The sequence below is a fragment of the Oncorhynchus gorbuscha genome, linkage group LG14 (assembly GCF_021184085.1).
Source record: "Oncorhynchus gorbuscha isolate QuinsamMale2020 ecotype Even-year linkage group LG14, OgorEven_v1.0, whole genome shotgun sequence".
Taxonomy (NCBI): Eukaryota; Metazoa; Chordata; class Actinopteri; order Salmoniformes; family Salmonidae; genus Oncorhynchus; species Oncorhynchus gorbuscha.
The window spans coordinates 48,996,061-49,284,418 of record NC_060186.1 but is presented as its reverse complement, the minus strand read 5'-3'; the positions used below and the strand labels follow the sequence as shown (position 1 = coordinate 49,284,418).

The following is a 288,358-nucleotide window of genomic DNA, read 5'->3' as shown; positions in this document are numbered from 1 at the left end:
TGTGCTGATGAAGATTCCATCTAATGTGCATTACAGTAACTTGGAAAAACAATGACATTTCTAAAGGAGGCAAATCATTAGTAGGAAAACCTTTTGTGATCACTGTGATGTCTCCAGTTTGACTTTAGATGGCGTATAACTTTAGCTAGCTAGCTAAGATTGAGGTTCAGGACAGGATTTTAACTAACTAACGTTAGCATTCCTAACTAGACATTTTTGGCAAACCTTTCTAGCTATTGTCACACCTTGATCTGTTTCACCTGTTTTTGTGCTTGTCTCCACCCCTCTCCCTGGTGTCGCCCATCTCCCCATTATCCCCTGTGCATTTACACCTGTGCTCTCTGTTTGTCTGTTGCCAGTTCGTCTTGTCAAGCCTTCCAGCATGTTTTTCGTACTCCGGTTTTCTTGAGCCACTGTTTTCTAGTTATACCGGTTTTGATCATTCTGCCTACCCTGAGCCTGCCTGCAGTTCTGTACCTTTTGACACTGCCCTGGATTACTGATCTCTGCCTGACCCTGACCCTGAACCTCCCTAGCACTCTGTACATTACAGACTCTGCCCTGGTCTACCGACCTCTGCCTGCCCTTGACCTGTGTTTGCCTTCCCCCTGTTTTATAATAAATGTCTGTTATTCGAACTGTCTGCATCTGCATCTCTAAAGTAAATTTGACGACATGATAATGATGATGGCAAAGTTGTTTCCTACTTATTAATTGCTTACTTTAGAAATGTCATCACATTTCCAGGCCAATATAGTGTCCCCTCAGATAATGTTAGCTAAATTGCTCGCTACCAAAGTCTAACTAATGGTATTTAGCCTGTTGATTTTTGTTCAAGCTGCAGTCAGAGTCAGTCACCCAAAACGGACCAATGGTAGCCTACTTGATTTAGCTTGTGTCTTGTCTTTTTTTATGTTCATGTTTTCTTTGACTGTACAAAATAAAATGCTCAAATCGACAACTTGAAGAGTATTTGTCATTAGGCATAAGTGATAAAACAAACTGGCTTGTGATTGAATTTGTAGCTACTAGCCCGCCAGCCAGAAGAAAGAGAGAGGGTAGCTATTATTATTAGTAGCGAGCTAGATATCTCATCCGGTGTATGTTTATCTGTGATGTGATTCCAATAAAATACTAAGCCTTCTGGCTGTTGCATGCAAGAAGGAACCCTTATGATAGATCATATGACTTATGAAAGCTCAGGCTGGAGGTCTAGCTGGTTTCATCTTGCTACAGGCATACATAATCATATTATTTCAGTTATGGACTATCAGATCTGAAATTATGTAACGTTTTCTCAAATGTGAGATTAGAAAATGTACGGCGAAATGCTTACTTTCCAAGCCCTTAACCAACAATGCAGTTTTAAGAAAATAGAGGTAAGAAAATGTTGACCCAATAAACTAATGTAAAAACATATATACACAATAAAATAACAATAATGAGGCTACAGGTTAGTCGAGGTAATTTGTACAAGTGACTATGCATAAATAATAAACAGCGAGTTGCAGCAGTGTAAAAACAAAGGGAGGGGGGCATTTTATTAATAGTTCAGCAGTCGTATGGCTTATGGCTTGGCGCTCCAGTACCGCTTGCAGTGCGGTTGCAGTGAGAACAGTCTATGACTTGGGCGACAGGAGTCTTTGACAATATTTTGGGCCTTCCTCTGTCAACGCCTGGTGAAGAGGTCCTGGATGACAGGAAGCTTGGCCCCAGTGATATACTGGGCCGTTCGCATTACCCTCTGTAGCGCCTTATGGTCGGATGCCGAGCAGTTGCCATACCAGGCGGTGAGCTCTCGATGGTTTAGCTGTAGAACTTTTTGAGGATCTGGGGACCCATTCCAAATCTTTTCAGTCTCCTGAGGGGGAAAAGGCATTGTCGTGCCCTCTCGATGACTGTCTTGGTGTGGTTGGACCATGATAGTTTGTTATTGATGTGGATTCCAAGGAACTTCAAACTCTGGACCCACTTCGCTACAGCCATGTCAATGTAAATGGGGCCATGTTCGGCCCCATTGTTTTAGTGTTTAATTAACTATACAGGTAAGAAAGTGTCTGATCAAGAAAAAAGTAGCATCAGTCACTAAAACAAGTGTTCCTTATTTTGTAAGGATCAGAATAGAAATACCTTTTACTGTGAACGAGTTTAACACCTTCCAGTGCTTGAGTTTCATCACTTGAAAAGATACTTACTTGCCATGATTTTGACTTTCATTATAACCTTGTTTACCTTCTTTGAAAGATAAGTTTGATTTCCACAAATGCATGTGCCGTTTGCCAGTTAACAATAAAGGAAACTGAACTGCAGTGCATCTGTTTATTATGTTATGCGAATAACTGACATGAGAATTTATGAAGAATCACAACAACCTTTCACAGCAGTCTGGGTTTTTTTTACTTTCGAAAACAGAATTCAAGTGATTACTAATTAGAAAAATGTAAATACGTTAAAATCTCCAGTATCATCACAAAGTCTATTTTGCAAAATGATGAAATGTACTTTGTGATGATGCTGAAGATTATACCGTGTATACTTAGTATTGCTTACTGTGTTTGGCCTAAGATGCAGAGGTCTACAGTCTGCCCTGTACTGTAGATAATCATCCCATTCGGCAATGAATAGACGGCAGGCAAGGATGGTCCACCATGCAAACAGGCTGTTCTGGTCCTGCATCTTCTGGTGACCTATAGAAAACAGAACAACAATGATAACCTCTCAGAAAAACTTTCAGCGGACCATAGAAAAACATTCTAAGAACGTCTCTGCAACTAAAATAATGAACGTTCCCAGGAAAGGCTACATTTCTCCTTCCGTTTTCAGAACGTTTCAAAAATGTTAATTTGTACCTTGTTCCCAGAATCAATGAGAAATCAAAAACATACGTTCTCACATCTTCCAATGAACCAAATGTGCTAGCTAGGATAGGTAAAGATAGCAAACACCCCAAGGTACTCTGCAGTGGGCAAACAAAAGTCTGCAGTAGCATGGTTCCCTGCTAAACAGGCTCTCCCTTGTGAGTGTCATTCTCCCTCTTGTTTTCTCCTAGAACAAGGAGCCAGAGCCAGGGCAGCAGACAGGAGTTGTGTACTGTGTGGATATTTTTATTCAAAACATACTGTTATAAGGAGAGACATATCCTGGCTGGCTCCCAAGCGCCAGAGTTAGTATATTTTAAACATAGCTAAGTTTAGATTCACCCCCTCACATACATTTGAACTAGCCGTACATTTTTTTTTCTCTCTCTCACTTGCCATCTTTTGCGATAATTCGAGGAGTGGTCTCTTTAAGTTTTCCACACAACATGATTTGCATACATTACACTGTATTGAACGAATTAGCTCACACTAGCTAGTCTTTGATGTATATGATCTGTTAAAGGGTGTGGAGAGCTTAGCTAGATGTTTTTAAGGGTCTCTGTCAGGGTAATGCTTTGTAATCTCATATCTCAGTGCTGACCCCACTGTAAACCTCCCACCTTGAGCAAAGCTCTGATCCTGCCTGTCTGTCATAATTGCAGTCTAGTGAGCTCTTGGGTGGACCTTGAACTGTGCAGTTCCCGTAAAAGGAGGAAATACCACCTATGGGCAGTCCCACTCAAAATGCCCCGCACCTGCAAAAACATGCTGGTCATTCCGTTGAGTGCAGACGCCCTGTGAATACCGGCAAATCACTTGTGCATAATATACTTTTTTTTAGGGGAAAAGCACACAACCACAAAGAGCAAAACGTTTTATTCTTTCACACATTCACACATCTTGTTTTCTTTGCCTGAAATCAAAAAGCAAAACTACCATGTCTCTTCTCCCCCTGTCCCAGACTCTATAGGCAAGGCAGAGGGCTAGGCTAATAAGCAAAATTTGCTTCATAGGCAAACATCTCTGGTGGTGGACTCTGGACTGCCTTGTATTGTTGTAAATGCCAACATATCTGCACCTGACCACACATGTTTCTCAGGCCCAGTCTGCCAACTGCTGCCTGGCCTTCTGGACTGCCCAGCAGGCTCTGTTTAGTCAGAGGCTGTGTCTCATGTACAGTGGGGCAAAAAAGTATTTAGTCAGCCACCAATTGTGCAAGTTCTCCGACTTGAAAAGATGAGAGAGGCCTGTAAATTTTCATCATAGGTACACTTCACCTATGACAGACAAAATGAGAAAAATAAATCCAGAAAATCACATTGTAGGATTTTTTATTAATTTATTTGCAAATTATGGTGGAAAATAAGTATTTGGTCAATAACAAAAGTTTATCTCAATACTTTATTGTATTACTTTTGTTGGCAATGACAGAGGTCTAATGTTTTCTGTAAGTCTTCACAAGGTTTTCACACACTGTTGCCGGTATTTTGGCCCATTCCTCCATGCAGATCTCCTCTAGGGCAGTGATGTTTTGGGGCTGTTGCTGGGCAACATGGACTTTCAACTCCCTCCAAAGATTTTCTATGGGGTTGAGATCTGGAGACTGGCTAGGCCACTCCAGGACCTTGAAATGCTTCTTACGAAGCCACTCCTTCGTTGCCTGGGCGGTGTGTTTGGGATCATTGTCATGCTGAAAGACCCAGCCACGTTTCATCTTCAATGCCCTTGCTGATGAAAGGAGGTTTTCACTCAAAATCTCACGATACATGGCCCCATTCATTCTTTCCTTTACACTGATCAGTGGTCCTGGTCCCTTTGCAGAAAAACAGCCCCAAAGCATGATGTTTCCACCCCCATGCTTCACAGTAGGTATGGTGTTCTTTGGATGCAACTTAGCATTCTTTGTCCTCCAAACATGAATAGTTGAGTTTTTACCAAAAACTTATATTTTGGTTTCATTTGACCATGCTCTCTAGCAAACTTCAGACGGGCCGTAGGTAACCAAATACTTATTTTCCACCATAATTTGCAAATAAATTAAATAAAAATCCTACAATGTGATTTTCTGGATTTTTCTTTCTCATTTTGTCTGTCATAGTTGAAATGTACCTATGATGAAAATGACAGGCCTCTCTCATCTTTTTAAGTGGGAGAACTTGCACAATTGGTGGCTAACTAAATACTTTTTTGCCCCACTGTATACTGCCTACAGTCACATCATAGACAGAAGAAAACATCCATTAAGAAGGATGCACAGAATACCAGGATGAATGAAAGAGGTAATATTTGGAACCACATACTGTAGCTGAAGCATGTGGCATGAAATAAAAACGTGTGGACCCATTAATGCCCAACAACTCAACATGGTCCTTGGGAACAGGTGTTTTGTTGGTTTTCATTCACACCTTTTAATACTGAGATGCTTGATCAAACCATGGCTGAATATAACTGAAAATACTTATATGTAGTTTGTTAAAACCTCTCTGGGATAGGCAGAACGCAAATGTCTCACCTGGCCAATTGGCAGGAAAAATGCAGGGCGCCATTTTTTTTTTAAATGCTATAAAATTCAAACTTTCATTAAATCACACATGTACGATACCAAATTAAAGCTACACTCATTGTGAATCCAGCCAACATGTCAGATTTCAAAAAGGCTTTTCGGCAAAAGCATAAGAAGCTGCTATCTTTAAACAAAGAGAAAATAGCATATTTCAACCCTGCAGGGCACCACACAAAACGCTGAAATAAAATACAAATCATGCCTGACCTTTGACGAGCTTATTTTGTTGGCACTCCAATATGTCCCATAAACATCACAAATGGTCCTTTTGTTCGATTAATTCCATTGATATATATCCAAAATGTCAATTTATTTGGCGCGTTTGATCCAGAAAAAAACAGCTTCCAATTTGCGCAACGTCACTACAAAATATCTCAAAGGTTACCTGTAAACTTTGCCAAAACATTTCAAACTACTTTTGTAATACAACTTTGGGTATTTTTAAACGTTAATAATCGATCAAATTGAAGACGCGTCTATCTGTTTTCAATACAGGAGGATCACAAACTAACGCTACTTTTCAAGTCTTGCGCAACTCTCAAACAGTACACAAACAGTACACATTGTTCCAAGATGGCCGTAGTTCTTGACTGGTGACATCCAGTGGAAGCGGTAGGAACTGCAAACAAGTGCCTTCGAATTATCGTTTCGCAATGAGATCTCATTGAACAAACAGTGACCTGAAAAAAAGTCATCTGAATGGTTAGTCCTGCTACATAAGTTCTGTTTTACTCACAGACATGATTCAAACAGTTTTAGAACATTCAGAGTGTTTTCTATCCAAATCTACTCATAATATGCATAGCTTATATTCCTGGCATGAGTAGCAGGAAGTTGAAATTGGGCACGCTATTTATCCAAAAGTGAAAATGCTGCCCCCTATCCCAAAGAGTCCTGACTCCTTGTTTTACTTAGATGTTTTAATTTTTATAGTGTGCATATGTTTTTTTAATAATATATGTTTTATAGGGTGAAACCAGGTGTAAAGATATACATAAGCTGTCTATATTTGTTCATGCTTCCTTTATGGAGGAGAGGGTTACAGTATAGCCAAATTTGTTCTTAAGAATGTGAAATGGAGCACAAAGAGCTACAAAATACATAAGCTTGCAATTACCATTCCTTGGCAGACCTGCACTTATAATGTCTGGAACCTCGACATAAAATGAAAAGCTCATTACTGTTCCTCATTGATTTAGCTTCGCTTTTGTTTTTTTCTTATGTCTTTCTCCTCAAGGCCCACTGTGACCACTTAAAGTCCTTGGGTCTGTCTGGTTTTATTTCCAAAGTCTCCTTTTTCTGTTACAGCTGCGATTGGAAAACTCCCTGCTGCTCGCGACGTTGCCAAGTAACTTCTTTATTTTAGTGGGAGGACTGGAGGGGGCTGTGCTCTGAAAGGGGTCGGTCAGCAGGGATGGAGAAGCATACAGATTGAGGTGGGATTCTGGGGAAAGGCGTTCCCCCACTAAACGCCATGCAGCCAGTGCTGCTATGGGACGTTCTCACCCACCCAGAGGAAAACAGTGCATGTACCAGACCTCCCGAACCACCTTTGTCCAAATGATCAACCTCTGGCTGACTGTGTCTGTAATACTTTCTCTGGGACCTCTTTCACTCCTCAACATTTCCCCTTCAGCAACACCTCACAGGGCAGGGAAGGGTAGATAGCTAGTCCTCCCTTTGTGGCAGCTGGTAGGTTTATGGTGAGATAAGTCAACACGGCATGGTGAGTTGAGAAAAGGGTTCAAAGAGACTTTTGTGTTTGCGCCATGACTATCGTCATACCGCACGTCACTGAGGAGAAGTTCAGGAGAGGCTGAACCCCTAAGAGGAGTAGCACCCTCTGGGTACATGGAACCCAATAGGGTTCTACCTGGAACCAAAAGAGTTCCACCTGGAATCAAAAAGGGTTCTTCAAAGGGTTCTCCTATGGGGACAGCCGAAGAACCACTTAGGTTCTTGATAGTGCACTCTTAGAAAAAAAGGTGCTATGTTTGGTGAAGGGAAAACCAAATGCCAAAATGGCTGCAGTTGCTAAGGTGACAATGCACATTTGCCTTTGTCTATAGTGACTACAATAGACCTGAAAATGGACAATGAAAATTCATCACTGCAGCATGTCATTATCCTTTTGTCACTCCAAAGGAAGTAGGATCATTTATCAATTGAAACTGAATATGAGGATAGTTTCCAGTTGCATTTTGAGGATACAAAGACCCTCTTTCAAGCCTCTATTAAGCTCATTACCCAAAAGCTCTTATGTCCATTCCTCCACTCAAGAGTCCAACATGGTCAGATAAAGCATTATACCAAGAGCTGTTTCTAATCTCAGCTCCTCCAGTTCCAAAGCATTCCTTCCTGGGCATCCCCAGTGTTTCCCTCTCTCCTTTGACATCATGACCCTTGACAGAGTGGAGTGGTGCAGGCTGGAGGCTTCAGACCTGAACTGCCCCTGATGGACAGCTATGTGCCTCCTGCTTTCTGCCTCCTGGAAATTCCTCCCTGGATTAAGAGTTCCCAAGGTCCCCTAAACGGAGTTCAAGTTCAAGTGAGAGAGGTGTTGGAATGCCTGTCACTATAGCTGCATTCACACGCTAAACAGGACACCTCTCATGGCATCGGTCGCACAAACAGTCCCTCACTGTGCAATCCCCACAATCAGGTCTGTATGTCCACATACCGAGTCAGCACAGGCACGAGCCAGCACAGGAACGCTGAAGCTGAAACAGTTTACTTATCACACTATTTGACGTATAAGAAAACGGTTTGTGGTGTTGATCGTTAGTAACCTGGACTGGTCTAAGGACTTCATAAGACTAGTGTGGCCTAGGCCTAGATTCAATCAGATCAAGTATTGACCAGTGATAGGCGACAGCCGCATAGCTGATGTTTTGGCAGTGTCAGAGGTGGAACTGCTATGGAGCTGTCAAATTGGTGAGCAGCTGCCCTTGGGATCATTGTGACAAAGCCACACCCATCCCACTCTTGTTGGAAATTCAGAGCGAGAAAGGGTAAGCTATATTAGAAAATTGAAAATCAGCCTAACCGAGGTGTAGATTACGTCTCACATTCCAGTGTTGGAACTTGTAAACAAGGCTACACGGGATTTGTCTTCACACAACTCCGTGAAGCAAATGGCAATGTTAGCTTTAGGTATAATACCAGGAGCTGCTTGTGGATTTGACAGCTCTAACGCCGTTTCTCCTCTGACACTGTCAAAACATCAGCTATGTGGATGTCAATCAAAGTAGATCTGATTGAATCGGGGCCCCTAGAAGAATTGAAGAGTTTAATTTCAAAACGCTCTATCCAGATATTTGTAGCATTTGTGTTTTTTCCATCAGACATTATTACTGAATACCTTCATGTGTTACTGTTCTCAGATTTTTACTGATAGATTTTAGGTGTATAGAAATGTATTACATTTTTTTGCAAAATACTATATATCTATTGTCCTGTATATTTCCCTGTGATATGTGGTTGTCTCACCTAGCTATCCTAAGATAAATGCAATTACTGTAAGTCTCTCTAGATAAATGTCAAATGTAAATGTTTGTGTCATGTTTGTCATTTATTATCATGTCTTGTCCCTGTGCTCCCCATTCTATTCGTTTCCCTCTGCTGGTCTTATTTGGTTCTTTCCCTCCTTCTATCCCTCTCTCTCCCCCTCCCTCTCTCACTCTCTCGCTCTCTCTTCTCTCTATCGTTCCGTTCCTGCTCCCAGCTGTTCCTATTCCCCTAATCATCATTTAGTCTTCCCACACCTGTTCCCGATCCTTTCCCCTGATTAGAGTCCCTATTTATTCCTTTGTGTTCCGTTCCTGTCCCGTCGGTTCCTTGTTTAGTATTCACCATGCTGTGATTGCGTTTCGCCCTGTCCTGTCGTGTTTTTGCTGTGATTGTGTATCGCCCTGTCCTGTCGTGTTTTTTGCCTTCATCAGATGCTGCGTGTGAGCAGGTGTCTCTGTCTACTACGGCCTGCGCCTACCCGAAGCGACCTGCAGTCTGTGGCCGCTTCTCCAGTTATTCCCCTCTACAGACTAGAGGATTTCTGTTATTCCCTGTTTGGACTTAAATAAACTCTGTTTCTGTTAAGTCGCTTTTGGGTCCTCTTTCACCTGCATGACAGAAGGAACCGACCAAGGAATGGACCCAGCGACTTCAGACGCTCGTTACACTGCCGTCAAGATCCAAGGAGCTATGCTCGGCAGACACGAGCAGGAATTGTCTGCTGCTCGCCATGCCGTGGAGAACCTGGCCGCTCAGGTTTCCGACCTCTCTGGACAGTTCCAGAGTCTACGTCTCGTGCCACCTGTTACTTCCTGGCCTGCCGAGCCTCCAGAACCTAGGGTTAATAACCCACCTTGCTACTCCGGGCAGCCCACTGGCTGCCGCTCCTTTCTCACGCAGTGTGAGATTGTGTTCTCTCTCCAACCCAACACATACTCTAGAGAGAGAGCTCGGGTTGCTTACGTCATTTCACTCCTTACTGGCCGGGCTCGAGAATGGGGCACAGCTATCTGGGAGGCAAGGGCTGATTGCTCTAACAAGTTCCAGAACTTTAAAGAGGAGATGATTCGGGTTTTTGACCGTTCAGTTTTTGGTAGGGAGGCTTCTAGGGCCCTGGCTTCCTTATGCCAAGGTGAACGGTCCATAACGGATTATTCTATTGAGTTTCGCACTCTTGCTGCCTCTAGTGAGTGGAACGAGCCGGCGCTGCTCGCTCGTTTTCTGGAGGGACTCCACGCAGTGGTTAAGGATGAGATTCTCTCCCGGGAGGTTCCTTCAGATGTGGACTCTTTGATTGCTCTCGCCATCCGCATAGAACGACGGGTAGATCTTCGTCACCGGGCTCGTGGAAGAGAGCTCGCATCAACGGTGTTTCCCTGCTCCGCATCGCAACCATCTCCCTCCTCTGGCTATGAGACTGAGCCCATGCAGCTGGGAGGGATTCGCATCTCGACTAAGGAGAGGGAACGGAGGATCACCAACCGCCTGTGCCTCTATTGCGGAGTTGCTGGACATTTTGTTAATTCATGTCCAGTAAGAGGCCAGAGCCCATCAGTAAGCGGAGGGCTACTGGTGAGCGCTACTACTCAGGTCTCTTCATCTAGATCTTGTACTACTATGTCGGTCCATCTACGCTGGACCGGTTCGGGTGCTACATGCAGTGCCTTGATTGACTCTGGGGCTGAGGGTTGTTTCATGGACGAAGCATGGGTTCGGAAACATAACATTCCTTTCAGACCGTTAGACAAGCCTACGCCCATGTTTGCCTTAGATGGTAGTCATCTTCCCAGTATCAAATTTGAGACACTACCTTTAACTCTCACAGTATCTGGTAACCACAGTGAGACTATTTCTTTTTGATTTTCCGTTCACCGTTTACACCTGTTGTTTTGGGTCATCCCTGGCTAGTATGTCATAATCCTTCTATTAATTGGTCTAGTAATTCTATCCTATCCTGGAACGTTTCTTGTCATGTGAAGTGTTTAATGTCTGCCATCCCTCCCGTTTCTTCTGTCCCTACTTCTCAGGAGGAACCTGGCGATTTGACAGGAGTGCCGGAGGAATATCATGATCTGCGCACGGTCTTCAGTCGGTCCCGAGCCAACTCCCTTCCTCCTCACCGGTCGTATGATTGTAGTATTGATCTCCTTCCGGGGACCACTCCTCCTCGAGGTAGACTATACTCTCTGTCGGCTCCCGAACGTAAGGCTCTCGAGGATTATTTGTCTGTGTCTCTTGACGCCGGTACCATAGTGCCTTCTTCTTCTCCGGCCGGGGCGGGGTTCTTTTTGTTAAGAAGAAGGACGGTACTCTGCGCCCCTGCGTGGATTATCGAGGGCTGAATGACATAACGGTTAAGAATCGTTATCCGCTTCCCCTTATGTCATCAGCCTTCGAGATTCTGCAGGGAGCCAGGTGCTTTACTAAGTTGGACCTTCGTAACGCTTACCATCTCGTGCGCATCAGAGAGGGGGACGAGTGGAAAACGGCGTTTAACACTCCGTTAGGGCATTTTGAGTACCGGGTTCTGCCGTTCGGTCTCGCCAATGCGCCAGCTGTTTTTCAGGCATTAGTTAATGATGTTCTGAGAGACATGCTGAACATCTTTGTTTTTGTCTATCTTGACGATATCCTGATTTTTTCTCCGTCACTCGAGATTCATGTTCAGCACGTTCGACGTGTTCTACAGCGCCTTTTAGAGAATTGTCTCTACGTAAAGGCTGAGAAGTGCTCTTTTCATGTCTCCTCCGTTACTTTTCTCGGTTCCGTTATTTCCGCTGAAGGCATTCAGATGGATTCCGCTAAGGTCCAAGCTGTCAGTGATTGGCCCGTTCCAAGGTCACGTGTCGAGTTGCAGCGCTTTTTAGGTTTCGCTAATTTCTATCGGCGTTTCATTCGTAATTTCGGTCAAGTTGCTGCCCCTCTCACAGCTCTTACTTCTGTCAAGACGTGTTTTAAGTGGTCCGGTTCCGCCCAGGGAGCTTTTGATCTTCTTAAAGAACGTTTTACGTCCGCTCCTATCCTCGTTACTCCTGACGTCACTAGACAATTCATTGTCGAGGTTGACGCTTCAGAGGTAGGCGTGGGAGCCATTCTATCCCAGCGCTTCCAGTCTGACGATAAGGTTCATCCTTGCGCTTATTTTTCTCATCGCCTGTCGCCATCTGAGCGCAACTATGATGTGGGTAACCGTGAACTGCTCGCCATCCGCTTAGCCCTAGGCGAATGGCGACAGTGGTTGGAGGGGGCGACCGTTCCTTTTGTCGTTTGGACAGACCATAAGAACCTTGAGTACATCCGTTCTGCCAAACGACTTAATGCCCGTCAAGCTCGTTGGGCGTTGTTTTTCGCTCGTTTCGAGTTTGTGATTTCTTACCGTCCGGGTAGCAAGAACACCAAGCCTGATGCCTTATCCCGTCTGTTTAGTTCTTCTGTGGCTTCTACTGATCCCGAGGGGATTCTTCCTTATGGGCGTGTTGTCGGGTTAACAGTCTGGGGAATTGAAAGACAGGTTAAGCAAGCACTCACGCACACTGCGTCGCCGCGCGCTTGTCCTAGTAACCTCCTTTTCGTTCCTGTTTCCACTCGTCTGGCTGTTCTTCAGTGGGCTCACTCTGCCAAGTTAGCTGGTCATCCCGGTGTTCGAGGCACTCTTGCGTCTATTCGCCAGCGCTTTTGGTGGCCGACTCAGGAGCGTGACACGCGCCGTTTCGTGGCTGCTTGTTCGGACTGCGCGCAGACTAAGTCGGGTAACTCTCCTCCTGCCGGTCGTCTCAGACCGCTCCCCATTCCTTCTCGACCATGGTCTCACATCGCCTTAGACTTCATTACCGGTCTGCCTTTGTCTGCGGGGAAGATTGTGAGAGCCGCCAATAAACGCAGGATTAAGAGTCCAAGGTATTGTTGCGGCCAGAGAGTGTGGCTTTCCACTCGCAACCTTCCTCTTACGACAGCTTCTCGTAAGTTGACTCCGCGGTTCATTGGTCCGTTCCGTGTCTCCCAGGTCGTCAATCCTGTCGCTGTGCGACTGCTTCTTCCGCGACATCTTCGTCGCGTCCATCCTGTCTTCCATGTCTCCTGTGTTAAGCCCTTTCTTCGCACCCCCGTTCGTCTTCCCTCCCCCCTCCCGTCCTTGTCGAGAGCGCACCTATTTACAAGGTACATAAGATCATGGACATGCGTTCTCGGGGACGGGGTCACCAATACTTAGTGGATTGGGAGGGTTACGGTCCTGAGGAGAGGAGTTGGGTTCCGTCTCGGGACGTGCTGGACCGTTCACTCATCGATGATTTCCTCCGTTGCCGCCAGGATTCCTCCTCGAGTGCGCCAGGAGGCGCTCGGTGAGTGGGGGGTACTGTCATGTTTGTCATTTATTATCATGTCTTGTCCCTGTGCTCCCCATTCTATTCGTTTCCCTCTGCTGGTCTTATTTGGTTCTTTCCCTCCTTCTATCCCTCTCTCTCCCCTCCCTCTCTCACTCTCTCGCTCTCTCTTCTCTCTATCGTTCCGTTCCTGCTCCCAGCTGTTCCTATTCCCCTAATCATCATTTAGTCTTCCCACACCTGTTCCCGATCCTTTCCCCTGATTAGAGTCCCTATTTATTCCTTTGTGTTCCGTTCCTGTCCCGTCGGTTCCTTGTTTAGTATTCACCATGCTGTGATTGCGTTTCGCCCTGTCCTGTCGTGTTTTTGCTGTGATTGTGTATCGCCCTGTCCTGTCGTGTTTTTTGCCTTCATCAGATGCTGCGTGTGAGCAGGTGTCTCTGTCTACTACGGCCTGCGCCTACCCGAAGCGACCTGCAGTCTGTGGCCGCTTCTCCAGTTATTCCCCTCTACAGACTAGAGGATTTCTGTTATTCCCTGTTTGGACTTAAATAAACTCTGTTTCTGTTAAGTCGCTTTTGGGTCCTCTTTCACCTGCATGACAGTTTGACATAAGGATGTCATATTACTGTATTTAATTATCATTTAAAAACTTTTTTAAATAGTGATGCCACAAATGTATAATTTGTACATTTCATTATAAAAAATGTTTTGCTATTTGTTACATTTAACTGTGTAAAACCTAGCAGTACCTCTTATTTCTCTGAGAGTGAGGCAGAGATATAGCATTTTGCAAAGAAACATGATTATGAATCTCTCTGAAATGAAACCATCAAGTGATAGATTTGAAACAAATACATGTCTGTCATTGAACAACACCCGGCCATGATTAGATGGTGAAAGAAACACACTAATCTCTTACATCATTTCTTTAAGCAATAAAAGCTCATTTACCAACATTTATGAAAGTGTATATATAGCATTTTGGAATTAAACTCTTCAATTACTCCAGAAGAATGCATAATTTCACACATTGTAAAACCCAACTGTAATTATTCTGTCTGTGGAGGTGTTTCTAAATATCTGCTGTTGGCAAAAGTGTAGTCTCGCATAGCCGTACTTCCAAAATCACATCATTGTCACGCCTCCTTTGGATTAGGGAAGCCTGGTTCTTGACGAGGCTAGCAAAAGTGATATGTTATGTAAGTTAAATGTTCATCCTAATAATGAGCAGCTAAATGGACTCAATGCTGTTGCCTTCAGTTTTCTCTTGACCAGGCTTATTGCTGGTGATACTATCTGTCTGTATATCTCCTTGTTCTTTTTTGGTTTGTCTCTTCACGGGGACTGAGCCAGCTGTCTGGTTATCTCTGGACTGGTAACCCATTCCTCCACCATCACCTCTCCACTTCGCTGTCTCCACATCTGGGCCTAGTGCCAGCGTGTCTCAGGGGCAAGATGAGTGCCGCAGGCCAGCACAGGGCCTCTATCGTCTGCTACCCAACCCTGGGCCTGGGTCAATCACGCATTCTGCTTACTCCTGCCCTGGAGGTCCCCTGGCATTCAATCGTATGTCCTCTACTGCAGGGTCACTTTATCCTTCCTCTCATCTAACTTACGATATACCGTAACTCCTTTGTGTTGATTTCTCCTTTGTGTTAATTTCTCCTTTGTGTTAAATTTCTCCTTTGTGTTGATTTTAAGCCTATTTTAAGGATTTAAGCCTATGTTGAGTGGGCAAGCTGGGAAAATGACATGAATCTCATCCACGTGTGGCTGACTGTGTGCAAAAAAAATAATTGTTTTGGGAATAAAACTTTTCTATAACTGTAAACATTCAAAAGCGTCGTGTTCTTCCCAGGGTGATGGTTGAACGTCCTCAGTCCTAACCGCTGTGATTAAAGAGCCGTTGCAGGAAGGCTAGTCACATCTCCAATCATGAACAGTCTGTAGGTGTACATATCAAATGCAAGACACATGGGGAATCAGGAAAAGATAAAGGCCAGAAAAAAGCCCTGTAAATGCATGCTTCTATCGTATTTCTTGTTATTTGTGATAATCAGTAAGTCATTATTTAATGGGGATAAATAGCTATCAGGATAAATTAGCTGTCTAATTAGATATTGGGTCTGCCTTTGACATGGTTTGCTTTGATCTAGATTGTGCGCAAGTGCTGAAAGCTGTGTTTATACTGCGGGTGCAGCCGAGCTATCAAGGGCCTCCTCAACTTTCAGGACTAGATTTGTGGGGGCCCGCTGCGTGCCCTTTGACTAACAGGTGATGTCATATACCTTGAGTGATGAACTGCCCCCTGAAACCAAAGCATTTAATTCAATCCTGTGGACACACTAAGTGTTATTAAAAGGCATAAATTGTATAGTTTTGCTGGGCCTTGCAAGAAAATACCTGTGAAAATATGTTGTGGTCAGAAAGTAGGTCTGCCACATAGGACACACTCTCTTTTAACACGTAATCTATCACACGCCACGCACAAGTTACATAAGCCTGTCACACGAGGTCCATTGATGAAATGTACTGCATGCAGAAAGTGTCCGATCAGGCCTGTCACATTACAAAAAACACTATGGTTGAAACATTGTTTTAAAAACGACCAGTGGATGCGCCCAGTGTCTGTACAGCATGACTTCTCCTAACCAAAACCACATGGTTTATAGTAAATACTCTCCATGAAATAAAGGAGGCCCTCCGCTCTGATAGTCTGGGTCCCAAAGGCTGAACAGTGGGGCTATTGTTGAAGACATGAGGCAGACTGGCTGGAGTAGGAGTATGACAGACAGGTGACAGACACTCACCATGTGTTGGGCAGTTTTAAGCTCCGAGCCCCAAGTGAATCACTTCCAGACAGATGCGTTTCAGTAGTTCATTCATTACCCCAGCAGCCAGACAATGAGACATTGGATCCAGGTCAGTATCCGCTAGACTCATCAGTCTTCTACCTCCGTGGTTCTCCCTTGTCTGCCAAGGATGTCCAGATTCCAAATAGGACATGTCATTATGTGCTGTTACATAACAGCTATTTTCTTGTCACAGATAAGCAAACCGTGTAATTCAAAACCATCCTTATTTTTAAGTTAATTCCTGCTCTTATCCTTAATAGAAGTGCCACATGTAGTTTAGTGGGGATGGTTTGATTGTACCCACTGCATAGGGTGAACGTTACAGTTGAAGTAGAGGTATTGTTCTTGTCTCAGGTGGTTCATGTGTATTTATACCTCAGTGTCTCCAACCATGTCTAAGAATGACAAAGGCCCTTCAAATGACAGGCTAATTTTAGAGCTCAACTGGTGCATGAGCTTCCTGTCCGGTGAGAGTTCAGGGAGAGAGTTACAGTATTTATACAGTTCCTGGGGGATTGGAGACTGAGAGGGCAGAGGATAGCAGTACTATGTATTGTCTCAGTGTTACTGCCTGTCTACTGGTGTGGTCTCATGGGTCCTTTACAGAATCCTCCATCACATGACTCCTCCAGGCTCAGGGGGAAGTAGAGAGGGATCGGAACGATTCTCTTAAATCTGGTTAGATCTGTTTGTAACACTGACTGAAGACTGCCCAGATCCTCTGGGATAGAGCCAGGTTGTATCCAAAATGACACCCTGTTCCCTATATAGTGCCAAATGGGCCCTGGTCAAAAGTAGTGGACTCTATAGGGAATAGGGTGCCATTTGGGACACAAACCTGGTTAACGTCCCCACCGGAGCTATAGGGACTGTATCAGATCATCTGTGTAATATGATCTGTACCACTCTATTGTGCCAGAGCAGCAGGGCAGCCTCAGATGACCTAGTTCAAGTATTAGTCTGGTTATTCCACTGATGTGTTTCAGATATCACACTTTAGTCTATTCTACCTGACAACTGATCTTTTTAATCTTTTCCTCTTGAATCGCAATGTTCTGTGCCCGTTTCACCAACGTACCACAGCTGCTGGCGGACAAACCTAACAGAAAGCATGACCCCCCCCCCCCCCCGAAACGATTTCCTTTCATTTACCTATGACCCAATTGTATGATGAGCCTTCAATTGTGTGATACACGTCAACATCTGAGAGCAGCTCATGTTATTCCAGGCCGCTCCAAGAAGGAACACAGTATTTCTAATTCACATTCCATCTTTCAGGTGTAGTGGAGGAATGAGCTAGGTGTAATTATGCAGGGAGAGGTTAGTGTATGCCTGCTCCAGAGTTCATACATCCTTTTCACCTCAGAATACATTTGATTAAATGTCAAATTCATTTGGGCATGAAAAGGAAGATGGATGGGGATCATTTTTGTATGAAATGCAGAATCCCATTCCATTTTCTGGGTAATTTAGTCTGAAATATGGAAATAATGACAATTACAGTAGGAACCGTCATACACAGACAGCTATTTTACACAGACAGCAAGTCTGTATTCATTTTTCTGTTTGCAGGCATTTGACTATGATGTCGGCTAAACCGTATTTGAATATGGCCATCAGATGAACTAAGCTTTCATTGCTATGTTGTGGCTGGCAAAAATTATATTGCCTGAGAAAGAATGAAACAATGTATTTCATGTAACATGCAGAAGTTTCAGGTGAAATGTTTTGGTCTGCAGTCCTGATCATAGTTGTAAGGAATTTGAGCAAAGTCCCAAAATGTTTGACCTTGGCGTAGTATGTGACTTTCTAAATGCCCTTTGAAAACAAACTGGGTCAGATGCCCTGTGTTTGACAGATAATGGAACAATTGCTTTTTTCCCTCGTCATGACTTCCTTCTCGTCCCACTGCAAGGTTCCAGTGTAAAAACATGTCGTGTTTTCCTTTGAGCATGGAGTTCAGAAATATTTTTGTTGTGAACTTTTCCATGTTTTTGCATGCTGGAATTGCGAGAAGGTATGTTTTCCACTGTCTGTGGCAGTGTTTTTAGGATCTACTGTACCATTTACCATGTAGCAAATGGTGAAGAGATAGGGCTTTGGTTATCTCTATCGTAGTTGTGTCCTTTTCATTTTGTTGACGGAAACCAGTTTGGCAATCCTAAAATAACCTAAAATAGGACTGCATCTTGAATTTGGCCAGACTGTTGATTTAAATGTAAGAAGCACTTCAGTGCAGAGTATATCACACTGTCTGTCACTTCACAGTAGGCCCCAACAGCTGTTAGAAATCACATCTGATGGAGAATTGGGGGGGAAATAGTGGTGTGTTAATGTCTTTAGTTTGCGTATGCATCCATTTTACAAGGTCTGGATTTTTTTGACATATTGGTCTAAGGTTCATATAGAGGAAAAATACTTGAAAACACCATTAGGTCATCTCCGTTTACTGAATGTCATAAATCACATTGAGTCCGTAAAGCCATCCCATAGATAACATCATTGAGTAGTACAGTAAGTGAAGTGTGGAAAGCAATCTACATTTTGAAAATGAATTTTTAGCTGAATGCACAAATAAAGTGTTTGCTCAATGTCTACTCATTACTGGTCTAAGTGGGTCTACGTGTTATTGGGCCTTTGGCTTGAAAAACCTTTCGGGTGATGTTTAGTTAATTCCCCCCAGAAATCTAACTGTTATTCAGTGATGGAAACAGACCTCTCTCTTTTTAAACAACACCCAATACCAATCAAATGAGGTGTATTCCTCCCAGTGCTACATAAAAGGGAGAGCTGGACATTTCACATCTACAGTTCAACCAAGTGAACTGGGACTTTTCCACACTGGTATGTGGGTCTGGCAATAATTAAAGCAAAAACCCACCTATACCACAACCCATACGTCTCAGACCTCGTCCTATACGGCACTGACTTTATGAAAAATAGAGTTTAGCTTCGTAACTTCAGTGAGATGGAGTTATGTTCCTGGTGCTTAATTTATTTGTGCCCCTGAAAAGGGGGTTATTCTCATTGAAATACTTTGGCATGTTGGAACTCAGAAATCATCAATACCAGGAAATGAAAGCTTATGTGAACCACTGGGAAAGTTTCATGGGTTCAAAAACCTCAAGGAGCCTGAGTTTCACTGTAGGAGCCAAAGGTATGAATTTAATGAGAAAAGAACACAGCACACTTCACAAAAATACACTTTTTGGCTTCAAGTCTGCTTCAAGTCTGCTTCGGACAGCCATATAAGTTAACATATTCCAATAGTGAGATAGCATGACTAACCCATATTATGGAGATTGTATGCGGATTTGTTTTCCATTTCTTTCACTGACCACTGTTAGGTTCAGTAACTTTACTTTCTTAAATACTATTCATTATAGCAATAACAGCACTTTGGTACTGTCACTGGTGTGACAGATGATCAATCCCAGTCACTTTCTGTGGTTGGCCTGGTAGCAAGTCCAGTCTCCTGCTGGCACCTCCTTTGGTCATGGCAGGTTATTGCAATAAAACAATGATAAACCCACATAACCATATTATGTTTCATTATCAGAATACTGCCTATGAAGTTGGTTACCTTTATACAACCATTATACGGTAAGCCTACCACAAGCTACAGTAGTCTAAATGCTGTTGTTCAAGCCTAGAAGAAAAAGTAATGATCCCAGACAGTAATAAGGATCAGCTGTTTCTTCTCCTGATGTTTGATCTTTGCTGAAAACGGTGTCTTGCTGAACTGTTCTTCACAAGTCTCTTGATTAAACCAAGACTAGTGTGACCGCATTGAAGGTTTGCGTTAGCACCTTCCTAGTACCACCCTCAAGACATACAATCAGTCTGTCTGAGTTATTTCTCTTCAGACTCCAAGGCCCTGTTGAGCTGTATGAGGCCATCAGGTCTCCCATGTCTCGCTCACACCAACGCCTACTGACTCAGCTCCCCGTGAGCTGGGACCTGGATTAGTGGTCAGCTAATCAAAGAAGTGCAGATGGGTTGGTGTAACTGAAGTAGGTAAATCTTAACTTGTTTTGCCCTACATTTAGGTCTTGAGGCTCTGCTGAAAAGTTGGATGGAGGACTGTTTTTCCATCTGCTCCTGAAAATCTTACGTTGGACATTTCTTCTCTTGGGTAAAATAAGCAGAACTGGTTTTCTCTGTGTTGCCTGACGCATGATGTAATGGCGTTGTCGTGACGGCAGCTGTGATTAATGGCAGAAGGCTGGGGAGCCTCAGATGTGTGGTTCCCTGGATCCACACCAGGACACTGTATATATCCTGTAGGGCCCTGAATAGTAGACCTCAACCTGGCTATCAGGCCGTTGCAATCACAGACCTCCAGTGTTATAAGGACTTTAAAATATGGGCCTTATTGTGAATATCCACATTATCTCATTAACCGTACCTAATTGAAAACTCCAAAACTGTCAAAATTTTTACAGATTTTGTTTTACACTGACCTGTCAAAGGTCATAATAGCCTGCATAACATTTAGAGGATTAAAGCCCTTTAACAGATAGACACTTGTGTAATAACTAATTTAGCCAAATATAGCTAATTCTGCCTGTGTTTATTGGACATACTTACAGCCCATTAATACTGCAAGCAGCTGATTAGCAGGACATGTTTTGACCACAGACAGTTGGAGATAAACAGGAGGATGAGTAGCCAATGCCATTGCATGATATGCACTGTAATGCTTCCCATCTTAGAAAATATGTCTGCCACATAAACAGTGTGAAGCTTGACCAAGAATCCTTATCCGATCCATTGTCTGTATCCACTAGCAAAAATGTCTTCCTCTTGAGTGCCACCTCAGAGAGGGCATGTTACAGCCTGATAAGTGTATTACTTCTCAGTAGACTCCAAGGACCACTGCACATGCCACATTCTCCCTCTCACTAAAACAACACAAAGCCTACCCCTCCCAATCAGAGATATTACACCGGATGTCACGTTCTGACCTTTATTTCTGTTGTTTTTGTCATTATTTAGTATGGTCAGGCCGTGAGTTGGGGTGGGCAGTCTATGTTTGTTTTTCTATGATTTTGGGATTTCTATGTTTCGGCCTAGTATGGTTCTCAATCAGAGGCAGGTGTCATTAGTTGTCTCTGATTGAGAATCATACTTAGGTAGCCTGAGTTTCACTGTTTGTTTGTGGGTGATTGTCTATGTTAGTTGATTGTGTCAGCACAGTCCTTATGATAGCTTCACGGTCGTTTATTGTTTTTGTATTCAGTGTTCAGTACTTTCTTTAATTAAATATTCGTTATGAACACATACCACGCCGCATTTTGGTTCTCCGATCCTTCTCGCCTCTCCTCTTCAGGTGAAGAGGAGGACGCCCGTGACAACGGAACGGACAGACTTCCATTCAGTTCAGTTGTAATGACTTTCATTGGGAGGGATAGAAAAAAAATGTATTCCCCCACACTTCATTAAACATTTCTTCAAAATAAATACACGTACATTCCAACGAGAATACCTCTTCAAAAGTACAGTATGTCCTAAGTGTAAGAGTGAAAGCTCCTAGTAGTTGTTGGCCCTAATAATTTACCTCACAAAAACACTACGCAGACTTTGGCTCCCTGAGTAGGCGTTTATGAGAATGTCCCCAGGCGGGTGGAATTTGACAAACAATTTGAAACAACCCTGTTAATACATCTGTCAGGTCACACTGAGACCAGCTCCCGTAGGTGGAACTCGATGTCCAGTCTCCAGACAGAATCCCCTCTGTAGCAGAGGTGCCATTTTCCCCTGCTAGCCCACAGCCAGCAACATGAGGTCATCCCTCCAGTGCCAGGAATTGTGGGCCTATGACGTCACGGGGTGCTCCTAAGGTGGCCAGTTATACACTCCAGGAGCAGGACTGCCAGGCAGAGGGCGACCACTGTTTACTGCTCTGAGTTGAATGCCTTGTACTGGTGTTTTGGAGAGTAGATGTGGATGGAGGGAAATATGGGCTGGTTGGTGAGACACTGAAATGTCAATGACCGACAGACAAACTGGCTACTTCACAAGCTACGGGCTACTCTCTTTCCTTCTAAATACTGTAGTTTAGACGAGAAAGCTGTTGGTCATTGATATATTGTTCTACCACAGCATATAAGTATGCAAAATATTACATCAAACGTCTGTTGAATAATACATCACACGGATATTCAAATATTATTACAAATAGTATTTAAAAAACATCAGTCATGGCCTGTTGGTGACCATTTAGCAAATACATATGAATGTCCTTAGGTCCAGCCTGAGACCTGCAGGCTGATACAGGAAGGGAAAAGCCACATGTATTTACTAGGTGTATGCAAGGTTAAAAGTCTAATGAAAGAAAAACACCAGGTTTATTTGAAGGTTGAGGAGAAAGTGGGTTCAAATTGGACAGGATGGCAACCTATCACGCTAGCATGCAACACCTGTTTTCGAAAAAAGGAAAACCGTAAAGCAAAGTTTTAGCGGTTTCTCTATGAGTTTAGGTACAATTTACCTTGGCACTATATGAGACAAACGAAACCCATTTCACTAACACCAGTCTTTGTATTCGAAGAGTTTAGCAGGAAACCAATTAGTGAAGAAATGTAACCACTTGCCAAGGCATGAGGAGGAACTGGCATTCCTCTTGAACCTGCTCAATGCTGCTTGTCACTGTTGGCCCATGAAAGATGTCTAATTGCTGTTTGGTTTCATGGCTTCCTCTTCTTTTCAGAATCGGGGAAAATTAGCTGAATAAATAAGAGGAAATGAAGGTTCCGCCCTTAGCCACCTCTGTTTACGTAGTCTCACCCCCAGACTGAAGTTTACACCTGGTCTGACATGAAAGTGAGAGCCTTGATTTACCGCTGCCTAGCTGTCTGTCTCTCACCTGGGAGAGATTGTGGGATTGTGCCCTGGGTTCTAATCCAGTAGCTGAGACTGACGGGTATGAGTGCAATCAGGCAGAGCAAGGCGAAGCAAAACAGAATGCTATTTTATTCCTGAGGCCAGGGGAGTCGGACAGGGGCCAACTTGGACGACTTGTTAGTGGGTCAGTGTGCTGCACGGCCAGGCAGCCGTCTGGCAAACATCTCCTTTGTTGTCACAGAAAGTTAAGTCACTGAAAGGGCCTAATGAAACCCGGACACTGTCTTCCATAACACAATTAGCAGAGTACAAACAGCAGCAGCACCATTTAAGTGATAACATGATGATCTGTGTGTGGACAAGGACTCTTACACATAGAAGTCTGCTGTGGTGTGCACTTCGGCCATTCTAATGTCCTCATTAGTGGTCTGGTGAGGACTGGAGGGATTCCACCAATTTCTTTATGTTACGAAAGACAGCTGGATTCAACTCAAACTTCCTTTTAAGGGAATGTGACAAGCTTGTTGGATGTTGCAGAACTTATGAATGTGATTTAATAGCCCGTGTGGAACAGATACTAAAATGTAATACAATTTTTGAGGTTTGGTTTCCCTGCCTCCCAACGTCTCTAGCAGTGCTCCAACTGATGGGACAAGGCCAGACTCTGGGCTGGTTTCAGCCAGACCAACCACAGAGCGAGCCTAGTGGAACAGTGTAAACAAGACACGAAAAAGAACATCTGAGGTAAACAGGAACTTTTGCTGTAGATCTGCATACCTACTTGGTTTTTTACCTTGGGTTATTGGAAACCTAGTCATACGAGTATATGTACTGATAATTATTATTCTCAAGTTTATTCTCAAAAAGTGTAGCTACTGTTGTTTTGGCATCTTCTTTAACATTGGTTGTTCAATGAAAGCAATTGACTAAATCTTTCCATGTTATACATTCGGTGAACTGTGCACCAGTTGTGAGCAGCTAGAGTAGTGTCTATTCTGCCTCTTGGGTAATGGCCTACTCTGATTGGGTCAGTCTGCAGGAGAGACGTGAGTCATTAATGTTATATTCCTCACTGAGGATAGAGACTCAGCCCACTTCACCACCAGACTAGATAGTACACACAGACAGGACACTGGTTACTGTACTCTCTTGTTAATGGTTTGCTATTGTTTACCTCAAATTCATAATTATTTTTCTGTTGTTCACCACCTCCTGTCCATTTTTTCAGAATATTTTATATATGGTTGCGATGTCAAAGGTTGCCCTATTAATATCTGGTAGTTTGTCATATTTTGTCTGTTCTATGTGAATAAATCTAGGTTAGTTGTACCGTAAATTTCAGATGCATTGAGTTAAGCTGTCAGTTAATGCTCTGACATGGTCTAGTGAAGGTCCTTAGACCAAAAGCTTGGGCCACATTTCAAATGAAATATGGTCTCATGTTTATCAAACCATTCTGTGATGACAAGGTCATGGTATTGTTATCGTCTGGGTCCTAGTCCTCCTCTCTAACCGTATTCCAGTAGGGGGTGTAACCGGCCGGGAATAGATGGGTTAGCTGACTAGGTCACGAAAACGATGCACAAGTCTGGATGGTCAGATAGCTAGCAACAATGACAAGAAACTGCCATGTGGGGAATCGTAAGTGGCTCGTTTCAGCTAGTTTCATCTTGTTCTTAATACCATGTCTTGTTTTGAGGTGTTTTGACTGATTTAATTTAATTGCTTATATGGCTAAAATTCGCTAGCTAGCTAACCAATAACTGTAACGATGTATTTGACAGAGAACGAGCGCTCATTGTGCAAATGTATTTATGTTTTCAATAAACATTGGTGACAAAACATAGTTTGCATGTTGTAAAAAAAATCCAGGCCAATCCTATCTGTTTTGCCTCCTAGTTGCGCACGCGTTGGTTTTGTTGCTAAACAACCAACCCGTCTATTCTGATTGTTTTTGTTGAAGACTGTTACTGAGCTGTGTTGTCTCCTGCGGCTCAGCTCGGTTGCCATGGCGAGTGTGATGAGGGCATTCCTGGGGTGCTTGTCTTGGCGCTGGGGCGCTGGCCAACTGCAATCCCATGAATGAGTGCTTTTCAGGGCCCTCGGCCGTTAGACTATACCCACCAGCCACAGGTATCTCCAGGAATGCGTGCAGCAGTGATCAAAACATAAGTCAACTAATAAAGACAGCAGCTGTTGATGGAGAGGTAGAAATTGAATCCTCAGTTGGCTGGTTTCAGATTCCTCATCCTACTGCAGGTGGTATTTATTCCCACTGCAGTTATTTCACTAGCTGGCCTACTGAGGCCACACTTAAACTTATGAAACGTTGGGTGACTAACTTTTTCATTTGATCACATTGCATTGTAGAACAACTCATGTACTATGGGGGTCATAATCAACTGTAAAACCAAGTACTGTAATGTATTAGAAAAAGGTTATTGCTGATTTCAGACAGGTCACGCTTCGCCCTTAACTAGGCCAAGCACTGTTAATACACTACATTTCCAAAAGTATGAGGAAACCTGATTGTTGAACATCTCATTCCAAAATCATGGGCATTAATATGGAGTTGGTCCCCCTTTGCTGCTATAACAGCCTTCTGGGAAGGCTTTCCACTACATGTTGGAACATTGCTGCGGGGACTTGCTTCCATTCAGCCACAAGAGCATTCGTGAGGTAGGCCACTGATGTTGGGCGATTAGGCCTGGCTCGCAGTCGACTTTCCAATTAATCTCAAAGGTGTTCGATGGGGTTGAGATGAGGGCTCTGTGCAGGCCTGTCAAGTTCTTCCACACTGATCTCTACAAACCATTTATGTATGGAGCTCATTTGTGCACAGGGGCATTGCCATGCAGAAACAGGAAAGGGCCTTCCCCAAAATTTTGCCACAAAGTTGGAAGTACAGAATAATCTAGAATGTCATTGTATGCTTGTAGCGCTAAAATTTCCCTTCACTGGAAGGCCTAGCCCAAACCATGAAAAACAGCCCCAGACCATTATTCCTCCTCCACCAAACTCTATCGTTGGCACTATGCATTCGGCAGGTAGCGTTCTCCTGGCATCCGCCAAACCCAGATTTGTCTGTTGGACTGCCAGATGGCCAAGCGTAATTCATCACTCCAGAGAACGCGTTTCCTCTGCTCCAGAGTCCAATGGCGGTAAGCTTTACACCACTTCAGCCAACGTTTGGCATTGCACATGGGGATCTTAGGCTGGTGAACAGTTGCTCGGCCATGGACACCCATTTCATGAAGCTCCCGACGAACAGTTGTTGTTCTCAGTAGTGAGTGTTGCAACCGAGGACAGTTCTGTGAACTTGTGGCCTACCACTTTGCGACTGAGACCTTGCTCCTCCTAGATGTTTCCACTTCACAATAATAGCACTTACAGTTGACCGGGGCAGCTCTAACAGGGCGGACATTTGACGAACTGACTTGCCGGACGCAATGGTTGTGGCTGAAATAGCCAAATCCACTCATTTAAAGGGGTGTCCACATACTTTTGTGTAAATAGTGTATGTTTACATGCTGTTGTGAGGTAGTGGCTGTTAATGACCTCCTTAGTTCTGCTGTGAAGTCTGCTGTGTAAAGTTGGGCAGAGATGGACAAAGCCCTCCTAATGACCTGAGTCCTGGCCAGGAGACAACAAACAGCAACTTGCATAAAGGGGCTCATCTGTGGAACGTTCCAATAACTCCTCTGAAGACAAAAAACATACAGCAGAGTAGTCTGGAGAAAAGCTAACATTGGGAGTGTAGGGGTGTGAGTTTGGGATAAGGGGGGACAGAGTGTGGGGTGTCTATGCCTATATTTGGACCTCTGCACTTTGTTCATGACACTGTACAAACCATTCTCTCTTTAGATTCAATAAATCGTGGACTCTCAGGCCTCCGTATGGGATTCTGTTCAGAATGATGGCAGGTTTTACAGACATGGGTCAGAGGTCAGATAGAGAGATGCAGCAGACGTAGGCTCCTCATTCACTGTCATTACCATGGTAGCCCCCTCAGAAGGCATGCGTGTAAGCAGTAAATCTCTGTGGATTAAATTATTTTCTGCTCTTTGTTGAAAAAAGTTCAGCACCCTGGCACTTCCCTGGGTTGTCCTTTCTAGTCTAAATAGCCTGTAATTTTCCACAGCCAAGGCTTTTTATAGACAATCGCATCTATCAAATCCATTTCCACTTTCCAGCCACTCTCTCTCAGCTGTATCCTTTAGCCCACCAATTATATTAATTTGTTTCACGCTTTCAAAGGAAATTAGATTTAGCCATTTCTAGTCTGTGATTTTGCTCCATGACACGAATGATGTAGTAAGGTCCAACGGTCGGCGAGAGTCTGGGCTATGAATTACCTCAGTCAGCCTTAGTATTTCAAAGAGCCAGAAACTGTAGCCCTCATAATTAGCACATTTTGACATCTCTGCCACATGTTCAGTTTAAATAGTGGTGGAGGGACGGTCAGTTTGAAGTTTCAAAGCAGGGAACATTCCAGGAGCTCACTGCCAACTGCCAATTATAGAATTTTAGGTGGAGATGGTGAGGTGGATATGGATATGAAGGCAAATAATCTTTGTTCTTGTTTATTTTAGTGTTCAGTAAGTTTAGCGTATAGTTGTTCCCAGACACTTTTGGATGATCAACCTTTCAACTAAAATAGCATGTCTGATTCTTTTCATCTTTGATCAGATGTTTCAGTGAACAGTAACGCTATGCAGGTCTGAAAATGCATAGGCTACTTACACTGGTACAATCCCGGAAAAATTGTGGTTAATTAAGATGAATACTTTTCCCTTTCTTGTTTTTTTCTGAATACTCAATCATATTCTCACTCATGTCGGCCCACTGTACACCTTAACTTGTAATATTTAACTCTTGTTTTTAACTTACTCACCCCAAAAGAGCTGTGTGTAAAGTACACTGCGTGTTGTAACGTTAGAAAAACAGCCTGTAGCCTTTCCATCTGTACATGTGGGTGTTGGTAAAGCACAACGGGCTTCTGGCTACATGAGCACAACTGTGCTGAGCGAGGCCCCACCTTGCCTAAATGGGGAAACTGGAAATTAATTTTGAAAAACATTGCCTAGCTATTCCAAATGTAGAAGTAACTGTAATGGATGATGAATGACGGCAATGAAGAGGAAATGCTGAGTTAACCCATGTGTTCAGAGGACAGAGGCCCTGTGCAGGGCGTTCTGTCACATCACCTCAGCTTACACCATGGCCAGAGAGCAACCAGTGGAAAACTCCCCAGTCTCTCCCCAATGAGGAGCTTCTGTGGAGCTTCTTTGGGGAATTCCATCGTCACAGGGCCCGTTCTGGCCTCTGATGAGGTCATCCTATTCTTTACTGGGAGATGATCTGAGAGGACGAAGGCGGCTTAAGGCAAATCCCATGAGGAATGCACTGCAACAATCTCACAGGAATGCTATGCTGCTGTGGCTGAAAATATGCCCTCTCTGAAGAACAAAAGGGAATCCAAGCAGAAGGGAATCAAAGCAGAAGGGAATCCATCATGGGGCGCTCCGCCCTCACTCCGCCCTTACTCCGCCCTCCAGTCAGAGGGAGACCTAGTCCAACTGAAGGCTCTCCATGCCAGTATAGCAACACGAGGGTGCCCATTTGCTAATGTGGTTATGTTATTATTGCAGTATTATTACACACAAACACTGAAAAAATTGTAATAATAGGAGAGAAAGCAATTGGGGGCTATAGCATGTGACAGTAATCCATGAGTTCCCCTCTTCTCTAGAAGACTTACTATGAATACACTAAGATTGGACTAGGTTTTTGTTTCTCGGCAGCAGAAACAGAAGCTCAGTTGTTATATGAATCATGAACAATATGTTTTAGCCTAAAGGAAGTGAAAGCAGATTAGGAGGTGCGTCTTATAAAATGAATCCAAAGTACATCTGGGTAGGGTTACCGCAGTGGGGAACCGTGAGGGCCTTCTAGGCTTTCAGAGAAGGATATATAAAACATGTATATTTTGTTTAATAAAATGTTGTTTTAAAAATTATATTTAATCTTTTCAATCATTTTAATGATCATCTGATTTAATTTTTTCAGTTTGTGTTGGAAAGTGAAGGGTTAATACTGAAGAGAGAAATGATTCCATTGGGATTTTTCTGTGGTGGTCTCTGGGTAGAAAAATCTAGATAGCTCAGACAGCCATTGGCTAGGCCTTCAGAAGCTGGACAGAAGGCCTCTGCCATTCAACTGTATTTGAGCAGATTTTTGGAGTGACAGTGGAATGAACCAATCACATTTTGACTTGCAATGGGTGGGACTGTTTAAAAAAAAAAGTGAGTTGTTGGTCAAGCCCAAGAGCAAAGAATCAGTGGCAGTTTTCCCACGCCAGCTTGTGTTGTAGCAGTGTGACAATGGTGATGGCGGCTGCAACAGGTGTTATCAACTTCAAGGTGGATACTTTTCAAGATTAACTTTCAAACGTTTTAAAATGATCATCACCTGTAGCCTCTACTTTTGAATCAATTTCATTTGAACATACTTTACCTGTTTTCCTCTGATTTTGTCCTTATGTAGGAAATAATCTGAGACAAAAAAATATCCACAGATATGTCAGTTTGTGTTTCCGGTTTGTATTTTCCAATGCTGACACAATCCGCACGCAACTTGCACAATATGTCTACAATTTAACCAAGGCACAAACCAAACATTGTCCCATGGAATCAGCTGGCAAATTCCACAAGCACTTCCAGCTGTTTGCAAGGGAACGTGCTTTGGTCGACAACGTTCGGTTACATTCGGCTATCGTTAGCATATTGTGCATCACTGAAATGCATCAGGAGATGTAAAATACAAGCAACAGAACATACCGGTGCCGCAAAAAGTCAGGGTAACCACAGGAAAGTGTTTACCTATCTCCACTTCCTACTGCTAAAAGGACCAACAACACAGACAACCAGTAAAGTACATTTAAATATCATTATTTTGAAACTTTTTTATAGCGGCATCTTTCAAACTGATATCCACGGAGCAACCATGGTAACAGTCTGATGTTTAGAGAACATAATCTGGTGAGTGGCATTGTGAACCTTTGCCACAGTCTGAGGTCCTGAGAGCTCTGGAGCAGGTTTTCATCAAGGTTACTCCTTTCATCACTCCCAGTCCCCACCTCTGAAAAACATCCCAACAGCATGATGCTGCCACCACCATGCTTCACCGTAGGGATAGTGCCTGGTTTCCTCCAGACGTTACGCTTGGCATTCAGGCCAAAGAGTTCAATCCTGGTTTCATCAGACCAAAGAATCTTGTTTCTCCATGGTCTGAGACTCTTTAGGTGCCTTTTGGCAAACTCCAAGCGGGCTGTCATGTGCCTTTTACTGAGGAGTGGCTTCCGTCTGGCCACTCTACCATAAAGGCCTGATTGGTGGAGAGCTGCAGAGATGGTTGTCCTTCTGGAAGGTTCTCCCATCTCCACAGAGGAATTATGGAGCTCTGTCAGAGTGACCTTTGGGTTCTTGGTCACCTCCCTGAACAGGGCCCATCTCCCCTGATTGCTCAGTTGGCTGGGCGGCCAACTCTAGGAAGAGTCTTGGTGGTTCCAAACTTCCTCCATTTAAGAATGAGAGAGGCCACTGTGTTCTTGGGGACCTTCAATGCAGAAATGTTTTGATACCCTTCCCCAGATCTGTGCTTCGACACAATCCAGCTCTACGGACAATTCCTTCGACCTCATGGCTTGGTTTTTGCTCTGACATGCACTGTCAACTGTGAGACCTTTATTTATGCAGGTGTGTGCCTTTCCAAATCATGTCCAATCAATTGAATTGACCACCGATGGACTCCAATCAAGTTGTAGAAACATCTCAAGGATGATCAATGGAAACAGGATACACCTGAGCTCAATTTCGAGTCTCATAACAAAGGGTCTGAATACTTATGTAAAAATCTAAAAACTATCTAAAAACTTGTTTACGCTTTGTCATTATGGGTTATTGTGTGTAGATTTTATATAATACATTTTAAAATAAGGCTGTAACATAACAAAAATGTGGAAAAAGTCAAGGGGTCTGAATACTTTCCGAAGGCACTGTATCTCTGAAAATAATGTGTGAAACAATGTTGCATTTTCTTTATGTCACTGGGTAGTGTGATGAACGGGATAAAAGATTTGCAATGGGAAGTAATAGCTGGTTTGCTCATTTTATTTTGGAAATATATATATATATTGCTGCTTATTCTATACATTTATTTGATGGTGTGTGTGACTTCTGTCTATCAGCCGTGTCTATATGTTTGATCAAAACCGTGCTCTCCTTCAGTGCCATGGAGTGCACAGGTATTACAGTCGCTGTCCTTTCAGCTTTGATGTGTCACTGTTGTGGTCGCTATTGGTCATATGTGATAGTGGTGTTAGGCTACCATAGGTTGTGTAAACAGTGTTTTCTTTTGTTTTGCTGGTTGCATTATTGTATGCTGTGTATCACATTTGCATCCATGCCGGTTCTGTCTATGTGTGAGCTGCAGCCCGAAGCGTGGCCTGTTTGATTCGTTCTGTCTATGTGTGAGCTGCAGCCCGAAGCGTGGCCTGTTTGATTCGTTCTGTCTATGTGTGAGCTGCAGCCCGAAGCGTGGCCTGTTTGATTCGTTCTGTCTATGTGTGAGCTGCAGCCCGAAGCGTGGCCTGTTTGATTCGTTCTGTCTATGTGTGAGCTGCAGCCCGAAGCGTGGCCTGTTTGATTCGTTCTGTCTATGTGTGAGCTGCAGCCCGAAGCGTGGCCTGTTTGATTCGTTCTTAACGTCATCTAAAAGTATTGCTCCTCCTTCATTACAACTAGAATGGTCTGACGATAGAAGATACAAAGTAGGCTATTGGAATATGTTTGGTACCTCTGAAGGCCTAGGTCCTATAGTGATGGTTCCCCACTGGGTTATTGTAGATGATCAAACTGTTGCTTTTAAGCTTAAAACAGATTCTTAGGTATTTGTGAGTCAGAAATCCAATTTCTCTACCTGTATCTTCTACTATATTGGGCCTACCTATTTTTAGTCCTAATCATCCATTCATGGTGGAAATACTAGATGGTAAGATGGTAATAAGCTTTGACTAGTACGCTACATGTTTTCTCACAAGTTTATGACTATTATTTATCAAGATCATTTTTCAGTTGATTAAAAATCACATTTCTGTATAATGTGGAGAGCTGGCACTGCTTGTCAAAGACATTCCATTATTAGAAAGCAATAGTCATACCTTTCCTCACATCATTGATAAGACAGCACAACTGGCCCGTGATCGGGAGTGCACAATTGGTCCAGCGCTGTCCGAGTTAGGGGAGGGGTTGGCCATGGGGGCTTTACTTGGCTCATCGCGCTCTAGCGACTCCTTGTGGAGGGCCCGGGCGCCTGCAGGCTGAACTCTGTAGTCAGTTGAACAGTGTTTCTGTCATGTTTGTCATTTATTGTCATGTCTTGTCCCTGTGCTCCCCATGCTATTCGTTTCCCTCTGCTGGTCTTGTTTGGTTCTATCCCTCTCTCTCCCCCTCCCTCTCTCACTCTCTCGCTCTCTCTTCTCTCTGTCGTTCCGTTCCTGCTCCCAGCTGTTCCTATTCCCCTAATCATCATTTAGTCTTCCCACACCTGTTCCCGATCCTTTCCCCTGATTAGAGTCCCTATTTATTCCTTTGTGATCCGTTCCTGTTCCGTCGGTTCCTTGTATTGTATTCACCATGCTGTGATTGCGTTTCGCCCTGTCCTGTCGTGTTTTTGCCGTGATTGTGTATCACCCTGTCCTGTCGTGTTTTGTGCCTTCATCAGACGCTGCGTGTGAGCAGGTGTCTCAGTCGACTACGGCCTGCGCCTACCCGGCGACCTGCAGTCTGTGGCCGCTTCTCCAGTTGTTTTCCCCTCTACAATCTAGAGGGTTTCTGTTATTCCGTTTTGAACATTAATAAACTCTGTTTCTGTTAAGTCGCGTTTGGGTCCTCTTTCACCTGCATGACAGAAGGAACCGACCAAGGAATGGACCCAGCGACTTCAGACGCTCGTTACACTGCCGTCGAGATCCAAGGAGCCATGCTCGGCAGACACGAGCAGGAATTGTCTGCTGCTCGCCATGCCGTGGAGAACCTGGCCGCTCAGGTTTCCGACCTCTCTGGACAGTTCCAGAGTCTACGTCTCGTGCCACCTGTTACTCCCTGGCCTGCCGAGCCTCCAGAACCCAGGGTTAATAACCCACCTTGCTACTCCGGGCAGCCCACTGAGTGCCGCTCCTTTCTCACGCAGTGTGAGATTGTGTTCTCTCTCCAACCCCACACATACTCTAGAGAGAGAGCTCGGGTTGCTTACGTCATTTCACTCCTTACTGGCCGGGCTCGAGAATGGGGCACAGCTATCTGGGAGGCAAGGGCTGATTGCTCTAACAGATTCCAGAACTTTAAAGAGGAGATGATTCGGGTTTTTGACCGTTCAGTTTTTGGTGGGGAGGCTTCTAGGGCCCTGGCTTCCTTATGCCAAGGTGAACGGTCCATAACGGATTATTCCATTGAGTTTCGCACTCTTGCTGCCTCTAGTGAGTGGAACGAGCCGGCGCTGCTCGCTCGTTTTCTGGAGGGACTCCACGCAGTGGTTAAGGATGAGATTCTCTCCCGGGAGGTTCCATCAGATGTGGATTCTTTGATTGCTCTCGCCATCCGCATAGAACGACGGGTAGATCTTCGTCACCGGGCTCGTGGAAGAGAGCTCGCATCAACGGTGTTTCCCTGCTCCGCATCGCAACCATCTCCCTCCTCTGGCTTTGAGACTGAGCCCATGCAGCTGGGAGGGATTCGCATCTCGAATAAGGAGAGGGAACGGAGGATCACCAACCGCCTGTGCCTCTATTGCGGAGTTGCTGGACATTTTGTTAATTCATGTCCAGTAAGAGGCCAGAGTCCATCAGTAAGCGGAGGGCTACTGGTGAGCGCTACTACTCAGGTCCCTTCATCTAGATCTTGTACTACTATGTCGGTCCATCTACGCTGGACCGGTTCGGGTGCTACATGCAGTGCTTTGATTGACTCTGGGGCTGAGGGTTGTTTCATGGACGAAGCATGGGTTCGGAAACATAACATTCCTTTCAGACCGTTAGACAGGCCTACGCCCATGTTTGCCTTAGATGGTAGTCATCTTCCCAGTATCAAATTTGAGACACTACCTTTAACTCTCACAGTATCTGGTAACCACAGTGAGACTATTTCTTTTTGATTTTCCATTCACCGTTTACACCTGTTGTTTTGGGTCATCCCTGGCTAGTATGTCATAATCCTTCTATTAATTGGTCTAGTAATTCTATCCTATCCTGGAACGTTTCTTGTCATGTGAAGTGTTTAATGTCTGCCATCCCTCCCGTTTCTTCTGTTCCTACTTCTCAGGAGGAACCTGGCGATTTGACAGGAGTGCCGGAGGAATATCATGATCTGCGCACGGTCTTCAGTCGGTCCCGAGCCAACTCCCTTCCTCCTCACCGGTCGTATGATTGTAGTATTGATCTCCTTCCGGGGACCACTCCTCCTCGAGGTAGACTATACTCTCTGTCGGCTCCCGAACGTAAGGCTCTCGAGGATTATTTGTCTGTGTCTCTTGACGCCGGTACCGTTGTGCCTTCTTCTTCTCCGGCCGGGGCGGGGTTCTTTTTGTTAAGAAGAAGGACGGTACTCTGCGCCCCTGCGTGGATTATCGAGGGCTGAATGACATAACGGTTAAGAATCGTTATCCGCTTCCCCTTATGTCATCAGCCTTCGAGATTCTGCAGGGAGCCAGGTGCTTTACTAAGTTGGACCTTCGTAACGCTTACCATCTCGTGCGCATCAGAGAGGGGACGAGTGGAAAACGGCGTTTAACACTCCGTTAGGGCATTTTGAGTACCGGGTTCTGCCGTTCGGTCTCGCCAATGCGCCAGCTGTTTTTCAGGCATTAGTTAATGATGTTCTGAGAGACATGCTGAACATTTTTGTTTTTGTCTATCTTGACGATATCCTGATTTTTTCTCCGTCACTCGAGATTCATGTTCAGCACGTTCGACGTGTTCTACAGCGCCTTTTAGAGAATTGTCTCTACGTAAAGGCTGAGAAGTGCTCTTTTCATGTCTCCTCCGTTACTTTTCTCGGTTCCGTTATTTCCGCTGAAGGCATTCAGATGGATTCCGCTAAGGTCCAAGCTGTCAGTGATTGGCCCGTTCCAAGGTCACGTGTCGAGTTGCAGCGCTTTTTAGGTTTCGCTAATTTCTATCGGCGTTTCATTCGTAATTTCGGTCAAGTTGCTGCCCCTCTCACAGCTCTTACTTCTGTTAAGACGTGTTTTAAGTGGTCCGGTTCCGCCCAGGGAGCTTTTGATCTTCTAAAAGAACGTTTTACGTCCGCTCCTATCCTCGTTACTCCTGACGTCACTAGACAATTCATTGTCGAGGTTGACGCTTCAGAGGTAGGCGTGGGAGCCATCCTATCCCAGCGCTTCCAGTCTGACGATAAGGTTCATCCTTGCGCTTATTTTTCTCATCGCCTGTCGCCATCTGAGCGCAACTATGATGTGGGTAACCGTGAACTGCTCGCCATCCGCTTAGCCCTAGGCGAATGGCGACAGTGGTTGGAGGGGGCGACCGTTCCTTTTGTCGTTTGGACAGACCATAAGAACCTTGAGTACATCCGTTCTGCCAAACGACTTAATGCCCGTCAAGCTCGTTGGGCGTTGTTTTTCGCTCGTTTCGAGTTTGTGATTTCTTACCGTCCGGGTAGCAAGAACACCAAGCCTGATGCCTTATCCCGTCTGTTTAGTTCTTCTGTGGCTTCTACTGATCCCGAGGGGATTCTTCCTTATGGGCGTGTTGTCGGGTTAACAGTCTGGGGAATTGAAAGACAGGTTAAGCAAGCACTCACGCACACTGCGTCGCCGCGCGCTTGTCCTAGTAACCTCCTTTTCGTTCCTGTTTCCACTCGTCTGGCTGTTCTTCAGTGGGCTCACTCTGCCAAGTTAGCTGGTCATCCCGGTGTTCGAGGCACTCTTGCGTCTATTCGCCAGCGCTTTTGGTGGCCGACTCAGGAGCGTGACACGCGCCGTTTCGTGGCTGCTTGTTCGGACTGCGCGCAGACTAAGTCGGGTAACTCTCCTCCTGCCGGTCGTCTCAGACCGCTCCCCATTCCTTCTCGACCATGGTCTCACATTGCCTTAGACTTCATTACCGGTCTGCCTTTGTCTGCGGGGAAGACTGTGATTCTGACGGTTGTCGATAGGTTCTCTAAGGCGGCACATTTCATTCCCCTCGCTAAACTTCCTTCCGCTAAGGAGACGGCACAAATCATTATTGAGAATGTATTCAGAATTCATGGCCTCCCGTTAGACGCCGTTTCAGACAGAGGCCCGCAATTCACGTCACAGTTTTGGAGGGAGTTCTGTCGTTTGATTGGTGCGTCCGTCAGTCTCTCTTCCGGGTTTCATCCCCAGTCTAACGGTCAAGCAGAGAGGGCCAATCAGACGATTGGTCGCATACTACGCAGCCTTTCTTTCAGAAACCCTGCGTCTTGGGCAGAACAGCTCCCTGGGCAGAATACGCTCACAATTCGCTTCCTTCGTCTGCTACCGGGTTATCTCCGTTTCAGAGTAGTCTGGGTTACCAGCCTCCTCTGTTCTCATCCCAGCTTGCCGAGTCCAGCGTTCCCTCCGCTCAAGCGTTTGTCCAACGTTGTGAGCGCACCTGGAGGAGGGTGAGGTCTGCACTTTGCCGTTACAGGGCACAGACGGTGAGAGCCGCCAATAAACGCAGGATTAAGAGTCCAAGGTATTGTTGCGGCCAGAGAGTGTGGCTTTCCACTCGCAACCTTCCTCTTACGACAGCTTCTCGTAAGTTGACTCCGCGGTTCATTGGTCCGTTCCGTGTCTCCCAGGTCGTCAATCCTGTCGCTGTGCGACTGCTTCTTCCGCGACATCTTCGTCGCGTCCATCCTGTCTTCCATGTCTCCTGTGTTAAGCCCTTTCTTCGCACCCCGTTCGTCTTCCCTCCCCCTCCCGTCCTTGTCGAGAGCGCACCTATTTACAAGGTACATAAGATTATGGACATGCGTTCTCGGGACGGGGTCACCAATACCTAGTGGATTGGGAGGGTTACGGTCCTGAGGAGAGGAGTTGGGTTCCGTCTCGGGACGTGCTGGACCGTTCGCTCATCGATGATTTCCTCCGTTGCCGCCAGGATTCCTCCTCGAGTGCGCCAGGAGGCGCTCGGTGAGTGGGGGGTACTGTCATGTTTGTCATTTATTGTCATGTCTTGTCCCTGTGCTCCCCATGCTATTCGTTTCCCTCTGCTGGTCTTGTTTGGTTCTATCCCTCTCTCTCCCCCTCCCTCTCTCACTCTCTCGCTCTCTCTTCTCTCTGTCGTTCCGTTCCTGCTCCCAGCTGTTCCTATTCCCCTAATCATCATTTAGTCTTCCCACACCTGTTCCCGATCCTTTCCCCTGATTAGAGTCCCTATTTATTCCTTTGTGATCCGTTCCTGTTCCGTCGGTTCCTTGTATTGTATTCACCATGCTGTGATTGCGTTTCGCCCTGTCCTGTCGTGTTTTTGCCGTGATTGTGTATCACCCTGTCCTGTCGTGTTTTGTGCCTTCATCAGACGCTGCGTGTGAGCAGGTGTCTCAGTCGACTACGGCCTGCGCCTACCCGAAGCGACCTGCAGTCTGTGGCCGCTTCTCCAGTTGTTTTCCCCTCTACAATCTAGAGGGTTTCTGTTATTCCGTTTTGAACATTAATAAACTCTGTTTCTGTTAAGTCGCGTTTGGGTCCTCTTTCACCTGCATGACAGTTTCTTCCGACACATTGGTGTGGCTGGATTAAGTGGGCGGGTGTTAAGAAGCGCAGTTAGGCGGGTCATATTTCGGAGGACGCATGACTCAACTTTCGCCTCCCGAGCCAGTTGGGGAGTTGCAGCGATGAGACACCATCGAATATGGGGTAAAAATATATATAATTATAATATAGAAAGCTCCCGGGTATTAGAGTGCCCTCTTAAAACTTCATGGAAACCTTGGGAAACCTTCCTCTACAAGCTAGGCTAGGTACAGTTGAAACAACGATGCCGTACACTTTCCACAGAAGGCAAATTCAGGTAGATAGATCGAGTTCTTCAGGTAGATAGTTCTTCAGATGTAAAAGTTCAAGCTCATCAACATAGTGTCCGTCTCTCTTCTCCTCTCATAGCTCGAGCAGAATCACCCATTTGAGTGACTCAAAAGTCCCATGCAACAGCAAGCCCAGAGTTCCTGTGATTGGCCCAAAAACAAAAAGACTTATTTTTGGCTAAACCAAACCACTTTAATTAAGTTCAGAGCAACGCCAAGGTCAAAATAATTAATAGGATGGCCCATTAAAGAATTCAACCAACTTTGATTCTTGATTGACATGTTGTTTCTTGAAGTTTACACATGAAAGTAACACAAGGGAAAGGGGAAAGGAAAAGGGGGATACCTAGTCAGTTGTCAAACTGAATTTATTCAACTTAAATGTGTCTTCCGCATTGAACCCAACCCCTCTGAATCGAAGAGGTGCAGGGGGCTGCCTTAATCGACATCCACAAGTGTTTGATGCACTGCAAAACAACATAGGCTCAACAACTAAAGCTGCTGTAAACATAGTGTTGTTAATACATGGTTTTAACTGTGTATTACACACATCAATTGTCTGAAGGCAATATGAATTCCTTCTATCCAATTTTACATGTTGTGTCTTTTCTGGAAGAGCACTAAAATTGCAATAATAAATATTATACACAGCACGTCCGATTCCATTTTAATCATAGATCAGATGTCTGGTTTGGTTAAAAATACAATCATCACATAGATGGAATATCTCAGACAGAACATTTGTCATTTGAACACAGTCACGTAAGTTGCAGACAGAACAGGGTTGTGTACCAAATAGCAGCCTATTCCTTTTATGCTGCACTACATTTAAGGTCCACAGGGCTCTGATGGGCAAGAGTAGTAAATTTTGTAGAGAATAGGGTGCCATTTGGGACGAAGACTAGAAATGGAAATGGAGAGAACTGGAATCACACTGCACAGACAATTACTCCTTGGCAGAATGTTTAATACACTGATGTAGCTAGCTATGTGTTTTTTTTTTTGTACTGGGAACAATGAACCATGGCAATATTTTTAAACACAACACCCTCCTCCGTTGAGGGAATGGGAAAGTGAGTCACATGGTCAAGTCTGCTACATCCCACAGTGAAGCACGTTTCTAATGGGTACTTTATTTACACTCAATGTGGAATCCTTTCCATTGCGTCACCAGCTCTTGACCTTTGACCCTAGCTAACTTCTGCCCGTCACTCCAACATTAGCACCTCATCACTTATCCCAAATTGGACCCCAATTGCACCGCATGTGGAATGTTGAATTTGGAATCCTTGCCATGCCTAAGCTCGAGTTTCAGACCCCTTTTAGCCACCATTGAAAACCAGAGAGCATGACATTAAAGGTTAACAGACCTTACAGGATTTACCTATGCTCCATTGAGTGAGGAACGTCTTGGGGAGAAAGGAGCACACCAACAGGGAGAGCTCCAGGACAACAGCCTAAGAGAGGGAATCTGATGCTAACACACAGCTACGTCTTACCACACACAATGGTTGATTAAACACTGCCCTGTGGAGGGTAGTTCAGTTCATCCAACCCCTCAATGGAAAGCCACACCGCACTGTTATTGGTTCAGGAAATCGAGCGGCATTGCGATAAGCTGCTACTATTTGACCTGACGGGGTTAAGGAACTGGCAGCCTCTGGCCACAAATTAATCTGTGTTGACAGACAAGGTACATTACCATCCCACACACTGTCCGGCGAGAACGTCTCAGACAGTACAGACCCTGAGGAGCTCCTACTGTACTTTCTGTACAAACCACACTGGAAAAAAGGGAAAGACAGATGCTGCTAGTGAAGATTCCCATATAAGGCCACGCTTCCTCCCAGTCGGTGTGTCCATGCAGTAATAGTATGTCTGCTGGCGCAGCCGCACATTCCTCCAGCTCTTGAGTTTTCTCTGGGAGTTTTTCATTTCCGATTCGGTGGCTGGTGAGGAGCAGGGCTGCCTTTCATAAGACTGAGGTGGAGAGTCTGGGGCTTGTGTGATCGTTTCTTCAAAAATATACAAACCCCAGAGTCTAGCCGCTTTCCTGCAATCCTCAAGTCTGCTCAGTGTTTAGCTACTGACGGAGCAAAATAGAATCCCACACCAGGAATGTAGTACAACTATGCTTTAAAGTCCATAGACTAAACCTTATTAGTGAGGTGGAAGCACATGGCTATAAAAAAAAGTATGCGATTAAAACCAATGAATAGAACTGATGAGAGTCTGTTAACTAGACGGTGATGTGGTTTTATACTGTACAAACCCCCTTTATTAAGGACTTGTTGATTAAAACCCAATACCCATGACTTATTAGACTTAGGACGGCTATTGTATAATACAATTACTCAAACAATTACATATTGTACATCTGTTTCTCTGTGCAGTATATTATTTTCCAAATAGAAAAGCAGTCCTGAAGGTGTACAGGGGTTTTATAGCAGTACTGTTTGTAATGGTGAACTACACTACAGCCCTTCCTTTCATAATAAAATGCACATGCAATAATAGATATTTAAAGCCTTTGAAGCCACTCATGTACAAATCTATGTGTGATGTGCTAAGAGAACAGAGAGGCAGCTATTCCTAATACCAGGGGAGGTTTACGGTCTCTCTCCGGGATACAACACAACCGCCGATTACACATAAAAGGGAAAGTTGAGGGATAGTGCCAAGAATGCACTTTTATTTTGATATGTGACAGCACTTTGGCTTCAGACAGGAGGAATGCGATATGTCAGGGAGAGCGAGTCTAGGAGGGGGGGCAGGAAATTAGGAAAGAATGCCAAGAATGTCCATGTTTGTCGAGGACTCCATTCAGCCACTGGCACGTCACTGCAGCCCTGGGTGTATAAAGGCAGGGAGAGCTCCTAGCTTCAGACACAGAACAACTCCTCATCCAAGAGAGAGCTACAAGAGCAGCAGCAGCTCTACTACTGAAGCTAAACTCTAGCTTTAACCAAGAGAACTACGAGAACTTAACTGAGAGAGAACCAAAAAACAGAAACTTCTTAACAACGAGATCGACTCGATCCGACGACAAGCTCCCTGACTACTCGCAAGAGACTAAGGAAGACTTTTGAAGAGCCTGAACACTTATTTTTGTCTAACATACTCTGAGAAAACCCCAGAAGAAAAGCAAAATGTCTGCTGGAATGAACATGAGGCTGATTTCTTTCTTCTGTCTCACTCTCTCCTACCTGGTAAGACCCTTTTACTGAGAATGTCAAGTTATATGGGAACTGTATTGCTGTGTCTATGCGCCATGTACCAGACAGACACGAGCTATCGGCATGTCTAGCCTATTACAACAGCAGTTGAATTGTAAATCGATATATTTTGTTAACACAGTTACAAAAGGCTGTATGATGCCCTAGCTCTTGGGGCTGACGAACTGTAACGTTAGTAGTAGTTGTGCCCATGTGATCAGGGTCTAACCATACTCCTGTCTCTTTGTCCCTTAGGCTGTGGCTCAGGAGTGCAGTGGGCAGTGCAGTTGTCCTGATGTGCACCCCCAGTGTCCCCCTGGTGTGAGCCTGGTGCCCGATGCCTGCGGCTGCTGCAGGGTGTGTGCCAAGCAGATGGGCGAGCTTTGCACAGACAGGGACATGTGCGACCCCCACAAAGGGCTCTTCTGTGACTTCGGCTCCCCCGTCAACCGCCGCATAGGAGTCTGCACAGGTAATGTGACTCTCAACAGGCTTCCTTTGTCGTTCTAATACGCTGACTCTTTGATTATTTTCCTCTGCTGGCGTTTGTGTGACTGGAGATGTGACATTCTCTTCTCCTCCTCCCACAGCTAAGGGTGGCGCCACCTGTGTGATGGGTGGGATGGTGTACAGGAGTGGAGAGTCCTTCCAGAGCAGCTGTAAATACCAGTGCACGTGCCTGGACGGTGCCGTGGGCTGTATTCCCCTGTGTAGCATGGACATCCGCCTGCCCAGCCCTGACTGCCCCATGCCCCGCCGCGTCAAAGTGCCCGGGAAGTGCTGCGAGGAGTGGGTGTGCGATGCCCCCCAAAACACAAACATCTTTGTGGGCTCTGCTCTCGCTGGTGAGTCTCAGTCTTAGACACACACAGTAGCCTGCATTCGAATGATGTAATCTGGTCAGTGTGAGTGTAGAGATAAAGAGTCTTATGTCACTTCCCCTTCTTTGCCCGCAGCTTACAGAGAGGAGGAGACCTACGGGCCTGACCCCTCCATGATGAGGGAGAACTGCCTGGTCCAGACCACTGAGTGGAGCGCCTGCTCGAAGACCTGCGGCCTGGGCATCTCTACCAAAGTAACCAACGACAACCGCGAGTGCCGCCTGGAGAAACAGTCCCGTCTGTGCATGGTCAGACCCTGCGAGTCCCACATGGAGCAGAGCATTAGGGTAAGCACATTCTTCAACCACTTCCCAACCAACCCTTTCATTACAATACAAACACTTTGTTAAATCAAGAGGAAAGCAATGGTCACTAATTATGACTTTTTTCTTTACACGTTGCTCTTCCAGAAGGGAAAGAAATGCATCCGCACGCCAAGAGTGTCCAAGTCCATGAAGTTTGAGATCTCTGGCTGCACCACCACCAAGTCCTACCGCCCCAAGTTCTGCGGCGTGTGCACCGACGGTCGCTGCTGCACCCCCCACAGAACCACCACCCTGCCCATGGAGTTCAAGTGCCCCGACGGCCAGGTCATGAAGAAGCAAATGATGTTCATCAAGACCTGCGCGTGCCACTACAACTGCCCCGGCGAGAATGACATATTTGAGTCCATGTACTACAAGAAGATGCTGGGAGACATGGCGTAAACAATTACGTCACCTAACAGCAAAAACAACCAATGACTCTTAACTTGAACCGAACAGATATCCATCTCATCTCGCAGCACAGCATTTGTTTGTCTTTTGGTTTGTAATTTTCTAATTGTGTATTTTGTACAAGGACAGAAAAATATATACGTATATTCAATGTATATGTATGAGTGTATTGATGGATGTTTAGGGCCACTTGCCCTAAAGAGGGGACGAAAGACAGGGGGCTACTCTGCTGCCCGAAATAGAATACTTACTGCACTATAGTTCTACTATGTGACAACCTATGTTGTTGTCACTATTTGGCTGATGCCATGTTCCCCTCCCCCGAAACTGTGGTGGGCACCTAATTAACTGAGCTGTGTCCGGGCACCTAATTAACTGAGCTGTGTCCAACCTCTGAGCACTTGCAGTAACGAAGGGTGAAGACTTTCAACCCCAGTACAGAAACTTAAATCCTTAACCCACCAGAGTACTAGTTGAACGTACCCTTGTGTATAGCTCACTGTTTTGCAGATCCTAACTGTTGCAGTGCTAACGACAGGTCATGGTTTAGCCCATGCTGAAAAACAGCCGTCCTTCCAGACAAGGAGCGTAGTGTGCATGCTTTGAGGGCATGCCACAGCACTGAGAAAAGAGGTATTTGACTTTGACTGACTGATTCAGGTTGCAAGGAAGGAATCAGTATTTTGTCCAACAAAAAAAAGAGACTGGATGATTTGTAGTTTCATTCCTTTTTATATGTATTATTGATGCTGTAAATATTGTACATATTATTGTACAGTTGTTTAAGTTAATTTAAAGTTTTAAAACGTTTGTTTTGTTTTTCTCTTCCTTCAACATGTTTATCGATAGCTTATTTGCTGGGTTTGACTGTTCCTGTGACAGTTTTGTGTACTATTTTATTGAGAAGTGTGACAAAAAAGTTACATGTTTTCACTTTTGTCGTTTGGAATAAAATATATTTTTTATATAAACATGTCTTCCTTTCTTTGTTTTACTCTTTCGGCTTTAAAAGTAGCCTACCCTACAGAACTTAATCTACTCACACCCAAATTGATATCCCAAACTTCACCACATGAAATCAGCCACTAATTAGTTAGCACATGTTGACAAAGCAGTTAGATGTTCCCACATTCAGTTCAACAACAGCAGTCAGGCCACTGAAATTCCACTCATTGGATTGTGTGCGGTCCAGGTCCATGCTCTGTCAGACCACCCAGTCTCTAGTAAGGTGTAGTCTATGTGTCCCTTTTTTAGCCACCAACACCAGCGGAAGCTTGCCAGCCCATCCAACAAAACATTTTTCTAAAGTCCTCTATTCTCTTCCCTGTGATGCGTGGATGGAGCGGTGTGCTGCCTGTCCATTTACACACTAACCTGACTGCAGACTAAGGAAACATACTCTGGCAGCGTCTGAGGAAAAGAGCAGTCTAACTGGCAGCCTTGTGCTTTAACACTCACTATCAGTGTCCCGCCACTGGGAAAACTCACACCACACGGAACTAGGCCTGGTTCAACATCAAAAGACAACACAGACAAATATATGATGGGGATCGGGAAACGGGACTTACCTCATACCAAAGGATAAGCCACACAAATGTATACAGTAATTGGCTGATCAACACAGTGTAAATCCTTTTCCTGTCACTGAGTAGCAGGGTCGTTGGTTGCTTTCCAGACAAAATGAAAGAGCCATTGGATCTAAAAAACCTGTAACTCTCCACAAAGGGCTCTTTTCATCTGCTTTTTCCCCCTCAAAAGTCTTGACTGAATTTAGACTTCGTCTGGCTCGTGTTGTTGTTGGGGGGTGACTACAGTGTGAGATATTCATATCAACAATATAGTGTGATATGTCTAATTAATGATGTTGAGGAGGCTTTACCTAGTTGAATGTGCCTCTGAAGCTAAGCAGGGCTGGTCCTGGTCTGTCCCTGGATGGGAGAGCAGATGCTGCTGGAAGTGGCATTGGAGGGCCAGTAGATGACACTCTTTCCTCTGATCTAAATATACACTGCTCAAAAAAATAAAGGGAACACCTAACAACACAATGTAACTCCAAGTCAATCACACTTCTGTGAAATCAAACTGTCCACTTAGGAAGCAACACTGATTGACAATAAATGTCACATGCTGTTGTGCAAATGGAATAGAAAACAGGTGGAAATTATAGGCATTTAGCAAGACACCCCCAATAAAGGAGTGGTTCTCAGTTCCTATGCTTCCTGGCTGATGTTTTGGTCACTTTTGAATGCTGGCGGTACTTTCACTCTAGTGGTAGCATGAGACGGAGTCAACAACCCACACAAGTGGCTCAGGTAGTGCAGCTCATCCAGGATGGCGAGCTGTGGCAAGAAGGTTTGCTGTGTCTGTCAGCGTAGTGTCCAGAGCATGGAGGCGCTACCAGGAGACAGGCCAGTACATCAACAGACGTGGAGGAGGCCGTAGGAGGGCAACAACCCAGCAGCAGGACCGCTACCTCCGCCTTTGTGCAAGGAGGAGCAGGAGGAGCACTGCCAGAGCCCTGCAAAATGACCTCCAGCAGGCCACAAATGTGCATGTGTCTGCTCAAACGGTCAGAAACAGACTCCATGAGGGTGGTATGAGGGCCCGACGTCCAAAGGTGGGGGTTGTGCTTACAGCCCAACACCGTGCAGGACGTTTGGCATTTGTCAGAGAACACCAAGATTGGCAAATTCGCCACTGGCGCCCTGTGTTCATAACAGATGAAAGCAGGTTCACACTGAGCACGTGACAGGCGTGACTGAGTCTGGATACCCCGTGGAGAACGTTCTGCTGCCTGCAACATCCTCCAGCATGACCGGTTTGGCGTTGGGTCAGTCATGGTGTGGGGTGACATTTCTTTGGGGGGCCGCACAGCCCTCCATGTGCTCGCCAGAGGTAGCCTGACTGCCATTAGGTACCGAGATGAGATCCTCAGACCCCTTATGAGACCATATGCTGGTGCAGTTGGCCCTGGGTTCCTCCTAATGCAAGACAATGCTAGATCTCATGTGGCTGGAGTGTGTCAGCAGTTCCTGCAAGAGGAAGGCATTGATGCTATGGACTGGCCCGCCCGTTCCCCAGACCTGAATCCAATTGAGCACATCTGGGACATCATGTCTCGCTCCATCCACCAATGCCACATTGCACCACAGACTGTCCAGCAGTTGGCGGATGCTTTAGTCCAGGTCTGGGAGGAGATCCCTCAGGAGACCATCCGCCACCTCATCAGGAGCATGCCCAGGCGTTGTAGGGAGGTCATACAGGCATGTGGAGACCACACACACTACTGAGCCTCATTTTGACTTTTTTAAAGGACATTACATCAAAGTTGGATCAGCCTGTAGTGTGGTTTTCCACTTTAATTTTGAGTGTGACTCCAAATCCAGACCTCCATGGGTTGATAAATTAGATTTCCATTGATAATTTTTGTGTGATTTTGTTGTCAGCACATTCAACTATGTAAAGAAAAAATATATAATAAGAATAATTCATTCATTCAGATCTAGGATGTGTTATTTTAGTGTTCCCTTTTTTTAGCAGTGTATATATATATATATCCCAAAGCCCCAGGGCAGTGACAGGGGACATTACCCTGTGTAGGGTACCGTCCTTCGGATGGAACATTAAACGGCTATCGTGACTCTCTGTGGTCACTTATACTAAGAGTAGGGGTATTAAGCCCAGTGGCCTGGCTAAATTCCCAATCTGGCCCTCATGCCACCTAATCATCCCCAGCTTCCAATTGGCTCATTCATCGCCACATCCTCTCCCCTGTAACTATTGTCCAGGTCGTTCCTGTAAATGAGAATGTGTTCTCAGTCAACATACCTGGTAAAATAAGTGTTAAATAAATCACTTTGAGAACATAGGCCATAGGCTACTTAGATGATCAGATATCACAAATCAGGCCAGATGTATACTCTACAACTGGTAGAGTATAATTGTACTTTAATTATACCTCATCATTTGAATAAAGTGTTTCACCAGTAGTAAACCTTGTCCCACCAGAACGATCTTCCTTGTAGCGCTCTAAACGCTCATGCCTTCTACACTTCCTATATTGTCCTGCATGCTGCGTTTAGAATGAACCTGTACTGCCCCCCAGTGTCTATTCAATGACCTGGTGTTTGCACATAAACACATGCAGAGTTCTTGAGTTATTGTCTCGGTTGTGTTGACGACAGAGTCAACCATTGTAATAAAATGCTACCACCGAACTGTTTTGTCTCAAGGGTCTCTTTCAAGCTAAATGTAACTAAGGTAGCAACATTTGACAGGGGAGCTATTTTAAAATCATATAATACTACCAAACCGGTAGGCTACTCTGACCACAAGGGGTCCCCCTCTGCCGACATGAGGGTGTGGTATGAGGAAGAAACTAGTCTCGAGGGAAACTGAGTTGCAGGGAAATAAAGTATTTAATTAAATGTAATACAAAACCAAGTTTGTTTATTTGTTGCTCTCAATATGTATATTTCGAGGGAATTGCAGGTTGAAATTAAGTGTTATTATACATGACCAGTTTTATTCCATGAGCTATTGGAATTTATATCAAATCTAGGTAGGTCTATTAACACATAAAAGCATATATGCCTACACATAGAGACATCTGAAATCTAGCGTAGGGCAGGCAGGCTATAACAAAGTATAATTTCACAGCCACTGTGCCTCTGCCACAGAACTACAAACAGCTATAACCAAACCAAACCTTTTCAGTCCAAAATGAGCCAATAGATGGAGGCAGCATTTAGGAACCAAAACATTGGGAGGCCTTATTGAAGAGTTACATTAGGTTACCCACAGAAACTGGCCAACCTATGCAAAATGTACAACAGGGGTCACAATACAAAAGGGTCACATGCTTGGATTTTTTTTCAATGTACATAGTTGAGATTATTGAATAGGTTATCTATACAATATATAGATAGTCTATATATTCTACATTGTAGAATAATATAATCATGTAGTAAATAAAAAAGTGTTAAACAAATCAAAATAAATATGATATTTTAGATTCCTCAAAGGAGCCACCCTTTACCTTGATTACAGCTTTGCACACTCTTGGCATTCTCTCAACCAGCTTCATGAGGTAGTCACCTGGAATGCATTCCAATTAACAGGTGTGCCTTGTTAAAAGTACATTTGTGGAATTTGTTTACTTCTTAATGCATTTGAGCCAATCAGTTGTGTTGTGACAAGGTATGGGTGGTATACAGAAGATACATAAGCCCTATTTGGTAAAAGACCAAGTCCATATTATGGCAAGAACAACTCAAATAAGCAAAGAGAAATGACAGTCCATCATTACTTTAAGACATGAAGGTCAGTCAATACAAAACATTTCAAGAACTTTGAAAGTTTCTTCAAGTGTAGTCACAAAAACCATCAAGCGCTCTGATGAAACTAGCTCTCATGAGGGCCACCACGGGAAAGGAAGACCCAAAGTTACCTCTGCTGCAGAGGATAAGTTCATTAGAGTTCCCAACCTCAGAAATTGCAGCCCAAATAAATGCTTCACAGAGTTCAAGTAACAGACACATCTTAACATGAACTGTTCAGAGGACAGTGCGTGAATCAGGCCTTCATGGTCGAATTGCTGAAAATGAAACACTACTAAAGGACACCAATAAGAAGAAGAGACTTCTTCCAAGAAACACGAGCAATGGCCATTAGACTGGAGGAAATCTGTCCTTTGGTCTGATAAGTCCAAATTTGAGATTTTTGGTTCCATCTACAGTGTCTTTGTGAGGAACAGAGTAGGTGAACCGATGATCCCTGCATGTGTGGTTCCCACCGTGAAGCATGGAGGAGGAGGTGTGATGGTGTTGGGGTGCTTTGCTGGTGATCATGTCAGTGATTTATTTAGAATTCAAGGCACACTTAACCAGCATGGCTACCACAGCATTCTGCAGCTAAACGCCATCCCAACTATTTTGCATTTAGTGGGACTATCATTTGTTTTTCAACAGGACAATGACCTAACACACCTTCAGGCTGTGTAAGGGCTATTTGACCAAGAAGGAGAGTTATGGAGTGCTGCATCAGATGACCTGGCCTCCACAATCACCCAACCTCAACCCAATTGAGATGGTTTGAGATGAGTTGGACCGCAGAGTGAAGGAAAAGCAGGCAACAAGTGCTCAGCATATGTGGGAAATCCTTCAAGACTGTTGGGAAAATATTCCAGGTGAAGCTGGTTGAGAGAATGCCAAGAGTGTGTAAAGCTGTCATCAAGGCAAATGGTGGTTACTTTGAAGAATCTCAAATATAACATGTTTGGATTTGTTTAACACTTTTTTGGTTACTACATGATTCCATATGTGTTATTTCATAGTTTTGATGTCTTCACTATTATTCTACAATGTAGAAAATAGTTTTAAAAATAAAGAAAAACCATGGAATGAGTAGGTGTGTCCAAACTTTTGACTGGTACTGTATGACCATGTTGTTGTCTCTTTAAAGCCACACTGTAAGATGTACATACCATGAAAGAGTGGGCCACCAACAAAACATAAACAATGGAGCAAGTGTAATGTTCACATACAATGCAAATACTGTAGCACTTGACTAAAGCTCTGCCTTATCTCAGCTCACTGGTCACGATAACAACACCCACCTGGTCATCATCCCAAAAGCCAACACCTAATTTGGCCTTCTTTCCTTCCAGTTCTCTGCTGCCAATGACTGGAACGAATTGCAAAAATCACTGGAGTTTGAGACTTATATCACCGTCATTAACTTTAAACATCAGCTATCGGAGCAGTCAACCGATCGCTGCAGCGGTACACAACCCATCTGTAAATAGCCCATCCAATCTACCGACCTCATCCCATATTGTTTTTATTTACTTTTCTGCTCTATTGCACCCCAGTATTTCTACTTGCACATCATCATCTGCACATCTGTCACTCCTATGTTAATTTGCTAAATTATAATTACTTCGCTACTATGGCCTATTTATTGCCTTACCTCCTCATGCCATTTGCACACACTATATAGACTTTTTTCTATTATGGTATTCACTGTACGCTTGTTTATTCCATGTGTAACTCTGTTGTTGTTTGTGTCGCACTGCTTTGCTTTATCTTGGCCAGGTCGCAGTTGTAAATGAGAACTTGTTCTCAACTGGCCTACCTGATTAAATGAAGGTGAAATAAATAAAAATGAAACAGTAATGACATCCCATTAGAACAGCATTGTGCTTGTTTTATGATTTGAAACTACAATTTGTTTACAGTACCCATATGACAACAAAAACATGAACATTTGATGGATGACAACTGAATATAGTTAGGGTATGTCTATTTTTAAGTCATGTACCTCCAAGTCAGAGAAGGCTGGTGGGAGTAGCAATAGGAGGACGGGCTCATTGTAATGGTTTTAATGGAATCAATGGAATGGAGTCAAACAAGTTGTTTACGTTACGTTTTTTGTGTTTTGCACCATTCCATTGATTCCATTCATTCCATTACAATGAGCCCGTCCTACAATAGCTCCTCCCACCAGCCTCTTCTACTCAACATCAAGGAATATGATTCATCAGATAAAATTACTGGAAATGTTTTCTTACTGGAAAATCGCAGACTGTCGCTTTAAGGGGAAATACGCTCCAACTGTTCCAAATATGGTCATGTCACCGCCCCGTAAACAAGGCTCAATCGCAGGCTAGTGTGCATGAGCCTGTGCAGGCAAGATAGTAGTGGAAATAGGGCAGGGTCCAGGGACTGGACATAATATTCGCATTGGTATTCATTATTCTATGGGGATGGTTTCTAGATGATAGGCTATTCATTGCGCGGCTGCACAGATTTGGACAGCAACCCAGATCTGCTTTCTAGGGCGATGGATCAACCGAAAACAAGCTCATGTAGGATTTGTAACGATTGAAACCTGTGTTAGTGCGCAACTTCGGAAACTAAGTGGAGTCGATCTGGCGACGCGCAAGAATGTCGCAATTGAGTGGTAACTGGTACTTTCCATAGGATCGTTAGCTGTATATGAGTAGCCTATGTGTCGTGACTTCACAGTAACGGTGTCTTTCAATGGTGGTAGTACGCACTATCTTGGTTCATGATCATTGCAGATCGCACAATATCTTGCGAAACCAGGAATGAATTTACAGGAGGTTGACCCATATCACCAGACTGTGGTTTACCTGTGTTGAAATACCTTCAAACAGTAAGGACATTTTCCTTGCGTGCCTTTTGTATAGAATGTATGTGAGGAAACGTGCGTAATGTTGACTTTGGGTGTATGGAGATGTTGGGCAACGGAGCATCCATAACAACACAGAGGAATTGTCAACCAAAACAGACTTTGAAAAACAATGAGTCAAGATGAAGGGATATCCTTGTCGGTCCCCTCTTCTAGTCCTGGCTCGAACACAGAGGGTGCCCGCGGGGGATCTGCTGGCTCCCGGGAAGAGAGAGGCTGTGGTGACCCCATCCCCGCCGCTGGGACATTCTGGCACGACTCTGTGGTCAGCGGAAGCATCAGTCCGAGTATCCTGAGCTGTCCGATGGACAGTGGCTGCTTGTTATCTACGGGGAAATGTAAAAGCAGGGCGGTCACGGTGGCATATGTCGTCAACAGCGAGCTCACTCAACTGCACACCGCAGAGAACATGGCCCTGCATTGCCTGAAAGACGCGTGCGAGTCGGTGGGAAGTCAACTAGAAATAATAAATTTTGGAAAGATCGACTTTGGGGAGACGTGTGTGCTTGACCAGTTCTATAATGCAGGTAAGAGGTGATGATGACACACAGAGTGCATGAGGTGGGTTATTGAATATGTTGCACTCAAACTATCAGAACCAAACCATATTTACTTTTGACACCCGTCTTTTCATCCAAATCAACCCCCAGACATCAAATCCCAGCCTTCAACACATGACATATTCACATCAGGTCAAACGTTTTAGAACACCTACTCATTCAAGGGTTTTTCTTTATTTGTACTATTTTCTACATTGTAGAATGATATTGAAGACATCAAAACTGCGAAATAACACATATGGAATCATGTAGTAACCAAAAAAAGAGTTCAACAAATCAAAATATAGTCTATATTTGAGATTCTTCAAATAGCCACTCTTTGCTCTGACACTTTTGAATGAGTAGGTGTTCTAAAACATTTGACCGGTAGTGTATTTACCAAAGGTATAACAGGTTCACTACTGTTCAATAAACATTCATGTGGGTGGGAATTGGGCTACGGGTGCACATTAATCCACATGCCACACCACTTGCTCTAATGGGGCTTCCATGGTGGTTGCTGTGAGCAAGCACACAGAAAACTGCAGAAAACATTTTTACATGTCATGGCTTAGAAGCCTTACATTAACCTCCCCGGTTTCCATATTTCTTTCCACTACATAGCCTATAGCCTACCCATTTGTGTTCACCTGGAACACATAGAGCACTGAATAGACTCAATGGGGGAATGCCTAATTTGCTCCACAAATGTGCCTCCTGAAGTGAGCCTCCTGAGCGTTTGTTCTGCTAAGTATGAGCAGGGGTTTGAGTTTCCATTAGACTCCAGAAGTGAACTGAACCTTTTGATTAATGCACTTTTCCTCCTTTGCCCATATATCTAAAACTGTTCCCTTCAACCCAAATGGAAATGTGTTGTTGCCTAGTGGGGTTTCTTAAAAGTCAGATTTTCAAAATGAGCATTACTGTGTGTTTACAAGGATCACTCCTTCATATGAATAGCAGCTGATGACCTGGATGTTGTACCGTGGTCGATTTTATGGTCCACTGTACGGTCAACTATAACGCTATTTGCCAACCCTCAAGGTTTGACATACAGGATGGGAGATGATGAGGGACATACTATAAAGTATTCAAACCATGTTGCAGAGACATTATAGTTGTATAGTTGCGGCCAGATATATTGGCGCCCTTGCACTTTTTTTGTCTCCACACCTTGTTTTTGAAATTTCAACATCGCAGAACCATTTAAAACATTTTATTTTTGGATAAGATTATTGGCACCCCGGAGCTAGTACTTGGTTGCAAAGCCTTTGGCCAAAATAACTGCCAACAAATGCTTATTGTAGCCATCAATGGACTTGCTGCACGTTTCGACTGGCTATTTGACCCACTCTTCAGCAGAAAACTGCTATATTTTTTCCCTCCACCGACGGCTGTTTTCACCATAGGTTATGGGTGTGATTCAGATCTGTGCTCTTTGCTGACCAACAGTCTTTTCCCCCTCCTGAACCATTCCAGGGTGCTTTCGATCTGCGTTTGGGGTTGTTGACTTGCTGGAAAACCCCCGGCCATCAACAGATACAATGTTTTTGGACAGCGGGTTGAACATTGCACTCTAAAACACCTTGATAATCTCCTGATTTCATGATGTCTTGCACACATTTAATGCCCCCCAGTACAAGAGGCAGAAAAGCAACCTCACAGCATTATCAAACCTTCCCCATGTTTGATTTTACGGTGGGTGTTCTTTTCGTTGAATGCTTAATTTGGTCATTGGTAAATATAGGAGACCCCACTGCTGAAATAGACACAATAAATCCTGATTGAACCTCTCAGAAACCCACCTAAACAAACCTAAATCCTGGGGGAAATACAGATCAGCACTGTGTTTACTGACTAAATGAAGCATTCAATGAAAATAACACCCACCATAAAATCAAAGTCCAATGTTAAAACTAGTGTCCAAAAAATGGGGATCCATTAAAGGTTGTGGGTCTTCCAGTGGGACAACAACCCAAAACACACATCAAAAAGCACCCGGAAATGGTTCAAGAAGACATTTATTTTATTTGAATCACTTAGCAGATGTTCTTATCCGAATTACAGGAGCAATTAGGGTTAAGTGCCTCGCTCAAAGGCACATCGACAGATTCTTCATCTAGTCAGCTCTGGGATTCGAACCTTTCAGTTACTGGCCCAACTCTCTTACATGCTAGGCTATCTGCTGCCCCAGAAGAGATGCTTGAATGTTCTGGAGAGGCCAGCAAAGAGTCTAGATCTGAAACATTTCCAAAATATATGGCGAGAGCTGAAAACAGCAGTTGGTGGAGGGCGCCCCTTAAGCACAGCAGTTTGCTGTTTAAGAGTGGTCCAAATTACCAGTAGAAAGGTGCAGCAGGGGCCTCCCGAGTGGCGCAGTGGTCTAAGGCGCTGCATCGCAGTACTAGCTGTGCCACCAGAGACTCTGGGTTCGAGCCCAGGCTCTGTCGCAGCCGGCCGTGACCGGGAGGACCATGGGGCGACGTACAATTGGTCCAGCGTCGTCCGGGTTAGGGAGGGTTTGCCCGGTAGGGATATCCTTGTCTCATCGCGCACTAGCGACTCTTATGTGGGCCGGGCGCAGTACACGCTGACCAGGTCGCCAGGTGCACAGTGTTTCCTCCGACACATTGGTGCGGCTGGCTTCCGGGTTGGATGCGCGCTGTGTTAAGAAGCAGTGTGGCTTGGTTGGGTTGTGTTTCGAAGGACGCATGGCTTTCGACCTTCGTCTCTCCCGAGCCCGTACGGGGGGTTGTAGCGATGAGACAAGATAGTAACTACTAACAATTGGATACCACGAAAAGGGGGGGAATTTTTCTTTTAAAGAGGGGAAAAAAATAAAGGTGCAGCAGGCTCATTGACAAGAACCGTTTGTCTGCAATTATCTTGGCCAAATGCTGTGCAAGCAAGTACTAGTTCTGTGGAGCCAATTATTTTTGTTCTTTATTTTGTAAATTCAAATCGTATACTTAAGTTTACAAAAATAAAATTGGTTCTGCAATCTTGAAAATCTAATAATATTGTGTGGTGACCAAACTTTTTTTTTTAAATGTCAACTTAATTTAGAAGAAATAGGGAATTATTTAAGAAAGGGGTGCCAATATCTTTGGCCGCAACTGTATATAGCTAATGCAGTTGTATCCCTGACACGCATAAAATACACAGTAATAACACTAATGACATATTCTCCATGGTAATATTCCATAATACAATAGGGCATTTTCTCAGTGAAGTAAATGTTAAAACACCCGTGTTGTATAGACTTAGATGACATCATAGCTTAAAGGATTGTCGGTTGTCAAAACATTGTTGGTTGTGTAAACAGAACTACATTTTCCCCCCTTTTTTTGATTTGGCTATTTTCCACAGGGCCTCTGTGGATTTTCAGTATAATTCAAATGGGAGGTGGAAAGCAGTTCCCAGAAACCCCTTTTGTATCTGTTAAATGAACACAAGCTTTATTGAGATGACTGACAGAAGCTTCTTAAAGATTGCCAACTTCTTTATCGTGTTCCTGCAACAGGACATGTTAGGGATGGAATCATGGAACACAAGAAACGAGAACAAAACTCTAGCTTTTGTATACAATGAACTAGAGGCTTGTCCACTTTACTCCTTATTTGGAAGAGTTGAACTACCACATTCTGAATGACAGTGCTTACCTCATAAGAAGGGAGCATTCACAGAACATGTAAGTAAATAAGTGCATCAGCAATGTGCAAGTGGAAGCACATTTTCACAGTACATCAAACAGCTGTTCAGATCCATATAAAATGTTCACATGTTGTGACCTCGCTGAGTAAACACAGCAGTGGCTATTGACCTAACCCCATCAGCTCAATAGATAAAGGTCAAAGCACACATCCATCCTAATGAAGTGAGCCAGTGGCGTAGGCTACTGTTAAAAAAGGGGTCATGGTTTTCAATGGATAATGGATAAAAATTGATCCAAATAAATGGATAATGCTTTGCCTTTACTGTATGTTGGTCCCCAAAGGACAACTCTCTTGCGCTGACTACCACCTGTAACTGTGCCGGGAAGCAGTATAAGCCATAGCTATGGCATGCAGGAAAGTACCATCATGGTTGATCATTATACCACATGTCTGTGTCATTTGGATGGAGGACAATAGTGTTTAAGAGTCCATGGTGATTCCGAGAACAGTATTACCTTGGTATAAGTGTTTGTTTACCCCTCCGCTAAAGTGGCTCCGCTGTGGGCTGAACTGAACCATTGGCTGTCTGACTGTGCGAACTAGACGACAAGCCTGTACACAGTGTCTTCTCACACCAGGGACCCAGTGTGTGTTCCATTCAGTTGCTCGAATGTTTGTCCTTTTGAGAGTCTGTATCCATGACATCCCAAATCCTACCATGTAAATCTCTGGAGAAGAAAGCCTGGATGTTTCACCCAGAGTCTCTCCTCATTTCAGTTGGTCCCAAAATGAAGTACTGAACTTCAGCACCATATCACTGGAGGCTGTCATAAAGGAAACAGTCAAACTGTTGTGATGTACAGTAGAGGTCACCTGGAGGGAACAACTCTCCCCAAACGATGTGGTATCACATGAGACAAAAGATTGAATGTATAGTCAAGAGTGTGTCCTTTGATAGAGAATTCTATTCTGGATAAGTATCTATAGAGTATATACTGGATTCAAAGGTTATCAGTCACTCAACATTACAGGATAGGCCTAGACACACCACATTCAGCATTGTTTTCCCTGTGAAAGGATTCCACCACAAGATCCCACATGCACTCTGACCTGAAGGCTGGCTGGCAGCTGTCACTCTCTGCTCCTATTGGTTGTCTACTAAGTTGTTTATCCATGTTCATGTGTACGCTGGCTGCCCATGTGGGTCAGAAAGCATTAGGTCAGGAGAAATTGGATCACCAACCACATTACTTTCCAGGAAATATAGTCTTTACTGGAAAGGAAGAGAAAAAATCCATGTGTTCCTCAGAAAAATAGAGTGGTGTAGAGTGTTGGTTGACCAAAGCACTCTGTCAGGTTTTATCTGCAGTTTGGGTATGTGGTGTCACATTTGCCAGCAGCATTTGGCAGTAGGGCAAGGGAGTAGTTATGACCTGTTGATGTTGGCATGGTGAGACTATTGCGTGACCTCACAAAGGTATCTTGGTGCTGTATTTCTTTATTGCCAGGTGATCGCTTTGTATATTAGTATCCTTCATGTTAAATGGAATTACGTTGAGACAGTGCCCTTGTTAAAAACAAGTTATGTTTAGTTTGTTTCTTTAACAAGAGGCCAATCAGGAAGTATAAGGCCAATCTTGGCAACTTGCACTGTAGGGACCAGGCAGCTCCTTGTTTTTGTGAGTTTGGATGGGATCAATTCACATTCTGTTCTTACACTTTCCCCTTGGGCCATGGCACTCACTACTCACTCTCTGAAATATGCTAGTGTGAACAGAAACTAAACTACCAGATGCCGAGGATTCCTTCTACCGAAGGCCCTGGTGCTACTGACAAGTTGCTCTCCTTTCCAGTCAGAGCTGGGGTTTATCTCTTTCCTGCATATTGCGCTCATTTTTAAAAAATAACGTAGTATTTCTTCTTTTTGGGCAAGGCTTCCCACCAGCTTATTAACCATTGTAAAAGTACCCTGCATTCTTTCTTATGGCTGGGTTTATTTATAGAATCAGGCACGACATGCTCAATTTAAACACCAACACAGTGTCTTATTCCTTCCATTGTTTTTGCATAACAACACTGAACCTAATTTGGGCACTTAAGCCTCTTTTAACTGCTTTGGTTTCATGGGCCAACAAACCTGATCTGAAAATGACAATACACGTCTGAGTGCTTAAATTTCTTCCTTGGAAGCAGCTAGCAACACTGGATGCTTGTGTGAATTGATTATTCGTCCCATAGATTTTTCTTGACTGATTGTAGGACATCATGATGCACTGGTAGTTCCCTCTTCAATTCCCCGTCCATTTGACTGCAGGGAAACATAATGGAATGTGAACGGAACACACTCTGCAGATAAAGGTCTCCAAGAACTCTGCTGTTTTTGGAATTTTGGCAGCGGACGTTCACATTTCTCTCACTCAACACCGTCATAGTTTGATAATGGATAGATGGATTATCACTGAGCAGAATGTGCTGAGAAATGAATGATTTAAGCTTCAGTCTTTCAATCGACCATCCACAATGGCGCGACGCAAACTGCTGAGATTCTCAACAAAGGCCTGAGAATTTTCTTACTACAATCATTAACAATAACATTCTCAAGTGTTCTCATCTTGTGTATGTCTCGCTGGCATTTATTCACTGTGGGTGGTCAAAAGATATGCTTGAAGTACAGCTACAGGATTTTGGGGGGGATACACTTGACATCTTCAAAATATAAATTAAATATGGGAATGTAACGTGACTCTTACAGTTTTTCTTGCATGTCAACATTTGCATACATAAAGACATGCAGTTTATTAGGTACACCCATTTAGTAACAGGTCAGACCCCCCTTTGCCTCTAGAACAGCCTGAATTCTTTGGGGACTAGAAACATTGCTCAATTGGTATCAACAGAGCTAACGTGTGCCAGGAAAACATTCCCCACATCATTAAACTACCGCCACCAGCATGTACCATTGACACCAGGAACGATGGGGCCTTGGACTCATGCTGCTGATGCCAAATCCTGACTCTGCCACCAGCATGGCGCAACCGGAACCGGGATTCGTTGGACCAGGCAATGTTTTTCCACTCCTCAATTGTCGAGTGTTGGTGATCACGTTGTCCACTAAAAGCCGCTTCTTCTTGTTTTTAGCTGATAGGAGTAGAAACCAGTGTGGTCGACAAGGACCGACGAGTTGTGCGTTCCGAGATGCCATTCTGCACAACACTGTTGTAGTGTGCCGTTTGTTTGTGGCCCGCCTGTTCGCTTGCATGATTCTTGCCATTCTCCTTTGACCTCTCTCATCAACGAGCTGTTTTCGCCCACAGGATTGCTGCTGACTGGATGTTTTCTGTTTGTCGCACCATTCTCGATAAATCCTAAAGACCGTTGTGCGTGAAAAAGCCCAGGAAGGCGGACGTTTCTGAGATACAGGAACCGGCACCCCTGGCACCGTCGATCATACCACGCTCAAAGTCACTTAGGTCACTCGTTTTGCCCATTCTAACGTTCAATCAAACAGTAACTGAATACCTCAATGCCTGTCCGCCTGCTTTATGTAGCAAGCCACAGCCACGTGACTCACTGTCTGTAGGAGATAAACATTTTCGTGAACGGAGTGGTGTACCTAATAAACTGGTCGCTGAGAGTAAATGAAGTTAATGTCGGAAGTTTACATACACTTAGGTTGGAGTCATTGAAACCCGTTTTTCGTTTTGGCAAGTCGGTTAGGACATATACTTTGTGGATGACACAAGTCATTTTTCCAACAATTGTTTACAGACAGATTATTTGACTTATAATTCGCTGTATCACAATTCCAGTGGGTCAGAAGTTTACATACACTAAGTTGACTGTGCCTTTAAACAGTTTGGAAAATTCCAGAAAATGATGTCATGGCTTTAGAAGCTCCTGATAGGCTAAAATCAAAAGGAATCAGCCAAGACCTCAGGAAAAAAATTGTAGACCTCCACAAGGCTGAGTCATCCTTGGGAGCAATTTCCAAATGCCTGAAGGTACCACGTTCATTTGTACAATCAATAGTACGCAAGTATAAACACCATGGGACCATGCAGCCATCATACTGCTCGGGAAGGAGATGTGTTCTGTCTCCTTGAGATGAACGTACTTTGGTGTGAAAAGTGCAAATCAATCCCACAACAACAGGAAAGGACCTTGTGAAGATGCTGGAGGAAACAGGTACAAAAGTATCTATATCCACAGAAAAACAAATCCTATATCGACATAACCTGAAAGGCCGCTCAGCAAGAAAGAAGCCACTGCTCCAAAACCGCCATTAAAAAGTCAGACCACGGTTTGCAACTGCACGTGGGGACAAATATCGTACTTTTGTAGAAATGTCCTCTGTTCTGATGAAACAAAAATAGAACTGTTTGACCATAATTACCATTGTTATGTTTGGAGGAAAAAGGGGAGGCTTGCAAGCTGAAGAAAACCATCCCAACCGTGAAGCATGGGGTTGGCAGCATTATGTTGTGAGGGTGCTTTGCTGCAGGAGGGACTGGTGCACTTCACAAAATAGATGGCATCATGAGGTAGGAAATTTATGTGGATATATTGAAGCAACATCTCAAGACATCAGTCAGGAAGTTCAAGCTTGGTCCCAAATGGGTCTTCCAAATGGACATTGACCCCAAGTTTACTTCCAAAGTTGTGGCAAAATGGCTTAAGGACAACAAAGTCAAGGTATTGGAGTGGCCATCACAAAACCCTGACCTCAATCCTATAGAAAATTTGTGGGCAGAACTGAAAAAGTGAGTGCGAGCAAGGAGGCCTACGAAGCCAACTCAGTTACACCAGCTCTGTCAGGAGGAATGAGCCAAAATTCACGCAACTTATTGTGGGAATCTTGTGGATGGCTACCCGCAACAATTTTAAAGGCAATGCTACCAAAACTAATAAAGTGTATGTACATTTCTGACCCACTGGGAATGTGATGAAAGAAATAAAAGCTGAAATAAATCATTCTCTCTACTATTGTCACGCCCTGGCCGTAGAGAGGCTTTTTATTCTCTATTTTGGTTAGGCCAAGGTGTGACTAGGGGTGGACGTTCTATGTTCTTTTTTCTATTTCTTTGTTTTTGGCCAGGTATGGTTCTCAATCAGGGACAGCTGTCTGTCGTTGTCTCTGATTGAGAACCATACTTAGGTAGCTCTTGCCCACATGGGTTTTGTGGGTAGTTATTTTCTGTTATGTGTATGTCACCTTTCGCACACTGCGCCCAGCCCACCACAGGAGTCGCTGGTGCACGATGAGACAAGGACACCCCTACCGACCAAGCCCTCCCTAAACTGGGCGACGCTAGGCCAATTGTGCGTCGCCCCACGTACCTCCCGGTCGCGGCCGGTCACGACAGAGTCTGGGCACGAACCCAGGGACTCTGATGGCACAGCTGGCGCTGCAGTACAGCGCCCTTAACCACTGCGCCACCCGGGAGACCCAAAACAGGGCATTTTTACTAGGATTAAATGTCAGGAACTGTTTAAATGTATTTGGCTAAGGTGAATGTAAACTTCCGACTTCAACTGTGTGTTTTTCTGAGGCTTTGAAGAGGAAATTATACACATTGTCTGGCCTGTTTTTTATATATTTTTTATTTTTAATGAAAGCTTTGTGAACGTGAGCATTTCCTGAGAATTCAAGACTTAAGTATTCATGCAAGTGTTTGCATAAGTCCGCGGATTTATAGTACATGATTCTTTGTCTCCCAGATACCTGCTAGGTGGGCACACTCTTTGGCATGGAGTAAAAGAGGGAATCGAATCCCTCTGTCCTTTTTCTGATTGACCAGTAACACTCCTACAGAGGTAAAATAGCGATTCCATCAGTAGGAGGTATAAACTGGATTCGAAAGCAATCAGAACGTATATTAGCCTACTTCTATCTTGTTTAGGTTTTTCACCACCTCATTTTGGTCCAAAGGAGAGTTGTATAGGCACAGCCTAGTCAAGCCAGCGGTGACTGACCACTCTCTCTGTGTGTTTACGAACAACAGGCAAGGAGTTTAAAATGGGTCTACGTAATTGACAAAGCAGCAGCAATGTTTGTTGTGATTTATTGGAGGGTTTTCTGGGGGGGGGGTTCTCTGAATGATTTAGTGTTGTTCGTCAGAATAAGTATCAGTAAAGTGCTTCGTGAAAAGAGCATCGGTCTTAGATATATTCAACGCCGTATAACCGGGAGTCACGACTGCAGCGGTGGCTGTCAAGTTCAAGGAACAGTTGAAGACACAGAGTATGAATAAGAGCTGCAGTCTGTCCTCACCCATTGTTGTGTCTGTGCGTTGTTCTGAGAAGGGAAATGAAACTTTTTTTTCTTTTCTTTCTGTCAGTAAATGGATAGACGTCAGAGAATAGTACTCAGTAAAACGCAAAGGCACCAAGAACTCACACAATGTTCCTCCGCTATTCCCAGAGACCCATTTCCTCCTTCTGTTTTGTTGTTCACTGTTCTGTTCTTTGGAAAAGATCAGCAGTGGGGGAGATGTGCCACCCCCTTTGTTGGCACTGTGAAATGGGCAGTGCCAACAAAGGGGGTGGCAGATTATGACCACTCGTGTGTCACAGTTGAGAGACTCAGGTGTTCTACTTCCAACCTTGTTTTGAGGATTCAAATACAACAGAAACACAAGGACTTGCGTACATGGCCTACATCACTTTTGTGTGCAGAGTTGTTTATCACCAGCTATTCATGTTTCGAGAGTTGGCTGTTGATAATTGGCTAGTGTATCACCACTAACACTTATAACCCATTGATGCTGCATCTATTCCCTAAACTCAAAATCATTATTTTCTATCAAGTCTCTCATATCCCAGCACTCTTTAAACCGTACTTTTGAAACAAAGTGCCAGTACAAATGTGCATAATGCAGTCAAGTGTACAGTACTGCATCATGCCTCGCCAGACACCTCAGTGTTGTCAGCTGAGAGCTGAGGAGCTCTTAAGTCAAAGAGGCCACTCATGTCTCCTCTTACTCTCTAGCACAAGACTCTCATTCTCTGCGTCTACCACATTTTCCAAATGTCTACATTTTCCACCTAAAGCATCATTCATATAAGCCCTGCCCTATGTAAGCTAATATTTTCCCCTGGCTCATAACTAATCCTATACAAGGCAGAGGCTTCCAAGGATAGCGCGGTATGTACCCCACCCGTTTCCTCATAGAAGTGTCTGTGACGTTCTAACTTCTACACAGATGGATGCCTCCACTACTGGTATCAAACATTTGCAGTTGTAACGGCCGTCGCTGGTGGAAGAAGGTGAGGACCAAGGTGCAGCGTTGTACGTGTTCGGCATTTTATTAAATATAACTGAACACTAGATGACAAAGTAACAAAAGGCACAACTGAAACAGCTCCGTCAGGTGCAACACACACTAAACAGAAAATAACTACCCACAACCCATAGTGGGAAAACAGGCTGCCTAAGTATGGTTCTCAATCAGAGACAACGATTGCCAGCTGCCTCCGATTGGGAACCATACTAGGCCAAACACATAGAAATAGAAAACATAGAACACAAAACATAGAATGCCCACCCCAACTCACGCCCTGACCAAACCAAAATAGAGACCTAACAAAGGAACTATGGTCAGGACGTGACAGCAGTTCTCTGGTCTTTTCACATTAACACATCTCTCAAATGTAATATTGATGGGGGCCCCTCTGCTAGCAGATAAATGAGTCCCGTAATATATTATTCAACAGCAAGCCTGTACTATCTGGAATGAGGAGATGCTGGCATTTGACCTCATCCAGTATTCATACTCACTGTACATCAGCAGTCTCTGATCTTTTGCATGATCTGTATTGTCTTCAGCATAACAATTATCATTTTATTTCCTATTACGTATGTCTGTAACAGGGACTCAGTCTCAAGCAATGGTCCCTTTAATTTTACGTTTACTGTGAACACTGAGGCTGTACCGACTTTAAGTTGCAGTTTTAACAGTGGCCAAGTTGGCTACTGTGGCTACTTGATCTTAATGTAGGCCTACCAGAGTGGCCTACCGTCAACAACAATGGAGAAAGTGCATCCCATAACATTTTAACATGGAAATAGCTGTTATATCATTCAGCCTACAGTAGCAGATAATGTGTGGTGTTCAATGTAGGCCTACATTCAATGAGACTTGAAAAAAAAAACATGCAGGGCTTGACATTAGCCTGTTTATCCACTTGTCCACTTAACATTATTGCAGAGAATCAGACCAATTAAGCTACCCTCTGCCTTTAACATTGCCCCTTTAAGACAAAAGAAAAAGCTCTTTACCTGACTAGCTTTTGAAAGATATCAGGAAATGCACACATTTTGTGCTCTTGTAGGAAGCAATCACTCCCCTATTGCTGACTTCAAATGATCTATAACTGGGCTCGTAACTCACTAACTAGCAAAGGATATGAACAAAATATGCACATGCGACTACATGCAGCTCTTGCTTTCATCTCAAAACAAGCTCCTCTACTCATGATCACAGCACTCCAATTCAAGTAAATGGCACAGATCCATATTTGGCAATGGTCTATTTGCATTTAGGCCTACTGCAGCTCTGATTGGCTATGCCGCACGGTCTGTGTAGAGTACAGGCTGAGTCGGTCTGTGTAGAGTGCAGGCTGAGTCGTGCACAGTAGAATCCTACTCAGATGCTTTCTGCCTACAACAAAATGTCTTGCATAGTTTGTTTTGTTTTGGTATGTTGCACTGAAAGTGCCTAATATTGCATTGATTTGATCACAATTGCCACAGTAAAGGGAAACCTTGATAGTGTTAACAGGGAAAATCTTGTGCTTCTCTCCGTGGGCTCTGATTTTTCTTCTGTGCCTGTGCTGCAGTCCTGGGGGAGCTGCGTGGCAGTCTCTGGACCACTGCGTGCCCGCGCATGCACGCACGCAGTTTAGAGGGAACTGTTGTCTCAGTGATGGCTAATTAAGGGGATTTAAGTGCTCACCTGAAAGGTCAACCTCTGTGAAGGCACATATCATTGTTTATATATATATATTTTTTTTTTTTACCCCATTTTCGTGATATCTAATTGGTAGTTACAGTCTTGTTGTTATGCTGGTGAATGAGGACCCAAAAGCGACTTAACGAAAACAGAGTCTTTATTCCAGTATTTGACAAAAGTGATAATCCTGGATATATCAAGGAGAAAACAAAACAGGAAAACTGAAATCCACTCATCAGTAGCGAGGACTGACTGGAGACTCGACCATAGACTGCAGGTTGCTTCGGGAAGGCACCGACCGTAGCAGACTAAGACACCTGCTCACACGCAGCATCTGAAGAAGGTAAAACACGACAGGGCGAGACAAGGACACAGAACAGCGAACATCATACAAGGATCTGACAAGGACAGAAGCGGAAAACAGAGGGAGAAATAGTGGCTCTAATCAGAGGGCAAAATAGGGGACAGGTGTGAAAAGAGTAAATGAGGTAGTTAGGAGAATGAGGAACAGCTGGGAGCAGGAACGGAACGATAGGGAGAGAGAGCGAGAGAGGGAGAGAAAGAGGGAAAGAACCTAATAAGACCAGCAGAGGGAAACGAATAGAAGGGAAGCACAGAGACAAGACATGATAACCAATGACAAAACATGACAGTACCCCTCCACTCACCGAGCGCCTCCTGGCGCACTCGAGGAGGAACCCTGGCGGCAACGGAGGAAATCATCAATCAACGAACGGTCCAGCACGTCCCGAGATGGAACCCAACTCCTCTCCTCAGGACCGTAACCCTCCCAATCCACTAAGTACTGGTGACCACGTCCCCGAGAACGCATGTCCATGATCTTTCGTAACTTGTAAATAGGTGCGCCCTCGACAAGGACGGGGGGGGAGGGAAGACGAACGGGGGCGCGAAGAAAGGGCTTGACACAGGAGACATGGAAGACGAAGATGTCGCGGAAGAAGCAGTCGCACAGCGACAGGATTGATGACCTGGGAGACACGGAACGGACCAATGAACCGCGGAGTCAACTTGCGAGAAGCTGTCGTAAGGGGAAGGTTACGAGTGGAAAGCCACACTCTCTGGCCGCGACAATACCTAGGACTCTTAATCCTACGTTTATTGGCGGCTCTCACAGTCTGCGCCCTGTAACGGCAAAGTGCAGACCTCACCCTCCTCCAGGTGCGCTCACAACGTTGGACAAACGCCTGAGCGGAGGGAACGCTGGACTCGGCGAGCTGGGACGAGAACAGAGGAGGCTGGTACCCCAGACTACTCTGAAACGGAGATAGCCCGGTAGCAGACGAAGGAAGCGAGTTGTGAGCGTATTCTGCCCAGGGGAGATGTTCTGCCCAAGACGCAGGGTTTCTAAAAGAAAGGCTGCGTAATATGCGACCAATCGTCTGATTGGCCCTTTCTGCTTGACCGTTAGACTGGGGATGAAAACCGGAAGAGAGACCTGAGTAGTAGCGCTCACCAGTAGCCCTCCGCTTACTGATGAGCTCTGGCTTTTACTGGACATGAAATGACAAAATGTCCAGCAGAACCGCAATAGAGGCAAAGGCGGTTGGTGATCCTCCGTTCCCTCTCCTTAGTCGAGATGCGAATACCTCCCAGCTGCATGGGCTCAGTCTCTGAGCCGGAGGGAGGAGATGGTTGCGATGCGGAGAGGGGGAACACCGTTAACGCGAGCTCTCTTCCACGAGCTCGGTGACGAAGATCTACCCATCGTTCTATGCGGATGGCGAGTGCAATCAAAGAGTCCACGCTGGAAGGAACCTCCCGGGAGAGAATCTCATCCTTAACCTCAGCGTGGAGTCCCTCCAGAAAACGAGCGAGCAACGCCGGCTCGTTCCAGTCACTAGAGGCAGCAAGAGTGCGAAACTCTATAGAGTAATCCGTTATGGATCGATCACCTTGACATAGGGAAGCCAGGGCCCTAGAAGCCTCCCTACCAAAAACTGAACGATCAAAAACCCGTATCATCTCCTCTTTAAAGTTCAGATAATTGTTAGAACACTCAGCCCTTGCCTCCCAGATAGCTGTGCCCCACTCTCAAGCCCGACCAGTAAGGAGTGAAATGACGTAAGCAATCCGAGCTCTCTCTCTTGAGTATGTGTTGGGTTGGAGAGAGAACACAATATCACACTGGGTGAGAAAGGAGCGGCACTCAGTGGGCTGCCCAGAGTAACATGGTGGGTTATTAACCCTAGGTTCCGGAGACTCGGAAGACCAGGAAGTAGCTGGTGGCACGAGACGAAGACTCTAAAATTGTCCTGAGAGGTCGGAAACCTGAGCGGACAGGGTCTCAACGGCATGACGAGCAGCAGACAATTCCTGCTCGTGTCTGCCGAGCATTGCTCCCTGGATCTCGACGGCAGTGTTGCGAGAATCCGTAGTCGCTGGGTCCATTCTTGGTCGGTTTCTTCTGTTATGCTGGTGAATGAGGACCCAAAAGCGACTTAACGAAAACAGAGTCTTTATTCCAGTATTTGACAAAAGTGATAATCCTGGATATATCAAGGAGAAAACAAAACAGGAAAACTGAAATCCACTCGTCAGTAGCGAGGACTGACTGGAGACTCGACCATAGACTGCAGGTTGCTTCGGGAAGGCACCGACCGTAGCAGACTAAGACACCTGCTCACACGCAGCATCTGAAGAAGGTAAAACACGACAGGGCGAGACAAGGACACAGAACAGCGAACATCATACAAGGATCCGACAAGGACAGAAGCGGAAAACAGAGGGAGAAATAGTGGCTCTAATCAGAGGGCAAAATAGGGGACAGGTGTGAAAAGAGTAAATGAGGTAGTTAGGAGAATGAGGAACAGCTGGGAGCAGGAACGGAACGATAGGGAGAGAGAGCGAGAGAGGGAGAGAAAGAGGGAAAGAACCTAATAAGACCAGCAGAGGGAAACGAATAGAAAGGAAGCACAGAGACAAGACATGATAACCAATGACAAAACATGACACTTGTCCTATCGCTGCAACTCCCGGACGGACTCGGGAGAGGCAAAGGTCGAGAGCCATGCATCCTCTGAAACACGACCCTGCCAAGCCGCACTGCTTCTTGACACAGTGCTCGCTTAACCCGGAAGCCAGCCACACTAATGTGTTGGAGGAAACACCGTACAACTGGCGACCGTGTGAGTGTGCATGCGCCCGGCCCGCGACAGGAGTCGCTAGAACACGATGGGACAGGGATATCCCGGCCGGCCAAACCCTCCCCTAACCCGGACGATGCTGGGCAAATTGTAGGCCGCCTCATGGGTCTCCCGGTCGCGGCCTGCTGCGACACAGCCCGGGATCGAAACCCGGATATGTAGTGGCACCGCTAGCACTGCAATGCAGTGCTTTACACCAGCCACTCCTTAGTTGCCCTGGCTGTGTGTTTCGGGTTGTTGTCATGCTGGAAGACCCAGCCACGACCCATCTTCAATGCTCTTACTGAGGGAAGGAGGTTGTTGGCCAAGATCTTGCGATACATGGCCCCATCCATCCTCCCCTCAATACGGTGCAGTCGTCCTGTCCCCTTTGCAGAAAAGCATCCCCAAAGAATGATGTTTCCACCTCCATGCTTCACGGTTGGGATGGTGTTCTTGGGGTTGTACTCATCCTTCTTCTTCCTCCAAACACAGCGAGTGGAGTTTAGACCAAAAAGCTCTATTTTGTCTCATCAGACCACATGACCTTCTCCCATTCCTCCTCTGGATCATCCAGATGCTCATTGGCAAACTTCAGATGGGCCTGGACATGACGGGGCCAGACGGGGCTGGCTTGAGCAGGGGGACCTTGCGTGCGCTGCAGGATTTTAATCCATGACGGGTAGTGTGTTACTAATGGTTTTCTTTGAGACTGTGGTCCCAGATCTCTTCAGGTCATTGACCAGGTCCTGCCGTGTAGTTCTAGGCTGATCCCTCACCTTCCTCATGATCATTGATGCCCCACGAGGTGAGAGCTTGCATGGAGCCCCAGACCGAGGGTGATTGACCGTCATCTTGAACTTCTTCATTTTCTAATAATTGCGCCAACAGTTATTGCCTTCTCACCAAGCTGCTTGCCTATTGTCCTGTAGCCCATCCCAGCCTTGTGCAGGTCTACAATTGAACCCTGATGTCCTTACACAGCTCTCTGGTCTTGGCCATTGTGGAGCGGTTGGAGTCTGTTTGATTGAGTGTGTGGACAGGTGTCCTTTATACAGGTAACGAGTTCAAACAGGTGCAGTTAATACAGGTAATGAGTGGAGAACAGGAGTGCTTCTTAAAGAAAAACTAACAGGTCTGTGAGAGCCAGAATTCTTACTGGTTGGTAGGTGATCAAATACTTATGTCATGCAATAAAATGCAAATTAATTACTTAAAAATCATACAATGTGATTTTCCGTCTCTCACAGTTGAAGTGTACCTATGATAAAAAATTACAGACCTCTACATGCTTTGTAAGTAGGAAAACCTGCAAAATCGGTAGTGTATCAAATACTTGTTCTCCCCACTGTACAACACTTCTTCTCGGGTTGTAATGAACATGTGTGACCTGAACAGAGCCTTTAAGACCCAGTAAGAAGAAACAACTTCCTGGTGGCATTTACATGTCCTTGCTGAGTGGGAGGAACTGCGCTCTTGCCTGGGGGGACTGGCCCTATGAAAATGAACATTTTGCTAAAACAAGCCAGGTTGTCTCCACTGGGATCTTGTTTTTGCATAACAACACAGCAGCACACACACACTAGAATGTACATTAAAATAGATTGCTTGTTTGCTTTGATTATCCCTGTGGTGTTGGCTGTCTGTGTGGATGTTTGGTTCTCAATGAGTGAGAATAGCATTGGGTTTGTAGTGGACTGGAACCCAGGTATTACAGTGAAAGGGAGCTCCATTGGAAGGGATGGAAAGCTCTATACTAAGCTATATGTCATGTGTATGTTGACATGGAAGGGGAAACTTGGAAGCACATGAAAAGGTGCGGTGGGTCTGTTAAATGTTATCACTCTGGAGAGCTCTGTCATTACAAAACACTGCATCACAGTTCTTGCGCAGTTTTGTTTGTGCAGTTATCAGTCAGTGGGAGCTACCAGAGGGGCTTCTGGAAGAACCCCACCCCAGGCCTCCTACCAGACAATGTTATTTTGGCCTTTTATTTTGGAAGATTTAGTGATGTTTCACAGTCTGGCCTAAAAAAAAAACATTTGGGCAAATTAAATATTCTACTTCAGTCCAAAACAACTGTACAGGCCATTATTTTCCCATCAATCTGATTTCATACGAAACCTAAACAAACTGTGGTAAATGTGACGAAACTAGTACAAGATGTTGTAGGCTTAAAATATGTTATACTACAGGCAGTTGTTCAGTGTTAAAGGCCCAGTGCAGTCAAATGTGATTTTCCTCTGTTTTTATATATATTTCCAAAATATGAGGTTGGAATTATACTATGAAATTGTGAAAATTATGATAATGCCTTTTTAGTGTAAGAGCTGTTTGGAAAGACCGCCTGAAATTTCAGCCTGCTTTGGTGGGATGGATTATTTTGGCCTGCCTGGTGACATCACCAGGTGGAAAATTAGTTAATACACCAATAAGAAAGAGTTCCAAGCCTCTCTGCCAATAACATCTAGTTTTCAGTTTTCCCCTCCCCACTCAGACCACATTCTAGACAGTCCTAGCAAAATTCTTGCTTGAGAAATTGCTCTTTGCTAAGAAGCCATTTTTGTTTGACCATTTAATTGAAAACAATCACAGTAAGGTACTTAATTGTTACCCAGAAATGATTTGATATGGAGATGAAAAAAACCGACTACATTGGGCCTTTAAGACTATTAACAGACCTACTCTGTCCCTCCCAGACATAGCTGTAGTGGAGATGACGGACGCTTTCCGCCAGCCCTCCCTGTTCTACCACCTAGGTGTGAGGGAGAGCTTCAGCATGGCCAACAATATCATCCTGTACTGTGACACCAACTCCGACTCACTACAGTCCCTACAGGTAAACTGCACATTTTGCATTAATTTTCTTTTTTATTCTCTGTGTACTTTTTAAGCCTTTAAGTGCACAAGGTCACAGTCTATATTTAGAATATGAGTGTGCGGGGAACATGTAATAGCTGTCATTGCTGTTGTGTTGTTGTGACAGGTAAACACATCATTGATTTGTTGGTGGGAGATGCATTAACACCTAGGCAGGATATGGTGTGTTTCATAAGATATTAGGGCTATGTAAAAATAGCCTTTGACTGAAGAAAAAAAATCAACACACAGAATTTGGTTTAACATTGCACCTCTTTACCTCTGTTTCACCCTTTAGTCTTGTAAAAGAGAATGTTGTCGACATTGAAATGTGTTTATGACAGACTGACTCATATCCTGGCATTTAAAGGCCCAGTCTAGTAAAAAATGTGATTTTCCTGTGTTATATTTATACTGAACAAAAATATAATGGCAACATGTAAAGTGTTAGTCCCATGTTTCTTGAGCTGACATAAAAGATCCCAGAAATTTTCCATATGCACATAAATAATATTTCTCTCAAATGTTGTGCACAAATTGATTTACATCCCTGTTGGTGAGTATTTCTCCTTTGCCAAGATAATCCATCCATTTGACAGGTGTGGCATATTAAGATGCTGACTAAACAGCATTACACAAGTGCACTTTGTGCTGGCGACACTGAAGAAAACACTCCAAAATGTGCAGTTGTCACACAACACAATGCCTCAGATTTCTCATGTGTTGAGGGAGTGTGCAATTGGCATGCTGACTGCAGAAACGTCCACCAGAGAAGTTGCGAGAGAATTTAATGTTAATTTCTCTAGCGTAAGCCGTCTCCAACATCGTTTTAGAGAATTTGGCAGTACATTGAGATCCTGAGGCCTATTGACGTGCCGTTCATCTGGAGCCATCAACGCATGTTTCAGCATGATAATATATATAAAGGTAAAGGTATCTGTGACCAACTGTATTCCCAGTCATGTGAAATCCATAGATTAGGGCCTAATGAATTGATTTCAATTGACTGATTTCCTAATATGAACTGTAACTCAGTGAAATCTTTTGAAATTGTTGGATGTTGCGTTTATAATTTTTGTTCAGTGGATACATTTCCACACAAGGTTGGAATAATACTGTGAAACTGTGAAAATTATGATAATGCCCTTTAAGTGTAAGAGCTGTTAATTTAGCTAAAACCTCTCTGCCAATAACAGCTAGTTTTCCGTTTTTCCCCTCCCCACTCAGACACCTCGCACACAGTCATAGCAAAAGTCTTGCTAAGCTCTTTGCTAAGAAGCCATTTGTTACTTTTGACCATTTGAATTGAAAACAATCACAGTAAGGTGCATAGTAGTTACCCAGAGATGATTTGATATGGATCTTTTTTTTTTAAATGGCTGCAATGGACCTTTAACCTTTTGGCCCTGAGTCTGTCAGGCGATGAATGCACAGTCGAGTTAACATTAGCCTAAATTGGTTTGAAAAGTGAGAGGGCCTTGCAGTCACACGGGAATCCCCTATCAATGACCGCCACCAACAACAACAAAGGTATGCAAGTGAGGGAATGAGGGGGAGGGGAGAGGATGGTTTCACGTGCGTATATATGCAGAAACCAAGATACCCCACACACTCCTGTGACCTGCTCTGCTCTGCCACTGTCGTTGACATTTTTTTTTAAAGCATTGCAATCTTATTCCTCAAAGAATAAGTCATATTTTACAAAGTGTACCCGAACATAGATATTATGCCTGTAATCTTGATAAACTATATCCTCCATCTTAACTACACCCTGCAGTAAAAAACAAAAATGCCTTTCTGTGGTGGTGTTAACATATCACTATCAGCCTGCAGTCTTCAAACAGTACCAGCTCCCTTATTGAGGGTTAAGAGTAACAATGGCTGCTGTGTTAACCGTTATAGATGGTTTAGAATAAAGAGACTCCATTGTGTACAAGTGCTAAGGATCAACCTCTTTTTAAAGTGCCCCTTTGCCATGTTTAATATCTCCATGGTTGTTTGCTGGCCCTTAGCCTGCACAATACGGCACCGCAAAATGAAATGTTAGTGCTGATGTATCCGCGTTTCCACTGGTTTTGTTTGCAAGTGCAGGAGTCCATTTATAGCTTGACTTAAGGGTCGCTCTAGTGAACTGTGACCAATGTAATGTTTTGTGATTATCTATCCACAGTGCAGTATTGACGTTTCTCTTTTTCTCTTGCAGGAGATCGTTTGCCAGAAGAACACTGTAAGTGCACAAACTAAACACTGTGTCTCTATTTCAAAGTTGTTAATGGCACACCTCTCTTATCTCTTCCTTCTTTCCCATTTCCTGTGTGAAGGTAAATGCAATAAACTGATTTTTACTCATGCCAACATTCAGCAACGCAGCCATCGCTGCTACCATCAAACACTTTTCATTACCCAGTTCACTATCCCTCTAGTTTGGCTTTGTGCATTCTGCTGTGTGTACAGTAAACTAAAGCATTTCCCCTTACTCTGAGAGCTTTCCAGAATAGCTGTACTTGGTTGACAGGCAAGCCTTATCACCAGGGTGACTGGGGTGCTTTGGAAAGCAGAGAGAAAACGAGAGAATGAGTTGACTCTCATTTCCGATTTCCTGCCTTCCTGCCATCTGTAACAGTGTCTGCCACTCCTTCTGCCTAGTGATAGCCAGGTCAGACAAGGAGGCACCACACTGTCTGTTTGTCTGTGTGTCTGGCTGGCTGGCTTTCTTATACAGAATAATACGATATGGTGACATTGATGCACTGTGGCATGAGGGGGGAAAAATCTGTGAGGTTGAGGAAAGGGCATGGACAGGGGGCCTCCTCAGCAGCTATGAGCCGCCAGCTGGGCTGGTACTGCCTATAGGGCTAATGGGAGCGACAGGGTTGCCATCCTCAAGCTTAGCTGGTGTAATTGACTTTACGGAGTGGAATAAGGTGGCTTGGTGCTCCAGGAAGCAGGTTGATGGCTGATCGGTGTGTTGCGACAGAGCCTGCATTACAGTGAGAGTCCACTGCCGCCATCCGTGACTGACTGTCTTTCTCTAGTTGTATCTACACACCACGCCCCTTCTCTCTGCTCTGAGAGAACAAACACACCACGCCCCAGAAGGATATGACACATTAGTGGCACTCTGACCAAGGGCTTATATCACATGGTACACCACTAATCAGAACAAATTCCTGGATTGTTTTATGGCTGCAGCCAGCCGGGCGGTCATACAGGTATTAGGGCTAACGATTAATGTTAAGTCATTACTCACACACACTACTTATCCCCGTCTACCCCTCCCCCTTTATGAATAGGTTAATCCTGTACTGCCTGACTGATATTTAACTCCTTAATTACCATAACGTGCTAACACCCCGGCTAAGTCCCAAATGGCACGGTATGTATTCCATATATAGTGCACTACTTTTTGTCCAGAGCCCATATGTAGTGCACTATGTAGAAAATAGGGTGCCATTTTGGGACACACCACCAGTTTTCAGTCCCTCTCTGCTCCTTAAGATTGTTGTTTTGTAGACCTGCGTGCCACCTACTATTACCTAATACAGTCACAAACAAGAATCTAATGAGACTCAAAGACAGGTGCTGCTGGGGTTGCCAGAGCGAAGGACGGCCCCTGGCGACTAAAACATTTATTATGATGTGTTGTCATCATGTGACCCGCCGGGCCATGACTCACACTGAATGTGTGGCTCAGTATAGTACAGGAAGGATGTCGTAATCTGTGGATGCACCTTGCCGTGACAAACCGCCACAGATTATTTTGGAAAGTTATGGCATGACTAGTGATGTCATAAGAAAAACATATGAAGAAGAGGAAGCCGTTTTACTGTGGATCTTTCCAATATCTCCAGGCAGAACTTAACCCTCTGTTCACTTCCTTTTGTTACAAGCCTGAGTAGCAAAGCATCCCGGGTGTGTACTTGAAGACCAAAGTGATACCGAGAGATTCAAATATCCACTGACTGTGCAGACTCAGGATGCATCTGGGCAGCACAACTGATGCGGATCAGCAAAATCCCTTTTTTGTTTTTGTTTTTTTAAACTTCTAGTATAATTTGGTCAGGATCCATCAATGTAAGCTTTTCTAGTGCTGAGTGTTGAGTATAGCGAATAACAGACTACAATGACAGACATCAATGATAGATTTATTGGTACTCTCTACACCACATGCAAATACAGCTGGACAAGAGTAGTAAGACAGACCTGGTTTGAATTGGATTTCCATGAGCAACATGAATGGGAGTTTTAAGGGCAGCTCTGCCCTGAGGGCAGTGTGAGCAGTTCAGTCAGTCAGATCCTAATGTCACTGTAATTACTGATGTGGATCTGTCCCCCAGGCCACCGGCTCTTCAGACAGACTCATTATGTCCAATTCTCCATGGGTACAACATCACCATTGTCCCTGCAGATCAGAGTGGTAAATTACTAGCACACAAAAAAGGCCCATACCACTGTCCTCCCATTGTACAGTCAGGTCCAGAATTATTGGCACCCTTGATAAATATTAGCAAAAGTACTGAGCTATATTGTATGCTTACATGTTTTAATACCAATACAATTTCTCAGAGAAAGCGATTTTGATAAACAAGTAAAAATGTATTTTCTCAAAAATAAAACAATTATTGGCACCCCTGTTTTCAATACCTTTCAATACCTCCACTTGCGAGGATAACGGCACTGAGACATTTTCTCAAATGTTTTATGAGATGGAGAACGCATTGGGAGGGAACTTAGATCATTCCTTCATACATAATCTTTCCAGATCCTTGATATCCTTCATCTGTACTTATGGACTGCCCTCTTCAATTCAAACCACAAGTTAAGTCAAAATGTAGATTTTGTGTCAAATAAACAATTTCTTTGTGGATGTTGATGTGTGCTTGGGGTTATTGTCTTGCTGGAAGATCCACTTGCAGCCAACTTTCAGCCTCCTGGCAGAGGCAAGCAGGTTTTTGGCTAAAATGTCCTGGTACTGGGTAAAGATGATGATGCCATTGACCTTAACAAGGGCCCCAGGACCAGTGGAAGCCAAATAGCCCCATAACATCAATGATCCACAGCCATATATTTTACAATCGGTATGGGGTTCTTTTATGCTTCTGAATTCTTCTTTCGATGCCAAACACACTACGGGTGTACGGGCCAAAGAGCTCGATTTTCATGTCATCCTACCAATGTAAACGCCTGGAGTTTGCTAAATGCCATTGGTAATTGGATTGGAAAGATTCTTTATGGAGTAGCGGTCTAAGATCTCTCCAAATGTGTTCTCCAATTTCATAAAACATTTTACGAATTTACTCAGTGCCGTTATCCTCTCAATGGGAGGAAAATAAATGTGCCTTGTTAATTTATCGGAGTTATTGTATTAGTATGAAATAATATAATTTCCTCTTTTTTTGTTTATAATATAGCTCACTAGTTGTATTATTTACTATGTGGTATTTTTTTGCTCATCTTTTATCAAGGTTGCCAATAATTCTGGACCTGCGCATGCAGTCAATAGGACATGTAATGTGGATGCTCTGTTGCTGTTCTCAATTTCTCCAGTCTTCATATTGGGGTAGACTTTACCGAGCAAACTAATCCAAGTATTTGTGATATTTAGCTATTTGACCCATGTCTGACACTTACACATCAAACCAACTCTACATGCACCACAACCCATAATGCTTTTTCTGCTTTTTCCCCCCAGACATGCTCAGCCAACTACAGCTTCATCCCATACATGGTGACGCCCCACAACAAGGTGTACTGCTGCGAGAGCAGCCTGATGAAGGGCCTGACGGAGTTGATGCAGCCCAGCTTCGAGATGCTGCTGGGGCCCATCTGCATGCCCCTGCTGGACCGCTTCGTCCAGCTGCTCAAGGTGCCACAAGCCAACTCCTGGTGAGTAGCAGAGAAGTGTTTCGGGTTAGGTGCTGGGCCAGCGAGCCCATAGGTCCAACACCTGGCGAATAGTATAGGTTTGGGGTAGATAGTGGCTTGGGAGTTTGTCGGTTAGACACTGGGCCTAAGACCAGGCAAGAGGTCCACATTCAGCCTGACTTGATTTGTCGAAGTCACTTGTTTCTTCTCCCACCAAGCTGTAGTGAAACAGGTGTCATCTCACTAGGGAGATAGGTGTGGTACTGTAGTTGGGAATGAGTTGTGAACACGCATGACAAGGTGATTATTACAGAGCTGTTATTGCCAGCAGAGGTGTAATTACATTGACCTAGCGTGTACTGGTTTTTGTGTTGTCTTGTGTCATTTTCTGTGGTTGATTATGCAATATGGGTGGCTAGCTGGTGAAGCGCGATAGCCCTTTTAGTCGGTTATTGCACTGCTTGAGTATTCCTCAGAAGACATTGTATTGTCCAACTCACTCGTTTTATATATTTTTTAAATAGCTTTGCAACATATTGGCTTGCATAGCAATCTCAGTTTCAATGTTAGCTTTATCTTAGTTATGTCCTAATCTTTTAGGGTTTTCTCTCTGCCAATGTTCAGCATCACTGCCTCTCTTCCAGGAATAATGAGTCATGCTTTAGAGAGCTGAGAGAATTTGCTCTTTGGATGAATGTTTTGTCTCCTGAAATGTGCTGCTTCAACAGTACAGTGAAGAAGACATTGAAGGGGCTCTTTTCCCAAAAACCTATTTCCCCAGAAAATCATACCAAGACATAGCAATGGGTTCTTTGCAGACAATGTTTATTTCATGTTGATTTCTAGTGTGAAATAACATATTTATGAGTCTCTCTGTTTCCCCTTTGTAGCCAATACTTCAGAGAAACCATTCTCAACGAGCTCCGGAAAGCGCGGGAGTTGTTCACGGGGTCGGAGCTGGCCTCAGAACTCAGCCGTATTCAACAGCGATTGGACAACGTAGAGTGCCTTTCAGCTGACATTGTCATCAACCTGCTTCTGTCCTACAGGGACATCCAGGTACATGTTACCCTCTTTTACGCTTGTCGAATGCTGTTGGCACAGTCACTTTGGGCAGACTGCAATGCCTCAGCAGTCAGCATAAATGTGTTCGGGCCTCCCTTGGCTACTAGGCATTTCAGAAGGACTACCTGCCTGTGGAATGCTGCCGGCTAAGCCTTTTGTCATCTTTCTGTGGCTAATCGTAAGGCTGCTGCACTCCAGTCCGTTCTCTTTGCACTGCGATGCCATTCACCCTACAGGCTCCCATCCCGCCAGCCTTAGCAGCCACCAGCCACATTACTAAATGATACAAACGACCAGAGCTACAAGGAGAAAGTGAATTATTGAACACGTTTTGGATAAATATATACTGGACAAGAAATAGTGGAAGAGAGGACATTTGAATTTTTTAAACTACTTGAATAAGCCAACAGTGTCCTTCCCAAGTGCAGTGAAGTGACTTTGTAAGGGAACACGAACATAGACATTTTAGGTTTGACGTTAACGATAGCAACCAATATGGCTGAGTCCAACAATCTGTTTTTCTATGTTTGTATGTAATGTAGGATTATGAATCTATAGTGAAGCTGGTGGAGACCTTGGAGAAGCTTCCTACATTCGACCCTGTGGCCAATCCCCATGTCAAGTTCCACTATGCCTTTGCACTGAATCGGTAAGACCCAGAGTATGTCACACCTGGTTTGTCTGCACACGCACACACTCACACCCTCACACACAGATGCACACACAGACACACACACAGATACACACACAGACCTATGCATGTGCTAAACACGTGTGTCTGTGCTCTGGGTCGGAACGTCACAGATGTTCAGCTTGGAAAGTATTTTACTGCTTGCTCTTTAACATGCTGCCTCTCTTGTCACTGGTTCTCCTGCATGCTACAACGCAACACTGGTGTCTAGCCAGTTGGGTAAAAGTACCCAGTTGTCATACTTGAGTAAAAGTAAAGATACTTTAATGGAAAATAACTCAAGTCAAAGTGAAAGTCACCCAGTAAAATACTACTTGATAGATGTCTAAAAGTATTTGGTTGTACACATAATTAAGTATCAAAAGTACATTGATTTGCTGAAATTTCACAGTAGTGGAGAAGGTGGAAAGTTTTAAGTACCTCGGTCAACATATACATGTTTTTTTAAATCTTTTTTTTTAAATCTTTTTTTTTTTTTTGAAGATGGTTGCCATTAGTCTGTGTGCTGGTTTAGACAGCAGCCTCTTTGTTCACAATTTCCCCAACTGGAGGTGGTTCATGACTCAGCAGTTTAGTACACCATTGCAAAAACTTGCCATTATCCTGCAATAATGAAGCATGAATGATGAGAACTAAACATGTCTGTAAAGCAGCGTTTTCTGTTGAATCATTGCGTAACAGGGAAGTGCTAGGGTTGAAGCCTTGCCTGTTGCACAATCCCCCCCCCCCTCCATGTTTGCCTACTGCATGACTGGAGTGGGCTAGGCTGACTCACTGCTTAGCTTCACCCCCCCCTCCAGTTGCCCCTCAGTGGCACTCTGGTATTGAAGTGAAAGCTGGGGAGAGGAAATAGCTACCCGTTCTTATACTTATTTTGCATTCATTTCTATGGCTCTGTTGAGATCCATATTAGTGTGCCCATGCCAACCGACCACGAGGCTCACACTGGGATGCTGTTCGGCTGCCTTGTGAATGAACCTGTGGAGACTTTGTTGTCCCCCTTTGGGGCGCAAAGAAGAGGGATAAAGAGGAGGCTTAAGAAAACTGAAAGACTAATCTGGCAATTATATTTCATGTTCAGAAAATGTATGTACAAAATAGAATGGGATCCGAGGGAGGGATGGAACGTGGCTCCCGTTCGCTTGGTAAAGCAGCATTACAGTATGGATTGCGACTGACTGCCGACAGATCAAGTGCTTGGTCATTACTGCGTGCGTTACTCCAGTTCTCGCTAATACCCTTAAACCCAGACAGTCCAACACAGGAGTTAGTTGGCCAGGTCTGTAGGGAGGTAATTGAACCCACTACCCTCATGAAATGTAATATACAGCCTTTTGATGCCTTCCTCTCTGCCAAGACATAGCGCTTTGGTGTTACACACACACACACACACACACCAGCTTGTCTCATGTTTATTCCTCCCCCTCTCTCAGTGTAGACCATAAGAGAGAGAGAGAGAGACACACCCAGACAAACTCCCAGGACAGTGCATTTGGAAAGTATTCACACCCCTTCACTTTTTCAAATTTGTTATGTTACAGCTTTATTCTAAAACGGAATAAATTGAGATTTTGTGTCACTAGCCTACACACAACACCCCATAATGTCAAAGTGGAATTATGTTTTTAGAAATGTTTACAAATGAATAAAAAATGAAAAGCTGAAATGTCTTGAGTCAATAAAGTTTTCAACCCCTTTGTTATAGCAAGCCTAAATAAGTTCAGGAGTACAAATGTGCTTAACCTTTTACTGCAGTGGGTTAAATCAGGGACACAGAATGTTTCTTGGTAGTCTTAAAAAAATCTACTTTGAAACAAAACTATATACCTCACACACATGGTAATGGGCTTAATAAAAGAAGACACCTGTACCATGTCAGATATAGAGTTGCAATGTATTCAATTTTGAGTTTGCATCCCAATATTGCACTTTATATACAGTACATCACAGAAGACTGAAATATATCAAAAGTGTTTGACATAGAAACACTGGATTTTCTGTGCTTCAAAAATAAGTATATTTAATTCATATGGAAATTAGGGAAAATATTAATAAGATTCCACCCATGATGCCACGAGGGTGATTTGGTCATTTGACTGTCACATAATAAGTTGCATGGACTCACTTTGTGTGCAATGACAGGCCAAATTTCTTCAGCCTCCTGAGGTTGATTAGGGGCGGCAGCGTAGCCTAGTGGTTAGAGCGTTGGACTAGTAAAATGGAAGGTTGCGAGTTCAAACCCCCCGAGCTGACAAGGTCGTTCTGCCCCTGAACAGGCAGTTAACCCACTGTTCCCAGGCCGTCATTGAAAATAAGAATATGTTCTTAACTGACTTGCCTGGTTAAATAAAGGTAAAATTTAAAAAAAATTAAATTAGGTGCTGAGGTACTTAAAACTTTCCACCTTCTCCACTACTGTCCCTTTAATGTGGATAGGGGGGGTGCTCCCTCTGCTGTTTCCTGAAGTCCACAATCATCTCCTTTATTTTGTTGAGTTAGAGGTCGTTTTCCTGACACCCCACTCCGAGTGCCCTCACCTCCTCCCTGTAGGCCGTCTTGTTGTTGTTGGTAATCAAGCCCACTACTGTTGTGTCATCTACAAACTTGATGATTGAGTTGAAAGCGTGCATGGCCATGCAGTCGTGGGTGAACAGGGAGAACAGGAGGGTGCTGAGCACGCACCCTTGTGGATCCCCAGTGTTGAGGGTCAGGGAAGTGGAGATGTTGTTTCCTACCTTCACCACATGGGGGGCGGCCCGTCAGAAAGTCCAGGACCCAATTGCACAGGGTGGGGTTGAGACCCAGGGCCTCCAGCTTGATGATGAGCTCTGAAGGTACTATGGTGTTGAATGCTGAGCTGTAGTCAATGAACAGCATTTTTACATAGGTATTCCTCTTGTCCAAATGGGATAGGGCAGTGTGCATTGTGATCGCGATTGCATCATCTGTGGACCTGTATGCAAACTGAAGTGGGTCTAGGGTGACAACAGACTGGGATAGGGAGCGATTGAATATGTCCGTAAAAACACACCAGCCAGCTGGTCTGAGCATGCTCTGAGGACACGGCTAGGGATGCCGTCTGGGCCAACAGCCTTGCGAGGGTTAACACGTTTAAATGTTATACTCACGTTGGCCACTGAGAAGGAGAGGGCTCAGTCCTTGTTAGTGGGTCGTTAGTGGGCCGCTAACCCGGACAACGCTGAGTCAATTGTGCGCCGCCTCATGAGTCGAACCTGGGTCTGTAGTGACGCCACTTGGGAGGCGGCCAACCATTTCTGTATGGACCTCGCTTTGTGCTCGGGGGCAATGTCATGCATTTCCACAATCGGAAGCACCGAATTGTCTAGAATATCAATGTATGCTGTAGATTTCCCTAGCACTGGAACTAAGGGGCCTAGCCCAAACCATGAAAAACAGCCCCAGACCATAACTGCTTCCAGAGGCAGTTTGAAACACTCAGTAGTGAGTGTTGCAACCGAGGACAGACAATTTTTATGCGCTTCAGTACTCAGCGGTCCCGTTCTGTGAGCTTGTGTGGCCTACCAATTTGTGGCTGAGCCGTTGTTCCTCCTAGACATTTCCACTTCACAATAACAGCACTTACAGTTGACCGGGACAGCTCTAGCAGGGCAGAATTTGTACAAACGAAATTGAATGTCACTGAGCTCTTCAGTAAGGCCATTCTACTGCCAATGTTTGTCTATGGAGATTGCATGTCTGTGTGCTCAATTTTATACACCTTGAATTCTATACACTACAAATTTGAAGGGGTGTCCACATACTTTTGTAAATGAGATATATTTCTGTATTTCATTTTCAATGCATTTGCAAAATTCACTTTCATTTTGTCATTATGGGGTATTGCGTGTAAATGGGTGAGATTTTTTATTTATTTTGAAATCAGGCTGTATGTAACACAAAATGTGGAATCAATCAAGGGGTATGAATAATTATTGTAGTCCACTACACCCTGTTCAAAAGCAGTGCACTAGAAAGGAAATAGGGTGCCATTTGAGACTCACGGTCTTTGGTTATTGGTTATTCCCTCTTCTGTGTTATTCAGGAGGAACCTCCCGGGGGACCGTCAGAAGGCCCTGGACATTATGCTACCCCTGGTGGAGTCTGACAACCAGGTGGCCTCAGACATCTACTGCCTGGTGGGACGCATCTACAAGGACATGTTCCTAGAGTCCCACTTCACTGATACCAAGAGCAGGGACAGTGGCACAGCCTGGTGAGTGAGTGTTGTGAGTGAGTGAGTGAGTGAGTGAGTGAGTGAGTGAGTGAGTGAGTGAGTGAGTGAGTGAGTGAGTGAGTGAGTGAGTGAGTGAGTGAGTGAGTGAGTGAGTGAGTGAGTGAGTGAGTGAGTGAGTGAGTGAGTGAGAGAGACTGACTGGCTACTGATGAGGGTAATTACCAACCACTCCTCACCAGCTAGAGATAGAGAGGTCTTCCACCTCTCAACTACAGCTAACGAACAGCAGTGTCATCTGACTCGGAGAAAAGAGCCTGCAGGTGCATTCTGAAAGTAGCTGATTTGAAACAGCAGCACCAGTGATATTCTAAAGATAACCATTCCAGGAAGACTGCAGTTATGTCTCTCGTCGAGCTGATTCATGGCATCTTGTTTGAATAACTTGGGCTGTCCTTGTCCTCTGTTTCAACCCAGACGACGTCTTTGGAGAGCCTTCTCATGTTATTCACACTCATTCCCTCAGTGGAACAGCTTGCTCATGAAGTAAATTAGGTTTTATCTGTGAGAGTCAAGCTTTATGCAATAAGTGGTTCCTCTGTGCACCCTGTGCATGCTGTAGTTATTTCTGGATGCTTTTTTACAGACTATAAAGTTCTCACCAAGGACACATCAGAAATGACTGTAGGAACATCAAGTTAGATTTATAAATGAAGCATTGGGTGTAATATTGTCCTTCCTCTCAGGTTTAAAAAGGGGTTTGAGTCCGAGCCGACACTACACTCTGGCATCAACTACGCCGTTCTACTCCTGGCAGCGGGACACCAGTTTGACGCCTCCTTCGAGCTCCGCAAAGTCGGTAAGTAGCTAACACTTTATTCTCCTTGATATCTGTTTGGCCTTGAGCTGCCTGATGGTGCATTGGAATTGGCACGCTACTCTGTTTTTCAGTAGAGCTGCTGGTGGCTAATAATAATGAAGTTACTGATCTGCATTCCCACTGCACTGCGGTTACCCTCATGTCATAAAGGGTGAGATCAATATCAACTCATGTGACAGACACTGCTCATTCAAACGAACTGCTCATGATGAGACACTCCCATCAAAGGTAGTCTGGGTGTGAACGGAGAGCCTGCTACTGTACTGCGGGGGTTAATATGAAACATCCGATTTGACTTAAACAATGACGTTTCCATTTTTTTTTGCTTGTCATTACGTTTTCTTTTTTGTTTTGTGTGTTTTTTTTGCAAGGGTGTTTTGTGCTGTTTGGCTCCCAATCCTCTGTGTTTGCTGTGAGATCTGAGGCTCAGAAAGAAACTCAGGAATGTGAGAAACAAGACAGACAGGCCTGGGAATCAACCGTGGGCCCCCTTCCCAGTCCTTAGCCCCTTACCTGCCCTCCTCTACTCTGCACTGCCCCGGGCTACATGAGTAGGATATGTAGTGGCAGCTTGCCTCAGCGAGGCCAAAAACAGCCATGTTCCATTATCACTCTGCAATAAAGTAGCAACATGGCAACCAACTACATTAGATGTTAAAACGTATCCAAAGAGGATATTGAGATCCTCCAAGCTGCATTTCAGGTGAAATGTCTAACATAAGAGTAGGCTACTGGGGTATACAGTGCCCAGCCTATTCCCAAACTCTTGAAATAACGCACAGTATATAAAGCACATAAAATATGGCAAATTATGTACCTTTAGAAAGACCTTGAACAATAAAACTATGGGCAGCTAACAGTGTGCAGTATCTTTAAAAAAATATATTATTATAATATGTCCCTAACCTGACCTTGTTCTCCTTTCCAGGAGTGAAGCTGAGCAGCCTCCTGGGGAAGAAGGGAAGCCTGGACAAGCTGCAGAGCTACTGGGACGTGGGCTTCTTCCTGGGGGCTAGCATCCTGGCCTGTGACAACACTAGGGTCATACAGGCCTCAGAGAAGCTCTTCAAACTCAAGGCCCCCGTCTGGTGAGGGAGGGTGCTGTTTTTATTTTTTGACATTTTTTTTAAATGTAAAGATCAACATACAGTTCATTCGGGAAAGTATTCTGACCCCTTGACATTTTCCACATGTTGCAGCCTTATTCTAAAATGTGTTAAATTATTTTTTCCCCCTCATTAATCTATACACAAAACCCCCCAAAAAGACAAAGCAAAAACAGGTTTTCGAAATGTTTGCAAATGTATGAAAAAAAAAAGATATCACATTTACAAAAGTTTTCAGACCCTTTACTCAGTACTTTGTTGAAGCACCTTTGACAGCGATTACAGCCTTGAGTCTTCTTGGGTATGACGCTGCAAGATTGGCACACCTGTATTTGGGGAGTTTCTCACATTCCTCTCTGCAGATCCTTTCAAGCTCTGTTTGGTTGTATGGGGAGCGTTGGTGCACAGCTATTATCAGGTCTCTCCAAAGATGTTCGATCGGGTTCAAGTCTGGGCTCTAACTGGGCCACTGAAGGACATTCAGAGACTTGTCCCAGAAGCCACTCCTGCATTTTCTTGGCTGTGTGCTTAGGGTCGTTGTCCTGTTGGAAAGTGAACCTTTGCAACAGTCTGAGGTCCTGAGCGCTCTGAAGCAGGTTTTCATCAAGTATCTCTCTGCATTTTATTCTGTTCATCTTTGCCATGATCCTGACTTGTCTCTCAGTCTCTGCCGCTGTAAAACACCCCCACAGCATGATGCTGCCACCACCATGCTTCACCGTAGGGACGGTGCCAGCTTTCCTCCACACCAGACACTTGGTATTCAGGTCAAAGAGTTCAATCTTGGATTCAGAATCTTGATTCTCATGGTCTGAGAGTTTAGGCAAACTTCAAGTGGGCTGTCATGTGCCTTTTACTGAGGAGTGGCTTCCGTCTGGCCACTCAACCATAAAGGCCTGATTGGTGGTGTGCTGCAGAGATGGTTGTCCTTCTGGAAGTTTCCCCCATCTTCACAGAGGAACTCTAGAGCTATGTCAGAGTGACCATTGGGTTCTTCATCACCTCCCTGACCAAGGCCCTTCTACCCAGATTGCTAAATTTGGCCGGGCGGCCAGCTCTAGGAAGAGTCTTGGTGGTTTCAAACTTCTTCCATTTAAGAACGATAGAGGCCACTGTGTTCTTGGGGACCTTCAAGGCTGCAACATTATTTCAGTACCCTTCCCCAGGTTCTGTGCCTCAACACAGTGGGACCTTATATAATATAGACAGATATGTGCCTTTCCAAATCATGGCCAATTATTGCATTTACCACAGGTGGACTCCAATCAAGTTGTAGAAACATCTCAATGATGATAAATGGAAACAGGATGCACCTGAGTTCAATTTAGAGTCTTATTATTTTATTTAATAAATTTTTGAATAAGGCTGTAACGTAACAAAATGTGGAAAAAGTCAAGGGGTCTGAAAACTTTCCGAAGGCACTGTATACACTGAGTGTACAGAACCTGCTCTTTCCATGACATAAACTAACCTGGTGAATCCAGGTGAAAGCTATGGTCCCTTATTGATGTCACTTGTTAAATCCACTTCAATCTGTGGAGATAAAGGGGAGGAGACAGGGTTAAAGACAGATTTTTAAGCCTTTAGACAATGAGACATGGAATGTGTGTGTGCCATTCAGAGGGTGAATGGGCAAGACAAAATATTTAAGTGCCTTTGAACAGGGTATGGTAGTAGGTGCCAGGCTCACCAGTTTGTGTCTAGAACGGCAACGCTGCTGGGTTTTTCATGCTCAGCAGTTTCCCATGTGTATCAAGAATGGCCCAACACCCAAAGGACATACAGCCAACTTGACACAACTGTGGGTAACATTCAAGTCAACATGGGCCAGCATCCCTGTGGAACGCTTTTCAACACCTTGTAGAGTCCATGCCCCAACAAATTGAGGCTGTTCTGAGGGCAATATTAGGAAGGTGTTATTCATGTTTTGTACACTCGGTGTAGACAACTTATTTAAACCTACTTTGCACAATTTAAATGTCATTTATTTTTTTGTAGTCACAGGGGTTATCCGTCATATGGATGATTTTTTAATTTTAATTTTTTAAACTCTGTTTATTAAGTTTTACACACACACACACACAGACAAGACAACGCAATATAAATAATATACTCAACTAGAAAAAAAATGTGACCACTCACAGACAGTCATGGCCACAGACCGACCATCCACTGGACCAAAAAAATAAAGTTTACAATGCTTTAAAATAAAAAATATAAAAAATAGAATGATTCTTCATGTAGGCGTGAACAAAATGGGAAAAACAAGCTCACACTTCAGTCTCTGCCCGGACAAGATGAACATGGCATCCGCGGATCACAATCAATAAGCACATGGACCTTAATGCCCCCCCCCCAGCAAAAACACAGAGAGAAGCTCCTCCAACCCTTAAGTCACAAGGGGGTCAAATACAGACTTATTTTAGTTTTAATTGGAATGCCGTCAGAGGGTGGACTGTTTAAAGTAAGACCGGAATGGAGCCCAAGCCTCATTAAACAGTTTGGGGTTCCCACGTGAATTTAATTACATTTTTTCTAGTTTCAGAGAGCACAACACATCTATCACCCAATATTTATAAGATGGGGGAGCTGTCATCTTCCAGTTCTGTAGTATTAGCCGTCTAGCTAAAAGAGTTGTATAAGCAACAGTGTCCGACTGGATTCTTGATAGGGGGGGTACCCATGGGCAGTACTCCAAAAGGGGCTGTAAGGGGAGACGGATCTATAACAGTGTCATATATATCAGATAAACATTTAAATATGAATTACATTTACATTACATTTAAGTCATTTAGCAGACGCTCTTATCCAGAGCGACTTACAAATTGGTGCATTCACCTTATGACATCCAGTGGAACAGTCACTTTACAATAGTGCATCTAAATCTTAAAGGGGGGGGGGGGGGTGAGAAGGATTACTTATCCTATCCTAGGTATTCCTTAAAGAGGTGGGGTTTCAGGTGTCTCCGGAAGGTGGTGATTGACTCCGCTGTCCTGGCGTCGTGAGGGAGTTTGTTCCACCATTGGGGGGGCAACCTTATAGTTAACTAGTCCAATGCAATAATGACCTGCCTCTCGTTGCACTCCACAAGGAGACTGCCTGTTACGAGAATGCAGTAAGCCAAGGAAAGTTTAGCTAGCATTAACTTATCTTATAAAAACAATCAATCATAATCACTAGTTAACTACACATGCTTGATGATATTACTAGATATTATCTAGCGTGTCCTGCGTTGCAACATAATTCCCAGAAACCTGACAGTTTATGACAGCCCCAAAACACATGCAACAGTGTGGCTGGTTCCACTTTACATCTGACACAGGTAGGATCAAAATCAGAGAATATTCTTCCAAGTTTGGCCCCCGACCAGTGGATACGGTGAACCACCTTGAATTGAATGAGGCTGTGTCTAGTGCTAAAAGAGGACGAATGCACCCTGTGCAGCACAGATTCCCAGGTGTCTTCCCCAAGTTCCTCCCCCAAATCCTTTTCCCATCGAGTCTTTTTAAAGGCACCAAAGAAGGGTTCTGTAAGTCATGAATGATTGCATATACATCTGAAATTGCGCCCCTAGGAAGCTTGTTCAACTCCAAGATGCTCTCTATAGCTGTATTCGCAGGCCTATAGTTTCTAGTCTGGAGATAGCAGAAAAAGTGGGATTGGGGGAGATTGAACTTTTCCTGCAGCTGAGAAAAAGAGGCAAATGTACCATCAAAGAATAATTGGGCTAGCGAGGAGAGGCCTAGTGAGTGCCAAATGCCAAAAGCCCCATCATTCAAAGAAGGAGGAAATAAAATGTTCTGATTGATTGGGCCTGATAGAGAAAAGCCTTGGAGGCTAACGCCTAAACGGAACTGATTCCAAATTTTAAGAGACTGCTTTACAATTGGGTTGACACACCTTTTGCCTAGGGACACTGGGAGAGACGAGCACAACACAGAGGAAAGTGCTGCAGGTTTACACGATTCAGACTCCATCTGGACCCAGAGTGGTCTAGAGCCAGTAGGATCAGTCTGCAGCCAGTACAGAACGGCTCTGAAATTTGCAGCCCAGTAGTATGTCAGTATGGCTTCTGTAAATGTTTTCTACCAATCCGTGGTACCTTGCCATCCCAAATAAAATGCATGAATGTTTTATCCAGTGAAATAAAAAAAGATTTTTGAATAAAAATGGGTAAACATTGAAATAAATATACAAATTTGGGCAACACATTCATTTTAATGACATTAATCCTTCCGATAAGAGAAAGGGGTAGCGAATTCCAAAAAGTAAAAGATTGTTTCAATCTGTCTGCTAGACCAACAAAGTTTTCCTGAAACAAATTTGAATATTTCCTTGTCACTTTTACTCCCAAGTAGGTGAATTGATCCCGGACAATCCTAAACTGAGAACTTGTAAAAGAGCACTTTAAAGCAGCCTTGTTTACCGGAAAAAGCTCACTCTTGCCTAGATTCAGTTTGTACCCTGAGATCGATCCAAACTTTTTAAGAACAGATAGGGCACGTGGCAATGAGGTATTGGGGTTGGAGATAACAAAAGGAGGTCGTCAGCATATAGTGAGACTTTCTGTTCCCAACCCACCCTGACAATACCTTGAATGGCATCATTAGAGCGTAGTGCAATGGCGAGAGGCTCGATTGCCAAAGCAAACAACAAGGGGGGAGAGTGGACAACCCTGTCTGGATCCGCGGTGCAAGGGAAAATAGTCAGAGGACAAGTTATTAGTCCGTACCGAAGCCATGGGTGAAAAATAAAGAATCTTTATCCACGCTGTCATGCAGGTGAAAGAGGACCCAAAAGCGACTTAACAGAAACAGAGTTTATTTAAGTCCAAAACGGGATAACAGAAATCCTCTAGACTTGTAGAGGGGAAACAACTGGAGAGGCGGCCACAGACTGCAGGTCGCTTCGGGTAGGCGCAGGCCGTAGTCGACAGAGACACCTGCTCACACGCAGCATCTGATGAAGGCAAAAAACACGACAGGACAGGGCGATACACAATCATAGCAAAAACACGACAGGACAGGGCGAAACGCAATCACAGCATGGTGAATACAATACAAGGAACCGACGGGACAGGAACGGAACACAAAGGAATAAATAGGGACTCTAATCAGGGGAAAGGATCGGGAACAGGTGTGGGAAGACTAAATGATGATTAGGGGAATAGGAACAGCTGGGAGCAGGAACGGAACGATAGAGAGAAGAGAGAGCGAGAGAGTGAGAGAGGGAGGGGGAGAGAGAGGGCTAGAAGGAGGGAAAGAACCAAATAAGACCAGCAGAGGGAAACGAATAGCATGGGAAGCACAGGGACAAGACAAGATAATAAATGACAAACATGACAGTACCCCCCCACTCACCGAGCGCCTCCTGGCGCTCTCGAGGAGGAACACTGGCGGCAACGGAGGAAATCATAGATCAAACGGTCCAGCACGTCCCGAGAAAGAACCCAACTCCTCTCCTCAGGACCGTAACGAAAAACGATAAAAAGGGAAACTAGGGTACTACTCTAAAAAAAAAATGAGAACTAGGGACAGACTGAGACACAGCAAGGGCAGGGACAAGAACAGGAGAGATGCGATGGCAGGGAACAGACTGAGACCCAGCAAGACCAGGAGCAGAAGCAGAAAAAAAAATTACCAGACTTCTTCTGCGCGCAGTCTGAACACGCAGCCACGAAACGGCGCGTGTCACGCTCCTGAGTCGGCCACCAAAAGCGCTGGCGAATAGACGCAAGAGTGCCTCGAACACCGGGATGACCAGCTAACTTGGCAGAGTGAGCCCACTGAAGAACAGCCAGACGAGTGGAAACAGGAACGAAAAGGAGGTTACTAGGACAAGCGCGCGCCGCAGTGTGCGTGAGTGCTTGCTTAACCTGTCTTTCAATTCCCCAGACTGTCAACCCGACAACACGCCCATAAGGAAGAATCCCTCGAGATCAGTAGAAGCCACAGAAGAACTAAACAGACGGGATAAGGCATCAGGCTTGGTGTTCTTGCTACCCGGACGGTAAGAAATCACAAACTCGAAACGAGCGAAAAACAACGCCCAACGAGCTTGACGGGCATTAAGTCGTTTGGCAGAACGGATGTACTCAAGGTTCTTATGGTCTGTCCAAACGACAAAAGGAACGGTCGCCCCCTCCAACCACTGTCGCCATTCGCCTAGGGCTAAGCGGATGGCGAGCAGTTCACGGTTACCCACATCATAGTTGCGCTCAGATGGCGACAGGCGATGAGAAAAATAAGCGCAAGGATGAACCTTATCGTCAGACTGGAAGCGCTGGGATAGAATGGCTCCCACGCCTACCTCTGAAGCGTCAACCTCGACAATAAATTGTCTAGTGACGTCAGGAGTAACGAGGATAGGAGCGGACGTAAAACGTTCTTTTAGAAGATCAAAAGCTCCCTGGGCGGAACCGGACCACTTAAAACACGTCTTGACAGAAGTAAGAGCTGTGAGAGGGGCAGCAACTTGACCGAAATTACGAATGAAACGCCGATAGAAATTAGCGAAACCTAAAAAGCGCTGCAACTCGACACGTGACCTTGGAACGGGCCAATCACTGACAGCTTGGACCTTAGCGGAATCCATCTGAATGCCTTCAGCGGAAATAACGGAACCGAGAAAAGTAACGGAGGAGACATGAAAAGAGCACTTCTCAGCCTTTACGTAGAGACAATTCTCTAAAAGGCGCTGTAGAACACGTCGAACGTGCTGAACATGAATCTCGAGTGACGGAGAAAAAATCAGGATATCGTCAAGATAGACAAAAACAAAAATGTTCAGCATGTCTCTCAGAACATCATTAACTAATGCCTGAAAAACAGCTGGCGCATTGGCGAGACCGAACGGCAGAACCCGGTACTCAAAATGCCCTAACGGAGTGTTAAACGCCGTTTTCCACTCGTCCCCCTCTCTGATGCGCACGAGATGGTAAGCGTTACGAAGGTCCAACTTAGTAAAGCACCTGGCTCCCTGCAGAATCTCGAAGGCTGATGACATAAGGGGAAGCGGATAACGATTCTTAACCGTTATGTCATTCAGCCCTCGATAATCCACGCAGGGGCGCAGAGTACCGTCCTTCTTCTTAACAAAAAAGAACCCCACCCCGGCCGGAGAAGAAGAAGGCACTATGGTACCGGCGTCAAGAGACACAGACAAATAATCCTCGAGAGCCTTACGTTCGGGAGCCGACAGAGAGTATAGTCTACCTCGAGGAGGCGTGGTCCCTGGAAGGAGATCAATACTACAATCATACGACCGGTGAGGAGGAAGGGAGTTGGCTCGGGACCGACTGAAGACCGTGCGCAGATCATGATATTCCTCCGGCACTCCTGTCAAATCGCCAGGTTCCTCCTGAGAAGTAGGGAGAGAAGAAACGGGAGGGATGGCAGACATTAAACACTTCACATGACAAGAAACGTTCCAGGATAGGATAGAATTACTAGACCAATTAATAGAAGGATTATGACATACTAGCCAGGGATGACCCAAAACAACAGGTGTAAACGGTGAACGGAAAATCAAAAAAGAAATAGTCTCACTGTGGTTACCAGATACTGTGAGAGTTAAAGGTAGTGTCTCAAATTTGATACTGGGAAGATGACTACCATCTAAGGCAAACATGGGCGTAGGCTTGTCTAACGGTCTGAAAGGAATGTTATGTTTCCGAACCCATGCTTCGTCCATGAAACAACCCTCAGCCCCAGAGTCAATCAAGGCACTGCATGTAGCACCCGAACCGGTCCAGCGTAGATGGACCGACATAGTAGTACAAGATCTAGATGAAGAGGACTGAGTAGTAGCGCTCACCAGTAGCCCTCCGCTTACTGATGGGCTCTGGCCTCTTACTGGACATGAATTAACAAAATGTCCAGCAACTCCGCAATAGAGGCACAGGCGGTTGGTGATCCTCCGTTCCCTCTCCTTATTCGAGATGCGAATCCCTCCCAGCTGCATGGGCTCAGTCTCAAAGCCAGAGGAGGGAGATGGTTGCGATGCGGAGCAGGGAAACACCGTTGATGCGAGCTCTCTTCCACGAGCCCGGTGACGAAGATCTACCCGTCGTTCTATGCGGATGGCGAGAGCAATCAAAGAGTCCACATCTGAAGGAACCTCCCGGGAGAGAATCTCATCCTTAACCACTGCGTGGAGTCCCTCCAGAAAACGAGCGAGCAGCGCCGGCTCGTTCCACTCACTAGAGGCAGCAAGAGTGCGAAACTCAATGGAATAATCCGTTATGGACCGTTCACCTTGGCATAAGGAAGCCAGGGCCCTAGAAGCCTCCCCACCAAAAACTGAACGGTCAAAAACCCGAATCATCTCCTCTTTAAAGTTCTGGAATTTGTTAGAGCAATCAGCCCTTGCCTCCCAGATAGCTGTGCCCCATTCTCGAGCCCGGCCAGTAAGGAGTGAAATGACGTAAGCAACCCGAGCTCTCTCTCTAGAGTATGTGTTGGGTTGGAGAGAGAACACAATCTCACACTGCGTGAGAAAGGAGCGGCACTCAGTGGGCTGCCCGGAGTAGCAAGGTGGGTTATTAACCCTAGGTTCTGGAGGCTCGGCAGGCCAGGAAGTAACAGGTGGCACGAGACGTAGACTCTGGAACTGTCCAGAGAGGTCGGAAACCTGAGCGGCCAGGTTCTCCACGGCATGGCGAGCAGCGGACAATTCCTGCTCGTGTCTGCCGAGCATGGCTCCTTGGATCTCGACGGCAGTGTAACGAGCGTCTGAAGTCGCTGGGTCCATTCCTTGGTCGGTTCCTTCTGTCATGCAGGTGAAAGAGGACCCAAAAGCGACTTAACAGAAACAGAGTTTATTTAAGTCCAAAACGGGATAACAGAAATCCTCTAGACTTGTAGAGGGGAAACAACTGGAGAGGCGGCCACAGACTGCAGGTCGCTTTCGGGTAGGCGCAGGCCGTAGTCGACAGAGACACCTGCTCACACGCAGCATCTGATGAAGGCAAAAAACACGACAGGACAGGGCGATACACAATCATAGCAAAAACACGACAGGACAGGGCGAAACGCAATCACAGCATGGTGAATACAATACAAGGAACCGACGGGACAGGAACGGAACACAAAGGAATAAATAGGGACTCTAATCAGGGGAAAGGATCGGGAACAGGTGTGGGAAGACTAAATGATGATTAGGGGAATAGGAACAGCTGGGAGCAGGAACGGAACGATAGAGAGAAGAGAGAGCGAGAGAGTGAGAGAGGGAGGGGGAGAGAGAGGGCTAGAAGGAGGGAAAGAACCAAATAAGACCAGCAGAGGGAAACGAATAGCATGGGAAGCACAGGGACAAGACAAGATAATAAATGACAAACATGACACACGCAATGAATTTGGGGCCAAAGCCAAATCCATAAAGGGCAGCTATTAGGTAATCCCACTCAACGCGGTCAAACACTTTTTCGGCATCAAGTGAGACCACCACCTCCGGGTCCTCCGATGCTGGGGAGTACAGTACATTCATAAGGCACTTAATATTGGAAAAATAAATGCCTATTTCTCACAAAGCCAGTCTGGTCAGAGTGTATTACTTGGTGCAGCAAGCCTTCCATACGGATGGTTAAAAGCTTAGCTAGGATTTTGTAATCACAGTTTAAAAGCGAGATTGAGTGATAGGATCCACATTCCAGGGGGGTCTTTGTTTTTCTTTAGTAGTAATGAAATTGAAGCCTGATAAAGACTAGGTGGTAGCTTTGAAGTATTAAGGCACTGCAAATAGTCGAGACAAGAATGGGCAAAGCAGACCAGAAAACGTCCTGTAAAATTTGTTTGGAAAACCATCTGGACCCGGTGATTTACCACTTTTCATTGCGGACATTGCTGTTTCAATCTCCTCAAGCGTAAATTCTTCTTCTAGACAGTCATGGGAGTCTGTATCAATTGAAGGCATATTCAAGCCATTAAAGAAGGAGTCAATCAGCAAAGGGTCTTGAGGGGATTCAGATGTGTATAGCGCAGAGTAAAATTGTTTCAATTGATCATTGATCTCTTTATGTATAACTGTGGTGGCACCAGACGGGGTCCTTATTTGTGGGATTAAACGTGAGGCCTCAGATTTACAGATCTGATGCGCAAGGAGTTTACTGGCCTTGTCTCCTTGTTCATAGACTTTGTATCGAGCTCGCAAGAGTAACTGTTCAGCTTGCCTGGTAGAAAGCTCATCAAATTCAGATTGGAGTAGTTGGCGCTCTTTATGCAGATCAGAGGAAGGATCCGTAACATACTTCTCATCCAATGTGGCTATGGACTCGCTCAGGTCCCGAAGTCGGTGGGAGCGAACTCTGTTTTGGTTGGCTGTATAAGAAATCATTTGGCCACGTAGGTATGCTTTGAGAGACTCCCATATGGTAGAGCAGGACATACCTGGTGTTGAATTAGTTTCTAGGAATAAGGTGATTTCAGAAGAGATGAAATTGACAAACTCCTTATCTGAGAGTAAAATGGGGTTGAGACACCATTGATAACACATAGGAGGTCGCTGGGGAAACTCTAGTTCAAGCACTAATGGTGAATGGTCAGAGATAACAATACTCTCGTAAGTACACTGCTGAAGGTTAGGCAGAAGTTTTGTCCAAAAAGAAGTAATCAATTTGGGAGTATGTTTGATGAACATGAGAATAAAAGGAATACTGTCTATCTGTAGGATGTAGGAAACGCCAGGCCTCAAACATAGCATATTTCTGAAGAAAGGATTGAATAAGTAGGGCACATTTAGATGGGCCTGTATTTGTTTGTGAGGACTTGTCAAGAACTGGGGACATTTTACAGTTGAAATCCCCCCTAAAATCAACAAATGAGAATCTAAATTGGGAATAGCAGACAGAAAGGAAGAAATGAAACTTGTGTCATCCCAATTGGGAGCATAAACACTAGCTAAAACAAGAGGGGTAGAAAACAGTTCACCGGTTACTATGACGTATTGTCCCTTAGGATCAGCAATAACCTCAGAAGCAACAAAGGGAGTAGCTTTATCACCAGAATAGCAGCACCTCTTGATTTACTATGAAAGTTCGAGTGGAACACTTGACCAACCCAGTCCTTACGCATCCTAAAATGCTCACCAGTCCTCAAGTGAGTCTCTTGGAGAAATGCAATATTTGCATTCAAACCCTTTAAGTGTGTCAACACCCTCTTACGCTTCACCGGGTTATTAACCCCTTTGGTGTTCCATGAAATGTACTTGATCGCATTATTTCGGCCCCTCTGGGCATTCCCGTTATTCAACCCTGTCATTAGAGCATAGAATGGAAAAGCAATGAGCGCCCAAAACCCCCAGAATAACTTGTCTCAGAGTAATAATGTACGGTGGTAAATGTTTGGAAAAAGTACAGAAAAAAACAGATAAAAAAAACTAAAAAAACAGAATGACAACATTAGAACTGAACAATTCAACCTGCCCCCCACCCCCTCCCCCCATCCCAGACAATACCTCCCCAAACGAGGTACAAGCCTAAATAGAACATGTTCTCTTCGCACAGTATGTCTGTGAGAGTGTGGTCTTAAACCTAAACCCACAGTCCCGCTCTTTCAAGTCGCGTTTTGTTAGTGGATCAAGCAGCAAAAAGAAAGATTTGTATGTATTTTTTTCAAATAAAAAAAAGGTGAATCCCTTGTGCAAACGGAATGACAAAAGCATCACTTGTAGATGTATATAATTATATTCCCAGTCTTATAACAGGCATTGAGAGAGAAAATAAATACAATTTATAAAGGCTCTCAGCCAAAAATCTAATTTGAAGTAAGGAAATCGTAGTAAGACAATCAAAAATAATAGTAATTATAATAGTAGTCTAGTTGACACTGAGACAGCCTACAACCAATACCAAAAAAACTACGTGTACACAACGTTGAACGTTTGCTGGGCATACATTACGCTCAAAACTTTTACAATTAAAGTGAGACCCCAAAAACCGTGTAGGGAGACATTTACTGTTTACTGGGTCAATGCAAACGGATGCAGTAAACAAATAACCAAAAATATTTTGATTCACTGAGACACTGTGTAAACAAACTAAATAGGTGAGCGAGACAGCCTAGAAACACAGGAGTTAAGTAAAACCTTAAAATGACTGAATGCTTGTTAGGCACGCACACTAGATGATCAAAACATTAAATCACATCAAATAAACGCTAATAGTTTCGCCAACTATACAAGACTAGCCTGTTATATCTAAACATAATTATACCACAGGTGGGTTACTTACTATCCACAGTTCGCAAGCATCAGCTGCTGAACTGTGAGCATGTTCAAGACTTCTTGATGTGACGTTGAATGTGTGCCATAGCCTCATCCGGAGATTCAAATGTGTAGTCTTTACCCTCATGAGATATCCATAAACGGGCCGGGATCGCAGTCCATACTTCACACTTGGATGGTCCCGAAGTGAAGTACTCGTTTGGCCTGTCCGAAAGCTGCGCGCTGCCTGGAAACAGTGGGGAAGTAGTCCTGGTAGATGGAGAAGCTCTGTCCTTGAAAGCTCAGAGTGGTATTGCGGGCTCGTCGGAGGATCTCCATCTTCTCATGACAAAAGTGCACTCGAAGAATTATGTCACGGGCCTCTCCCCATCCCGGGGCTTCGGGCGCAGCGACCGGTGGGCTCGATCAATCAGGGACTTTTCATCTAAGGCAAGAACATCCTTCAGCAGCCCTGAAACGAAATCCATGGCGCGATGCATTCCCGCTGACACTGGGACCGATACAAGTCTCAGATTATTGCGGTGAGAGAATCCCTCTAAACTCACACAGCTCTCCTTCACCTTTTTCATATCCGCAGCTAGGCGTTTAACTTCAGCCTCCAGGGATGTAGTTAAGTCGGAGACATTAGTAGCGGAGGTCTCCAGTGCTGCAATCGTTGTAGTGTGTGACGCAGTTGTTGTTTTGAGTAATGTGATTGCTGGCACAGTCTCGTTCCGCAGGATGGTTAAATCTGCTTTTAAAGTATCAGAAACCTCCTGTATTCTGGCCTCAATCGTAGCAACCACCTGTGTTTTCATTTCAACTATCTCAGAGCGTAGTAGTTTGATGGCCTCGAGAATGTTAATTTCAGCGCCGCCAGGCTAAGCCGCACCCCCGGGTAAAGTGTGCGTCCCCGGGCCCTCAGATTCAGGAGAGTGCGGTGATGAGAGCGGGTCTTGTAGGCCGGGTTTTCTCAAAGTCATGCTTTTGGCCTTATGCTTGGTCGACATGCTGACATTCGGAAGCAAAGTAGTCTTGGTTTTTACGGAAAGGAATCACCAAATTAATATTTGAAAATAAATACGATTCTGCTGCAAAATTCACATAAACTTTAAGAATACCACGAGAGCAAACGGAAAACACGTTAGTCACACATGGCGTCCCTCCTATCTCCATGGATGATTTTTTTTGTGGTCATTTTTTAAATTTTTTACAATTTCTTTCAAATATTGAAATTGACTGGAATTGGTCAAACTCAAAGTTTAATACATGTACAAAATGACCCTCTTTCCCATAAAAGTATGGTCATGACTGTCTGACATGAAAGGGCAGTTTAACTTTGCCCCGCAGACAATCGATCTGAGATCCTTCAGTTTCAGTCATGTGTCGACCCTATTCTTTCAAGCTCAGGATTTTGACAACGTATTCAAACAGATTTTGATCATTTTCTTTTTCTGCGGTCAATGGCCTTTAAAATGTATTTCAAGCTCACGTTTGTGTTGACTGCACCCCAGGTATCTGAGCTCTCTCGTGGAGACCATCCTGATTTACCAGCATTTCAAAAAGCCCTCTGTGGAGCAGCCACCGCCCAAGCAGGAACTGGTGGACTTCTGGATGGACTTCCTGGTGGAGGCCACAAAGAAAGACGTCTCATCTGTCCGCTTCCCAGTATGTCTCCCTGATGTGACTGCCACTGAGCCCCATGCTCGCTCTTCCTTCCTGGCATTCTTCACTGTTTAGACTTGAACTTGACAGTTAGACATGTACTGTACACACATAAACCAACTGAGGCAGTGTTCCTAGACTGTTTACTTCTCTGATCTCGAGGTGATATTGGTTGTCCTCTTTTCCAGGTGTTGATACTGGAGCCCACGAAAGTCTATCAGCCTTCGTACTTGTCCATAAACAACGATGTGGAGGAGAACACTGTCTCCATCTGGCATGTTGCTCCTGATGACAAGGTAAGTTACTGACCACAGGAAGAGTGTGCGACAACTGCCTCGTGCCTTTGCTTTGTGGTTTGTCTTCCACTGGAAAGAGTCTCATAAACTAAGTATGTCTCTCTCTTTCTCTGCACTGACACATTTTGCCAGGTCATCAGAGTTACATTTTCAGGTGTCAGTCCTTGTCATATTTTCTGAGGGTCATGTTTTTCTGATCTCTCTAACAGAACAGGGGGGTCCATGAGTGGAACTTCAGCGCCATGTCAGTACGGGGTGTCAGGTTGGTGATCTCACAGCTGTCCTGATCTACACACTCATTGTAATATATGGGCAGTGAAATCACTGCTCGCTACTCTCCTCCTCTTTCCCATATGCCGCCAACATAACAAATGATTTTGTGGCGGTCCCTCCGTGGCTCTCCCTCCTTCACCCTCCCTGACTCCCTCTCCACAAAATAATTCAGTGGCAGACTGACAGACCGAATGATCTTGCACTCTAGAGGGCCTCTGTGAGATGTTGCTAGGTAACGTATCTTACTCGGTGCCCACTCCCCCTCCAGTGGACTAGGAGACAATGGCAGTTCCCTCTGATGCAACAGTGTGCCATGGTGGGCTAAATACAACCACTCATTCTGTGCTCTGCTCCACTCTGCTCAGCCCTCGCCTCGGTTAGCTGGCTTAGAATCCCTGTTCACTCCGCTGAACACTGGTGGAGACTCAACAGGGTGGATGTGTGTGTGGGAAGGAAAGCTCTGAGTTATGCACATTCCGTCCGAGTTACTGTTAACTTGTTTTATGTGTTTGAATGAAGAAGAGTGTTTGGTGGTTAAAGACTTTTACAGCTCTGGTGAAAATGAAAAGCTTCTGTAGTTACCTACAACTGGAGTGATTTCTCAGATGGCTACGCTCAGACATCCAGTCTATGCCAGTGTCCTATGTCATGTGAATTCCCCCATCTCGTCTCTAACTGTCAACTCCTCTTCCTCAGCATTTCCAAGTTTGACGAGCGCAGTGCCTTCCTGTACGTGCTAAACAACTCTGAGGACTTCCAGATCTATTTCTGCACAGAGATGCACTGCAAAAGGTCTGTCACTCTTCTGTCTGTGCCGTGACCACTCCATCTCACCAGCATGTGAGCCGCTGTCCAAGGCAGTGACTGTACTGTAGAGATTTACACGGAGAAGAACCAAAGCACAGCCAGCCAGTCTTATTAGCTCCACAGTGTGATTCAGTGAGTCAGTGCTGGTGTGATTTGAGCTTTCTCCCATTGAGTTTTCACGCTGAGAGTGTATGAAAGGGTGCCTGGGCTTAGTGTTCTTTCACAACTACTCCTGTGACGTATTTGTAAGTGTGGTAAAGGTCATCTGGGGTGATCTGTGTGTTGCAGGTTCTGTGATCTGGTCAACAGCATCGCAGAAGAAACATGGAAAGGCTCCGAAGAGGGGGAGTGTGACGCTGACGCCCTAGAGGTGAGGGAGGAGAGAGGGATATTTTCATTGTATGTTGTCTCCAACAGGATTAACCTGATTTCCAGAATGTGTAGGGTGTAGGCAGCAGCAATTGTCTCTCCGATTGTTTTCCAAATTCTATATCAAACCAGATTGAGGCAATGAACAGTGTGGAAATGGATAGAGGCAACTTCCTACAGTGTGGACATGGGTCATGCTGTTCATTGTATGTTTTCCAATGGAAACCAATAGTGTAGAGTAGGAAAAGCACCTGCTCCTCTAGTCACCTGTTCTCCCAGTGGTGAGGCGGGGGGGAAATAATTGTCTGTGAATAATTACCCAAAGACTTCTTGTCAAACACAAGCATGGTGCCACAAATTGTTTTTGAGCCCTGTTTGATCTATGCCACACCTTGCAAAGCTCACATTGCCCTTTGCTTAGTTGATACCCAGCCGCCACTCACCTTATGGCTCACCTGCTCTAAGATGGACCTATATCCCCGTTGTAACTCTATTGTTATGGCCCTTGAAGTTAACATGCAACAAAATGTCATCTTTAAAATCATTTCCTCCTCAGTACGACTATGAGTATGATGAGCTCGGGGAGAGGGTGGTTCTGGGAAAAGGCACATTTGGAGTGGTGTACGCAGGCCGGGACCTTAGCAACCAGGTGCGGCTGGCCATCAAGGAGATACCGGAGAGAGACAGCAGGTAGGTGAACATGTTAAGTTGACATTTTCCCCCAAAAAGACCTTAGCACAAATCCTCAGCTTCTACTATTCCCCCTTACGCGTATTGTCATTGCACCGGCTACTATAGTTGACATAATAAGCATCCATGACACTTTTGCAGTCTTTTAAAGAGGCCCTTTGCTAATGGAAGGCTGAATTGCAACAGGTCCCTGTGTCGTTATTTAAAGGGAGTGATTGGCTATTCAGAGCACAACAACCAAAGGGGTTTCCTGAGAGTGATCATTTGATTGGCAGATCGAAGGGACACCAAAACGCTCGTTTAAGTCGTCGACTGTGTTAGCTCTGTGTTCCTGTTGTGTGTCCTTTCTCTGGCACACCAAAGTGTTATATATATACCGTACGCCTGATCGAGTGACTGGGCAATGAAAATAATTGGGGGGGAAGAGTCGCCTAGCAACTAGTGTACCAAGTACTTGCGCTGCCTTCCATCACTGGTCTGCTCATTGTTCCAGCTATTCCTGTTTTATTATGGGACTCCTTCAGAGCCCAATCAACCCAGATGATTCCTCTGCCATACATTGTTCCACTCATCACATCACAAGTCATTAGAGGGCTATCATGGGAAAACTCAAAGGTGTCAAGAATTATTCTGAATCACTTAGAAGCGACTCTGAAGTATCCTCTCTGGGGGGGGGCATTGAATAAGTGTCTGGTTCACTAGAATAGCCAACCGTGTGATTGAGGGAGAATGTATTTAGTCTTATTATTGGTGGTGTTCAGTTTGAACATTTATCTCTAGAAGAAGATTGCTGGAGAGTGACATTTCCTATGTAGCCAGCTGGTGTGTGTCCTTGTGTTCCTTGTCCTCTGACCATGGTGTACTGGACTGAGACTGAGTCCCTCTGACATCTCTCTCCGTGATAGGTTACTGCAAGCTACTAAGTGCAACAGTGCAATTTCCTGTTTCAAAGTGCTCTGGTCTTTTTTTTTTTTTTTGAACGAGAGAGAGAGAGAGAAGACATCATCCTGTCCTTTTTCCTTATTAGATGTAACAGTGGATGTTTCATCTATTCTGTCACTAGGTACTCTCAGCCCCTCCACGAGGAGATTGCCCTTCACAAACACCTGAAGCACAAGAACATTGTGCAGTACTTGGGCTCCATCAGCGAGAATGGTTTTATCAAGATCTTCATGGAGCAGGTTCCCGGAGGTAAGAGGGCAAATACAAACACGTATACACTCATTGGCCATTTTATTAGGTACACTCATCTAGTACCTGGTCAGACCCCCCTTTGCTTCCTGAACAGCCTGAGTTCTTCAGGGTATGGATTCTACAAGTTGGAAACGTTCCACAGGGATGGTGGTCCATGCTGACGCGATGGCATCCCGCAGTTGCTGCAGATTGGACGACGGTACACCCCCGCCACCAGCCTGTACCGTTGACACCAGGCAGGACGGGTCCATGGACTCGTGCTGCTTACACCAAATCCTGACATCAGCATGACGCAACAGGAATCGGGATTAGTTGGCCAGGCAATATTTTTCCATTCCTCAATTGTCCAGTGTTGGTGACCGCGTGCCTACTAGAGCCGCTTGTTCTTGTTTTTAGCTCATTGGAGAAGAAGTTATGCATTCCAAGATGTCATTCTGCACACCACTGTTGTTCTGCGCCATCATTAGTCTCTTTGGGTCCTGCCTGTTAGCTTGCACGATTCTTGCCATTCTCCTTCGACCTCTCTCATCAACGAGCTGTTTTCGCCCACAAGACTGTCGCTGACTGGATGTTTTTTGTATGTCACACCATTTTCGGGAATCCTTAGACACCGTCGTGCGTGAAAATCCCAGGAAGGCGGACGTTTCTGAGATACTGGATCTGGCAACCCTGGTACCGTCGACCATACCACGCTCAAAGTCACTTCGGTCAATCGTTTTGCCCATTGTAACGTTCAGTCGAACAGTAACTGAATGCCTTAATGCCCATCTGCCTGCTTTGTGTAGCAAGCCACAACCACCTGACTGTAGGAGCTAACCATTTTCGTGAACGGGGTGGTGTACCTAATAAACCTATCCTGTGAGTGTATGTTATCTGAGTTATGTAATGGACTGAATACACTCCTGTCCTGCTGATAGTAAAGCAGAATGTATTAATATGCATTGTACTTTGGCCTGTGGTTTGTATCCAGGAAGCCTGTCTGCCCTGCTGAGGTCTAAATGGGGCCCTCTGAAGAATAACGAACCCACCATCGGCTTCTACACCAGACAGATCCTGGAGGGGCTCAAATATCTCCATGACAACCAGATCGCTCACAGAGACATCAAGGTGGAGCCTTGGCTTTTTCCTCTACCACTGCTCTATTTCAAAGGCTTTGATTGGCCTTTGTATAGTATTCGCCTGGCCAATAGGGAGGCCAAATTCATGTCAGGGGTACATAAATGATTTGATTTGTAAGTGGCGCCTGGCACTATCATAAAGACTTCCCCTTATCATCCTACAGGAAGGTTAATGTGACATAACTCCGTCTCAGTCATAATAAAAACCCACTGAGCCCACTCCCATCCCATAATAGAGCAAGTCATTTAGGTTAGCATACTCTTCCTCCTACACCCAGGACAAGATAGGCCTCTAAATTCTGCCTCATTTAACAATAATATCTCATAAAATCACCTCAACGGCCATTCACGTCAATGCTAATAAACTTGTTTTGGATTGGAGGTGGTGAATATGACCCACTGTAACAACTGTTGCTGATTGCCTTCTAGGAAATACCTTAGATTACCAGGCTGTTATCATAGTCATTTGGGTTAAGGTTAAGGAATAGATCTTACTTGGAATGGAGCTCTTTTCTCATCCCATCTGTTCTCTTTATATCCACAGGGAGACAATGTGCTAATAAACACATATAGTGGAGTTCTGAAGATATCTGACTTTGGCACCTCTAAACGGCTTGCTGGGATCAACCCCTGCACTGAGACTTTCACTGGTATGTTCTGGTCTCCCTGACTGGGTTTATAACCGCTGGTACAGTTGAAGTCGGAAGTTTACGTACACCTTAACCAAATAATCATTAACCATTTAACCATTTAACTATTAACCATTTAATCTCAGTTTTTCAAAATTCCTGACATTTAATCCTAGTAAAAAATTCCCTGTCTTAGGTCAATTAGGATCACCACTTTATTTTGGGAATGTGAAATATCAGAATAATAGTAGAGAGAATGATTTATTTCAGCTTTTATTTCTTTCATCACATTCCCAGTGGGTCAGAAGTTTACATACACTCAATTAGTATTTGGTAGCATCGTTTTAAATTGTTTAACTTGGGTCAAACTTATCGGGTAGCCTTCCACAAGCTTCCCACATTAAGTTGGGTGAATGTTGTCCCATTCCTCCTGACAGAGCTGGTGTAACTGAGTCAGGTCACACAAAGTAGATGTCCTAACCGACTTGCCTAAACTATAGTTTGTTTTAACAAGACATTTGTGGAGTGGTTGAAAAATGAGTTTTAATGACTCCAACCTAAGTGTGTGTAAACTTCTGGCATCAACTGTAATGTTCTGGTCTCCCTGACTGGGTTTATAACCACTGGTCTGTTCTGATCTGCCTGATTGGGTTTAGAACCACCAAGCTTCCCCTCCCTACATTGTAAACATGCCTTGATGGAACGGAATGTTTGAAAATGAGCTGGACCCTCAATCCACATAGTTATCTCACTGACTATTTATAATAACTTAAATTTTTCCCAAAGTAACTAGTTATTTTGTGTGCCCAAATTTTTCTGAGCCACCCCCCAGTATATCTGTTTGGGCTTCTTTGTGTCAATTTGCAGTCTACAAATGATTTATAGTTACGTTCCAGCCCCCTGACGTGTCCACTCTTGAATAAATAGGCCCGCGGCAAAAGAATAGCCTGCCGTTTCTATTCAGAGTACTGTTTGGTGAGAGTTTATGGTCAGGTCAGGGTTCCAGGGTTATGGCAGTGTTGACATTGTGGCAGCCAATGGTAGCACAGCTTGGCCTCTTTGTTAAGATCAGTGGACTGTTGATTGGAGAATAGAAATACACCTCCTTTTCATCTTGAAACCATTACTGTACAGTCAGTTTCTCCTATTTAAATTGTACGCCAATGTGTATTTTCACCATAGCACTTAGCGTACCTTTTAAAAGCTCTATAAAAGCTCCTCTTACAGTAAGCTATAATTAGACTCATTTCATCCATGGTTACTATAGGGCCCAAGTTCACCCTCCCTAAAATCTGATTTGCTTGTATCAGACCTTATATGCAAATTCTACATATGCAACTTTTAACTAGCAGCTATGATGTGTATAATTTACAGTCGGTTTGGTGTGTTGTTGTTTTGCAGGGACTCTACAGTACATGGCCCCTGAGATCATAGATAAAGGCCCTCGAGGCTACGGCAAGCCTGCAGACATCTGGTCTCTTGGGTGCACCATCATTGAGATGGCCACTGGGAAACCACCCTTCTACGAGCTGGGGGAACCACAGGCCGCCATGTTCAAGGTCAGAGTTCAGAGGTCAACTAATGTTCAGTTTATTGACCTCTGTTGTTCATTGGGATTTATGGTTTTGCTGACCTTTTTCTCTCAGCAGTGAAGTCAGATGCGGGAATAGATAGCTGTCTTTACGCGCCTCTAGGCACATTTGTGCAAGTGATTGGATTACATGCTTATTCAACTGTGAGGTTAGACATAATACCTACAGATAGAATTTGTGTGCAGTACTGTCTATCCTTTGTGTGTTGTTTTAAAGTTTCCGTTCCATTAATGAGCCCCCCTCAAGCTTTTTCCACTTGTATTCATCTAAAGTGGAAATTTTAAGTGTTGCCCTCATCAGCAATATCACAAAGGCAAAGTCTGGGCATATGTAGTCTATTAAAAACGGAAGCTAATGATCCAACTGGGTGGTCTGTGATGGAGATCATGTTGAATACAGGCCAGAAGCATGGACATTTCCATGCATTTTAATTGAATTACAGTAGTAAATTGCTATGTGTTCACATGTCTTAACTTGCATTTTCCAGTGTTTATAAACCACTTTTCTGTACCTGATTGTATAGATCTGTAATGCTAATAATGCTTTCACTAACACTGTCATCTTTCTACGCAATGGCTTACATGAGAAACTACCATTTAGAGTAATTTCTCATCTATACTGTTGTTCAGCTGAGAAAGCGTTTGGCAACAATCCTCACATGAATATTCTTTTGGAATGTCTCCACTGGTAATCTCATGCCTACATTCCAGATCTATGTTGGGAATTTCTAGAGTGCTTCTTATCAGACGAGCTAACGCATTCGTACTTCACTGTCGCGTTGACCTCCTATACTGTGATGGTATGAGCACACCTGCATAGTGTTACAGCGCCACAGAGCTATGGGTTAGAAGAGATCTGTTTCCCCACCATTAACTAAAGTCAGGCCCTTAGGTTAGGCCCTGATATCTAACATGACTGGGTTTTGTCTGGGCAGTATATGCAGGTTAGGCCTTTATCTTGGTTGTTGTTCCAAGTTAGGCCCCTTAGATCTAACATGACTGGGTTTTATCTTGGCGAAAGCTGCAAGTTAGGCCCTTAAATCTAGCATGACTTAGCTAGGTCACTTGACTTAGTTCTGTACTGTGACTTGGATGCAGCTTAGGCCCTTAACTCAAGCATGACTGTGCTGCGTTTTATCTTGGCTACAGGTCGGCATGTTTAAGATCCACCCTGAGATCCCAGATTCCATGTCCATGGAGGCCAAGGCCTTCATCCTGCGCTGCTTTGAGCCCGATCCCGACCAGAGGGCCACCGCCCTGCACCTGCTCACAGATGAGTTCCTCACCGTCACCAGCCGCAAGAAGAGGGGCAAGAGCAGCTTCACAGGTAGCTAGGACAACGCTTCAGTGAAGTAGTTAGTAGAATATAGATATATCTGAATAGATAGACAATTGCTTCTAGATATTTTGTTTTAGATACTTTTTGTCTGTTTATTTTTCTGCACAATCCATACTTATCATTGAATTAAAAAATATATATGTTTTTCTCCTCAGCTCTTACACCAGCAGGTTCAGGTGAGTTTATCTGAGCGTCTGTGCTTCATCCTCTTTAGAGTACACTGAATCTGAGCCCAACGACATGAGACTAACCCAATTATCCTGTTGACTACCCTACCCTGAAATGACACCCTCACAGAAGTAGTACTGTAATATCATTTCCGTGTAGTGTCCTTAACAAGTTGTTCGCTCTGCTTTTCTTTGTGTAACTGTGCCGTCACCCGTCTCTGTGCCCTCCAGAGTACCTGCGCAGCATCTCCCTGCCAGTGCCTGTGGTGGTGGAGGACACCAGCAGCAGCAGTGAGTACGGCTCCGTCTCCCCTGAGAACGACCTCAACACCAACCCCTTCATCTTCAAGCCCAGCACCAAGTGTTACAGCGATCGGGACGTCAAGGGAACCCGCTCCCTGTTCCTCAGGTAACACAACACACAGTCAGCACCATACTGTATGTGTTTGGACAGTGAAGCTAACATTTTAAATTTGGCTCTTTACTCATTTTGAATTTGAGATCACAAAAACACACCTCTTAATCGATATCTTAACCTCCATCGATAAGAAACATTACTGTGCAGCCGTATTCATTGATCTGGCCAAGGCTTTCGACTCTGTCAACCACTACATCCTCATCGGCAGACTCGACAGCCTTGGTTTCTCAAATGATTGCCTCGCCTGGTTCACCAACTACTTCTCTGATAGAGTTCAGTGTGTCAAATCGGAGGGTCTGCTCTCCGGACCTCTGGCAGTATCTATGGGGGTGCCACAGGGTTCAATTCTTGGACCGACTCTCTTCTCTGTATACATCAATGAGGTCGCTCTTGCTGCTGGTGAGTCCCTGATCCACCTCTACGCAGACGACACCATTCTGTATACTTCCGGCCCTTCTTTGGACACTGTGTTAACAACCCTCCAGGCAAGCTTCAATGCCATACAACTCTCCTTCCGTGGCCTCCAATTGCTCTTAAATACAAGTAAAACTAAATGCATGCTCTTCAACCGATCGCTACCTGCACCTACCCGCCTGTCCAACATCACTACTCTGGACGGCTCTGACTTAGAATACGTGGACAACTACAAATACTTAGGTGTCTGGTTAGACTGTAAACTCTCCTTCCAGACCCATATCAAACATCTCCAATCCAAAGTTAAATCTAGAATTGGCTTCCTATTTCGCAACAAAGCATCCTTCACTCATGCTGCCAAACATACCCTTGTAAAACTGACCATCCTACCAATCCTCGACTTTGGCGATGTCATTTACAAAATAGCCTCCAATACCATACTCAACAAATTGGATGCAGTCTATCACAGTGCAATCCGTTTTGTCACCAAAGCCCCATATACTACCCACCATTGCGACCTGTACGCTCTCGTTGGCTGGCCCTCGCTTCATACTCGTCGCCAAACCCATTGGCTCCATGTCATCTACAAGACCCTGCTAGGTAAAGTCCCCCCTTATCTCAGCTCGCTGGTCACCATAGCATCTCCCACCTGTAGCACACGCTCCAGCAGGTATATCTCTCTAGTCACCCCCAAAACCAATTCTTTCTTTGGCCTCCTCTCCTTCCAGTTCTCTGCTGCCAATGACTGGAACGAACTACAAAAATCTCTGAAACTGGAAACACTTATCTCCCTCACTAGCTTTAAGCACCAACTGTCAGAGCATCTTACAGATTACTGCACCTGTACATAGCCCACCTATAATTTAGCCCAAACAACTACATCTTTCCCAATTGTATTTAATTAATTAATTAATTTTGCTCCTTTGCACCCCATTATTTTTATTTCTACTTTGCACATTCTTCCATTGCAAAACTACCATTCCAGTGTTTTACTTGCTATATTGTATTTACTTTGCCACCATGGCCTTTTTTGCCTTTACCTCCCTTCTCACCTAATTTGCTCACATTGTATATAGACTTGTTTATACTGTATTATTGACTGTATTTTGTTTTACTCCATGTGTAACTCTGTGTCGTTGTATCTGTCGAACTGCTTTGCTTTATCTTGGCCAGGTCGCAACTGTAAATGAGAACTTGTTCTCAACTTGCCTACCTGGTTAAATAAAGGTGAAATAAATAAATAAATAAAAAATCAATCTGACAATAAGCAGTGCTGGAAAAACCCAAATCTGGAGGAAACTTGTAAATATTGCTATACAATTTCACTGAGCCTGTTTTTTTCTCCGCACTCACTCACAAACACACTGACACAGACATACTTTTATTTCTTATTTTTTTACTTATCTATTTTTTACTTAACACGTATTTTTCTTAAAACTGCATTGTTGGTTAAGGGCTTGTAAGTATTTCACTGTAAGGTCTGCTACACCTGTTGTATTCGGCGCATGTGACAAATAACATTTGATTTGATACACTCATCCACACACACCACAACTGCTGCTACCAGACTCTTGTTCTTATTACTAAATACTGAACCATTTTAAACACTTGCCCCCCAATCCTCCCTTCCCCAAAACACATGTAAATATTGGACTATAAATTGTGCCTTCCTGCAAGTAAACATTTCATTGGTATACCAACTTGAACTTTATTATTCTCCTATATAAATATGTTCTAAAACAAATGCCACTGAAGTCTCTAATCTAACCTGTGTTCCCCACCAGTATCCCAGTGGAGAACTTTGAGGACCACAGTGCTCCTCCGTCTCCCGATGAAAAGGACACTGGGTTCTTCATGCTGAGGAAGGACAGCGAGAGAAGGGCCACTCTGCACCGCATTCTCACTGAGGACAGAGACAAGGTGGTGGCCAACCTCGTGGACGCTCTCAAACAGGTCAGTTAGCATCTAGTCTGGTAGTGGACAGGGAAAGGTTTGGCCTGGTTCCAGTTCGTTTTTTTCCCCTGGCGTGTCACTCGGCATGACAATGACCCTAGGAGTTGGCAAGACAGCACGAACAGATCTGAGAACAGGTTAGAAGCTGTCTCAGAGTAAAACAAACCTCTCATCATCTGCACTCCTCTCTCTACCTTCACCCCTTCTCAAATCAAATCAAAATCAAATCAAATCAAATTTTATTTGTCACATACACATGGTTAGCAGATGTTAATGCGAGTGTAGCGAAATGCTTGTGCTTCTAGTTCCGACAATGCAGTGATAACCAACAAGTAATCTAACTAACAATTCCAAAACTACTGTCTTATACACAGTGTAAGGGGATAAGGAACATGTACATAAGGATATATGAATGAGTGATGGTACAGAGCAGCATACAGTAGATGGTATCGAGGAGTACAGTATATACATATGAGATGAGTGTGTAGACAAAGTAAACAAAGTGGCATAGTTAAAGTGGCTAGTGATACATGTGTTACATAAGGATGCAGTCGATGTTGTAGAGTACAGTATATACATATGCATATGAGATGAATAATGTAGGGTAAGTAACATTATATAAGGTAGCATTGTTTAAAGTGGCTAGTGATATATTTACATCATTTCCCATCAATTCCCATTATTAAAATGGCTGGAGTTGGGTCAGTGTCAATGACAGTGTGTTGGCAGCAGTTGTGGTGTGTGTGGATGAGTGTATCAAATCATCCTCCTCTCCCCTGTGCGTGCAGGGTTCTGAGACATCCGACACCAAGTTGAGACATCAGCATATCTCCACCCTGGTGGTCAGTCTGGGGGACTTTGTGCGCATGGCGGACAGGAAGATCATAGCCAACACCCTCTCCCAGCTCAAACTGGAGCTAGACTTTGACAGCACGGCCATCAGCCAACTACAGGTGGTGCTATTCGGGTTCCAGGATGCAGTAAGTGCTCTTTCTTCACCTATTAGTAGGTCTCTCTATAAGCATTATAAATGGCCTATGATGATTCAAGAATCCCATTGTCTATTTATCCACTGTGAATGGCTTGGAATTAAAATAGTCCTTGTATAGACCTAAGGTTCTGGAGGCATTAAAGTAGGATTTAAGGGGGGTTTCTGTGAAACGTTCACAGCAGAATTATGTCACCATGCTGCCATTGTTTGAACAAACAGATCAGACTATTGACTGTGAGACACTTTTGACCTTTAAGGGTAATTAAAGGGAAATATGTCCCCTTAATTACACATCGTGTAAAGGGGCTGATTCTGCCCTGTATCACAAATACAATTATGCAAATAGCACTGTAGCAGGCTGTAAGATATGCGAGAGTTATTACATAACTCTGTCAATAATGAGCTCTGATGCCCCTTAGTGGATACTTATGAAACCAGCTCTGGTCTATAGGTTACACTGTCTGCAACTGATTATTATCAACGCACGAGGCACACTTGTTTTTCACAGTTGGATTTTCCAGAATGCATGGCTTTTTATAAATAGCAGTCTCTCTTTTTTCTGGGAAATGCTTGTTCCATAGGCTAATTATAGGGGGATATCTCCGCTTACTAGGCAGCCACCACACGCAATGTAAACAGACACCCTCTGGGTTCAAGCCTGTTGTCCTTTCCACTAATTTGACCATGTAGAGGATGCATAGGTGCAGTATGTGTGTGGGTCAGTTGTTTATTAATGGTGTGTGTGTGTGTGTGTGTGTGTGTGTGTGTGTGTGTGTGTGTGTGTGTGTGTGTGTGTGTGTGTGTGTGTGTGTGTGTGTGTGTGTGTGTGTGTGTGTGTGTGTGTGTGTGTGTGTGTGTGTGTGTGGCCATTGCATCTCCAGGTAAACAAAGTACTACGAAACCATAACATCAAGCCCCACTGGATGTTCGCTCTGGACAATATCATCCGTAAAGCGGTGCAAACTGCCATCACCATTCTGGTGCCAGGTAATAGCAGTGACTCCAGCTGCAGAGTTTTAAATCACTAATTATGTACCTAAGGGCCCAGCACACTGTTTGTTAACTAAAGATAGAAACATGACTTTGAACAGAGCCCCAATCTAATCACAATTTAAGGTTAATTTTGTAACTCCGGTTCTCTGAAAATATGAGTGAGACGTATCACAACTCTCGGAAGGACCAATCAAAAGCCCAGGCTCTATCGCAGCCGGCCACAACCGGGAGATCCATGGGGCGACGCACAATTGGCCTAGCGTCGTCCGGGTTAGGGAGGGTTTGGCCGGTAGGGATATCCTTTTCTCATCGCGCACTAGCGACTCCTGTGGCGGGCCGGGCGCAGTGCACGCTGACCAGGTCTCTAGATGCACGGCGTTTCCTCCGGCACATTGGTGCGGCTGGCTTCCGGGTTAGATGCGCGCTGTGTTAAGAAGCAGTGCGACTTGGTTGGGTTGTGTTTCGGAGGACGGATGGCTCTCGACCTTCGTCTCTCCCGAGCCCGTACGGGAGTTGTAGCGATGAGACAAGACAGTAACTACTAACAATTGGATACCACGAAATTGGGGAGGAAAAAGGGTTTAAAAAAAAAAAAAAGACAAAAGGGCGTCTGTTGGAAACAGACATGTAGCGGCGAATGAGGTGAGCCCCTCACTTCCTTATAAGGAGCCACTCTCCTGCCCTCTGGTCATTCTCAAGCATACTTCTCTTCCTCTGTTTAATTTGATATGTCCCGAAAACAGTGCCCAAAAGGCAAACTCCTCAGTAGAAGAGGGCCCTATGAGAGAAGGGCATAACACCCTTGAGCGCTCGTTCAATCCAAGTAGATGCGCAACGTCCGAAATGAAAAAACCCCTGGACAAACTGTGGGCGCAAACAGTGGTAGTGTTGGGGAAGCTACTCTGAAGATGTAGTTTACCAAGCTCCCAGTTACTTCACACTGGAAGAAGTTAAGCCTCGCTGAAGCTACCCTTAAGGAAAATATAGTTTGAAGTAGTTCACTACATACAAACTACTTTGTGAAAAATGCTCATAAGTAAATCTGAAATTTCATATACTACAAACTGCCTGAATAGATCGCTTTGGGGTCATATGTTAACGGAATGTGGATTTTAGCCCAATAAACACAAAACCGATGTTTCAATTGAGAATTAGGCAGATCTGAAAGGAAATTATTGCCTACCGCCATATTTTATTTTCACAAAGAGTAGAGTTACACTAGACTATTAGAAAAAAAGCCTTCCAAAAGTGTTCTTCAGGCTATCCCCATAAGAGAACCCTTTTTGTTTCCATGTTAAAACCTTTTTGGTTTCCAATTAGAACTATTTTGGGTTCCATGAAGAACCCTCTGTGAAAATTATTCTACCTGGAACCCAAAAAAAGTTTCTTCCTATGGGAACAGCCGAAGAACCCTTAACTTTGATAGCACCTTTTTTTCTCCAAAGACTGTAGCTAGATTTGAATTTAGTTCAACTACCACCAAGCTACTGCAAAATGTAGTTCAATTACTAGTTCAACTCCATGTAGTTCACTGTTTCCCAACACGGTTTAGGGATGCTAAAGGCAGTAGTAAAGTGAAAGATGGAGCAATGTCACATCTCCACACTTCTCAGCGACTAGTAGCTGCTGTGAAAGTATCTTAAGCACAATAGACACGTCCCAGGACTAGCAAAATCTAGAGACTGGGTGAAAGTGACGTGCCCCCCTAGAAATAACATAACAGTTATGGATTACTGTCGGGGCCTTGGCACACCGACAAAGTGGCTAGAGGACCTTAACAATGACAAAACCTTCTCTCCTTCCCAAAAAATCCTGCAAGGAGCATAGAACCATGGAAAATGGAGTGTAGGAAGGAACAATCTGTTTAGTCATAGCACTTCTCCAATAAATACGCAACAAGGTGGAGGCCCAATTTCCTTGCTCTATGTAGACGGAAAAGGGGTGGTAGGCAGCATAGGAGGAAAAGCATACGGCATAACCCTATTTTCTAGGGCTGTGACGATACCAGTATCACAATATTTTTTCGAATGGCAAAAATGTAAACACGAAGCAGACCAAACTCTTTAGCCCTTTAAAAATCCGCTGTATGTAAAATATTTTGGGGACGAGATGTATGAACCAAAGATCTACCACGGGGCCCGGGTTTGCGGGGCAGCATGTCACACTTCTCATCGGGTGTCACTGGGACATCCAGGAGGTCCACATTTACTTTGTCTGTTAAACTGGATTAGCTCAGCCAAAGTGCCCTTTCACCCACTACTGCTAGGCTCATGCTATAACCACAAGCTTGAATGGCACTACGGGAGGCACGGAGATTTAGGTCTGTAATCAGTAATCATACAGCCCTCCTCCAAAGCATCTGGCAATGGGTGTCCTGCTCCAGTTTCTTCCCCATCTCTTTCAGTAGCTCAACCTGATAAACCAACAGTAGAGGTTACATTGAGAGCTCCGATTGCTTGGGCCGAGGCCTAGTACGTTTTCTGAAAAATGGAGGCAGTAAAGCGCTGTGTCTTTCTAGGGAGTGAGGTGTCAGTGTCGGTGGTAACATGGCGCGAAGGGCTGAGGTGGGAAGCCAGTCACGGCTCCACATTGGGAGGGTTAACAAATCCGGATTCCTCCATATAGTACATGTTGTGCATATCCAGGCTCGGAGTACTTCTAGCAAAAATCTTGCTAGTGAGGGTTTTGTGCCACAAGCTCTTAGCTTCCCTGAAGCAAGCTGGTACCGCGGGTAGCAGTTGTTTTACAGTGGCTGTATGAGATGGGTGTCTCTTCCAGTCGCATAGGTCCCTTGACGGGCCCCGAGCCCCTACGGGAGACGACCACTCGAGAGACGGCCACCAAACTCCAATGGAGTAGGGGGTGGCTTCACTGCTCTCAAGGCCGTCCGACCTGTGGGCCATAAAGGGTGGGCGAACCGGATCGTCAGCCCCCATCTCCTGAGCTATCTCGAGGATAACTGTGAGATAAATCCCATTGTCATCCTCGTCACCCCCTAGCTCGCTTTCCCCTGACACTACATCGTCAGACAGTGAGGTGAGGGAGTCGAGTCTATCCATGACCACGCCCCAACTGGGCTAGTTTACGGGGAGCTGTGCCTCAGCTTTCGCTGTTGGCTCCGAGGGGCTATCGAAACAGATGCTCATTTAAGCCTCCTCTGACCAGCCCTAGTCAGTAGTTTGCAGTGATCACAACACTCAGTTATCAAGCGCATCTTGGGCATGTTCCTTTCCCAAGCAATTGATGCATTGAGGATGGTAAATCCTTCCTCACAATCATGGAACCGCAAGCGCAAAAACCTGGGAGTTCAAGTGCTAGGCTCTTCCTAGGATGGGATAGCAGTGGCCATTGTGAGGAACAAGGCTTGCTAGCAACGCCTGTTGAAAGAACAACAAGAAGCAGGCTTGGGCTAGCTAGATAGAAGCCTTGCTGCTGGTGGCTAGCAAAAGGTAGCTTGTGTAAATGGCATTTAAAGCTAGCTAGTTAGAAGCCTTGTGGCTAATAACTAGTAATAATTAACTAGTAATAATTAACTAGAAAGCAATGCTCTTCGCGAGGAAGAGAAGTGAGAATGACCATAGGGCGGGAAAGTGGCTCGTTATAAGGAAGTGAGGGGCTCACCTTATTTGCCACTCTACCTGTCTGTCTCCAACAGACGCTTTTGATAGGTCCTTCCAAGCGTTGGTGTTCCTGGTGAATCCCAATAGTGATACATCAAAAGGAGGACAGAGATTTGCATTTAACAAGAATATTGTATACACTCGTCAGATGCCATTATAACAATTGCATTTGAAAGATTATTGTAGTGAATGACTGATCTTTATTGAGGCTTGTGATGTTGCTGTCTTTGTTTCATGTTTCCTCTTTCAAAGTGCAGTTTAGCTGTTGCATATGTACTAGTTGTCATGCTATTGCTGTAACGGTGTAATGATGCATCACGTGTCCTTACCCAGAGCTGAGGCCCCACTTCAGCCTGGCCTCGGAGAGTGACCCGGCCGACCAGGATAATGTTGACGATGACGTTGAGCCTGAGGATTCCGCCGCCCACCAGAGCAGAGCCCCTCCCAACACTGCCCATGATGACACGGTCGCCACCTCCGGTGTGAGCACACTCAGTTCCACCGTTTCACACGAATCCAATAATGCCCAGCGCTCCGTCAGCATAGAACTAGGCAGGATGAAGCTGGAAACCAGCAGGTGGGTCGATGTGCGGTCATAACCATGACAACAACTGTCAGACACAAAAGCAGAGATTTATTCCAACAACCTTTTCTAATACCACCATATCTGTGATGAATTAGTAACAGATATTGCCTGTAGCTTCACATTGTTTCCTCACCAATGTGAATTCTGTTATGTAGAAAGGTCCCAACACAGAAGAGAAAATATGTTTATTTTCATCATGGCTATCGGTGTGGCTGCAGTAGCCATGTCTAGTAGTATCGTGTTAACTCATTGAATGACCCTATGTCTACCCCTCCCCTCCTCTCTCCCTGCTGTGTCTGTCCAGGCTAATGGAGCAGTTGCTAGAGAGGGAGGGAGAGTACCAGGCCATCCTTCAGCAGGTCCTGGACGAGAGGGAAGAGGGGATCAAATTACTGAGGATCTGCTCAGAGCCTATCTGTGAGCACATCTCAACATACACTACACAGCTCCCAACAAACACTACACACCTCCCAACATCCACTACATACCTCCCAACATACACTGCACATCTCCCAACATACACTGCACACTTCCCAACATACACTACACACCTCCCAACAAACACTACACACCTCCCGACATCCACTACACACCTTCCGACATCCACTGCACACCTCCCAACATCCACTGCACACCTCCCAACATCCACACCTCCCAACATCCACTGCACACCTCCCAAAGTCCACTACATACCTCCCAATATACACTGCACACATCAGTGGTGTAAAGGACTTAAAGTTGAAGTCGAAAGTTTACATACCACTCCACACATTTGTTGTTAACAAACTATAGTTTTGGCAAGTTGGTTAGGACATCTACTTTGTGCATGACACAAGTAATTTTTCCGACAATTGTTTACAGACAGATTATTTCACTTATAATTCACTGTATCACAATTCCAGTGGGTCAGAAGTTTACATACACATAGTTGACTGTGCCTTTAAACAGCTTGGAAAATTACTGAAAATTATGTTATGGCTTTTCAAGCTTCTGATGGGCTAATTGACATAATTTGAGTCAATTGGTGGTGTACCTGTGGTGGTATTTCAAGGCCTACCTTCAAACTCAGTGCCTCTTTGCTTGACATGTTATGCACGTGAGTGAGGACCCAAAAGCGGTTTAACAAATACAGAGTCCTTTAATGTCAAAACACAGGGAAGACATAGATCCTCTTCAGATGTATATAATGGCAAAATAGACAACCCGCAGAGAGGGCGACAAATGAATCATAAAGTCCTTCTGATATTTTCAGAAGAGTCCCCTTCTTAGCAGCAGAGGAGAATAGCTGGGTTAGCGGCGACAGACTGCTGGTCTCTCTGGGTAGGCGTGGGTCGTAGAGGACAGAGGTACCTGATCACACGTAGCATCAGATGAACAGGCAGATTCCGACAGGACGGGACAAGGGTGAAGCAAACGAGACGATAGTTTGGTTCTGGCATGAGAAACTCAAACGAGAATCTGACAAAGACAGAAGCAGGAACAGAGAGAGAAATAGAGACCTAATCAGAGGGAAAATGGGAACAGGTGGGAAAAGGGTGAACGAGGTAGTTAGAGAAGATGAGGAACAGCTGGGGGAAGGAGAGGAAGAGAAGGTAACCTAATACGACCAGCAGAGGGAGACGGAGTGAAGAGAAAGAACAGGAACAAGACATAATATGACAATACATGACATGACATCATGGGAAAATCAAAAGAAAACGGCCAGACCTCAGGAAAAAAATTGTTGACCTCCACAAATCTGGTTCATCTTTGGGAGCAATTTCCAAGTGCCTGAAGGTATCACGTTCATCTGTACAAACAATAGTACGCAAGTATAAACGCCATGGGACCAGGCACCCGCCATACCGTTAAGGAAGGAGATGCGTTCTGTCTCCTAGACATGAACGTACTTTGGTGCAAAAAGTGCAAATCAATCCCAGAACAACAGCAAAGGACCTTGTGAAGATGCTGGAGGAAACCGGTACAAAAGTATCTATATCCACAGTAAAACAAGTCCTATATCGACATAACCTGAAAGGCCGCTCAGCAAGGAAGAAACCACTGCTCCAAAACCAACATAAAAAAGGCAGACTACGGTTTGCAACTGCACATGGGGACAAAGAACGTACTTTTTGGAGAAATGTCCTCTGTTCTGATGAAACAAAAATATAACTGTTTGGCCATAATGACCATCGTTATGTTTGGAGGATAAAGGGGGAGGCTTGCAAGCCGAAGAACACCATTCCAACCGTGAATCACGGGGGTGACAGCATCATGTTGTGTGGGTGCTTTGTTGCAGGAGGGACTCGTGCACTTCACAAAATAGATGGCATCATGAGGTAGGAAAATTATGTGGATATATTGTAGCAACATCTCAAGACATCAGTCTTGCTTGGTCGCAAATGAGTCTATCAAATGGACAATGACCCCAAGCATACATCCAAAGTTGTGGCAAAATGGCTTAAGGACAACAAAGTCAAGGTAATTGGAGTGGCCATCACAAAGCCCTGACCTCAATCCTATAGAACAAAAGTAAAGTACTACTTAAGTAGTTTTTGGGGGTATCTGTACTTTACTATTTATTTTTTTGACAACTTTATTACATCTTTATTTCACTACATTCCTAAAGAAAATGATGTACTTTTTACTCCATACATTTACCCTGACACCCAAAAGTACTAACAGGACAGGAAAATGGTCCAATTCACTCACTTATCAAGAGAACATCCATGGTCATCCCTACTCAAATCAAATCAAAGTTTATTTGTCACGTGCGCCGAATACAACAGGTGTAGACCTTACAGTGAAACGCTTACTTACAGGCTCTAACCAATAATGCAAAAAAAGGTATTAGGTGAACAATAAAATCAACAGTAAAAAGACAGTGAAAAATAACAGTAGCGAGGCTATATACAGACACTGGTTAGTCGGGCTCATTGAGGTAATATGTACATGTAAATATGGCTAAAGTGACTATGCATATATGATGAACAGAGAGTCGCAGTACCGTAAAAGAGGAGTTCTGATCTGGCAGACTCATTAAACACAAATGCTTCGTGTAACGGCTGTTTCATGATATTTGAATAGAACTGAACACTGAATAACGAGAACGACCAAAACAGTTTTGTCTGGTGCAGACACAAAAACAGAAAACAACTACACACAAAACACAAGTGGGAAAAGGCTACCTAAGTATGGTTCTCAATCAGAGACAACGATAGATAGCTGCCTCTGATTGAGAACCTCACCCGGCCAAACACACAGAAATAGAAAACATAGAACACAAAACATAGAATGCCCACCCCAACTCACGTCCTGACCAAATGAAAATAGAGACATAAAAAGGATCTCTAAGGTCAGGGTTTGACACTTCGTTTGTAAATGATGTCTTGAGTGTTGGAGTGTGCCTCTGGCTATCCATCAATAAAAAAAGAAAATTGTGCTGTCTGGTTTGCTTAATTTTAAGGAATTTTAAATTAAGTATACTTTTACTTTTGATACTTAATTAGCAATTCCATTTAATTTTGGTTCTTAAATATATTTTAAACCAAATACTTTCAGTATTTTACTGGGTGACTTTCACTTAAGTCATTTCCCAATTCTTTTACCCCTGTTTACCCCTTTTTCGTGGTACACAATTGGTAGTTACAGTCTTGTCTCATCGCTGCAACTCCCGTACGGACTCAGGAAGGTCGAGAGCCGTGCGTCCTCCAAAACACAACCCAACCAAGCCGCACTGCTTCTTGACACAATGTCCACTTAACCCGGAAGCCAGCCGCACCAATGTGTCGGAGGAAACACTGTACACCTGGCGACCGTGTCAGCGTGCACTGCACCTGGCCCACAGGAGAGGCTCGTGCGCGATGGGACAAGGACATTCCTGCTGGCCAAACCCTCCCCTAACCCGGACAACGCTGGGCCAATTGTGCACCACCCCATGGGTCTCCCAGGCATGGCCGGCTGCGACAGAGCCTGGACTCAAACCCAGAATCTCTAGTAGCATAGCTAGCACTGTGATGCAGTGCCTTAGACCACTGCGCCACTCAGGAGACCCTCTTGAGTCATTTTCTATTAAGGTATCTTTACTTTTACTCAAGTATGACAATTGAGTACTTTTTCCACCACTGCCCAACATGCACTACATACACTATGCACAAGAGCATTAAAAATACAGCTTTTTAAAAGACTAATGGAAATATTTGTACAACAGATGCATCAGGAAATAGACCATGCATATTCTTTGCAATGTCTAATATGATTAGTTACATGGATGATACATGGTTGTTGTTAAAGGGGCAATCTGCAGTAGAAACAATAAGAAAGTGACATCCCCACAACTGTTTTGGTTAAAGGCTGGAGAAATGTAACCACTCTCAAATTCATAGACAGAGCTATGGATGCAAGGACTGATCATCCAAGAAATATAAATATTATAGTTTAACCATGTTTTGAGGCTATACAGTGTTTGTTTACATTCAATTTGTTTACAAACATTGGAGTGAAACAATCTTTTATTTTGGGTTATGATGGAGTATGACAGTTGAACTAAGCTTATGAGGCATTTGTAAGTTAAGATGAAATGGGTACATATCATTCATTTTACATTTTGAAATGTATGTAGCAACTGCAGATTGCCCCTTTTAATAGTTGGACATGTACTGTTGTTGTTGACAGATATGCCTACATTATTGGTGAGCCAAAGGAGCAAGTCCACTATGAGCCATGGTGACCCAAAGCTGATCAAGTGGCTGAAACTCCATGGCGCTGACGATGACTCCATGGACAGGGTAGGTCCTGAGGCAACTCTCCCCCAGCCACGTCTGTTTTAAATGGGCACATTATGTAAACAAACTCACACCCACGTAATTCTCTCCCACTATACTACAGTAAACAATGTGCATTGCTGTAAAGCTGTTAAAACAAATGGCTTGATTGATGTTTGACAGACTATTGCGCAGAAGGCTATATGCATACTGTATGTGTAAAGCCTTAATAACAGATACACAGTTGAGCACCATCTATTGGCCACGAGCTTCATCTCTTTCATATACCAATGATTTGACCCATTTTGTAGATTCTGACCGAGGATTACACGTTAGATGACCTTCTCCACTATGTGACGAGAGACGACCTGAAGAGTTTGAGATTAAGGTATACAACATACGGTATTCTCTCCTACACTGTCAAATAGCCAGCCATGTCAACAACCTGATCGAAACACTAATATTGTACGTGGTGATAATAGTCTGTCTTTATCTTTCTCATGTTTTCCTCCTCAGAGGTGGGATCCTGTGTAAGCTATGGAAGGCCATCACAGACTACAGAGAGAAGCCTGCGTGAGGAGCCTTCGTGTGCCATTAGCCACTGCTACAGTACAGGAACTTTACCACAGCAACAACAACAACAACAACAACTGAGTGTTCTCCTCAACTCTTACCACTGCACTTTAATCTCAGTATTTATTAGACCAAGAATCCAGTGTAGTTGATCATGTGTGGAGTATTGCCATTATTGTGTGAGAGAGACTTATGGAATATTGTGTGCGTTAGAGAGACCTTGTTGGGTTATGGAAATGTTTTTTGGGAATTATTATTTTCAAACGGAGTTACTTTTTCATGTAAAAATATAAACGCAACATGCAACCATTTCAAAGATTTGACTGAGTTATAGTTCGTATGAGGAAATCAGTCAATTGAAATAAATTCATTTAGGCCCAAATCTATTGCGCTATTTTTGTGCATTCAAATTGCCAATCGATAAAATGCAATTGTGTTCGTTGTCCATAGTTTATGCCTGCCCATACCATAATGCCACCGCCACCATGGGGCACTCTGTTCGCAAAGTTGACATTAGCAAACTGCTCGCCCACACGACGCCACACACATGGTCTGCGGTTGGACGTGCTGCTACATTTTTTTAAACAACATTGGAGGTGGCTTATGGTAGAGAAATGAACATTCAATTGTCTACCAACAGCTCTGGTGGACATGGCTGCAGTCAGCATGCCAATTGCACGCACCCTCAAAACTTGAGACATCTGTGGCATTGTGTTGTGTGACAGAACTGCACATTTTAGAGAGGCCTTTTATTGTCCCTGGCACAAGGTGCACCTGTGTAATGATCATGCTGTGGTTACCAGCTTCTTGATATGCCACAGCTGTCAAATGATGATTTGAGAGAAATTAGCTTTCAGTGCGTATTGAACATTTCTGTGATCTTTTATTTCAGCTCATGAGAACATTTGTTTATACTTTTGTTCAGTGTAAATAAGCACCACTGGTTTTATAATGTTCCAACAGTTATGACATGTTTTAAGCTGGTGCTCCAAGATTCACAGGACAAACAGTGGAACATTACCTATAAATATCTGAGAATGTGTTTAAAATGTCAATGTTATTTGGTTGTAGAATTATCTCCTTACTATCATTTGTTAACAACACATGAGACGGACCATTTTCTAAACCAAGCCTGAGAGATAAAATACAATGTTAACTGATGTGTTTGAGCTGCTGTACATTATGTTGATAAACAACATTGTTATTGTCAGTGGCTTCTTATCACTACTTTATTTAAATGTGTTTTTATGCATATTGTCTACTCTCAAGGCCATCACTGCATCCCTCTTGTACCTATTTGTTTAACTGTCTGTGACGGCTTTGAATCATCAAAACTCTTGACTTCATTAGTTCAAGTAATTATTTAACATTTATGTCATTTTAAGATTTTTGGGGGTGTGATTTTAGGGGAAATTATGTAAATATATTGAAAATATTATGACAGTAAATTACTATTTTTAGTTAAACAATTTACAAAAACCTAGATGTCCTATCTAATGTGCAACACAAAGTTGAGTTGGGTAATTTATAGATATTATCTATACTGGCGATGGAACAAAATGATCTGACCTACACATTATACTTCCACATGTCAGATTTTGTATGATATTTGATCGGAAGAAACAGATGACCCAATTGATATTTTACTCTATTGAAGATGTATTTTTGTTGTATATTTGGGGAATTATAGTTTTAGCCTGCCTTCATTTGTATATTATATGATCTTTAAAGCGGCAATCAGCAGTTGAAAGGATAACAAAGTGGCCTCCCTGCCCCTGGCATTTATAAGCTATATTCTTCAAGAATCAATAGGTACATATCATTCATTCACAAGTCCAAACATGTATATAGCAACTGTAGATTGCCCCTTTAAAAATGCAAATTCTTTCAATCAAATGTATATGTTTGATTTCAAATCAGAAACGAAAACAAGATGGTCATATTGTTGTACCACCAACCTCTTTTATTTAAAATATTTCAGTCAGAAATACACAAATGAAGTTTTGCTCAAATATGTCCGTTTTGTTTTCATATTCATGATAGATTGATTACATTATTTGTGCAATAACATATTGTTGTGTAACACAAAACATCGTCTTAATCTTAACTGTGAAATAAAGTGTAAACTGAAATCATGTTTATTATGGACATTATATTCACACAACTGAACACAAATCCTTTTCCATGGGCCTATGATTTCAAAATGCAGGTCTAGTACCCTAATAATATTCAGAAAATCTACCGTTCTTAAGCTTGCAGACATACAGGGAGTTGCATAAACCCAAAACCGACAGGCGCGCTGCGGGAAACGGGCTGTGCTATCCGGCATACTTAAAATATTCATACCCTGAACTCCAACCCTAACTTTATACCATAAGGTAACCATAAACCTTAATTAACCATAGTACATTTCAACTTCATTGCCGTAGGGACGCCCCAATGATTCCGGATATCATAGATCCCGAAGAGTCTCAATATAAAACATCGTCCGTGACGTCAATGATATCAGTGCGCCTCCAATCACTGTGGCTGGATGTGGATGTTGGGCGCTACCTCCAAGCAGTGCCATCATGATACCGACAAAAGGCCTTTAGCATCGCAAAAAGAAACAAGCAAAAGTGTTCACCGGCGACTCGAGATTATTGGATATGAGACAGTATTTATATTTTGCGTTATAGGTTTCTGGTGTTGAAAATAAAGAAGGGCCTCCTCATGCGTCCGAAAATAGCCGGGAAGGATGCCGTCTAACTGCGTAAACATAATGGCTTTGGCTCAGCATCGACTTATTGCGTGTATGCTGCTGTTCTGTATGGTGACTAGCATTCACACCCGGCCCTCTAAAATATCGGACTTGAAATCTAAAATATCAGGGGTGGAAGAGCTCTTAGGAGAATTCCGCAAGCAGCTCCAACAGGACCAGACGTATAGCAGGGAGGAAGAGGAGGTGGTTGACGTCTGCCTGGGTGACTTCAACGCCGTAGAGGAACACATCATCCGAGCGAGGGCCTCCATAGAGCAGGGGGCCACCTTTCTCTCGGCTCCTGACCAGGTGTACAGTTGGAAAGACTGTCTCCATGCCTGCTGCGCAGACCCCCACTGCACGGTGGCGGTGGTCCAAGAGGACATGAGACAGTCGGACGACGGCCTCAGCTGCTATTTGCTCAACTGCAGTTATAGAAATAAAAACGTATGTTCGTTCGCAGCACAGACAGGGTTCAGCACCTACAGCCGGGCTCACAATACAACAGGGCACGTCACCTCTTCCAGTGGCAATGTAGATGGGAACAAAATCAGGAGACCTGAGGATAAACCTAGTTTTGAAGATGGCACGCCAGGTGAGGTTCTGCACCTGCTTTGATTTATATGGGATTACAGTTATAACATACAATATACATGCATGCAAGTGTTTGTCTAAATCACAAAAGTATATAATGTGTTGCTATTGCTTATGATAAAGCATGCATACATAGTAAATGGTTGCTGGTAATTCTGTTCCACCGCCTCTAACAATTATCAGTCTGGTGTTTAGCTTGGGTTAATCATTTGCTATGTGCCCCCTGCTTCTAAATTTAGATTTAATGTAAGTCCGTGCGCTTGACAGGTTTCACCCAACTTTGAAACTAAATCCAATGGCATGGTGAAATATGTTGATTTTCACGTTGAATTCAGGTTAGCTGACAACTCAACTAAATGTAAATGTAAATCAAAACTAGACGTTGAACTGACATCTGAGCCCAGCGGGTTAGCTCTGCTCTGGGTTGTTTTCAGACATGGACGAGCCGCCCCGGAGTGATGCCGGCCAGGATGTGGTCATCCAGCTGCCCACTGACTGGGCCGTAGTGGACGGCCGGGACAGTGTGGACGACCACGGAGTCACTCGTTACGAATGGGCCCTGGTGAAGGGCGACCAAGACATCAACATGAAGGTAACACCGCAACTGGTGCCACTCTTCCGGCATCTAAACTTGGTTTCTGCTTTTAGGTTCTTTCCTCTGTGAGTAATGTCGAGTGTCAAAACACTGTGGAATGGCATTTGCTTTAGCAGATCTGGGACTCACAGTTGTCTTGTTGCTATAATGTCATACATAGAACGAGGTATATGCTGAAGTCAACGTGGCGGTTTGCATGGTGCGGCCGGAGCCACACAATGCCCTGCTGCTCAGACGCAAATAAAAGGCTATTGTCACCCAACCTGCCGAAAGGACAAGAGCCCTATTGTAGGCTACCCTCTCTCTCCCTGTGACGCCACTGAGCGGTTGATGTGATATACCAGTCGTGGGTCTTTAGAAGAAACCCCTCTTGACTCTTTCAATGAAGGCTTTGGCTTTGTCCATGGCATAATTTCTCAGTGCAGTTTCCTCCCGTGTTATTTTCTCTGAAATGTTATTTCTGCTCACCTGCAGGTGACCCATCCAGGGTTACTGAAGATCAGTGGTCTACATGAGGGTGTCTATACCTTCCAGATGACTGTCACCGACATCGCGGGACAGAAGAGCACGGACAATGTCACTGTGACTGTGCTGGCTCCAGAACGCCAGGCTGAAGGTGAAAAACACTTCAAACCAGCCAGATGTGCCTCCTCATGTTCATGAATGATAATTCATTACTGGAACTTGCCTATTTTCTCGCTATTCTGTGACTAACATTAATTGTGTTGTTGTGGTCAAATGTATTTGTGCTTCTCTGTGGTCCTGTTCCTCATATAAGACATTTTCCACTCTAGACCAATGCATTACAGGCAATGACCTTTTCGCTGCAATTGAATCCATGCTCCTAAGGGTTGAATCCATCGCATAATGAAACAGAGCCTGGGATTTAGTGCTCCAATCAATTAAGCAGTACTGCCCTAGTCAAATGGCTGGCTGCCTAATAGCCATTCAGATGATCAGGCATGTTAATCTATTCACTGCATAGAGATGGATGAGATACAGTATGCCTTAAATCATCCTAGTCTAGCCCCATCTAGAGTAATAAAGGAAGGAAGAGGGTGGGGATTGTTTATGTACCTGGACTATGAAGGTCCTTTTCTAAACCTATAAGTGATGAATATTACAGCAACATAATGTACTACTATTATACATTTCTCCTGTCCAATCCCGAATTCCAACAAACATAAGATGAGTGACCTATTACACAGAACAGCAGTTTAACACAGCATCCATACTGCAGGAAGGCTGCCAAGTATACCTGGGGACTGTCATTGGGTGCCGTGGTGTTGGTGGTGGTGGCCAATAGTAGCGCTTCATCACCCATTTGTGAGTGTGTAGGCACTGAACTACAGTGTCATTAGAGAGTAAAACAGAGGTGTTCGTGTCGCCTCTCCCCCAGTGTGTACAGGTAGCTGCTCCCGCTACCAGTTCATGTGTGACGACGGCTGCTGTATTGACATCACCTACGCCTGTGATGGGAAGCAGCAGTGTCCAGACCGCTCAGACGAGGATTTCTGCCAGAGCTGTAAGTCACTCAATCTGTCCTCCTCAAGCTGTCAGCCACGGGGAGGCAGTAGCTCCTGGTAATTGTTGGCTTTCCTGTCAAAATAAAGGTTAAATAAATAAAAGGATGATCATATTGTAATATAATAACATAATAATAATAATAACAACATAGAGGGCTGTAGGTTTCCTGTGTGGACTTTATTGTACCAGGGTGGGGTGTAGTTTTAGACTGTATTGTACCAGGATGGGGTGTAGTTTCAGACTATTGTACCAGGATGGAGTGTAGTTGTAGACTAGAGTGTACCAGGATGGAGTGTAGTTGTAGACTAGAGTGTACTAGGATGAATTGTAGTTGTATACTTGAGTGTACAAGGATGGAGTTGTATTCATGCAGTTCAGTCTGGAATATCAGAGCAAGGAGGCCTGCAGTAAATTGTGTCCGAGAGCCCAGGATAACCATGCCCTGTCATCTCTTTCCTCTCTACAGTTGATGGGAACAGGAAGTCGGTGACCCACCCTGCAGGTGCCAGCCCACACAGGCCTGTCGCCCAGCCAGAGGAGACTGAGGACCACTCCATGGCCCAGGGTGGGCCCAAGAAGACCATGGAGGAGGCAAGACCACCTCTACCACAAGCTCCACAAGACCCACAGACCCCACAGTCTCGTGAGAGGAGCAAAGCTGTGCCCCCAGTCCTGCCACAGCCAAGTCACAGTGATCAGGAGAGCCCTGTCAGTCAAGGTACTGTCATTGTGTAACTATTACCTAGTTTTGTTACTACCTAGCTATAAGCCAGTAGGCAATTTCATGCACATGAATCAAAACACCATATTAACAGCTTTGGACAAAAACCTGTAGACAAAAACCAACTATAGATTAAAGGTTTTGGTCAGCTGTGAAGTAATTCAATCCATTTGGTAGCTGCAACATTTTTCTGGTTGGCCAGAGTTTTGTATGTGCTAGCAGAGAGCGGAAGGCCTTTGTGTGTTAGCTAGTAAGCACAGAGAGAGACAGATTGAACCCCTGAAGGCAGCCATTGAGCCATAGAGCTGATCTGGAACTGTGGAGCGAGGCAGAATAAGGCCCGCAGGGGCACTCTGTGAGACGAGCAGGGCTGAGATTAGAGTGCAGTCCTGGGACGGGAGTGAGCCTCACAGGGGCCATTTATCGCCATGTCCACCCTCAGCGTTGGAACAAAGCACTCCTCTGTCCCCCGCCACCTGATCCCTGAGTTAGGCTAGCCTGAGACACATGAGGTGGGGTACTTCCAATGTTAACTTATCAAAGACTGAGACCACCTGACCAAATCTCTCATTCCTTCTCTCTGTCACACCTGACCAAATCTCTCATTCCTTCTCTCTGTCACACCTACCCAAATCTCTCATTCCTTCTCTCTGTCACACCTGACCAAATCTCTCATTCCTTCTCTCTGTCACACCTGACCAAATCTCTCATTCCTTCTCTCTGTCACACCTGACCAAATCTCTCATTCCTTCTCTCTGTCACACCTGACCAAATCACTCATTCCTTCTCTCTGTCACACCTGACCAAATCACTCTTCTTCTCTCTGTCATTCACTTTCCTTCTCTCTGTCACACCTGACCAAATCTCTCATTCCTTCTCTCTGTCACACCTACCCAAATCTCTCATTCCTTCTCTCTGTCACACCTGACCAAATCTCTCATTCCTTCTCTCTGTCACACCTGACCAAATCTCTCATTCCTTCTCTCTGTCACACCTACCCAAATCACTCATTCCTTCTCTCTGTCACACCTGACCAAATCACTCATTCCTTCTCTCTGTCACACCTGACCAAATCTCTCATTCCATCTCTCTGTCACACCTGACCAAATCACTCCATCCCTCTCGTTGCTCTGTCCCCGTCACAGCTGGCGAAATCTCTCTCTCTGTCCCACCTGAACACATCTCTTCCTCCCTCTCTCTGTTGTCTTTCTGTCCCATCTGACCAAATCTCTCACGTTCTCTGTTCTCTCTTTGTCCCAGCAGAGCCCTGTGCAGCTCCCCCTGCTGTGGGGCCATGTAAAGGCATCTTCCCACGCTGGTTCTATGACCCTGTAGCTGAAGAGTGCAAGCACTTCATCTACGGAGGCTGCAAGGGCAACCATAACAACTTCCTGCAGCAGACAGACTGTGTCAATGAATGTATAGAAAAACCAGGTAGGATTATTCTAGGAGACTACAATTTCTTTGTTTTTTAGAATGATCTGGATTCTGATGTGCATTCTCATTACATATTGAATGAGGTGTACATAATGTAGGAAGACAATTATGCAAATTAATAATGGAAACAACTAATTCAGGTACTGCTATCAAGCAAATGACCGTGGCACCTCCCCCCACCACCAAACACACAGAGTCAGGTAAATTCCATTGTTTTATAATTATTACTCCTGCACATGATAATTAATCAGCTGAATACATTCTCTCACCTGTCTCAGTCTTAACCAGTGTATTAACATTTACAGTAGAGACCCCTAAAGTGACCATGAAGTGGCCAGAGACCAAACTACTAGCAGAGAGTGACATGTTCCCAATATCCAAACCACACTCAGTAGTGGGAGGACACCCAGGGCCTGAGTCAGGTCTGTTCAACATCCTTACCAACTTAGTTACAATAACTCTGTAATATTAGGTTATACATGGAGAATTCAAGATAGTATATGACAGTCCCTTTATCTCCCTCTTCTCCCCTGCAGGTGCGATCCTGCCGTTGGTTCTGGGACTGATCATCACGGCTCTGTTGCTGCTCATGATTGGCTGTCGTCTGCGGTTGGTCCAACACAAGCTGAAGAAGGCTCGCCCCCTCACCACAGAGGAGTCTGATTATCTCATCAACGGCATGTACCTGTAGCAGCATAGCAGGCACATGCACAGATAAGGCTCTACCTGTGCAGAGCACATGCCCCTTTGCCCTTCCAGTCTCTAAAGTGCCCTTTTGTAAACAAAACAATCGTTTATCTTTAGTTGTTGATATACATGGTTTTTCTTGCAGTTGTTCTGAACCCACTGCCCGCAAGTAGTCTTTAAATTCGCATTAAATATGTGTCATTGAATTAGCCATTAAGATATGACCATCTATTGCTTCTATGTAACTAAATAATCAAAGTCATAATTGCTCAATGAATCTGTGACCGCAGTGGCAGAATCTTGTTTTTTGGGTGCCTTTTTTTTTAGTTTGAAAACCTGCCTCTCAAAAAGTCTGTGCATGGCACTTCTATTTCTTTTGGATGCACCCTCCGTACTAAAAGCCCCTCAGGCAGAAACAACACAATTGTCAGTCGACTTGTTAGCCAGGACTCATGATTAACAGCCTATCAAACATTCTATAATCATGACAGTGTACACCTTTAGGTGCACTTGACTTATCTAACTCGCCATGCTAGGTAGGCAGAGATCACCCTTTAAAATTGTCCCATTGGAATGGTCCCAAAGGTGCAAGCCCGACCCAGCACTCCAGGGTCACGGTTGAGCTAAATCAAACCCACCTTTTAACAGGGAAGAAATGTTTGCTACTTTTGTGTACTCGCTTGGCGTAAAAAATGATGCTCGTCTGGCTCTTTCATCATTGCTCTTTCACTTCATGAATTATGGATGTATATTTTCATTGGGAGATATAGTACTTTATCCCCTACGTAATACTTCTGCCACCGAGTGGCACTGTTGTGTATATCTATTAGGCTTGGCCTAGAGTTTTATTTTGTACCAGACTCATTTGAAATATGGGGGTAGCAAACTGTGTAACGTATTGTAAATTCCTAAACTTACAATCATTACTGAAAATCGTTATTTTGTTATAACAGCAAGTCATTCCAGAAACACCCATATCAAGCCATAAAGCATTCTAGGCCGTCTGATATTGCAATGTGGTAGGTTGCTTTTCTGTGTCGTCTAGCTATGTAGTTTTCAAATGGTGACGTAGCTCAAACGCCCGTATGCATAGTGTGTGTGTGAAATAGTAAAGTTAACTCTTGATCAATGTGTCTTTTGGAACTCTGTGATAAAGTGTTCAGAGTATTTTGAGTGGCAATACAATCAGAATATACAACGTGGATTCTTCCTGCTCTAGAGGTTTTTAGAGTGGTAAGGACAAATGGCAGTAGGTGCCGTCTTCAACGGCAAAAACAGCTTGAAACAATAAATACTCCACGGCACAAAGTGGGACAAAAACATAAGCATCTCTTTATTTTCATTTTTGCCATTCCAGAAATTGTGAAAGCCATGGACCATCCAAAATAAATGTGCTTTTTAATTCCATGTTTAAAAAAAAAAAACTACAGACATTCATTTTCTTTGCATTTAGGCTTATTTTGGCAAAGCACCGGCTATTTCATTTAGTGTCGGTCATCAGTAAAGCCTGCACACAATGTTGTCATTGAAACCATGTGGATGTGCTCCACTCTTGTTGTAGAGTGTTGTGGTTTGGCTTTTGCCTTGTATCCAACTGTACGAGTAAATCTAGGTGTAATAGTCCTTTCTTTAATGCCATGTGCTGCATGTCAAACAACTGGATGTGGGATAGAGTAGTCATTTGTGCAACCTGCGTGTGCCTGTTTAAATACTGTGGGAGGCTTTCCTTATCAGAACAGTCTGGCACCCTCTTCACACTCAGCTTTGATGGAGCTGAAATGCATTATTGTTGAAATGGTTGATTGCAACTCAGATGTCACCAAAATGTAGAAAAATAATACTTTTAAACTCAAAATCCTGCAGCTATTCAAAAGGAAAAATTCACAACCCCCGCCAAAAAGATGCAGGCCTGAAAAAAAGACTAACCCTGACACTTTCCTCTGTTCAATCTCTAACAGTCTTTTTCCCAACCTCAGGGGTTATTCCTCAGCATGATAAAGAAAATGTTTTGAAAGAATTCCAATGGCTGTTGTTGGAACCCAAAGTAGTCTCCTCCAGGCTCACATTGAAAATGTGGTATATGGACAGTTTGTCGCCTCAAAGTTCATCCCTGTGAGAAATAAGAGGCAACACGTTAAGCGATGGACTTAAAAAGAGGAAATATACTGTGTCAAAATCCGAACTCCCTCTTGTCATGCCACTGAAGGTCAGTTAGACACTCCCATGCACGAACTCTTGTAGAAAGCCCCAAACCACGTGCAAAATCCAAATGAGGATAAACATCTCTTGTAGACTTCCCCTCGAGAACAAGGATGATTCAAATTGATAAGCTCTCATGCCAGAAGTACCACAGCCAAATGCCAGCCATCAAACATTTTAAACATCACCATTCTTGTAATACCAAACAGAATCCACACTTGATTGTTTGCGTCACTGCACTCTTGTTTAGCTGAACAGATCTAAAATATCATACTAGTTTACAGGATTAAAACTAAGAAAACGTGCAGCCAGTTGACATGGTATGGAAGAAGCAACTAATGATGACAAGCCGCAAACACAGCCCCTTGGGATCCATCATATGCTCCAGGCCACACCATTTCACCTTTGCCCACTTTGTGAAGGAGAGAGGGAGTAGGAAGTCACTTCCACCTGGACCACTGCTTCTCTTTGTCTGTTAAAGGCACGTAAATCACCCCCATCAGGGGCTTCATCTTGGTGCTGCCGTCCTCCAGCTTGTCGTACTGCTCCAGCATCTGGTTCCCTCCGGCCGGCCCCACGGGCAGAATCAGCCTGCCGCCTGGCTTCAGCTGATCAAGGAGCTGAGGGAGGAGAGGACACTCACTGGGTCAGAACCAGATGACCTGCCCCAAGGTCCAAACATTCACAGTTTTCCACCCCATCAGACAAGTCTTCGAAGAAGAGATGTTCACATTAACAATGCAATGGCTAGCCGAGTAGCAAAATATGCAACAGTGTAGTTACACCCGAATAGACCAGGGTACTGTTTGACAAAATAACACCGCACAGAGCACTAACATATTTCCTGAGACCGAACAAAGCCTGCTGTTACTAACAGAGTTAGAGTCTGTGTTGGTTTTTATCTTGTCTCTGACCACAGCATTCCTACAGATGATGGTGGATTGCAGCAATGGGACTCCTATTAACTGGGTCCCCTTTGATGCCTTCATTTGTGTTTTTCTGTGTTTTGGGAACTTACTGCTTGTGGCACGTTGGGTGCTGCCGCGCCCACGTGGATGGCATCGTAAGGCGCCTCCTCTGGATGGCCCATCCGCCCATCTCCCACTGTAAGGCAACAAACAGGCAGCAGCTGCCACTCACACGCTGCCAGCCTTATACCAGTCAAGCACTGAGACGCAGAGCGCGAAGGCACACATCAGAGCTGAGCGATGCCACCTCAACCTCGTCTCTGGCCTCTGACACTGATGTTGGTTGACTGCAGTACAGCAGACAGTGCCGCACCCATGATTCCTTACTCAACAGTCATCGCGTCAGCAACTGTATTTTAAGCTTATATTTGAACTGTATATTTTGTATAATACCTTTGCATAACCCAATAATACAAGTCACCAAATTGAATTAGAAAAAAAATCCATCTTTCTTTGCTGCTTTTCAGACTTACCGATTAGTTTTATTCTACCTGATGTTATCAAGCCGGGGTCATCCTTCTTTACATTGGTTATAGAATCATCTACCAGTTCCTTGATATGGTCAATTCCTATCACCTTCCCTTTGGGACCTACCTGTTAAAGACAATACATTAGGGAGGTATACAAGTCTATGCCATCGAACATTACACAGAACCCAAAAACCTGAAATAGGAAAATGTACCCCAACCCTACCACCAAAACACAGAACCTGTGTTAACCCGTCATCATAATATAACCCGTCATCATAATATAGCTCACCATTCGGGCAAAGCACGCAGAAAGGATTCCGCTGCCAGACCCCACATCCAGAGCTTTGGCCCCGTCATACAGCTGATCGTACAGAAGCTCCAAGGCATAGGCATGCTGGTAGAGAGAGATCAACATATAACTGCATCACCACCTGTCAGCATTGTACTTGCAAACCTCTGGTACGTGCTCAGTTGGTATACATTATAGGAGCAAGGCGATCAATGTTTGATAGTTATAATACATTTATAAGATATGCAACAATTTAAACAAATACTAAAAAGCATAGCTAGGCCTACCATGTGTGGTGCACTGATGGTTGCTTGATAGCCTTGGGGTCAAAGAAAGTGATTGTTAGCATCTAACATTCATCAATGGCTGGTGTATAGAATTTGCACTACAATACTTTATTGTACTACAATAAATAAGCACACCTATTGCCTGTGGGGAGTCCATGTAAGGGTTGCATCTGGAGAAATGGCCTCGGTCTGTGGCCAACATGACTTCATAGACCTTGTCCGACTTGATGATCCCATTTTCTAAGGGACAAAGGAAGACAGGCGGTGTTTAACGGTACAGTGGATTTGTGGAGAGTAACATATTCAAACACTGCAGTGTCTTCAGAGTAAAGTAATCCCTCCACAGGAGTCTCCACTCGGTGCTACTGCTCTTATTTCTCCCCGAGACCCTGGGCCCCAACCTAACAACTATATTGCTGAGTGGTCGCCAATTTCCAGTGCTTAAGGAAAGTATTCAGACCCCTTGACTTTTTCCAGATTTTGTTAAATTACAGCCTTATTCTAAAATGGATTAAAACAAAAAACAAACATTCTCCATCTACAAACAATACCCCATAACGACAAAACGAAAACAGGGTTAGACATTTTTGCAGATTTATAAAAACAAAAAATAGAAATACCTTATTTACATAAGTATTCAAACCCTTTGCTATGAGTCTCGAAATTGAGCTCAGGTGCACCCTGTTTCCATTGACTGGGTTGAAGGTTCACCTTCCAACAGGACAACAACCCTAAGCACACAGCCAAGACAACGCAGGAGTGGCTTCGGGACAAGTCTCTAAATGTCCTTGAGTGGGCCAGCCAGAGCCCGGACTTGAACCCGATCGAAGATCTCTGGAGAGACCAGAAAATAGCTGTGCAGCGGCGCACCCCATCCAACCTGACAGAGCTTGAGAGGATCTGCAGATTAGAATGGGAGAAACTCCCCAAATACTGGTGGCCCAAGCTTGTAGCGTCATACACAAAAAGACTAGAGGCTGTAATCCCTGCCAAAGTTGCTTCAACAAAGTACTGAGTAAGTGTCTGAATACTTATGTAAATATGATATCAATTTCCAATTTTTAATACATTTGCTGAAATGTATAAAAACCTGTTTTTGCTTTGTCATTATGGGTTATTGTGTGTAGATTTATAAAGGGGGGGGGGGGATTGAATCCATTTTAGAATAAGGCTGTAACCTGACAAAATGTGGAAAAGGTCAAGGGGTCTGAATACTTTCCGAATGCACAGGACATTACACCTGCATTCCCAACAGCTTCAGATGGAACAGTTCATATGCAGCTATATGTACAGCTAGAAGGATATATTTAATGTTTTTGAAAGACATTGCACTTGAGACCAACTCTTGAAGATGCATTATGCAGAAATCGCTCCGCCATTTCCTGGTTGCTAAAATTCTAAGTTTTCCTCATTTCAGTTTATGTGACAAAACAAGCAAGTATAGTGTAGAGAATCATTGTACCATCTAAATAGCAGTGATATATATTTTCCATAAGCAAAATTGTATTTTCAGCTGTTTGAAGCTGGTGTACAAAACCAAAAGTAAGACAAAACCAAAAGTTAAGAACAGGAAACATAGAAATAGCACACAGATCTACCGCTTCTTACACTTGCTTTCAATAAGAATGACCGGTCTATAACACACATTTCTATGTGAATTTGGTTGCGTCGCCCAAAATGTTACATATAGTGGCTTTAAATAACTTGATATTCTGAACCCAGTGTGTGTGATAATCAGCTTTTAAGCTCACAGAGAAAAGCCTGGCCTAAGGAGCATACAAAAAAAACTATCAAGGAATTAGCATGCATCTTGAGTTTGACCCATTTAAATCTGGTTTAGGCTAATTTATGATTTGCAGTTGGTGAGTAGGCCTAAATGGATCAGAAAGCACATGACAACAGGGGAGGATGGATGTTGCTAACATTCACCCAGAACTCAACTTTGGTGGATGAAATATTAATCCACTTCAGCATCACATTTTACCCAATGTTTTTGTTTCCCTGGATGCAGTGTTGTACCTGCTTGTGCATCTTAAAAGCTGGCCTTAATATCTTCTCATGCAGAAGACATTCTCAACATAAAATAGGCCTATGTCCTTGTAGTGTATAGTATCACAATGAATAAAGCTGGCAAAATGCTCAGACCCGCCCTCGTACCAAAGTGTCTGCTGCAGTGCTTTTCTGAACACTGACCGTGTAAAAATAGCCAACTTGGCCTGCTGGCCAAATCATGTTGGACACTGATATAAGCAAGCCAAAAAGCCTCACTGCAGTCTGCACCAAGTCTTGTTACAAAAAAAATGCACTATATGTACAAAAGTATGTGGACATCCCTCAAATTAGTGGATTCTGCTACTTCAGCCACCCCAGTTGCTGACTGGTGTATAAAATCGAACACACAGCCATTCAATCCCCATAGACACACATTGACAGTAGAATGGCCTTTCTGAAGAGCTTGTGAAATGTGAAACCGTCATAGGATGTCAGTTTGTAAAATTTCTGCTCTGCTAGAGCTGCCCCAGTCAACCGTAAGTGCTGTTTTTGTGAAGTGGAAACGTCTAGGAGCAACAACGGCTCAGCTGCGAAGTGGTAGGCCTCACAAACTCACAGAATGGGACCGCCGAGAGCTGAAGCGTGTAGCAATAGTCTATCCTCGGTTGCAACACTCATTACGAGTTCCAAGCTGCCTCGAAGCAACGTCAGCAAGCACAAGGACTGTTCGTCAGGAGCTTCCTGAAAATGGTTTCCATGGCCGAGCAGCCTCACACAAGCCTAAGATCACCATAAGCAATACCATGCATCGGCTGAAGTGGTGTCAAGCTTGCCGCCATTGGACTCTGGAGCAGTGAAAGTAAGTTCTCTGGAGTGATGAATCACACTTCACTATGTTAGTCTGACTGACAAATCTGGGTTTGGCGGATGCCAGGAGAACACGACCTGCGCCAATGCATAGTGCCTATTGCCTAATGTAGAGTTTTGTGGAGGAATAATGGTCTGGGGCTGTTTTTCATGGTTCAGGCTAGGCCCCTTAGTTCCAGTGAAGGGAAATCTTAACGCTACAGCATACAATATTCTAGACGAACCCCATTGAACACCTTTGGGATGAATTGGAGCACTGCCTGCGAGCCAGGCCTAGTGCCTGACCACACTAATGCTTGTGGCTGAATGAAAGCAAGCCCCCACAGAAATGTTCCAACATCAAGTGGAAAGTCTTCCCAGAAGAGTGGATGCTTTTATAACAGCAAAGGGGGAACCAACTCCATACTAATGCCCATGATTTTGGAATGAGATTTTCAACAAGCAGGTGTCCACATGCACTACATGACCAAAAGTATCTGCCTAGCAAATTGGTGAATTTAAGAGATCTATCTGCTAAATGACTTAAATGTAAATGTATTAGATCCATCTAAATCAGCTAATTCAGGAAGGGAAATGGAGTGAGAAGTTGACATCTTTCTTTCTTCATCTTTCTCATGTCACCTGCCACTTCTTACTCTATGGCGCACACACATAAGAGACACACATACACACAATCTTAGCAAGGCTAACCACCACAGTGGTGTGTCAGATGTGACTGCAAATTGGATTAAATATTGCTCAACTACCTATGAATGCTGAGTGTAACCAGTAGCCTGCTTTAATAACAACAAGGTTGGATCATGCCTCTCCAAAGGATGGCATTCCCCATCCTACAGTAACTTAGGTACAGTCAATACAGTGGATCAACATGCTAGGCATGGATACCCCACCCACAGGTTACAGCTTTTTAGCTAACCAGATGAGAAGAGTGCAATTGTGTCCCGCAATTCTGGGCGGTCTTGCATCTGCAGGAACTCCTCTTTATACTTGTATCAGTCCAGATTTAAGCTAGGACTCCGTTACGCCGTAATCAGTCCTTGACTTGGGCAGGAGCTCACCAGAACTGAGTACCGGCACCTCAAATGTTCTACTGCTTTTCCTCCTGCTCCACTTATAGAATATTAGCGCAAAAGTATTGTGGCGTTCCTGTGGGGGGAGGAGACCTTCATGCAGGAACCAATGAGATTATGATTTGGTTGCGGCGTTCCTTCAGATGCAGGTGATATGATACTGCTGATGCCACAGACATTGTAGCTAAACAAACCATCCGAGGCGACAAATCATATCACCACACAGTATTCTGTAGCTCAGTTGGTAGAGCATGGCGCTTGTAACGCCAGGGTAGTGGGTTCGATCCCCGGGACCACCCATACGTAGAATGTATGCACACATGACTGTAAGTCGCTTTGGATAAAAGCGTCTGCTAAATGGCATATATTATTATTATTATTATTATAATGCCCCGAATTGCGGAACGCAATCACACACTATTGGACCACACTTTTGCTTTTGCAGTAAAAACAGAGATCAACTCAATCGAACTTCCAATGTATGCAATTAGTAGGTTTGCTAACTAACAAACGGCTTCGGTATTCCGCATGACAATCATATGAACTGGCTAGCTAGCAAATTAACTAGCCATGTTTCTTAACAACAGCTGTGGCTGATAGCTAGTTAGCGACTGTAGCTAAAGAATGTTGATGCAAAGCACAATATGACGCACATAAATTACCTAAGGATATACTTAGCCTTTGCACCTAATAAAGCCACTACTGTGTCGATGCAATTGTTAACTTGCAAACTCTGTGGTAGCAGGTGCAGATTTGCAAACATAAGCCAGATAATAGCGTGACTACAGAGGAAAACAGTGTGCAATGTTTAATAGCCTAGCCTGACGGTGGTCACCATGCTTTGGAGAAAGCAGCATTTCTCTATTACCCATTAGATATCTAAACCAAAATCCTTAATTATCCACATTACATAATGAGTAAACTTACTGCGTAGGTTGTTTACAAGCTCTGCGTGGTTGGCTCCTCCAGATTTCCAGGCCATTATTAAACACACTCTGCGGAGCAGGTAGAGCGCGGCTGTCAGTGCCGCGCCTGCGCCAACTCCTTTGCCTATGAAACTGACAACCTCCAAAACAGACGGAGGGGACACGTCACGCGACATACTTTTACTTCGTAGCTTGCAGCTTTGTCCATGTAGCTAGTCCCTGAATAAATGATGGTTGCATATAAATTAACTAATCGGAGATTTCATCTTAAATGTGGGGTTTTTGACCACTCAGATTTGATTGCCAGAGCAAGAATCTATCTTCCGCGTTCACCCACTAGGAGGGGCGCGAGAGTTTAACACGTTCGTGAATTAGTGACGTAATTTCATTGCGTTTGACGTTTAGTTTGTCCTCATTGAGCCACCGTACGATATTTGGCGGTACGTTTACATGTTTATCAGAAATAGAAATAGAAATTAGCTACGTTTAAGATTATTCTGATGGAGGGAATCAATGCTAAGTACGTGTCAAAGAAAATCAGCAAAACGAGATGGAGACCGGTCTCATCTTCGTCTTTACAGCAACCAGACATATTTGCTACTGGGTCTTGGGACAACGAGGTGGGTTTGCTAGTTAGCTAGGCTGCTAACTTTACCGTTAGATAGCTAATGTCAACACAACGTTACTTTATTATTCTGTCAATAATAAGAAACCTTTCACTTAACTGACGTTGCTAGCTAACAGTGCTTAATTTGTAAATCGTGATGTCCCGGAACACATAGTGAGCGCGAGAGTGTTGTTATCCGGGTGGCTCAGTGAGGTAACGTTACCGGAACACATTGAGAAAAAGTGTCAAACACAACGTAGCAACCAAGTAGCCTACTATCGATGGTGGTGACACGGACAGCACTCCAAGGTGCTAATTTATTCAAAGCATTTTAGAAGTCACTGCAGTATGCCCACATACTTGAGTATTGCAACGGGGCTTCGCTACACAAGTCTGAATTTCTTATAGCCTAATTTTCTAGACATCAATGTTCAGCAACATATTTTTACGACACTGCAGTACACCTGTCATATGGACATATACTACCGCTCAAAAGTTTGGGGTCACAACAGAACAACAGTTCATCTGTGCTAACATAATTGCAAAAGGGAGCCCCATGTCAACTCCTCCTCAACTTATTGCTTCAAGCCGTGAGGGGGCATGTGGCTGTGATGTTTAGCCTCCTAAAGCTGCTCTGAAGACTAGTTGTAGTGTCTTTCTTTTTTAAATTACATTTTGAGTGTTAAACTGGGTGTCCTCAAATGCGCCTTTGTTCAGACATGTTCAAAAACCTTTTTTTCCTGAGGGCTCTGTTTGTTTTATGTCTGATGCATAGGATGTTAATTTACTGTACATTCCACCAACTATTTTGCTAGTGTAATCCCTCCAGTCATTTCTAGACCCAAGCTCCCTACCTTTTTGCATGTTGTACAGTCCAACTTTGAATTTTGTATGACAAGCAAGGGGTTATGCGTTTGCTTGTTCTTGAACCGCAAATTGCAACTGCTCCAAGCACTTCGTCAGTGGATGCACCGTCTCCCTCTCCCTGACTCGCTAGTAGGCCTACTAGCTAGTGGAGGTGCCGGTGGTAATGCTGAACTGGCGGGATTAGTATTGCCATCAGGAACAGTTTGCCCCTCACTCCTTTCTTCCGGCACTGACAGTTCTCTGGCTCGTTCTTGTTTCGATTCACCATCTTTCTCTGGATTTTTGGATTTGAAAAATGTCAAACTGGATTGCCTTTTCTTATCAACTTTTTATTTGGTGTTCCCACGATTCAAATTTAGTAGGGAGACGACTAGGCTACGTGAGGTGATTACGTAGGAACTTCTTCACTATCTGACCACCACTACCAAGACCTGTGTCAAGATCAGTTACTTACCCCACTGGCCCTCCCCATAACCTCTATGTACAAGTAAGAGAGCAGGTCTGGAATCAGTGTGGCAGAATAGAAGGATCACCGCACTTTTTCATGATGGTCTTTCTGAGGAGCGGGAGAAATAACGAGGGGGCAACTTGATTTAATGCTGATCGCTTTTATTCAAATGTTTAAAGTGCGAACAGTGAAATAATTAAAAAATCATGCAGCGAGAGATACCGGATCTGGGCAAATAGGTGCCGGAACAATCAAAGTCAAATCTGAGAGGTGTGGATCCTATTCAGCTCAAATTAAGCACTAATAGCTAGTGTAACTTACCATCACTCAGCTGTTGAACATTTCTGTCTGATTGCATACCTCTAGCAAAATCTATTTTTTTTTCAGGACAACAGCATTTCAATTTGGTCCATCGGAGAGAATGGGGTCTCCAGTATGGACGATGAATTTGAGGGAGACCCTCAATTATTATGTGAATACAAACATAATGGGGATGTTCTGGACCTTCAAGTAAGTTAATATACTATTAGGTGTAAAATATTAGATATTAGTGTACTGGTCCTGATTTTCAATATAATTATGTCATAATTGCAGTGGTGGAAAATGACTCAATTGTCATACTTGAGTAAAAGTAAATATGCCTTAATAAAAAATGACTCAAGTGAAAGTCACCCAGTGAAATACTACTTGAGTAAAAGTATTTGGTTTTAAGTATACTTAAGTATCAAAAGTAAATGGAATTGCTAAAATGTACTTAAGTATCACTAGTAAAAGTATAAACCATTTCAAATAGCTTATTATGCAAACTAGACGGCAAATGATTGTTTTTCCCCCCCCCATTGACGGATAGCCAGGGGCACACTCCAACACTCAGACATAATTTGCAAACAAAGCATTTGTTGCAGTAGTGATGACCATGAATGTTATTTTAGTAAGTGTGTGAATTGGACCATTTCCCTGTCAAAATGTAATGAGTACTTTTGGGTGTCAGGGAAAAAGTATTGAATAAAAAGTACATTTTATTTAGGAATATAGTGAAGTAAAAGTTGGCAAAAACATAAATAGTAAAGTACAGACCCCAAAAACTACTTAAGTAGTACTTTAAAGTGTTTTTACTTAAGTACTTTACACCACTGCATAATTCAATCTTACACTCCTTTAGTTTCTGGATCAAGACAGAATAGTAACAGCGTCATCAACTGGAGCGGTGACTATCTTTCGGCATCACCACAACAGCCAGGTATGGATGTTACTTCACAAGACATAGTCATAATGAAGATATACCAACAATCATGGATACATCAATTATAAATGTCAAGTTAGCTTGTGTAGGACCTTGTTTTCAATAGCATCTATTTTCTCTTCTCTACAGTCATTGTCTGTTTCTCAACTGTGGGAAAGAGCACATCATTATCCCTGCGACAACGCCCCATGTACTGGAGTTGTGTGTAACAGCCCTGAGATTGTCACAGTTGGGGAAGATGGAAGGATCATGCTCTTCAGAGCGGACCAGGAAGGAGTGCTGCGCACCATAGGTCTGAGGAGGAAACAATAGGTCCTTATGTACTAATAAGAGTGAAAATAATTGTATGCTCTCCTGGCAATGGGCATTATTTTCTTAAAGGTTGCATTTTGAATTTGCAATGACATAGCCTTCATATCCATTTCCAAAAGTCAGCTGTAACTTCAAGTGAAATCTCACCCTTTAGCCAAGATGATACTGACATAGTATTTTTCATTCCTGACAGAAAAGGCTGACAGTAGCGCAATCCATGCTGTGACTTTCCTGAGGACTACAGAGATCCTTACCGTCAATTCTATTGGCCAGCTCAAACTATGGGACTTCAGGCAACCAGGCAATGAACCATCGCAGATTCTTTCATTGTAAGATGATTACATATTTGAGGGGATGAAGTAAATCAGTTTTTCTGGTGCAACAACTTAATTGTGTACTGTCCTTTTGTTGTTTTTTAAAAAGCTGCCATATGTATCTTTTTGGGCTACCCAACCAAATATTCACATAAAATGTGTTTTAGACCAGTTATTAATTAAAAGCAAGTCTAAGAAGCGGTAGATCTGTTCTATGTGTGCAATTTCTATGCTTCCATGTTCTTGAGTTTCAGTTTTGCTTTTACTTTCGGTTTTGTACACCCGCTTCAAACAGCTGAAAATACAATATTTTTGTTTATGGAAAATGTATTTCAGTGGTTTAGAAGGTACAATGATTCTCTACACTATACTTGCTTATTTTGTTACGTAAACTGAAATTAAAATAACTATCAGGCATTTAGCAACCAGGAGATGACAGAGTGATTTCTGCTTTCTGCATAGTGCATCTTTGTGTTGTTTTTGTGTCTTTTTTGGGGGGGGCTTCTAGAACTGGAGACAGAGTCCCACTGCATTGTGTGGACAGGCACCCCAACCAACAACACATTGTGGCCACAGGGGGGCAGGATGGCATGCTCTGTATCTGGGACGTGAGACAAGGCAACATGCCCATTTCACTTATGGAGGCACACACTTCTGAAAGTAAGACATATTTATGGAAGTAGTTAATTCACTAAAGCAGCAAGTCGATCTTCAGTTTAAGGGTTTTAACTTATGTTTTTGTTGTGTTCACAGTGTGGGAGGTCCATTTTCATCCATCAAACCCAGGCCACCTGTTCTCATGCTCAGAGGATGGATCACTGTTGCATTGGGAGACTTCTTTAAATTCAGACACACCATCCTTCTTACAAGGCAAGTCATCAGAAATATGTTTTCAAGGCTCACAGAGCAGGATTGTTGTGATTACTGCCAAATGGGAAGTATTTGATATATCCACCTGTTTTTATTTAGCAGGATTACATTACTGTAACACCAGTAGTTCACAATCAGAATTGTGATTTATTTTATTTTTTATTTTTTCACCAGGTGGATGGAACACAAGCATAATTTCTCGCAGTGCAATAGCCCCAGCAGGTGGGAACCAGTCCCTCATCAATGCCTGGCTCACTGGGGACTCTAGTAAGGGACACCTTGAGACCACTCACATGCTGCCCAGCCAAATGCTGTCTGTGAACAGTCTGGATGTACTGGGACAATGCTTGGTGTGTGGAACGGACGGAGAGGCTATTTATGTCAACAGACATGTCCCAATTTAAAAAATAAAATAAAAAACACAGTTCAGCTGTTCACATGATTTGACGGGCTGGCTGGACTTTATCTTGCCAGAAGATGCTGACCCTACCATTCCGCTAATTTATGCTTAGCTGCACTGAGGTCGGAACGCAATCATGGTTACATTAAGACACTGTGGAGCCGGCACGAGATATGGGTTTGGAAAACATACCTCAATGCGGGGATGGGAGATGCCACTGTACTCCAAATTGTACCTTTATCCACACTACTCCAAGAAGATTTATATACTGCTAATCATTTTTTGTCTTCATGTTAGCTAGCAGCCATATCAGCCATTATGGAATAGCACATTGTGTTGAACAACAAAGGAGCTGATTGGCTGACGCAACATTCCAAAATCGGCTGCGGTGGCTACTGTTACCTAGCATGAGGACAAAAAGGGCATGAGCAGAATTTCAATCTTCTCGATGGAACAGTGTGGAAAAAATGTAACATTTTGAGTACAGTGGCATGTCCCATCCCTGCATTGAGGTACGTTTTCTCACTGTCTTAATGTAACCATGATTGCGTTCTGACCTCAGTGCATAGCGGTAGGGTCGTTATCTTCAGGCAATTATTTACCTAAACTGATTGTTGAAATATTTTCCCAGTAAAAGGTCTTGCTCTTGAGGATTAGATAACCTTCATCAGGTGAAAGTATTTAGTAAATTGTATGATTGTTTTTGATATTCCTGAGGGAGGTTTAAGCAATTAAAAGCATACAGAGAGAGATCTTGGATTACCACAGAAATGTAGTTTACACTCTAAATTTGATTTGATAAATTATGCTCAAAACCAGTCACAGATAAAGCACTTGATTTTTGGGGAAGTCATACTGGTTGTATTCATGTCATTTAACTCGTGTTTTGAAATAAAATGTCTTTGCATAAATATGTTATCACTTATCCAATTTATGCATCACATCATAAGACGATATATACACAGTATGACACAGCCATAATATGGACCGCATTTAGGTCTAATTATACCATTTTATAGAATATAAACATTTGACATCCATTTGTTTTCATTTTGTATGTATATATTGTATTTGTTTTATGTTTATGAGTAAGAATACCTGAATCACTTGGGAAAGGCTTCTACTTTTGTTGGGGGGTGAAAGGTGCTATCGCAGGGGACGATGGGAAAAACAACCTACACATCCGGGAAAGTTGTCTGTCAAGACAGGAATATTCAAGCCACAGTTGGGACACGGAGTAGCAGTAAAACTATTCACTTTCAAACTTCGTCTAAATCATTAGATTAACTAATTTCATCGCACTTTCTTTTTGATTTGAAGTCTGGAGATTTGATTAAAATAAGAATGCTTCTGAAGGTAAGTTAATTGACAACAACCTGTTAGCTAGTATGCTAGCAAACTTGGCTAGTGGTTGCTTTGCGACACGGACAGGCCGTGGACAACCAGCAGCAGTTGGCTTTGGTAGCTGGTTAGCTATTTAATTGAAGTTGAGTCAGTGACTGTATGCTAACTAAATACGTAGTATTTTATTCATCACTACCTTTTAGCTTTGTAGCTGGCTGGATTACATATGTTTATAACATAACATCCTACAGTCGGTACTTTTAACTACAATATTTGGTAACGTTACCCGGCTAACTTAGCTACCAGCACCATTTGTTTTCATGGTCACGTTTGCTAACTAACGTTAGTTTAGTTGATAGGTTGTAACTTAAGTTGTATCTTATAACTAATAGTTTAGTTTGTAGCTATCTTCCATAATGAATTGTCTGAATATATTAATTGACAATCTGTTGGATCATTTCAATGCTCATATCTGGGAGATTGAATTCATTCCCATTTGCTGTGTTTTATCATCCCCAGGTATTCAGCAGGATGCAGATGTGAAGTAAATCGAGTCTTGAAGCTCTTCCTGGCCCCTGATACCCTCACAGTTACTCACTGCTGTGTGCTACCCTGTTGTCCCCCTTTGGCTGTCAACCTACATGTTCTTACATGAAGAGAGGGGAGAAACCCGAAGGATATCGACAGATGCGACCAAAGACGTTCCCTGCTAGCAACTACAGTGTTAACAGCCACCAGATGCTGCAGGAAATTCGGGAGAGTCTCCGGAACATGTCCCGGCCTTCTGACTCCCCTAAGGTGGACATTGGGGGTGCTGTTATAGTGGCGCCTGAAGACCCCAGGCAGCAAGGGCGCTGCAGCAACCCCAGAAACCCCTACCACAAAGCCTTGCAGGAGATTCGCAAGTCCCTGATGCCTTATGCCAATGAGCCCAGCTCTTCTGGACAGACTGCAGAGGTTAACAAACAGATGTTGCTGGAGCTGCTGTCTGCTGGCTTTGATGAGGTATGGAGAAAATAATGTAAAAGTGAAAGTGCTTCAGCTAGGTATCTAGCGAAGGTGTGGACATGAGTCACATGATTTCGACACTAGATTTAGATTGACACACTGCACCCACATGATTGACACTCACACAAAACACACTCGCATACACTGCATTCGCCCACACACTCATACCGACACACACACACTTTTACACTTATCATTTGCTGCTGCTACTCTGTTCTTTATTTTACTCTTATTATTATGATCTGTTCTGATGCCTAGTCTCTTTACCCTGCATTCATGTACAGTGCATTCTGGAAGTATTCAGACCCCTTGACTTTTTCCATATTTTGTTACATTATACAGCCTTATTCTAAAATTGATTAAATAATTTTGTCCCTCATCAATCAACACGCAAAACCCCAGAATGACAAAGGAAAAACTTTTTTTTAAATACATTTTTGCAGATTAATAAAAATATAAACTGAAATAACATTTACACAAGTATTCAGACAGTACTTTGTTGAAGCACCTTAGGTGGCGATTACAGCCTAGAGTCTTTTGGGGTATGACGCTACAAGCTTGGCACACCTGTATTTGGAGAGTTTCTCCCATACTTCTCAGCAGATCTTCTCAAGCTCTGTCAGGTTGGATGGGGAGCGTTGCTGCACAGCCATTTTCAGGTCTCTCCAGAGATGTTCAATCGGGTTCATGTCCGGGCGCTGGCTGGGCCACTGAAGGACATCCAGAGACTTGTCTTGAAGCCACTCCTGCGTTGTCTTGGCTGTTTGCTTAGGGTCGTTGTCAAGGTTGGAAGGTGAACCTTTGCCCCAGTCAGTGGACACCGGATGCACCTGAGCTCAATTTGGAGTCTCAAAGCAAATTGTCTGAATACTTATGTAAATAAGGTATTTCTGTTTTTTAATTTTGAATACATTTGCAACAATTTCTAAAAACCTGGTTTCTCTTTGTCATAATGGGGTATTGTGTGTGTGTGTGTGTGTGTATTGCTGAAGATAATTTAAAAAATCAATTTTAGAATAAGGCTGAAACGTAACAAAATACTTTCTGAAGGCACTATATAAACTGATTGTTTAATTAAAGCAAAACTACCAAAATGATTGCTGATGGTGAACCTGAACAATCAAAATAAAATATTGCAAGCCCTGTTCCGCAGGTATAGTTAGATGAGTTGTCCCCGGTAGCTTACTTTTCGTCCGGTAAAGCACCATTTTTCAACAGCGCATAGATAACAACAATAATTTTGCAAATTACATAGGTTGTCACTCAGCTAATAAAGCCTAATGTCACGCAAGCCATTTGTGCCGCACAGATGTGCAAGTTCAGGAACAGACAGCCTACCTCGCGTTGGTCAGCATGCAGTTTGACTAGGCTACTGATATTGACTGTAGTTGATCAATGGCTGTCAACACAGTTACATGCAGTTCGACACTGAAGGAGAGGAAGCATCAGTTGTCAAAAAAGTTAGGTATTTTCGGAAGGTAGAAAGAATTTAGTATGAGGCCCAAAAAATAGTTAACCGCCGATTTTTAAAGTCTGAATAGATTTTCTGACCGACGCATGCTACATTTGGATCAGTTTGGGCCCGCGGACCTATGCACTTATAAACATTTAAAGTGGGACCTATGTGTATCTGTGAATCATTAAATACCTAGTAACCAGCCCACTGAGCATCAACCATCACCGGACGTCCATAGATGATGAAAAGTCAGTCCAAATCAGAGCCAATCCTAGACGTCTGTTTCACAAGTTTGGACAGCATAACATTAGTACAGTAGAGTATAGGTCAGTACTGTATAGTAGTGCACACAAGTAATTTACTGTACTTTACTTTAATGCACTGAATTATACTGTGCTGTGCGGTGCTCATTCTAATAATTGCCAGTGTAGAATAAGGAGGAAATTAAATGTTTCTACCTTTGTACCTATTCGGCATACATCACCATGAAGAGAATGACATTCATAGTTATGCATTTCTGTATAGTTTAAAGTAGTTCAAGAGTTGTATGGTTTAACTTTGCAATCAATATTTTTTTGTTTGGTAATTGGCATAAAAGTGACATCTGAGTGATTCTGTTACTGTGGAATTGCGCTAATGCTAAAGATGTTTTCAACTCGTCAGTCACAGGACTCATGTATTCAGCACTGAAGCGGAGTATAAAATATTTTCAATGAAACTGTATGTCATTTAAAAAGTTACTAGGATGTCTGGTTATTTTAAAAAATGTGCACAAAAAAGCACGTATGAATTACATTGTATTTGTCAGTTGTTGAGTAGTTCCTGTTAACTTGATCTGATGTTCGTCTAACAGTACCTCGAGCAACCCTTTTGTTTCAGGTATTAATAGCTAGTAAATGTATTGTGTGCAGGAAATGGTGATCCGTGCTCTGATGCAGACCAACAGTCGCAGCGTGGAGGCAGCCATAGAGTACATTAGTAAGATGAGCTACCAAGACCCTGTGAGGGAGCAGATGGTGGATGCCCCCGCCCGCCCCGTCAATGCAGGCATGAAAGCCCCCGGTAGGTGTCTGTCCTTTGTGACCAAACCTCTCCTTTTTCCAGGGTTGTTCACACAAACCTGGCTACTGTATGCGCAGACCAGCTGGCCGGTGTTTTTACGGACATATTCAATCAATCCCTATACCCGTCTGCTGTTCCCACATGCTTCAAGAGGGCCACCATTGTTCCTGTTCCCAAGAAAGCTAAGGTAACTGAGCTAAACGACTACCGCCCCGTAGCACTCACTTCCATCATCATGAAGTGCTTTGAGAGACTAGTCAAGGACCATATCACCTCCACCCTACCTGACACCCTAGACCCACTCCAATTTGCTTACCGCCCAAATAGGTCCACAGACGATGCAATCTCAACAACACTGCACACTGCCCTAACCCATCTGGACAAGAGGAATACCTATGTGAGAATGCTGTTCATCGACTACAGCTCGGCATTCAACACCATAGTACCCTCCAAGCTCGTCATCAAGCTCGAGACCCTGGGTCTCGACCCCGCCCTGTGCAACTGGGTACTGGACTTCCTGACGGGCCGCCCCCAGGTGGTGAGGGTAGGCAACAACATCTCCTCCCCGCTGATCCTCAACACTGGGGCCCCACAAGGGTGCGTTCTGAGCCCTCTCCTGTACTCCCTGTTCACCCACGACTGCGTGGCCACGCACGCCTCCAACTCAATCATCAAGTTTGCGGACGACACAACAGTGGTAGGCTTGATTACCAACAACGACGAGACGGCCTACAGGGAGGAGGTGAGGGCCCTCGGAGTGTGGTGTCAGGAAAATAACCTCACACTCAACGTCAACAAAACTAAGGAGATGATTGTGGACTTCAGGAAACAGTAGAGGGAACACCCCCCTATCCACATCGATGGAACAGTAGTGGAGAGGGTAGCAAGTTTTAAGTTCCTCGGCATACACATCACAGACAAACTGAATTGGTCCACTCACACAGACGGCATTGTGACGAAGGTGCAGCAGCGCCTCTTCAACCTCAGGAGGCTGAAGAAATTTGCCTTGTCACCAAAAGCACTCACAAACTTCTACAGATGCACAATCGAGAGCATCCTGGTGGGCTGTATCACCGCCTGGTACGGCAACTGTTCCGCCCTCAACCGTAAGGCTCTCCAGAGGGTAGTGAGGTCTGCACAACGCATCACCGGGGGCAAACTACCTGCCCTCCAGGACACCTACACCACCCAATGTTACAGGAAGGCCATAAAGATCATCAAGGACATCAACCACCCGAGCCACTGCCTGTTCACCCCACTATCATCCAGAAGGCGAGGTCAGTACAGGTGCATCAAAGCTGGGACCGAGAGACTGAAAAACAGCTTCTATCTCAAGGCCATCAGACTGTTAAACAGCCACCACTAACATTGAGTGGCTGCTGCCAACACACTGACTCAACTCCAGCCACTTTAATAATGGGAATGGATGGGACAGCGGAGTCAATCACCACCTTCCGGAGACACCTGAAACCCCACCTCTTTAAGGAATACCTAGGATAGGTTAAGTAATCCCTCTCACCCCACCCCCCTAAGTTTTAGATGCACTATTGTTAAGTGACTGTCCCACTGGATGTCATAAGGTGAATGCACCAATTTGTAAGTCGCTCTGGATAAGAGCGTCTGCTAAATGACTTAAATGTAAATGGAAATGGAAATGATGTAAATATATCACTAGCCACTTTAAACAATGCTACCTTATATAATGTTACTTACCCTACATTATTCATCTCATATGCATACGTATATACTGTACTCTATCATCTACTGCATCTTTATGTAATACATGTATCACTAGCCACTTTAACTATGCCACTTTGTTTACATACTCATCTCATATGTGCGTAGATACCATCTACTGTATCTTGCATATGCTGCTCTGTACCATCACTCATTCATATATCCTTATGTACATATTCTTTATCCCCTTACACTGTCTATAAGACAGTAGTTTAGGAATTGTTAGTTAGATTACTTGTTGGTTATTACTGCATTGTCGGAACTAGAAGCACAAGCATTTCGCTGCACTCGCATTAACATCTGCTAACCATGTGTATGTGACAAATAAAATTAGATTTGAATTTGATTTGATTTGTTGTTGCAGAATCTAGGGCTAGACTATTTGTCGCTGGAGATGCAATAGATTGTTGTTGAGGGAACAAGATTCTGTTGAACAACTGCTTTGGGAGAAGGGAGTGTGTTTGAATTGAGAATGCTGTACAAGGCATGGGTTTGCGCTCTGTTGATATAGCTGTAACATATTCTGCAAACACAATGATTCTTCTCTATATGCTGCTTTTTAACTGTAGTTTTTCTTTCCATCGTTGCAGGTTCCTCTCATATCCAGCAGCCTGTGCTGAGGAGGCAGAGTTGGAAGGGTTCCAAGGAGTCCCTGGTTCAGAGACATGGCCACATGAGGGTGGAGGGGATGGTGTACCGTTCAGACAGCCCTGGACCCCAGGGTGACCTGGCAGGACGAGGTCCTCCCCCAGCCTTCCCACAGGGCCACCCTGGCAACAACCAACGGGTCAACCCTCCCCTACCCCCTCAGGTGCGCAGTGTCACCCCTCCCCCAAATAGGGGTGGAACCCCACCTCCATCCTCCTGGGACAGTAACCCCTCCACCAAGCGCTTCTCTGGCAATATGGATTACCTGGTGCCCCGGATCTCTCCCGTTCCCCAAGGAGCCTGGCCCGATGGCTACTCAGCCCCCCAGAACCAGAGGGGTATCAGCCCAGTGCCCATGGGCCGTCAGCCCATCATCATGCAGAGCTCTGGGGGGAACAAGTTCAGCTTCCCATCCGGCTGGTCTCAGAACGGCTCCCCTCAACCAGACTACATGGGACACCAGAGTGGTAGTAGCAGACAACCCCCTCCCCCTTACCCAGTGAACCAGAGCAGCAGACAAAGCCCCACCGCTCAGCAGATGCAGGCCGGAGGTCCTGCCTCATCCCCATCCTACATCAACGATGGTAACCTCCCCCAGTCCATGATGGTGCCTAACCGGAACAGTCACAATCTTGACATGTACAATCTTGACATGTACAACATAGGTGGGCCTCAGTCCTGGCCCCAAGCCCCCCTCGGCCAGCCCCAGTCCTCCCCAGGTAGCAGCAACCAGGACATGTCCCCCTCATGGCAGCAGCACAGCATCCCTGTCCGATCCAACTCCTTCAACAGCCACCAGATGAGCAACAGGCAGGGCCACCCAGCCAGCTCCCAACCCTCTGCCACCACAGTGACAGCCATCACCCAGGCCCCCATCCTGAGGCCTGTTAAGAGTATGCGTGTGCAGAAGCCTGAACTACACACTGCTGTGGCCCCCACACACCCACCCTGGATGCACCATCCCCCACCCTCTCAATCTCCCACTACCTACCAGGAGCCTCTACCAGCAGCGCCCATGCCCCATGTACCCATTACAGTAGCAGAGGTGCCCAGTTACCAGGGTCCTCCACCCCCGTACCCCAAACACCTTCTCCAACAGCCTGCTGCACCCTGCCCTGCCTATGACCCAGGGCTCAAGCCCAGTACTGGGAGAGAGGAGGCTGCAGAGGAAGAGGAGTGTAGCAGCAGCTCTAATGACAAGCCAGAAGGCCCATACTCTGCTGCCATGGGAACAGATAAGGAGAATAAACAGATCACCACATCTCCGGTGCCTATGCGCCGGAACAACAAAGACGAGGAGCGGCGAGGAGACCCCAGAGTGTCACTCTACTCTCCCCAGGCCTTCAAGTTCTTCATGGAGCAGCACGTTGAGAACGTTCTGAAGAACCACCAAATGAGGATCCATAGGAAGAAGCAGCTGGAGAGTGAGATGCAGAGGGTGAGTCCACAGGCACTACTTATAATTAGTGATGCACCGTTATTACATTTTTGACCAATACCAATATCCAATAGCTGGAGATTACGCAATAATTTCGACGGAGGACACCGGGCGGACACCTGGTAAATGTAGTCTCTTATGGTAAATCTTCCAATGATATGCCTACAAATACGTCACAATGCTGCAGACACCTTGGGGAAACGACAGAAAGTGCAGGCTCATTCCTGGCGCATTCACAGCCATATAAGGAGACATTGGAACACAGCGCATTCAAAATCTGGACCATTTCCTGTATGAAATTTCATCTTGGTTTCGCCTGTAGCATTATTTCTGGGGCACTCACAGATAATATCTTTGCAGTTTTGGAAATGTCCAAGTTTTTTAAAATTCTTTTTCAAAGCTGTCAATTACATGCATAGTCGAGCATATTTTCGTGACAAAATATCTTGTTTAAAACGGAAAAGTTTTTTTATACAAAAATTAAAAGAGCGCCCCCTATCTGGAAGAAGTTAAATAAAGGTTACACACACACCACACTGACAAGTTATTTTGTTACCATTTTACAGTTGAAGTCGGAAGTTTACTTACACTTAGGTTGGAGTCAATAAAACTTGTTTTTCAACCACTCTGCTAGCGGAACATTGACAACATCCGGTGAATTTGCAGAGCACGAAATTCAAAATAAATTATTAGAAATATTTAACTTTCATAAAATCATTAGTGCAATACACCAAAATACACATTAACTTCTTGTTAATCCAGCCACCGTGTCAGATTTCAAAAAGGCTTTACAGCGAAAGCAAACCATGCTATTATCTGACGACAGCACCCCACCATATTTCAACCCGCCAGGCGCGACACAAAACTCAGAAATAACGATATAATTCATGCCTTACCTTTGAAGATTCTTCTGTTGGCACTACAAAATGTCCCATAAACATCACAAATGGTCCTTTTGTTCGATAAACTCCGTTATATGCCCAAAATGTCAATTTATTTGACGCGTTTTATTCAGGAAAAACACCGGTTCCAACTCGCCCAACATGACTACAGATGATCTAAAAGGTTACCTGTAAACTTGGTCCAAACTTTTCAAACAACTTTACTAATCCAACTTTACGTATTTTAAAACGTAAATAATTGATCAAATTTAAGACAGAATAAACTGTGTTCAATAGCGGATAAAAGTGAAAGTGGAGCGAGCGCCAGGTCGCACGCACCAAACAAAACAGTACGCTAGACTCGACACCCAGAAAGGAAAGGGCTACTTCTTCAGAGATGTTCAGAGAGGAAAAAGTCGTGGAAGAGACAAAAAGTGAGTAAAAAACACCCTAAATATGTTTAGAACTACAAATGAGCAAGCTGCAGAGAGTGGCACACACAGTGAATAAGAACCAGATATTTGAGGCTTTACTCCTCCTCCATCACATTATGGACCCCATTGTTAATCCCCGTCATAACAGAGGCATTGTCAGTCCCTATCCCCAGGAGTTTCTCTTTTTTAAGACAACACTTCTCGAGGAAAGCCACAACAGCACGGGCTATAGATTTGGCATCTCCTCCCTCCAACTCAACAAGCCCCAAAAATGTTGATAACATTGTCTGCTTGGTGTCACTAAAGTATCATATCACAACCCCCAGGTACTTAGAAACACTTACATCTGTGGACTCATCGAGGAGGAGGCTGAAACGCTGCTCACCCTCATCTGCGACCAAGTTTTTCAGAAAGTATGGTGCTAGAACAGCATTAATAATTTCTGTGCACTTTGTCCTGTGCATTTTGAAGCGGGTAGCCGCAGTGGAGTCTGAGAAAACAGCTCTCTACATGCTTCTCCAATGTGATCACATGACAGCATGGAACAATGTTCAGCGAGTTTTTTTAACCATAAATGGCAGCTTGTTTTGGGTGGAACTGTTATAAGGCTTTGCCTTGAGCATGTTTTTGAGTTGTCATGTGTTTATTTTACATCACTAAGTTTGGCGTAGAAATCAGCCTTACAATACAGGCAGTATGCCCGTGTATCATCTCCAATAAACGTGTTCAACCAGCCTTTGAATTCAGGGTTTGATTCCCACTCCTTTCTGTATTTTTTAGTGTACAGTTTAGACTGAGACATGATGAGCTAGCCAGCTAGATGTTTAGCTTATGTCACAGAGATGCAGTGGACAAGGTGAGTAAGTGACTGAGGCTGTGTGAGTCAAATGCGTTGATTCATCTGGTGCAGTGAGTTATTTTAGACAAAGAACATTTTACATTTACATCCCGCCCTGAATGTAAGCCAGGGCGGGATCAGCCAGCGGCGGATTCCCGCATGTGCGATTCATTTGCAGTCTGGACACGGAGGGGTGAACATCTCCTGCTCTGACTGCAGCTGGGAGGGAATTTGGTCCAATTCACAGGAATACAGGGTAATACATTATCAACTGAAAAGCCAAAATGTACACAAATGGATTTCGAATGTCCTCACGCAGTCTTAGTTTTCAATATTTCTCTCTTTCTTACTATTTCTTTCCTGTTCAAGCTGTATGTTAATTGTTTTTTAATGTTCTATTCTTTCTGTCTGCTTCGCTCTCTTTCTCTCCTGTTCTCTACTTACTGTCACTAACAGCTGATGTAGAAGGTTAAAGTATCATCTATCAATGCCGTGACCTGAATAGTCTACACAGATCAGTGACCAAGTAAGCCGCTGTTGAAAGATTTACCTTTTTTTAATTGAACAGCATGAAGCCCTCTGACTGACAGCAACACACCAACTCCGTAGGGAGAGGCATGCCTGTCCATCCACTTCCATGATAGTGCTCCGCTGCAGCATATATTAACACCTTGCTTGCCAAGAATACCAGCCTTATTGAGAACGTCTGCTATATACACAGAAGTATGTGGACACCACTTCAAATGAGTGGATTCGGTTATTTCAGCCACATCCGTTACTGACAGATGTATAAAATCGAGCACACAGCCAGGCAATCTCTATAGACAAACACTGGCAGTAGAATAGCCTTACTGAAGAGCTCAGTGACTTTCAACATGATACTGTCATAGGATGCCACCTTTCCAACAAGTCAGTTTGTCAAATTTCTGCCCTGCTAGAGATGCCCTGGTCAACTGTAAGTGAAACATCTAGGAGCAACAACAGCTCAGCCGCGAAGTGGTAGGCCACACAAGCTTACAGAACGGGACCGCCGAGTGCTGAACCGCATACAAATCATCTTTCCACGGTTGCAACACTCACTACTACCGAGTTCCAAATTGCCTCTGGAAGCAACATCAGCGCAAGACCTGTTGCCGGGAGCTACATGAAATGGGTTTTCATGGTCGAGCAGCAGTACAAAAGCCTAAGATCACCATGTGCATTCCCAAGCGTCAGCTGGAGTAGTGTAAAGCTCGCCGCCATTGGACTCTGGAGCAGTGGAAACGCGTTCTCTGGGGTCATGAATCATGCTTCACCATCTGGCAGTCCAACGGACTAATCTGGGTTTGGCAGATGCCAGGAGAACGCTACTTGCCCGAATGCATAGTGTCAACTGTAAAGTTTGGTGGAGGAGGAATATTGGTCTGAGGCTGTTTTTTGTGGTTCGAGCTAGGCCCCTTAGTTCCAGTGAAGGGAAATCTTAATGCTACAGCATACAATGACATTCTAGACGATTCTGTGCTTCCAACTTTGTGGCAACCGTTTGGGTAAGGTCCTTTCCTGTTTCAACATGATAATGCCCCTGTGCACAAAGCGAGGTCCATACAGAAACAGTTTGTCGAGATCGGTGTGGAAGAACTTGACTGACCTGCACAGAGCCCTGACACCTTTGGGATGAATTGGAACGCCGACTGCAAGCCAGGCCTAATCGCCCAACATCAGTGCCCGACTTCACTAAGGCTCTCGTGGCTCAATGGAAGCAGCAATGTTCCAACATCTAGTGGAAAGCCTTACCAGAAGAGTGGAGGCTGGAATAGAAGCAAAGGGGGGACCAACTCTATATCATTGCCCATGAATTTGGAATGAGATGTTCAACAAGCAGGTGTCCACATACCTTTGGTCATATAGTGTATCTTTTATTTTTTTTTAACCTGTGTTTTCCAATGTTTTAATGGTTACTATTTTGTGTTACCTTACCTTGGCCTGCATCCTACCAGTTTGAATTCATTGCTTTGCTAATGCATCTTGGTTGTTTTATTTTATGTTCCTAGTGAATATTCTGTGGTGCTCTCTTAAATAAACCATTTTTGGGGAGATCTCCATGATGGGCCTGAATGTAAATTGTCATCTTTTGCTATTTAGGTTGGGTTGTCAGGTGATGCCCAGGAGCAGATGCGCATGATGCTGTCTCAGAAAGAGTCCAACTACATCCGACTGAAGCGGGCCAAGATGGACAAGTCCATGTTCAAGAGGATCAAGACCCTGGGTATCGGAGCCTTTGGAGAGGTGTGTCTAGCCCGGAAGGAGGACACGGGAGCCCTATACGCCATGAAGACGCTGCGCAAGAAGGACGTTCTCCTCAGGAACCAGGTGGCCCATGTCAAGGCAGAGCGAGACATCCTGGCTGAGGCTGATAATGAGTGGGTGGTGCGGCTCTACTACTCCTTCCAGGACAAGGACAACCTGTACTTTGTGATGGACTACATCCCCGGGGGTGACATGATGAGTCTGCTGATCAGGCTGGGCCTCTTCAAAGAGGACTTGGCTCAGTTCTACATCGCTGAGCTCACCTGCGCCGTGGAGAGCGTGCACAAGATGGGCTTCATCCACCGCGACATTAAGCCAGACAACATCCTCATAGACCGGGACGGACACATCAAGCTCACCGACTTTGGGCTCTGCACCGGCTTCCGTTGGACGCACGACTCAAAGTACTACCAGAGTGGTTAGTATGATCCATCCCTTAAGATGCTTGTTGCTGCTTCAATCCAGGAGGATGTTTTAGGCTTTGGGGTAATACTGTTCTCCCTCTCTTCATTGTCAGTAAAGCCAAGCTAATCTTTGTGTCGTGTGTTTCTCTCCGTAGGAGACCATGTTCGGCAGGACAGCATGGACTTCAGTAAGGAATGGGAGCAGGACCCAGCTAACTGTCGCTGCGCAGACCGGCTCAAGCCCCTGGAGAGGAGGAAGGCGAGGCAACACCAGCGCTGCCTGGCCCACTCCCTGGTGGGGACACCCAACTACATCGCTCCAGAGGTGCTGCTCAGAACAGGTAAGCCTGTGTAAGAGAAAGTTGAATCTGCTATGGGGAGTTGGAAATATAATTGGTGATCTTTGAATTACTAGTGTAGAAGTGATATTTTAAGCGTAATGTGTGAAAGGTTATTTTTCTCTTGTGCACCATGTTATTGTCTCTAACATGTGACTGTGTTAACTCTCTGTTCAAGGATACACCCAACTGTGTGATTGGTGGAGTGTTGGTGTCATTCTGTATGAAATGGTGGTTGGGCAGCCTCCTTTCTTAACAACTACACCCCTGGAAACCCAGCTCAAGGTAAATCAACCATTTAAAAATGTTGGCCTGGCTTGTCAGGTGTTGTCCTCTGCGCTCTATTAAACGGTCAGGTTCTGTCTCGTACGCAGGTGATAAACTGGCAGACCACCCTGCACATCCCCCCTCAAGCCAAGCTGAGCCCCGAGGCATCGGACCTCATCATTAAACTATGCCGTGGCCCCGAGGATCGCCTCGGCAAGAACGGTGCCGACGAGATCAAGGTGCAGCCCTTCTTCAAGACCATCGACTTCTCTAGTGACCTGCGGCAGATGCAGCCGGCCCCCTACGTACCCACCATCGCTCACTGCACAGACACCTCCAACTTTGACCCGGTGGACCCAGACAAGCTGTGGAGCAGAGATAACGAAGCCGAGGGCAAACACAATGACACCCTCAATGGGTGGTTCAAGAACGGCAAGCACCCCGAGCACGCCTTCTACGAGTTCACCTTCCGCCGCTTCTTTGACGACAATGGCCACCCCTACAGCTGTCCCAAGCCCATTGGCATAGAGTATGAGGAGGGATCTGATGGGGACGAGGCAGACTCTGAGGCCCCGGCACAGGAGGAGGGAGACCAGGACGAGAGCCGCAGGGGGGCACAGGGCCGTGATTTGGTCTATGTGTAGTATCTTCTATGAACATCTTTGTTCTGCTGGTTTATTGGTACATCATGTCTTTGAAACAGATTGCTGGTTTGTCAGAGAGCGGGTCAGGAGTTGGGTATATGACATGTGTGTGGACGTGTTTAACTGTTCTTGTAGGGACCAGAAGTCAAATGCTATTTCTATGGGGTTTAGGGTTAAGGTTAGAATTGGGGTTAGAATTACATTAAGGGTTAGGTGCTAGGGTTAAGGTTAGGGAAAAATCAGATTTTGAATGGGACTGAATTGTGTCCCCCAAAAGGTTAGCTGTACAAGACTGTGTTCTCAGCCCCTTCTTCTGCGGAACAATTAGGACCAGATATAATTGTACCATACAGAACAGATACATGGTACACATAACTACACTACAGTATAGTCTCTCTACACTACAGTCTGTAGGAGGAGGGTTTAGTCTTTCACACTACACGTGTATTCATGGAGTTGTACAGGGTAAGCTTTATATGCTGTCTGACATTGAACAGACCAATGAATTGAAAGCAAAAATATATCAGGGTGCTCTTCGAAGACTTACAAACCCTGTTTTAAGCCTTCATTTATTAAGGATACTACAAACTGGTGATGCTAGTTGACACTCATAAGTATGGGATTTATTTTTTTAACTTTATTTTTTGACAATTGTCTTAATTTATATTTTAATAGGTCTATTGCAATGGGGATATATTAGTGATATCACTCTGGTAGAATTTGCAGGGATAAGTACATCTTGAATTTTTCATTGCTGTGCCTTTGATCTTCTGCTCTTTTACCAAATACTGTATAGAGGGGCATTTTAAACTAGACTTAGTTGATTGAACTAGGGATTTGTGTATTTTTCAAATTTATACATAACATTTATTTATAAATTGTTGTACACATTTGATGTAAATATTTTCTCTATCTATTTGATTGGTTAGTTGATATTCATTAGGGCAGGCCCTCCGCATTATTCAAATCTCTTTCCTGTAATAATTAGTAGTGATCATTCCACTGTCTATTTTGTTTCCTTGTTTCTGAAAAAGGCCAATCTGAAAGGTACCTTTTTATGTAATGCTACTAAAGTAAATGAAGAGATGGCATGACTGGGGCCGACAGGCTCCGTTATGCTATGTACAGGACATTTTCTTCTCTCTCATTCACTTCCACAGTAGCATCTGCCTTCATCACTTCTGACATAGTGTCTCAACCAAGCACTATGCTGTGTATGTATGAGCTCACTGACACGTCGAACCTGTTCATGAAGGACTGATACCATACTGAAAAAGGAATTATAAATTGGCGGTCTTTAGTAGCTCATAGTGGATAGCTGGGTCACCTCCCCTATCCCATATTTTGCCTTTATTAGTGACTTGGAAAGATTTTTATGTAGTTGTATGTAATATGTACTGTTGTTGAAATCATGTAAAGATTACATAATTAGATTTATGGTGTAAATGTTTTGGGAGGGGGATTGGGAGAAGGGCTAATGAATAAAGAATGTAAAGCACTTCCACAAATTCCATTTTCCTGGAACTATCCAATACAGATTGCTCTAGTACTCTCCAGGGGTATTCAACTCTTACCCGATGAGGTCTGGAGCCTGCTGGTTTTGTGCTGATATAATTGGCCACACCTGGTATCCCAGGTCTAAATCAGTCACTGAACAGTGTTGGGAAAAGTACCAAATGGTCATACTTGAGTAAAAGTAAAGATAACTTAATAGAAAATGAGTCAAGTGAAAGTCACTCAGTACAATCCTACTTGAGTAAAAGTCAAAAGTATTTGGTTTTAAATATTCTTAAGGATCAAAACTAAATGTAATTGCTCAAATATACTTAGGTATTAAAAGTAAAAGTATGAATCATTTCAAATTTCTTATTTTAAGCATAACAGATGGCACCGTTTTGTTTTTTAAATTTACGGACAGCCAGGAGCACGCTCCAACACTCAGACATAATCTAAAATGAAGCATGTGTTCAGTGAGTCTGCCAGATCAGAGGCAGTAGAGATGACCAGGGACGTTCTCTTGATAAGCCTGTACATTAGAATATTTTCCTGTCCTGCTAAGCATTCAAAATGTAATGAGTATTTTTGGATGTCAGGGAAAATACACTGCTCAAAAAACATAAAGGGAACACTAAAATAACACATCCTAGATCTGAATGAATGAAATATTCTTAAATACTTTTCTTTACATAGTTGAATGTGCTGACAACAAAAACACAAAAATGATCAATGGAAATCAAATGTATCAACCCATGGAGGTCTGGATTTAGAGTCACACACTACAGGCTGATCCAACTTTGAGTCAAAATGAGGCTCAGTAGTGTGTGTGGCCTCCACGTGCCTGTATGACCTCCCTACTACGCCTGGGCATGCTCCTGATGAGGTGGCGGATGGTCTCCTGAGGGATCTCCCAGAACTAGACTAAAGCATCCTCCAACTCCTGGACAGTCTGTGGTGCAACGTGGCGTTCGTGGATGGAGCGAGACATGATGTCCCAGATGTGCTCAATTGGATTCAGGGCCAACCGCACCAGCATATGGTCTCACAAGGGGCTACCTCTGGCGAGCACATGGAGGGCTGTGCGGCCCCCCAAAGAAATGCCACCCCACACCATAACTGACCCTCCGCCAAACCGGTCATGCTGGAGGATGTTGCAGGCAGCAGAACGTTCTCCACGGCATCTCCAGACTCGGTCACGTCTGTCACATGTGCTCAGTGTGAACCTGTCACAGGGTGCCAGTGGCGAATTTGCCAATCTTGGTGTTCTCTGGCAAATTCCAAACGTCCTGCACGGTGTTGGGCTGTAAGCACAACCCCCACCTGTGGACGTCGGGCCCTCATACCACCCTCATGGAGTCTGTTTCTGACCGTTTGAGCAGACACATGCACATTTTTGGCCTGCTGGAGGTCATTTTGCAGGGCTCTGGCAGTGCTCCTCCTGCTCCTCCTTGCACAAAGGCAGAGGTAGCGGTTGTGCTGCTGGGTTGTTGCCCTCCTACGGCCTCCTCCACGTCTCCTGATGTACTGGCCTGTCTCTTGGTAGCGCCTCCATGATCTGGACACTACGCTGACAGACACAGCAAACCTTCTTGACACAGCTCACATTGATGTGCCATCCTGGATGAGCTGCACTACCTGAGCCACTTGTGTGGGTTGTAGACTCAGTCTCATGCTACCACTAGAGTGAAAGCACCGCCAGCATTCAAAAGTGACCAAAACATCAGCCAGGAAGCATAGGAACTGAGAAGTGGTCTGTGGTCACCACCTGCAGAACCACTCCTTTATTGGGGGTGTCTTGCTAATTGCCTATAATTTCCACCTGTTGTCTATTCCATTTGCACAACAGCATGTGAAATGTATTGTCAATCAGTGTTGCTTCCTAAGTGGACAGTTTGATTTCACAGAAGTGTGATTGACTTGGAGTTACATTGTGTTGTTTAAGTGTTCCCTTTATTTTTTTGAGCAGTGTATATGGAGTAAAAAGTACAGTACATTTAGGAATGTAGTGAAGTAAATGGTAAAGTTGTCAAAAATAGAAATAATAGATAAAACATGAGCTGGCGCACACCCAGAAAATAGTTTGTGTGGAGGTGCTGAATAACGGCGAATAAACTGTAAACTATCAAAAGAAAGTCGCACACTGCATGTATAATCTCCCAAAAATGTATGGCTATTCACCAACATTTTGGCATCACTGTGCCTTCCTCCGGGTGTAATATAAATAGTAAAGTATAGATACCCACAAAACAACTTAAGTAGTACTTTCAAATATGTTTACTTAAGTACTTTACACCACTGCCAATGTATAGTCCATGTAAAAAACCTGTCTGATTAGGGTGAATAATATCCGACAATACCTTTTAAATTCTAAGTGCTATGCATTTTGCTAGAATTTTTGCATGACAACACTGAAGTGTAAGCAGCCTCCAATCTTTGAAACCGACTGGATTATTATATTTACCACTTGGTTACTGTTTCAGGAATAATGAAATCAGACCTTCTTGTTGAGTATCTGATAACCTACCATTTTTATAGGAATGTTTAAAACATATTAATAATGGTCCTCTGAGTACATCAACAAAGGTTTGGTATACCTCAACTGGTATGTCATCCAGCCCTGGAGTTTTCCCGGACTTAAAGGCTTTAATAGCATCAAGAAGTTCCTCCTCTGTAATGTGGCCTTCACATGAGTCTACAGCTGTTAATTTTACATTAATAGAGAAAAAAAATCAATAGAATTAACTTTGGTTAGTGGAGATGGAGGAGACTGAAATGAAAACATATGCTTAAAGTACTTTGCTTCTTCTTTCAAAATATTATTTCATGAATCATGGATGACTCCGTAATTAGTTTCAGTAAATCATTTTTGGTAGCATTTCTATGTTGAAGATTAAAAAAGAGTATGGGACATTTTTCTCCATATTCCATCCAGTTTGCTTTATTTTTAAAAATATATTACATTTGATCTTTCTTGAATTAGACCATTTCCTTTTGTTTTTCCCCAAACTTATTCTGTCTCTATGGTACAGTTGTAGTATTTCTTTTGTTAATATGTACTCTTTGACCTAAATTGCCTTTGTTTTAGAGATGAGCATAGAATTGCATGGCCTCTAAAGGCACATTTAAAAGTGGTTCTAAATATACTTAAGTATCACAAGTAAATGTAATTGCTAAAATATACTTAAGTAATCAAAGTAAAAGTATAAATCATTTCAAACCCCTTATATTAAGCAGATCTGATGGCACGATTGTTTTCTAAATTACAGATTACAGATAGCCAGGAGCACACTCCAATTACAGATAGTCAGGGGCACACTCCAACACTAAGCCATCATCGACAAACAAAGCATTTGAGTTTAGTGAGTCCACTAGATCAGATGCAGTAGGGATAACCGGGGATTTTCTCGGGATAAGTGTGTGAATTGTCCTGTTAAGCATTTAATTTTTTTTTTTTTTTTTTTTTAATGTAACACTAACTTTTCGGTGTCAGGGAAAATGTATGGAGTAAAGAGTACATTATTTTCTTTAGGAATGCAGTGAACTAAAAGTAAAAGATGTCAAAAATATAAATTAGTAAAGTACAGATACCCCCCAAAAATCTACTTAAGTAGTACTTTAAAGTATTTTTACTTAAGTAATTTACACCACTGTCCCTGATTAGTGGGGAACAATGAAAACACGCAGTGGAACTCAGGTCTAGAGTTGTGTGTGAGGGTATCACCCAAAGGTGTCGTCTGTTGAAGAGGGTCAAAGCTATATTTGTATTTTAACGTGTTGCATATGAAAGAGTTAAAATAATGCTGCTGTTGCTGCCGTTCCATTTCTGATTCCAGTTCAGGATATGACGCCTGAGTTGACAGCTTCAAACGTTCATAGGCGGGTGTGTTGTCGGTTTTCGGTGTGGTTTTAGCTCTTTTTGTCAGACGAAAATAAATGTAATTAACGTTATTTTTTGTTGTTGCCATTTTTAAACGCTTGACTCGATTTGTTTCAGTCTTTGGGTGCGGTTCTACACTTTTTGTGTCGTATCTTTGTTTTGTACATCAATGCAACAGGTGGGTGTAGCTAGCAAACTAGCATGCTAAAGAAGTTTGGGAGTTAGTTTGTAGTTGCTAATTTGACATGAAATGTGTTTTTATGTGCCAGTAACGTTATGAAACAAATACTTCTGATAGTTTTATTGCTGGTATTTTCTAAATTGTGATATTCGTTCCTTCATCTGAAACGTGTTAGTTAACAAACTAGGCAAGTTATGCTAAGCTAACAATCCGATATCATTCAACTCCCTGTCACAGCTGGCATCTTCATGTCCGTCTTGTGCCATTTAATGTTTTGTTTTACAGGATCTCTGTTGTCATGCCTTCTGGGGAGAACTGCATTATAACATCACAAAAAACATCACTTTAATCTAATAAAATGTTCATCTCTCTAGAATGAGTCTGCATGAGATCAATGAAAACGTGAAACTTGCTCGAGAGTACGCTTTGCTTGGGAACTACAGTTCTGCTATTGTTTGTTATCGGGGAGTACTTGAACAAATCAAGAAATACCTTTTCACAGTACGGGACAGTAGCTTCCAACAGAAATGGCAACAGGTAAAATCTATGACATTAGTCATTGTTAAACCTAAGTTTGTTTGATTGGAACAGAGTTTTGGTCAGCAAATGTGCCTTTCTAATGTTGCTATTGACATCTCTTTACAGGTATGGCAAGAGATAAACGAAGAAAACAACCAGGTTCAAGAAATAATGACAACTCTAGAAAGTTTTCAACTGGAGACCACCCCATCCAAACCACCAAGTAATCAAGATGACATTAATGACATATGGCCTGTGCAAGTAGAGCGCAGGTACAGCATGGACTCCTTTCACACATATTTATATTCTAGTGTATATATTTAGAGACCCAGTCATTAATTTACTTGGAAAATATATTCAAGTTGTTTTCATGTCTTTGCATTAGTATCTGGATGGTGGTTTGCACTTTGGTTACTAAGAGGGGAGAATAAGCTGTTTGTCTGAAGAAAATAACTTAATGATCCAGTCATATGAGTGAGATTAGTGCTCAGAGTGCCTGGTAGTGGCCTGCTCTTTCAGCACTCACAAAGGTACCCACTTGATGTCCAAATGTCATCTTTTAAGATACTTTTAGGTTCAGCTAGTTTGTATTATTTGGAGTGCTTAGGCTGATTGATGTACTATTCCCTTCTTTCCTTAAAGAGCCTCTCCTCTTCCGGTTAGGAGGCCCCCGGTTCCCTACAAAGACAGTAAACCACACAACAACCGCCTGAGTGTGGCCGGTGTGCGGGCTCAGCATCGCCAGTCACCACGTGGGGCCAATGGGGACCGAGCCAAACCTTTGAAGGGCAAGGAAAAAAAAGAGCCCCCAGCCAAACCAAAAGACGACAAGGTAAATGACAATGTACCATCAAGGGCGCAAATAGGGACTGAAAGATTCTTTGTTACACCCTTACATAATACACACATAGACCACTCCTACCACAAGGAGGATTATCTTTTCATTGTAAACGCACAAAAATATAAAGGTTCAACTTTATAGATGATCACTGTCCCAGGGAAAATGTCTAATGCTTTGCCTGGCATTACCCAACCTTAACTTGAAAGCTATTTGCACTGTTGACCAAACATTGTTCACTCTGTTTACCTAAAATCATCATCACCACCTTGTCAGTCTGGTTCCTGGAATAGAGTGAGCCTCTGCTACACAGTGAGCCCCCTCAGGGCTGACAATCTTCCTGTATGTTTGCCTTGCAGAACAAAGCTGAAGTCTCAGAGAAAGAGGTGAAGCGGTTTGACGGACAAGGATATGACAAAGACCTTATTGAGGCCCTGGAGAGAGACATCATTTCACAGAACCCCAATGTCAAATGGTATGTTTGACTGGCTATCAATTAACCTCCCTGAACAGCTATCATTAACCTCCAGGATTATCCTAAAAATATAACGTATGTTTCTCGTTGTAAGAGTTGTCTAACAGGAAATATGTTTCCCCCCAATGCCTATAGGGATGATATTGCAGACTTGGAAGAAGCAAAAAAGCTTTTGAAAGAAGCTGTTGTGCTACCTATGTGGATGCCAGAGTTTTTCAAAGGAATACGAAGACCATGGAAGGTATACATCGAAGCCTGAGGCCCACTCGATTTATATATTATTTGGATTGGTTGATATGATGCCTTGCTAATATGTGGTGTATCCATGTGCAATATTTTCTTAGGGTGTGCTTATGGTGGGTCCTCCAGGCACAGGAAAGACTCTTCTGGCCAAAGCCGTTGCCACAGAGTGCAGAACCACATTCTTTAACGTCTCGTCTTCTACTCTCACTTCCAAGTACAGAGGGGAGTCTGAAAAACTAGTCCGCATTCTATTTGAAATGGTAAGGTTCTGCCTCATCAGCTCCTCTGCCCATGCAGTACATTTTTCTTCCTGAAAGAGAGAACCGGCGGCATCATATTACGAAAATGTGAAAAGGCTGTTTTTGAGGTGTGGCTCTTCAGTGTTTAATTTTCTCCTCTGAACAGGCCAGGTTCTATGCCCCCACCACCATATTCATTGATGAGATTGACTCCATATGCAGCCGCAGAGGAACGTCAGAGGAACATGAGGCTAGCCGGCGGGTGAAGGCAGAGCTGCTGGTCCAGATGGATGGTACAGTAACAGCAGCCACTCTGCTTAATTGGGAGGCCAAATTAATTAAATCAAATCAAAGTTTGGCACATGCGCCGAATACAACAGGTGTAGACCTTACTGTGAAATGCTTACTTACAGGCTCTAACCAATAGTGCAAAAAAGTTATTAAGTGAACAATAGGTAGGTAAAGAAATAAAACAGTAAAAAGACATGCTATATACAGTAGCGAGGCTACATACAGACACTGGTTAGTCAGGCTGATTGAGGTAGTATGTACATGTAGATATGGTTAAAGTGACTGCATATATGATGAACAGAGTAGCAGTAGCGTAAAAGAGGGGCTGGTGGATGGGACATAATGCAGATATCCCAGTTAGCCAATGTGCGGGAGCACTGGTTGGTCGGCCCAATTGCGGTAGTATGTACATGAATGTATAGTTAAAGTGACTATGCATATATGATGAACGGAGTAGCAGCAGCAGAAAAAGAGGGGTTGGGGGGGGGAGCACACAATGCGGAGTCCAGGTAGTCATTTAATTACCTGTTCAAGAGTCTTATGGCTTGGTGGTAAACTGAGAATACTTTTTGTCCTAGAATTGGCACTCCGGTACTGCTTGCTATGCGGTAGTTGAAAGAAAAGTGTATGGCTGGGGTCTTTGACCATTTTTAGGGCCTTCCTCTGACACTGCATGGTGTAGAGGTCCTGGATGGCCGGCAGCTTAGCCCCAGTGATGTACAGGGCCGTACGCACTACCCTCTGTAGTGCCTTGCGGTCAGATGCCGAGCAATTGCCGTACCAGGCAGTGATGCAACCAGTCAGGATGCGCTCAATGTTGCAGCTGTAGAACCTTTTGAGGATCTCAGGACCCATGACAAATCTTTTCAGTCTCCTGAGGGGGAATAGGTTTTGTCGTGCACTCTTCACGACTGTCTTGGTGTGTTTGGAGGGGACTGAGCACGCACTCCTGGGGCGCTCAAGTGTTGAGGATCAGCGTGGCGGATGTGTTGCTACCTACCCTCACCACCTGGGGGTGATCCAGTTGCAGAGGTAGGTATTTAGTCCCAGGATCCTTAGCGTAGTGATAAGCTTTGAGGGCACTATGGTTTTGAACGCTGAGCTGTAGTCAATGAATAGCATTCTCACATAAGTGTTCCTTTTGTCCAGGTAGGAAAGGGCAGTGTGGAGTGCAATAGAGATTGCATCATCTGTGGATCTGATTGGGCGGTATGTAAATTGGAGTGGGTCTAGGGTTTCTGGGATAATGGTGTTGATGTGAGCCATTACCAGCCTTTCAAAGCACTTCATGGCTATGGACGTGAGTGCTACGGGTCTGTAGTCATTTAGGCAGGTTGCCTTTGTGTTCTTCGGCACAGGGACTATGGTGGTCTGCTTGAAGCATGTTGTTATTACAGACTCAATCAGGGACATGTTGAAAATGTCAGTGAAGACACCTGCCAGTTGGTCAGCACATGCCTGGAGCATGCGTCCTGGTAATCCGTCTGGCCCCGCAGCCTTATATATGTTGACCTGTTTAAAGGTCTTACTCACGTCGGCTACGGAGAGCGTGATCACACAGTCTTGCGGAACAGCTGGTGCTCTCATGCTTGCCTCGAAACGAGCATAGAAGTTATTTAGCTCGTCTGGTAGGCTCGTGTCACTGGGCAGTTCATGGCTGTGCTTCCCTTTGTAGTTTGTAATAGTTTGCAAGCCCTACCACATAAGATGAGCGTCGGAGCCGGTGTAGTACGATTCAATGTTAGCCCTGTATTGATACTTTGCCTGTTTGATGGTTCGTCGCAGGGCATAGCAGGATTTTTTTGTAAGCTTCCTGTTTAGAGTCCCGCACCTTGAAAGCAGCAGCTCTACCCTTCAGCTCAGTGCGAATGTTGCCTGTAATCTATGGCTTCTTGTTGCGGTATGTACGTACAGTCACGGTGGGTACGACGTCCTCGATGCACTTATTGATAAAGCCAGTGACTGATGTGGTGTACTGCTCAAAGCCATCGGAAGAATCCCGGAACATGTTCCAGTCTGTGATAGGAAAACAGTCCTGTAGTTTAGCATCTGCTTCATCTGACCACTTTTTATAGACAGTCACTGGTGCATGCACGACTGGTACATGCACTATTCATGTCTCTACAACAATGTTTATTGCCCAATAGATTGTACCCCAAATACATAGCAGTGATAATATCGATTTGATTGTTTATGGGATTTTATGCTGTTTAGGTGTGGGAGGAGCATCAGATAATGAGGATCCCTCTAAGATGGTGATGGTGCTGGCAGCCACTAACTTTCCCTGGGACATCGATGAGGCTCTGAGGAGACGTCTGGAGAAGAGAATCTACATCCCTCTGCCTTCAGGTCAACAATCATTGGAACACAGTTTTCCTGAAATATATATATTTATGTTCACAATGGTGTGACTATGGCTTGTTTTCTCTGCAGCCAAGGGCAGAGTGGAGCTGCTGAGGATCAACTTAAAGGAGCTGGAGCTGGCCAATGATGTGGATATGGCAAAGATAGCAGAGCAGAGTGAGGGCTACTCAGGAGCAGACATCACCAATGTGTGCAGGTAAGGCCTTCTCTTTTCAGGTTTAGTTTTTTTTTTAAGTGAACAAAAACCAGTCATAAATAAACGCTTGCGTATTTGTTCAAATACAATAATTCAGCTATCACTGATTTGAAAACGAGATGCCTCTTAAATTAGGAAATACTGGTGAAATGAACCACTCTTCACCTTATGTGATATGAGAGTAAAGTCAGGTGTGTTCCACTGCCTTTAGTAAACTGTGTCCATTACATCTGTAGGGACGCCTCTCTGATGGCCATGCGGCGAAGGATCGAGGGGCTGACGCCAGAGGAGATCCGTAACATTTCCAGAGCTGAGATGCACATGCCAACCACCATGGAGGACTTTGAGTCTTCTCTGAAGAAAGTGTCCAAGTCTGTATCAGCGTCCGATCTAGAGAAGTATGAGAAGTGGATTGAAGAGTTTGGCTCCTGCTGAGAGTTAATCAGGAAGCCTGTAGGGGATTTGGTGGGATGCTCAGTTGATATTCTGGGAACAATTAATTTAACTGTAATGGTTTCCCTTTATTTGTAAATTATTTATCATAGGCTAGGTGATGCGAAATGCCTTAAAGTAGGGTAACCATGCACCTAAGTAAGCTGTTCTATAAAGGCCCAGGAGTGCTGGAACAAAGACTGTTGAAAACCAAATGATTCTCTGATTTGTGTTTTATTATAGCTCAATTTACACTAGTAGATTAGCTGTTAAGTTAGTTCATTCATTTGCACTACCAGGTCTCATGACAGCAAAATCTATGGTCCTTTCTATTTCAATTTAACTCCTTTGCTACCAAAGTATCCAGTGTCTTTGGGTTTTATCAGATGTGCTACTGCTATCAGTTAATCAAAGATACACTACCAGGAAACATTTTTTATGACCTTGATTTAATTTCTAAATATGTATTTAGGGAACCAACTGGTTCTACCCACATTTTGTGGATGTGAATTTATATACCAATCATAGAACACTAACCATGTCTTAATAAAGCTATAAAAGTCAAATATTACTTGCATTGACAAGGCTTCCATGTGCTTTATTTGCATGTAACCTGGCTGTATTGTGTAGCGTGAATGTCACAAACATTACAGAAACACATTTATTGAGCAGCATTTGGGAATTCAATGTAGTTTGATTAGAATGAAAATACATTATGCACACAAGTCATGCTCCCATGCTTCAGTACAACACAAGACTGAAATGGAATTGAGGCACCATAGAAGCAACAAAGGTAAAATAACTTGCGTTCTTCACCCATTCACTGAAGTTCAAATCGGCATGCAGTTTTCTATGAAGCGGTTTCTGTGACCAACTGCATTCACTACTAGGGCCTCTCCTGCAAGAAAGTCAATGTGCCAAGGCCCCATTCAATGCCATGCATACGTCAACCAGGAGCCTAGCCTTGAATCACATTGATACAATTATATTTTGGTCATGCCTTTGAGGCAAACCAGCCAATATGCTACTGGGAGAAGAGTAGGTCTGACTAACTATATTGAGACAAGATGCGCTTTATAAAAAAAGGTCAGTGTCACCATTTTCATTAATTGCAAAGAACATCCGTTAACCATATTCAGTTCAAATGCATACAAACAGGCATTAAAGCAGCTGGGGCTTATTCTGTGAGTGCAATGTTTCCAGAGTGAACATAATTGGAATGTAAAGACTGGAAATGAATCTCTTCTCCAGTTCATGTCCATGCTATAGTTTCTAGGTCTCTGCTCTCTGTCACAGAAGATAAAGTGAATATGCCCCAGAGGTCGTGCCACTGTAGGAACTGTCTTCTCGAACAATTGAAATGGTTAAATTTCATATTTGATCATTATTCTGCACTCCTTATGGGTGCAAGACTAGGCCTTCCTGTCCATTTTATGAACTTTACCGCAGCCAAGAGTCGATCTTAGTCAAAATGCAATAGCAACATTCAATATTTTTTTTCAGTTTTTGATCCTTTTACAATGAATGTATAGGTGAGGCCTTGACATATGTACTGGCTCAAAAAAACAGTAAAAGCTGTTTGTCTTGCATGCAGACAAACCAAATCCTCAGTTCAATCCTCCAGTCAGAATGATAAAATATGAACTGAGCAATAACTAAATAAACCAATAAGAAATCGATATTAACGTGTATTTACATTTGTCATTTAGCAGACGCTTTTATCCAGAGCGACTTACATGAGCAATTAGGGTTACGTGCCTTGCCCAAGGGAACATTGGCATATTCACAGTCAGCTCGGGGATTCAAACCAGCGACCTTTCAGGTTACTGGCCCAACACTTCACCGCTAGGCTACCTGTATATCCAAACTTCTTAAAGTAATATTGTAACTTGAGGTAACACAATCATATTAAAAGTAACAGTGTGCAGTAGGTAGCTAGGTCCATAAGTATGATCTGCTTGCAGTATTAACAGACTCATGTTTTGAGTAGAGGGTATAAAGCAAATAATGTGTATGCAATGCATGTTTAAGTGCTACAAAAAGATTATGGTTTCTCTAACCACATAATGCCTCGTCAACAGCTGCAATCAGACTCACTCCACTTCATCAGTCTTCAGTTTTAATTTAAGGCTTTTTCCTCTGCCTCTATTTCAATGTTCTCTAGCAGGGTGTGTTTCTCATCTTCAGGCATCAGAGTCACAGGATTTAAATGGAAAATTCCCCTAGAGGAAAAAAGTACAACATTAATTTTCCTAGTAAAAATCACTTAAAAGGGGACAATCAGCAGTGCTACTTACAATTTTAAACTTCAATCATTAATATATGTAACCATTGATTCTTGAAAAAGATGTGCTTAGTTCAGCTGTCGTGCCCTATCAGAACCCAAAGTATACTCCAATGTTTGGTTCAAACTAATTTTGATAGCATTAGCATGGATGTTCAGTCCTTGCATCCATACCTTTGTCTATGAATTTGAGTGTGGTTACATTTCTCCAGCCATCCATCAGCTTTTTACCAAAACAGGGGTGGGGAAAACACTTGTTTCTACTGCTGATTGCCACATTAAGAAAAGATGCGACTGATGTGCCTCAAATGGTCTTGGCAGTAAGGTGTGGTCAATGACAAATCCTGCATACTGACCTGGCAATGTTTAATTCTACAACAATCATGTAAGCAGGCACAACAGGACCTATGTGAAAACATACTTGTGTTCACATGTTGGGAAGAGCATGTCCAGGATCTTGACAATGACCGCTGACCCAACCACACCAATCACCACCACCCACATGATCAAGAAGAACAGGGGCAAGGACTCAGACCAGAAGCGTCGCAGGCGGTCCCTCACCTCCTCCACCCATCGACACATGGCCTGCAAACAGATTCAAGCTTCAAAGCACATTCCGAGCACATTCTAGAAAATGTATTTTGTGGATTTGATTTGGATCCGATTTCCAATTTACTTACACTGTAAGAGGAGATGGATTCTTTGAGCGGTGCCTCTGTCCGCATTTCATCCGACAGCCCTCTCAAGTCATCATCCTCATCATTGTTATCATACAGCAAGTCTGGGTCCATGCGGAGGGGAGTCTCTGGGAGCTTGCCTGGGGCAGCAATCTCCTCCTGGGTGGTGTCAGCATGCTTCAGAGGGTAATGAATGGTGGTATGGGACATCACTTGGTCTTCAGCTGAGCAGAAGGAAGTGGAACATTACCGTTCACAAACTAATTTAGGAACACTACTTTAGTAATGGAATTGAGATAACTTGTCCTTTTCATGTAAAAGTACGAGAACGAAAATAGTTATTCTTGCATACTTTTTTTAGGATTTGTTGGATCTGTGATGACCACATCATTTTCCCTTGGGATCCTGAAGATCTCACTGTGTCCAATGGGGTAGGTGTTGGTATACTGAGCAAGCTTCTGGAAATTGGGGCTCATCAGTATCTTCACTTCGCACATTTCTGGCTGCTGGACCTAAGTGATAGAAAAGGACACAAAAGCCATAAGATCACAGATTTACCATCATTGTACCACCCACCATGGTGAAAATATGATCCTTTAGCTGTGACAAATATCCTAACACAATTATTTTATTGTCCTTTTCTCCATCAAGTAACTTGACCTTTTTCCCCTCCATCTCAATGACCTCGCTGAACACCTGGAGAGCCACCACCTCTTCTGAATCACTCCACAGGCGATTCTGGCTCACCATCACCCGGGTGACAGTGGACACATAGTCACCAGATTCAAATTCACTGGTTCCATTGATGGTATCCACTGTAAACAGAGTAGAAAGCTGTATTAATCAGGTGCATAATGCAGTTCTGTAAGCAGCAGAAGCATTTTCACTACTCACACAGCAAGGCCTGGCAGTTCAACCTAGTCACCCCTGACAACTCCACCGGGATGTCATTGATGAGCACCTGTTCTTCATCCACTGAAATATTCAGGTTGATCTGAAAAGGTAAAATGTATTGATTTAATTATGTTATTATCCAATACGCTTATTAATAGACAACTTCAGAGTATTATAGCTTACCTGCAAGTTGTTGGACTCCTGCACCTGTGTGTCATCCAATGTCCCTGCTGTCACATTGATCAGAATGCTTTCCTGTGTGAGAATCATGAATGGGAAAGAGGAACATGATATACACATTAGCTAGCTAGGTAAATAACATTATTCACCAAAACATCAGGACCAGTGAGAGTGACACTTCAGGGCAAAACATAAACATTAGCTAGTTAGCTAGCTGCAGTGAGTCAGACAGCAACAAAGGTAACGTTAGCATCATTAGCCAGCTAGTTACCTACCAATATTAGATGACTCGCTGCATTCAGCACAGTAGGTAAACATAGTTAAGACTCACGTTACCTTGCTGATTTGACTAGCTAACAGTTGACGTTATCTAGACTAGTTTATTTTTATTTTAAAAAATTGTATAGCTATCTAGTCTAGTACCGTGGTAAATTTGTCTCCTACCGTGTTCAACTGTCGAGGTGCAGACTCAGCTAAAATAAACGACATAAACAGAAAAAATAGAGAATAACTTGATGTTCGTTTCATCGCCATCTTCTAGCGGTCGTTGAAAAATATTTTGTAGGAAACTTATTTTCAATCTGATCAAAGGAAACAACAACACGGTCGTCACCAGTTACCACGGCCACAAAGTCATAAACTCCGCCTATTTCTATGATTTATATTCTTAAAATGTGATTTTAAACCTAATCCTTAACTTAATCACGTGGCTAACCTTATACCCAACCCCAACCTTAAAATAAGACAACAACAAAAATATTTTTGTTTTCGTACATTTTTACCATATAGACGTTCTGACTTTGTGGTTGTGGTAACTAGTGGAAACCCACAACATCCCCAAGTTACACCGGAATCAAACAAGAGCGCGTGCGCAGCTGCGCAGTCACCCCGCAAACATGGCGGTTCTTCTTGAAACAACTTTGGGTGATATCGTCATTGATTTATTTACAGAAGAAAGGCCTAAAAGTAAGAAAACATGCACCAACACATCCGACGCTAACATTTGGTAACACAGCCTAAATTTCGTAATAATTAAAGCTTCTCAGAAAGTCAAATATCGCCTTTTAAGTTGCTGCTAGCAAGTGCTAGGTAACAAGATAGCCAACCATTCATTTACCCAGCGATAGCAAATGCTACCTGTTGTTAATGTTATATTTCGGCTAGCTAACAAACATTTAAAAAGATGGGACACTCCATCTGACAGTTCACTCTGTGTTGATGTGGCGCAATCATGAACAATTGAACCTCAGGGAAAGGAAATCCTGATGTCTTATGAATGTGATGTGTTCTCATGATGATCAGCTCCTTTTTTTCTAGCATCCCTGAATTTCCTGAAGTTATGCAAAATCAAATTCTACAATTACTGCCTCATCCACAATGTCCAGAGAGATTTTATTGTGCAGACTGGAGATCCCACTGGGACTGGCCGTGGTGGAGAATCTGTCTATGGGTCAGTCCTCTTCCTTAGCATAAACAGCATTGTCCAAAATCATCATCACAGCTGTTGTTTATATCTCACAGGAATGTTGATGATCTATTTTCTATACCCTCAGTAAACTATATGGAGACCAGGCCCGCTTCTATGATGCAGAGAAAAACCCACGGATCAAACACAGAAAGAAGGGCATGGTGTCCATGGTGAACAATGGCAGTGACCAACATGGTTCTCAGGTTGGTAAAACTGCCGTCCACCTCCTCAGTATTTAACTGCTATCAGTTTGAAAGCCACAATGTTAGCCTACAGATTCGAGTAGGACAGATGGAAAGCATCTGAAATCTTTTATTTGTGCTGTAACATTCTCCTTGGTCCCCAGTTCCTGATCACCACTGGTGAGAACTTGGACTACCTGGATGGGGTCCACACTGTGTTCGGAGAGGTGTCAGAGGGTATGGACGTCTTGGCCAAGATCAATGAGACCTTCGTTGACAAGGATTTCATCCCTTTTCAGGATATCAGGTCAGCAAATTGAATTTCCTTTAATCATATTTTAATGTAGCCATTTTAGAGGGAGATTAGAATAGAATTTTATACAAAAAAATATATAATAAACACTCACGGTTCCATGAATAGCAAGAGTGCAGGGTTTCCGTTAGACGGTAATAGCCTGCTTTTGGGTCGATTTCAAATAAATAAATAGAAAAACCGATAAATAAAATTGGCACCGGACAGATTAACCTATATACCGATAAGCATGACCAGACAAATGTATTTACATCGACTGGTATTTCTATGAATTAATAGGCTAAAAATCATTATTTTGCAAAGTGATTTTTTATAAAAATCATGTTTTTTGGCCTATTTATTGATGTAAATACCTGTTGATATAAATACATTTGACTGGTCATTCTTATTGGTCAAAAGGTTAATTTGCATTACTTAGTCAAATTAAATTGGTGCATGTGTACAGTATATTTGTTATTTATCTTATTTATCAATACACATACAGTATACAGATGTGGCATATCAAGAAGCTGATTAAACAGCATGATCATTACATTTTGTGCTGGGGACAATAAAAGGCCACTCTAACATGTGCAGTTTTGTGTCACAAAAAAAAAAAACACGGTGTCTCAAGTTGAGGGAGTTTTTAATTGGCATGCTGTCAATTATTTCAAGTTACTGATTTCGTTTAAATCAATTGAATTTGTCACATGCGCCGAATACAATGAAATACTTCATTACAAGCTCTTAACCAACAACGCAGTTTTAAGAAAAAGTGTTAAGTAAAAAATGTAAAATAAAAGTAACAAATAATAAAACAGCAGCAGTAAAAAAAACAATAGCGAGGCTATATACAGGGGGTGCCGATACAGAGTCAATGTGCAGGCTATATACAGGGGGTGCCGGTACAGAGTCAATGTGCAGGCTATATACAGGGGGTGCCGGTACAGAGTCAATGTGCAGGCTATATACAGGGGGTGCCGGTACAGAGTCAATGTGCAGGCTATATACAGGGGGTGCCGGTACAGAGTCAATGTGCAGGCTATATACAGGGGGTGCCGGTACAGAGTCAATGTGCAGGCTATATACAGGGGGTGCCGGTACAGAGTCAATGTGGAGGCTATATACAAGGGGTGCCAGTACAGAGTCAATGTGGAGGCTATATACAGGGGGTGCCGGTACAGAGTCAATGTGCAGGGGCACCGGTTATTTGAGGTAATTGAGGTATTATGTACATGTAGGTAGAGTTAAAGTGACTATGCATAGATAATAAACAGAGTAGCAGCAGTGTGAAAGAGGTAGTCTGGGTAGCCTTTTGATTAGCTGTTCAAGAGTCTTGTGGCTTGGGGTTAGAAACTGATTAGCCTTTTGGACCTAGACCTGGCGCTCTGGTACCGCTTGTCTTGCGGCAGCAGAGAGAAGAGTCTATGAATAGGGTGGCTGGAGTCTTTGACATATTTTAGAAGTTGTTGTCGTAGCACCACACGGCCAGGTCTCTGAGCTCCTCCCTATAGTCTGTCTCATCGCTGTCTGTGATCAGGCCTACCAATGTTGTGTCAACGGCAAACTTGATGAGGGTGTTGGAGTCGTGCCTGAACTGAACTGTAACTATATTTTTGTTCAGTGTAGATTGACATGGGCTAGAGATTTTGCTGTTCGTTACTCATCTTGTTGACTGATGAAAAGTAAATGTGGACAGTTGTTCTAACATCTTTAAAGTGCGCATCAGAATTCGGTAAGAAGGACCGCACATCGTTGCATCCTCGACTTCCATGTTCTGTTAATATGAAATACTTTAATCTAAATGCAATTTCTGTCAGTCTGACCACTGTGGGTGGACGCCCTAATCAGGTTACGCACCCAATGTGTATGGGTCCGGTAAATTTCTCAAATGTCTGGTAAATTAAGGGTGCAATATGCAGAAATCATTTCCAATTTGCAAAAAGTTGACCGTATTTCATTTTGTGACAAAACAAGCACGTATAGTGTAGAGAATCATTGTACCATCTAAACTGCTGTAAAATATATTTTCCATAACCAAAAATATTGTATTTTCAGCTGTTTGAAGCTGATGTACAAAACCGAAAGTAAAACACTCTCTAAAATGAAACTTGAATGGGAAGCATAGAAATAGCACACACAGAACAGATCTACTACTTCTTAGACTTGCTTTCAATGACAGATCTATAACTCACATTTCTATACAAATTTGGTCAGGTCGCCCAAAAAGTTGCATATTGTAGATTTATTTTATTTTTATGTCCGGCGGCACATTTTCCAAAAGTAAATCCTGCTACAGTGGTGTCAATAAAATTACCTACTCAGATAGACATCCCAGTATAAGGTGGAGAGAAAATAGGTATTATACTTGTTTTGTTATTGCAGAATAAACCACACTGTGATCCTGGAAGACCCTTTCGATGACCCTGCTGACTTGCCCGTGCCTGACCGCTCCCCTGAGCCTACCAAGGAACAGCTGGATGTATGTGACTGGACACTTTCTGTAACGTTGAATTAAAAGCAATGCATATCTCCCTTTCAGAGCAAAAGTATTGTAAACGATATTACTTTAATATTAAATTAAACAGGTTTAAGTTAGTTCATTATTGTCTTCAGTACCAGAAAACAATGAACGACGCAACTTCTGACGTCTATAACCTTACTGGCCCCTCTTTGGTGTGCAGAGTGGTCGTATTGGAGCTGATGAAGTGATCAACGACACAGATGGGAAGAAGGCTGAGGAGCTGGATGAGCTGCTGAAGGAGAAGGAGGCCAAGACACAGGCTATCCTGCTGGAGATGGTGAGAGGGGTTCGGGGTTCAGTCTACTTAACCTTGTAGAGGATGTCCATATTTTCAGGAGTGGTTGCAGAAGGGATTTTGTAACACTCAACATTACCACTTGTTTGTACAGATTGCTGTTGAAGAACCCAACAGTACTTCTGCTGTAGTAGTTCATTAGCTCGTGAACATATTAGTGTTGTAAACATTATATGGTGGTTTTATAAGAGTTTTGTGGTTTGACGTGTGTATGTGCTTGTGTAGGTGGGTGATCTCCCTGATGCGGAAGTGAAACCTCCTGAGAATGTGCTGTTTGTGTGTAAGCTGAACCCTGTGACCACAGATGAAGACCTGGAGATAATTTTCTCCCGCTTCGGACTTATTAAGTGGTAAAATAGACCCTGTCTATTTCCATATACTGGCCTCATAACATTACGATACATATTTAATTTTAAATAGACCTAGTCCTAACCAATTTAAATATTGAATGTTGGTGAACTGTACCATGATTAACATGTTCTTAATTTGCTACAGCTGTGAGATCATCAGAGACTGGAAGTCAGGAGAGTCTCTGTGCTATGCTTTCATCGAGTTTGAAAAGGTGTGTATTGGTTTGGTTTTCACGTGATTGCTTTATGTACCATGAGTTATCATAATCATTTTAGCCCTATTTTGATTATGCATGGAAATAAAAGTTGAACATTGCTCCACTCATGTTCATAAGTACACTGAACAAAAATATAAATGCAACATGTAAAGTGTTGGTCCAATGTTTCATGAGCTGAAGTAAAAGGTCCCAGAAATGTTCCGTACTCACAAAAAGCTTTTCTCTAAAATGTTGTTGCTGATTAAACAGCATGATCAGGTGCACCTTGTGCTGGTGACAATTAAAGGCCACTCTAAAATGTGCAGTTTTGACACAATGCAATGCCACAGATGTCTCAAGTTTTGCAATTGTGCAATTGGCATGCTGACTGCAGTCATGTCCACCAGAGCTGTTGCCAGAGAATTGAAAGTTAATATCTCCACCATAAGCCAGCTCCAACTAAATCTTAGAGAATATGGCTGTACGTCCAACCGGCCTCACAACTGCAGACCACATGTAACCACGCCAGCCCAGGACCTCCACATCCAGCTTCTTCACCTGCGAGATCGTCTGAGACCAACCACCCAGGCACTGATGAAACTGAGTATTTCTGTCTGTAATAAAGTCCTTTTGTGGGGAAAAACTCATTCTAATTGGCTTGGCCTGGCTCCCCAGTGGGTGAGCCTATGCCATCCCAGGCCCACCCATGGCTGCACCCCTGCCCAGTTGTGAAATCCATAGATGAGGGCCTAATAAATTATTTTAAATTAACTGATTTCCTTATATGAACTGTAACTCAGTAAAATTGTTCAAATTGTTGCATGCTGCGTTTAGATTTTTGTTCAGCATACAAATCAAGACAGAAATATAAAGATAGAGATTCCTTTTTGAACAATTCAAGTGCGGTTGTGCAAAATATCAATAGATGGCGCCAGTTAGTCAGAATTGAGAGGGTACAAATGAATTCATTTGAATGGTCATATGGTTTTGTTTACTGAAATGAATTCCCTTGTTCACTGGATCCATAAGGGCTCACATGACCCTCTTTTAGATGCAATTGATGTCCTTTCTGTGCACAGGAGGAGGACTGTGAAAAGGCCTTCTTCAAGATGGACAATGTGCTCATAGATGACAGGCGCATACACGTGGACTTCAGCCAGTCTGTTTCAAAGATCAAATGGAAAGGCAAAGGTAAACACTTATCAAAACAACTCACTTGGACTTTTATTTAAAGGTTTTGTGTGATCCATAAAGTATGTGTTATGTATACTTTCAGAGACTCAATTAAGCCCTAATAAGGCACTTAAACTAAAGGATTGCCATTCACCTCTGCTAAGTAGAGAACTTCACATGGGTATTTTGTTTTCTAGGTGGAAAGTATACCAAGGATGACTTCAAGGCCTATGAAAAAGACGCAGGATCCAAATTAGCTCTTAAGGATAAAGTCAAACCTAAGCAGGAGTATCCTTAAATGTGTTTATATTTGCTATTCAATATGTAGAGGAGAATATGAGTTCAAGTGTAAAATACTTAAACTCAACTGTGCACCATTTCACATAGCTGTCAGGACAGAGAGAGAGGTAAACTATTGTGAAGACATTTCTCTAAAAGACTTGGCAAACTTGGAATTGCACACTTTACTTCCTCAAGTTTTTCTAAACATTCCCAAAAGCTCCAAATACGACCTGCTTTTAGAGGAAGAGGAAGAAGGAACAAGCCATCGGCATGCTGAGAAGAAACAAGGATAAGAAACACAATCACTCAGATGACGAGGACACCAGGAAATCCAAGAAATCCAAGGTCTCCCGAAAATGGCTTTTGAACTAATTGTTTTCCTTGTGGTGGGCACATATACTTTCTTTCACAAGAATGTTCAGTAAGAGCATTAGAATAAGCATGACTCATGTAATTTGGGAATGGCTTGTCATTTCAGCAGTTGTGACACTAGTCACTTGAGGTATACTGAGTCATTTCACAGAGCTTTGTTTCAGCACCACCAAAGATTTATCTTGAACCTTTGTCAAACCTGTTTCTCTCCCTATGTTATACCTACAGTGGAACAGTGAGGAGCCCAGGCGGGAGAAAAAGACAGACCGGCAGCATTCACGCTCCAGGGAAAGAGACCGCCACCACAAGCACAGCAAGTCCCGTGAAAAGCACCGCCCAGAGAGGAGCCGCAGTCGTTCACCCAAGAAGTCTAAAGACAAGGAGAGGAGCAGACACCGATGATGAGAGGGAGAGGAACAGGGTTGAGGGCAATTCCATTTCAATTCCCCATCCATATACTGAATTGGAAAATCCTCTTTGAAAAATAAATGTCAGTTCACTTCATGAATTGACTAAATTGAAATGGAATTGGACCGCCCAGATACCTGTCACTGTGGCCCCTACTACCCCAACACCACCCATGTCTGAGAGAGCAGCACTAGGGACTCGGCCCTCACATTACATGGGGGGGGGGGTATCCTGGGATGTTTACCCTAATTACCTGGAAGTAACACAGTGTTACATAACCTGAGAACACTGCTCATTATGAATAATAAAACATTTCAGCCTGAACTGCTCGATTCCTATAGGGCAACATTCTGTATTTAGGTCTACACAGCATTTTCCAAATCAATCTCCATACACACATCATAACTAAGTCCCCAGTCAGTAACGTTCTATAAGTATATTTGTATTTTGGTTTGACTTATACCCCACCGCCCTTTCTGTTTCTTAACGGGCAGGTGAATGATTCCCCCCATGTTTGTCCATATTTTAACCTTTTTTTTACTCTTTTTTCCCCAGCTTTTGTACAGAAAATAAATGTACCCAGCTAACAAATATTCCCACAATTTTAACCCTCAGACACATGAATGTTCTTAAAACGCATCTAGAACATTGTATATTCTGAGAATATTGTAACCGCGTTCTTGGGTTCGATCCCCGGGACCACCCATACGTAGAATGTATGCACACATGACTGTAAGTCGCTTTGGATAAAAGCGTCTGCTAAATGGCATATATTATTATTATTATAGATAAGTAATATTTTACATTAAAGGAACATTCTCAACTTTAACACCAAAACATGCTAAAATGTTTTAAGGTTTTTGCTAACATAGAATGTTCCATCAACTAACGGAAAACTAGACTCTCAAACATTAGGGGAACATCACGGGTAATATTACAAAAACGTTCTCTGTACCTAGAATTGTTAGCTGGGTAGTGGGCATGGAAAGCGTGAGTTGTCTGTATGCACTGCAGAGGGGATTCCCTGTGTCATCCTCCCTATTATAGTTCAAGCCGTATGTCAATGAGTCCAGATTTTCATGACTTCTGACTTGACTTGGATTCGACCAGTGGTTTCTCGCCTTCTCGCGACTTGTATTTGCAGTTGGACTAGATAGGGTACTATGGTAAGGAAAATATTAGCAGCACTGGATGCGCAGGGCAACAAGGGTTCTGTTATCTGGCAGTGAAAGGGCACGCCACACCCAGCACACGTAGTTTATATCAGCTGGTGAGGATTGTGGGCAGGCAAGCTCTGCTCCGGCAATCATAGGCTACACATCGCAGAGGCGACTCTCTTGATTCCCCATAACCACCAGTCACCAGCCTACTATTTTGTTTTGCCTGGTTAGGAAACACAAACTGTTTAAGGAATTGAAAACAACACTACTATTGAGTTTAATGGTAAAACAACAGTCTAGCTATTTGTCTCCCCTTGATTATAGACAAATATGCTGTCTTTGAATTTGTCGTCTCGCTCTACCCACCTCCAACTTCTCCCCTGCATCACTTCGCCAGGTTATGACAAGTCTCCCTTTAGTTTTTACTTTGAAATAAAAAACCTACAGAAATATCAGTGGGCGATTATAAATAATTAGCTGAGAGCCGGACTTACCATTCATATATGTAGTAAATGAGTAGTTAAACAGGTATTGTGTAGAACTTGTGAGGTAATGACTAACTAGTACAATAGTTGTTTTTTTCATGAGGGAGTGGCGATATACTGCCATCGGTGGCGACTAGAAACAATTGTATAATAAAATATATTATAAATTGATGGACTTGACCATTGGTGACTTGTACTCGACTCGGAATTCGGCCATCGGGTATCGTGACTCGACTCTGACTCAAGCACAGGGGACTTGACTCGGGCTCGAGGTTTAGTGACTCGACGACAACACCGATGATTACTCACCTTCCAACTCCCTGAGTGATATGAGAAGAAGTTGGAGGCAGCCATGCAGGATGAAAGTTGTGTGGGCTACATTAATAAATGAGGTATCCTCTTTTGGCTACAGTTTGAAAATGTTTTTGGTCAGTATATTGGCAGTACTGTCAGAGAGGGTATTAGTTAGCCCAACCCAAATCATGTGTTGGAAGTATATTAGGGACATGTGTGGGAAAAACCAAAGGGGAGCTAGATGTAATTCGATAAAGCCCTGACCCAAAGTGTTCAGAATAATGTTTTCAGCCTTGGCAGACATAGAAGAATAGCACAGTGAGGGGTGCATGTGCAGCTAGCTAACAGTCATTGAGTTTTCCACAAGGCCTCTCCTTGTGCAACACTGTGGGCCACCACTTCTAGCCCCCTCGGAGTTACCCGAATTAAAGCATGAGAGACCCCGGTCAACATTCACCATAATTAGTAATTTGACATTTCGCAAATCAGTCCAAACTTGGTTGTTTCTTCGAATGAGATGCCACTTTCAAGCTCCTTATAAGGAAGGGGTTGTTTTGAACTTTTACTGAGTGAGAGAGCATGCAAGTATTGTTCTCTTTCATTTTCGTAACGGGTCACCAAACGACCTATGGGAACTCCTTCCCCTTCACGATGTGTGATTGAGATGCTTAATATCAAATATGTTTACAATCACGCTACACCCTTATTGTACCATGGGACCTGTCACTATAAAATATTGTGTGGCATAACATACTGTCTTTTCTTCACTCTCACATTTATATATTTTACATTACGCGATTAATATTAATCCCCTTCGGATTACTTTTTTACGGAATTTCGATTTTTCAACAACCCGAGGTGCCTGAGGTGATGATTTAAAAAAAATCTAATCTACTCCTCTCTCGTTATTGTGCCTGCCTATACTAGCTAACTTGTATTTATTTTTGTCTGGCATTTCCATCTTTGTGTGTTAGCTAGCTTCGGGTCTATCCCGTTACCTCAGAAATTAGCTCCTAGCTAAATTAGCCACACATACAGTGAGCTCCAAAAGTATTAGGACAATGACATTTTTTTGTTGTCGTTTTGGCTCTGTACTCCAGCACTTTGGATTTGAAATGATACTGTCATGGGGCCCGCACCCAAGTTTGATTAATTCAGTTCTTCAAAGACTAAGACATGCATCGCTTTGTTCAAAGACTGGAGCATGCCAAATGACCGAACCCCTGCCGTGCCAAGCATATGCACTTGCTTAGCTACAGTTCATGGAACAGATGAGAATGCTTTTAGATATTTCTCCCTTATGGACAAATCATTTGCTTTGCTTGTTCTGCCTGCTTCTCTCCAACACATTTCAGGCCAAGAGCTGCATAACAAATGATGCAGGGCATCTAAAAATGACACATGAAAGCACTGCTTCAGCCGACAGGCTAAGCAATTCAGCAGCGATACTAGCCTTGCATCAGAAGGAGCTGCAGGAACGCCTCTCCACAAACTATGACGCTGAGACCATGAAAAAACTGGCTACAGTTACAGACATGATCATCCAATGCCTTCAGGGCAATGCTCAGATGGTTGGGAAATCTTTGGCAACGCTGTCGGTTGCACAACGCCACCTATGGTTAGCGCTGTCCAAGCTCCCTGACAAAGAGACTGTTCCACTCCTGGGTGTACCCATATCACCTGGCCAGACATTTAGCCCAGCAGCGGCCCAAATCCTCCACTCCTAGGTGTACCCATATCACCTGGCCAGACATTTCCTCCACTCCTAGGTGTACCCAGATCACCTGGCCAGACATTTAGCCCAGCAGCGGCCCAAATCCTCCACTCCTAGGTGTACCCATATCACCTGGCCAGACATTTAGCCCAGCAGCGGCCCAAATCCTCCACTCCTAGTTGTACCCATATCACCTGGACAGACATTTAGCCCAGCAGCGGCCCAAATCCTCCATTCCTAGGTGCACCCATATCACCTGGCCAGACATTTGACCCAGCAGCGGCCCAAATCCTCCAAGTGTTTAAGGAAGACAGAGAAACACAGATGGAGCTTCAGCGCCTCATTCCAAAGCCTAGAATGCATCAGCCAGCAAACCATTACTCCTGTCCCAGGGCCTCAATTGGGATGCCAATAAACCAGGCTCAGACTCACGCTGCACATGCTCAGGAGTGGAGGAACAGACACTCTGCCCTACCGAAGTGGTGGAGCGCAGCATCGCCTCTTTTGATTTGATTTTATTAGGACTCTTTTAGTCCCCATTTGGACTAATCTTCTAAGAGTCCTTAATATTAAAATACTATTTATAATACAAACACACTTTCACATATAACACACTATTACAAACATACATAATACACTAGCATAATGACCCAATAAATACTCAATCTAAAAAAATATTGATTCTTCATCTACTATAGTCCCACAACATCTCTATATACTATATTTAAATTGTTTTTAAATAATGTTTAAACTTATATATTGAAAGGTTTCTAGTTTGCTCAGTTAATTTATTCCATTTCTTTATTGCTCTAAATCAAAATGTTCTTTTGCCCATTTATTTTTTCTGTCTGGATAACGCATAGATGGTGGACAATCTATTCCTAGTATTTATGGAATGTCTGTCTCTTACCAACTGAATACCATTGTGAATAGAACTTGGCCGTTTTAAATGATGTATATTATAAAATAAGATAAGCATGTTTTTTTCAATTATCTTGTCGATTGATAACCAACCAAGAACACTGCGCATGACTGCAACAGAAGAACCATATCTCTGCCTTAAAACAATCCTTGCTGCTTTATTCTGTGCATTCTGCAGCCTCCTAAATTCACTAGATGATGCATTTCCCCAGACCACCGAACAATAGTTCACTTGACTCTCAACCAATGCCTGTGTTATTTGCTGAAGGATTTTCCCTGGTTAATATTTAGCTATCCTTCTGATTATGCATGCTGTTTTAATATTTATTTTACATAGATTAGTTATGTGAGACGACCATGATAAGCAGTTGTCTAGCTGCACTCCCAGTAGTTTGGTTTCTACCACTTCTTCAATTTGTACTCCTCCCATACTTAATTGTATCCCATGCTGTTTTGGCCTTTTCCTAGTTGAACAGACCAACATAACTTTGGTTTTCTTGGTGTTTAAAGCAAGTTTGTTTTGGCAAACCCATTTCCTGATAATCTCCAAATCTCCTTGCAAAGCTTGCTGTACCTGTTGAACCGATTGTCTTGCTGCATAAATTGTAGTATCATCTGCAAATATAGTAGCTTGAGTTTCAACCAAGGCATAGGGAAGGTCGTTGGTGTATATTAAGTAGAGAAGTGGCCCAAGGCAGCTGCCCTGCGGTAGTCCACACATTAGGGGAAGAAAATGAACCATTGATATAGGTGGATTGTTTCCTGTCAGTTAGATATGACTGTACCCAATTCAATGCTCCCTCCTTAAAACCATAATGCATTCATTTTGTCAAAATAATTTGCCTCTTGGGCACACCGTATGCAGGCTGCGTCCCCTGTGCACCACAGCATGCAGAGCCTTGGTCACATCAACACCGCTTTCTAGAGCACCACCTTGGTGGTAAAGGTCAACGGCCAACAAATGGGTGTTACGAACTGTAACACAAGGCTATGTACCATAATTTTGTCAGCGACCCCACACTTCAGGGGTGTCTTGAAAACAACAGCTCGCAACCTTGCTCAAAAGCAAACACTCTGCTCAGAAATCTCATTGCTCCTGGAAAATCATGTAATCGAAGAGGTAGAACCAGTGCAACAAAACTGCAGTTCTACTCAATCTATTTTCTGGTGCCAGAAAAGGGTGCCTGAATCGTCATCTTTCAGCACTTCCCAATCAAAGACAATCAAAGTCATCCTTCAATCAGTACAACCAGGTGATTGGTTCACCACAGTGAACTTGAAAGACACATGCTTTCATATCCCCATTCTCCCAGCACACAGTAAATACCTACAAAAACAAATGTGCGTTCTACCCTTCAGCCTTTTGCTCGCCCCTCACACTTTCACAAAGTGCATAAGCTCAACGCCAACCCCACTTAGCCAAGCAGGAGTCAAGGTCCTGAACTACTTAGATGAAAGCTACTGCTTTGGGCAAGCAAACACCTCCCATCAATACACCTTCCGGGGTGTAGAATCTGGCAGCAGACCTTCTCTCCTGAGGAGGCCCTCATCCTTCAGACTGGATACATCCCACAGTAGTGGAGATGATCTGGGCACAGTTTGGAAGGGCCATCGCCGATCTGTTTGCATTGCAAGACAAATAAAATAAAATTTTATTTGTCACATACACATGGTTAGCAGATGTTAATGCGAGTGTAGCGAAATGCTTGTGCTTCTAGTTCCGACAATGCAGTAATAACCAACAAGTAATCTAACTTACAATTCCAAAACTACTGTCTTATACACATGTCCTATGTGGTTCTCCATAAAGGGTCCAGCAGGCCCACTCAGGTGTGATGCCCTGTCACACAGATGGCCAAGGGGGCTGTTGTATGCGTTTCCACCAATTCCCTTGGTCCCTTAGGTCTTGAGGAAGATCAGTATCGAAAGCGCGTCAGCTCTACTTGTTGCTCGACGTTGGCCACGGCATCACTGGTGTTCAGACTTTGTACAGCCGACAACCATCTCGACCATGGGATCTCCCTCTTCGAGTGGACCTCCAGTCACAAGCGAGCGGCAGGCTTTTGCACCCCAAACCCAGCATACTGAAGTTATGGGTGTGGACCCTGAACGTCACCGCCTTATAGCTGCAGGGTTGGCCTCCTTGATAATTGATGCAGTTCAGGCAACCAGGACATCCTCTGGCACATTGGATTACCAATGCAGTGTCAAAATCATATGCTGCAGCAGGTAGACCAACTCCAGACGACATGGAGGCTCAACCCAGATAATACGTGAGCAATACTTTGAACCTTGTACATGAGATGGATGTTCTATACAGAGGCCTTCCACTCTTGGTGCTGTTGCACCCAATTGAAGCCTCATGTTGTAAGTTCTAGCTTTCGGTTTGCTTGTGTATACAGTTGTATACCACAGTTGAAATTCTGAGTTATCCTGTAATTATATTCTGTTACATCCTGTGGGGGATACAAGGATATCTGGGCTAAGTTAAATGGTGAGCTATCCCAGTCTGTTGTCCGAATGACCTCTTCGGTACAGCCTCTCCCATAGGACGTTTTGTGACCTGTTACGGGGGGGGAAAAAGAGAACGTTGGGTTGCGGATCTCTGATTAGAGACACGAGTCGCCAAGCTGTCATGTCGTTACTCCACCTCATTGGGGTTTGAGTGAAGTAATAGACTGTATGTCACTCTGTAAACATCTTTGATATTGAGCATCTCTCTCTGAATGACCTTCTTGATCCAAATCAGTCAGGTTTCAAGACTAGTCATTCAACTGAGACTGCTCTCCTCTGTATCACGGAGGCGCTCCGCACTGCTAAAGCTAACTCTCTCTCCTCTGCTCTCATCCTTCTAGATCTATCGGCTGCCTTCGATACTGTGAACCATCAGATCCTCCTCTCCACCCTCTCCGAGTTGGGCATCTCCGGCGCGGCCCACGCTTGGATTGCGTCCTACCTGACAGGTCGCTCCTACCAGGTGGCGTGGCGAGAATCTGTCTCCTCACCACGCGCTCTCACCACTGGTGTCCCCCAGGGCTCTGTTCTAGGCCCTCTCCTATTCTCGCTATACACCAAGTCACTTGGCTCTGTCATAACCTCACATGGTCTCTCCTATCATTGCTATGCAGACGACACACAACTAATCTTCTCCTTTCCCCCTTCTGATGACCAGGTGGCGAATCGCATCTCTGCATGTCTGGCAGACATATCAGTGTGGATGACGGATCACCACCTCAAGCTGAACCTCGGGAAGACGGAGCTGCTCTTCCTCCCGGGGAAGGACTGCCCGTTCCATGATCTCGCCATCACGGTTGACAACTCCATTGTGTCCTCCTCCCAGAGCGCTAAGAACCTTGGTGTGATCCTGGACAACACCCTGTCGTTCTCAACCAACATCAAGGCGGTGGCCCGTTCCTGTAGGTTCATGCTCTACAACATCCGCAGAGTACGACCCTGCCTCGCACAGGAAGCGGCGCAGGTTCTAATCCAGGCACTTGTCATCTCCCGTCTGGATTACTGCAACTCGCTGTTGGCTGGGCTCCCTGCCTGTGCCATTAAACCCCTTCAACTCATCCAGAACGCCGCAGCCCGTCTGGTGTTCAACCTTCCCAAGTTCTCTCACGTCACCCCGCTCCTCCGTTCTCTCCACTGGCTTCCAGTTGAAGCTCGCATCCGCTACAAGACCATGGTGCTTGCCTACGGAGCTGTGAGGGGAACGGCACCTCAGTACCTCCAGGCTCTGATCAGGCCCTACACCCAAACAAGGGCACTGCGTTCATCCACCTCTGGCCTGCTCGCCTCCCTACCACTGAGGAAGTACAGCTCCCGCTCAGCCCAGTCAAAGCTGTTTGCTGCTCTGGCCCCCAATGGTGGAACAAACTCCCTCATGACGCCAGGACAGCGGAGTCAATCACCACCTTCCGGAGACACCTGAAACCCCACCTCTTTAAGGAATACCTAGGATAGGATAAGTATCCCCCCCCCCCTTTAAGATTTAGATGCACTATTGTAAAGTGACTGTTCCACTGGATGTCATAAGGTGAATGCACCAATTTGTAAGTCGCTCTGGATAAGAGCGTCTGCTAAATGACTTAAATGTAAATGTAAATGTAATCACATTGTGTGAAGGGGAAGGAGTTCCCATAGCTCGTTTGGTGACCCGTTACTCTACTCAGAGAACCAAGGTTACATCCGTATCCTAACATTTTCCACCCCCTTGTCTAACCACTGTCAGAGACTTCCCACTGGGCACAAACATCAGTTTAACATATAGTTTGGATTTAATTTGGTTCAGTCAACTAACGTGAATTCAATGTGAAATTAACAACAAATATCACCATCTCATTGGATTTAGGTTAACAGTTTGGTGAAAAGCATATGAAATGCCCTGATGTCGATGACTTTTTGCAAGTCCAATCAGTTTTACACGTTGATTCAACATCATCACATTGATGTTTTCCATTGAAATGAAGTGGAAACAACATTGATCCAACCTGTTTTTGCCTACTGCACTTGACAAAAGAAGTGAATATAATGGCCCTGGAGAAATGTAAACCATGAGCAGACAGTTATAGGATCCCACGGTCAGAAGCTGATTCCCATTATTGACCAGAATGAGGAAAGAATTGGGACAAATTGTACAGTCCTTTGACAGTCACAGTAATCCCGTTTGTTCTACAGACAGACAGGTGTAAAATGTGCAATGTCTCAGTTGCAAAAGGATTTAATGTACTTGTGCAGTTGGAATCTCTTAATCCTTTTGAATAGTAGTTAAATAAACATAAAACTAGACAATAACTTATTCAGTCAACAATACAAAGCTGCTCAAATGTTTGAGAAACTTCATTCCCACTTTCAAGATCACTTATTTTCTACTTTGTTATACAAAGAAATATGTTCCGTTCCTAAAATGCTTTGTATTTCTTGCACAGAAGAGACACAGCAGTTGATCATGATGTGTGATACCACAAACAGCAACAGCAAACAACATCATCGACTCTCATATGGGCCACTTGGGCACGTTGAGCCGACAATGTCTTCCACAAAAAAACATCAGGGAGAACCCCAAAGACATTAAAATATCACTTACCTGAAAAATTCCCTGATCTCCAGTGAATTTGGTGATTTGGCGATAGGATGTTTGCCAATGTTGATACAGTATCAACTGACAGATAAAAAGAGCAAGGTTTGTCAGTTCCTGGAATCCTATCAGGTTCAGAATCAACTTAAAAGATCCTCCTCTTACTTTATTCCCCTATTATCAAATAAATATAAAATGTCTCAGGGGAAGTGCCGAGGGCAGAATTGGCAATGCCTCCTGTGGCATAGGGCCCGTGGGTGAGGAGGAGTAGAGAGCTCACATTTGCTTTGCCTCCACAACTGTCAAGTGATATTTGAATGTCTTGGGGGTTCTCCCTGATGTTTTCTTTGGAAGACATTGTCGATGTGGTACCAGGATACTCTTTTGTAAGCCTACAGCTCAACGTGCCCAAGTGGCCCATATGAGAGTTGATGATCATGCTGAAAGCTGTTGTTTGTGGTATCACACATCATGGTCAACTGCTGTGTCTCTTCTGTGGAAGAAATATTAAGAAATATAAGAAATAAGCATTTTAGGAACTGAACATATTTATTTTATAGCGTAGATCTTACAGACTCACCTTATATATATAGTACACCAAATGTATGGTCTGCTACTTGTGAGGCAGAAACCCATGTATGGATATTTTATGTGGAACTGGTGTGAAATGGCTAGTTAGGTAGCGGGGTGGATACGCTCTGAGACCTTGAAGTAGTTGTTTCCCTTGGTCTGCAAGGGCTGTAACTTTTGTGGAACGATGGGTAACGGTGCTTCGAGGGAGACTGTTGTTGATGTGTGCAGAGGGTCTCTGGTTTGAGCCCAGGTTGGGGTGAAGAGAGGTACGGAAGCAAAACTGTTACATACGCTACCGTTCAAAAGTTTGGGGTCACTTAGAAATGTCCTCGTTTTTGAAAGAAAAGCAAAAATAATTGTCCATTAACATATGTCTCACAAATCCTCAACTGGCAGCTTCATTAAATAGTCCCCACAAAACACCAGTCTCAACAGTGAAGAGGCGACTCCGGGATGCTGGCCTTCTAGGCAGAGTTGCAAAGAAAAAGCCATATCTCAGACTGACCAATAAAAATAAAAGATTAAGACGGGCAAAAGAACACAGACACTGGACAGAGGAACTCTGCCTAGAAGTCCAGCATCCCGGATTTGCCTCTTCACTGTTGACAATGAGAATATTCTACTTGTTTTGTTAAATGAACCCTCCACTGATTCTCACTACCGTCCATGCAGGCAGATAAGGATGTAGAATGCAAGACATTTTTATCAGGAATCTCTACCAGCTGGAATTGCCGTATTTTGAACTGTTCCTGCGAAAACAGCCGTCATGCATGTCCAATGAGATTGCCTCACCTCAACCAGAAATCCATGACTATTTTATGTAAACACCCACAAAAATATTCTGTAAACGTATCGTGCATACATCAAATGTCTTATATTGTTAATTGTGTAACATGTGTTGTATGATCATTCTGTGCCTCACGCATGCACGTTGAGATGTTAAAATAACTGACTAACCTACTGTATTATGTCACCACACAATTTGAATGCGCCGGATAAAGGTTACTGTACCATTGTGCATTATCCTGTGCTGCATGCATGCAAAATATTTGAACTGTGGTTATGGTGATTTTCCTCATCTGTTGTTCAGCCGACTTCTTTGTGACATAAATACTGTATTTTCCAAATACATGTATCATGTATTGAATATTTGTCATTCATTTCCTGACATACAGTACCGGTCAAAAGTTTGGACACATCTACTCATTCAAGGGTTTTTCTTCATTTTTTACTGGTTTCTATGTTGTAGAGTAATAGTGAAGACACCAAAACTATGAAATAACACATATGTGATCATGTAGTAACAAAACAAGTGTTAAACAAATCAAAATATATTCTATATTTGAGATTCTTCAAATAGCCACCATTTTGCCTTGATTATATTTTTGCCCACTCTTGGCATTTTGTCAACCAGCATCATGAGGTAGTCACCTGGAATGCCTTTCAAATAACAAAACGTTAATTTGTGGAATTTCTTTCCTTCTTAATGCGTTTGAACCAATCAGTTGTGTTGTGACAAGGTAGAGGTGGTATACAGAAGATAGCCCTATTTGGTAAAATACCGTGTCCATATTATGGCAAGAACAGCTCAAATAAGTAAAGAGAAATGATAGTCCATCATTTTTTAAAGACATGAAGGTCAGTCAATAAGGAAAATGTCAAGAACTTTGAAAGTTTCTTCAAGTGCAGTTGCAAAAACCATCAAGCGCTATGACGAAACAGGCTCTCATGAGGACTGCCACAGGAAAGGAAGACAGAGTTAACTCTGCTGCAGAGTTACCAGCCTCAGCAATGGGCAATTAACCGCACCTCAGATTGTACCTCACAGAGTTCAAGTAACAGACACATCTCAAAATCAACTGTTCAGAGGAGACTGTGTGAATCAGGCCTTCATGGTCAAATTGCTGCAAAAAAAACACTACTAAAGGATACCAATTATAATAAGAAGAGACTTGCTTGGGCCAAGAAACTATGGACATTAGACCAGTGGAAATGGAAATGTCGCCTTTGGTCTGAGGCATTCAAATGTTAGATTTTTGGTTCCAACCGCCGTGTGTGGTTCCCACCGTGAAGCATGGAGGAAGAGGTGTGATGGTGTGGGCGTGCTTTGCTGGTGACACTGTCAGTAATTTATTTTGAATTCAAGGCACACTTAACCAGCATGGCTATCACAGCATTTGGCAGCACTACACCATCCCATCTGGTTTGCGCTTAGTGTTGCTATCATTTGTTTTTCAACAGGACAATGACACAAAACACATCTCCAGGCTGTGTAAGGGCTATTTTACATATAAGGAGAGTGATGGAGTGCTGCATCCGATGACCTGGCCTCCACAATCACCCGACCTCAACCCAATTGAGATGGTTTGGGATGAGTTGGACCACAGAGTGAAGGAAAAGCTGCCAACAAGTGCTCAGAATATGTGGGAACTCCTTCAAGACTGTTGGAAAAGCATTCCAGGTGACTACATCATGAAGCTGGTTGAGAGAATGCAAAGCTGTCATCAAGGCAAAGGGTGGCTACTTTGAAGAATCTAAAATATATTTTGATTTATTTAACTCTTGTTTGGTTACTACATGATTCCACATGTGTTATTTCATAGTTGTGATGTCTTCACTATTATTGTACAATGTATAAAATAATAAAAAATAAAGTAAAACCCTTGATTGAGTAGGTGTGTCCAAACTTTTGACTGGTACTGTAAATGTTTTTATAAATATACATTTGCCCTGTGCGTCTCCAAGCATGCTCTCCATACAGCCTAGCCCTAGGCCTATGGCCTAAAGTATAGGCAATGGATCATTTCATTGAGACCACACTAGGCGCACTTGATATTGAGCGCCCAGCAGAGAGTCAGGGATGAGGGGCAGCATCGGGCACACGTTGAAATATAATATGCAACTAATTCTCAAACACTGAGCTATATGACATATAATCCATTTCAAATTACATGACCCTCCCCCGGACTAAATAAAACAATACTAAACCCTCCCCCTGAATGAATTGAAAAAGTATGACTTTCCTCCATTATATGACATATTACACTCATTACCGGGATGGTTGTTCCAGTTTAGATAATTGAGGTACTCTCAGTATTCAATCTTCCCTACCCCAGCAATCATTCTGATTGCAGGTTGCAAGTGAAAAAATGCCACTTAACCCACCTCTGTCCGGATTCAAACTGGAATTACACATCACTTTGCAAGCCAGCATAATGTGACTTGCAGGCCTGATGTGGCCTGTAAACCAGGACTTTCCTAACACAATTGAAGCAAGGCCTTACTATACAGTATATGTAGTTACTGTCATAAAGAATGTTATTTTAAATGCTAATAAGGCTGGTGGAACCATTCATAGACAGTTCTAGGAAGAACCCTCCAAAAGTGAAATGGTTCTTCTTGCAAGAACCTTTAGATAATTAAATGTTTTTTGGGTAGAACCCTACATAGAGGGTCATAGGTATAACCCTTTGCAAAGGGTTCTACCTAGCACCAAAAAGGGTTCCCCTATGGGGACAAACCTGAAGAACCCTATATGGTTCTATTTAGCATGTTGTGAAGCATGTTGTGTAGCGGAATGTAAAAAATGGCTCAACTTACCCCACTCTCCCCTATTAAGTCTCAAGGAGACCCACTGTGTTGTAGCCACACCAGGAAGAACAGAGAAAGGGGGAAAACCCTCTGGGCTCACATACAACAAGCTTTCTAGCCAAAACTCTGCATGGGGCTACAATGAGGAAGTGAAATGACTGCATTTGTCTTTTGCTTCCTTGCTGGCAATGGTCTGAGTAAAGTCTCAGGAGACTTCCTCATATGAATAAAAACAGTACACACAGGTTCTGTCTCTCAACGTGACCAAGTTGGCTCTCTCATTCACACAGCAACAGGTTCGCTACCAGACAAGCAGGCTGATGCTTCTTCTAACCACCACAAAAGTAAGTAGAGAGAGAGAGAGCAAAAGTAGCATCTAATATCCAAATCTTGTTGAGCTGCAAGGGTTTACAGTAGGGAAATGTTTGTAACTTCTTAGAGCCAATGTAATTTTTTTGTTCGTTTTTGATTCTGTGATAGTTCATTTGGATTATGTGTCTTCCTGATATAGAGTATATGTGTGTGCTTAAAAGAGACTACCCACTGGGCACACAGTCATCAGCCAGTTCTGTTTTCATATCATTTCAAACAGCATTGTAAACATTGAAATTAGGGTAAAACTTCAACTTCAATACATTGACTTAACCTGACTAACAGGTTGTTGAATCAATCTAATTCCAGCATAATCATCAGAACTATGTACTGTGTATGTAGAAATTGTGTTGAAAACTCCATGTAGAAAGGATGTTGAATATTTAGGCATTGGTTATTTGACCTTGTTTCAATGTTGATAGTAAAATGGTATGTTTGATTCAAAGTCATTGTTTCAACATCATGCCATCAACCTAAATAAAGAGATAAATTGAAACAAGATGCAAATGCACAGTCCAAAGATTCCTGCCTGAATAGGAAAACCTCTCTGATCTTTATGGTTGAATCTGTGTTTGGAATTCACTGCTCGACTGAGGGACCTCATAGATGTGTGGGGTACAGAGATGAGGTAGTCATTCAAAAATCATGTGAAGCTAAATTATTGCACACAGAATGAGTCCATGCAATTAATTTTATTCCTGACCGTATGTAGGCTTGCCATAACAAAGGGGTTGAATACTTATTGACTCAAGACATTTCAGCTTTTAATTTTTTATTAATTTGTCAAATGTTTGAAAAACAGAATTCCACTGACCTTATGGGGTATTGTGTGTAAACCAGTGACACAAAATCTCAAATTAATCCAATTTTAATTGAGGCTGTAACACACAAAAAAAGTCAAGGGGTGTGAATACTTTCTGAAGGCACTGTAATCAGGAATAAATCCTAAATAATAAAGGTCAATATCTCATTATTTTCAGAAATAAAAGGAAATAAATCATCTCAAACTGCAGTGGTCAAATGATTTGCACACAGAAGCAAGCACTAACGAGCATCACATGTGCATTGAGCGTGGCAAATGCGCTCTACAAATTAAACATTACTTTAATTACCAAGACAGAAAAATATACATGTAAAAGCTTAATTACATAAAAGAATATTCGTGGGAATATAGCCATAATATAAACAACAGAAAGGAGAAGGGAAAATATTTGAAAAGTCTACAGTTTAAAAAATACATTGAGAAGAAACTGCTCCCTTGTGTGGATGCTACTTCTCAAAAATGTTGATATTTCTTATATCTATATGCATTTTTTTTTTGATTGGAGAAAGAAAATGGTGCAATAAACTAGTGAACTATTTACCACAAAATACAGTTGAAGTCGTAAGTTTACATACACCATAGCCAAATACATTTAAACTCAGTTTTTCACAATTCCTGACATTTAATCCTAGTAAAAATGTCCGGTTTTAGGTCAGTTAGGATCACCAATTTATTTTAAGAATGTGAAATGTCAGAATAATAGTAGAGAGAATGATTTATTTCAGCTTCTATTTCTTTCATCACATTCCAAGTGGGTCAGAAGTTTACATATACTCAATTAATATTTGGCAGCATTGCCTTCAAATTGTTTAACTTGGGTCAAACGTTTCGGGTAGCCTTCCACATGCTTCCCACAATAAGTTGGGTGAATTTTGGCCCATTCCCCCTGACAGAGCTGATGTAACTGAGTCAGGTTTGTAGCCTCCTGCTCGCACACAATTTTTCAGTTCTGCCCACAAATTTTCTATAGGATTGAGGTCAGGGCTTTGTGATGGCCACTACAATACCTTGACTTTGTTGTCCTTGAGCCATTTTGCCACAACTTTGGAAGTATGCTTGTCCATTTGGAAGACCCATTTGCGACCAAGCTTTAACTTCCTGACCGATGTCTTGAGATGTTGCTTCAAATTTCCTTTCTCATGATACAATCTATTTTGTGAAGAGCACCAGACCCTCCTGCATAAAAGCACCCCCACAGCATGATTCTGCCAACTCCGTGCTTCACAGTTGCGGTGGTGTTCTTTGGCTTGCAAGCCTCCCCCTTTTTCTTCCAAACATAACGATGGTCATTATGGCCAAACAGTTCTATTTTTGTTTCATCAGAACAGAGGACATTTCTCCAAAAAGTACGATCTTAGTACCCACGTGCAGTTGCAAACCGTAGTCTGGCTTTTTTTTTAAAATAAAAATTATGGCGGTTTTGGAGCAGTGGCTTCTTCCCTGCTGAGCGGCCTTTCAGGTTATGTCGATATAGGACTCGTTTTACTGTGGATATAGATACCTTTGTACTTGTTTCCTCCAGCATCTTCACAATGTCCTTCGCTGTTGTTCTGGGATGGATCTGCACTTTTCGCACCAAAGTACGTTCATCTCAAGGAGACAGAACACGTCTCCTTCGTGAGCAGTATGATGGCTGCATGGTCCCATGGTGTTTATACTTGCGTACTATTGATTGTACAGATGAACGTGGTACCTTCAGGCATTTGGAAATTGCTCCCAAGAATGACTCAGACTTGTGGAGGTCTACAATTTTTTTCTGAGGTCTTGGCTGATTTATTTGTATTTTCCTGTGATGTCAAGCAAAGAGGCACTGAGTTTGAAGGTAGGCCTTGAAATACATCCACAGGTACACCTCCAAGAAGCTTCTAAAGCTATGATGTCATTTTCTGGAATTTTCCAAGCTGTTTAAAGGCACAGTCAACTTAGTGTATGTAAACTTCTGACCCACTTGAATTGTGATACATTGAATTATAAGTTAAATATTCTGTCTGTAAACAATTGTTGGAAAAATGACTTGTGTCATGCACAAAGTAGATGTCCTTACTGACTTGCCAAAACTATAGTTTGTTAACAAGAAATTTGTGGAGGGGTTGAAAAACGAGTTTTAATGACTCCAACCTTAGTGTATGTAAACGTCCTACCTCAACTGTACATACAAAATAATACATATAGGAGCAAATCAGCCTGAATATCAGGACACACAACTGAAACACATTTCAACAACTAATTAATAATCACATTGCATGTGAAACTGTTCTTTAGAGATTGCAACTCCTCTGTCCCCACGAAAGTGTGTTTATGGATCCATCTACATTCATTCCACCTGGGTGGGCCTATTGACCCAGCTGTGGACACATACTACAGACTGGTGCATAAACACATACACAATATATACTAAAGTACGTGGACACCCTTTTAAATTAGTGGATTAGGCTGTTTCAGCTAAACTGTTGCTGATAGGTGTATAAAATCGAGCACACAGCATTGCAATCTCCATAGACAAACGTTTGCATTAGAAAGGCCATACTGAAGAGCTCAGTGACTTTCAATGTGGCACTGTCATGGGATCAACCTTTCCAACAAGTCAGTTTGTCAAATTTCTGCCCTGCTAGAGCTGCCCTGGTCAACTGTAAGTGCTGTTATTGTGAAGTGTAAACGTCTAGGAGCAACAACAGCTCAGCTGCGAAATGGTAGGATACACAAGCTCACAGAACAGGACCGCCAAACGTTGAAGCGAGTAGCACGTATACATCATCTGTCCACGGTTGCAACCCTCACTACCGAGTTCCAAACTACCTTGAAAGAAACGTCAGCCCAATAACTGTTCGTCAGGAGCTTAATGAAATGGGTTTCCATGGTCGAGCAGTCACACACAATGCCAAGCGTCGGCTGGTGTGGTGTAAAGCTTGCCGCCATTGGACTCTTGAGCAGTGGAAACGTGTTCTCTGGAGTGATGAATCACGCTTCACCATCTGGCAGTCCAACGGACTAATCTGGGTTTGGCGGATACCAGGAGAACGCTGCCTGCCCCAATGCATAGTGCCAACTGTAAAATTTGGTGGAGGAGGAATAATGGTCTGGGGCTGTTTGTCATGGTTCAGGCCAACTTTGTGGAAAGCCTTCCCAGAAGAGTGGAGGCTGTTATAGCAGCAAATGGGGGACCAACTCCATATTAATGCCTATGATTTTGCAATGAGATGTTTGAAGAGCAGGTGTCCACATACTTTTGGTCGTGTAGTGTATATCCAAGCTAGAGGCTTCTATCCCTTATTTCAGGAATAACTTCCTCTATAGTCATCTGCGAGGACAAGGGAGGCACTGTTACTGTACAAGACTACACTGCCTATACCATTGAAGTACTCAGGCAACTGAATGACCCGCAAAACACCAGTCTCAACATCAACAGTGAAGGGGCGACACCGGGATGCTGGCCTTCTCGACAGAGTTCCTCTGTCCAGTGTCTGTGTCTTAATCTTTTCTTTTTATTGGCCAGTCTGAGGCTTTTCTTTGCAACTCTGCCTAGAAGGCCAGGATCCCGGAGTCGCCTCTTCACTGTTGACATTGAGACTGGTATTTTGCGGGTACTTTTTAATGAAGCTGCCAGTTGAGGACTTGTGAGGCATCTGTTTCTCAAACTTGACACTCTAATGTACTTGTCCTCTTGCTCAGTTGTGCACCGGGGCCTCCCACTCCTCTTTCTATTCTAGTTAGATCCAGTTTTGCGCTGTTCTATGAAGGGAATCGTACATAGTGTTGTATGAGATCTTCAGTTTCTTGGCAATTTCTCACATGGAATAGCCTTGATTTCTCAGAACAAGAATAGGCTGACATATTTCAGAATAAAGTTCTTTGTTTCTGGCCATTTTGAGACTGTAATCGAACCCACAAATGCTAATGCTCTAGATACTCAACTAGTCTAAAGAAGGCCATTTTTATTGTTTCTTTAATCAGGACAACAGTTTTCAGCTGTGCTAAGATAATTGCAAAAGGGTTTTCTAATGTTCAATTAGCCTTTTAAAATGATAAACTTGGATTAGCTAACACAACGTGACATTGGAACACAGGAGTGATGGTTGCTGATAATGGGCCTCTGTACACCTATGTAGAGATTCCATTAAAAATCAGCCGTTTCCAGCTACAATAGTCATTTACAACATTAACAATGGACAAATAATGGACAAAAAATGCCTTTCTTTCAATAACAAGGACATTTCTAAGTGACCCCAAACTTTTGAACGGTAGTGGATATCAAGCAAGTATTTTTATTTTCCACAAGTATTATCAGTTCAACTGTTTTGTACAGATAATTGTCAGAGACTCAAGTTACAAATGCTGGTGAACACTCAAATAAAAATGTTTCACAAATGTAGTGCACTGGGCCTTAACTAGTCCTGTATTAGCGTACAAATGCTGCACATCCACCCCCAAACTACTTCCTGAGGCTATGTCCTTATGATATCACCTTAGCTCCTTACATTCATTCTATTGATGAAAACCGTTGTTTACCTCTTGTGTCGCACACATTTCATTCAACATTTAATTCCAGCTCACAATCAAGGACAGTTGTGTATTCCCTTAAACAGTGGTGAAGTGTGGGCCTGTGACTATGTAGCCTTGTGACACTGTCCTACTGGACTCTGTGCAGGTTCCTAGTTAAGTGTAATGGAATGTTGGAATCTTGTTATCTTCCTGCAGATGGCAGTATTGAGTCATGACCTGAGGGCCCACTTATTTTCTTTCTCCAATCAAATCTAAACGTAAACTTTTCAAATATATTCCATTCTCCTTTCTCTTGTTTGTATTATGGTTATATTCCCGAATTTCACTAATATCTCTTTATGTAACGAAGCTTTTAAGTGTGTATTTTCCTGTCTTTATATTCATAATAATAATATTTTATTTGTAGGGCGCGTTTCGCACACTTAATGCATATTTTAAGCTTTTTGGTGCTTGCTTCTGTGCGCAAATAATTTGTCCACTGCAGTTCGATATTATTTATTCCCTTATATTTATGAAAAGAAGCTGATACTGGCCTTTATTGTTTATGATTTATTTCTGATATTTTAGCTTAATTCAATTAATTTATACTATGGTGTTTCTATACCAAGAAAACTCTACATTTTACAGTAGCCTATGTATCGCCTACCTAAAACATCCATTGATACATTTGAAGTCCTTAAAAATAGAAACGTCATATCCTAGTAAAATATAACCTAGATATACATCACATTTTGAAAGGATTCAGACCCCTTGACTTTTTCCACATATTGAGTTACAGCCTTATTCAAAAATGTATTAAATTGTTTCCCCCCCTCGTCAATCTACACACAATACCCCATAATGACAAAGCAAAAGCATGTTTTTAGAATTTTTTGCAAAACAGAAACATCACATTTACATAAGTATTCAGACCCTTTACTCACTACACACGCCACTCCTGTGTTGTCTTGGCTGTGTGCTTAGGGTTGTTGTCCTGTTGGAAGGTGAACCTTCACCCCAGTCTGAGATCCTGAGTGCTCTGGAGCAGGTTTTCATCAAGGATCTCTCTATACCGCTCAAAAACATCTACACCGCATGGTGCTGCCATCATCATGCTTCACCGTAGGGATGGTGCCAGGTTTCCTCCAGACGTGACACTTGGCATTCAGGCCAAAGTGTTCAATCTTGGTTTCATCCAACCAGAGACTCTTGTTTCTCATAGTCTGAGAGTCCTTTAGGTGCCTTTAAGCAAAAAAAACTGTCTGATTAGGAGGAATAATATCCGAAAATACCTTTTAAATTCTTTGTGCTATGCATTTTGCGAGAAACACTGAAGTGTAAGGGACCTCCAATTTTTTGAAACGGACTGGATCTTTATATTTACCACCTGGTTCCTATTTCAGGAATAATTAAATCAGACCTTGTTGAGTATCTGATAATCTACCATTTTTATAGGAATGTTTAAAACATATTAATAATGGAGTACATCAACAAAGGTACATCAACAAAGGTTTGGTATACCTCAACTGGTATGTCATCCAGCCCTGGAGTTTTCCCTGACTTAAATGCTTTAATAGCATCAAGAAGTTCCTCCTCTGTAATGTGGCCTTCACATGAGTCTACAGCTGTTAATTTTACATAAATAGAAAACAAATCTATAGAATTAACTTTGGTTAGTGGAGATGGAGGAGACTGAAATGAAAAACGATGCTTAAAGTACTTTGCTTCCTCTTTCAAAATATTATTTCATGAATCATGGGTGACTGTCATTAGTTTCAGTAAATCATTTTTGGAAGCAGTTCTATGTTGAAGATTAAAAAAGAGTATGGGGCATTTTTCTCCATATTCCATCCAGTTCACTTTATTTTTTGTAATAAACTCAGCAAAAATAGAAACGTCCTCTCACTGTCAACTGTGTTTATTTTCAGCAAACTTAACGTGTCAATATTTGTATGAACATAAGATTCAACAACTGAGACATAAACTGAACAAGTTCCACAAACATGTGATTAACAGAAATTGAATAATGTGTCCCTGAACAAAGGGGGGGGGTCAAAATCAAAAGTAACAGTCAGTATCTGGTGTGGCCACCAGCTGCATTAAGTACTGCAGTGCATCTCCTCCTCATGGACTGCACCAGATTTGCCAGTTCTCGCTGTGAGATGTTACCCCACTCTTGCACCAAAGCACATGCAAGTTCCTGGGGATTTCTGGGGGGAATGGCCCTAGCCCTCACCCTCCGATCTAGATGTGCTCAATGAGATTGAGATCCGGGCTCTTCGCTGGCCATGGCAGAACACTGACATTCCTGTCTTACAGGAAATCACGCACAGAACGAGCAGTATGGCCGGTGGCATTGTCATACTGGAGGGTCATGTCAGGATGAGCCTGCAGGAAGGGTACCACATGAGGGACGAGGATGTCTTCCTTGTAACGTACAGTATTGAGATTCCCTGCAATGACAACAAGCTCAGTCCAATGATGCTGTGACACACCGCCCCAGACCAAAATGGACCAACCACCTCCAAATCGATCCCGCTCCACAGTGCAGGCTTCGGTGTAAAGATCATTCCTTCGATGATAAATGTAAATCTGACCATCACCCCTGGTGAGACAAAACAACGACTCGTCAGTGAAGAGCACTTTTTGCCAGTCCTGTCTGGTCCAGCGACGGTGCCCATAGGCGACGTTGTTGCCGGTAATGTCTGGTGAGGACCTGCCTTACATAAGGCCTACAAGCCCAGGGTCCAGTCTCTCTCAGCCTATTGCGGACAGTCTGAGTACTGATGGAGGGATTGTTTCGTTCCTTGTGTAACTCGGGCAGTTGTTGTTGCCATCCTATACCTGAGGACGATCAGCTGTCCGTCCTGTCTCCCTGTAGCACTGTCTTAGGCCTCTTACAGTACGGACATTGCAATTTATTGCCCTGGCCACATCTGCAGTCCTCATGCCTCCTTGCAGCATGCCTAAGGCACGTTCACGCAGATGAGCAGGGACCCTGGGCATCTTTCTTTTGTTTTTTTTCATAGTCAGTAGAACGGCCTCTTTAGTGTCCTAAGTTTTCACAACTCTGATCTTAATTACCGTCTGTTAGCTGTTAGTGTCTTAATGACTGTTCCACAAGTGCATGTTTATTAATTGTTTATGACTCATTGAACAAGCATGGGAAACAGTGTGTAAACCCCTTACAATGAAGATCTGTGAAGTTATTTGGATTTTTACAAATTATCTTTGAAAAACAGGGTCCTAAAAAAGGACATTTCTTTTTTTGCTAAGTTCATTTTACATCTGATCTTTCTTGAATTAAGTTCCTACATTTCTTTTTGTTTTTCTTCTAACTTATTCTGTGTCTCTATGGTACAGTTGTATTTCTATCTATCTGTACTGTTAGTCCTTCTATTTCTTTTGTTGATATGGACTCTTTTGAACTAAATTGCTTTTGTTTTAGAGATGAGCATAGAATTGCATGGCCTCTAAAGGTACATTTAAAAGTGTCCCATACATTAAGGGGATCTGCTGTACCTATGTTACGTCGGAAATAGTCTGTTATAAATTCTTCTGTCCTAGGTAAAAACCAGTTATCATCCAATACGCTTTAATTAAACTTCCAATATCTTCGCCCACGTGGATTTTCTGTAAGAGTAATATAAACACCTACTCATTCAAGGGGTTTTCTTTATTTTTACTATTTTCTACATTATAGAATAAAACTATGAAATAACACATATGGAATCATGTAGTAACCAAAAAAGTATACAAATCAAAATATATTTGAGATTCTTCAAATAGCCACCCTTTGCCTTGATGACAGCTTTGCACACTCTTGGCATTCTCTCAACCAGCTTCACCTGGAATGCTTTTCCAGCAGTCTTGAAGGAGCTCCAACTTATGCTGAGCACTTGTTGGCTGCTTTCCCTTCACTCTGCAGTCCGACTCATCCCAAACCATCTCAATTTGGTTGAGGTTGGGGGATTGTGGGGGCCAGGTCATCTGATGCAGCACTCCATCACTCTCCTTCTATGTCAAATAGCCCTTAAACAGCCTGGAGGTGTGTTGGGTCATTGTCCTGTTGAAAAACAAATGTTAGTCCCACTAAGCCCAAACCAGATGGGATGGTGTATCGCTGCAGAATGCTGTGGTAGCCATGCTGGTTAAGTGTGCCATGAATTCTAAATAAATCACAGTCTCTGTCACCAGCAAAGCACGCCCACACCATCACACCCCTTCATCCGTGCTTTACGGTGGGAAATACACATGCGGAGATCATCTGTTCACCCACACTGGGTGTCTCACAAAGACAGCAGTTGGAAACAAAAAATCTCACATTTGGACTCCAGACCAAAGGACAAATCTCCACCGGGTCTAATGTCCATTGCTCATGTCTCTTGGCTTAAGCAAGTCTCTTCTTCTTATTGGTGTCTTTAAGTAGTGGTTTCTTTGCAGCAATTCGACCATGAAGGCCTGATTCACAGTCTCCTCTGAACAATTGATGCTGATATGTATCTGTTACTTGAACTCTGAAGCATTTATTTGGGCTGCAATTTCTGAGGCTGGGAACTCTAATTGTCCTCTGCACCAGAGGTAACTCTGGGTCTTCCTTTCCTGTGATGGTCCTCATGAGAGCCAGTTTCATCATAGCGCTTGATGGTTTGTGTGACTGCACTTGAAGAAACTTTCAAAGTTCTTGAAATGTTCCGTATTGACTGACCTTCATGCCTTAAAGTAATGATGGACTGTCGTTTCTCTTTGCTTATTTGAGCTGTTCTCGCCATGATCAAATCAAATGTTATTTATTTGTCACATGCGCCGAATACAAACTTACAGTGAAATGCTTACTTACAAGCCCTTAACCAACAATGCAGTTTTAAGAAAAATAAGTGTTAAGTAAAAAATAGTTAAGTAAAACATTTAAAAAAAAATAACAATAACGAGGCTATATACAGGGGGTACAGGTACACAGTCAATGTGCGTGGGGGCACCGGTTAGTCGCAGTAATTGAGGTAATATGTACATGTAGGTAGAGTTAAAGTGACCATGCAATATGGGCTTGGTGTTTTACCAAATAGGGCTATCTTCTGTATACCCCCATACCGTGTCACAACACAACTGATTGGCCCAAACACATTAAGAAGGAAAGAAATTCCACAAATGAACTTTTAAGAAGGCACACCTGTTAATTGAAATGGACCGCAGAGTGAAGGAAAAGCAGCCAAGTGCTCAACATATGTGGGAACTCCTTCAAGAATTCCAGTTGAAGCTGGTTGAGAGAATGCCAAAAGTGTGCAAAGCTGTCATCAAGACAAAGGGTGGCTATTTGAAGAATCTCAAATCTAAAATATATTTTGATTTGTTTAACACTTTTTTGGTTACTACATGATTCCATATGTGTTATTTCATAGTGTTGATGTCTTCACTATTATTCTACAATGTAGAAAATTGTAAAAATAAAGAAAAATCCTTGATTGAGTAGGTGTTCTAAAACTTTTGACCCCCATATACTACTCACCACTGCGACCTATATGCTCGCGTTGGCTGGCCCTAGCTCCATATTCGTCGTCAAACCCACTGGCTCCAGGTCATCTATAAGTCTTTGCTAGGTAAAGCCCCGCCTTATCTCAGCTCACTGGTCACCATAGCAACACCCACCCGTAGCACACGCTCCAGCAGGTATATTTCCCTGGCCATCCCCGAAGCCAAAACCTCATTTGGCCGCCTTTCCTTCCAGGAACGAATTGCAAAAATATCAGAAGCTGGAGTCTTATATCTATCTCCCTCTCTAACTTTAAGCATCAGCTGTCTGAGCAGGTCACTGTACCTGTACACATCCCATCTGTAAATAGCCCACCCAACTACCTCATCCCGATAGTATTACTTACCCTCTTGCTCTTTTGCACCCCAGTATCTCTACTTGCACATCATCATCTACACATCTATCACTCTAGTATTAATGCAAAATTGTTATTATTTTTCTAAGGCCTATTTATTGCCTACCTCCCTACTCCTCTACTCTACACTCCTCTACATTTTCACACACTGTACATAGATTTTTCATTTTTTCCCCCAATTCTTCTTTTATTTTGTGTTATTTACTGCACTTTTGTTTATGTGTAACTCTGTGCTGTTGTTTTTGTCGCACTGCTTTGCTTTATCTTGGACAGGTCGCAGTTGTAAACGAGAGCTTGTTCTCAACTGGCCTACCTGGTTAAATAAAGTTGAAATACATTTTTTAAAATAAAGTCGGCATGTGTCTAGTCTGGTGCAGAATGATTCATCTCTGGTTTGAGATGAAGTGGTGTGAGGGGATGTGGTTAGATGTAGATTGTTCAAGCTGTGAAGAGGTATAAGATCATAAACACTGTTCTCACATGCAAATGGACATGGGGGTGTAGGGTACCTTAATGTAAATTGATCTTCAACTTGTTCTGCATGTAGATGACTAACTGGCATGGTATTCTTCTTTGTTCGAGTTTATACTAAAACATGGCGATGATCGTCTTAGCCTGACATTTACTTCCTCTTTATCCAAGTCTCTTATCAAACCGATGACACCACTGCCTTTCAAAGTCGAATGCAAATCAGGAAGAAAGGGTGCTATGAAGGAACACATGACGGGGGTGGGTGGCATTTCACATAAGGCCTAACAATTGTATGTGTGCATACTAGTGTAACTTCACATTCTAAAATAGAGATAAGGGGTTTCACTGAGGGCTTGTTCACTGTTCACGGTCTACGATCTGTGTAAAATACACGTTATCTTAGTATCGTTGACGACTTCTTGCTATTCTTAGAGTTAAGCACATTCCGGAACCAGAATAGAAGGCAAAGGGTGGGCTGAACCTGTATGGAATGCATGTCACTTTCACCCTCCCAGTCATTAGTGCAGTCACTTTGTAAAATAATTATTGGGGTTTTCCAGATTATCTTTAGAAGATGTCTGACTGGGTTGGTGTTCAAGTTTTTGCAAAACAAATATCATAAAACATTTCTGTTTTGAGACCAACATCCTCAACGATTCCAGTGGTGTATATTTGTTATGACAACGGACACTGGTATCAGACACCAAATGAAAGCATTAGAGCAGGGCTTTATTTAAGTTGGCCTGAGACTACAGGGGCTTTCTCGACCTGTTATGACGTGCGTGCGTGATCATGAGGCTGTGGCAGCGCAAGCAGACAATTCTATCGCTGCCAGTCTAACCACATTCAAAGTGTCTAAAAGTCCCTGTGACTCCACCATGATACTTCCTGTGTTTACAGAACCAGAGAATGCCTCTTCTGCACCTGTCAAATCTTCCAAAACTGACACTGTTGCTGTGGAAACCATGATGAAATGATAGAAAAGGGAGGCGAGGAGGATTCCCCGACAGACAGAGCCCTGCCAGGAGCCTGGAAGGAGGACACCTAGACTACTTAGAAACACTGACAGAACTGAGGGAGGAAGCCTAACTGAGCTGAGGACCAGCAGCATGGACCAGCAGCATGGAAAAGTGGAGCGCTTCCTCAAGCTGGGCTACTCCCACAGTGACATTGTGCGCGTGTTGGAGAGCCTGCGCCATGACGCCCAGACAAACGACATACTGGAGGAGCTGATCAAGACCTGCCAGACCCCCACTACCACCACCCCATCCATACCAGCCAGCCGCTCAGCCTACTCCAGCCCACAGCTGATCCCCCGAGGCTGCAGCTCTCCCCAGCCCAGCCAGCCCCTGCGGCCCAGCTCAGCTACAGACAGGGATCCCACTGGGGGATTCAGACCAGTGGTCATTGATGGGAGCAATGTGGCCATGAGGTGAGTTTACTGATCCTCCATTTAGGACTATAGGGATTGTAGCATTAGATGGATAAAGACAGAGTACTGGATGAAATGCTGGCACAAATGATGGTAATGTAAGTACTAATGAGAAAAAAACATTTATCTGGTCACGGACAGTACCTGTATTGTCACGGTACATTGCCCCCATAGAGAGCATGTGAAGTAGTACATCAATGTTCCTTTCATTTTTACTCTATGCGGCTACCTAACTTGTCCTATTCTGGGCAGATGTTACCCACTGAGGTATAAATAACGGTGTTACCATTGCGTGCCAGTAACTGAATGCTATATCCACTCCAGTTTCACTTCACAGACCAACTCATCTCACACTTCCTCATTAATAGAGAGGGAAGTGAGAGTGGGCGATGCTTTGAGGTGAATTTCAGAAGAATCTGCGGTGGCTGGCAGGTGACCACAGGTGTATGAGAGGATGACCTTTGCCTTCAACATAAATACCTCGTATTCAGATGCAATGGCGATTGGCTATCGATCAATAGCATCAGATATGCTATAACAATAGTGAGAGAAAAAAATAGTTAAAAATACTCTACGATAATCAACAGGTGATGGGAGGGAGGGGATGAAACGATAGCAGAAACTGAGAGGAACAAAACAACAATGTTCACTTCTCATAAATCGGAGATTTTCTTTCTGACACAGATCACTCGTCTTGAATTAGATCTGCTTTTTGTGGGGGACTGTCGCTGAACTTTTGAAGGTTTCTACTTCTAAGGCACAGTCACTCCTCTCATACTCACCCCGTTGGCAGATATCTCAGTGACTGTGCAGTCTGCTTACAAAGCCACCTTTGATTACTCAAGTCCTGAGTTTGCTTGTCCCGTAAGGACTCTGTCTGACTGGAGAGAAAAAAAAAAGTCTACCCAAAACACTGTCTCAACTTTCTAAGCAAAGGACATCGTTCTACTCATCATTGTGTGTTTTCTATAACATCATTGTTGTTCTAGTGTTGTTGTTGGGTTCGGGTGGCCCAGAGTGTTTTAAAAATAGGCAATGAGGTCTTATGTTTGGTGCAAAGCTGCCTACCACTTCCTGATGGTTGATTGCTCTATTTACTGATGCCCGTAGGCAAATCATCCTCTCAGTGAGCTCCTGTCAGTCAGGCCCTTTCAGGTCTCCGCGCAGCAAGTCTTAGACCTGTCTAAAGTTCCGCTGGAGACATCACGCCACTACCATACAGGATGCTGCAGCTCACATCTGTCATGCGAGGTTAAATAAGTGTAACATTATACCTTATCCAAGCTTTTCCAAGAACAGAAGAGTAGTGTTGTTGAAGAGGCACACAGAGATTCTGAGACTTCCTGTTATTCCAGTTTATAGTCATTTGGGGAGATAGCTTTCCCTTAAGGCTTGTTTCTGGGATTGAAGGACACACAACAGTGTCTTTGCTGTGGTTCTGCAAAAGAGTTCACATGAATTGGAGTAGTTGGGTCACACGGCTGACAGGATTTCTGAGAAGGGAAGAGAGACGTGACAGCTGTTTAGAAGTGAAAAAAGGAAGCTAATTTTCATACTCCGTCTTTGTAGCCATGGCAACAAGCAAGTGTTTTCATGCCGGGGGCTGCTGCTGGCAGTCAGGTGGTTTCTGGAGAGGGGTCTTCGTGACATCACTGTGTTCGTGCCCCTGTGGAGGAAGGAGCAGCCCAGTCCCGAGGCCCCCATGACAGGTTGGACACACACTTGTTATACTGTCTGACCAGGGCTAGATGGCACTGTGGTGCTAACGGTCACCAACACACAGAGATCTACAATCCCTTACAAAACAGATTTGTTTTGAAACTGCAGTACAAGTGCTGTGGTATTTTGCAGAATAACTGCAGTTGAACTGCAGTTATACTGCACTGTAGCTGCAGTTACACTGCAAAATGACTGCAGTATGGACGCAGTATTGCAGCATATTGCTGTTATACTGCACTCTGACTGCAATCTTTTTTTCCGTAAGGGACATTAATGGTCCAGGTTTCAATCTTCTTTATGGTCTTTTATAACTGAGAATTGTTATTCACACCATGTCTTTGGACCAAATGGCACCATTTTCCCGATGTAGTGCACTACCTGTGACCAGGGCCCATAGGACTTTGGTCAAAAGGCTCAGGTCAAAAGTAGTGCACTATATAGGGAAAGATGTGCCATTTGGGACAAAGACCGTGTCTTGTTAATGGCTGACATATGTCCCATCAACTCTGTGAAACCCTAACCTCTTGTGACGTGGCCCAGCAGATCAGCACATCCTCCATGAGCTGGAGAAGAGGGCGATCCTGGTGTACACCCCGTCACGCTGCGTCAACGGGAAGAGAGTGGTATGTTACGACGACCGCTACATCGTCAAGCTGGCCTACGAGTCCGACGGCATCGTTGTGTCCAATGACAACTACAGAGACCTGCAGATAGAGAGGCCAGAGTGGAAGACGTTCATAGAGGAAAGGCTGTTGATGTACAGCTTCGCCAATGACAAGTAAGTCTCAACACTGAATCGCCCAGCAAAGGTCAAATCAAATCCAATCAAACCGCATTTGTCACAGTCGCCGAATACAACAGGCGTAGACCTTGCTGTGAAATGCTTACTTACAAGCCCTTAACATCTATGAGGGTACCTGATGCAGGGCCTATAAGGAGGATGTAAACCATTTCAAATTGGGGTTGGGGACAGGGGATACAGTACGAGAGAGATGGTTCCACCACCTACAGAATCACTCCAGCTTGTAAACATATGATAGATCTGTAACAAAGGCATGGCTTCCAAGAGTTTTGAGCATCATGCTTACTTTCGTCTTTCTATGACTTTATATTCGAGGTTCATGCCTCCAGATGATCCTCTGGGAAGGAATGGCCCAACGATTGACAACTTTCTGATGAAAAAGCAGTGGACCCCAGAAAACAAGCAGCAGCATTGCCCGTATGGTTGGTAGATATTTTTTTACAATACACTTTTATTTTCAGTTTCCTTTCTCATTTATCTGGGGGGTTTCAACTAACTCCAATATGAGCCAGCTGAGCAGGATTTGATTTCCAGTTTGTGATTAGCAGTTGGGTCTTGTGATTTTATTTGGTTGCCTGTTGGCCATAAGAGAGCAGCTCCCCTCCAAGGCACAGTACCACTCACAAACAAAAGGCCTTTTTTATCGACACCCAGGATAGTAGAGCTTCAGATTAAATGGCAGGCCTGGGATTATTATTATTATTACTCCTGTCAGGGGAGTACAAAGCTCCCTCATAGCACTCCACCATGTACCTAGGGGATCAAAAACAGGCTGGTGACCAGACTTTATTTTTGTTTGCCTTGCCAAGTGTGTTTACAGTAGTAACTTAAGAAGGGGGGGGGGGAGAGGGCTTTATAGTGCACTCAGATGGACATACATCCTTGTTGATAGTCTCTTTAAAGAGGTACATGGTACATCTGCAAGCCGTGTTTTGAAAGCCCATAAATATTCCTTATTTGTTTCTTTCCAGGAAAGAAGTGTACTTACGGAGTGAAGTGCAAGTTCTACCACCCAGAGCGCTCCAACCAATCACAGCTGTCTGTGGCAGATGAGCTGAGAGCCAAGAGCAAACCTACTGCTCAAACAGACAGGGAGCGGTCATTTCTCCCCTCAGGCCCCAGCCCTGCTCTGATCCAGGAAGTCAGCCAGGAGGCCCACCCTTACACATCCCCTTATGAGCTGGATCTAACTACTACGCATCTATACAGATATCTATCCACACCGCCTCCCCTTATAAAAGAAGAGCATTCCCATTCCCACAGGGCTTCGCCTAGCGATCAGTTCACCAGCCAGAGAAAAACAGGCAGCCCAACTCTACACCACAGGTCCAGCCTCCGCCTCTGCCCCAGCCCAGACACTGACGAGGCCTTCAGCTCCCTGGAAGCCTCCCTGTCCAGACTCTATGTCCAGGACCAGACCAACAACACCAAGGGGCCAGTGGTGTCCTACACCTACAGCAGTGGGGTGGCCAACTGCAGCCAGCACAGTGGGGACTTCTACCCTTCCAGCACTTCCAGCAGCCACAGCCACGCCAGCAACCAACAGAGGCTCAGCCTGGGTGGACCCTCCTCAGCCTGGGATGCCCCGCAAAAACTGCCACAGTGTGGCTGTGATGACTCACAAAGCTTTGAGTGCAGCCCGTGCATGTACAGACACCAACATCTCCAGTCAAAGCTAGGAGGGTGCTCCTATGCTGTGCACAGTAACCATATCCATTTCACAGAGCAGCAGTACTTCCAGAGTCCTCCCCCACAAAGGCAGAGTCACAGCCTCCCAGAACACAGCCCGGGACAGGGCCTCTCTGGTGAGAGAGTGGGGATGACCAGGTCCAATGGAGGTAAAGCTCCAGAGAGTGAGCAGAGGAGGAGTGTGAAGAACCAGCTCAGCACCCTCTTCCCCCACAGCATGGTAGACTATGTGATGAGTGTGTACCCACACACCCTCAATATGTCAGAGCTGGTGCCTCTGATTCAGAGGTTCCGAATCAGCCACATTCCTTTCTAACATGCAAGATCTGTGATCATTTCTCTGTAAGCATTAAACACAGTAGTCTTCAGCAGACTAGAGGAAAGCCTGAAATGTAGCAATCTGAGCTGAATGTGTTATGTCAAGTGCAATGCACTACTGTCTCCTGAATGATGCTAGTTCATTTTGAATCTAGCATTGACTTAAATATATTCAAAGCAGCATGTGTTGTTTTATCATGTAGCCTCAAACTGAGGGAAGCTATAAGACAAAATGGATGTTGACCTGTATGGTATGCAGAATAATACTGTCCTTGTCATTTTTCTTATCCATATTAAACATAAGTCATTGGCAATTGTCTGATTATCCATCTCATTTACACACTGCCAAGCTTCCTGCACTTTACCGTACCAACTATTTTAGATCTCTACTGCCATCTATTGGAGTGAGGAGAAATGATCCAAAGACAATTGTCATCACGTCACCACAAGCCAACAACCAATGGAATGGAATCAACATGTAGAATATCCAATAAGAAATCCAGAATAGATTTTTTTCATTTTTTTTACAAATAACTTCCCAGCTAAAATCAAAAACACTTTAGATATCCAAATGATTTTATTTTGTTTTATTAATAAAACAAGTATGAACTGACTCTTCACAACGAGCTTTGCAGATAAAGCTGAAAACTGGGTTTCTTTGGGGGTTTTAGAGAAAAAGAAAAAACATGACATAAGTGCTTAAGAGAGACAAAGAATTTAGCTTCTACCTAATTGCTTTTTAAAAACAATATACTATACTTTGGTAAAAAAAAAAAAAAAGAATCTTGATTTGTGACTGCATACATAATCAATACAAATGCCAATCTAAGGCATTAATGTAAGGCAACATGTAAAAAAAACTTCACAAAGAATAATAAACTATTCCACAATTAAGGTAAAATCATTACAATGGTAAACTTTTAAACCATCCGCATCAAACAAAAGCTTCACAGGACAAATGAAACCAAATAAAAAACAAGATACAAAGAGGACAGTCAACATTTTGTCTCACTTTACTAGAAATGTAAAGATGGCACTGTCCTTGTCGTCTTTTTTTGGAGGATATATTCTAAACTTCTGGCCAGGAGGAGATATGGTAAAGCACATACCTATATAAATATCTGCTGATTTGAAACAGGAATACTTTTAAAACATATTCATTCTGATCTTTGGAACACTCTAGAAAACCCAATTTATACTGCATAGCAAAGTACTCTGATTTCTGAAAGCCCTCGGGAAACAGTTGCCTTCCACCAAGCTGTACATAGACAACACCTTAATACAATTACCAAAGTCTTGTCTTCCATCCGATTTGAAAGCGTCTATTTTGATGCAAGTTTTAGGATGAACTGAAAAATTCATGGGTCTCGTGACGCTGAGGTGTAAAAGTCCCCAAATATTAAACCTACATTCCAGTTGTCAGATAAGATGTCATTCTGCTTCGGAGCTTTTTTTTCACCAGTCCAAGAGCTCTGGCATCCTAGAAAACTCGTCCATCGATTTTGCCGCATCTGCAGATCGTACACAGGGAAATCTGCATTTACACAAGCGATGAACAACAGACGGAGTGAACGAAGCTTCAGGACTGCAGAGTTTTCATACAACTGCCCCCCCCCCTTTTTTAACAGGATACTTAAAATTCTCACAGAAATCAAGTAAAGAGCTTAAAAGGGACACTGTGCTTATTGGTTTGAAAGAAAATGGAAACAAAACAAAGTTATTAAAGTCTATAAAGCTATACTTACAGGAAATATAAGTGTTTCATAGTGTGAGGAAGAAGGCATTTAAGGCACATTCAAAAATTATGTACAGTAAAAAGCTCAGGGGTATTTCCTCCCCCTATGTACTGTACACATAAAGCATGCAATTTATTTTACGTTCTTTTTACTGTAGATTGAAGAGACTGATAAGGGACACTACAGGGGAGAACGAGAGGCAGGTTTTGGTGGCAGAAATAACACTGAGTTTCCCCCAGCCATCCTATAGAAACAGAAACCAAACAAATAGTCCACAAGTAGTCTGTTAGTTTTCCCTTCAGGTGTGAGGTGACAGCTGACCAAAGTTCCCATTCCTGATTAGGCCATCACAAATCAGCAAAGGCACTCATGTTGGTTTTCGTGCGTGTGTGTGTGCCCTCACACTGCAGGACACCGATAATACTGTATAAGGAAGCAGCGAGGCATCCCCAGGGGTAAAGTCGCCCGTCGAGCGTTGAGCAGGGAAGGGGGATGACCCCACGCATGCAGAGACTCCAAGGTGAGGTATCATCCAACTCTGCTGGCTAAGTAAAGTAACACAACCTGTAAACACTATCCAGTCAAGCCTTCAGTATTCTACAAACCTCGGAGGAGGGGGGGGGGAAAGAAACAGGCCCAAAATGGAAAAAACTACAAACCCTGTCCATTCATTTTTCTTACCACTAGCAAAAGAAAAACCTTTCAAATCTAGTTTCTTTGACTCTCATAGAAAAGTGGAGCAGGGTGTTGGATATTGTCGGCGTCTTTGTGGCTCAGAAGTGCCGTGGGAACTCGCACTGTTCACAGCGGTTGAGGGCGGGGTGGTTGAGGAAGGTACAGGCAGTGCAGCTCCACTGCGTACCCTCGTCTTCCTCCTGGTCTGACTCTGGATAGATAGAGATATAGAGATAGAGAGATAGAGATAGTGAGAGATAGAGAGAGAGAGAGAGAGAGAGAGAGGCTTTAGTCACCCAACAGACTACAGAGAAACACACAGACATACAGGCAGCTGCAGGCAATGAACATCAATCAATGTGTTCTCAGACTGTCAAGGGTGAATCAATGTGTCAATCAATGTGCTGGTTTGTTTTTCAGCAATAAAGAATGAATTTTGTCACTGCACCACTGATGGTTTGAGTTGGCAGTTGTTGGTAGTTGCTGAATCACTGTGGTTCTTTTACCCTCCAGGATGTGTATTGCACAAGAAAATTATTAAAGGGGCAAGCCGCAGTTGAAACAATAAAAGCAGAGGGATGGGCCTGGAGAAATACAACCACTCTCAAATTCATAGACAGAGCTATGGATGCAAGTACTGACCATTGATGATATTAAAATGATAGATTTAACCATGTTGAGACTACAGTGTTTGTTTACATGCATTGTGTTTACATGGGAGTAAAACAAGCTTATTCTTTGAGTTTTGATGGGGTACAACAGTTGAACTAAGCTCCTGAGGCATTTATAAGTTATATTCTTCAATAATCAATGGGTATATATCATTAGTTTATATATATATCATTAGTTTTTTTTCATTAGTTTTAAGTCCAAAAATGGGATGTAGCAACTGCATATTGCCCTTTTAATGCTAAGAAAGTATCCAAGTGCTAAGAGAATCCTGTCAAATGTTCAAATAGCAGGAAAACCTTTCATCAACAAATGTGCTGAAGGGATGAAGTTATTTTCTAGTGGTCAATGGTGCTTTCTAAGTATGAAATGGCAAAACGTTACGTAAAGGTCATCTGTTGAAAGATTGTTATGGAGTGCAGGTTGGATGGACAGGACTGACCCAGTATGACGGAGGAAAGGGGAGAGGTTGGACCACTGGGACAGACAGAGGGACAGAGGGACAGACGGACAGAGCTACAGGTACCAACCCAGGGGGAGAGCAGCGGGAGGAGGAGGGGCAGAAGAGGGCTCCATGGTTAGCGTGGAGGTGACATTAAATATTCTTCCGTCTGTCCCCTGACCCTCTGGCTCTGACAGGTCCCAAGCACAGGATGGAGGGAAGGAATGAAGCAAGAGACGGAGGCGAGGAATGGCATGAAAACAAAGATGACATATGCAGAGGTGAAAACAACACCGCAAGTATGAATGAAAACACCAATGATGCCAGGTTTTACAGATACTTGAATGAAAACACTTAGGATGAAAGGTAACATACGTGATGAGAATGATCTAAACAACGCAGACTTCACCCAGATAGACAGAAATAACCCATGATAGAAACCATCACAAGTACAGATCTCAAGCCCCATTATCAATAGATATTCATCGATGAAACACCAAGAGAGGGGAAAGTGGAAGCGGAAGAGGTTGTCCAGAGGTGACCATGCAACCTTTCCTAAACTTACCAACACGTAAAGTACCTTTGGGTTTGGGTGGGACGGGACCTAGGAATCCAATGTTGTCATAGAAGTTATGAATTGCACTGGGATTAAAGTGGGGTCCTGCGACAAACAGGACAGAGACATCATAAGAAAAACTGAAAGCATCAGTACGCATAGCATACAAATATACAGTTGAAGTTGGAAGTTTACATACACCTTAGCCAAATACATCACAATTCCTGACATTTAATCCTGGTAAAAAATTCCCTATTTTAGGTCAGTTAGGATCATCACTTCATTTTAAGAATGTCAGAATAATAGTCGAGAGAATTATTTATTTCAGCTTTTATTTCTTTTATCACAGAAGTTTACATACACTCAATTAGTATTTGGTAGCATTGCCTTTAAATTGTTGAACCTGGGTCAAATGTTTCAGGTAGCCTTCCACAAGCTTAAGTTGGGTGAATTTTGTCCCATTCCTCCTGACAGAGCTGGTGTAACTGAGTCAGGTTTGTAGGCCTCCTTATTCGCATATGCTTTTTCAGTTCTGCCCACACATTTTCTATGGGATTGAGGTCAGGACTTTGTGATGGCCACTCCAAGACCTTGACTTTGTTGTCCTTAAGCCATTTTGCCACAACTTTGGATGTATGCTTGGGGTCATTGTCCATTTGGGACCAAGCTCTAACTTCCTGACCGATGTCTTGAGATGTTGTTTCAATATATCCACATAATTTTCCTTTATCGTGATGCTATCTATTTTGTGAAGTGCACCATACCCTCCTGCAGCAAAGCACCCCCACAACATGATGCAGCCACCCCTATGCTTCACGGTTGGGATGGTGTTCTTCAGTTTGCAAGCCTCACCCTTTTTCCTCCAAACATAACAATGGTCATTATGGCCAAACAGTTATATTTTTGTTTCATCAGACCAGAGGACATTTCTCCAAAAAGTATGATCTTTGTCCCCATGTGCAGTTGCAAACCGTAGTGTGGCCTTTTAATGGCAGTTTTGGAGCAGTGGCTTCTTCCTTGCTGAGCGGCCTTTCAGGTTATGTCGATATAGGACTCGATTAACTGTGGAAATAGATAATTTTGGTCCAGTTTCCTCCAGCATCTTCACAAGGTCCTTTGCTGTTGTTTTGGGATTGATTTTTTTGCACCAAAGTACATTCAGCTCTAGTAGACAGAACAAGTCTCCTTCCTGAGTGGTATGTCGGCTGCGTTGTCCCATGGTGTTAATACTTGCATACTATTGTTTGTACAGATGAACGTGGTACCTTCAGGCATTTGGAAATTGCTCCCAAGGATGAACCAGACTTGTGGTTGTCTACAATAGTTTTTCTGAGGTCTTGGCTGATTTCTTTTGATTTGCCCATGATGTCAAGCAAAGAGGCACTGTGTTTGAAGGTAGGTCTTGAAATACATCCACAGGTACACCTCCAATTGACTCAAATTACGTCAATTAGCCTATCAGACGCTTCTAAAGCCATGACATCCTTTCTGGAATTTTCCAAGCTGTTTAAAGGCAAAGTCAACTTAGTGTATGTAAACTTCTGACCCACTGGAATTGTGATACAGTGAATTATAAGTGAAATAATCTGTCTGTAAACAATTGTTCGAAAAATGATGTGTGTCATGCACAAAGTAGATGTCCTGACCGACTTGATAAAACTATAATTTGTTAACAAGAAATGTGCGGAGTGGTTGAAAAACGTGTTTTAATGACTCCAACCTAAGTGTATTTAAACTTCTGACTTCATCTGTACATGCAACAGTCAGACATACAGCAGCAACTGTGTAGGAGTCACAGACCAATAAAGCAAGAGACTGCAGTCTAACACACAAAGACAAATAAAGAACTCAGAAAACAAAGCCATGACTCTTTAGTCTTCACAAATCCATCTATTGAAAAGAAGCCATATTCAATTCTGAGCCACCTTAAATTCTCCATTCACCTGTGTGACTGTGCTAGCTGGTGTATTACTCCTGTCGGCCGTGGAGAGCGGCCAGGTGGGCTATAAATCCCTTGTTACCAACCAGCAACAGGATGCAATTCAGGAAACAACTGGTAGTTAACATTACAATGGCAGCACCTTGACTGCGTGTGCCGAGGGGATGTGACCAGACCAGGCCTGGCAGAGGCAGACAGACCTACTACTGTACAGCTGTACTGAACACAGGTCATGCCTCCCCGCTCTGCTTCGCTCTGTTGTAGTCCACATTAGTTTCCCCTCTCTGACTCTCTCGCTGTCTCTAGAGAGCTACCCATTATAACATACAGAAATATGACTAAACAATGAAATATGACGACCCGGGCTATACGAAGGAGCCGATCTTAAAGCAACAAAGACAGCACGTTAAAACACCATGAACACACTGGACGTACAGCACACGCATGCACACCGCACACAGAGAGCTGGTGTCACGTTCATCCCAACACCGGCAAGCACGCTGACAAAGCGCACCCCACGAAACCAAGCCGAGCTGCCTACCTCTTGTTTGAAGATCGATTTCTTTGGTTAAAAGGTCGATGTCAATCTGCAGTATCCTGTTTTTGCATCGTAACTGCTGCATTTCCTCAATCTGATAAGAGAGAAGGAAACAGGGTCATATAAACCGCCATTTACAGGCAGGCAGCAGCATGGTATGCTGATGAGGCACAGTGGAGGAGTAGAGAGACTGAGAGCCTCGGCACATGCTGTTCGGTACAGACTCACAACACAAGCCTGTAATAAGTCAACGGAGGTGCACGGAGCCAAGTGGGCTAACAGTGTCAGGAAGAGAGTTATCTCCAGGTCTCCCTGGCCTAGTGAATACACAGAAAACACAAGAGCTACTGAGTTCAACTCCAGGCTTTTAACTTTAACCTTCCACGTCCTCTTTTCGCGGCCCTGACAAACACACAGTGATAGTTGACTCCAAAAAATGCTGATTCAACAGAAAACTCAGAGCACCACTTGATTTGTGGTCTGATATCGTTCAATAAACCCACAGCTGCGCGCTTAACGTAAACCTGACATTGGGTGAAAAAATTCAAAGGGAGGGTGTGTGTTTTTTGAATTGCCCCAAAGAATCATGGTTTCCTTAGAAAATACATTAAATACACCACGCGACTCAGGAGCGTATTGTCGAGTCAAATTGCCGAAGACCTCTACTAAGACAGTTGAATACAGCTGCTGCACAAGGAAAGGAACATTGATGTTCTCGTCGCTGTAGTATCTCTCTGTGGGAGAGTAGTGTGTGTAGTGGGAGAGCAGTGTCTGTAGTGGGAGAGCAGTGTCTGTAGTGGGAGAGCAGTGTGTGTAGTGGGAGAGCAGTGTCTGTAGTGGGAGAGCAGTGTCTGTAGTGGGAGAGCAGTGTGTGTAGTGGGAGAGCAGTGTGTGTAGTGGGAGAGCAGTGTCTGTGCGGACTTACCGAGGGGATTTGGGACTGGGAGTTGGATCGTTCTAGCCGTCTCCTAGTCAGGTCGTTCTCCATCTCGTTGACCTCCTCTTTTAGCTTCTCCAGCGTCCTCTTTTTTAACTCCAGCTCATGCCACAGCCGGTCCATACGGGCCTTCTGGTGAACCAACAGGGCTACAAGATACATAGTACACATTAACCCTGTGACATGGGGACAGACTGATGGCTTATCTCTGACTGCTGAAGTACATGCTTACAGCACAGGCTTATGGTGTGTTTGAAGAACCGCAAAAGCTAGATACATTTCCCTTTTGGAAATAACGCTACGTGCAGTGGGGCTGAGTAAGAATCATACAGTAGCATAATTGTTCTTCATTTCATGGCCTATTTTAGAAAGGGCTTCTGGTGGGAGTGAACAATGATCCCGGGGAAAAACGTGCACAAAACAAATCCTAAGAAGTGTTACATTGTCTTATAACGCATTCATGACATGCTATATGCTATGAGGAAATTAGGCATCCCTGCTTTAATTCATTCATTCCCTACACAGAAAGACCAAAGTAAACAACAAACATAATACACACACCCCCCCCTCCCCACCACTCAGAAGTAAGCTTTGTGTTTTTCCAGACAGACGAGGAATGCATGTAGAGGGCTGCAGTGAAAGATAAGGGGCAGAAGGCACAGCCTCAGGGCCGGGGAGAGAGAGGAGAGAAGCCCCACAGTAGTCACAGCAGCAGCAATAAGCGTCTAGCAAAGGCCACAGGCACCGACTCGCACGTAATCCAGTCAAAGTCCAAAAAAGGAAACGCTGCGCTCCAACACATTTGACTCACACCGCCGCAGTCCAAGGGCTGTCAGCGCAAACCCAGCATTATAGCAGCCGATTCATGCTCCAATCACACCCCTCCCCTATGCGAGTCACCTTCAACAATTCATCTCCTCCCTCAAATCAGGCTGCGATGAAGCACGGTTTTAAGGCCAAGAGGTTTTTAATGAGACAAACGTTGATGCAATTTGGCTTTAAAAAAAGCATTAATGTCAATATTACGGAAATCAAAGTTAAAAGCAGGCATAAACGATACGCAATAGTCAAATGACTTTCTTGGCAGAATGCAGTGGAAAAGGCATTTCCTACTGGTGGACAAAAATGCATTCTATTCCTTACTGTCATGGGGGAAAGTTATTCTCAAAAATGGATGTTATGTCTCTTTGGCCACAGGGATACCATAGTTCAACTGAAACAATTGCACAACTAACTGTATCCGGATGTGTGTTTGTGGGTGAGTGTCTATACTTCCTAGTGACAGACCGTGACTGTCGACAAAGCAAAGCAGCTAACGGCTGAGATTTTAGTAACCCTGATCCTGTCTTACCTTGTGTGTATGCAGCGTCGTCTGAACCCATGCTGAGTCTGCGTGGCTCGCTGGGCCTCTCCCTGTATGCAGACAGAGGGTCTGAGAGATGATGGGGCTCTGGCTCCACAAAATGGTGGTCTGACGGGAGGCTGAGGAGGTTGGTGGCCTCAAAGGTAGGGGAAACGACGCCAGGGGACACTGCTGGGGGCTTGTTGGGGGACACTGTGATTTTGAAAGTGTACTTGGTGTTGGGCTGGGTGACCACCACCCTGGGCGAGGTGGCCGTGCCTGCCCCTCCCATAGACGCGCGAGACTTGGGTGGGTGGTGGTGGATGTAGGCGGGGCCCATGCTCACCTGGCCCCCCATATTCCGGGCCCCCTGCGACCCGTGCGGAGGAGGTTGAGCAGAGATGTAGACGGTTGGAGGATTTCTGCCTCCACCGTCATCGTTATTAGCAGTAATGTAAAACTTGGGCTGGGAGCGAGAGCCGGTTGGGACCATGACGGCCTCGTCAGAAGGGGTGGTAGTAGCAGCGGTGGGCGGGCTGGCAGAGATGTAAACAGTGGGCTGGCTGCGGCTTAGGCCCGGGCCTCCGATGGACAGGGGGGTAGTGGTGGTGCCAGGGGCTGCCCCGACAGAGGAGGAGGATGATGGGCAGGAGGAGGAGGTGGAGGAGTTGGAGCGGGGGCTGCTGCTGGTGCGCAGTGTGGTCGTGGTGGAGTTGCTCCTCTGAGGAGATTCAAGTTTGATCTCTATCTGGTTCTTGCGCGGTCCGGTGGAGATGTTCTGGATGTTGTACTGGCTGAAGGAGGACATGCCAGAGGGCATGACCGAGGACGAGGCACCAGAGGAGGAGGCCTGACCTCCAGAGGGGGCCTGGAGGATAGAGGGGGCCTGTGGGTTGGTAGGGGAGCTGATGGGCATGTAGACATGGGAGGTCTGGTGGCCCTGTGACTGGTGCTGTGAGGTATGTGAGGAGCCGTGCTGGTGCTGCTGGCAGGAAGGGCCTGTCCGGGAGCCAGGCAGTGAGGTGGGATGGGAGATCTGATAGATCTGCTGCTGGGGCTGGGAGGTGGGGCTGTACTGGGCCCTGCCAGCCTGCTGCTGCTGGCTTTGCCGGGTCGTACCGCCGGGCTGGGTCACATAAGGCCTGATGTAGATAGAGTTACCCTGTGGGCTGCTCAGTCCGGATTGTGTATGGGGCCCGCCGTGTATGTGCAAAGAGGTGGGGGTGTTGCGTCCCGTCTGGATGTTGGGGGCCAGGGTGACGGTGATGGGGTTGAAGCGGGGCGTCTGCTGGCCATGATGGCCCATGGACTGCCCTTTGCCCCCCAGCTGGTAGAGTCCCAGGTGCTGGGGCGGCTGGGGCTTGCGCGTAGGCTCCATCACGGCAAACGCATTGAGGCTGGAGGGTGCCTGCACAGGGGCTGACTGGGGCTCCTGCTGGAAGAAGTCACTGTTGGGGGTCTGTCCTGTCTGGAGGGGCCCGTCACTCAGGCTGTGGGACAGAGTCCTGCTGCCGTTCATCCTCAGGCCGTCCCGTCCCGGGGCCGCATGCACATTTTGAAACTGAGACTGCAGGCCCAGGTTCAGCTGGGTCATGTGATTGCGGAGCCTGATGAAGCTGGGGTCGTCGTTGTTGCTGAGGTTGCCTCCTTCGCTGTACAAGTACCCCGGGCTCACCTGAGACAGGTACTCACAACAGGCGTCCAAATTGTTGTCGTTCTGAGGAAAAGAGAAGCTTCAAAATCAGTCATTTGTGATATATCAGCTAAATATATTTTGGTGGGTAAAACCTATGGATTGGAAAGGAGGATACCCCAGACTCACCTGCAGAACACACTGGGAAACAACACCCTCTGGAACTTCAGGGAACTTCTGGCGCAGGTCGTGCAAAACCCGGATGTCAATCTGGTGGCTTCCCTGGGCCATTCGTGTACTGCCAGGTCAGGACTGCTCTGCTCGCTCCGTTCAGCACACTGACGACGCCTCAGTGGTGGCAGCACCTCAGCCACAACTTGAGCATCTTCTGGAAAACAGACGCTTCGGTTAGTCGCCCCCCAGTTGTAACTGAACAGACACACATGTAGCCGTTTCTGGGTTTCCCTACTATTCTCATACACACCCTCTCTTGGTCTACACAGAGTAAAGAGACAGTGTGTACTGTACCGGTACCAGTCTGTGTTTTGAAAGTATGTTAATGACAAGGTAGGCCTATGCGTGACGCAGTGACAGGGAAGGAGGGAGCACACAGCAGCCTGTTCAAACTTCATACTGGTGAAAAAACACCAGTCAGACATTTTGAGGTCGCCTGTTTCATCACGGTGGGGGGAGCTCTCAAAACAATATTTCAGAAATCCTTTTTAAAATAGGAAAGGCTTTCATTTTCACAACCCTTCCCCTCCCCAAAATCATATTAATAAAAGAGTAGGAAACCACCTCGGACTATTGAGGAAGCAAAAGCCTTTCCAACCGATCTTAACATCAACATTGTCTTATTAAGGACAGAGCAGACCCAAACAGTAGCTCCCAGAACTGTAGCAATCTGCACACGATCGTCAGTTAAGTCAATGCTACAGAGGAGCTTTGAGGCAAGCAAAAAAACACCGCTTTACCTCCGACAGACCAGCGTCATTCACACTGAGCGACAGGGCCACACGGTGTGGATGATGCTGACCTTCTCAAGAGCACGGAATTGAGGGTCTTTTGACCCTGGTGAATATTTAGCCTAGATATACAGAGTCGTGGAGAATAGTGGATGTTCACGAGAATAGCACAGTGTAGCTTGGTTAATGTCTTTCGCACATGCCCACACTCTGGAGCTATTTCTAACCACACTCAATCAAAACGTCCTCAAGCGGGAGGCTCAGAATTTGCCAATTCAAAACATTGCGCTGTAGGCCCCGAAAAAACCTGCAGAGATGAATACAGTGTGGGTGGAGGATGAGCATTCTGGATTCTCTCAAAGTTATAGGTCCCTTGATGGTAATCCAATCCATCAGATTGGACGTCGGGCCAAATTAAATCCAGAAGCGACTTTAAAAATATTAAACACAAAGTATGACCGTCTGATAAGAGGAGTGAGACATTGCAGCTTTGAGGCACATTACTCCTGTTGTGCCAAGGAAATGACATAGCAAGTAGCAGTGCTGTCTTATCTGAGCTGGGAGCATGTGTAATGTCATAACTGAGGAGATGTCAATCTGGATGACAAAACATCCCACCAGAACTGATGATAACAGTGGGAGGAGTCACAGGGCTACTGTCAGAAGAGGGAGCCAGCAGCAACAGGGCTCTGGAACAGCCTGAGACTGACTCAAACGAGACCGGCTGGGATAACATCTGAAAACTGGCAGGATATTGACTTGGATGATACAATGAAACAACTAGCCCAATCGTGACACACTATTGCAATGTGTCCTCACATGAGAAAAACGTGTAAATCATGTTTCAGAGATTGAGACACAGAACAACAAAGGCTGGGTACATCATTTTCTTTCAGCCCAGGCACTCAAACTGTCAGTCAATGCCTTCTTTTGTCCTTTGCAATACAAGGAAATGGAAGGTTTTGCAATCACACCAAACAGACTGAAGAATTAATTTCACTGCATAAAAAGACGAGCAAAGGAGTAAGCAGGAAGGAGAGGCTCTCTCTGCAAATACAAACTAGAGGAATATAAGTTTGCCATATCACAGATTACATGTTTGAAGAAAACGTAACCGCCTCCAGCTAATAAGGTCTATGGAAAACAAGGCTTTGATGTTTCAATCACCGAGCCAAAGCTGGGGCTCCTCAACACTACTAACACACATCTACCTAGTGTGATTTAGAAACAGGAGCATAGGTCAGCCCAAAGGGCATAGTGGTGAACTCTTATGATTCACCATTCAGGCTCTTCTCGTAGGCTGGGCTGCAGGACTAGTCTGTCTGTGGGAAAGGAAATTCACTACTTGGCAACTGACCCAACTACAGGTCAACATTGTGGTTAGAGTTTTTTTCCAGCCTTCAAAAAACAAAAAAAGGTCCACACTTCCTTATTGCACATAATTACAGCCCAAAAAGAAAAGGCCCTGGTTTGGCTCAGCTTCACAGCCACTCCTAGGCCTGTGGAGGGAGGGAGCAAAGGGGGGGGGGGTGGTCATAGGTCCTGAGAGGAGAACTATGGAACCAGGGAGATAAATAAACAAAGCTCCCATTGCAGAGCTGTTATTCCCAGTGCCAGAGCACTGACCCGCAGCTCCAGGCTAATTTCTGAAGGTAACAGCCCCTGCCACGCTCTTGTCAATGGACTCATTCACTCAGTATGAGTGGGTGCACCATAAAAATGTCCGCTTCAATTAGAGAAAAAATGTAATGGGTATTAACGATCAATGTACAGGAGCCTTAAGTGGAGAGATTGTAACTGGACACAGTGCTGTCGCAGCATTCCTGACATTTTTATTTATTTATTTGACCTTTATTTAACTAGGCAAGTCAGTTAAGAACAAATTCTTATTTTCAATGACTGCCTAGGAACAGTGGGTTAACTGCCTGTTCAGGGGCAGAATGACAGATTTGTACCTTGTCAGCTCAGGGATTTGAACTTGCAACCTTCCGGTTACTAGTCCAACGCTCTAACCACTAGGCTACCCTGCCGCCCCACATTAAAAAGGCATGGCAACTAATATATATTCTAAACAAACAAGTTATAGCCTACTTCATCTATGTCATTTTATGTTCATATGGAGATGATGAACGCAACTTTGTTACAACCTGAGGTGTGTTACTTTCCTGATCTGGTGTGTAGCTGCAGTAGGTAAAGTTCACAGCTTCTATAAATGAGAACCTGGAGGGTTGTAGGTCCAAGGTAACCCTATTTGTGGGGATCAGATATCATGATATATGGCCAGCACATTTTACTCTGATTGATAGAAAATAGAGGCCCACTACGCAGCCAGCCAGCCATTCCCTCCATCAGTGCCCCGTGCCTAACACACCTTTCAACACGGCCAGTCCCCTAGGTTAAACCAGCTGGTACATCTTCTGGTTTATGCCATCGACACGCCAAGGCCATTACCACGGTGAAAATCCCTATAAATCCCACAGTCTTCAATCAGAGCAGTTCTCTGCAGCGTCAGGCACCAGGCAGCAACACGGCTTGGAATGTCTAACTACCTCGCAGTCCAGCGAAATTTAAACAAATAAAGGGACTAATTGGCAGTGGACGCTCTGAGGCCTGCTGGCAGGGGCCCCAGTACTCCAGTGTGGCCACGTGGTACACACACACACACACGCACGCTACCGTGCAAACACACATCTGCTGTGGGTCAAGGTACGACGACCGAATCATTCACTTCAATATTTGGGGCCAAGCACAATTGTGAACAAAGGAGTGTTGTCAAATCCTCAAAATCAGTGCTACACCTGAGAGCTTCAAGGCCTCATTCAACAACCCAACATTTCTAACTATCCAAGGAATATTTGAACATTGGAGTGAGTACAAGAAATCCTATTCCAAATACACTGAGTATAAAAAACATCAGGAACTCTTTCCATGACATAGACTGACCAGGTGAACCCAGGTGAAAGCTATGCTCCCTTATTGATGCCCCCTGTTAAATCCACTTCAGTGTACTGTAGATGAAGGGGAGGAGACAGGTTAAAGAAGGATTTTCAAGAGACAATTGAGACATTGATTGTGTATGTGTGCCATTCAGAGAAGGCACAAAATATTTAAACTGGGTATGGTAGGTGCCAGGCACACTGGTTTGAGTGTGTCAAAAACTGCAAAGCTGCTGGGTTTTTCACGCTCAACAGTTTCCTGTGTGTATCAAGAATGGTCCACCACCAAAAAGACATCCAGCCAACTTGAGACAACTGCGGGAAGCATTGGAGTCAACATGGGCCAGTAATCTCTGTGGAATGCTTGACACCTTGTAGTCCATGCCCCAACTATTGGAAGTGGTTCCTAATGTTTTGTACACTCAGTTGTATATTAAATCCATTTAAGCAGCAGATCATCTGAGAAATATTAGTTCATGTTTAAAATATTTACAAATGAGTCCCATTTTGATGCACTGTGGTTCAGACCACCGTCAACAGCTTGTCTTAAAGGGTAGGTAGGAAGCATGAGTTTTTAGTCACCAAAGTAACAACACAGTGTGGTCAAAGACTTAAGTAACTTAGTTGTTGTCACAATCTGGTTACCTATAACTACACTGCTCAAAAACAATAAAGGGAACACTAAAATAACACATCCTAGATCTGAATGAATTAAATATTCTTATTAAATACTTTTTTCTTTACATAGTTGAATGTGCTGACAACAAAATCACACAAAAATGATCCATGGAAATCATATTTATCAACCCATGGAGGTCTGGATTTGGAGTCACACTCAAAATTAAAGTGGAAAACCACACTACAGGCTGATCCAACTTTGATGTAATGTCCTTAAAACAAGTCAAAATGAGGCTCAGTAGTGTGTGTGGCCTCCACGTGCCTGTATGACATCCCTACAATGCCTGGGCATGCTCCTGATGAGGTCTGGACAGTCTGTGGTGCAACGTGGTGTTGGTGGATGGAGCGAGACATGATGTCCCAGATGTGCTCAATTGGATTCAGGTCTGGGGAATGGGCGGGCAAGTCCATAGCATCAATGCCTTCCTTTTGCAGGTACTGCTGACACACTCCAGCCACATGAGTTCTAGCATTATCTTGCATTAGGAGGAACCCAGGGCCAACCGCACCAGCATATGGTCTCACAAGGGGTCTGAGGAACTCATCTCGGTACCTAATGGCAATCAGGCTACCTCTGGCGAGCACATGGAGGGCTGTGCGGCCCTCTAAAGAAATGCCACCCCACACCATGACTGAACCACCGCTAAACCGGTCATGCTGGAGGATGTTGCAGGCAGCAGAACGTTCTCCACGGTGTCTCCAGACTCTGTTACGTCTGTCACATGCGCTCAGTGTGAACCTGCTTTCATCTGTGAAGAGCACAGGGCGCCAGTGGCTAATTTGCCAATCTTGGTGTTCTCTGGCAAATGCCAAATGTCCTGCACAGTGTTGGGCTGTAAGCACAACCCCCACCTGTGGACGTCGGGCCCTCATACCACCCTCATGGAGTCTGTTTCTAACCGTTTGAGCAGAAACATGCACATATTTTTGGCCTGCTGGAGGTCATTTTGCAGGGCTCTGGTAGTGCACCTCCTGCTCCTCCTTGCACAAAGGCGGAGGTAGCGGTCCTGCTACTGGGTTGTTGCCCTCCTACGGTCTCCTCCACGTCTCCTGATGTACTGGCCTGTCTCCTGGTAGCGCCTCCATGCTCTGGACACTACGCTGACAGACACAGCAAAACTTCTTGCCACAGCTTGCATTGATGTGCCATCATGGATGAGCTGCACTACCTGAGCCACTTGTATGGGTTGTAGACTCCGTCTCATGCTACCACTAGAGTGAAAGCACCGCCAGCATTTAAAAGTGATCAAAACATCAGCCAGGAAGCATAGGAACTGAGAAGTGGTGTGTGGTTATCACCTGCAGAACCAGTCCTTTATTGGGGGTGTCTTGCTAATTGCCTATATTTTCCAACTGTTGTCTATTCCATTTGCACAAGCGCATGTGAAATCTATTGCCAATCAGTGTTGCTTCCTAAGTGGACAGTTTGATTTCACAGAAGTGTGATTGACTTGGAGTTACATTGTGTTGTTTAAGTGTTCCCTTTATTTTTTTGAGCAGTGTACAAACATAGTTATGTTTTGGGTTGTTTACATATTTATTAACTTATTTATGGATATCTTCTAAACTACCCACAATTTGTGTCGTCACGATAGCAGAATTTTGACTTCGATACCGATACCAAGTTTAGTGTAACGATACTCTATACCATCGTGATACTCGATACCAAAACGATACCCCAAAAATAAAAAAACGTATTACCCAAAGTCACAGAATGGCACTTGATCCAGACAGATCAACTCTCGCTACTGCTCTGTTCAACTGTTGGGCATCTTTTGAGTTCAATATCATTACATTAGAACATTTGTAAGTCAATTTTTTAGAGACAGACATGTACGCATTCATTAATAAATTATACAATCATGCAATAAATTTGACTTTGTTTTTACCAATAAATGGTAAATCTCTATTGATAAACTGGGTAAATCAAGATGTATCTTAGGTCTATTCCCAATACAGGTGAATGCCTATTACTCACTCGGAATATGTGCATGCATTGAGGCTACAGATGACAATGTTTTCCATTTAGGACTTATTTTATTGGAAACTGCTAGGAGAACATATTATTTTATTGTACTGATCAACAACATTTGCATAGAAGAAGCAATCTTTTATTTGATAAAAATATGCACTCTCTCTCAGGCTGTAGAATCTGACTTCGTGGCTATGGCATCTAGTGGAAACCTAACGAAGGCGAGGGAGACGAGGAAGTGAATGAGCTTAGGTGGCGAGGGAGACAAAATTAATTAATCATGTTTTTCGGTGACAATCAGCTTCGAAATCAGTATATTTTGCATTATGGTTAGCATTTTATCACAAACAAAGTACTAGGGTAGTGAACTCTGCCGTAAGCTAGCAAGGAAGGTTAGCCTACAATTAATACTGGAAACTACCGGTGTCGTCTTGCATTGTAAAAGCGTTCTAGCCTTTACGGACATTGTTTCAACATTTCTGCATGCCGTGTCGCATTATTCAAGTATGTTAACATCTGTGCAGCCTGAGTGGGGAGCCAACAGCAGCCCAGACAGCTCTACAAATGAATGAGCAAGTGGAGCAGGCCCTTTCTTAGCTCTGTAGAGGCTGCATCAATACAGACGGGATCCTCTTAATCACGAGACACATTTGACAGAAGTACTGAACATAACAACAATTCTAGTACCTAATGTTTTGTACACTCGGTTGTATATTAAGTCCATTTAAGCAGCAGATCATCTGAGAAATATTAGTTCATGTTTAAAATATTTACAAATGAGTCCCATTTTTGTTGTACTGTGGTTCAGACCACCTTCAACAGCTGGTGTACATCAGATTACAGCCAGGATGGAAACAGCTCATCTTAAAGGGTCGTTTTTATTTACCAGCTTTTACTCATGTAGTTAGCATGTTGGTAGGGCTAACGCTAGCAGGCTAGTTGGCTAGAGACCTTGCAAGCTGATTTGTAACTGTAACGGCTCTCATTTGTAGAATGAAGAGTGGACCAAGGCGCAGCGTGGTATGTGCACATCGTAACATTATTGATGACACCAAACAAAATAACAAAGTCAAAAAACGAAAGCGCACAGTTCTGTCACGCTACAGAAACTAAACAGAAAACAAGATCCCGCAAAAGGAAAATGACAACTTATATATGATCCCCAATCAGAGACAACGATAGACAGCTGCCTCTGTTTGGGAACCACACTCGGCCAAAAACAAAGAAATAGAAAACATAGACTTTCCCACCAGAGTCACACCCTAACCAAACATAGAGAATAATAAGGATCTCTAAGGTCAGTGCGTGACAGTAACAATAAATTCATAAAGTATTTGCTTGTAAATTGGGTGAAAATGTAATTGAAACCAGTAGTCATGAGTGGAAACTATTGGTTTAATTTGAGGTTATACATTTAAAGTTATTTCTGTAGGAGTTAACATTATAGAGAATAGGCTGGCTTGCCGGGTCCTCCATATTACGTCACACCCCCGCAAAAATATTTTCCTGCATGACTTCAGACATGACTTGAGGTGTAACTTTGCATTGGGACCTGATGCGTATATTAATGCCAATCCATAAATTACATGTGGTTACGTTTATGCTACCTACCCTTTAAAGCTTGGTGTACCTCAGATTAAATCCATGATGGCAACAAGCTGAAGCCAGGCACACAGAGGGGACTAAGTCGCCCTCTCTCTAACACACACATGTTCATATTCATCCACCCACGCACACATGCTCACACACACACACACACACTTCGTCTTCTGGAAGCATGGAACCTGACCCATTCTTTAACATAGATATTGTTTTGATTCAACACTGTGAGGAACTTTCACCTTCACGAAAGGATTTTGAAAGCTTAAGCCTGAATGGAAACTTCATTGAGATGCCTGGTCTTATTAACAGAGAAGCATTTATACAGCAAAGACCTCACAGAGCCTCCCCTCTCGAAAATCAAGGTGGTTTACCACTACATTAATGTCATATTGTTAAACAGAATGAACATCTAGACTTTAAGAGAGAACACACTGCACTGAATGTTGATGTGCCGATTAACTGGTGTTCGTTTCGGCTTGCTGACTGCGTGGTGTGTTTTGGGGACCACCTGCAGATAGCGTCTGACTGATGACATTTGCTCGCGTTTACATGTAGAATCGGTTTCCCTGTCGGGACAAAAAAATGATACTTTAGGTCAATCAGAGAGCATGAGTGGGGAGCGTAAAGGACAGCCAACAAGAAGTAAAAGAGGCTACTTTTCCAGGTGACATCTACCCCCTTGCAGCTTGCTAAATGAGCCAGTCACACTTCACATGCATTATAGGCAATGGGATGGTAGCTAGCTAAGTGCACAATGCACACAACACTAAACACTAAATAATTCCTCAAAGCTAGCTAGCTGGCCACTGTAGCTCCAGGTAACTGCCAAAATTACATTTACATTACATTTAAGTCATTTAGCAGACGCTCTTATCCAGAGCGACTTACAAATTGGTGCATTCACCTTATGACATCCAGTGGAACAGTCACTTTACAATAGTGCATCTAAATCTTAATCTTAAATCTTAATCTTAAAATAAATGGAAACACTTGAATAAATGAGGGATACAAAGTATATTGAAAGCAGGTGCTTCCACACGTGTGGTTCCTGAGCTAATTAAGCAAATAACATCATGCTTAGTTAGGGTTATGTATCAAAATGCTGGGCATGCCATTATTTTGGCTACGATCATGGCTTATGCCCCTATAGGATGACAATGCCCCCATCCACAGGGCACGAGTGGTCACTGAATGGTTTGATGAGAATGAAAACATATGTAAACCATATGCCATGATCGTTTCAGTCTCAAACACCTATGGGAGATTCTGGAGTGGCACCTGAGACAGCCTTTTCCACCACCATCAACAAAACACCAAATTGTGGAATTTCTCGTGGAAGAATAGTGTTGCATCCCTCCAAAGGTGCATTGAAGCTGTTCTGGCTCATGGTGGCCCAACGCCCTATTAAGACACTTTATGTTGGTGTTTCCTTTATTTTAGCAGGTACTTGTAGTATTGACATTATAATTAAATCACAATGGATTAGATTCCATGAAGTAGCTGCCTGTGTTAACTGCCAAGAGTTACTGCAGTGTCTTTGGCTAGCTAGCTATGTTGTGCTGGCTAGCAAATGACATGCTAACCGTTTAGTTAGCAAAAAATGTGGCTATGGTCTGGCTAGGGAATTAAATTGTTTCTTTGTCGTCTTGCTAATAAGTTATCTAGCTGTGGCTATCTGGCTAGAATCAACAAGTGCTTTCTACAACGATAGCAACATTAGCGCTGCAAGCTAGTTAGCTAACATTGGCTACCTACAAAGCAACACATACAGGGAAACTAAGCTCAAGAATGCAACGCTACTGCCACCTTCTGGTTTGGAGTATTTTAACAAGGCTGTTTGTTGGCTTCAAGGTCTGTGCTATGTGAACACAAACTGATTGAATGCCAACCCTCTGTTCGGAAGTACTAAGTACGCTCGGCAAGAAAATGTTTGGCAATCCTACCGGTGTGTCTCAGTCCTAATAGAAAGTACGATCACACGACTGCATTTTTAGCAAAAACTAAAACCAGACTCTCATATAATCGCATATAGAATTCGTATCTAGAATCTCTTGCCAAACTAATATATATATCTACACAACAGTATGATTCTGTGGGTTTTTTCCTCTATGTACATTGTCACTTTAAATGTAAGCGTTTTTTTAACACACATGCACAGTGCACAAATGCTTATCGTTTTAAACCTCTGTCATTACGGATAAAAACCAATCTACTGTATAACCCAACAAATCGATTAACAACATGTAAACTAGACCTACATGTAGACTAGACCTACATGTTCCCATTTCACCTACACGCGAGTAACTGAAGAGCTTTTGTTCCAAGCCAGGTCTTCAAAGCAGAACCATACCCTACTCAACTGTGCCATGAAGCTAGGGCCTCACGCTGCACATAGAATTGTTGGATCAGCTCAGCTTTGGCACAACCGTTGGAAGACAGGCTGATCTTTTAGTTGCCCACAAACAGGGGTAGACGGTGCTGAATAAAACAAAACATTCAGCACCACAGCCTGGTTGATTGGAAGCAGGCAAGGGCACCAGCTCCCCAGGTCAACCAACCCCTCCCCCTCTCTGGGCAACGTGGGAAACTGTGAGGTCTCACAAACACAAACACAGACAAACCTGAACCTCCATTACACTTCTTGTCTTCGTGAGCATTCAAAGGGGTTGTCAATTGTCACGGTTTGTTTTCCTCTGTAAACAATGTAAATAACATGGAAAAGCTGCCTGGCAGGTTGTGTCTTTCCTGACCGTATAAGGAATTAGCAGTAGGGGAAGGGGGATTTAAAAGCGGTAAGTGGGTGAAGCTCTCTTCCAGGCGCTTGCTGCAGCTTGCTTTTCAGTGTGTGTGTGTGTGTCTCTCTTACACAACAGGCTCAATCACTGGTTCACTCCCTCCACCTCCTCCCTCCCCTTACTCTGCTCCTCCCCCACCTCTTTAACACAACATTTCTGTGGGCAACAAAATGCTGAGTTCACCTAGCAGCGACTTGGAAGTGGAAATGCTGTTGCATTCCATCAATGAGTATTGACAACTGGGTTTAACCTGCAGTTATCTGGATACAAGGGGTAACTGGGTTGTGGACAGGGTAATCTTTATTTATGTTTTCTTTTTTTATTTAGCCTTTATTTAAATAGGCAAGTCAGTTAAGAACAAATTCTTATTTACAATGACAGCCTACCAAAAGGCAAAATGTATACTGCGGGGAAGGGGGCTAGTATTAAAAATAAAAATATAGGACAAAACACACATCACGACGAGAGACACCACAACACCACATAAAGAGAGACCTAAGACAACAACATAGCATGGCAGCAACATATGACAACACAGCATGGTAACAGCACCACATGACAACAACATAGTAGCAGCACAAAACATGGTACAAACATTATTGTGCACAGACAACAGCACAAAGGCAAGAAGGTATTATTATATATAAGGTAGAGACGATAATAGCAGCACAACCCAGACTATTTGAATTGCCCCCCCTCTTTTACACCACTGCTACTCTCTGCTGTTATCATCTATGCATAGTCACTTTAATAACTCTACCTACATGTACATATTACTAACTGGTGCCCCCGCACATTGACTCTGTACCGGTACCCCGCTGTATATAGTCTTGCTATTGTTATTTTACTGCAGCTCTTTAATTACTTGATATTTTTATTTCTTATTCTTATCCGTATTTTTTAAAACTGCATTGTTGGTTAGGGGCTCGTAAGTAAGCATTTCACTGTAATACACCTGTTGAATTCAGCACGTGACAAATACAATTTGATTTTATTTGACTATCAGAGTGTCCATGATTGAGTCTTTGAATGAAGAGATGGAGATAAAACTGTCCAGTTTGAGTGTTTTTTGTAGCTCGTTCCAGTCGCTAGCTGCAGCGAACTGAAAAGACGAGCGACCCAGGGATGTGTGTGCTTTGGGGACCTTTAACAGAAGGTGACTGGCAGAACGGGTGTTGCATGTGGAGGATGAGCGCTGCAGTAGTAGGTATCTCAGATAGGGGGGAGTGAGGCCTAAGAGGGTTTTTAGAAATAAACATAAACCAGTGGGTCTTACGACGTGTATACAGAGATTAACAGTTTACAGAGGAGTATAGAGTGCAGTGATGTGTCCTATAAGGAGCATTGGTGGCAAATCTGATGGCTGAATGGTAAAGAACATCTGGCCGCACGAGCACACCCTTACCTGCCGATCTATAATTACGTCTCTGTAATCTAGCATGGGTAGGATGGTTATCTGAATCAGGGTTAGTTGGCAGCTGGGGTGAAAGAGGAGCGATGACGATAGAGGAAACCAAGTCTAGATTCAACTTTAGCCTGCAGCTTTGATATGTGCTGAGAGAAGGACAGTGTAACAGTCTAGCCATACTCCCAAGTACTTGTATGAGCTCTAAACCTTCAGGAGGTAGTAATCACACCGGTGGGGAGAGGGGCATTATTCTTACCAAACCACATTACCTTTGTTTTGGAGGTGTTCAGAACAATGTTAAGGGCAGAGAAACCTTGTTGGACACTATGAAAACTTTGTTGTATATCGTTTAACATTAATTCCGGGTAGGGAACAGCTGAGTATAAGACTAACAACTGCATATAAATGGATGAGAGAGCTTCCTACTGCCCAAGCTATGTTGTTGTTGTAAATTGAGAAGAGCGTGGGGCCTAGGATTGAGCTTTGGGGTACTCCCTTGGTGACAGGCAGTGGCTGAGACGGCAGTGGCTGACACAGCAGATGTTCTGACTTTATACACTGCACTCTTTGAGAGAGGTAAATAGCAAACCAGGCCAAAGGTCCCTTAGAGACACCAATACTCCTTAGCCGGCCCACAATAATAGAAAGGTCTACCGTATCAAAAGCTTTGGCCAAGTCAATAGAAATAGCAGCACAACATTGCTTAGAATCAAGAGCAATAGTGACATCATGTAGGACCTCTAAGGTTGCAGTGACACATCCATAACCTGAACAGAAACCAGACTTCATACCAGAGAGAATACTATAGACATCAAGAAAGCCAGTCAGTTGATTATTGACAAGTTAATCCAACACTTTTGATAAGGGCAAAATAGAAATTGGCTTATAACAGGATCAGCTTGATCTCCCCCTTTGAATAAAGGACACACCGTGGCTGCTTTCCAAGCAATGGGAACCTCCCCACAGAGGAGAGACAGGTTAAAAAGGTCATAGATAGGCTTTGCGATGAAAAGGGCTGCAACCTTAAAGAATAAAGGATCTAAACCATCTGAACCAGATGTTTTTTTGGGGTCAAGTTTAAGGAGCTCCTTGAGCACCTCAGACTCAGTGACTGCCTGCATTTAACATTGTATAAACTACAATCTTGATCCCTATGGACAATAAACCCAACAATACTATATCAGAGCATAATAATGTTAAGACATATTATGACAAGACGTTGTTGGAAAACTAGAAACCGGTCTTAACTAGATATGTGTGTCCTCTTTTTGCTCAGTCCATTAGGCAGGGCTCTAGACTGCAACCATTTAGTTAGCTTCTTCCAAAATCAAGCTTCGCTTGGTAACAGCAGAGAATCCCCTCCTGGATCAAAAGCCTTGCTGTCAAATATTTGTTTTGTGCATGCAGTAATGACCTGGCCTCCACAATCACCCAAACTCAACCCAATTGAGATGGTTTGGGTTGAGTTGGACTGCAGAGTGAAGGAAAAGCAGCCAAGTGCTTAGCATATGTGGGAACTCTTTCAAGAATTCCAGTTGAAGCTGGTTGAGAGAATGCCAAGAGTGTGCAAAGCTGTCATCAAGGCAAAGGGTGGCTACTTTGAAGAATCTCAAATATAACATATATTTTGTTTTGTTTAACACTTGTTTGGTTACTACATGATTCCATATGTGTTATTTCATAGTTTTGATGTCTTCACTATTATTCTACAATGTAGAAAATAGTAAAGATAAAGAAAAATCCTGGAATTAGTAGGTGTGTCCAAACTTTTGACTGGTACTGTAAATACAATAGCCTAATTGTCAACCCAAAATGCATGACAATCACTGGATTAGGTTGCACATACAAATATTATTTTATCACAACATGAATACCATCTCAGTAGTTTATTACCCTTTTTAATAAAGCACTGTGAATGACTTTAAGATTATCAAAATATTTGGTGTGACCAAATCATGTTCTGGTGCCACCAACTGAAGATCTTAGTGGCACCAGTGCCAACAGGGGAAAATGTTAGTCTGGGGCCCTGACATTAGGTGATTGTAGATGTGCAGGTCAGGGGTTCACCCTACAGCTGGGCGTGATTATGTTGGTCTACAGGCACAGTTTATGCAATAACAATAGTTCCCCCGGCCTGGCCTGTGGCACTGATCTCACTGCTCAACCGAGCCAGGCTGGGAAACAGTTTGGTTCAGGTCAAATGGAGACAACCTAGATGAGTATAACCTAGACAGCTCTGATTACTTCATGACTTTAGGCTTGTCATGCTACTCTCTTGCAGGCCTTGTGTTCAATAAACCACTGATGAACATGCTGGGTATTCCTTGCGGCATAGGCCTAAATAAAACCAATCAGTAAAATGGGCTCAGTAAAATGAAGCAAGCATCTGTCAAACACTATTACAATAGTAGAGGATTCAACTCATTCAGCCAAACCCAGTCTTTTAGTTTTTATCAGACACTTCTCCTGGCTTACAAATGATGAATCTCAAGTCAACATACTAGCACTTTCACTGGATTCTATCCACACACTCAGACATACTTACATTTACACTCCAACACACACACACACACACACACACACACACACACACACACACACACACACACACACACACACACACACACACACACACACACACACACACACACACACACACACACACACACACACACACACACACACACACACACACACACACACACACACACACACACTCTCCACATCCACTGCTGATGCTCTGTTTATTATCTATCCTGATTGCCTAGTCACTTTTACCCATATCTACATGTAGATATTACCTCAACTACCTCACACATTGACTTGGTGGTATATAGCCTCGTTACTGTTATTTATTATGTTACCATTTTTATTTGCTTATTTTATTTACTTCTTAACTCTACACCTGTTGTATTCGGCTCATGTGACAAATAAAATTGTATTTGATATGCATACAGATGAAAAATCAACTATCGATAATTACAGAAAGAGCACCCCTGGAGAGCTATTATATCTACCTAGTAAAATATGTAAATGTATTTCAGAGTAAATAAATAAACTCAAGTAAATGTAAAAAATGCAGGACACATCTGGTCTACATTTCTGGAATTACTGACAGAAAAAATGAAATTAACATTTAACACAACCGGCATAATTTCCAATTATCTTTGCCACGGAGGTCGTAAATAAGGCGTTGCTCTGCATCATCGGGTGGTTTCGACTCTGCATGAGTACCGTGGCTGTGGCAAGGAACCCGAGAGGTGAAAATGTTCTGCATTACTTCTGAATTAAAGAGAACACTGTGACTACTGGATTTACATGCACACCAATCAGGGCAAGGCACAATCACTAATACGCTGACTGGTGTAAGCAGTTTTCATGGACGTTTTTTCAGCCAACAGCCATAGAAATCCCAAGACATGGAAGAAATACCTAGACTAAATCTAGGCTACTTGTCCTTTAGAAAATACAATATTCATCCTCCTGCCAGTGCCATCACAGGAATAAAGCCAAAATGTTGACAGACATTTATTTTTTATTTAACCTTTATTTAAGTAGGCAAGTCAGTTAAGAACAAATTCATGTTTGCAATGACGGCCTTCCAAAAGGCAAAAAGCCTCCTGCAGGGACGGGGGCCTGGGATTAAAAAAATAAAATAAATACAATATAAATATAGGACAAAACACACATCACAACAAGAGACAACACAAAACTACATAAAGAGAGACCTAAGACAACAACATAGCAAGGCAGCAACACAACATGGTAGCAGCACAAAACATGGTACAAATATTATTAGGCACAGACAACAGCACAAAGGGCACGAAGGTAGAGACAGCAATAGATCACACAAAGCAGCCACAACTGTCAGTAAGAGTGTCCATGACTGAGTCTTTGAATGAAGAGATTGGGATAAATCTGTCCAGTTTGTGTGTCTGATGCAGCTAGTTCCAGTCACTAGGTGCAGCGAACTGAAAAGACGAGCGACCCAGGGATCTGTGTGCTTTGGGGACCTTCAACAGAATGTGACTGGCAGATAAAATGAAGTTTTCATGCACTGATCACCCAGTAAAAAGAAATACAGTATTCAGCGTGCCACCAAACAACCAGCCTTGCCAAATTGAATTTATATACATAATTATACAGGGGACATTCAATTTATATTTTTGCTTCCGCAATAAACATTTATGAGTCAATGCTTCAGGCTGCTTTGTTTATTTCCATCCCTTCTGAGTAGAAAAAGTCATAATCTCATAAAGAAAGCATCCAATAAAGGGCTATCTAGGATCTATTTTAGGGACAAAAACACTCACTCAAATGCTCTGTTTGAAAGTAGAAACCATTGCTATTGTTATATAATAACTTGAATGGATAAAGAACTAGAAGCAGGCCTAATCTGGGACTGAGACATATGGGAGGAATTCAGGAGACACAAAAGCAAGTAAAAAGACTGACATTTGTAATTCTACCACCCATGTCATTATCCTTCCAAAGTCCCACCAGCTGCTGTCAAACAGCAACACAGTTCAAACGTCTCCCCAATTGAATCAACGCTGGAAGTTAATTTAAGACCCGACAGATATCGCTTGTGTATTTCTGAGATTCCCCATATCCATTGTGGAAAATGTGAGTCCTTGTGAGGAGACAGACCTATGTAGCCAATTTCATAACGCTACATGACCCAGGATGGGGGCATAAGCTTTCAAAGTTTGCATTTTAAATCGTTGTTGTCTTGCCACCAAGTGGCCAATTGGCAAGACATTGCATTAGAGGGTGTGGCTCTTGGCCCTTTACCTTCATGCCAAGATGCACCCTCCTAGGCCTTACCATCTCACAATAATGTTTGTGAACATTTTGGAACCGGAATAGTAATTATCAACACCAACAAATACAATAAGATTGCAACTCAACTTCCCTGCTTAAACCCCTATTCATTTATTAATTGCCTTCAAACAGAATCTATTGTACAGATATCCTTAATAAGGGCCGGGATGATACCAGTATCGTGGCAAAAAAACAAAACACAAAGCGGATTTAACTTCTTTAGGAAAACAGCCCTAATGTTGGAATCAAACATCATTATGTTGTCATCCAGTCACATTTATTTTGTAAGCTATAAAACACAATATGTGACATACAGCAGGTATTTTCAAGGACCAAAGAGTTTGGCCTGCTTTGTCCTTTCATTTTTGCCATGGAAAAAATATTGCAATACTGGTACCATCACAGCCCTAACCATTACGGCGATTTGCATATCGCTGGATTTCAGCATTCACCTATATTTACTGTCCCAGTCCCATGTAGTCTGAATGCTGCCCTTTCATCAAGCGTTAAAAGCATGGGGAAATGTAGTGTGCACCAGAGTACAGAGCTCTGGTATGAGATTGTGCAACCATCCTCCACCTCTGCAGCTGTGTGGCCTGAATGCTCCTTATTTCTGAAGACCCCCCCCCCCCTCCTCCTCCTCTTAAAGGCAGTATATGTCAAGACCACAAAGCTAAGCTCGAAATAGAAACTTCAAAAACACAAAAATCTTAATCTTAAACCACTAATCTCTTTGTTTTGTTTCTGCCAAAAAGTTAAGTACATTTGAATTAAGAAAAGAGGGTGTGACTAATCTTTGGAGTAAAACTGAATATGTGAAAACATAGCCTAGCAACAACATTAATTGTCAGCTGACAAGACCGAACAGACTCTCATTTAGCAGGTAAAACGTATAGCCTGAGTTTACAAACTAAGACTAGAGAAAGATTAGGTTTTCAGAGTAAAAACTATAAAGCATTTGGGCATAGAGAGCTAGCAGCTACTTACTGAACATAAATCCTTATACTTTCTTTCACACCTTATTAGGACAGTAGCCTATACTTACAATGATGGTTGGAGCCAGATCTTAAGAAATAGTTGGCAATCAATTGATGACATTGCCCCTCAAAAATGTGATATGGATACGTCTTAAAAACAGTATTTCTGCAGAACTTGGTGTGGAATTCAATTCACTGAACCAAACCAAAGCAAATGTTTTGTGAAGTGCAAAAACAAAGCCTCAAAGTTGAAATACACATCCTAATCTACACTGCATACTCCTACACATCAACCAGTTTGATGCCTGGTTGCTTTATGTCACAGTATAGTAACTTCAGCAAGAGGATCTTTAACCTTCTGAAGAAAAAAACGCTGAATATCTTCTTTTAGCGAATCCCTTTCTGCTCCATATATTGTTATTTATGATACCCACCACGGCAAGTCGATGCAGATCCGGCTATATTTGGACAGTGTCTCAGACCAATGAGAAAATCCTATTTTGTCGCCTTCAAACATTTTAGTGCATCAAGGGCAGAACAATAGGATTTGAACAACACAGACTGTCTGAGACAGTGAGCTCTGAGCTAGGAGATGGGCCTAGTTGGAGTCTTGCTGAGCTTCAGGAAGGACGCCAGACGGATAGGAGTGTTTTCCGGTGGCTTCTAGACAGAGCCCAGTGATGCAGCTGGAGACAGAGGTCTTTCCCCCCAATCCTCCAATCTCCTCTGGAGACATGCCTGGTCTGAGAGACCCATACAGAGGTGCTCTAACATCCTGGCCCACACCCTCAGGGAGAGCTTACAAAGCAGGTGGGGGCATCCACAACAGCCAGTGTAGTAAGTGCATTGTAGTAAACTTATGGCTTTGAAATACAATGAAGAAGAGTTATGTGGTAGGCAGACAGTCAGTGCTACTATGCCTCCAAGTACACAGGACTGCAATGTAACGAAAAAAATAGGTTATTAAGTGGTACAGTATATTATATAGTAGCCTTTGGTGTAACACTCAAACCCATTGTATAAAGCTTAATCATAAATGAACTTTGTCTTTGGAGAGAATACCCACAAAAAGGTGACAGGAGTGTGAACACAATGCGGCTGGCTGCTTGTCATGTCACAAAGAAAGACAGTGGTGAATTGAAGAAAGCAGTCAAGTATGTGAAAACCGATCTATGATAGCTGTGAGGTTTAGCAGGACAGGGGTGGGAGGGAGAAGGAGAGGGCAAACAAAAAGTACAGAAACCATTGGTTCAGATAGATTTTCTGACAGAAGTTTCAAAGGCTGCTCAGCTTCACTGGCCCTCTGCCTAGCAACAGATTCCTCCGCTACATGATTCACAATTACAGATTATTTGCTGGCTGGGGGCCATAGAGATGACCCCCTGTTACTAAGAGGGGCAGATTTGGGGATTTGGAGGCCCTAGGCAGAGGCAAATCTTTGTAATGGTTTTTATAGTAAAGACCTAATTTAACAATAAAATAATTTTAATTTAAAAAATGCAGGACCTTTGAATGTGCCATGAACACAACCAGTCATGAAGTTTTCATCTGATTGTCAAACAAATTACTTCATAAAGTAGGTTACCCTCGCACGTACATCCAAAACAATTCCAGCATCCGAACAATGTGCTGTGCACCAGCCAACCTTCCTTCAATTCTCCAGCGGTTGAAACTATCTCACCGGAGAAAGCATCTGAGTGAGGAAACCCCCTCTGTCTTACTATATGTAGCCCATGTATCTGATGCTATCTGGCCAAAAAGATTATGACATGCCATACTCTTTTTGGCCAGACAGTATCAGATACATGGGTTACACATACTGTGCATGTCCTCTGCCTCAGCAGCACCTGTCTTTTTACTAAACAACTGTGTATTGTATCCACCTAGGGCAGGGTTTCCCAAACTTGGTCCTCGGAGGTGCACGTTTTGGTTTTTGCCCTAGCACTACACAGCTGATTCAAATAATAGGGGTAAACCCGGGGAAGTTCATGGCAAAAAACATAGCCTTATAGGGGTGGAGATCAGGGTTTACGTTAGCTGGTAATAGCCGGAATTTAGACAATTTTTTTTGTGTGTGAATATCTGGTAAATATTAGTATTCAGTGATGCTTCGCCACCCGTCAAACCAACCAAATGCCTCACTAGGGCGGACCTCTAATAGTGCTCACCAGATTAGTGTCATAGGTGCAGCAGTGCGTGACGTAATCTATCTACAGTTTATGGTGGGGATGGCAGGGAAATCGCCGATTTAAAAACCCATCAAAATATGTTGATGCACTGCATGTCGATGTTGTGTATAGAGCACACTTCTGGCTTTCTTCCATTTTCTGCAATGTTGCAAATTAACAACTCTCTGTAAAAATGTATCCTTCCCGGTCTGAAAACAGTGAAAAAGATAACATGTAGCACCAACGGCATGTGGGGGGAGGGTTCTTGAAATGTAACATCCAATCAAAATCTTGCTCCCAGCGGACCATTCAAACCGTTTTTGCAATACAAAATTCTCTGGACCTCCAATGGATGCTTGACAGCGACGTGATTTTGGAGGTATGGCAATGCGAGACTACTACTAAGCTAACATATGTCATTGTTTTAAATGGTCATACCAAGGATTATTTAGCTATTTGAATTAGAATTTTAGAACCCTGTAGGTACAAAATATATATATATATAAAAACATTATTTGATGAAACATTGAATTTGGCCTTACTACTATCTGCCCACAGAAACGTATTGAATAACAGATTCATACATGGAAAAACACATAGACACTTCCTTTTGACAAAATGATTGACTGTCTAATATCCGAGAGATTCAGTATAAGAAAGCTCTGGGAAATTTTTTTTTCTTTTTTTTCTTTTAATTACCTGTATACCTTTGACGTGGAAATGCCCTATTCACTTCCATTAATGTTTTGACTCAGTACTGGGTTACATTCAGTCCCGTGACACTTGTGGAGGTCGTAGGGGAAACTAAGAACACCGTCGTATTCGCCTTTCCATAGAGAGGTCATATTAAACGGTTCGGACGCAACAGACGTTTTCGTGAGAGGACTGACTTTTTGACATGTCTCCTGGTCTAACTAAACACTGCTGTAGCTCTGCCACCTTCCACCGCAGATGCCGAAAGTCGACATTGGCGGATGCGGTAGATTGAACAGACCATGTAAAAAAACGTATCTTAAAATTGTATTTTATTTATTTTTTATTTTATTTATTATGCCTCAAGAAGATCAATTATTTTCATATTTATATATATATTTAAAAAAAATGTAATGCCCAGCTCATGAGGCCCCTTGATGATGTGAGGCCTGAGACAATTGCCTCTTCTGCCTAATGGTAAGTCCGCCAGTGGGTACTACTTCCAGGTCTTAAGCGGAAGCCTTCTCTCCCCCTGACCGATTCATTAGGGATCACACCGCAGTCAGCCTTAAGTTTCAAGCTCGGGGACTCAGTGGTGTAGCCTTGGCTTAGCATCAAGGCGCAACAGCAAATGGCATGCTATTATCTATTGGAAGGAAGCAATATAATAAACTGACAGTCAAATATCACTGGGTTACATCTTCATGACTGCTGTACACATGCCATAGAGCTGGAACAATGCTTAGGGTAGTCTCTCAAAGTGAACTGTGCCCTGTCCTTGGGATCACAATGCAACATGCAGAAAAAGCCATAAATACCAGACATAACGTCCCTGTTACGATACCACAGCCACACCTTCAAAAGGAAGTCACACACCTCTTTGAATGGCACAACAATGCAGGCATGCACAGAAAGCAAGCAATCACTCTGACAAGATCACAACCTTTTTGTATTGCAGAGCATAGGTTTGTTATCGTTAGGTTAGGTTTGAACAATTGCAAAATACCTCAACGTCCCACTGGGTTGAAAGCTGCGATACAGTGGTCATCTTGTCCCATGCGGTGTTACCGTAATTGAACAATGAAGCTGGTTGATGCAGAACGTTCACCACTGATATGCAAGGTATGCACGCGCAAACCTTCACTCTTTACTGCCTTAGGAAATACACTTACGGCGTGTCATCACGCTCTTTAGAGCAGCACATAGCCAGCAGGTTATTAGTACCGTCTCTCCCTGTGGCTTTGGCCCATTATATCACATTACTCCACCACACTGGGGTGTAAATAGGCCCTCGCACACTGAGAGAGAAGCCCTCTGTCAAGCCGGTGGATCTCGTCAGTTCATATTACCACGGCAGCACTTCAGTGTTTTGCAGCAGGCAGGACAGACCTCCATGTGTTCCGCTAAGGAGAAAACCCTCCGCCGGAAATGCTTTCCGCAGCTGCTAGGAGTATTATTCCCCCACCTTGAGGCCAACCAAAAGACAAATGGCAGCCAAGTCACATGGCTCGTCCGCAGTGAAATGGCATTGGTGGAAAGATGTTCTATTCCATCCCTCTCTACACATTCTAGTCTTGTCTCACTGTGCTACTTTTTCACCCCATCACTGTAAATGAGTTGGGATGCAACATGGTAGCTCGCTACAGTATAAATGTCATGACTATTATGCTACATTGAAAACAGGCCAGTCAAGACTGACAGAAATGCTTATCTATGACTAATTAACACAACAGTCAGTCACCCCTGTTGACAGTATGAACTTATGCCATAAGTGGCTCCGCTCCCCCAGGTGTACTATAACAGTGCGTCCATTAAGTCTGACCCAAATGACCTTAGTGACCCTGGAGATGCTGCGTGGAGAAATGTGAATTTGTCAGCCTCCTTTCCCACCACAGACTTGTGCTGGGCAGGCCTGGCTGTGTTGCATGTGGAGGGGTGTGGACTGGAAGCTCTACTGAGTGGCTCTTCTGGTGCCCACAGAGGACGGGAGGGACAGACTGGCACTGACAGGTGTGCCTGAGAGGGTGCCAGCGGCAGCCAGGCCTGATCCGTAGCGCAGACAGCAGCCAAACCAAACACAGCACCAGGACCTAGGGCCCATGGCAGTGCATTCCTCTGAGGAATAACCCAGCAGAGCCACAGCCACGCTGTTATGCCATCTTCAACCTAGAGCAGGGACAGGGTATTAAGCGGTGGGGCATAGAGGCCAGAGAGCAGGGAGGAATATTAATAATAATATTGTGGGTGATTATATGTCCTATTTCATACTAGTGTCACACGGTATACCGAAACTTTGGTACTTTTTCGATACTAGATCATCAAAAACAGAGTTGAATTTCTGTTACTTTCGGTACTTCTGTCAAATGTTGGTTTCAGAGACATTACTGTGCAGCCGTGTTCATCGACCTGGCCAAGGCTTTCGACTCTGTCAATCACAACATTCTTATTGGCAGACTCGACAGCCTTGGTTTCTCAAATGATTGCCTCGCCTGGTTTACCAACTACTTCTCTGATAGAGTTCAGTGTGTCAAATCGGAGGGCCTGTTGTCCGGACCTCTAACAGTCTCTATGGGTGTGCCACAGGGTTCAATTCTCAGGCCAACTCTCTTTTCTGTATACATCAATGATGTTGCTCTTGCTGCTGGTGATTCTCTGATCCACCTCTGCGCAGACGGCACCATTCTGTATACTTCTGGCCCCTCCTTGGACAATGTGTTAACTAACCTCCAGACGAGCTTCAATGCCATACAACTCTCTTTCCGTGGCCTCCAACTGCTCTTAAACGCAAGTAATACTAAATACATGCTATTCAGTCGATCACTGCCCGCACCTGCTCGCCCGTCCAGCATCACTACTCTGGACGGCTCTGACTTAGAATACGTGGACAACTACAAATACCTGGGTGTCTGATTAGACTGTAAACTCTCCTTCCAGACCCACATTAAGCATCTCCAGTCCAAAATTGAATCTAGAATCGGCTTCCTATATCGCAACAAAGCATCCTTCACTCATGCTGCAAAACATACCCTCGTAAAACTGACCATCCTACCGATCCTCGACTTCGGCGATGTCAGCTATAAAATAGCCTCCAACACTCTACTCAACAAACTGGATGCAGTCTATCACAGTGCCATCCGTTTTGTCACCAAAGCCCCACCAACACCAACACTACCCACCATTGCGATCTGTACGCTCTCGTTGGTTGGCCCTCGCTTCATACTCGTCACCAAACCCACTGGCTACAGGTTATCTACAAGTCTCTGGTAGGTAAAGCCCTGCCTTATCTCAGCTCACTGGTCACCATAGCAGCACCCACTCATAGCACGCGCTCCAGCAGGTATATCTCACTGGTCACCCCCAAAGCCAATTCCTCCTTTGGTCGTCTTTCCTTCCAGTTCTCTGCTGCCCATGACTGGAACAAATTGCAAAAATCTCTGAAGCTGGAGACTCACATCTCCCTCACTAGCTTTAAGCACCCGCTGTTAGAGAGCTTACAGATCACTGCACCTGTACATAGCCCATCTGTAAACAGCCCATCTATCTACCTACCTCATCCCCATACTGGTATTTATTTATTTATTTTGCTCCTTTGCACCCCAGTATCTACCTGCATATTCATCTTCTGCCGATCTACCATTCCAGTGTTTAATTGCTATTTTGTAATTACTTCGCCACCATGGCCTATTTATTTCCGTGCACCCACTGTATATAGACTTTTTGTTTTCTTTTGTTCTACTGTATTATTGACTGTATGTTTTGTTTATTCCATGTGTAACTCTGTGTTGTTGTTTGTGTCACACTGGTCTGCTTTATCTTGGCCAGGTCGCAGTTGTAAATGAGAACTTGTTCTCAACTACCCTACCTGGTTAAATAAAGGTGAAATAAAAAAATAAAAACCTCTCGCCTGCCTCAGCGAATGGTGTCAGGCACTCCCAAGCTAGCCCTCGTCATGGAAATGGGGGTGGCGACACATGCATTTGGACCAATCCATGACAACCCATACATCAAAATGTATCTACGAAGCTTTACTTTGTAACCTGCTATGTTTTTTTCATGTCCCTGAAAACATCTGAATGACAGCAGTGAAGGAAAAACATTTTACCTTATGTTTCTGTCAAAGGACGTCTGATGACTGTGAAACACCCTCAGGACTTTCCCATACTTCTTGGCAATATAATGTCACATCGATCTTACTCTAATAGGCAGAGGAATACCCATCGCAAAAAGCAAATTTGAACACATGCAGGGCTGTCCCACAGATGTAAATGTTCTTAGCACGGGCTCATTTCGCGTAAACAACATAACGTACAGTATTGGGATGTACAGACATGGATAACTGCCTAATTAATGTTTTCAAATGATTTATTATGCATTTTGACGACCATTATTGACATTTAGTGAAAACAAATTTGTTTAATGTGTTTTTCAGTAGAATTCAGGCATACTGTCCATTGTTTGTCACGTTAACCTAACACCCTATTTGTAGGCTAACTTTTCTTGTTAGCTTACAGCTGAAGCTAGCATCAATTCACTGCCCTAGTACTTTGTTCGTGATAATATAACCATAATGCAAAATATGCTGATTTCAAAGCTGATTGCCACCAAAACTTGATTTATTCACTTAATTGCTGCCTCTCTCACGTTTGTCCCAAAGATTATCTATTGCCTCAGCGAACTGACTTTGTCTGTGAATAGGGTTACTGCAGGACCCCTCTTGCCTCATGAATGACGTCATTACGGGATAGAAAGACAGTGCGCACTTTAATCAAATAAGCTACTCTACTCCTCTGCAAATGTTGTTGATCAGTACAATAAAATAAGTCCCAAATGGAAAAGAAACAGAGAGCAGCCAAAATAAGCACAGTAACTCAATGCACCCACTCCAACTGACTATGCGTTCACTTGTATAAATACGCCTAGGCTACATCTTGATTCTAACTAGCAACCTTTCGGTTACTGGCTCAAGGCTCTAATCACTAGGCCACCTGCCACCTCGCTAGGCTATCTGCCACCTAGGTAGGTAGTAGGGGGGTGTACAGGGGGTGGTAGGTTGCACTCAGCTACCTAGAGTAGGATTAGGTACTCCCTGCCCCCAGCTCTGCTGCCCTCCTCTCTAGTCACCAGTTTCAAAGTCAAGAGAAGTTTCCATGGATCAGCGACAAGGAACAAGGAAATAGACAAAAAAGACCCAAACAAAGGAGGCTCAGGGCAACTGGGAGAAACAAAAAAAAAATACTCTCACTCAATAGCAGCACTGTGGCCCACTTACTCCTTTACAATCCTGCACTCAGCATGCTCCTCTCTAAACTAACTCGGTAGGCACTTATGGAAACTTTTTTTCTTAAGCATTGATGAAAGTAATTCTGATCTTTATGAAAAAAACAAGGGCGTGGGGGAAGGTTTTGTATACGTTTGCAGCACTATTGTGCAATCTGTGTGTTGGAAAAAAAGATTGTCTCCAAGCTCAATGGGAAGTATGGCTTGTTTTCTTCTCCGGGGCTCATGAGGTTGCGTTTGAGATGCAAGTGTTGCAAAACATCGGCAAATGTAATTTAATGGACCACTACTGCTGCTAGAATTACAGAGATAGATAGACCCTCACTGTTGCCCTTGGTAAAGCCATACTCAACGACAAACAAAAGCATTTCAACTGTGTGAACTTCACTGTCCACCACACCCTGACAATATGTTTTACGAGAGGGAGAGAGAGAGCACTCTGGGAGAGGAGAGAGCAAGCGAGAGCAAGAGAGAGAGCGAGAGAGAGAGAGAGAGAGAGAGAGAGAGAGAGAGAGAGAGAGAGAGAGAGAGAGAGAGAGAGAGAGAGAGAGAGAGAGAGAGAGAGAGGGTGAGAGCCTCTGCTGATAGGGCTGCAGGACATCAGATCAAAGTCCTTTCACATCATTAGTGAGTCAAAACCTGAGAGAGGAGACAAGAGATGAAAGACCATCAGCAGACTGTGGGAACAATGATGAAGGACAGAGCAGTCTTGGTCCTCTCTGCATGGCAGTAAAAAACAACAAAGAATAACACAACTGGAACAGCAATGGTCTTGTCTGTCTGCAGCCAGGGGAAGCAGAGCAGTGATAAGACAACTGACTCTTGTGTGATATCGAAACCTCTCAAAACAAGCAACAAGCAGGTCAACACAATCTGCTGGACTCATTACGTGAATACAGAAATGTCACTCTTGCATTGAAGCACTAAGCAAAAAAGACTTGTTTCTTATAAACTCAATAGTGTAATGTGGGTAGGTAAAACATTTAGTTCGTAATGTATTACTGCAGCAGCTCGTTTCAGTGACAATTTGCAGTGCTATGGGGAGACAACTGCAGCAGCAACTATGTATTGTCTTGCTAGTGGTGCAGACCTACATGATTTGACTGATTGTATTTATTTCCTTCATGCTCACAGTCAACAGGACTGAATTACGCAGCATGCAGACGGTTCAGACAATAATTAAAAACCATGGAGGTGTGTGTGTGTACATGGAGTAGGGGGGAGAGGCCGGTTCCCACCCAGAAACATGTGCAGTCAGCTGCCTGCAGAGCGAAGCCATCATCTGTGTACACTATCAGGTGGTTGCTACACTCCTCTAAACCATTCACTGTCACATCATAGATATACAACTCCACCAGCACCAGCCTATCTATCTTGGTCGCCACTATCTGGCTCACTTCCCCTTAAGACTTTGCTGGTCTCCTCTCCTCTAAATAAATACAAACTCAACGCCCCATTTCCTCTGAATCCGCCACATTGTCTTGACTGGCGTTTTAACTTTAGCAGGGCTGTCTGAAGGTGCAGTCGAGCATGTCACAGAGTAGTAGCCAGTAGACACAGTGAGGGAGACAACAGATCCAGGCACCACCTCACAACCACTACTTGTGCAGGATGAGAGACCCCAGTCAGACTGCTGTCAGGCCCCAATATTACACACCTGGGAGGAGACTCAGGAGAGTAGTGCACAGCCTCCTTGAGCTGCATGGGGGAGGAATGGAATTAACTGTACAGAGAGACTGATGCTACTATGATAAACTGGCACCAAAATGAATTAAAGACGCATCTCTTTCAGTTCACTTTCAGTTCACGAGGAAATGCAAGCTACCAGTTAGCATCTATGATGCTATTATTCCTTTAGCATTCCTTCTGAATTGAAGATGAGGAGTGTGTCTTATTCGGTGTGAATAAACATTGAGGCACATACACATATGCTGTAAGGCACATACACATATGCTGGCACAGTGTCTGGCTGCAGTCCCCTCAATTCCATGGTGTGCAATGTTATGATCACTGCTGCTGTCTTCCTGTGTGTGCACCATGTCCTTCAAACCCTCAGATAGCAGATGGCAACAGAATGACTCTGGATACAGCATACAACATAGCCCCATCCCCCCTTTTCTCCTAGACCCCACTGGACTACTGTTCCAAGTCCATTGACCTACTGCTTGCTCATAAATGGAAAACAGGAAAACCATTCCTTAAGTGCACAATACAGCATTTCTCTAACAATGCTAAATAAACGTGACTCGAGAGTTGCAGTGCTGTCTTTCCAAATATCCTTGTTTAACACAAGGCTGCTCTGTTTTTAATTAGTTTACCTTCTACATTTAAAACAGGCTGAGGCGCTCTCCTATATTTCTTCAATTGATGGTTGTGCTACTATCCTATTTCATAGCTTTTCTCCTTGCGGCTCAGTCCCAAATTGCACCCTATACCCTATATTGGGCCCATAGGGCTCTGGTCAAAAGTAGTGCACTATGTAGGGAATAGGGTGCCATTTGGGACATAGTTGCAGCAAGGGATCTGATGCTTGAAAACCACTTCATTAGCAGGAAAAGCATGCGCTCTCATTATTCTGCTGTTTTCTATGCTGATATACTGCTGGTGTTGCTGAGGAGGGCTATTGGCTTACTACAGGTGGACTCCAAGTTTTAGAAACATCTCAAGGATGATCAATGGAAACAGGATGCTCTGGAGCTCAATTTCGAGTCTCATAACAAAGGGTCTGAATACTTATGTAAATAAGGTATTTCAGTTTTTTATTTTGAATACATTTGCAAAAAATTCTAAAAACCTGTTTTCGCTTTGTCATTATGGGGTATTGTGTGTAGATTGATGGGGTAAAAAAAGATTTAATCCATTTTAGAATAAGGCTGTAACTTAACAAAATGTGGAAAAATAATACTTTCCCGAATGCACTGTAAGTTCCGGTTTGAATACGACATGTTCAATTAGAGGCTCAGGTGAACGAATACAAACTGAAGGGAGGGCGTACTGATTTCAGTTGAGGTCATAGTAGGGTAACTTGAAAAAGAGAAGATGCTTTGAATTGAGTAATGACACTGATTTTAGGGGAAAAGACACTGTAGTGATTTGATGTGGAGAATACAGACTCATTTAAGTAGTGGAAAATACTACCCAGTTCAAGGGGAGGGGGGCAGAGTGCACAGAGTCTCAATATAGGATATACTTCTCCAAGTTCCTGAAGCAACAGACACTAAAAAGGTAGCTAGGCTATAATAATACCTTTGACTGCACACACACCGCGTGTTGAGCACTCAGAGGCATGAAAACGGAACCAACAAAAGTGGAAGCGAATCTCTCACAGCATTTACAATAACTTTCTGCCCCCATTTACAATGATTGGGGGCAGAACAATGGTTAATTGTGAAGTTTCCACCTGATCATGGCATAGAAAAGTGAATTTATTTGCCTGGCTTGAGAGGTTGTCTGATCTAGGCAATAAATCACAACCCAAGGTTAGGCCTACTTCCTACCTGTGCATGAGCAAAAAGACAATACCCACCCATTCTCATCAAAACAGCTGACAACTATGTGAAGTAACCAGCATATCACACATCATTATGCACCAAATACATCCACAGAGAGGTGGAGCAAGTTCACTCACATAAACACATCTAAATTGTTGGGAAATAGACCTTAAATCTAAACTCAAGCTATAACTAGTCCTTGAAAGTCAAATCATCACTTTGATATGACACATTTAATTGGTCCAATGCAATAATGAATGTGAATGCAGAGGCAGGACAATAAACCAACAGGCAATGAACCAGTGTGTTTCCTGCACCAGAGCACAGAGACAAATATGTGATATTCACATCAAACAGATCTCAGAACTGACAACAATTGAGAAGAGAGCGAGACAGACCACTGTGCTCCTGAAAATGTTCCCTACATAGTGCACTACTTTTGACCAGAGCTTTACTTTTGACCAGAGCCATTTGGGACACAATTCAGAGACAGAGACCCTGTGGTCCTGTCCAGTGTGTTCTGGTAGAACAGCCTGGAGACGTCATCCATGTGCCCAGTCACACAAAAACAGAGCTGGCCCATTACTAATAATGACAGAAGCCTTTCTTCTCCAATTCAAGCAAATGAAGGAGAGACAAAATGCGAAGTCAGAGAGTTCAACTAGATTACATGCTTTAAATGGCACAGTTGTGATGAACTATTTCCATTGCCGCTATGAGGATTGTTTAGTCACAACCTCTTTTGTTACTGGGTCTTTCTATAAATAATGGGGCTAATGTGTGACATTGGGATAAATATTTCAAAATGGTTTGAAACATGCAGTTCCACATGTGTACTTAGAGGATTACAGGCAGAGGACTGTACATTCTTTAATAAGCAGGGTTCATACAGGCAAGTCAAATTCAAGGATTTTCAGGGACTTTTTCAAGCACTTCATTGTCATTTTCAAGGGCCTCAATGTTATACATTGTATAATTAATATAATTGTACATATAAGGCCTAATATAGAAGCCCCTGCCCTCCGCTCCAAAATCATGCAAAAAATATTTTTACAAATCTAAAAGTAGGCCATTAGCACTAAGAATAAACACATTATTTAGGCTTTGATATTCAAATAGTTATTACATTCTAAAATATGTGAGAATGATGTGGATATTGCCTAACTAAATAGATTGGATGCATTAATGACGATTTTTATGTAGCCCATGTGGCCGTCACAGGGACACATAATGCCATGAATAGCGGTAGCATTAACCTCACCCTTTAATCTCACCATCACTGTTATTATAATGAGAAAGTGACCAAAAACCAGGTTCCTTTTTTAACTGAAGGATTTGTATGTAAAGTCAAGTTGAAGCCAATAGATGTTGTCGTCCTCATAATAACAGCACATGATTTTATCGCAACAGAGTAGCGCAAAGCCCTTCAATTGAAAAAGTGCGAAAACAAACGAAAGCGGCCGCATCTCACAAAAACGGATACAAAATGTAATTATAAGGAAGCAGGAGAATTTATAAATTGGCAACAATGATTACAAGGACTTTTCAAGCACCAAATTGAGGAAATGTCAAATTTTCAAGATAGGCCTATTCCAGTACTTGAATTTCTGAGCTCCAAATCCAATCACTAGGTCATCAGAGTGCAACGTATGTTTGTTGCTGTTGAACACGGTCGAACGCCGAAACCTGAACTAAAGACCTCAGTTTAAAAGCTGACAGTGTTTTTATATACTTTTATTTTATTTTGAATCCTGCGGCTCTGTTGGGCTAAATTGCTGTGAGTGCTGCTATCTGTCCTGGGATCCTGCCAGGGGGAGAGACGTGAAAGCCCAGCTAGCCTAGCTGCCTCCGCAGCCTCAAATGGAGGCCGCTATTGAACGTTTCCAGCATTGCAGGATCTGTGCTTACTTTGCTTTGTTCCGGGACAATGTGGACCACTGCCTTTCAATGTAGCAACTGCTTGCTTGTGGAGGACTATAGGAGCGAAGTAGCTACTCTTAGCAAGCAAGTAGCTAACCTACATAAACTACTGGGGAACCCACACCCACCTACTTTTATTTTTCTTCCACCCCAGTAGCCGGACGCCGCTCTGGTCTGGTGGAAGTTTCGCCGTGGTGTCGGCTCTCTACAGCCGACTGGCCATTGCTAGGCAGGGTTCCATCCCCGAAGGGGTCTCCCCCTTCTCTGGAGAACAGAACTGTTCTCGACCCAACCAACAAGCCATGGAGGTACGTCACTCGCCGTGGAGGTCGAAGAAGGCGTCCTCTGGCAATGGGGTCTCCATGGAGATGTTGAGCCCGGGAACTGACACAGACCAGAAACAGCTTTGCCGCCCTGGATCCAGAGGTTCCGGCGCCTTCGTCCTTGTTGGCTTCCCAATCAAGATCGGATCCGGAGGTACCAGCGTCTTCGTCCTCGGTTCCTCGGGTTCAGATTCTCGGAGCTCCCGCCTGAGAGACTGGCCCATTCAACATTACCAGCTGTCATCATAGGCAGCTCTATGGTGAGAAACATCTCGGTCCCCAAGGCAAAAACCCTGTGCTACCCAGGAGCACGAGTACAGGACATAACAAGGCTGTTTCAGACTGTTCTACCCAGGAGCACAGGACATAATAAGGCTGCTTCCGACTGTTCTACCACAGATGCCGGGAGCTGACACTGTCGTAGTCCATGTGGGGTCGAACGATATCAAGAGGGCTAGCTCGGAACATTTGAAAGTGGATTTTAAAGAACTGATTTTAGCATTAAAAGACTCCATAAAACGGCCAATAATTTCAGGTCCAGTACCATCGTTGGGCCGTGGGTGTGAAAGATTCAGCAGACTGCTGGCATTATACATCTGGCTAAAAGACAACTGTAGCTCTGTTGGAGTCACTTTTATTGATAACTTTGACACCTTCTGGAAACAGAAGATACTCTACAGGAATGACAGAGTCCATTCAAATAATCCTAGCTCCTGGACTCTGTCCACGCATTTCAAGGCTGTGTTGAAAGAATGGCTTGTAAATGACTGACACTGAGTCGTCATAATGCTGCATAAATGTACATCATATTAGGGGCATTGGCAAACACAATATAAGTAATTTAATTTATGTCCCCCTAATTGCACCGAATACATCTGTTTATCCTACAGCTATTGTAAGCAGTAACCATGAGCCTATAAACCAGAGGTACACTGTTAGCACTGAGGCGGTGTGCAATAGTAGGAAGACCACTTTATGCAGCTCACCCTGCACTATCAACTCCCATATAAATAACATGAGTAAGTCTACCTCTGATAAGCTTCCCAGTAAAGCATTAAAAACAATCAAGCAACCCAGAAAAGTGCTAAAAATAGCCAATATTAACATATGTAGCATAAGAAACAAGGTCCATGAAGTCAATAACTTGCTTGTAACAGATGACATTCATATTCTGACTACCTCTGAAACTCACTTAGATAACACCTTTGATGATACAGTCGTAGCAATACATGGTTATAACATCTACCGGAAAGACAGAAATGCCAACGGAGGCAGTGTTGCGGTCTATATTCAGAACCACATTCCTGTAAAGCTTAGAGACGATCTAATGTTAAATACTGCTGAAGTAATATGGCTACAGATTCATCTGCCTCACCTAAAGCCCATTAGTCTTGGAAGCTGCTTTAGACCACCAAGTGCTAACAGTGTAAGGGCCGTTGTTGGTGGAAGAAGGTGAGGACCAAGGTGCAGCGTGGTATGTTTCCATATTTATTCAAATGAACACGGAAATAACAAAAATACCACAGAGAAACGACCGAAAACAGTTCTGGCTGGTGCAGACACACAACAGAAAACAATCACCCACGAAACACAATAGAAAACAGGCTTCCTAAATATGGTTCTCAATCAGGGACAATGATTGGCAACTGCCTCTGATTGAGAACCATACCAGGCCAAACACAGAAATAGCAAATCATAGAAAAACGAACATAGACAACCCACCCAACTCACGCCCTGACCATACTAAAACAAAGACACAACAAAAGAACTAAGGTCAGAACGTGACAAACAGTCAGTACCTGGATAATGTGTGAGAAATGCTTGAAAATGTATGTGATATCAACATAGAAGTATATTTTCTGGGTGATTTAAATATTGACTGGCAATCATCAAGCTGCCCACTCAGGAAAAACTTCAAACTGTAACCAGTGCCTGCAACCTGGATCAGGTTGTCAGTCAACCTACCAGGGTAGTTGCAAACAGCACAGGAATTAAATCATCGACATGTATTGATCACATCTTTTCTAATTCAGCAGATATTTGCTTTAAAGCCGTATCCAAATCTATAGGATGTAGTGATCACAATATAATAGCCATATCTAGGAAAACCAAAGTTCCAAAGGCTGGGTCTAATATAGTGTATAAGAGGTCATACAATAGGTTTTGTAGTGATTCATATGTTGATAATGTAAAGAATATTCGCTGGTCTGTGGCGTGTAATGAGGAGCAACCAGACGCTGCACCTGACACATTTAAGAAACAACTTATTCCAGTTACTAATAAGCACACACCCATTAAGAAAAGTACTGTAAAAACTGTTAAATCCCCTTGGATTGATGAGGAATTTAAAAATGTTATGGTTGAGAGGGATGAGGCAAAAGGTATGGCAATTAAGTCTGGTGGCCCAACTGATTGGCAAACGTACTGCAAGTTAAGAAATCATATGACTAAACAAAATAAAAAGAAGAAACTAAGATCATTTATATAAAGAATGATAGTAAAAATCTCTGGGGCACCTTAAATTACAATTTGGGGAAAAAGCCAACTCGGCTGCTTCATTCATTGAATCAGACTGCTCATTCATTACAAAGCCCACTGATATTGCAAACTACATTAATGACTTTTTCATTGGCAAGACAAGCAAACTTTGGGATGACATGCCAGCAACAAATGCTGACACTACACATCCAAGTATATCAGACCAAATTATGAAAGACAAGAATTGTACTTTTGAATTCCATAAAGGCAGTGTGGAAGAGGTGAACAATTATTGTTGTCGAGCAGCAGACGATATTGCCACATCTTGAATTTATGCCAACTAGAGATCATGTGCCTTCAGGCCTGGAGGGAAGCTACAGTAAAGTCGACCAATCAGCCTGTTACCAACCCTTAGGAAACGTATGGAAAATGGTACAACGCTATTTCACAGTAAAGAAATTGACAACAGAATATAGGGGAGGACACTCAACAAGCACAGCACTTACACTAATGACTGATGATTGGCTGAGAGAAATTGATGATAAAATGATTGTGGGGGCTGTCTTGTTAGACTTCAGTGCAGCTTTTGACTTTATCAATCATAGTCTGCTGCTGGAAAAACATATGTGTTATGGCTTTACTATAATGTGGATAAAGAGTTACTTGTCTAACAGAACACAGAGGATGTTCTTTTAATGGAAGCCTCTCAAATATAGTCCAGTTAGAATCAGGAATTCCCCAGGGTAGCTGTTTAGGCCCCTTGCTTTATTCCATTTTTACTAACGACATGCCACTGACTTTGAGTAGAGCCAGAGTGTCAGCGTATACGGAAGACTCAACACTATATACGTCAGCTACTACAGCGACTGAAATGACTGCAATACTCAACAAAGAGCTGCAGTTAGTTTCAGAGTCGGTGGCAAGGAATAAGTTAACCATAAATATTTCTAAAACTAAAAGCATTGTATTTGGAACAAAACACTCACTAAATCCTAAACCTCAACTAAATCTTGTAATAAATCATGTGGAAATTGAGCAAGTTGAGATGACTAAACTGCTTGGTGTAACCCTAGACTATAAACTGTCGTAGTCAAAACATTGATGCAGTAGTAGCTAAGATGGGGAGAAGTCTGTCTATAATATCAACAAGGCAGGTCCTACTGGCCCTAATTTTGTCGCACCTTGACTACTGTTCAGTCCTGTGGTCAGGTGCCACAAAAAAGGACTTGGGAAAATTGGAATTGGCTCAGAACAGGGCAGCACGGCTGGTCCTTGGATATACACAGAGAGCTAATATTAATAATATGCATGTTAATCTCTCCTGGCTGAAAGTGGAGGAGAGACTTGACTTCATCACTACTTTTTGTATGAGAGGTATTGACATGTTGAATGCACCGAGCTGTCTGTCTAAACTACTGGCACACAGCTCGGACACCCATGCATACCCCACAAGACATGTCACAAGAGGTCTCTTCACAGTCCCCAAGTCCAGAACAGACTATGGGAGGCACACAGTACTACATAGAGCCATGACTACATGGAGCAGTAAAATTAGCCTAGGAACGATGGGCCTAGGAATGGTGGGTTAACTGCCTTGTTCAGGGGCAGAACAACAGATTTTCACCTTGTCCGCTCGGGGGATCCAATCTTGCAACCTTACAGTTAACTAGTCCAATGCTCTAACCACCTTCCTCTCATTGCACTCCACGAGGAGCCTGCCTGTTACGCGAATGCAGTAGAAGACAAGGTAAGTTGCTAGCTAGCATGAACCTTATCTTATAAAAAGCAAACAATCAATCATAATCACTAGTTTTAACTACACATGGTTGATGATATTACTAGTTTATCTAACGTGTCCTGCATTGCATATAATCGATGCAACACTGGGGGATGATTTGACAAAAGCGCATTTGCGAAAAAAGCACAATCGTTGGACGACTGTACCTAACTATAAACACCAATGCCTTTTTTTAAATCAATACACAGAAGTATATATTTTTAAACCTGCATATTTAGCTAAAAGAAATCCAGGTTAGCAGGCAATATTAACCAGGTGAAATTGTGTAATTTCTCTTGTGTTCATTGCACGCAGAGTCAGGGTATATGCAAAAGTTTGGGAAGCCTGGCTCATTGCATACTAATTTGCCAGAATTTTACGTAATTATGACATAACATTGAAGGTTGAGCAATGTAACAAGAATATTTAGACTTGGGGATGCCACCCGTTAGATAAAATACCGATCGGTTCCGTATTTCACTGAAATAATAAACGTTTTGTTTTCAAAATGATAGTTTCTGGATTCGACCATATTAATGACCAAAGGCTCGTATTTCTGTGTGTTATTATGTTATAATTAAGTCTATGATTTGATAGAGCAGTCTGACTGAGCGATGGTAGGCAGCAGCAGGCTCGTAAGCATTAATTTAAACAGCACTTGTGTTTTGCCAGCAGCTCTTCGCAAGCACCATGTTGTTTATGACTTCAAGCCTATCAGCCTAATGGCTGGTGTAACCGATGTGAAATGGCTAGCTAGTTAGCTGGGTGTGCGCTAATAGCGTTTCAAACGTCACCCGCTCTGAGACTTGGAGTAGTTATTCCCCTTGCTCTGCATGGGTAACACTGCTTCAATGGTGTGGCTGTTGTCGATGTGTTCCTGGTTCGAGCCCAGGTAGGGGCGAGGAGAGGGATGGAAGCTATACTGTTACACTGGCAATACTATAGTGCCTATAAGAACATCCAATAGTCAAAGGTATATGAAATACAAATGGTATAGAGAGAAATAGTCCTATAAATACTATATTAACTACAACGTAAAACCTCTTACCTTGGAATATTGAAGTCTCATGTTAAAAGAAACCACCAACTTTCATACGTTCTCATGTTCTGAGCAAGGAACTCAAACGTTAGCTTTTTTACATGGCACATATTGCACTTTTACTTCTCCAACAATTTGTTTTTGCATTATTTAAACCAAATTGAACATGTTTCATTATTTATTTGAGGCTAAATAGATTTTTATTGATGTATTATATTAAGTTAAAATAAGTGTTCATTCAGTATTATTGTAATTGTCATTATTACAAATAAATCAAATAAAAAAATTGTACGATTAATCAGTATCGGCTTTTTTTGGTCCTCAAATAAATGGTATCGGAGTTGAAAAATCATAATCGGTCGACCTCTACTGTAGCTATGTGGTAGTGCTGGAGTAGGGGCCTGAGGACACACAGTGTGTTGTGAAATCTGTGAATGTATTGCAATGTTTTTTTAAATTGTATAAACTGTCTTAATTTTGCTGGACCCAAGGAAGAGTTGCTGCTGCTTTGGCAGCAGCTAATGGGGCTAATAAGGCTATTTCAAACCCCTTATATTGTTTAGAATTGCGGGTGTAATATGGAAACCAAAATGTATTTGTCATGTTATTTCATTACCAGATCATGCTGTGAAGAAGCCCACTAAACTATGTAATTTGTTGTCACTATATCCAGAATAATTCATAGGAATAGCATTGGGTGCTGCGCAATAGTCTATCCAACACAATTGCGCACAGTAGATCTAACGAGACCATGCTGTAAATCGATCAGGCAACAACAGATGACATCAACATCAATTTGCTAGGGATATTGGATCCAACGTGGATCCAGGCACAACTGTCTTCACTTTTCTCCTAGACCCGCATGAGTAATGTTCCTTCTCCATTGACCTACTGTACTGCTTGCTCATACATGGAAACAGGACAATCATTATTTAAGTGCACAATACAGCCTTACTCTAACAATGCTAAATAAACTTGTCTTTTCAAATATCCCTGTTTAAAATTGCACCCTATACAGGGCCCATATGGCTCTGGTCAAAAGTAGTGCCATTTGGGACAAAGCTGCAGCAAGGGAAGGGATGCTTGAAAACCACTTCATTAGCAGGAAAAGCATGCTCTCTAATTATTCTGCTGTTTTCTATGTTGATATACTGCTGGTGTTGCTGAGGAGGGCTATTTTGGGGCTCAGCTGAACAAATACAAACTAAAGGGAAGGTGTGCTGATTTCAAATGAGGTCATAGTAGGCTAATTCGAAAAAGACAAAACGCTTTTGATTTGAGTAATGACACTGATTTTAGGGGAAAACACACTGTAGTGATTTGAGGTGGAGAATACAGACTGATTTAAGTAGTGGAAAATACTACCCAAGGTCAAGGGGAGAAGGGGGGGGGCAGAGTGCACAGAGAAAAAGGTTGCTGGACTATAATACCTTTGAATGCACACACACAGCGTGTTGAGCACTCAGAGGCATGAAAACAGAACAAATATCAAATGAGACACCAAAATATTCTGGACATTCCTTGCGAACACCTTTTTTCCAGCACTTGGGCTGTTGTTGCATCGCATGCGCAATCACAACAACAGCTGTTCATCACTTGACCATTATTCTGAAAATTATTTCAGATGGATCAGACGATTTGGATCAGATGATCTTGTGAAAATAGCACGGCGTAACTAATCAGCTGGACACCAAATGCGCAACCCAACATCTATTATGCATAACTATTGAAGAACCACGTTAATGACAGTATCAATTTGGGCTTTAAGTATCAACGCAAGGTGACTCTTTCGGTTCGAAGCATTTGATTTTGCAATCACAAACATAATGTTGGATTTGTGTGCCCATAAAAACTGTTTTCACCTCATGACATAAGGAGAGGGTTAAACATGGCGCAGTGGGTTTAAGGTACTGCGTCACAGTGCCAGCTGTGCCACTAGATTCTGGATTCGAGCCGGCTACGACCGGGAGACCCATGGGGCGGTGCACAATTGACCCAGCGCTGTCCGGTTTAGGGGAGGGTTTGGCCGGCAGGGATGCTCTTGTCCCATCGTGCACTAGCGACTCCTGTGGTGGGCCAGGCGCAGTGCACGCTGACACGGTCGCTAGGTGGACGGTGTTTCCTCCGACACATTGATGTGGCTGGCTTCCGGGTTAAGTGGGCATTGTGTCAAGAAGCAGTGCAGCTTGGTTGGGTTGTGTTTCGGAGGACACACGGCTCTCAACCTTCGCCTCTCCCGAGTCCGTACGGGAGTTGCAACGATGAGACAAGACTGCAACTACCCATTTTGATACCATGAAAATGTGAAGAAAAAGGGGTTAAAGTTTCAAAAAATAAAAAAAGTTTTAAATCAACTTGTGAATTTGATTGAATATAGCTATGTTTCCCCCTTATATCTGAATGTAATGACATTAAGAAAATTGGCTGAGGATTTCTCATCAATGACATCAACCGCTGTAACAAGTTGTCCAGTGTAGGAAATCCTCACTGTTACCCTAGTTTATAGAAAGACCCTACTCCCTAATTATATGACTTAGTTAATTAACCCCATTTGTTATGGATTCACTCTTAGGCAATAGCTAGATTTCCATCAAATTGGCGACAGATTGTCACGAGAATATTCTGAAATCTGCATAAAATTAAATATGTGCATTTTCCCACCAGAGATGTGTTTCCATCAAATTGACTTGTTGTGGATAAAAGGCTGTGCGTGATGGAAATACAAATACAATTTTGCCATTCAATTCCCATGTACCGAACAAAAAGTGAATTGGATTTCCATTGCATTTTCAACTCTACTGATGGTTTTGTCCCACGAAATGTTGTGTTATATAGCAAATGTGCCCACTCTGATATGGCACGTGCGCTCTAGCCAAAAGCTTGACGTAAGTATAGCTGATGATGAAATTATTATGGACAAAAGAGCAAGATTATTTTTACTTGTCAAACTGCAGCCAAGCATCGATCATCATGTGACCAGAAAAAAAGACCCTCGATATTTATTGGAAAGGAGCATCAAGCTAAAAAAGTGTGCACTTTCACCACCATGTGAAGTTCATCATACCTTATTTCACCTGTAGTCTAAGAAACTGCATGCTTTCCCAGCTCATAGTGAGAGGACCACACAATATATCAAGTTCACTTATTATATAAATATTTGCGCATAAAAGCGTTTCCACCACCATTTCTAGCATTATTCATTTTACAGACACAAAAAGATCCCACCTTGTCCAGCGTTTTTTGGTTTCGTCGACATTTGGAAAGTTTACCGTCAAATTTGCTGCTCCATTAGGCCTGTCATAACATTTCTTATCCGGCATGTACTTTACTTGCATAAAAAGGTTGGATGGAAACCTGGATATAGTCCTTCTCTTAAAAGTGTGGTGGTTCTACTGGTTTATGTCAGGTTACAATTTTGTGTTTAACTTTGTTATGTTAGTAAAAAAAAAACTCTAACCACAATCCACCTCAAGTGGTTGGAATCTTTTGAACTGAGAGATTACATGCAGTGGACCCTGCAAAATCTACCACAGTGGTATTCCAACAATGTGTTAATAACCTTATCAACATTTAATAATTCAGCTTACAACTAAGCTCTAATGGTTGTGGATTCAACATATAATTTGCAGTGTCATACTCAGTCGATGCATACAATTTAACCCCTGAACTGGAAAGTCCACCATGTGAAATTAAGGATTGCATTGAAAGCTAAGGAGTTATAGGAGAGCTGCTTTACCAAGGGGGGCGGGGTTCAACTGAGTCTCTCTTCCTGACAGCCAGGCAGCCACACACAGGCCAAGATGGGGGAGGGTAAAATCCAGATGCCCTTTCTCTTCCTGAGACAGATCTGCTGCACTGGGCACAATGTAATGCATCCTTATAGTCTACTTACTACTCTCATAGAGATAAGGCCACATGACTATAACAAACTATATCAAACCAATCAATAAAAATGCAGTGTCCACCTGGTAGGGTATTTGTGATGTAATATTTCACCTACTTTCATCTACTTTACGGCGTAGCTATTACTGAGCGGACTATGAACATGCTCTGGTGCTAAAATTAACAAAATGCGGTGACTGACAGAAAGGAAGTTAAGCCAACATGACTTCCTCGGTTAAATTGCCTCTTTACTGTTGACCCAAACAACAAGCACTTGTACTCAAGCCTGGTGTTGCACGGTATCCTGAAAAATCGGTACCTTTTTGATACTAGAGCATGAAAAACTGTTTGGTACTACAATTTTTGTTACTATCGGCACTTCTGTCAATAATGTCTCACCTCGTCTACTGATTGAGAGAGGAACCAAGTCTTTCTATCAACGCAGCCGATGTTCCCTTATAGCACAAGAGTGCCTGCTCCGTGACTACTCCACTTACTCATTGCTAGCTCTAGCCTGTCCTGAGGAACCACTGCACTCACTCGTCTGGGCTGAATCACCACTCATGCTGCACAGAAGTTAAAGGGATACTTCAGGATTTTGTCAACGAAGCCCTTAATCCAGTCTACTTGCCCAGAGTCAGATGAACTCATGGATACCATTTGTATGTCTCTGCATTCAGTATGAAGGAAGTTAAGAGGTAGTATCTGGAAGTTAATGGTATCTACCAGCATGCTAGCAGTTACAATACAGTCATTGTGCTAACGCTAGTTAACAATTACACTAAAGCTAGTTAGCAACTTCTTTCAAATTGCGCACAGAGACATAAAAAAGGTATGGGCGAGTTCATCTGACTCCGGGGAAGAAGATAAAGGGCTTCATTGCCAAAATCCTGAAGTATCCCTTTAACACACTTGAATAATGCGACACAGCATGTAGAAATGTTGAAACTGTTAATTGCGGTTCGCAAAACTATGTCCATTACAGGCTAGAACACTTTACAATGCAAGAGATACCGGTAGCTTCCAGCTTTGTCGGCTAACTTACCTTGCTAGCTTACAGCTAAAGCTAACATCAATTGATTAACCCAGTACCTTGTTCATAATAATATGCTAACCATAATGTAAAATACTGCTGATTTCAAAGCTGATTGTCACCAAAAACTAATTCACTTTGTGTCCCCCCGCCTCATGTCTCTCCAAGTCAAGGGCTGCGGTCCAATCGTGTTTATTTTTACCTCCTCAGCCCTCGCGCTAGGCACTTCCCTCGGGGGAATCCCTGTTGAAACCGGATGCAGTGAGTTTGCAATTTTAAGTGGCAGTTCAATTAACAAAAGTTGCCCCCTCGGCCCATGATTTAGCTTAAAGGAGTGAGTGAACAACTTTGATAACTTGCAGGGTTGATATTACCCCTAATTCAACGCAAACTGTAGTCAAATGTTAAATTTAATCAACTCGCAGTATTTTGGGGCATTTGAGACAAAATTACCACGCAAGCTTACTAGGTGGCTAGCTAAAAATATATACATAGATGACATTGATTTAGCTGTGGCAAATGGGAATAAAACGCTCAAAATGGCAGACTCATAATGAGGATCTACAAAACATAGCTCGCTAGCTAGCGTCATAAACATATTTTTGGCAATTCTGAAATATTATTGGAATAAATGACCAAACTATAAAACTAGCTAGCCAGCTATGGGTAACTGTAGCTAGCTACCTGACAGGAGTGCTAGCAATGCTAGCTTGCTAGGTACGTTACATCAACAGCTTCAGGTTGATTGTTTTTAGGCTCAACTTTGAGATTTCCATCAAGGACGTTGCCTCTCCAATCATCACTCTACCTCGTTTGGATCACATGGATGTGACGATGTAAAACGTCATCCATGTGCTGAGGGTTTAGGGCAGAGGGCTGTCTACTTCACATTTAGACCGCAGTCAAAGATAATCTTTGCTCGAGCCTTGAACTGTCTATGTGTGAATGATGTCATGGGTCTTAAAGAGACAGCGCATACTTCTATAAAATAAGAGATTGCTTCTTCCGTGAAAATATTGTTGATCAGTAAAATAAAATAAGTCCCAAAATGTAATGAACTCAAAAGATCTGTCTGGATCAAGTGCCATTATGCGACTTTGGCTAAAACGCCTTCTTTTTTTGCTGCAGTATCATTTTGGTATTGAGTATCTTGAGTAGAGGTCGACCGATTAATCGGAATGGCCGATTAATTAGTGCCGATTTCAAGTTTCCATAACAATTGGAAATCAGTATTTTTGGACACTGATTTGGCAATTTGGCAAAAAAAATGACACCTTTATTTAACTAGGCAAGTCAGATAAGAACACATTCTTATTTTCAATGACGGCCTAGGAACGGTGCCTCGTTCAGGGGCAGAATGACAGTTTTTTACCTTGTCAGCTCGGGGATTCATTTTGCAACCTTCCGGTTACTAGTCGAACGCTCTAACCACCTGCCTTACATTGCACTCCACGAGGAGCCTGCGTGGCAGGCTGACTACCTGTTACGCGAGGGCAGCAAGAAGCCATGGTAAGTTGCTAGCTAGAATTAAACTTGGAAAAAAAATCCATCTTCACATAATCACTAGTTAACTACACATGGTTGATGATATTACTACTTTATCTACCAAGCGCAACATAGCTTCTGCGTGCATATCAGCTAGAAAGATGTGTCGGCATCGAGTAATTGTCTCTGGCCCCCTCCCAGTTAGGGGGAGTGATGAGCTCTACAGCAGAGTCTCACAACTCAATCGCTGGTTGAAAACTGTTTTCTGCCCCTCCCAAAAGATAGAATTTGTAGATAATTGGCCCTCTTTCTGGGACTCGCCCACAAACAGGACCAAGCCTGACCTGCTGAGGAGTGACGGACTCCATCCTAGCTGGAGGGGTGCTCTCATCTTATCTGCCAACATAGACAGGGCTCTAACTCCTCTAGCTCCACAATGAAATAGGGTGCAGGCCAGGCAGCAGGCTATTAGCCAGCCTGCCAGCATAGTGGAGTCTGCCACTAGCATAGTTAGTGTAGTCAGCTCAGCTATCACCATTGAGACTGTGTCTGTGCCTCGACCTGGGTTGGGCAAAACTAAACATGGCGGTGTTCGCCTTAGCAATCTCACTAGGATAAAGACCACCTCCATTCCTGTCATTACTGAAAGAGATCATGATACCTCACATCTCAAAATAGGGCTACTTAATGTTAGATCCCTTACTTCAAAGGCAATTATAGTCAATGAACTAATCACTGATCATAATCTTGATGTGATTGGCCTGACTGAAACATGGCTTAAGCCTGATGAATTTACTGTGTTAAATGAGGCCTCACCTCCTGGCTACACTAGTGACCATATCCCCCGTGCATCCCGCAAAGGCGGAGGTGTTGCTAACATTTACGATAGCAAATTTCAATTTACAAAACAAAAAATGACGTTTTCGTCTTTTGAGCTTCTAGTCATGAAATCTATGCAGCCTACTCAATCACTTTTTATAGCTACTGTTTACAGGCCTCCTGGGCCATATACAGCGTTTCTCACTGAGTTCCCTGAATTCCTATCAGACCTTGTAGTCATTGCAGATAATATTCTAATCTTTGGTGACTTTCATATTCACATGGAAAAGTCCACAGACCCACTCCAAAAGGCTTTTGGAGCCATCATCGACTCAGTGGGTTTTGTCCAACATGTCTCTGGACCCACTCACTTTCACAGTCATACGCTGGACCTAGTTTTGTCCCATGGAATAAATGTTGTGGATCTTAATGTTTTTCCTCATAATCCTGGACTATCAGACCACCATTTTATTACGTTTGCAATTGCAACAAATAATCTGCTCAGACCCCAACCAAGGAACATCAAAAGTCGTGCTATAAATTCACAGACAACACAAAGATTCCTTGATGCCCTTCCAGACTCCCTCTGCCTACCCAAGGACGCCAGAGGACAAAAATCCGTTAACCACCTAACTGAGGATCTCAATTTAACCTTGCGCAATACCCTAGATGCAGTTGCACCCCTAAAAACTAAAAAAATGTCTCATAAGAAACTAGCTCCATGGTACACAGAAAATACCCGAGCTCTGAAGCAAGCTTCCAGAAAATTGGAACGGAAATGGCGCCACACCAAACTGGAAGTCTTCCGACTAGCTTGGAAGGATGGTACCGTGCAGTACCGAAGAGCCCTTACTGCTGCTCGATCGTCCTATTTTTCTAACTTAATTGAGGAAAATAAGAACAATCCGAAATTCCTTTTTGATACTGTGGCAAAGCTAACTAAAAAGCAGCATTCCCCAAGAGAGGATGACTTGCACTTTAGCAGTGATAAATTCATGAACTTCTTTGAGGAAAAGATTATGATTATTAGAAAGCAAATTACGGACTCCTCTTTAAACCTGCGTATTCCTCCAAACCTCAGTTGTCCTGAGTCTGCACAACTCTGCCAGGACCTAGGATCAAGAGAGACGCTCAAGTGTTTTAGTACTATATCTCTTGACACAATGATGAAAATAATCATGGCCTCTAAACCTTCAAGCTGTATACTGGACCCTATTCCAACTAAACTACTGAAAGAGCTGCTTCCTGTGCTTGGCCCTCCTATGTTGAACATAATAAACGGCTCTCTATCCACTGGATGTGTACCAAACTCACTAAAAGTGGCAGTAATAAAGCCTCTCTTGAAAAAGCCAAACCTTGACCCAGAAAATATAAAAACTATCGGCCTATATCGAATCTTCCATTCCTCTCAAAGATTTTAGAGAAGGCTGTTGCGCAGCAACTCACTGCCTTCCTGAAGACAAACAATGTATACGAAATGCTTCAGTCTGGTTTTAGACCCCATCATAGCACTGAGACGGCACTTGTGAAGGTGGTAAATTACATTTTGATGGCATCGGACCGAGGCTCTGCATCTGTCCTCGTGCTCCTAGACCTTAGTGCTGCTTTTGATACCATCGATCACCACATTCTTTTGGAGAGATTGGAAACCCAAATTGGTCTACACGGACATGTTCTGGCCTGGTTTAGGTCTTATCTGTCAGAAAGATATCAGTTTGTCTCTGTGAATGGTTTGTCCTCTGACAAATCAACTGTACATTTCGGTGTTCCTCAAGGTTCTGTTTTAGGACCACTATTGTTTTCACTATATATTTTACCTCTTGGGGATGTTATTCGAAAACATAATGTAAACTTTCACTGCTATGCGGATGACACACAGCTGTACATTTCAATGAAACATGGTGAAGCACCAAAATTGCCCTCGCTAGAAGCATGTGTTTCAGACATAAGGAAGTGGATGGCTGCAAACTTTCTACTATTAAACTCGGACAAAACAGAGATGCTTGTTCTAGGTCCCAAGAAACAAAGAGATCTTCTGTTGAATCTGACAATTAATCTTAATGGTTGTACAGTCGTCTCAAATAAAACTGTGAAGGACCTCGGCGTTACTCTGGACCCTGATCTCTCTTTTGAAGAACATATCAAGACCATTTCGAGGACAGCTTTTTTCCATCTACGTAACATTGCAAAAATCAGAAACTTTCTGTCCAAAAATGATGCAGAAAAATTAATCCATGCTTTTGTCACTTCTAGGTTAGACTACTGCAATGCTCTATTTTCCGGCTACCCGGATAAAGCACTAAATAAACTTCAGTTAGTGCTAAATACGGCTGCTAGAATCCTGACTAGAACCAAAAAATTTGATCATATTACTCCAGTGCTAGCCTCTCTACACTGGCTTCCTGTCAAAGCAAGGGCTGATTTCAAGGTTTTACTGCTAACCTACAAAGCATTACATGGGCTTGCTCCTACCTACCTCTCTGATTTGGTCCTGCCGTACATACCTATACGTACGCTACGGTCACAAGACGCAGGCCTCCTAATTGTCCCTAGAATTTCTAAGCAAACAGCTGGAGGCAGGGCTTTCTCCTATAGAGCTCCATTTTTATGGAACGGTCTGCCTACCCATGTCAGAGACGCAAACTCGGTCTCAACCTTTAAGTCTTTACTGAAGACTCATCTCTTCAGTGGGTCATATGATTGAGTGTAGTCTGGCCCAGGAGTGGGAAGGTGAACGGAAAGGCTCTGGAGCAACGAACCGCCCTTGCTGTCTCTGCCTGGCCGGTTCCCCTTTTTCCACTGGGATTCTCTGCCTCTAACCCTGTTACGGGGCTGAGTCACTGGCTTGCTGGGGCTCTCTCGTGCCGTCCCTGGGGGGGTGCGTCACCTGGGTGGGTTGATTCACTGTTGTGGTCGGCCTGTCTGGGTTTCCCCCCCCCCTTGGGTTGTACCGTGTCGGAGATCTTTGTGGGCTATACTCGGCCTTGTCTCAGGATGGTAAGTTGGTGGTTGAAGATTTCCCTCTAGTGGTGTGGGGGCTGTGCTTTGGCAAAGTGGGTGGGGTTATATCCTTCCTGTTTGGCCCTGTCTGGGGGTGTCCTCGGATGGGGCCACAGTGTCTCCTGACCCCTCCTGTCTCAGCCTCCAGTATTTATGCTGCAGTAGTTTATGTGTCGGGGGGCTAGGGTCAGTTTGTTTATCTGGAGTACTTCTCCTGTCCTATTCGGTGTCCTGTGTAAATCTAAGTGTGCGTTCTCTAATTCTCTCCTTCTCTCTTTCTTTCTCTCTCTCGGAGGACCTGAGCCCTAGAACCATGCCCCAGGACTACCTGACATGATGACTCCTTGCTGTCCCCAGTCCACCTGGCCATGCTGCTGCTCCAGTTTCAACTGGCCTGGGCCCTAGGACCATGTCCCAGGACTACCTGACATGAGGACTCCTTGCTGTCCCCAGTCCACCTGGCCATGCTCCTGCTCCAGTTTCAACTGTTCTGCCTTACTATTATTCAACCATGCTGGTCATTTATGAACATTTGAACATCTTGGCCACGTTCTGTTATAATCTCCACCCGGCACAGCCAGAAGAGGACTGGCCACCCCACATATACTCTCTCTAATTCTCTCTTTCTTTCTCTCTCTCGGAGGACCTGAGCCCTAGGACCGTGCCCCAGGACTACCTGACATGATGGCTCCTTGCTGTCCCCAGTCCACCTGACTGTGCTGCTGCTCCAGTTTCAACTGTTCTGCCTTATTATTATTTGACCATGCTGGTCATTTATGAACATTTGAACATCTTGGTCATGTTCTGTTATAATCTCTACCCGGCACAGCCAGAAGAGGACTGGCCACCCCACATAGCCCGGTTCCTCTCTAGGTTTCTTCCTAGGTTTTGGCCTTTCTAGGGAGTTTTTCCTAGCCACCGTGCTTTTACACCTGCATTGTTTGCTGTTTGGGGTTTTAGGCTGGGTTTCTGTACAGCACTTTGAGATATCAGCTGATGTACGAAGGGCTATATAAATACATTTGATTTGATTTGATTTGATCTAGCGTGTCCTGCGTGGCAAATAATCGATGCAGTGCCTGTTAACTTCTCATCGAATCATAGCCTACTTCGCCAAAAGGGTGATAATTTAGCACTGTCGTTGCACCAAACCTAACCATAAACATCAATGCCTTTCTTTAAAATCAATACACAAGTATATATTTTTAAACCTGCGTATTTAGTTAATATTGCCTGCTAACATGAATTTCTTATAATTAGGGAAATTGTGTCACTTCTCTTGCGTTCTGTGCAAGCAGTCAGGGTATATGCAGCCGTTTGGGCCGCCTGGCTCGTTGCAAACTGTGTGAAGTCCATCTATTTTTAACAAATACCCTAATTAATTTGCCAGAATTGCATGGGTAACGCTGCTTTGAGGGTGGCTGTTGTTGATGTGTTCCTGGTTCGAGCCCAGGTAGCGGCGAGGAGAGGGATGGATACTATACTGTTACACTGGCAATACTAAAGTGCCTATAAGAACATCCAATAGTCAAAGGTATAGGAAATACAAATCGTATAGAGAGAAATAGTCGTATAATTCCTATAACTACAGCCTAAAACTTCTTACCTGGGAATATTGAAGACTCATATTAAAAGGAACCACCAGCTTTCATATGTTCTCATGTTCTGAGCAAGGAACTTAAACGTTAGCTTTCTTACATGGCACATATTGCACTTTTACTTTCTTCTCCAACACTTTGTTTTAGCATTATTTAAACCAAATTGAACATGTTTCATTATTTATTTGAGGCTAAATTGATTTTATTGATGTATTATATTAAGTTAAAATAAGAGTTCATTCAGTATTATTGTAAGTGCCATTATTACAAATAAATGCAAAAATAAATCGGGCGATTAATCGGTATCAGGGTTTTTTTGGTCCTCCAATAATCGGTATCGGCATTGAAAAATCATAGTCGGTCAACCTCTAATCTTGATGGTATCGAGTATTGTGATACTAAACCTGCTAAACCTGCCAACACTCATACAGTTATCCTTCCCCCTACCTAGTGAAAAACATTGTCTCTCACTGACTAGCAAGAGATTGCTGTGCAAATGATTAACCTCAAAACAGGTTTTTCAGGAGACAGCATTCATGTCTTGGCAATAACCGGAACTGACTATTTGTGCATGAAATAAAAACTAATGCATATACTTTTTTTTCAGCTTTGGTTCCATAACATCTACCTACAGATGTAGGATCTTAATTTGATCACCCTGATGTTGCAGGAAATGTGCTGCATAGCAGGAAATGCAAACGTGTAGTGTATTTGAGGTTTAAAAGGGCTTCTAACATTTGTAATTTCCACAGAGACAATGTCAGACTTGATTTGTATGCATCATAAATGTCCATTCATTATAATCGACACAATAATTCACATTTCCTTTTGCTGCAAGATTATTTACCTTGTCCAATATGTGTGTTTGCAAACAGCACATTTGTAAACCACAACTATGCAGGGAGACAATACTTTGACTGCAAGCTTGCAAACAATATCAAACAAGTCACTTCATTCTAATTCACTAACTCAACACTCGATAGCCTAAATCTATACTCTCCCTTCATTCACACTCACAAATCACAGAGCAGTGGAGGGTGCTGAGGGGAGGACGGCTCGAACACATGGAGCGCCAGCCATTCCCACAAGCCCGTCCGCCCCAATTAAGGTGCCACCAACCTCCTGTGACACAGAGTCATTGAAGAAAAACCCTCACCCCACTCTCCAAAGAATGGCTAATCAGCAGGCCTTTCCCAGCAAGCAACATATTTGCCCAGCTAAAGACACACATGGTTTCAGTTAGGGGTCTGCACCTATAAACAGTTGGCCATGGCAGCTTATTGGTCAGGAAGTTCAATGTTTACTGCAAGTTAAGACAGGCACAAGCTGCTAACGAATGATACTCTACCCCCAACACCATCAGCAACACCAACACAATCATTGAAGACCAATAGAGAAGTGATTCTAGAAAGTCTAGTAGTCCTGTAAATGGACTGCACTTGGCCCTTTACAATCAGGCTATTGACAAATCACGGTTGTTAAAAGTTCAATATTTGAACATTGTAGTAACAGGAATACCACAAACGAACATTCACACATTGAGTTTAAATACATGGAATATCTGGAATATCACCAAATTATTTTGAATAGATTTAAAGCTGCAATATGTAACTTTTTGGGCGACCTGACCAAAATCACATACAAATCTGAGTTATAGTTCTGTCATTCAAATTGAAAGCGAGTCTACGGTTGTGTCTACATTTAACACTTACATGCGACTTCTGATATCAGAATGCGAAGCTCGCAATGAAAAGATGGTTCTAGATGCACAGAAGTCGCTTTGTGGTCTTATTGTGTTCAGATCTGGTTGACCACTTCAGGTGGTCAGGTATGCATTGTGTGCGGATTTCTCCCCAGTCTGGACGCATTCAGGCTACCGAAATCGCATACAGTGGGCGACGTCATCAGCACTCCTCCCACAAGTCTTCAGAAAACGTGTTGTGGGACCGAGAGGGACCTTTTCCTTCTAACATTGGATGAAATATGCTCCTAGTTTGTGGTGTTTCCTGGCCTCATACGTGCTAGCCGGCCAGCTAATATTTAGAGCAATCATTTTTTGTTTGGCTAGATTTATGCCCCCTTTAGCTTTGCTTGCTGGCTAGCTACAGCGGATAGCTGGATACTTAGCTACAGTAGTTAGCTACTGCCATTAGTTGTTGTAGTGTTATTATCATATTTAGCCTATTCCAGTTTGTAGAATGCATACTGGCATTTGAATATAGCGTGGGAACAGACTCAATGTGGACATGGTGGACACATTTAAATGTAAATGTAGACGTGTGACTTGTTCGGAATTCCATGATCAGAACTCCATTATCATAATACAAAATCTGCAAGAACTGTCAAGTCTAGACACAGTCTAAGAAGAGGAAGTTCTGTTCTATGTGTACTATTTCTATACTTCCCCATTCTTAAGTTTTGTTTTTGCGTCTTTTACTTTTGGTTTTGTACACCAGCTTCAAACAGCTGAAAATACAATATTTGTGAGTAATTGAAAATATTTCACAGTGGTTAAGATGGTGCTGTAGGACTATTTTCCATCGTTTGTGTTATTTGTTAACATCTCCCCTTCACGTGAGAGATCGCTATCACCTTTAGCTTGTGGATACAGCCAATCAGACGGTCCCCATGCACCCCACACTCTGCCCACTCTGACCACTGATCACGTATCCTGTCATTGATCAGATGCCCTTAGCTAGCTCAGCACTGGCCAGTCAGGTCCGTTGCATGCTCTCTCAAGCATATAAGTATTGCCTGGGCCTGAACAGCTTAATTCCATTCCATGAACGTGGGTGGACATATGTGCATGGGAAGCCGGACTACAAAGTAACTTGTTGTTGTTTAGCTTACCTTTGAATATCTCTATGTAGCTATTGCTATGTTATATGCTGAAGTTGTTATTAGTATTGGCTGTTATTATCTCTAGCGTAATTTCTATGTGTAACATCTCAATCCAAAATCATGGGCATTAGTATGGAGTTGGTTCCCCCTTTGCTGCTACAAAAGTCTCCACTCTTCTGGGAAGGTTTTCCACTAGATGTTGGAACTAGAGGTTGACCGATTAATCAGAATGGCCGATCAATTAGGGCCGATTTCAAGTTTTCATAACAATCGGAAATCAGTATTTTTGGGTGCCGATTTGCCGATTTTTTCCCTTCATTTTATACCTTTATTTAACTAGGCAAGTCAGTTAAGAACACATTCTTATTTTCAATGACGGCCTAGGAACGGTGGGTTAACTGCCTCGTTCAGGGGCAGAACGACAGATTTTCACCTTGTCAGCTCGGGGGATCCAATCTTGCAACCTTACAGTTAACTTGTCCAACGCAATAACGACCTGCCTCTCTCTCGTTGCACTCCACAAGGAGACTGCCTGTTACGCGAATGCAGTAAGCCAAGGTAAGTTGCTAGCTAGCATTAAACTTATCTTATAAAAAACAATCAATCATAATCACTAGTTAACTACACATGGTTGATTATATTACTAGATATTATCTAGCATGTCCTGCATTGCATATAATCTGACTGAGCATATAAGAATACAAGTATCTAAGTATCTGACTGAGCGGTGGTAGGCAGGCGCGTAAACATTCATTCAAACAGCACTTTCGTGCATTTTTTCCAGCAGTTCTTCGTTGTGAGTCAAGCATTGCGCTGTTTATGACTTCAAGCCTATCAACTCCCGAGATGAGGCTGGTGTAACTGAAGTGAAATGCTAGCTAGTTAGCGCGCGCTAATAGAGTTTCAAACATCACTCTCTCTGAGCCTTCTAGTAGTTGTTCCCCTTGCTCTGCATGGGTAACGCTGCTTCGATGGTGGCTGCTGTCGTTGTGTTGCTGGTTCGAGCCCAGGGAGGAGCGAGGAGAGGGACGGAAGCTGTACTGTTACACTGGAAATACTAAAGTGCCTATAAGAACATCCAATAGCCAAAGGTTAATGAAATACAAATGGAATAGAGGGAAATAGTCCTATAATTCCTATAACAACTACAACCTAAAACTTCTTACCTGGGAATATTGAAGACTCATGTTAAAAGGAACCACCAGCTTTCACATGTTCTCATGTTCTGAGCAAGGAACTCAAACGTTAGCTTTCTTACATAGCACATATTGTACTTTTACTTTCTTCTCCAACACTTTGTTTTTGCATTATTTAAACCAAATTGAACATGTTTCATTATTTACTTGAGGCTAAATTGATTTATTGATATATTATATTAAGTTAAAATAAGTGTTCATTCAGTACTGTTGTAATTGTCATTATTACAAATAAATAAATAAATAAAATCGGCCAATTAATCGGTATTGGATTTTTTTGGTCCTCCAATCGGTATCGGTAAATCATAATCGGTTGACTTCTAGTTGGAACATTGCTGCGGGGATTTGCATCCATTCAGCCACAAGAGCATTAGTGAGGTTGGGCACTGACGTTGGGTGATTAGGCCTGGCTCGTATGCGGCATTCCAATTCATCTCAAAGGTGTTTGATGGGGTTGAGATCAGGGCTCTGTGCAGGTCAGTCAAGTTCTTCCACACCAATCTCAACAAACCATTTCTGTATAGACCTTGCTTTGTGCACAGGGGCCTTGTCATGCTGAAACAGGAAAGGGCCTTCCCCAAACTGTTGCCGCAAAGTTGGAAGCACAGAATCGTCTAGAATGTCATTGTATGCTGTAGCATTAAGATTTCCCTTAACTGGAAATAAGGGGCTTAGCCAAAAGCATGAAAAACAGCCCCAGACCATTATTCCACCTCCATCAAACAGTACAGTTGGCACAAAGCATTGGGGCAGGCAGTGTTCTCCTGGCATCTGCCAAACCCAGATTAGTCCGTCGGACTGCCAGATGAGGAAGCGAGATACATCACTCCAGAGAACACGTTTTACCACTGCTCCAGAGTCAAATAGTGGCGAGCTTTACACCACTCCAACCGGCGCTTAGCATTGCGAATGGTGATCTTAGGCTTGTGTGTGGCTGTTCGGCCATGGAAACCCATTTCATGAAGCTCCCGACGAACAGTCCTTGTGCTGACATTGTTTCCAAGGCAGTTTGGAACTCAGTAGTGAGTGTTGCAACCGAGGACAGTCGATTTTTATGCGCTACGCAGTCCCGTTCCATGAGCTTGTGTGGCCCTTGTTGATCCTAGAAATGTCCACTTAATATAATAATAATATAATATATGCCATTTAGCAGACGCTTTTATCCAAAGCGACTTACAGTCATGTGTGCATACATTCTACGTATGGGTGGTCCCGGGGATCGAACCCACTACCCTGGCGTTACAAGCGCCATGCTCTACCAACTGCACTTACAGTTGACCGGGGCAGCTCTAGCCGGGTAGAAATTTGACAAACTGACTGGTTGGAAAGGTGACATTCTATGAGGGTGCCACGTTGAATGTCACTGAGCTCTTCAGTAAGGCCATTCAACTGTCAATGTTTGTCTATGGAGATTGTATAGCTGTGTGCTCGATTTTTATACACCTGTCAGCAATGGCTGTGGCTAAAATAGCAAAATCCGGCCTCCGAAGTGACGCAGCGGTCTAAGGCACTGCATCGCAGTGCTTGTGGCGTCACTACAGACCCTGGTTCAGACCCAGGCTGTGTCACAATCGGCCATGACCGGGAGTCTCATAGGGCGGCGCAAAATTGGCCCAGCGTCGTCCGGGTTAGGGGAGGGTTTGGCCGGAGGGGCTTTAGTTGGCTCATCACGTTCTAGCAACTCCTTGTGGCAGGCCAGGCGCCTGCAGGCTGACTCTGGTCGTCAGTTGAACGTTTTTTCATCCGACACATTGGTGTGGCTGGCTTCTGGTTTAAGCGGGCGGGTGTTAAGAAGCACACTTTGGCGGGTCTTGTTTCGGAAGACGCATGACTCGACCGTCGCCTCTCCCGAGCCTGTTGGGGAATTGCAGCGATGAGAGTAGATCGAAATTGGGGGGGGAAATCGTGTAAAATAGAAAAACATTTAAGGGAAAACCACTCATTTGGAGGGGTGTCCACATACTTTGTATCTATAGTGTACTTGTTATTTATGTTGACCATTTGTATAGCCTAATTGTATGGTATTAGGGAACATGTTTATACTCTGCTGTTATTATTATTGGTAGCAATCATGATAGTCGTTACGCCTGTATTACTATGTTGGGATAGTGTACCTATTATAAGCCAACCAAAATCTAAGTTTAGACATTTCTAACATATACTGCCCTTAATTTTTGTAAGAAAAGAGGTCATGAAATGAAAGATTAATCTCTCATGTGAAGAGAGACCAGGGAACCTCTGCACACATAGACAACAGCCACCTTCAAAGCATCGTTACCCATCGCTCCACAAAAGCCAGAGCACTTGCAGAGCAAGGGGAACAACTCCTTCAAGGTCTCAGAATGACGTCACCGATTGAAACGCTATTAGCGCGCATCCCGCTAACTAGTATAGATCATATTGAACAATATTGCTTTATTGTCATTTATATTCTGTATGGAGGGAGTGCTTTTTGTGCTACTGTACACTTTATGCCCACCTGAAATAAATGTACAATTTTCAAAAATGGCATCCATGTATAACAATGCAAGTTTAATTTAAAAGTAATATAATATAAAATCAATTTAAAATATATTATCTTATTGTAGTTCACCAAGTTATGTTGCTACTGTAAGACTGACATGCAGGAACAACTGCTAGCATGAAAAATAAATATTTTCAATTGGCATGAAATAGTCGTGAATGCTCATGAAAAGCATGCTATCATGTGCATAAATCAGCACATGAATCTATTACTTTTAGATAGAGTATGATCACTTATCTGAGAAGGTACTAAAAATATCTGGAAAATGTGTTCCTTTGAGGGTCACCTCAACACCCCAAAAATGTTCCAGCTTTGAAATTGGCCACTAGTTGGAACTTACACATAATGGCCTATAACTTAATAATAAAACATCTGATTGGGTTAGAAATAAATAAGTTATGGATATAACAAGATAAATTAGTTGTACATTAAACAGCAGAAAATGTCATTTTTCTAAATCCAAAGATGGAAGTGGGCTTAGTTGGTACATGCGCATAATAGGAACGCTTACTCTAATACCTAGTCATTAGATACAATCCTTAACTAATGTGCTATTGCAGTTCTGTTCCATTTCTATTCCCTGTTGTAGGCCATTTGATATGCATAAATACATTTAGCTTTATTCATTCCATTCCATGTGTATATTCATTATTCCTTTCATGTCTATTACACAACAATCCCCATGTACATCTCCTTATTCCCCCCTAGCTGGGTTGTTCTTTTTCACCTATAATGTCAATTTCTATGCATAATATGCGTCATATCATTAAAAGTACCAGAGAGACTACTCTGGAAATGTGGTGTGTTTGAAGTAGGGCTGTCAAAGGATTAAAATAATTAATTGTGCTTAATCGCATGAATTTCAGTAGTTAATCATGATTAAATACATTTTTGAATTTGCTCAAATCTGGCCCTAAAGAAAGATTTTTCATTTAAAAAGCAGTGCATTGGGCCTCCCGAGTGGCGCTGAGGTCTATGCAACATGTGGCTGCGTCACTAGGGATCCTGGTTCGCGGCGGGCGCATGCACGCTGACACGGTCGCCAGGTATATGGTGTTTCCTCCGACACATTGGTGCGGCTGGCTTCCAGGTTAAGCAAGCATTGTGTCAGGAAGCAGTATGGCTTGGCAGGGTCGTGTTTTTCGGAGGACACACGGCTCTCGACCTTTGCCTCTCGCGAGTTCATACAGGAGTTGCAGCGATGGGACAAGACTATAACTACCAATTGGGGAAAAAAATGGGAGAAAAAATATATATAAAAGAAACATGGAGTATTGAGTTACAGGCATACTATGCTTTGATAGTAAGGCACGGAAACACAAAATAATCTGTATCAGAAACAAAATGAACCCAATGTTTAAGCAGACCAACCCTCTCTTATCAATGTTCTTGAAGTTATTCACTTGCTCGCAGGCACACACACACACACACACACACACACACACACACACACACACACACACACACACACACACACACACACACACACACACACACACACACACACACACACACACACACACACACACACACACACACACACACACACACACACACACACACACACACACACACACACGCACTGTTATAGCTTAATTCAGCCAGGCATTCTAAATTAGTGTTCTCACAGTTTCTGATTGGAGGGTTGAGTAAAGGAAAAAAGAACCGTCTCTATGGATACAAAGAACAAAGATCACTTAAAGTGGAACTGACAGCGTTTTAACTACTTTTCAGATATGAAACAGACAATCATAATATCAGTCACAAAGATCAAATTCCCAGTTTATGCTACAAAACCAACTTTATAAGAGGTTTTAAAAATAGGTTTTATTTGCCTCAACATTCTAATGAGGTACACTAAGGCATTGTTGGCAGAATAGATGGATACAGTTCAATGCATGATTAATATTATTCACCCATACATTTCTTGGTAGTCCAAAAAATATTCCTATCAGGTTGTAAATCACAGCTGGCCAGGTACACTGTTTGCTGCCTCCATTTGGGATGCACTGTTTAAGTTTCAATGACTCAATATGTTGGACAATAACGGATGAATGTAATTTAGGCTGGGAATGTCAACACAATCAAACTAGCAAGGGCAATGATCACAAGTAAGTCATAATGTGGTTAATAGTCTAGCGCATCAACAGTGCATTCGGAAAGAATTCAGACCCCTTGACAATATTCCACATTTTGTTACGTTACAGCCTTATTCTAAAATTGATGAAATAAAACATTTTCCTCATCAATCTACACACAATACCCCATAATGACAAAGCAAAAACAGGTTTTCAGACATTTTTTCACATGTATTAAAAATAAGAAACAGAAATACCTTATTTACATAAGTATTCAGACCATTTGCTATGAGACTCGAAATTGAGCTCAAGTTCATCCTGTTTCCATTTTTCTAAAACTTGATTGGAGTCCACCTGTGGTAAATTCAATTGACCTATATATAAGGTCCCACAGTTGACAGTGCATGTCAGAGCAAACATCAAGGCAAGGGGTCGAAGGAATGTCTGTAGAGCTCCGAGGCACAGATCTGGGGAAGGGTACCAAAACATTTATGTAGCATTGAAGGTCCCCAAGAACACAGTGGCCTCCATTATTCTTAAATGGAAGAAATTTGGAACCACCAAGACTCTTCCTAGTGCTGGCCCCCCCGGCCAAACTGAGCAATCGGGGGAGAAGGGCCTTGGTCAGAGAGGTGACCAAGAACCCGATGGTCACACTGACAGAGTTCCAGAGTTCCTCTGTGGAGATGAGAAAACTTTCCAGAAGGACAACCATCTCTGCAGCACTCCACCAATCAGGCCTTTATGGGAGAGTGGCCAGACGGAAGCCACTCCTCAGTAAAAGGCACATGACAGCCTAATTGGAGTTTGCAAAAAGGCACCTGAAGACTCAAATCATGAGAAACAAACATTCTCTGTTCTGATGAAACCAAGATTGAATGCTTTGTCCTGACTGCCAAGAGTCACGTCTGGAGGAAACCTGGCACCATTACCTACAGTGAAGCATGGTGGTGGCAGCATCATGCTGTGGGGATGTTTTTCAGTGACAGGGAGACCAGTCAGGATCGAGGGAAAGATGAACGGAGCAAAGTACTGAGAGATCCTTGATAGATCCTTGCTCCAGAGTGCTCAGGTCGTCAGACTGGGGCGAAGGTTTACCTTTCAACAGGACAACAACCCTAAGCATACAGCAAGACAACGCAGGAGTGGCTCCGTGACAAGTTTTTTGAATGTCCTTGAGTGGCACAGCCAGAAAGAAAAACACTGGGCCTAACGTTAGCTAGATAGCTAACTAGCCGCTAAGAGATAGTCAAATCATGCCATTGGAGGAGTGGTTGAGTGACTGACTTTTTCCCGTCATATTGTTTTTCGGTAGCTATACACAGCTAGAGATGGAGATGTTATTTGGTTTTCTAGCAAGAACTTGAACGACTGTTATTCAGTTAGCATATCTCTTGCATTTGCATAATCCCTCTGGCTATCTACTCCGATTTCAGAGCACTCTCATCTGAGTGTGCCAAAGCGCAGAATAACTGATGAATGTATGCAAGACAGTAAATGCAGGCAAAACAATAGTTAGTCACGGATACTCTAGATAATATGTTAACAGCCTAGCTAACCGGCTCTGCTAGGATGAGTAAAATGGTCAGAGTGAGGTGTTCTCTCATTTGTGTGTGGAAGCAGCTAGCTAGCAAGCTACAATTTCCCATCGTTTATCAGTGCAATTTTGACAGCCAACTACAAGCTGAAAAAGTTTGAGGGGGTTTATCTAGTGTTCCTTCAGTATATTTTAGCTCATCTTGTGCTGGCTAGCATTAATTGTTCTTGTTGTTGTTGAAGTGCATAACTGAGGGACACAGAGCCTACCTTTTCATGGTTGTTTGATCAATAGTTCCCAAATGTAAGAGGACTCCCGTGTTATGTACACATTTGCAAATATCCATTCAGGTGTATTTGTGGCTTTTGGCGAATGCGTGATCTAAAGGCACGCTGTTGCAACTTCCTGTAAACACACAGAAGGCTAAAGAAATTTGGCTTGGCCCCTAAGACCCTCACAAACTTTTACAGATTCACAATTGAGAGCATTCTGTTGGGCTGTATCACTGCCTGGTACAGCAACTGCACCGCACGCAACCGCAGGGCTCTCCAGATGGTGGTGCAGTCTGCCCAACAGATCACCAGAGGCACACTGCCTGCCTTTCAAGACACCTACAGCACCCGATGTCCCAGGAAGGCCCAAAAGATCATCAAAGACATCAACCACCTGAGCCATGGCCTGTTCACCCCGCTACCATGCAGAAGGCGATGTCAGTACAGGTGCATCAAATCTGGTACCAAGAGACTGAAAAACAGCTTCTCAAGGCCATCAGACAGTTAAATAGCCCTCACTAGCCAGCTAGCACCCAGTTACTCAACCCTGCACCTTATGCACCTTATACGTAGAATGTATGCACACATGACTGTAAGTCGCTTTGGATAAAAGCGTCTGCTAAATGGCATATATTTTTTATATATATATATAGAGGCTGCTGCCCTATATGCATCGACATGGAATCACTGGTCACTTTCATAATGGAACACTAGTCACTTTAATAATGTTTACATACTGCTTTACTCATTCCATATGTACAGTGGGGCAAAAAAGTATTTAGTCAGCCACCAATTGTGCAAGTTCTCCCACTTAAAAAGATGAGAGAGGCCTGTAATTTTCATCATAGGTACACTTCAACTATGACAGACAAAAATGAGAAAGAAAATCCAGAAAATCACAATGTAGGATTTTTAATGAATTTATTTATTTATTACTTTGTTATATACCCTTTGTTGGCAATGACAGAGGTCAACTGTTTTCTCTAAGTCTTCACAAGGTTTTCACACACTGTTGCTGGTATTTTGGCCCATTCCTCCATGCAGATCTCCTCTAGAGCCGTGATGTTTTGGGGCTGTTGCTGGGCAACACGGACTTTCAACTCCCTCCAAAGATGTCCTATGGGGTTGAGATCTGGAGACTGGCTAGGCCACTCCAGGACCTTGAAATGCTTCTTACGAAGCCACTCCTTCGTTGCCCGGGCGGTGTGTTTGGGATCATTGTCATGCTGAAAGACCCAGCCACATTTCATCTTCAATGCCCTTGCTGATGGTAGGCTTTGTTACTTTGGTCCCACCTCTCTGCAGGTAATTCACTAGGTCCCCCCTGTGTGGTTCTGGGATTTTTCTCACCGTTCTTGTGATCATTTTGACCCCACGGAGCCCCAGATCGAGGGAGATTATCAGTGGTCTTGTATGTCTTCCATTTCCTAATAATTGCTCCCACAGTTGATTTCTTCAAACCAAGCTGCTTACCTATTGCAGATTCAGTCTTCTCAGCCTGGTGCAGGTCTGCAATTTTGTTTCTGGTGTCCTTTGACAGCTCTTTGGTCTTGGCCATAGTGGAGTTTGGAGTGTGACTGTTTGAGGTTGTGGACAGGTGTCTTTTATACTGATAACAAGTTCAAACAGGTGCCATTAATACAGGTAAAGAGTAGAGGACAGAGGAGCCTCTTAAAGAAGAAGTTACAGGTCTGTGAGAGACAGAAATCTTGCTTGTTTGTAGGTGACCAAATACTTATTTTCCACCATAATTTGCAAATAAATAAATTAAAAAATCCTACAATGTGATTTTCAGGATTTTTTTTCTCATTTTGTCTGTCATAGTTGAAGTGTACCTATGATGAAAATTACAGGCCTCTCATCTTTTTAAGTGGGAGAACTTGCACAATTGGTGGCTGACTAAATACTTTTTGCCCCACTGTATATACTGTATTCTATTCTACTGTATTTTAGTCAATGCCACTCAGACATTGCTCGTCCTAATATTATTTTACTTTTAGATTTCTGTGTATTGTTGTGAATTGTTAGATACTACTGCGCGGTTGGAGCTAGGAACTCAAGCATTTCGCTACACCTGCAATAACATCTGCTAAATATGTGTTTGTGACCAATACATTTGATTTGAAAGTGAATAATGGCAAGCCTGTGTGGCAATGGCTTGTTTGCATAAAGGCCTACTGTAGCTCTGGTTGGCTATGGTGCACCAGTCTGCGTAGACTCCGTTCCTGGACAAGACATATGTTTTTATTACGTTTTATTTACTGCAGTGTCTATTACTTGTCCAAACGCACGGCCGTGTTCCCACTCCATATTGATATAGAATTTTCACAAATGCCTTATTATACGTAATTCCCAAACATTCTACGAATTTATGAAAATGTGAAAATGATCTAAGTGATCGCTTGTCAGACATTTTTAAAGAAAGTGTCATATTCTTCCTGGGGGTGTATATGAACAGATTTTAACACGATTTCAGGTTGGTAAAATGCTGTCATTTTAACCACTTTAAACCTATCCAACAATGTTGTGAATTTCACAGAAGACAATAACAATAGGTCAGCCAGGTCTGAGTTCATGTAGGCTGTTAAATCTAGCCTAGATAGGCTACTTCAACATGAACTAGTCACAAGCTGCTACAACAAGAATTGGGATAAAAATCTTTTGACCTGAGAACTAGAACAAAAACAGTAGCTAAATGGAATAAAATGTTCTGAATTGAGGGAAGTTTGAGTTATATCAAGAGGCACTCAGCCATGGATTTGTAAACATTATTTTGCTTAGCTAGCTCACTAACATTAGCATAACTAGTTACTTCAGTACAAAAATATGTTTTTGCTGTTATTTATTTTTTACATTTAACTAGGTAAGTCCGTTAAGAACAAATTAGTATTTACAATGACGGCCTACTGGGGAACAGTGGGTTAACTGCCTTGTTCAGGGGCAGAATGACAGATTTTTACCTTGTCGGCTTGGGGATTCGACCCAGCAACCTTTCGGTTACTGGCCGAATGGTCTAACCAGTAGGCTACCTGCCTCTCTTATTTAAAGAAAAGCCTGGCAAAGTGTTTATAGTTCAACTTTCCGTACATTTTCCTTCAGAATTGTTGCTTAAAGCTGCACGCACAGGGGAGTTTTGAAACAGACAGCGCTACCAACGGGTCGCTGCCACCGGGTCATCACTAGTTACCACAGTCACAAGGTTTAAAAAAAAAAAAACACCTATTTCTACCATTTCTCTTCTTACAATCTGATTTGAAACCTAACCCTAACCCTAACCTTAAACACACTGCTAATCTTATGCCTGTCTGTTAAACTAAGAAAAAAAAAGCAAATAGTTGTTTGATGAATTTTTACGATATAGCCAATTTTGACTTTCTGGCTGTGGTGAAGAAAGAAAAGAAGATGCGATTAACTGTGTCAAACATTTTACTGCAATAGAAATGTAATACTTTGGCAGTCCTAGTTTGAAGAGTATATTGTTTTCAACAATATGTATATAAAAAATAATAATAATAATAAGTAAAATCAAAAAGGATACTTTTTAGATATTCATATTAATATTTTGGAGGTTGAATAAATTCATTGTATTTCAGAATCTAGACATACTCCAAATTTGAGAGAACACTATAAGGAGTATAGACACCAAGATGTTGTCTGTATCATGTACTGTTCACAGAACATAGGGTCTTACATAAGGTATGTATAGGTCTAAAAAGGGCCTAAAATGGCCACTTTGATCATGATTTTCAAAAAAAATGTTTGTGATAGAAAAATCATGTCAAACATCCTTTATACCAATTGAGATTCTATGTGAGAATTGCCAGAACAACCTGAGATACCCTAAATATTTGCAGGCTGTCCTGGCATGGAATCACCCTATAATTGTATCAACATTTACGAACAAGGTTAGTCATGTGTCAAATCCACCCCTACACATGCTCCCCTGCACCTATACATATGAAAGCTGTCAAACCTTTCATCTGAAATTCTCCTGAAGGGACATTTAAATTAAGAGCTTGGTCGAGTCTGCTCAGATGATCAAACTAACTAACATTCACTAAAATGATCTGTATCAAACAAACAAATATAAATCCAATAGAATAACATACACATTAACATATAGCCGAATTGAGAGAATGTGTAAAAAAAACTATTTCATTTCCATTCTATATAAGGGAAGGTGAGAGTACAGGACAGGCTACTTTTAGTTGAATTGCGTTTGACTCATCAAGGTAATTCGATTCGTGCATCAATACAACTCATATAATGTAGGCTAGTCTACAGGAGACTTTCTATTAACCTACTTATTATAGGTTGGGCCTGTGCTATGCCATTCGGTACTCCTAGTTAATACGTCTCTAGGCAATATTTGGAGAAGGCCCATCAATGCAACGAACGGAAAGACAGTCCATCATAATCGCAAAGCAGTGTTTTGTGTGTAACACGTTTAACGTTAGATGCTGGGACCAAATTGTAACACAAAGTGTTACTTTTTCGATGCATCGAACGTCACCGTAAATTACCAGCAAAACAATCGCGACTTGCGAGCTGCTATGTTATAGTTACCAAGCTAACTAACTTTTTGACAAGCGTAAAACTATTTCAAGGTTCTTTGAAGTTACAACACTTGATATAATCATATTGGCGTAGTAACTTAATTGTGCTCTCAGAACACCATGGATGACGAGGTTTTTCAAGAAAACTCAATGGAAAAATGTAGCTACAGTGTAGCCTATAAGCTACAAAACATGCACGTCAGCTTTAAAATGTACGGTGGAACTATAAATGAAATGTTCACAGCTAAATATTATTACAAATGTAATAACACATTCATGCTGGACACAACAAATCGCACATAGACTAAATAGCTCGCGAGATTGCCTACACCAGTTGCAGTCAAACACTTTTTCACACTTGAAAAGCCGACAGCCAGAACGTCTTTTCTGCGTTTTCTTTTTACCAGAGGGATGTGGAGTCGCAAACGTATTTCGAGCATGTTAGTCGGGAAGGTTAGACCGAATTTTCATCTACAGTAACTAAACTATAACTTCAAACCACTTCTGGGCCTATTCTGAGGCATTCGCTTACCGTCTCCGCCGCCGCTCCCCGGGCCACCTTCAACACCCGAGACACAGCCACCGAATCTCCACAGGGCCGTGGTGCTGAAAGAAGAGCGGAGGGAGGGGGGGACTTCGTGAACGGACTTTCTACGGCACTCTGGACTTGTCTGTTTTGACTCGAGTGGGGGGTTACTACAGCCCCCCGCTGTTTCAGAGACACGGGAATTATTTTGACAGCTCTTCTTCTTTACCCCCTCTACTCCCACTTTATTTTCTCTTTTCTTTTCTTACGTCCAACAGACACCAATCAAAATACTGTCACAGAATATGGCGGCTGCATATGCGAGCGCCTATCGCGAGACTATTTTTTTTTTTTTTCTCCTAGGGGAAAGTTTTTTTAGGAGAGAGGAAGTATGATTGCTAAATGCTTTGTAGAAGCAGACGCAGACAGAGAATGAAACGTTTGTGGTAACCTGTAATATTATTTGAAGGGAAACTGTCAACAGGAGTGTGGAAGAAATACAGGTGGGGTGGTAGAGGGTGCTTGTTAGGTCTATGTCTAGTAATCTCAACTACTGAGAAAGTTAGATTACAATAGTTACAATTATTGTAGGTGACTGCACCCTTGACAAAGATAAGAAAAAAATATATTTTAAAAAGCAAATATTATATTACTAGAATTGCTCATAGTAATAGATTTTTTTTCACAAGTAATAAGTTATTGGCACTGTTATGGAATAGTTTGGCAGTCCCATGCATCTCAATATAAGAATATTAGCTGGCTGGTTAATCGTTTTTGTAGCAGCACCCCTAAATATTCTTAT

General features: G+C 43.4%; 11 protein-coding genes across 34 annotated transcripts; 8 read left to right on the top strand and 3 right to left on the bottom strand.

Annotated features, from left to right (window-relative positions):
• Positions 1–40,940: 40,940 nt before the first annotated feature.
• On the top strand, positions 40,941–43,850 carry LOC123995029 (CCN family member 2-like). Its single transcript, XM_046298256.1, has 5 exons — positions 40,941–41,276; positions 41,538–41,754; positions 41,873–42,127; positions 42,239–42,450; positions 42,574–43,850. Exons 1-5 carry the CDS (start codon positions 41,217–41,219, stop codon positions 42,868–42,870), a joined length of 1,041 nt encoding a protein of 346 aa, XP_046154212.1. The 5' UTR covers positions 40,941–41,216; the 3' UTR covers positions 42,871–43,850.
• Positions 43,851–50,542: 6,692 nt separating this feature from the next.
• On the top strand, positions 50,543–121,024 carry LOC123995028 (mitogen-activated protein kinase kinase kinase 5-like). The gene is made up of 30 exons (XM_046298255.1): positions 50,543–51,620; positions 70,082–70,221; positions 72,445–72,468; positions 75,934–76,127; positions 76,997–77,165; positions 77,714–77,820; positions 81,926–82,096; positions 82,801–82,913; positions 83,863–84,022; positions 97,753–97,906; positions 98,092–98,199; positions 98,409–98,461; positions 99,169–99,264; positions 99,568–99,649; positions 100,205–100,338; positions 101,402–101,529; positions 102,503–102,639; positions 103,195–103,300; positions 104,681–104,838; positions 106,020–106,197; positions 106,365–106,385; positions 106,608–106,785; positions 108,993–109,161; positions 109,950–110,141; positions 111,034–111,139; positions 115,099–115,342; positions 115,656–115,768; positions 120,005–120,117; positions 120,405–120,481; positions 120,610–121,024. The coding sequence occupies exons 1-30, from the start codon at positions 51,206–51,208 to the stop codon at positions 120,668–120,670; spliced, it is 4,101 nt and encodes a 1,366-aa protein (XP_046154211.1). The 5' UTR covers positions 50,543–51,205; the 3' UTR covers positions 120,671–121,024.
• A 2,149-nt stretch (positions 121,025–123,173) lies between these two features.
• On the top strand, positions 123,174–129,586 carry lrp11 (low density lipoprotein receptor-related protein 11). Its single transcript, XM_046298249.1, has 9 exons — positions 123,174–124,001; positions 124,435–124,592; positions 125,070–125,211; positions 125,995–126,120; positions 126,589–126,840; positions 128,107–128,277; positions 128,421–128,480; positions 128,586–128,702; positions 128,817–129,586. The coding sequence occupies exons 1-9, from the start codon at positions 123,404–123,406 to the stop codon at positions 128,969–128,971; spliced, it is 1,779 nt and encodes a 592-aa protein (XP_046154205.1). The 5' UTR covers positions 123,174–123,403; the 3' UTR covers positions 128,972–129,586.
• A 690-nt stretch (positions 129,587–130,276) lies between these two features.
• On the bottom strand, positions 130,277–138,381 carry LOC123995027 (protein-L-isoaspartate(D-aspartate) O-methyltransferase-like). Of its 2 annotated transcripts, none has more exons than XM_046298254.1 (8): positions 138,037–138,381; positions 133,316–133,420; positions 133,181–133,212; positions 132,894–132,998; positions 132,608–132,728; positions 132,185–132,270; positions 131,570–131,786; positions 130,277–131,077 (listed from the first exon to the last, which is right to left on the bottom strand). In XM_046298254.1, the coding sequence occupies exons 1-7, from the start codon at positions 138,209–138,211 to the stop codon at positions 131,607–131,609; spliced, it is 804 nt and encodes a 267-aa protein (XP_046154210.1). In that variant the 5' UTR covers positions 138,212–138,381; the 3' UTR covers positions 130,277–131,077; positions 131,570–131,606. The 2 variants fall into 2 exon arrangements, with proteins under 2 accessions (XP_046154210.1, XP_046154209.1); XM_046298253.1 differs by having other exon boundaries at positions 131,617–131,786; positions 138,037–138,380.
• Positions 138,259–144,007, top strand: LOC123995026 (nucleoporin Nup43-like). 2 transcript variants are annotated; one of them, XM_046298251.1, is made up of 8 exons: positions 138,259–138,655; positions 140,345–140,467; positions 141,120–141,197; positions 141,330–141,492; positions 141,706–141,841; positions 142,335–142,486; positions 142,580–142,696; positions 142,871–144,007. In XM_046298251.1, exons 1-8 carry the CDS (start codon positions 138,536–138,538, stop codon positions 143,098–143,100), a joined length of 1,119 nt encoding a protein of 372 aa, XP_046154207.1. In that variant the 5' UTR covers positions 138,259–138,535; the 3' UTR covers positions 143,101–144,007. The 2 variants fall into 2 exon arrangements, with proteins under 2 accessions (XP_046154207.1, XP_046154208.1); XM_046298252.1 differs by lacking the exon at positions 138,259–138,655 and adding an exon at positions 140,068–140,227.
• A 261-nt stretch (positions 144,008–144,268) lies between these two features.
• LOC123995024 (serine/threonine-protein kinase LATS1-like) lies at positions 144,269–159,377 on the top strand. 3 transcript variants are annotated; one of them, XM_046298247.1, is made up of 8 exons: positions 144,269–144,452; positions 144,960–145,445; positions 147,816–147,966; positions 150,294–151,789; positions 156,064–156,646; positions 156,788–156,973; positions 157,149–157,255; positions 157,345–159,377. In XM_046298247.1, exons 2-8 carry the CDS (start codon positions 145,092–145,094, stop codon positions 157,879–157,881), a joined length of 3,414 nt encoding a protein of 1,137 aa, XP_046154203.1. In that variant the 5' UTR covers positions 144,269–144,452; positions 144,960–145,091; the 3' UTR covers positions 157,882–159,377. The 3 variants fall into 3 exon arrangements, 2 of the variants coding, with proteins under 2 accessions (XP_046154203.1, XP_046154204.1); XR_006831770.1 differs by lacking the exons at positions 156,788–156,973; positions 157,149–157,255; positions 157,345–159,377 and adding an exon at positions 154,399–154,468 and having other exon boundaries at positions 156,064–156,130; XM_046298248.1 differs by lacking the exons at positions 156,064–156,646; positions 156,788–156,973; positions 157,149–157,255; positions 157,345–159,377 and adding an exon at positions 153,431–154,389.
• Positions 159,378–163,040: 3,663 nt separating this feature from the next.
• Positions 163,041–169,611, top strand: LOC123995020 (katanin p60 ATPase-containing subunit A1). 5 transcript variants are annotated; one of them, XM_046298240.1, is made up of 12 exons: positions 163,043–163,258; positions 163,373–163,433; positions 163,811–163,973; positions 164,082–164,227; positions 164,598–164,787; positions 165,153–165,268; positions 165,404–165,509; positions 165,613–165,771; positions 165,917–166,043; positions 168,256–168,390; positions 168,475–168,601; positions 168,838–169,611. In XM_046298240.1, exons 3-12 carry the CDS (start codon positions 163,812–163,814, stop codon positions 169,034–169,036), a joined length of 1,467 nt encoding a protein of 488 aa, XP_046154196.1. In that variant the 5' UTR covers positions 163,043–163,258; positions 163,373–163,433; position 163,811; the 3' UTR covers positions 169,037–169,611. The 5 variants fall into 5 exon arrangements, with proteins under 5 accessions (XP_046154197.1, XP_046154196.1, XP_046154195.1 ...); XM_046298241.1 differs by having other exon boundaries at positions 163,041–163,433; positions 164,619–164,787; XM_046298239.1 differs by having other exon boundaries at positions 163,043–163,433.
• Positions 169,611–173,828, bottom strand: LOC123995022 (glycoprotein integral membrane protein 1-like). Its single transcript, XM_046298246.1, has 8 exons — positions 173,513–173,828; positions 173,072–173,143; positions 172,889–172,988; positions 172,655–172,809; positions 172,347–172,506; positions 171,998–172,218; positions 171,739–171,902; positions 169,611–171,255 (listed from the first exon to the last, which is right to left on the bottom strand). Exons 1-8 carry the CDS (start codon positions 173,600–173,602, stop codon positions 171,153–171,155), a joined length of 1,065 nt encoding a protein of 354 aa, XP_046154202.1. The 5' UTR covers positions 173,603–173,828; the 3' UTR covers positions 169,611–171,152.
• A 48-nt stretch (positions 173,829–173,876) lies between these two features.
• ppil4 (peptidylprolyl isomerase (cyclophilin)-like 4) lies at positions 173,877–182,670 on the top strand. 2 transcript variants are annotated; one of them, XM_046298244.1, is made up of 12 exons: positions 173,877–174,034; positions 174,386–174,518; positions 174,622–174,739; positions 174,883–175,025; positions 177,396–177,492; positions 177,695–177,811; positions 178,055–178,179; positions 178,325–178,391; positions 179,456–179,567; positions 179,747–179,837; positions 180,049–180,176; positions 180,432–182,670. In XM_046298244.1, the coding sequence occupies exons 1-11, from the start codon at positions 173,965–173,967 to the stop codon at positions 180,122–180,124; spliced, it is 1,149 nt and encodes a 382-aa protein (XP_046154200.1). In that variant the 5' UTR covers positions 173,877–173,964; the 3' UTR covers positions 180,125–180,176; positions 180,432–182,670. The 2 variants fall into 2 exon arrangements, with proteins under 2 accessions (XP_046154200.1, XP_046154201.1); XM_046298245.1 differs by having other exon boundaries at positions 180,049–180,217.
• An 11,948-nt stretch (positions 182,671–194,618) lies between these two features.
• LOC123995019 (probable ribonuclease ZC3H12D) lies at positions 194,619–212,733 on the top strand. 2 transcript variants are annotated; one of them, XM_046298238.1, is made up of 6 exons: positions 194,619–194,773; positions 207,360–207,891; positions 209,461–209,600; positions 210,154–210,388; positions 210,728–210,834; positions 211,384–212,733. In XM_046298238.1, the coding sequence occupies exons 2-6, from the start codon at positions 207,569–207,571 to the stop codon at positions 212,415–212,417; spliced, it is 1,839 nt and encodes a 612-aa protein (XP_046154194.1). In that variant the 5' UTR covers positions 194,619–194,773; positions 207,360–207,568; the 3' UTR covers positions 212,418–212,733. The 2 variants fall into 2 exon arrangements, with proteins under 2 accessions (XP_046154194.1, XP_046154192.1); XM_046298236.1 differs by having other exon boundaries at positions 210,151–210,388.
• A 244-nt stretch (positions 212,734–212,977) lies between these two features.
• On the bottom strand, positions 212,978–287,877 carry LOC123995018 (TGF-beta-activated kinase 1 and MAP3K7-binding protein 2-like). Of its 14 annotated transcripts, none has more exons than XM_046298220.1 (8): positions 287,563–287,877; positions 223,076–223,274; positions 221,263–222,970; positions 219,900–220,060; positions 218,978–219,068; positions 216,507–216,602; positions 216,030–216,131; positions 212,978–215,041 (listed from the first exon to the last, which is right to left on the bottom strand). In XM_046298220.1, exons 2-8 carry the CDS (start codon positions 223,175–223,177, stop codon positions 214,929–214,931), a joined length of 2,373 nt encoding a protein of 790 aa, XP_046154176.1. In that variant the 5' UTR covers positions 223,178–223,274; positions 287,563–287,877; the 3' UTR covers positions 212,978–214,928. The 14 variants fall into 14 exon arrangements, with proteins under 14 accessions (XP_046154176.1, XP_046154179.1, XP_046154180.1 ...); XM_046298223.1 differs by having other exon boundaries at positions 216,522–216,602; XM_046298224.1 differs by having other exon boundaries at positions 216,507–216,545.
• Positions 287,878–288,358: the final 481 nt, after the last annotated feature.

Bases quoted from the DNA above. Each gene is read 5' to 3' on its own strand.
- LOC123995029 (XM_046298256.1), top strand. From the start codon at position 41,217: ATGTCTGCTGGAATGAACATGAGGCTGATTTCTTTCTTCTGTCTCACT. The intron at 41,755-41,872 runs GTAATGTGACTC...CTCCTCCCACAG, and splicing joins CCGCATAGGAGTCTGCACAG to CTAAGGGTGGCGCCACCTGT. The intron at 42,128-42,238 runs GTGAGTCTCAGT...CTTTGCCCGCAG, and splicing joins TGTGGGCTCTGCTCTCGCTG to CTTACAGAGAGGAGGAGACC.
- LOC123995028 (XM_046298255.1), top strand. From the start codon at position 51,206: ATGAGTCAAGATGAAGGGATATCCTTGTCGGTCCCCTCTTCTAGTCCT. The intron at 76,128-76,996 runs GTGAGTAGCAGA...TCCCCTTTGTAG, and splicing joins GTGCCACAAGCCAACTCCTG to CCAATACTTCAGAGAAACCA. The intron at 106,786-108,992 runs GTAACACAACAC...GTTCCCCACCAG, and splicing joins ACCCGCTCCCTGTTCCTCAG to TATCCCAGTGGAGAACTTTG.
- lrp11 (XM_046298249.1), top strand. From the start codon at position 123,404: ATGCCGTCTAACTGCGTAAACATAATGGCTTTGGCTCAGCATCGACTT. The intron at 124,002-124,434 runs GTGAGGTTCTGC...GGTTGTTTTCAG, and splicing joins TTTTGAAGATGGCACGCCAG to ACATGGACGAGCCGCCCCGG. The intron at 124,593-125,069 runs GTAACACCGCAA...GCTCACCTGCAG, and splicing joins ACCAAGACATCAACATGAAG to GTGACCCATCCAGGGTTACT.
- LOC123995027 (XM_046298253.1), bottom strand. From the start codon at position 138,211: ATGTCGCGTGACGTGTCCCCTCCGTCTGTTTTGGAGGTTGTCAGTTTC. The intron at 133,213-133,315 runs GTGTGCTTATTT...TTTGACCCCAAG, and splicing joins GGACTCCCCACAGGCAATAG to GCTATCAAGCAACCATCAGT. The intron at 132,729-132,893 runs GTGAGCTATATT...TGTCTTTAACAG, and splicing joins CTGCGTGCTTTGCCCGAATG to GTAGGTCCCAAAGGGAAGGT.
- LOC123995026 (XM_046298251.1), top strand. From the start codon at position 138,536: ATGGAGGGAATCAATGCTAAGTACGTGTCAAAGAAAATCAGCAAAACG. The intron at 141,493-141,705 runs GTCTGAGGAGGA...CATTCCTGACAG, and splicing joins AGGAGTGCTGCGCACCATAG to AAAAGGCTGACAGTAGCGCA. The intron at 142,697-142,870 runs GCAAGTCATCAG...TTTTTTCACCAG, and splicing joins CACACCATCCTTCTTACAAG to GTGGATGGAACACAAGCATA.
- LOC123995024 (XM_046298247.1), top strand. From the start codon at position 145,092: ATGAAGAGAGGGGAGAAACCCGAAGGATATCGACAGATGCGACCAAAG. The intron at 145,446-147,815 runs GTATGGAGAAAA...TATTGTGTGCAG, and splicing joins TGTCTGCTGGCTTTGATGAG to GAAATGGTGATCCGTGCTCT. The intron at 147,967-150,293 runs GTAGGTGTCTGT...CCATCGTTGCAG, and splicing joins TGCAGGCATGAAAGCCCCCG to GTTCCTCTCATATCCAGCAG.
- LOC123995020 (XM_046298240.1), top strand. From the start codon at position 163,812: ATGAGTCTGCATGAGATCAATGAAAACGTGAAACTTGCTCGAGAGTAC. The intron at 168,391-168,474 runs GTCAACAATCAT...TTTTCTCTGCAG, and splicing joins CTACATCCCTCTGCCTTCAG to CCAAGGGCAGAGTGGAGCTG. The intron at 168,602-168,837 runs GTAAGGCCTTCT...TTACATCTGTAG, and splicing joins GACATCACCAATGTGTGCAG to GGACGCCTCTCTGATGGCCA.
- LOC123995022 (XM_046298246.1), bottom strand. From the start codon at position 173,602: ATGGCGATGAAACGAACATCAAGTTATTCTCTATTTTTTCTGTTTATG. The intron at 173,144-173,512 runs GTAGGAGACAAA...ATTCTCACACAG, and splicing joins CACCTCGACAGTTGAACACG to GAAAGCATTCTGATCAATGT. The intron at 172,219-172,346 runs GTATGCAAGAAT...CCTTCTGCTCAG, and splicing joins TCCAACAAATCCTAAAAAAA to CTGAAGACCAAGTGATGTCC.
- ppil4 (XM_046298244.1), top strand. From the start codon at position 173,965: ATGGCGGTTCTTCTTGAAACAACTTTGGGTGATATCGTCATTGATTTA. The intron at 177,812-178,054 runs GTGAGAGGGGTT...GTGCTTGTGTAG, and splicing joins AGGCTATCCTGCTGGAGATG to GTGGGTGATCTCCCTGATGC. The intron at 179,568-179,746 runs GTAAACACTTAT...TTTGTTTTCTAG, and splicing joins GATCAAATGGAAAGGCAAAG to GTGGAAAGTATACCAAGGAT.
- LOC123995019 (XM_046298236.1), top strand. From the start codon at position 207,569: ATGGACCAGCAGCATGGAAAAGTGGAGCGCTTCCTCAAGCTGGGCTAC. The intron at 209,601-210,150 runs GTTGGACACACA...GACGTGGCCCAG, and splicing joins TCCCGAGGCCCCCATGACAG to CAGATCAGCACATCCTCCAT. The intron at 210,835-211,383 runs GTTGGTAGATAT...GTTTCTTTCCAG, and splicing joins GCAGCAGCATTGCCCGTATG to GAAAGAAGTGTACTTACGGA.
- LOC123995018 (XM_046298220.1), bottom strand. From the start codon at position 223,177: ATGGCCCAGGGAAGCCACCAGATTGACATCCGGGTTTTGCACGACCTG. The intron at 220,061-221,262 runs GTAAGACAGGAT...TGTATCTTGTAG, and splicing joins CGACGCTGCATACACACAAG to CCCTGTTGGTTCACCAGAAG. The intron at 216,132-216,506 runs GTAAGTTTAGGA...GGGACCTGTCAG, and splicing joins CAAAGGTACTTTACGTGTTG to AGCCAGAGGGTCAGGGGACA.